General features: G+C 38.3%; 10 protein-coding genes and 1 long non-coding RNA gene across 30 annotated transcripts; 6 read left to right on the top strand and 5 right to left on the bottom strand.

The window, feature by feature from the left end:
* Positions 1 to 1,263: 1,263 nt before the first annotated feature.
* Positions 1,264 to 115,534, top strand: pyd (zonula occludens-like protein polychaetoid). Of its 19 annotated transcripts, XR_016268496.1 has the most exons (16): positions 1,264 to 2,131; positions 45,767 to 45,842; positions 63,614 to 64,157; positions 93,438 to 93,607; positions 96,386 to 97,942; positions 98,019 to 98,646; positions 103,575 to 103,808; positions 104,022 to 104,653; positions 105,339 to 105,490; positions 105,554 to 105,653; positions 106,647 to 106,881; positions 106,947 to 107,238; positions 107,916 to 108,048; positions 109,357 to 111,545; positions 112,651 to 113,647; positions 113,706 to 115,534. XR_016268496.1 is itself a non-coding variant. In XM_089461811.1 (15 exons), exons 1-15 carry the CDS (start codon positions 1,567 to 1,569, stop codon positions 112,872 to 112,874), a joined length of 7,731 nt encoding a protein of 2,576 aa, XP_089317937.1. In that variant the 5' UTR covers positions 1,264 to 1,566; the 3' UTR covers positions 112,875 to 115,534. The 19 variants fall into 19 exon arrangements, 18 of the variants coding, with proteins under 18 accessions (XP_089317937.1, XP_089317939.1, XP_089317947.1 ...); XM_089461811.1 differs by having other exon boundaries at positions 112,651 to 115,534; XM_089461813.1 differs by lacking the exon at positions 103,575 to 103,808 and having other exon boundaries at positions 112,651 to 115,534.
* LOC149270326 (uncharacterized) lies at positions 58,443 to 65,812 on the bottom strand. Its single transcript, XR_016268497.1, has 2 exons — positions 65,397 to 65,812; positions 58,443 to 59,997 (listed from the first exon to the last, which is right to left on the bottom strand). It is a non-coding gene; the product is annotated as an uncharacterized LOC149270326 (long non-coding RNA).
* LOC108621339 (armadillo-like helical domain-containing protein 3) lies at positions 113,960 to 116,652 on the bottom strand. The gene is made up of 6 exons (XM_018018602.2): positions 116,452 to 116,652; positions 116,190 to 116,397; positions 115,679 to 116,132; positions 115,208 to 115,582; positions 114,565 to 115,145; positions 113,960 to 114,509 (listed from the first exon to the last, which is right to left on the bottom strand). Exons 1-6 carry the CDS (start codon positions 116,503 to 116,505, stop codon positions 114,100 to 114,102), a joined length of 2,082 nt encoding a protein of 693 aa, XP_017874091.1. The 5' UTR covers positions 116,506 to 116,652; the 3' UTR covers positions 113,960 to 114,099.
* Positions 116,653 to 116,746: 94 nt separating this feature from the next.
* LOC108621341 (ubiquitin-conjugating enzyme E2 N) lies at positions 116,747 to 117,818 on the top strand. The gene has a single exon (XM_018018604.2). The coding sequence runs from the start codon at positions 117,005 to 117,007 to the stop codon at positions 117,458 to 117,460; it is 456 nt and encodes a 151-aa protein (XP_017874093.1). The 5' UTR covers positions 116,747 to 117,004; the 3' UTR covers positions 117,461 to 117,818.
* A 289-nt stretch (positions 117,819 to 118,107) lies between these two features.
* IscU (Iron-sulfur cluster assembly enzyme) lies at positions 118,108 to 119,388 on the top strand. Its single transcript, XM_018000747.2, has 3 exons — positions 118,108 to 118,315; positions 118,515 to 119,021; positions 119,081 to 119,388. Exons 1-2 carry the CDS (start codon positions 118,229 to 118,231, stop codon positions 118,890 to 118,892), a joined length of 465 nt encoding a protein of 154 aa, XP_017856236.1. The 5' UTR covers positions 118,108 to 118,228; the 3' UTR covers positions 118,893 to 119,021; positions 119,081 to 119,388.
* Positions 119,376 to 120,566, bottom strand: LOC108609066 (vasotab). The gene is made up of 3 exons (XM_018000749.2): positions 120,406 to 120,566; positions 119,588 to 119,782; positions 119,376 to 119,527 (listed from the first exon to the last, which is right to left on the bottom strand). Exons 1-3 carry the CDS (start codon positions 120,431 to 120,433, stop codon positions 119,469 to 119,471), a joined length of 282 nt encoding a protein of 93 aa, XP_017856238.1. The 5' UTR covers positions 120,434 to 120,566; the 3' UTR covers positions 119,376 to 119,468.
* A 1,087-nt stretch (positions 120,567 to 121,653) lies between these two features.
* Positions 121,654 to 123,588, top strand: LOC108608926 (uncharacterized). 2 transcript variants are annotated; one of them, XM_089461825.1, is made up of 4 exons: positions 121,654 to 121,798; positions 121,887 to 122,454; positions 122,533 to 123,067; positions 123,146 to 123,588. In XM_089461825.1, exons 2-3 carry the CDS (start codon positions 121,893 to 121,895, stop codon positions 122,787 to 122,789), a joined length of 819 nt encoding a protein of 272 aa, XP_089317951.1. In that variant the 5' UTR covers positions 121,654 to 121,798; positions 121,887 to 121,892; the 3' UTR covers positions 122,790 to 123,067; positions 123,146 to 123,588. The 2 variants fall into 2 exon arrangements, with proteins under 2 accessions (XP_089317951.1, XP_017856056.1); XM_018000567.2 differs by having other exon boundaries at positions 121,669 to 122,454.
* Positions 123,589 to 123,625: 37 nt separating this feature from the next.
* On the bottom strand, positions 123,626 to 124,725 carry LOC108608927 (S-formylglutathione hydrolase). The gene is made up of 2 exons (XM_018000568.2): positions 124,614 to 124,725; positions 123,626 to 124,561 (listed from the first exon to the last, which is right to left on the bottom strand). Exon 2 carries the CDS (start codon positions 124,556 to 124,558, stop codon positions 123,701 to 123,703), a length of 858 nt encoding a protein of 285 aa, XP_017856057.1. The 5' UTR covers positions 124,559 to 124,561; positions 124,614 to 124,725; the 3' UTR covers positions 123,626 to 123,700.
* On the top strand, positions 124,684 to 126,174 carry mdlc (RING finger protein mdlc). The gene is made up of 3 exons (XM_018001107.2): positions 124,684 to 124,988; positions 125,057 to 125,792; positions 125,847 to 126,174. Exons 1-3 carry the CDS (start codon positions 124,880 to 124,882, stop codon positions 126,079 to 126,081), a joined length of 1,080 nt encoding a protein of 359 aa, XP_017856596.1. The 5' UTR covers positions 124,684 to 124,879; the 3' UTR covers positions 126,082 to 126,174.
* A 25,015-nt stretch (positions 126,175 to 151,189) lies between these two features.
* On the bottom strand, positions 151,190 to 152,616 carry Rh3 (Rhodopsin 3). The gene has a single exon (XM_018000968.2). It carries the CDS (start codon positions 152,553 to 152,555, stop codon positions 151,413 to 151,415), a length of 1,143 nt encoding a protein of 380 aa, XP_017856457.1. The 5' UTR covers positions 152,556 to 152,616; the 3' UTR covers positions 151,190 to 151,412.
* Positions 152,617 to 161,044: 8,428 nt separating this feature from the next.
* On the top strand, positions 161,045 to 162,549 carry LOC108610129 (uncharacterized). Its single transcript, XM_018002013.2, has 2 exons — positions 161,045 to 161,188; positions 161,247 to 162,549. The coding sequence occupies exon 2, from the start codon at positions 161,265 to 161,267 to the stop codon at positions 162,519 to 162,521; it is 1,257 nt and encodes a 418-aa protein (XP_017857502.2). The 5' UTR covers positions 161,045 to 161,188; positions 161,247 to 161,264; the 3' UTR covers positions 162,522 to 162,549.
* Positions 162,550 to 204,437: the final 41,888 nt, after the last annotated feature.

The raw sequence follows: 204,437 nt of genomic DNA, 5'->3' as shown, positions 1-204,437 counted from the left end.
TATATGGTAATATCGGCCTATTCGATATGCTGAAAACGTGCCAGACTAAATCTCATTCGCTCAACGGATTTGAACGTGACGATCTCATGTTAATTTATCTAATACATATGTATATATTTTTTAATTTTCATTACTTTAAGTACTGAAAAGAAGTAATCTTATAATATTTTTATTTTTAATTAATTAATTCAATCATTATAATTTTTATTAATATTTATAACTATTTTTATATTTGATTGTAATACTGAAATATATTTTCTAGTATTATATTTATCTTATCATTTACTTTTTTCTTTTATAAGATTTTTTTATTTAACATTTTTATTTGTATTCTACGATTATTTTTACCTTTTTCGTTTTTGATTGTTGTTTCGCAGTTCGATCTGTCTGTTCCTGCAATTATCCTTATTCGTTTGCTTTCCGGCTGAAGTAACATCTGTTACGAACCTGGCAATCCATTCAATCGAGCCAGAAGCAGCAAAAATGCATATAATTATAACTCTTTGTGGTCATTGGCTAGGGGATTATGAGTGTTCGTGTGTTCTTAACTGTAGATGTTAAAGGTTTTCAGATATATTTATGATTTGATATATTAAATTTTCAATTTTTAATTACTCTCTGAAAATAGTAAACGAAATTTTTAACTAAAATTTCTTCTTTGAAAAATGCACCATTTCAAACCGTATATTGCTTACGTGATTGCGTTACGATATTCGTAAGACATGCTGCTTAATAGCGCAAAGACAATTTCTTTGTTTTCCCAAAAGACAGAGAGTGAGAGATGCAGAGCAAATGCAATTACGTTTTGTTTGACTTTGTTGTTTCACACTCGCACGCACATACACATTGCTAACACATACTACAATACACTGTTATCGCTTACAATTGCAGCTGCAGGGCCAATGCAAGAGAAACAACCACAATTGCCAGCGACGAACAGTGGTTTGATATAATGACTTTCAGCTCAAAATATTAAACTTTGAATTTATTACATATGTTGAAATATAAAATATAAAATAACAGGCCTATTTTAGGAATTAATGAATTATTTAAGCAAATAGTCAAATATAATTTGTTGTTCTTCATATACTGATGTTCGCAGATCTTCAGATTTTCTCTTAGAGTACAAACAATGTTACACTGTGCGTTACTCTCTCCGTAATGTGCGGGCGTTTTACGCTCTCGCTCTCTGGCTCTCTTAGGTTTGTGTGAGACACTATGTCGCTGTTTCAAGCTGAGCCGGTTTTTCAGTTATTCAGTTACTTTCTGACTTTGTTGAACGAACGTTGTGCGAGCGGAGCAACGAATTAAACGGCGTAAGCGCCAATAAATGGCGCGCGTTTGTGTTTTTTGCGTTTCGAATAACAACAAATACTATGCATAATATTTTATAAATTTCAATGATAATCAAACGAATATGCATGCTAAATAGCAACGACAACAGCAACAACAACAATAGGGAGTGAGTGTGTGTAAATGTGTTAAAGTGCAATAAATAAAAGTGCATTGCAAACAACAGCAAATAAGAAGAAGCCTAGAAAGAAGCAAATCAAATAAAACGTCAAAATGACGCGCGAAGAAGAGGAAGAAGTGCGCTTATTGCTGTCGCGTCACCAGGAGCGCATCATGCTCGATCTGGGCAGCACTGATCTAATAGCGGTGCTCGTCAAGAACTCCGTGCTCAGCCAGTCCGAGGAGGATCTGCTGCTGAAGACCGCCGTCGAGCCACCAGGCAGTGCGCCATCTAGTGTGGGCGCCTTGACAAAGCGCAAGCTCAGCGCTGTCGCCAGCAGCAGCAGCGGCAGTGGCAGCGGTGGCAGCGCTAGCGTCAGTGGTGTAGGTGGGGACTACAGCTCCAGCCTGGCTGGCTCCTCGCGCAGCGCCAGTGTCAATGGTGATCATGCCCAAAGTGACAATCGCTCGCTAACGCCATCTGTGGGTGGCGGCGTCGGCGTCGGCAGCGCTGCTACCGAAGCTCTAAACGATGCCGAAATTTTGCGCGTCCAGTGCGCCAACCTCATCGAGATCATTGCCAAGAGCGGCTTTGAGAAGTTCAAGCAGTTCTGCTATGCCATCGAGTGCGAGTGTCCGCAGCTGATTGAGGATTTAATTAACGATCGTCTCAAAAGCGGTAAGTGACTAAATTTCTAATCAACTCTGCACGCCACGCCCCACAGCCCCAACAGTCCCATCCCATCCAAAACATGGAACCTGTTCCACAATCGCGTTGGCCGCTTTGCCAATCGTGATATTATGGCCTCTAAATTATGCGCGTAATTCCGCTCGATCGATTCTAAAAAAAATTTCCCGTCTCGGCTAATTGGTATTTTTTCGATTCGTTCTTTTTTTGCTGCTTCGCATGGAATGTTGAGTTGTAGGCGTGGGTAGGCGTGTCCGTTACGTGGGCGTGCTGTTAATAATTGATAATATCTGAGATTATACGAGCTTTTCGCTTTGGCTCCATGCTAATTTTTTGTTTATGAAGTGAGACAGGTGACACTTGACAGCCTTCTACGGAGATTGTAGCTACCTGAGCTTTAATGCTTTTTTAATCCACACCTCATAAATACGATGCTTAAATAATGAGAATAAGAATTAACAAAATTGAGACCGGCCAAAATTTTATTTTTCTCTGAAACAATTATATAGTTTTATCTTCTCTATTTATGTATATTAGTATATGATATAAAGCTGTTTTTAAAAGTACTTCCGATATTGAAATTCTTTCAGAAGTTCTGGAAAATACCTATCAGTCTGTATTTGTTTTCGGGTAGTTAACCAAACAAATGTCTGTTTTCTGTCTTCCCTTGAATGGTATGATAAAAACCCAGAGAACGTGCCGCCTAGTGATAGCAGACTCATTTTTAGATTAGTCATACATACAAACATATGTATATAACCTGACTAATGTAAAATCTGTAACTTCTTCTGAAATATATTTTGTGGATTTCTTTTAGCTGAGATACAAACTTTTTAGCAATATATCTATTGTTATATTTATCGCAATATCTTAATATTGAATTTAGGATTATTTCTTTTTATCGTCAAACTAAATTAAGTAAACTTGATCACTTCATTAGGCCAAATGATCTTTATAAAGTCATCTATCTAACCTGATCGCTTGTAAACTGATGCCAAACTATTTGAACTAGTTTATAAATATTCGATCTTCTACAATCCATAACGATTCCATCTTAATCCAAAATTCGCACAGCTGTTAAATGGAAACATCCATGCGCTGATTCATTGATTCATTGACCCACAACTGCGACTAGCTGAGACAAGGGAACGAAACGATTCCAGACCTCAGTTCGCATGTAAATTTCTCTGAAGAACTGTAAATTATGCCAACGTGTGGAACAGGGAATCGAGAACAAGATGAACAAGGGAGCAAGGGCAGAGGCGGCAGGGACGGCGGAATAAAACGAAATTGAGACTGAATCGCGCAGCTAGAACAACAAAAACAACATTCACGTTAGTAGCCAGGCAAAATATAAACTATTGTTGTTTCGCCTCCCTCCCTCACCCTCTTTCCATCGCTGTCTCATTGTCTTTGTCGTTGTTTTTGTAGCTGTGCATGTGTATTTCCCTAATGAAAACGCTGTTGGCTCGCACAGAAAATACAAAAAAAAAAACAAAAATAATCAGACTACATACTACACGATACGTGTTCAAGAAAAAAAAAAATATATAAAAAAATAAAGAAAAAGAAATAAACCAAACAAGATCAAAAATGAACTGAGACTGTAGCAGGATAACCTGACAGACATATGGATACCCTATATTTGTTACGAGAGTAACTGGTTGAAAATAATTTTAGGTATGAATTTTACTTAGGGATGTAAGGATGCTGTAAAAATATGATTTATTTATTAGAAAAGTATTATTACAATTAATACAGATCTATTAAGGTTTCTCCGTACACACCGAATTTTTATAATATCATACATATGTAAATATGTATGTATCTCTACACTTTTCGTTATCTTTACCTTCTCAGCACTATTTGCAAAACTATCTACCTATATATACCCCTGTTTTATCCCATTTTCTGTGTACTGAGTATAAATAGTGCCAACAGCAGCAACAAAAACAACTGCAGCAACAACAGTTTCTGCTAAAGCCCATGGCCAATGTATAGTACATAAGGCACTCGATCACGTTTTACGATTCTGGCCACGATTACAAGAAACGCGTTACGCGTGGTCCCAATGTCCATGGAGCCAACTTCTGTATGTATGGATGTCTGCCTGTGTGTGTGTGTGAGTAAGTCTACAACTGCCACAGGGTTTTATTTTTTTCATCGTTTTTCGTTTTTCATCTATGTATACGCTACACGTCTGGCTCTGGCTCTGGCTGCTGGCCATTCATCATTATGATCAGCCGCCTAGCTTCATAATCATAATACTTGTGCCTGCGAGTTGTGTGTGCGCGAGCGTCGGGGTTGACGTTTCGCTTTTACTTCTCTTCTTCTGTTTGCTAATTTCTTGTACGTGCTCTTCTTGTTTGCTATTGCGCTGTGTCGCTGTCGCTGCCGCCGCTGCTGCTGCTGCCATTGCCTGCCTCTGCTTTAGGTTCTTTAGCTCTTTGGCACTGCCGCTCCCTCAGGTAGAGCTGATGCAGAGCCAGTTCCCTGTTCGTAAATTACAATTATTTACAGCGCGTAATGTTTACCTGCGCCTCAGCCATTCCCGTGTTCTCTCTCGCTCTTCATCGTTTACGCTCTTCTTACGCTCTCGCTGCTCGTTTCATCTGTCTGCGCTCATCTGCGGCGCTCCCTTTTGGCACTGTCTTTTGCATTTGATAATTTATGCAGCATAATCTGCTCGATGACGTTTATCGTTTGCCATTTCCCCCGCTCTTCGCCTCGCTCTCTCTATCAGCTGTTGCCACTGCTGCTGTTTTATTCGCTCTGCCGCTTAGTCGTTTCGCTTAGCGTTTCCCTTGCTTTGTGCGCCGCTCTTATCGCTCTTGTACGTTGCTTCTTGCATGTGTGTGTGCGTTTGTGCGTGTGTGCCTGTGTGTGTCAGCTCTGAGATACGTTTCCTTTTATGTTTATTTGTTGATTTCTTTGATTTCGCTTTTTTATGTGTATTTATTCTACCTCCACTCAACTTCATTATGAGGTTCACGTTCACCTTTTGCTTTCTGTTTTGCTGCTGCGCATGCGCATCCTGTTTTTGTGGCCGCCTTCGTGATTGTTGTTATTGCTGTCGCAGTCCTACTTATTTTTGCCTGATGCCCCTCTCATTCTCTTTCTGTCTTCATCTCCGTTTCTCTGTTGCTCTCAAACCCATCGAAGAGTAGGTTTTTCATGACGCGTTTTATTTTGCTGCGCTGTTAGCTTGGATTTTCCGATCGACGACTCTTTCGTTCCAGTTACAAACTCAGGATGTGTCTGGCGCCATTAAAGTATTGGCTTTATGCTTACTGGCCAGGCCAAATAGTAGGTCGTCGTGCCTGTCCACTTGCCAGTGTTTTTTATTGTTATTGTTTCAACTCTGGTTGTTGCTATTGCTGTTGCTGTTGTTCTTGTTGTTGTCGTCGTTGTCTTGAACTTCATTCGACAGCTTGGCTTCAGCTGTTGCTCACTCCTCTTTCTCAATAGTTTGCAACAAGGTTGATTGGCTTGTAAACACTCTACAAACGGGTTATGAACGTTTTTTGCCTTTTGTTATTTATGGAAATGTGCTAAAAGTTTGCTGATTGCTTGAGTTTAATGGGTCTGCTACGATATGACAGTTTATATACCCTGAATCCATCTGGGATGGGAATTCAGGGTAACATGGTTTTCCGAAAATATACGCAACAGAAAAAACGAGGCCTGGTATATCCCATTAAGTACACTATATTCCTTATCAGGGCGATCAACTGAATTGATCTGCCCATGTTGTGTTTTAAATAAAATTCGTAAGCTACAAAGTCGGAAGACCTTTTCAGATCTTCGGTTGTATTAAATAGTACAGCTTATTATATTATAATTTTGTTAAGTATTCCAATTATTTTTTTTATCGGTACTAATCATTACGCTCTGAAAATTGCATTACGAAAGTGCATGTCAAACAAAAGTTGTTCAACAATAGTTAGTCTAAGTGAGTGTATATATGCATTCTCAGTGAAATAAACAATATTTATAGGAATATGTCATCAGACTTGCATACAGCTCTGGGTATTTCCTAGCCGGGTATTCCCGATTAACACATTCTGAGTTGTTCCCTTTCTCGTTCTTATCCATTTACAACTGAATTGGTTGAAGCTGTTGTGTTTCCAGATAAGAGGAGCATAGTAAAAACGTAGCATGATTATCATTTATCTATAACATAAAGATATTCTCCATAAAAGAAGTAATAAAATGTATTTCAACTCTAACTGCTTCTGGGTGGCAAAGTAGATCATTTTCATATTAATAGAGAAGTCGCCTGATTACAACTCAGCTTCATTAGGGACAGTCGGAGCAAGATCTTTATTAATTTCGGTAGCCGTCAAAGCTAAAGCCTGTTTCCCTCTTCCTTTGACATGAATTGTGGGCATTAACTTTCAACTTCCATCGTCCAACTTCCAGCTTCCAGCCTGCAACTGCTGCCGATCGTGTAAGCCGCTTACCCACACAACTGTCACGCCATCGGCGTTTCCCTTGCGCTCTCCCATTTTGACTTGTTTGCGTCTCTTTTGCCGATTGCTCGTTTCTACGCTCTTTCGTTACAACAAATCCCCCGAAAGGTGTGACTCATTCAAAGTAACGATTCGGTTCTGTAGTCGCTCAACCCGTTCCCCCAATCCAGACTCGCCGCTCACTTGATCCCAGACTGGCGTCTGTGCCGAGAAACAACTGTTCTGTGGTTGTGTTCGTTGTACCCTGTAGCTATGAGGGGTTAATGGATATATTGATGTGTGTGTATAACTAAATTTAAAGACATCATATGTGCATATAAATATATACTGATCATGTATAGATCTCAATTTGTTAAAGTTTATTTTTTAAAATACAAAATATTTTTAAATGCAAAATTAGAATTTATAATATTTTATAAAAGAGGCTATTAGAATATATATACTTTACAGCTTGAAGGAGAATCTAGGTGTTAATCGGTGTTGCTTGAACAGCTTGTTCGATTTGAATTATATGTACATATGTTTATTAGATGAAATAATGAGAGAGAGAGAGAGAGAGAGAGAGAGAGAGAGAGAGAGAGAGAGAGAGAGAGAGAGAGCTGTATATCATTTAGATATGTATATATTTACAATTTGAGCTATTATCCATATAGTATTAAACGATGTTGTTTGATTACTTTCATGTCATTTATTTGTAATATATTGCAAAATAATTAAGAAATATACAAGCAGCATATTTAGATAGATATTTACATATTTACAGATCCAAACAGAATCGATATTGATATTCATTGATTAGGTAACAACTTGCGATACATATGGATTTATAATATATTTGAAAATAATAAACAGATGATAACACAAAATTTATTGTTGAATTGACCATAAATTATTCACTTACTTATTTTTATGCTATTTAGCCAAAATTGTAGCACAAAACTCTGCATTTGTTTTGTATGTAAATGGAAAGCTCACATTTAGTACAGGGTATCCTTCGACAGATCATCTATGTTTTAACAGCACACGGACTTTTTAAATTGGTTTTTTTGTGCGGCCGGCTGTTGCTACTACCGCTGCTTATGCCGCTGTTGGTGGTGCTGCTGGTGCAGCTGATAAACTTGGCACAAGTCGTTAGCCTTTTGCCAGTTGGCTGATGTTGCAGACCCGTCAGATGCAGACTTGCAGCCGCTTTAACTGTTTCGGTTTCCACTGAATAACAGCAACAGCCGCAGCCGCAGCAGCAGCAGCAACAAGAACCACAGCCATAACAACAACAAATCCGTTGTATTTACTGCATTTTGACCTGTCGGACGAGAGCGAAAGAGACAGCAATAGAGGGAGAGGGAGAGAGAGAGAGAATGCAGAAAAAACTCATCTGCACTCACCGCATGGCGTGTAAATGCAACCTCCTGACGACATGAAATGTTATCCGTGTTTTTTTGTTCTTTTTTAAGATTTTTTTACATGATTTTTCTGTTATTTTTACAAGTCATTAGCTTTAATTTACACACACACACAAAGTCAGAGTGGGAGAGAGAGAGACATAAACATTTCATTCATAGTTTCGATGACGGCGTTCTGCCTCATAAAACGCAGCTGGCGATGCATAAAGTTGCACTTAAAAAACTTCTTCTTTTCCTTCTTCTTCTGCCTCTTCTTCTTCTTCTACTCCATTGGTCAGATACTTGATTATTGATCATTGGATTGATCGGTTTCCGTTACCTTTTAGGCATTATTAAAATGCGCTTTCAAGCTTGGTGGTATCGCTCTCTCTCTCCCTCTGTCTCTCTTTCTCCCTCTTTCTCACTTGTTGAAAATAATGATTGATTGGTTTGATCAAAGGCTGACCCTAAACATATATGATATATGTACATGTGTATATGTCTATATGTTAAGCAAATGTTTGATTTAACGCTTCGTTTATGTTGATGCATTGAAAGTAAATAAATTTTCGAAGGGTTTCCCCATACTATTTAGAAGTATGTAGAATGCCTTTCGATTAGATAATTGCAGTTCGTGATCTCAAATATACTTGTTATTAAAGCAACTCAATCTGTTTCTTGTAAAGTATTATTAATTTTTGTTTTTTGTTTTGTATTTCCACTTGAAATAATTATTACCTGTTTTGATTTGAGTGGCTCTCACTTTGTGAAATAAGTTTGGGCGTTTAATAGATCTGGCCTTGGTTTGTACTACATACATATACCTACATATATTCAAATGAGTGTTAGCTGTAGCAGGTAATTTCAGCTTTGCTATCCTCTTTTATTTGCTCATTTTCGATTTCGCTACAGTTTTTGGCATTTAGTGGGCCGTTGAGTCATTATCGTCTCAAGATCGCAGCCTCTAAAGCCCACCAGCATTTCAATAAAACTTTTTTTTTTTTATTGTAAATGAAGAAAGAAAGTTTGCAACAAAAAATTCGACTTTGTTTTTCTGCCTACTTCTTGTTGCTGAAATTGCGCTCATTGTCTAGGTCCATCCAGGCTCGTCTTTTAATGCGTGTTTTACATGGTCAAACGTAGCTACGTCTCAATGTTGGAAAATTGCCAAATAATGATCGCCAGGCCAACGGGGAAAGTGCATGTAATTTGAAAATAATTGGAGCGTTTTCATCTGGAAAATGGAGCAACTTGAAACTCCAAATTCTTTCTAGGAGCCCAGTATTTGTAAGAGCTCCTATTGCGTTTATCAGATCTTCAGGTAAAACAATATGTGAAAGCTATGTGCAAGACATAGAAAACTTGTTGGCTTAAACAAATTTTACTTTTAAGTTAATTGTAAGACTGTTCACCTATTACACAGATATCTAACCCAATTAATGAACTTTTCCTGACCATGTGTAGTGACCGTAATGAACAAGAGTTTTAATTAAAATGGAGAGATAAAGCAATCTTGTAAGGTTTAGATGAGACTAAAAATATATAGAAATATATATTGTTTTCATATATGAGGAAATAAATTTTTATAAATAAAAAAATTAATTTTATGTTGAAGAAAAAGATCTAAGTTAGTTTAATTTTCCCTGCGGACTTAAAATTTTTTTAAATATTCACTATTTATTCATATTCACATTGAAGAAACAATGAAGGAATACACCAAACTTAATATTTATTTATTTATCTATTTTTTTAATAAATTTTCTAGTTGATTTGATATACACAATATTAAAAAAAAAAAAAAAAAAAAAAAACAGTGAGTTTTTATAAACCTTTCGTGTGATTTTATTCCTCAATTTTCAAGCATTAACCAAATAAATATTTTGTTGTTTTCCAAATAAACAAAAAAGCAATCAAGAAAAGCAAATAAAATGCTTTTAATAAGCAATTAAAATCTCGATTGAATGCCATCAAAATTCTAAGAGTCGACCGCCCATGGAAGAGTAACGCGATCTCTCGTTATCAGAAATTTATTTGCTTTTAATGAAATCAAAGCACACATTAAACATGGCTTTAGCTGTTTGAGTTCGTTAGGCGAACGAAGGGCGCCAGCGGGCTAAATCTTGATCAACCATATATAGATATGTACATATATATAGATATACATATATGTATAACATACATATATACTCAATCTGTATGTGTGTGGTCATTGATGTTTTATTGTTTTGATATCTAAGATGCTCTTTGACACGACAGCTGCTGCCCGAGGCATAGTTGTCATATATATTCGATATTCGAAGTTGTATTCACATTGTGTGGCACAGTGGGGCAATGTCCTACATTTCGTGAAGCATCTTTGACAGCTACCATAATATTTGCTTATTTCAGCAAACTGTTTGTGTGTGTGTGCGTGTGTGTAAACAAATAGTTGATGGAAAAATATGTTGAGTTGCAAATAACAAAATTATACGAATACAGTTTCAGTTGAAAATTGAGTAAAAGGCAATTCAAATGGAAGAAAAAGGGGAATCTCTTGAAATTTACAGAGTAGAAACATACCAGGAATTTATATGCATAATCAATTATTGTTCTTTATTGGAAATTAAATTATGCTTGAATTAAGTCGATGCAGAAAGAGTTGAGCATTTTAGAGTGTCAACAAAACTTAAATTATTTAAATTGTAATAATATTTATTGTGCATATTATTTTCTTCAGCTTAAAGCTTTTTAAAAATAAAGAAATTATCCTTTATAATAAATTGTCAAACTCTATGAATTAAGTTATTATACTAGTAATAAATAGCTAAATAATTTCGTTATCTACACTTCTATTTATTATAGAATATTTTTCGCAGTATTCCATTTTTAGCTGAGAACCTGAATTAATTTTCGTTTTGAGCTTCAAGCCTACGCATCAAAGCCTTTAAGTGCCTGGCCATAAATCATGTAAATGGAAATCAATATGAACTGAAAGTAAGTTCGATTGACTTTGTTGGCAACGGACTTAATTTGGTGCAGGTAATCGGAGCATATGATCTAAGCACATTTATCTTATTCGCATGGAAGGCGTCTCAACAACTAGGGCCATAAATTTCTTTAATATGCTGCGATTTAAAATTTATAGAAAAAATTCAAATTATGGCTAGGAATATACGCGCCATCAGACAGATCATGAACACTTCATATTGGGGCGGGATGCGGCAGAGGGCGCTTGTGTGCGCACAGCTTCCGGCAAATCGCTTACTTCTGCTCTCCCTTCTCCTCATATGTGAATACACACACACACACACATCCGCAACACATGTGCGACGTGCACTGTTTATCTCAATCATCGACAGCAATTCCAGCATGTCCATGGCAATCAGCAGACGAATGGACACTGGACTTCTAAAGAGAGAGAGAGAGTGAGGGAGACAGAGAGAGGTAGAGGAGTGACTCGCACTCTTTCTATGCAGTCTCCTCTCGTCTGGTTGCTGACTTTTAATGAAATTTCTTAATTGAAGCTGCTTCAGTTGTTCGCCAGACGCCGGCCGGACGGTAAAAATATCAGCAGACATCTTTTATGCTTTTTTTGTTCAGTTTGTTGTTGTAGTTGTTGCTTTTGATTTGATCTATATTAATCAAGATCAGGCTGGCGTCTTATGCTTGGAATAGCGAATTGCCATTGTAGAAAGCGAAACGCATGTCGTTTGTCTCAGCTCTTGTTGATTAAATTACTCTGATTTTTGTGTTTTATTTAAAGAAAGAAAAAATCACAAAAATGTTTGTGCACTGCGTTTTATTTTGGTCATGAACTCGGCTTATGCAAATTTATGGCGATTTTATATTATATTCAACTTGCAAAATCTTATGAATAGACTCTTTTAAGTGTATAAATAAATATTTATGGCTTTTTTAATGAATAATGCCTATAAAAATAAATATGCAAATACATGAGTTTATTTTATTTTTGTACAAAATGTTTTTTTTTTTTGTTTACCAAGTTTTTTGCTTACACATATATAGACAATATGTAGCCACTCCCATCTGCCTTTGTTAACTTGATGAATATTTAAGATTGCGTTTCAGTATTATTGCAATCATATGGAGGACTTTCTAATTAAGTAGCTTTAAAACCCAAGTTTATCTATAATTTAAAGTAGCTTAAATCTGAATATATAACAACGACGATAGGTGTAACTTTAGGGTTACTTATAGGTAAACTATTTCTTGATATCAAATTTTTGTTGTTTATTAAAAATAAAGCTGTGCATGGTATGAAATAAAAGTTTTAAACATTTTATATATGCTAGTGAATAAATTTACTTTCCTTGCTTTTTTATCTCATTCATGTTTTTCCAACTCCAAAATCTTCTAAATAATCCGTTAGCTTATATACATATTATTGTACATAAATATTTGAAAGGATTCAACAGACTGAAGCTAAACTTAAATTATATGTAAACTATTTTGGAAATTTCATTTTAAATATAAAATATTTAAGTATATATTACACTCACATTATATATTAAAACCAGCTTCATGTTAGATTTTACAAAGTTGTTGATCTACATTTGGCAAACTGAATTACCAAACATGCCCCTGCCTTACACACGCCCTCAGTCGCAACGGTTCGTTGCGTCAGTAACAATTATTCGATGGCTACGCATGTTACCTGTCTGTTATTGCGCACCTGTGGCGGCCACAGAGTTCAGCGAACAACAGCGCGTTGATTGGATGCTATTAGGCGTTTATACGCAAACATACATACATCGTTTATATGTGTGTAGCTAAATGTATATATTGCAATAAATTGAGTTCAATTCGTTTCGTATTTGAAATCGAAAACTAAATACAATGGCAAATTAGATATTATATTGTCATTGGCAGAGGCAGAGACGGAGACGGAGGCGGTGGCGGTGGTTGGGGCAGAGGCGTGGCGTTGGCGTCATATTAGACGAGGTCGCCGTCAGCCTATGGCTTTAGCTCACACAGATCGTGGAGTCGGCAGCAGCAAGCGTGAGATATTTAAAGACTCTGCACGCATTCACGCCCTGGCCTGGCAGGAGGCGGAGGAGGTGGTGGTGGTGTGCTGCTGGCCGCAACTTTTGCGGCTGTGTAAATATTTTCTTTGCACGTGCCGGCCACCGGAAATGCACAAATACAAATACAGACGCTGGCAAACTTCCTCTCAATACCAAATGCATTTTCGGGCGGATGCCGCTGGCTGTGCAATTATTGATGCAATTTTATGCGAAAGCAGACAAACTGTTCGATAGACCAGCGAACAGGACAGGGGACAGGGGACAGAAAACAGAGACAATGGAATAGGTTACAGGGCGTTGCCAAGTTACCCTCAACTTTCGAATCCTGTGGGAAAGTGGAATTTCTCTCAGTTCACATAGGGCCCGACAGATAAATAATAATAATAATAATTTATTTATTGCGTGTTGCCTGACGTCTGCAATTGATAATTTAATTTCGCGCAATTACTGTAAATTATTTTGTCTGCCAGTTGACCACAGCTGAGCTGGCTGAGCTCTCGTCTGCACAGTGCATTGGAGGCGAGAATTTATTGCCATTATATGGCCAATTTATGTGCTGAATAATGTAAAGTAAGAGTAGAAAAATGCGACATTTGATGACAATTGTTGGACAAATAGCCATTCACCTTCAATTACAGCTTTATTTATGAATGCCAGCCGCAATCAGGCGAATAAAAAACCAAATTGATGATCGAGGCTCACTGAATACAATAAAAAATAAATAAAAATATAAAGAATTGCGAATATGTGAATAAGTCGTTAAATAATTTATAATATAAAAATTATATTCATATATTATATATACTTATACAGTTGAGTCTCGATAATTCGTACCCCGCTAAATCGAAAATCGCGATAAATCGAAAAAAAGATTCGATCCCCTTGAAAGAAATTCGTTCTCAATAATTCTCGATAATTTTAATTTTTGTGTAAAGAAAAACTGATCGCCTTGACCATTCGAGTTATCGGAATTCTACTGTATTTTCTGTATATAAATGCTTTAGTCTTATGGAAAATAATATCAGTTAATATATAAAATATTTATATAATATATCTTAATATGTTTTTTTTTTTTTTTGTTTTTTGTTTATTATTATTATTTGTAATTATTTATTTTTCTTATTCAATATAGAAGTATTTAATTATAACTAACTATTCATTAATTTCGAAAATTTATTTTATTACAAAATGTTATATATATATTTTTTAACACTTATTGTTGTATTTAAAATATTTTTATTATATTAATTTTCTTTTTTATAACAAATTTTCAAAATTTAATATACAAATTAGTATTTACATATATTAAAATTATTTTTACAATACTACAAAGCTAATATTTTTGAATACTGCATATATACTGCATAATTCTATTTAATTTGTAGTTCAGTCTGACGTTCAAATAGTTTGATATTACAATAATAGTATTTATAATAATAAGCTTTAACAAACTGTAGGTGAGTTTATTAAAATGTGTGCAAACACAAAAGTATATATTACAAACTGTGAGCTAATTAGAAGCTCGAGATTTTATAGCACCATAAACTTAAAGAGTCCCATTATGTCCAGCTTACAACTTCCGCCTACTCGCAATTCGGCCGTAAGTCAAGTGCTTCCTCCATAAAGCAGCCAACATCTGCTCAACCTACGACCTAAACGCCGCTCAGACGGCGCTCCGTGCCGAGTCAATGGCCAATTTACAGGGCTCCGACTTATGCGTGTTACATTTTCACGCCTCCTACGTGAATATCAGTTATAAAAATAAAAAACTTAAAAAACATGAAAATTAACTCCACTTGAGGAGTCGGGGCTTCGCCTCTGTTTCCATATTTGTGCCAACAACTACTGGCAATATTTTCCAATGCTCACATTGTGATTGGCAGTTGTAAAGAGGTTCATTAAGGCGCTAATAACCAGCTATGCAGCTATGCAGCCAGCTCCGAATTACTCGCCAAAACAGAAATGGAAATGCTCGCAGGAAACGCCCACGCGCTGCCACGCCTACCATCAGCTGAAGTCTAGTGCAGTGTAGTGGCCGGGCTAACAAGCCGCAATAGACGTTTACAATTATTTATTTTACTGTAAGAATGTAAGCAATTGGCGTATAATAACAAAGAGAACATGTTGGAGTGATAGACTGTTGGATACCCTAGAGATATACTTAGAGAGTATTTAGTTCTTGATCTTTTTGAATGGAAATTAGTTTGCTTACGTAAGCGACAAAGAGTACAGGGTATTTCAATACTATAAGAGATCGAGCAATGTTACTTGATATACTTTACATATGGGTCTCATGATACTTAATGAAATAATTTATCAACTAAATGTAACAGCGACGAGAGCTCTATAAATTGTTCATTCGCTGCAAATGTAGCGTAAAATCACAGTATAAGAAAAGCAACAACAAAAACCACAATAATAAATATAAACTCAAGTGTTGCATAAATTAATAAATTTGTATTTTCAACAAGAGTCAGAGAGATGGATGGTGAGAGGTATATGTAGATGTGTGCATATAGCTTGGGGGAGCTACCCTCAGCGAAATTTGCATATCAGCGGGCGTGGAATTCGAAATAATGCAGTCAAAGCAAGAAGGAAATTGCTATAAATTACATGCAGCGTATTTTCATGGCTCAGTTGATTTTAAAAATACTCGCCAAACTATAAAACTGATGAGCTGGCTGGATAGGCGCGACATAGGGTGCAGTCAAGAGGTTAGGGAGGAAGAAGAAGACGCGACAGCACGATATATGATAGTGATAAAAATGGTTAAGTGTAATTCGTTGGGCAAGCATTTAACTAGAGATAGTTATAGAGGGTTCGATTTAGAGTTGTCTAAAGTTTGTATAGTCAGATAGAATAGATCTGTTAGGAATAGCAATATTTTATTTATTAAATATATATTAGATATATTATATATTAAAATTAATATAAGATATTTGAAATTATCTATACTAAATATAATTAAAGTTTTTCTTGTTTGTTTACTTATTTATATGTCAGCTTCAAATAATCCTACCAATTTATACAGTACAATTAAACAAAATTTAATTTATTAATTAAATAAATATACAAATTAATTAAAACAAAAAGAAAATTAATGATGATAAAAAGAAGTCTTATTTCAGTTAATTTATTTAAATTTAAATAACAAATTCAATTTTAAATAAATTATTTTTTAAATTAAATACACTTGAACAAAAAAAAAAAAAATAAATAAAATAAAATAAAATAAAATAAAATAAAAAATTAAATACATATGAAATAAATAAAATATTTAAAATATTGAAATCATAAAAACATATTTTCTATCTAGGATTTTCTATCGTAGGGTATCTACGAGTCATCATCACATCAACATACATAACAGAACCTTAATATCTCTTGTTAATTACAACTTCATTTTGTTTACCCTATCAATATATTCTGCTGCCTTGCACTTATCACTTCTGGCATGTAGCAGCGTTGGTCGATTCTTTGGTGCATGCATTGGCACCCATGCAAATTACGAGTAGTTTGGAGGCATGTCGCTCCGCCCTCTCGTGTCACTGCTGGCTGCCAGGGGGCTGCGAGCAACAGATGTTGCGCTGATTGAGCGTCATCTTTGTGCAGCCGTGGGGCACGCCTTGTCGGCCTCATCAGCTCGAGCTGGCCATCAGACAGACTGCAAACGGGCTGCAACAAGAGCAGCAGTTGCTGGGGCAGCTACTTGACTACCACCTTCCTGTGGCTGTGTGGCACCTTCGTTTAACATAATTTGTGGCCGCCAGTCATGGCTTTACGACACCCGCTGTAAGTGCCGGGCATTCACTGTGACTTGATTTTCAATACAATGCCAAGCGAGTGGTCAAGACGGCGTTCCTCACAGTTAGCCGTAGCCGCAGCCTAAGGCTCAGCTTCAGTTTTAGCTCTTGCCCATCAATGTCCAGCCTCTGCTGTTGTGTTTGTATCTAGATATTAACGTGAGTCCAATCAAACATATGTCAAATGTTGTTGTTGTTGTTGTTCCTGATGCTGTTACTCTGATGTTGCTGATGTTGCCTGTCGCCGCTGTCGCTGTCGCTGTTGCTTTTGTCGTTGACTGTGCCTGCCTGCATAATCATGGCTTCGATTCACTTTCGCTGCGTCATGTAAATGCACTCACCGACCACGCGGCAGCCCAAACAAACACAGCCAGACACACACAGGCACACAAACACACACACATACACATACATACACACACACACATGTATCTAGAAATGTAGACTTGTGTATTTAAACAACGTCAGCTGGTTGAGGCTCGAACTGGCAGTGGCCATTTGCATGTCCCCATATGGGCGCACGTTGTTTGCCAGCGTTGCTGTGTGGGCGCCTCTCGCCAATTTAGCCAAAAGCAGTTGAAAGAGGCAGCACACACACACATACAGACACACATGCAAGCAAATACATATACTAAGTCACATGGGCGCAGGCCAACGCCAAAAGTCAAAACATTCAAACAGCCATTCATCCATTCTAGCATCGACATCGTTCGCGTTGTCATCGTGGATATACACATGTAGTTTGGCACCCACACTCGCTTTGCATAGTCGATATCGATGTCGATGTGGCTGTGGATGCCGAATGAGTCTGGCAACAAGCTGCACTCAGCATCAGCGGCAGGTCAGCACGATTTTTGCGTGGTTTGATTTAGTGCGCACTGTGGTATGAGTTTCAATCAAACTTATGTAATGCGGCAAATTTAATATTTAAATGAATACTAGCAAATGGAGTTATCATTGGCAAGCAGTTTGTAGTTTGTAAATGCTGAATTTGATTAGCATATTCCAATTTTTATCAAAGCGATTGTGATGAATATGAATAATTTGTAGGAGAAAGGCAAAGACTTGCAGACTAGCTCTATGAGAAACAGATGAAGTATGATAGGCAACAAAACTGTCTGTCTTGGTCAGATAAGTCTATATACATATATTCATATTAAAAAAAAAAAAAAGAAAAAAAAAAAACAGTTCCTCATTTTCGTCACACTTTTAAATATTTTATATAGATATAAATTGCAATGCTGTAATTATATTTATTATTATTATTATTATTTTTTAGTCTTCAAGTCTAAAAATTTAAATTGCAAATACATAATTCGCGCTTAAAGCTAAAAAAGATTTATTACAAATTTTTGTTCTTGCAATAAAATATTTCTAAACAAATAATAACAATAATTAAAATTAAGCAAAATATTGATTTTTGCTAATTAATAATTTTGTATACATTAAAATATAATTTATTTTATTAAATGTATTATATAATTAACATAAATTTGAAAAAGTTTCACTTTTGGCTTTGGAAATCGAATTTACTAAATTGTATTTCAACAAGCTAAAAACGGTTAATTTGCTAATTGAATTGAAAGCAATTTTGACAGGCACTCACACCACTGTGCAGCCAGGGGCAGTAGACTTATTAAAACTCAATATTTTTTGCTACACTGCAGTTAACTGACGGAAATTCAGTTATTAAAAGTTGAGCAAAATTGATAGATGGGCTCGAAAACTCAATTTGCAGCAAGTGGATGCACAGAGCTGGCGCCTAAATGGGATGTTGCACTCAGTTCTGGACTCTGCACAACTACTGCAATATATATATATATATATATATATATATACAAGACTTTAAGATACATTCTCGTTGGCAGCTGACAGGCCACAAATTAAGCGCTATCACAATGGGAACTGGCAGCTTTCAAGTTGCTGCAATGGCAGCCGAAAATGGCTGAGAGCACAGAAAACGGAAGCGGAAAAGGAAATGTGCTAACGCCTGCACCTTTTGCCTCCCTTGACAAAACATTTTGTTTAGTTGGCATTTGCGCCAGGCTCTCGTAGGTTTCGTAGCGTGGTCTGGTCGGTAAAAAGCTGAAGCTTCCGCGCACGTGAGAGATAAAAATCCGGGGTCGAGTTGAAAATGAATTAACATTTTGCATGTTACAACAAAAAAGTCCTGGCTCTAGCACTGGCTCTGGCTGTGGCCAGGATAAGCGCAGAGCCCGGCCACAACCCAGCCACATCGCAGCCATATTTCAGCCACATCCTGTCTGTGTGCACTCGCTTTAACTCTTTTGGGCCAAAGTGTTTTAGTCCTTTTGTGTCTGTGTCTGTGTCTGTGGCTCTGCACTACCCCGCAGTACAAAAAACCTTCGCAGGCTCCAACTCCACCTGCTGGCCATCTGGGCGGTGGTTAACGCCCCTTTGCCTTTAATGGCGCAACTTTAGCGTCTAAGTGGTATAAATTGCAATGCACTACAGTTCAGTTCGCTCGCTTTCAGATGCATATCTCTCTCTGTGTTGCCAGCATTCAGCAGAAGAGCTGCGGTCGCTGCTAAGAAGTCGGCTTACAAGTCCACACGCTCGTTACTTGTGCTATAATTTATAGTTAAACGAGCAACTGCATGTGTCTGTATATACTAATGGGTATTCTTGCAAGTTGTTGGCACAATTTGTTAGTATTGTTGTTTGTATAAATTATAAACTCTTGGCTGAATGTTGCCCAAAAAGTAAACTTATTCAAGTGCACTTAGAGACTTAACTCAGAAGTCAAAAGGTCTTAGCTGTGAATTATGGGCTTAGCAAGAGTACTTTTAAAAGAGCGAGCATTAAGGGGTTGCATTAAAATAATTAAAAACCTGATTATTTTATATACTTGTAGCTGGATCAGAATATTCAAGAAAAACTCATTTTGGGGCAATTCTTACTTAAGAAAAACTTAAAGTAAATGTTAAAATTAAATATTTGTATTTAATTTTCAAAAATTATAATCAATAAAATTGCAATCAAATGCTTTGTAAAAAGAAAGTTGGTAAAGCTTTAATTACATATATACACTATTTAACTGCAAGCAAATTAGTCACTTTATACATTAATGCAGTAAGACCTAACTAACTGAAAATTTCAATGCGCGTGAGAAAATGTTGGTATGCGTGCTTCGTAAGCAGATGAAACTAGTTTGGTATTTCACATAAATCAAGCAAATGTATCCAAATCAATCAAAATTAACTTCAAAGTGCCTACGAACGAACGCCACATCCGTTCGACAGAGAACCAACCTATTGTAACGTTAGACAGCAATTTGTAGAGTTTTTGGGGAAATACCGCCACAAAATGCACTCACACACACACACACACACGCATGCACGCATAGGGAGAGCGTAATTATTATTAATTTGTCAAGTATGTAAAACAGATGCCCTATGCACCAATGGGTCGCCTGCACTCGGTGGTGCGGTGGTGTGGTGGTGCAGTTGAGGGCGAGGCGCGAGGGGCAGCCGTTGCACTTACATATAGTCCAGATGCGGGCACAGCATGAAATTTTGCTCTGGAAATGGTTGTTGTTGTTTGTGTTGTTATTAGTGTTGTTGTTGTTTCTGTTTGTAGTAGCTGTTGCTGTTGTTGTTGCAGCCACGCGCCAGTTGGCAGGCTGCATCCCGACCAAGGGGAAAGTGCGCGGCAGCCCAGACAATTTTCAATGCAAATCAAAAATGGGCTTTGCTCTGGCATCTGTGCTTCGGCAGAGACAAGTGCAGACAACATCAATTCCCTACAGACTATGTACTATATAAATATACATGTATATGTGTATATGTATATGTATGTATATCCGAGCGAACCAAATTTGTCTGCCGACTGCCTTTGCCTCTGCATTTGCCGCTGTCTCTATCTATTTTTATATCCATTAAATGCATTTGTGCACATTTCGAAATCGTGGCACATTTACATTTCTGCTTCGATCTTGTTTTTTTTTTTTTTTTATTTATTTATTTTTGGCTCGGCTTCTTGGCTGCTGTTTGGCTCCAAGTCGAATTCAATTGTAGTTTGATTTCGTTTTTGCCATTTTCGCTGCGCAGACAGTTTTTTTTTTTTTTTTTTTTTTTTTTTTAATGGAAGTGTACAGAAATCTGGATGAAATGTTTGATTCGTTTTAGCAAAAGTTCGGCTGCAATTGATACAGTATTCAGAAGTAAGTTATATAGATGTAAATATGTATTTGTATATGTATTTATAACAGAGTTTGTACTTACTTTGCAGAACTTTCTGCGAAGATTGGATGCAGAGATTTCATGTTAAAAAGTAAAAAGTAAATATTTAAATAAATTAATATGAGGGAAGAATTAATATAAATTAAATTAAATGTAAAAGATATTAAACAATAAATAAATATAAGGTATTTGGGAAAAAGGAAATTTATCAATATTTAACAAGTAGAGAATGGAATAGTATATAAAAAAATATTTAAAACTTTAACAATGAATTCCATCATTAAATATATTTATCATAATATCATAATAATATCATACACAATTAAATATAAAATATTTGAAAAGAAAAAAATTATATACAATTCGAAAATATATAACAAAAGAAATGATTTAATACTCTTTTTTTTTTTAGTTAAATAAATATATGAATATTTAAAAATTAGAATGCTCATTAAGCACTTGCTTAGTTTCACATTTAATTATCTCTCAATTGAATAATATTTGAGTCTTGAAGGCCTTCAAGTTTAGCATAAGTCGATAAGTTTTTCTGACTCAATAAATCTCTCAAATGCACAGACCTGTAACAGAGCAGACGTTAGTTAGTTGGATTTGCAGTCATATTAATTTGATCTTAATATCCAATTTGAAACTCAGCAGCTGCCGATCAATGTCAAGCGACTTTGGCTTATCATTAATTGGCTTAGAAAATCTGCAAGTGGCGGCACCAATTACGTGGCCTGAAGTCTTGTGGCTTATCTGATCTGCTTTTATGCTTATCGATGTGATTAAATTTAGAGTTATTTTTATGCCCTGGACTTTAAAGACAATTGCGCTGCATCCTTCATACATTTCAAGTGCAATTGGTGTCATTGTCCTTGTGCAGTGTGGCGTGTTATTTGCCCAGTTAACCAGGAGCCAAGCGAACGAAGCCAAAGCGAAGCGCTCTATGCCGCACATGTTGTCTTTGTTTACATGTGTGTGTGTGTGTGTGTGTATACAAAATATATATTTTTAGACTGAAAAGTAAATAAATTTGCATAGAGTTAACGCTGTGTCGCAGTTGGTGTAGATAGCTGCCCCATTGCATTAAAGGATTACGAGGCTTTCGGCGAGTGCTTAAGCCGGAGGCCAACAATGGCTGCACATAATCCTGTTAGTTTATTTGCCCAGCACAGAGCGGAGCAGCACAAATGTCAAGTGGGGGACAAACAATATGGTAAACATAGAAGCTATAGACAATGCCAGCCGATCCTAGACAATGCCCTGCCAGCTGCCAGCTGCCAACTGCCCTGCAGGCAAAATGGTAATGAAGATGAAGTCATATGAACGTACGACTGTCGTATGCTATATGAAGAGGAGAGATACAGAGAGAGTGAGAAAGAGAGAGACTGCTGACTAAGGACAAGTGACAAGTCATGTTTCGTGCGAAAACTCATTAAAAATGTAAAAAATGAGACAAAAATTGTAGACAATTTACACACAGACTAGGCCAGACCAGACCAGACCAGGCCAGACCAGGCCAGGCCAGACCAGGCTAGATCAGATCAGATCAGGCCGGGCAGGGCCAGGCCAAACAATCATGAATTTGCAAATGCCAGCAGAGGGCATCATATCCTGTGCCCCAGCCAGGACCATTAATCTTGGCCATTGTTTGACCAGTTGCTGCTGTCACAGTTTATGCATTATGCAGCCCGCTTGGCTACTGAAGCTGCTGTTGAGCACTTGAAAATCGATGCATATCGAGTGGCTCAACCTAGCAGCACGGTGGTGCCACCACCACCACCGACTCTCAACTTCAGCTGGCACTTACTCCGGCGAGAGATGAGACGAGTGCAGAAAGTGCAGCCAAGCGTAAAATCAAATAAAACGTCAACGTTCCCCGGCGACCGAGTGTCACTGAGTGTCGAAGAGGGCGCAGGGCGGAGGGCAGAGGGCGGATGACGGAGGGCGGATGACGGAGGGCTAAAAGAGCCAATGCCGCCTCTTTGCCAGTTTACCATTTTACCAGCTTGGGCCGTGTCTGTCTGTCAGGCCCACCCGGCTGTGCGTTGGTGGCTTGTACAACAACATCTATTGCTCGCTTGCCCGTTGCCCGTTTGCCTGTTGCCCTTGGCTGCCTTGGCAGCCCACGTTGTATGTTGCACGTTGCACGTTCAAGTGTCAATTGGTTTGCTCGGTGGCCACTTTGTTGAGTGCTCACTGTGGCAGGCGCGGTGCGACGCGTGCTCTTTGTGGAGTACGCTTCAAACTGCCTGCATTTGAGCTATCCCTGCAGCTTTGACTCCGGTTCACTCCATTGCATCGCGCCCAGAGAACTTGGAAAATTCCAAGTTGTTTTAATATGCATAATGGCGGCTTGGGCTGACATTTCTGCGTTGAGGTTTTGCGGTTCTTACCGGCTCCTTCATTCAGTAATTCGATAAGCAGGAAACGCATTAAACATACTTGACTTTTAATGCCCTAAGTTGACCTTAGAATTGATTAAGAGTTTAGATTGATAGAAATTCTATGAACTGTATAATATTGGTTACTCAAAAACAATTTATAAACATAAATTTATTGCGGATGTTTATGGTATGAATATCACAGATATTTATTATTTACAATTCCTTGGCTTGTATTGCAAATTATAAAAATATAAATGAAAATACAAATATAAATATATAGGAAATAAGAATAAATATAGAAATAGAAAATACCTAAATAAATCTTATATATATTTACAAAAAATATTTAAAATTTTAAAATATCTTGCACAGAAGATATTTATAATATAAATATAACATTAAAACTATTTTTTGTTTATTTGCATTTTAAAATTGTCTAAATTCCAATTTGCTATTAATTTAAAATTTTTTGTAGATCTATAACAATATTTCCTTTCTGTTCTTCAGACAACTTCCAACAAGATCTCCTATTTCAAATGCTTCTCTAAACAACTTTCCACGCCTACAATCAGCTCAATGTATTTTTAAGTGTATTTGGAGTTAGCTCGATTTGTTGCTTTGTTTATAATACGAAACTCAAGTGGCTTGAAGTATTTTATGGTATTTCGATGCACTTGGATTGCATTAGTTTCCAGTGCATCGGCTTATGGCTGGGCGCAACGTTCATGCCAAGTGCCGAAAAGCCTTTTTATCGACTGTGGAAAAGTGTTTCTTTTTGGTTTTTTCCTTACGGAAAATTGGGTCAACTGCCCTGGGATATTGTTGTTTCTTCATTTATTTTGGGCAGCGAAAAAAATGGCTGTGTTTATGTTTTCACAGAACCTAAAATATCAAAGCAATGCCAGGTAAAATGCTCAATGACAAGGCACGCCAGCCGTTCCCATCGACACTCAATTCTCTTAGAAATCGAATGCGTTAACCCAATTTCCATATACATAAACAGACATCTAAACGTTCTAATGCATTTATATTTATTTTATATATTTCTTTGTTTATTTTCAGGTATGTATAAAGCACTGTGGACGTTTACCTTGATGGGTGGGTGTGTGTGCGGGTGAGTGAGTAAAAATGTTGGCATTCAATTAGCATAAAGTTCTGGCAGCCACAAAATGTCAACAACTCTATCAAAACGATCAACACGACAGCGACGCGCCGAGCTACTAAGTTATGTGGCTCTCGGCCACAAATTGGCAGCTCAAGCCCGGCCGAGCTCGAGTCCAGCTATGCAGCCGGGTTCACCTGCTGCCTGCCAGTGGTCGTCATCGTCGTCGTCGTTGTGGTTGTTGTTGTTGCTGTTGTTGTTGTTGTCGGGCGCCTTAACAAGTTTTCAATTTGTAAACGCGCGTGCTTTGAATACTGCCAAAGACAAACAATCAAGCCAAGCCGGGCCAGGCCAGCTCTGGCCATGTGGCAGGGGCAAATCACCCGAATCCCAATCCGACTCAACTTCAGGCCAAGTGAGGCACGCGCGCATGCGCACTTTGCACAAATATGGAGGTGGCAGGAGGCCAACCGCACGACTGGCAAACATTTTTTCATTACGCACCCGATCGGCCAGTCCAACAATACTACTTATGAGCCGCTGTCCGTGCCATGGACCTGTTCCCGGCTCCATCCAGTTCAAGTATTTAGTAGCTACAGATACTCGATTATGCGGCTGCGGCTGCGGCTATGCCAGCTGCTGTTGCCAATTCATTTGCCACATAGCATTTACTGCCAGATTGTTGATACCAGGCGATTTTCACATTTGCATGAGCGCATTTAACGATCGCCCCGACGCATCAGACAAATAAAATTGTGAATGTGCCATATAAATTACGTGTGAGCCCCATTTGTAATGCCTCAGCGTCATGGCTAGTAAATCGTTAATACCTCTCCCTCCCATTTTACGGCTGCACATCACGGCCGAGGCATTAAATCGTTCTATTCTCTGCCGTGTATCAATAAGCGGACCTGCCGTTCTTTATGTGCGCAATCTTCTCTGGGAACAGCAAATTAGCTGTCCACTTAAGATATGGGCTCATAAAGTACAGCATTTTAATATTGGCAGTAGCTTGTCTAGTGCTTTCACATTATATTAAATTGATTGCTTTAATCGGGTAATAAAACAAGCAAAGCTAAAAAAGAATAAATATTTCAAAGCAAAGTATTTACATTTATATAATTGAAATGTAAAATATTTTGTTTTCTTAAGCTCTTCAATTTTATGATTGTGATTTCTGTAAAAATATTTTTTTCTAAATTTGAATTTGAAATGAATAACTAAATAAGTTGAAGGCTTAAAATTGAATAAAAAAAGAATGCCAGTTGATGTATTCTTATTTAATATAATATATTGAATAGATGAAAAATTATAAAAAAAATAGTCCTGTATAAATTGAAATTCCAATAATTCTAAAATAAGCTTTCAATAAACTATATAGACTATAATAAAGATATCAACTCTTTGCTTAAACGAGAAACCATTGTAATTAATATATTGTAAAGGGAAATATTAAATGCTATAAACTAAATATTATTATTCTATAAACTAAATGGGTTATATAATCGAAAAGTTTGCTTTACAAAATAGAGCATCTGCCTAATTAAAAAGATTATTTAATAAATTGTCATATTCTACATATCCTAATTTATTGTAAGTTAACGTAATCATTAAGAAGATTACTTATATTTTCATTTATATAAACTTTTTTACATCACTCTATGCAATTACCATAACAATAGCAAATTTCTTGTTCGATCAGGTGCTCTCGGCCTTACACGACCGCGAATACGTCATAAAAATATCAATTTATGGCAAAGTCATTTAAAATTCATATCGCAGAACAGAAGTCAATTCAACTGCTTTAAATGGTTTTCATTTTTCAGATACTTTATCTGTGGGTTTGTTCTGGCACCTATTGTAAATGCCGGCAACAGCACGAGAAGCCCTGCCTGAAAGGCCCCAACAATTTGAGTTGCTATTGTTATTATTGTTACGTATAATTTGCATAGTTTGTAGACTGGAGTGGAGAGACTGGAGAGCTTTGGCCATTTTTAATTCAACAAAAATTTATTTACGACTTGATTTATTGTTGTTGCTTTTTTTGTTGTCGTTGTTGTCGTTGCTGTTATATAGCTACTATTATTTGCTGATTATTATTGTTGTTCTGGCTTTGTTTTCCTCATTACCAGCTTCATGTTATAGCTGCACGTGTTTGGCTTGAATAAAATTGTTTAAGGCAAGTCAAATATTTTGAGTTGTGGGCTGGCAAATGGCCAAATGGCCAATTGGTCGCTATTGCTTTGAAGTTCATTTATGATGGCCTGACCGTAGCTCAGGGCATTAGCTAAGCAAAGCCAAAAGTACAGATGATGCGAGAGTTTCTTTCAAACATGCTCGTACACTCAACTCGATATTCGCAAAAAAGAAAAAAAAAAAACAAAATTTTTGTGTGGACCATAAATGTAATAATTACATAATTATAAATAATAACTTAATAATCATAATTACGTGAATTTTAAGCAGTTAATTTTAGTTTAACTCGCAGAAACTATTGACAAGAGCATTCCGCTTAATATATTTTAAAAGAATTACAAAAAGTTTAAAATTAGAAAATAAATATATATACAAATTGTTAAAAAATAACTATTTAAACTGCTTGGAAAAAGTCTAAAAAATTTGATGAAATACAAGAAATAAATAAAAACAAGTAAGAAAGCTCCAGTCGAGACTGCTCGACTAGGAGATACCCTGAACCCTCCAAGCTGATATTCTAATCATTCTGCACTTCTTTTATGCACACATACATACACATGCATCCACACGCACGCATAAGCCTGCGCTCTGCTAACTGCGCAGTAAGCAGCGACTGCGCTTGGGCTGCGCTGCAGTGTGGGCAATATTATGAGAATTTATTTGTTGAATATTTTTTTCGTAGACATACGATCTTAATGAAACTTTCAGAGCGTAATCATATAGTGAATATGTGTTTACATTCCAAAGCCCAAGTCTCTAGTACTTGAAATGCGTTTTTTACAAATTGGGGGAGAAGGGGGCGTGGTATCCAAAATCTGTAAATTACAAAATCTTTGTATCGATTAACTTTATATACAACGCAAATTTGAAGACTCCATCTCTAAAAATGTTCAAATTAGGCTAAAAAAACAAAATCAATTTTTCGATTATTCTCGATAAAAAAGTTATCGGACAATTTATCGAAAAAATAAAGCAAACTCGTACTGCGTATGGTACTCACGAGTATGCATGCCAAATTTCAGCTCTCTAGCTCTTATAACTTCTGAGATCGACGCACTCATACGGACGGACGGACGGACGGACGGACGGACAGACAGACGGACAGGGCTATATCGACTCAGCTCGTCGCGATGATCAAGAATATATATACTTTGTGGGGTCTGCCACGCCTCCTTCTGCCCGTTACATACTTTTTCACAAAACCATTATACCCTGATTTCCCATTTTCAATGGGTTCAGGGTATAATAAATTTGTAAAAAATTTATATTATTTTGTGTCTAAAATTTATCCAAAGGTATAGATAAGATTTATCCAAATTTGTACCAAGGAAATTAATTGATTAATATAAGAATTAAATAAAAAATGTTGCAAAAAATGAATACAAAGTTATATAGAAAATTTTTTCAATGAAAATAATTGCCAAATCTTAAATATTTATAAAGCTTTTGCCTTTATCAGCAAACAAAAAACAAAATTGTCGCGAAATTCCATTAAAATTCGAGCGTAACTAATAACTATATCAAAATGCATGCCAAGCATAAATTCATTTAAAAATCCGAATTACAAGTAGAGTTTCGCATGGGATATAGTATTACACGGATCGTTTACAAATTGTTAAATAACAAATTGATTTCAGTTGCCATAGAGAGGCGGGCAAGTCGACATAAACAACTGAGCACGTTAATAAATCATTTTTGACCAAAATGAGCCACCCTTTTCGCCAATGAGCTGCGCGTGCGACCATTTTTGGTGAAAACCAATCGATCAATGGACCAACTAGGGGCTGCCAATTGGTCAAGTTGCCAACTGGCCGAAACCAGCCAAATATGCCAAAATGCAGGTGGCAAAATTAGACACAAAACACAACGCCAAATCAATATGAAAACATTTCAGAAAAAAAAAAAACAAATTAAAAATATTTTGAAAATTGCGCAAAATGTAATAAAAATTGTTGATACTCGTTCACCAAAGATATAAAGTATATTGGTTTTTGCAATGTGAATCCTGAATTTGTATGTGTTTAAATAATAAAGTAAATAAATTAATAAAATTAATTAAACATTCTGCAATATAATAGGAAAAATTATAGTTACCGAAGTTTATACAGTTATCTACGAGCATTATAAATCGAAAATTATCATTATATATATATCCCATTGTAGTTATAATCGACATGCTTTCCAGCTGGATCAATATATTTTGCAGCTAAAGTCAATTTTTTACCATATACATATATCACTCTTTAACATTAAAAATTAAAGAACTAAATTAATTTTTCTCACAGTCTACCTTCTGTATAGAAACAGCTATTTCTGGCTGGAAAAATATAAATTTTGAGATCTATTTTTATTGAAATTTGATTACTATATTGATAAATTCTATTAATTGTTTCTGTTATTTTATTTTAACTATGAACAAGTATTCTGCAGTTGCTTACGCCCGATTTTCTTCCTAGTAGGTTTGCAATTTTATTTGATTTTTATTTTGATTTTTTTTGCTGTCCATTTTTGTGGCAAGCGACAAAGAAAACTGACAACGTCAACAATTTGTTTGCTGCGTATGCGACGCAATGTTTTTTAGTCATCGATATTTACACAGTTTGCGAATTCGCATTGTGTGCCAGATTTAGTTTGCATTGTTGGCAAAAATAATTGAAAAGCCGGCGCCACAGAGTCTTGCCAAAAAATACATATGGAACCAAAGGAAAAAAGAAAAACAAACGAAAAAGATAAAGTAAATAAGAAGACAAACGATGGTCAATGTTCGCTGGAAAGCAAAGATCAAAAGAATTAAAAACTCATAAAAATATATTTATTTATTTGCGTTAGTTTAGTTTTTTTTATTTTTTAATTTTTTTTTTTTCGTTTATTCTTATATTTTGTGCGTTGAAACAAAGCGAATAAACAAATCAAATTCGTCTTCATTATGTCTAATGACTTCAGCAAATGACATCATCTTCGCATTACGCTTATAGTTGGTTTGGCTTTAAGTGGAAAACAATTTCGCTGAGCCATGTAAAGCCAACGCAGAGCCACTTCCTCCATACAATATTAATCATCAGTCAGTACTATTTGACGCCTGGCTCGAATGCAGCGATGCAAAACATTTCAAGCAAACCCCTCGCATCTGTCATATACCACCATACCATGCCATACCATGCCATACCATACCATATCGTTCCATTATATACCAATTTTGTAAATTTATCGCACCCGCGCCGGCGTGTGATTCGAATAATTGCTTAACAATTTGACGTAGCTGTTGAGATGTTAATAAAAAAATAAAAATAAATTAAATAATATTATTATGCCTTTGGCATACAAATGCTTTGATGTATTATATTACACGCTCGAATCTGTACAGATAGATATGTTGGCCAGATATCAGGTGTGGCTACCAAGTATTTTGTTATACATATCAATCTGATATTCTGAGTTATGGATAATGCACAGCCCAAGAACTGCCTGCGGCACCAAGCACCACATAACATGACAGCAAAGCTATCTGAATGTGCCACGTTATATTTTATTCACTTTGTTTGCTGTAATAAAACGAATTTTAAATTTCCTCGCACGTTTGCAATTTTTTGACATTCGCTGCGGCGATTTCTCGAACTCTTTTTATCCATTTATCGCGCTTTGTAAGCGAGAAATATTGCGTAATTTAATAAAGGAATTTCCTAATTTGTATAAGTAAATTATAAATAAATACAGCAAATATTCAAATGATTATTTCATTGATTTATTTAAATTTATTTGATATGCTTTCCCAGCGAAATGTTATAGTCTGCTAAAACTATATTTAATTAGCTAACAATTGGTAAAGGCGTTAAGACTTAGGCTAATTAATGAGCATTAAATTTCTACTTGAAATGCCTCGAAAGCTGTTCACAATCCGATTATAGTTTTAAGCGCATTAATTTTAGCTGTATTTAATTTTTTTTCTTGGGATCAATATCATAACCATTAATCATAATTGTTGCGCTTGCTTTTATTTGCTTGGATATTCAAAGCAAAATTGTAAGGAAATCAAATGAGATTTTAATAATATTAAGTAAGAGTTTAAAAAATGCTCGAAAAATATTTACTTGAAGATATGTGCAGCAAGAACTCTTTTATAGACTTTTAAATAAGTAAGTTATATGTACTAAGTAAATTTAAGTATATTCTTAAACAAAATCTGTGAAAATAATACATAGGTAAATATATATTTATGTAAATTTTATTTTATATGTATTTATATATATTCAAATATTATTGCATGTATTTAAATATATGTATATATACATATATATATGCATATTGTAGATTTATATATTTATTAACATATGTATAAATATTTCTATAGAAGCATTTTTTTATAGATATTGTTTTAGTTTTACAATCATACTGCTTGATCATGATTTTATATAAGCTTACAAGCAATATTTAAATATCTGCCCGCATGCTCAAACATATCTATTGACACTCCTCTCTAGCGGATTATGGGCTCGGCATACACTGAGACAAGGCTTTCTACAGTCTTTGATGGTGGCTTGAACTCATCGTTAAATTTCAAAATTTATTGTAATCTTGTGAAGGGCATAAACAAAATTTGACACTTGCACGTCAAAGGCTGTTTTTTTTTATGACGCTCTCCGCAAACATTTTGTGTAAACTCAAGCGAAATTGAAAACTTGTCAATCCTGTTCATGCCGTCGGGTCATTAAGTGCGACGTCGCTGGCGTGATTTCCCGAGAATTGGCTGAGCTTAGCATTTAGCTGAGAGATCCGTTTGCAATACATCGATCATAAAATTGGCTTAACTCGCCTTAATTAGCGGCTATTTGATTTTCGTCTTTCAGCCTTATTTTGAGCAGAACACGAGTAGTATTCTTTTTTTTTTTTATGATTGTATTATGGGCACGCGCAAATCGGGTTCTGTGCTGAGGGACTTCGACCCTCTGTGTCGATATGTTCAAATCTTAACACACAACAAAACACCTCATAAATTTTATGGGCCAAACAAGACAAGAGGCAAAGAGCTTTACGCTTGAAGCTAGCAGAAGAGCTGCACTCATTAGTGGCTGAATCTACAGAATCAATTTCAAGCATAAAACTAAAACCGAAACCAAAGCCGAACTCATAACCAAAACCAAACCCAAATCCACAGCCAGACCCCGACCCAGCCAAGCCTCTCAGATGCGAGTCGTCGACTCTTACAGTCGTTTGGCTTAGCTCCGTCTGTTTGTTGTTTTGGTTATGCTGTGATTTTATTTCTCTTTGTCTGGCCATACATATGAGACCATAAATGTTACCATTTGTATATCCATAATATTCTTCTATACATTTTCAATTCTTGTGACATGCTGAACACTATTCAAACGTGACATTCGTCAAGTCTCAGAGTCGACGAGCTGTCGCTAGAGAGCAATATTTAAAAATCAATTTTGGTCTGGCTCAGACAGCAAACAACAAGCGAAACAAATAAGAGTCTGTAATTGGCACGACTAGCACCTACCCTGTAAGTATTTATATTAATATTAATACAAATTGCTTAGTTTGGATTTAATTTGATAAATTAAATTTATTTTAAGACTTGCATAGCAGATTTATATAAAAACTCTTGCTTTCATATTTGTTGAGAAATATTTAAAATAGTATTTTCTATTCAAGCTCTATATCGACATACCAAACTAGTTAAAGCAGAACATTTAAGAAATCAATCAACCTATCAAATCTGTTCACCTATCAAATATGCACTTGCCTAATATAATTTACATTTGGTCAATGACTGCAGGGTATAACACAAACCAAATTCCTAAGTAAACACAGTGTCCAGCGCTCTGCTATAGAAGCTCACCCACATAAATAAGTTAAGGCTTTCATTTCTTGATTTCCTTGGAGAACTGAAGTAGTTAAGCTTTGTAATCGAGCTTGTTGCCTGAGAAATAAATTCAAGTAGAAGAAAATAGGAATATAATACCTTTGTTCGATTGTTAGCGTAAAGTTGAAATGAAATCTCAAACAAAGAAGAATCTAATCGAATATATGGTAAATACATAATTTAGGGAAGGAAAACTTCGTATTGTTAAGTGCTCTATAAATATGTTTTGCTTGTTTTTTGCCCAGTTGAACATTTGAACGGTGTTTGGCCATGTTAACGCAGCATTTGATTGTCTTAAGCTTTTATTTAGTTACGCGCAATTGAAGCGCTACTCGTCTCATAGTCAAGCTGTTTGCCCTGGCGCACCTTTCGGTCTAATGTACACAGTCACAAGACTTTAGATACATTCGCAGCTACACTAGCTACTGTGAATAGCAATCTCGTTGCTGAACTCGGTAGCCGCTGCTCGCTGGGCTCTGGCGAGTGGGCCGAGTGCCGAGATTAAATATGTTTAAATATTTATCAAATGTGGGAGCGTGCGAGACAAGTTTGTGAGTCAGCCAGAATTGCGAAGCGAATGGAATACCCAGGGATTTGTCGGGGCAGGCGGGCGACTCGTTTTTCGAGTGCTAAATGAATGCTAAATATTTACGCTGATTTATTTAGTGCATTAGAACCGGGCACTGAGTGGCATATAAATATTGAGAGCGCGGCTATAATTCATTTACCTTTTTGTTTTCAGGTCTTTATTTTCTTAGCTGGAATGAAATGATAGAGTAGCTGCATATAGAGATGCTTAACTGATTAAATTTTCTCTCGGTTGTGCATATTCCATAAAATTACCACAACAACCGCACCGGAAATACGATATCCACGCGAGAGAGAGAGAGAGTGAGAGAGGGAGGGGAGAGTGTGAAAGAGAAAGAGCCAATGTACATGTGAAACTTTTCAGGCCATGAGACCGCACGAACTGTAAAGTGAGATCGGCCCCGATGTTGACATCAATCGCAGTCAATCAGTCAGTCGCAGTCTTCGAGCACACACTCATCATATTGACAAGCCTGCTTCCTTTTAGCCGTGCTAGCTCTCTAATTGCCAGAGCGCAAATGCTACTGCCACTGCCATGTTGCCTCTGTCCCCATCGCTATGGAGCCAACTATGCTACACTTTTCCCCATGCCAACCGTACAGGATGTGCGCGCCAATCTTAACTGCCAAGCGCTGCAGAGACCTGATATGATTAGACTGTACACCCTGTCCTCGTCATAGACCTGTCATTCCATGCCGCTGCTGCTGCTGCTGTTGCTTTTGCTTTTCTCTTGTGCAGCGCTGATTTTTTAATTATTTATGCTTAAGACACGTTAATGATTTTCCCTGGAATCGCACAGATGCGTTTCTGACTGGAACTAAGCCTCCGCTGCGCGGTGCTCCTGTTGCACTTGTTCTCTTGGCCAGTTCTAGAGACGTTTGCCAGTCGCTTGGCCCACACCGCGTGCGAGATGCGGTCACAATTTAACGCTATGATTCGCAATAATTGCCTTTGTTTTATTGCACTTTTCGTCTCAGTTCGCTGTTCGCAGTTTGCAGTTTACAGCTCGCTGTTGACCTGTAAACCGATTTGCCGACTGTGCCAACAGTCAATTGCCAACTGACCCCGTTCAAATTGGAAAAACAAGTTCTTCTCTAGTCAGTTGCGTTGTTGACAAGTGTCTGAAGCTGAAGATTTTTATCGTTTTGATTGAATGGAATGTTGCTGCGGCTCTTGTTAGCTCTTGTCAATGAACAGTGAAATACCAGCGTTATAATTGAGACTTAATGATCGCGCACTTATAGTAGTTATAGCTCGGATTGAGATTTCAACTGAAGATGTTGCGATTAGCTATTAAATGGGATCACAGCTCTGTAGCTCATTAAAGTGCAAACTGTCTTGACTGGAATCGTGTGACCGCATTTTTATTAAACGAGTCATTCGTCAAATAAAGTAAACACTAAACGACTTATTATAAATAAAGTACAAATAGTTTGTATTTATTTTAGATTTGTTTCTTGTTACGTTTCACATTGTTCCTAACTAAATAGATATTAGCAATCGAGACTGTTTAGCGCAGCCACTACAAATCATTCGTATAATAAGCCCTCTTAAGCCTATCCATCTCTTTAGAGGTGCTGCGCTCATTAAATTTAATCTTGGTGCACTCATATACGTATATATGTATTAGTAATACCAATCATACCTGCTACGCTCCTACGTTCTCTCTCTCTCTCTCTCTCTGTGTTTCTCTTCAATCGAGCAGCAGCCTTAAAGTTTCTGTAACTTAAATGAGAGCCTGTAATGATAAGTTCATAGAGCTAAAGTGCTAATACATCAGATCAAGAAATGATAGTGAATTCTATATTGTATACAAATATGTTAAATAAATGTATAATATATGTATAAAATATACAATTGACAATATTTTTAAAATATGCCATATACGTACATACATATATAATGAATAATTCATAATAATTTCTTGATTTAAAAATATATACCATACATATTTTTTACAACATTTTTTTTTACATATAAATAGTATAATTGATCTCCTGTTGGACTTAATTACGCTTCTGTATTTTGTAATTAGTGCGACTAATTTTATTGACATAAGCTGTGCAAATATTTTTATCGCTGTTGCTAATTGCACATTGAAATTCTATTGAAAATTAGCGACGTGATTAAGTAAGCATTTGTGGTGCAAAAAAAAAAAAAGAAAAATCAATCAATAGCAATTTGAACACTGATGCCGCTGTCATTGCAATGGAATTATAAAATCACATAAATATATTGTGAATGCATAAATCGTATTACAAATTCACATACAAACACACACACACATTCTCACACTTGGTTGCGGCTTGTTAATGCGCTTATGTAATGCATTTAATTTTTTTTATTATTATTTTTGTTGTTGTTGCTATTCATTCGTTCGTTCTCTCAAACAACTTGCACTCAAACACGACTCATCATTTGGACAGCGAGCAGATGTCAGATGCTGTTGCTGTCATTGTCGATATGGTTGCATTTGTTGCAAGTTATGTGCAACCTTCATGGGCTGCAATAACACGACTCGACACGACACAGCACTTGGTCTTGGCATCACAATTGAAATGCAATTAACCGGCCAAGCGCAATTAAGTCAACAATTACCAAGTCACCAAGTCACCAAGACAGCAGCAGCAGTAGCACCCAAAGTCAACTTTCATAATTGCCTTTAAATGCTTTGAGGTTTGTTTCGTTTGTTTATAGCTGTAACTGCCAAAAAAGAAAAAAGACAAAAACAACAACGAGACTTGGGCAATGCTGTCGGCAGCTCTTACATGTTGATTTAATTACAATCAGAAGCGGGCCAAGCTCGCGGCGTCGCAACAACTTGAACCCAAGTTCAATGGAGCTGTCAATGGGACCGCCTCGACCAGCTCCAGTTCCAGTCGCAAACGTACTTAGAATTCACTATCATTCTCTCCTTCTCTCTCTCTCTCTCTCTTTCTCTTTTGAGTTTCATAAATTAGCCTAATGCCTAATGTCCCTCGACTCGGGCAGCTGAAACGCTTTCTTCGCACGTTCCAGTTCGATGTCGGCGTTTGCGTCTCGCATTTTCCCCATTTTCTCATTTTCCGGCAGTGCAGTGCGTCGCGCAATGCGACTGGGAATGGGTTAAATTAGCCTACATGCAATTAGTGGGGTGAGCGAAAGGCACTGCAATGAAATTTGCTTTTAATAGCAGCTCTCGCAATGATGATTTTTTTCCCTTTTTTTTTTCGTTCTTTCCTTCATTATTTTTTATACGTTGTGCAAATGGCGTAGAAATATTTGCGGGCTCTTAAAAGTAGGTTAAGAATTGTCATAATTGGTTTGCACTTTTCAATTGTCGTAATAGAGAGATTGTAATTGCAGTGCTGTAGCTAAGGAATTGCGTTGCAACGTCAAAGAATTGCAGAAATAGAACAGATGCGGATATTAATTACGTGAGATGTAAGGTAAATACTTTCTTTGCATAATAGTTAAGAAATTTGTTGAGCTAATTGGGCGTAGATTGCAGTTGAGCTATGAGCAGCTATAGATGTTAACGATATATTTAGATAGTCTTTGATGTGCTAATATTTATTAAATTTATAATAATGAATTATTAGAATTTTCAACACCTATACAATTTTATTAAAAATTTTGTGCCGTTAAGAAAACTTTTAAAAATCTTTAAAATATCATAATGTAATAAAGATTGTTTGCTTCATTAAATTTAAAGTTGTTATAAATTTATGTGATATATATTGCGAAATCTCTAGTTAATTACCTGAAATATCGATGCTTTACGATTACACAAACGAAGCCTGCAAGCGTGATAAACAACAACAATTTCAAATGCATTTCACAGTAAATGACTTAAAAGCAAACACGAATTTCTAGCATCGATTATTTTTTATTTCTCAGGAAGCTTATGCACTATAATCAAAGTCGTTTCTGTGAAATCGATGAGTAACTGCGTGCACTTAAAAAAACTAATCCCAACAAGCAATAAAATTGATGATGAATAAAATTTTGTTTATGGCTCGGCATTCTGTTGAACTAAACATTATTTTCAATAAAGCGTCCGGCAGGTCACATTTGCCGCTTGTCCAATTGCAATTGCAGCAAATTTTATGTCTTCCGTTCGCATTTCAATCGAATTGCAACTAAACATATGTAACAGACTTAAGTGTGTGTCTTTATGTGTGCGTGTGTGTGTAAGAGTAAGAACACGAGCTTGAGCAAATGGGCCAAAAGTCGAGCAGAATTTTATTTAAACAGAAATCGAAAAATTATGCCATCAGCGATTTATTTAGCTTTAGTCGACGTCGTCGTCGTCGTCGTCTTCGACATCCTTTACGTTGGCTATTTATGTGGAATGAAATTTGAATGAGGCTACGAATGGAGACGTGGTCGCTGCCGGATCCCGTGTCCATGGTCTGGATGCACTGAAGCATGCGAGGCGACAGCTGCAGGCAACAAATTTCTGTCATAGAATATGAATACAGTTTTTTCCATCAAATTCGCTTTTTTTTTTTTTTTTTTTTTCTTGAAGCATTGCAAATTTTTAGCACTAAGCTGTAGGAAAAGGGATTATTTCGTGTCACATGTGAAAGGAGTTGCGTGCAACAAGGCTTGGCCTGATAGCAGAAGGGTTGTTGGACACACATGTGCCACCAGCTGCAAGGGGTGTATCAAATTTCCTCAAAATCATTATGAAAACGGTATTTGCCATAGGGGAGCACGCGACCTGACGAGCTGATTGTAGCCAACGAAGAGCAGTAAGAGGTGCATAAGCGTACACATCAAATATATAGTATATATATATATATATATATATATATATATATATATGTGTATGTATATATGAATCTACATATACATATTAGATGTAGTCAGGCACATGGCTCATGGCACATGTCGTCTGACCCCGGGCTTTGTTGGGGTTGAAATTTAAGCCAAGCAAAGCAATTACAAGTACAAACACTTGTTGTAATGTCAGCTGTCAATAGCACAAGTCTGTTGCCAATTGCTGGGGTTATTCCTGGCACGAGCTGCAAAATCTGGAAATGCAGTACAAATATGCGTTTACATGTGGGAGCTGAAGGGAATGGAATGCTGTCCAATATGGTTAATTTCATTTCGAATCTGTAAGCCAGATAATTGAATATATGCATCAACCCATGGGCGAAACGTGCTTAAAAATAATTGGATGACTAAAATTTCTAAATTATTCAAGTAATTTTTGACGATGTATACTTGCTATATTTGTTTTTCCAATTCTAACGGTCTCTTATGATGGCATACCCTATAGTGAATTTGAAGTAGTGGAGTGAAGATCAACGTTAATTTTTCTAGAATTCTCAAGCAAGTTATAGTATATGAAAACTGAACGAACAATTTGCATTTATTGCTGCTGGAAGATTTATGCCTACACTTAATTTGTGTGTAATAAATTATTAATATTTGCTTTTATGTCTGTTTCCGTTTGTTGTCTTGAGGCTCTTCCTCGTGATCTCATGACAACAACTAAGTACAATAATTTGAGCCCCCTTCACATTTATATGCCTAGAAATGGAAGTGCCATCGAATTAATCGCCACTTTTCGTTTTCGTTTTCGTTTTGGTTTTGGTTTCTGTTTTGGGAGCTCGATGATGAGCATCGAATGGCCTATAATGATGGCTAGCCCAGCAGCTGACCTTCAAAAGTGTAATCGTTGCCAGACAGAAAAAGAAACAGAAATTGAGAAACATCAACTTTAAATAGCCGAAACCATTTGGCAGAACAAATCAGCGTTGTCATTCAGCAAGTCGTGGGGCAGAAGATGGTGAATTAAATGCTGCCAGCAGCTCATTCATAATTCCACAATTTTGTTTCCATTTTGTATTTATTTATAGTTTTTATTTTTTATTTTTCTTGCCTCTATCGTCTGAGCTTTGATGAGTTGCCGCACTTGAGATTTGACTTTTGAAGTCTTGAAAAGTGCTACAACACTCGTACCGACTCTTGTCCGACAGTTGAAGGCGGAACAGAATTGAGACTCCAACGTATAGAAAAACCAAAATCCAAAACGAATATCAAATGCTAATAAAATTGATTAACATGGGGCGCAGTGGCAAAAAGATTGATGACTGTCAGGGCTAAAGTACGCCCGCAAGCTCAATCTAAAACATATCAGCGACTATATCAATATATGTATATGTAGATGTATGTATGTACGCTATTGTTGCTGCGGTAATCTCTCAGATACTTTTGGGGGCAACAACAGCTGCCGTTGCGACAGACTCTGACACTTCGACATTCGCTAAGCCCCGTTTAATCTATGTGACATTTTGTTGTTTTGTCGCTGCATTGCGACAAATTGTTGCCCATGTTCATTTGTTGCACATTGCTTTACATTTTTGCTTTGTTTTTCTTTATTTTTGTTTCCGGGGGCATATTTAAAACTTAAATTTGACGGCCGCGAAAGCCGCTCATTATGGCTGTGATAAATGGCTGAAGCGTGTGGCTGGCCTGCACAGCCTGCACTTAATCCGTTCGGCTTGCGCGGTTCAAAAGCCAATGCAAATTTATTGAATTCATAAATATTTCAAATATATATATATATATATATATATATATATATATATGTATATATTTATATGCCTTGCGTGTCCACCTTGATAAAAGGTTAAATATATTAATTGTGTTAACTGTGCATTTCATTAATTATGCGTAAAGTAGATAAAGTCAGCACATTATAAATTAAAATACCCGTTATTATATCGTAATATATATATTGGTATTAACATCGCGTGTTGGCTAATCGCATAATTTTTAAAGATATTTAGTTATAAATATTTCATATGAATTATGTATAGGAAATATGGGCAGACAAATGGCATGATTTGGTGAAAAGGAAAAAACTCTGTTTCATTTATTAGAGGAATCTAGCGGAATGCCATGAGAAAATGTAAATTTCTCGTCGATTTGTTGATTTATTAATGTGGCTTTTCTTTGGCATTTTACTTTCTAAAACTTAGTATATGCCTCAATTGTAGCCATATTAGAGCTAAAACTCTTTTATATATCCACAAATTAAAAGCTATTAATTAAAAATAATAAAAATATAATTTAATTAAAATAGTAGGTAAACTTAGTTTTAGTAAAATTCTTAAAATAAAATATTATTATTTTTTTAGTATTTATGTTTTTTTTTTTATAAATATAGTTTTATTGCAGCTTTTGTCTTAAACTCTATAGCGTAAGGATACCTTAACTAATGAAGTGGCTAAATGCCTTTATTACTACGAATTACGTTTACTAATTTAGGTCACTTCTCGGGTCGAGGGGGTGTAATCTTTTCATTTTTAATTAATTAAGTTTTTTTTTTTTTAATTTATACACAATTTTTTTCTTTAGAGTTGAAATAAATTTTAAAATTTATTATTATTTAAAAACATATTTATATTTTTATAATATAAAAAATTTATTTATTTTTTTTTGAAAATTATAAAATTTAATATGTATATTTATAAATTGCTTCCGGATTCAATTACAACAATTTAAGCTCTTAACATTTAAGTCATCTACTTTTCAACGCATTCCCAATCACAAAACTCTTTCTGCTGCTGATTCGTATCGCATTTCACACTTTGTATCGTATAGCTCAAAGCGTTTATCTCTGTGTGGTGGGCCTTTTCAGCGCCGATAAGTCGCCTCTTTCACTAAATTGCACAATTCTTCTCTAATTGAAAAAAGAAGCAGAAATATATGTATATAAATATATATACACTTTACATTCGAGTGCTTACCGCCTGGCTGAGTCTGGGCTCGTCGGGTCTCGTCTGGTCTGGTCGGGGGCTTGCATTTCTCTGGGGTGTCTGGCGCAGTCTCTGTAAATCGCCTTAGCCTCTAAAAATTATGTCACATGCGGCTTTTAAGATACCATTGTTGCCGCTGTCGCACTCTCGCACTGTCGCACAGTAATTGTTGCAACAATTGCAAAGTATATTATTTTATTTCGATTTTCTTTATTTTTATTTATCTACTTTTTTTTCAGCTGTTGTGTTGCGGCTGTCGCTCGACGCTGTCTCGAGTAACTTGACACTCGAAGTAAAATTGGTGCGACAATGTCTGTCTGTAGGCCTGCCCCACTGTACCCACTGTCTGCCCCGCCGCGAGTGGGTCGCGCTGTGGGTCTGAACCGCAGTTAGTTTAAGTGGTATCATATTTGGTCTCGACTGTTGATTGTTGTCATATGTTTAGGTTGCTTTTGTTGTCTTTTTTTTTGGCATTTTTATTTACACTTTGCATTTGTGTTTCAATTGAAATTTTATTTTTTGTCAGTCTCGCTGTCTCTCTGCTTCATTATCTCATTGTTGTGGCACATTGTGTAAAGTGTTTGTGCAGTTTAATTTGTTAAATAAGATTTATGATAATTTTTTATTTATATATATTTATGCATATGCCTCTCACTCGTTCGTTGTCATCAATACAAAATTAGTATGCCTCAATTTATTTTCCCACGCTGATTTTGTAAAAATATATATGTATATGTATGTGTGTGTGTTTTTTTTTTTTTTTTTTTTTTTTTTTTTTTGCAATTTTTGAATAGTAATTGTAAACTTGACCCATTCTCTTGAAAAACCACAAGACTTGGCTGCATTTTTCTCAAAAACCTCTCACATATTTTACCAGAGACGCTCCGTTCCAGTCATTGTGTCTGGGAAAGGCGTTCTGCCAGTCTCAGCTCTCAGCTATCGCTGCTGTGTGTCTCTCGTTACAAGCACAGCTCTCATTTACAGCATCATAAAAGTGTTTATGCATATCCATATATACAAGTTCATATACATATATATTTTACATATGTTTCGCTGCTCAAGGGCCTAGCAACATTTGGGCACCAACGACTATTAAAACCGCAAATTGCCGTAACTTCACTCAGATATTTCCGCTTCCGTTTGTTTCTTTTGATGTGTGTGTGTGTGTTTTTTCTTTTTTTTCTGTCATTTGCACTGCGGATAATTTATCTTGCTGGCTTTCCTCTATAGATCTGCTGCCATACTTGGCTTGGCTGTGGCGTTGGCTTCTACTGTAGATTAACGTAAGGTTTTGTGGTTTTATTTTGTATTTTTATTTAATACATGATTGCCTGCAGGGCAATGCCAAGCAATTTCCTAAAGTGTGCATTGTGTTCTTTGCACTCTTTCTAAGTGGAGTCTGTCATTAAAAAGTATTTAAACTTGTTCATACTTTAACGGCTAACTGCTTCTCATTTACCTCATATCAAATAATTTTATCAACCACATTTGACAGCTTATTGCCATTTAATTTAGCAATAAAAATTCATGTAATTATTTCCATATCCAGTTTAGTTTGAGGATTTTGCTGAAATGCTATTAGTTTTTCTGAAATATTGATTTGAAGAAACGAGTTAAAAAAAAAAAATAAAACTTTTTAAGTATTTTACTTGCTTAGCAATTTAATTGTTTTATTTTAGTTGGGTAATAGTAAATGAATTTACAAGAAAATACATAAATATATACATATATACATAAAAAAAAAAAAAAAAACTAGTGAAATATCATTTACACAAAATCTCATTTAGACAAAACAGATTTTTATTGCAGACAATTATTATTTTGAAATTGGATTGGTTTGCTCATAAACAGAGTTATTTACTATCTAGTTTCAACGCCAAAGCATTCATGTATGTGCGAATGGCCATAAATAAACGATACGCGAATTATAAATTTTATTGTGAATTATTCACGAATTTTTGACAGCTTCGGAATTGTAAATTATTATAAAACCCCATTTGCATAGGAATGCTTAAAAATTAATAGTGATAGCTATGCTTTAATAGATAAATTGAGACTAAACATAAATTAAGGCGAGATTTTAATTAGTAATTCATATTAGGTATCTCCCGCAAAGTTATTTAATCAGTCGCATGATGAATGCATTTCCTTCTAGATGATATTATAAACCGTTTGTCAGCCCAAGGCAACTTGGCTATATAATCAGATGGGAATAGGTACAGCTAGTTGTAAAACTTGAACAACAAAATCAGTTTTGGTTGTTGTTGTTGCTGCTGTACTTCAAACAGAAAGAGCAACAGCCTTAAAATGTGCTGACGACGCCTTCGGGCAGATTGGGTGGCAAGAACATGCAAAGTTTTCGTTACATATTCCGCACCATCGCGACCATCTTAGTAGGTAATCCAACCTGGCAAGCACTTAACTATGCAGTGCCGTCGCAATGTGCAGTGTGTAATTTAAGCATGTTATATACCTTTGTATGTTGTTATGTTTAAACATAGCACGGTACAAGTTCAAAATCAGCATGCTTACTACTGACAACTGCCCTGCCCCTGCCGTTGCCCACGCCTTCGCCTTCGCCTTCGCCTTTCGACAACTGCTGCAGTTGGCTGGCGGCGCATAAATTTGTTGCATGTTACAGACGACAAGAACGCGGCCATAGTTGGGTGGATACTCCATCTTGTGGGCCCCACGCCGCCCATGGTTGCCCAGTGTTGGTTGGCAAACCGTGTGTATCCGTGAGAAATTCTATGGTGATATTCTCACGCATGTCTCTAGGATATGCACGAGTGAGTTTCAGAGGCAGAGACCACTCGGCGAGTCGCTTCCAATAATTGGTGCACTATTTTCCATGAGTTTATTTTAGTTAGTGATTTCTGCGCTACACTTCAGACTCAATTAGCATGCAACATGGGAACAGCTCGAACAACTCGAGCGACTTGTCCCGCCCGTCTGTGGAGTGGAGAGCGTGGAGCACTCTGTGGTGCTCGTGCCCGTTGCGGCTACCACATCAGGGAGGGTGCCGTTAACACTGGCAGCTCATACAACAACAAATTGCAACAGGTTCAAAAACTAATTTGCATGCATGAAATCGCTAAGTGAGCCGAGACACGACCGAAACACATCGAGGCCCCTGACAGTCACTTTCCAGTCATATGCTAGAAAAACCCGTCCAAAACAAAACCAACTACCAACAGCTGAGCCCAGCCCCAGCCCCAGTCCCGTCGTCAGACATCAGTCTCAGACCTCCACACAGCTATTGTCTGTCTGGCCATGCGGTTGGTCTAGTCCACTCATTGCTCATTTGATCTTTGGCCAGACAGCCGCTTTTCAATTGAACTTCAAGTGCTGCACCAGAACATAAGTCGAAACAAACGTTATTTATCTACTCACATCTATACAGAGCCATAGATACCCAACATTCATGTTCTTGTACCACTTTGTTACCAGCTTAGGTGAGTGCCAGTGGCTGTGTGTGCGTGTGTGTGGCAAATTCTTGAGTCTGCCTTTGATATCACTTATTGATTTTACTTTGATCCACACGTCTTTTGATTAATGCTCTACTTTGGCACTGAGATAGTCAGCTATGCAAACTATAATAGTTAACTGGCTGGGAATCTGAATTAAAGTGTGAATACATATGATTGCAGAACAACAATAAAATTAATATTAATAAATAAAAAATTAAAATTATTTTTTGTATAATTATTAATTGAATTCTTACATATAAAATGTATGGAAAAATATGTATTTTAGATATTTAGTTGATTTTTTATATTAATAATTTATTTAATTTTTTTTGGCTACAAAAAAAAAATTTTTTCTGAAAAAAATAGTTTCGTTTGTACTAAATAAATAAACTATATATAAATATAAACATACATATATTTAAAAGAAATTGTTTTTCGATGCTTAAATAATTTAGTTATGTATTAAAAAAAAAAGATAAAAACAAAATAAAATTAATCCTAAATCTGAAGCGAAAAATGCAAAAAAAAAAATATTTTTTAGTACTCCATACTTTAACTTTATTTTTTCTTAAAATTTAGAATGGGAATATTGAGAAAACGTCGTTTTGGTATTAAATTTTTACTGTAGAGACAAAAAGAGCTAACTAGACTAGAGCTATAATTCAACAATTTATATACAATCCCAACAAGTCTCTCAAGTCTTTGTCTATTTTATGGTTTTCTATTAAATGATTTCAAACACACACTGATCAGCTCATGGAGTGTCTCTCATGGCCCTTGTACGTTCATGTGTGCACTGTGATTGACATTTGTCGGCAGAAACGAGTAGAGTGCTCCATTTCAATGTGTTTTAAGAGTAGATACAATTGCGTTGGCTGGTTGGCTCGATCGAATGTTGTGTCATAAATCAAGTTATATGCAACAGCTTATATAGCCGATCGTAAGGTTAAATATTATTATTGTGGCTGGTCAGAATTTTGTTATTGTCGTCAATGGGTGCGTAATTTTATACATTTCTAGCTGATTTGCAATTCCAATTAATGTATGCCTAAGTGTGTGTGTGTATGGGTCTATGTAGCTCTATCCCAGGTGCTCTACTAATTATGATTTATATGCTACAATCTGGCTAATTTATGTGAGTCTCGGCTAAGTGCCAAGTGTGTTTACCACTTTGAAAAGGCATTCGTGTAACTCTTACACTTTTATCATGTTGTTTTTTTGGTTAACAAGAAGCAGAGATAAATAATTAGCTATAATTTGTAATATGCTAATGCATTTGTGCAACGCCCCATTCACTTTACTAACACTTTGTGATTTGTTTTGATTCATGAAATTACTCATTGCTATATATGTATATTATCTCTACATGCCTTACAGATGCTGCCAATATTGAGAACAGCCCGGGCGAAGAAAAAATCCAAAAGGAAATCGAAACGATCGACTACATAGACAAGTGAGTAAATGCAAAAAAAAAAAAAAAGAAAGAAATAAAATGCACAAATAGAAGCAGTAATTAGCGAGCCGAATACGGAACCCAAATAGGTGTCAATACAATTTAATTTCGATTCAAACCCAAATCGATTCAATCGCAACTTTGACAGCCAATTTAAGCTTACGAATGACCAAAGCGAGTGCTGTAATTTTCGATTGCGTTTTTGTATTCTTTTTTCTAGCAGTGGTAAACGCCCTTAAAAAAACAAAATCGTACGAATTAAATTAGACAGTCACCAGAGTTGCCAGCAATTACGTGTGGAATTAACTTGTAGCAATTTCCAAACCATAATTGTTTACTAATCTTGGCGTTGCTGCAGTCGCAGTTGCTGCAGTTGCTGCAGTTGACTCTTTGGCCATTGCCGGAACGTTGTGCAAATTGTGTATACGCCACGTTTGACCAATCCTCAATTTGACAATGCTGCAGCGCTGAGAGCTGGGTGTTGCTGCTGTGATTACTATGCTTGTTGTTGTTGCTATTGTTGTTGTTGTTGTTGCTGACTTGTTGGTACATGAACTACAATTACAATTTGTTAGCTGCTCGAATGTGTTGCTTTTATCTCCTGGGTGGGTGATTACAATTTTTCCTAGGATACGGCTAATGGTAGCTGTAAGTTATGGTATATCTTGCATATCCGATTGTTAGTCAGATTTTTCGCTCTAATAAAATGCTGTATAATTTATAGAATATTACCGAACCACAAAATGACAACATTAAATGAGTTTATTTATACTATATTCATAGTTAACATCTCCCATATTACGTTTATTTTATATATATTTATATATACAGCCCATATTTAATCAACAGATAATATTTATATTAGACTCGAATTCTTTGCTGTCAATGCTTGTGTTAATTACGGATCAGGTTAGACTTGAATTTAGCTTGTACTCAAGTTATTATTGCTCTCAGCTCATACTATATTTTTAAGTAAACTTCTGCTCAATGAAGTAGCACTTAGTTCACATAGAAAGTTGCACCTGCTCTCATTTCTCTACTCGCTCGAAACAAAGTATTAGCCTGATTACACAGTCAGTGTGAGCTATGAAAACCCGTTCGGATGTAAGTGTGAATTATGCAGCATGTTTTTGCTTTTTTTAATTATTTTATTACTTGCGGTCATGAGCACATTTAAGCCATTTGTGGACGCCAATTGGACAACAACAAGCATCTCAATGATCGCCTCAGTTGTTACCATTTATATGGCCAATGAACACGAGCGAGTTTTAACTCTCTCACACACACACACATACACATGCAGCAACAGATTGCGCAATATTTAATTCAGTTAAACAGCCGCCAAAATCGGCTGGTGTGGCAGATTTTGCAGTTTTTGCTGACACCGGCAACTTGTTAACTTTTTTCCAACATTAAATGGTAATTTTTTCCGTCGTTCGTTCGTTCGACTTTTTTTGTGGATCATGTAGCCCGTCGAATCGTTGATGTGTTTAATACATAATTTCCTTATCGCTGCGGTCATATTTTTTTGATTTTTCGATAATATAAATATTTTTTTTTGTAGCCAAGCAGGCTGTCCAGCCTCTTGATTTGTGGTCGAGATTTTGCTTCTTAAAGTTTAATGACTCTAAATAATTATGACATTCAAGTTGCAGTTGCAGTTGTAGTTGTAGTTGTTGCATTTGCTGTTTGTGTGTGTGGACCGCACTTTTTTGGTTTCTTGCCCGCACTTGTTGTTGTGCTGGAAACTTGTTTGACATCACTTCTTGCATAAAAAATATTGCAATCCAATAGCCAGGCAACGACATTTAATTAACTTCCCATAAGATATTAATTACCCATGGGATAGCAAGTCCAACGTATACGGGGCTAAAACCGCATAATTTCTTTGAGCAGAACAAAAGACTTAGACAACGAACTTGGTAAGTAACATCATATCATAGTATATCAAATATGGCTTGGTTAACTTTCTAATGAAAGCTACCTTAAATGGTTTCCTTTATGAATTGACGTTAGTATTAACGTTAATATAATATGTGAATCACTTTTATATTTGAAATTAAATAAATATAAGTCTCGCTAATGAAATATCAAACATCTATAAATGGGTAAATGAAATTAATTAATATTGTACCCACAATTTCGGATTGTTAATTAACAGTTATACGTTAACAAACACCAAGAGCCAAGTAAATTTCTCTAATGAATTGATGTTTCATTAAAACTGTTAAATCCTAGCTTACATGTAAAGCCTTTTATTAGCCTATCTACAATATGTATAAAAATGAGTCAACGACTTTATTTAGTATTATCCCATTAACTATGAAGACAGCTCATCGCCCACACGTCTCGTCCGTATGCAAAACAGAATTCAGCTTAAAAGTCAACCGACTGCTTAGCTGTTAATGCAAACGACTTGGCCATAAATAAAAACATCATCGTCATCATTATCAAATGCATGCGCATAATTAGAATGTTATCGCCGGATTTATCAAATCGGAACAAACAAATTGAACAAACTGAGCTGAACCTCCTACAACTTAATGAAGCAAATAAAACGCTTTCTTTTTGATTTCACTTTCATAGGCGCCATATCACAATCGGAGCTTGTTTCTGTGCGTGTTTACTACTCTCTTATTTATTTATTTTTACTCAAGCGTCATCTTCGCTCTGGGGCTAATCGGTAAAAGGAAAAAAGTGGCTCAGAGTGAAGCGGCTCAGGTATGCAAATGAAGACGAAGAGTCAGCAAACGCACGAGTGGATGGCAATTTGTCGCGTGGTTGTGTTGTTCGTCTTCTTTTAGCCGGACTGTAACGCATTTATATTTGCATAAACGCAAACACACACGCACTCACACTCATATAAGTCGTGTGAATATTGAACACTTTTTTTTGTGCTGTGCAATTTATTACGAAATTTCCTACGCAAAATCCATGTGCGAAAAGACTTTCACTGAAGTGAGTTTTTAATTGCTGATATTTAAAAGATTTCGTAGCCCAGTCAGGATTTGAGTCGCTGTTGTTGTTGTTGCCAGAGGTTTTCACTTTGAGGAAGTAAAGCCAAACAAATCAACTGTTATTAGTTTTTTGGCCTGGCCCGTTGCGACTCTATTGCCACTTATCAGTCGACCAAGCAAACATCGAAAAGCTTTGCAAATAATAAGTAGTTGGACACCCGTCGAAGTTGCAGTTGCAGTTGCAGTTGCTGTTGCTGTTGCATGCCTTAGCGTTTGATGAACTTTTGGCAAGAGGAAACATCTAGCTATACGGGTGTTGTATGCGCTGGTGGCATATCATTACACGATGTAACAGTGTTCAACGCGATGAAACAGGTGTAACCAGTGACGACTATTACGTGATGTTCGACCTGCCAGCCGATTAAAATAACAATAAAAGAGACAAGCATTTAAATATAAAGAGGAGCTTTATTTGAGCTTGAGATTCGTTTGGATTTCATTTTTGCTTTTCTGAGTTTTTGTTATTGTTCGCTTTTGGCAACTTCATTTGGTAACTGGCTATGGCTAAGCTGCTCGCTCGGTGTTAACTGAAAATATCAAACGGTCGTCTGCTTATGGATTTAACATAACAACAAAAATATAATAAAAAGAAAAAAGCGAAAAAAAAAACAACTATTGAATGACGAACCAATAAATACAGTTTATAAATAGCTTAAGGCTAAGCGACTAAAGAGCAACGACGCGACGTTGTGCTTTGTCAAGCTCGAGGAAAAAATACCTGAGCAACTACTAAAAAGTCAAAAATATGCTGTACTAAATGTGATGGGAAAAGACACAAAGAAAATGATTGACTAACTCAAATCATATTTTGCAATATATAATCATATAAGATATGTAATATGATATTATATGAAAGTTAGATGATTAAATGTGAGCTCCACATTTGATTTGGAGAATTAAGTCAATATTTAATTTTAGATCCTTTTGATATCTAACCTCGCCGCTCACTCAGCTTAAATTAGAATGTTTAAATCTTGGAAAGAGTCATTTTTGTATAGAATATTAATTTGTTAAAATGATGTATCCGGTTTATAATTGAATCTCAGCTAGCGGAACTCTTAAGTAAATGGTTGCTAAACTGAATTTAATTATGAAATTTCTTAAAGAAATAAATTAAACGTTCATTAATCACAGCGCAGCCAGCAAGATGCGAACTGAATCGTTTTCAATGCAATCAAGCCAAACAAAAGCTTTTCTTGTATGGAAATTCATGGAGTAGCTAGCAGTCAATAAAAAACAACAACAACACAAAATAATCTAAACTGAACAAAGAAACAAGTTTGTCACCTAAGTCTTTTGTTTTCTTTTTTGTTTTGTTTTGTCAGCAGCGCGCGTTGACAAACTAAACGCAATATTCGAACAATAAATACTGCACAGAGATAAATTAATATGTGCAAAAGGCAATAAAACAACAACAAAGCAACAAAATGACTATTAAAAAATGCATTTAGCGCTCTAATTAAACGTTTATGTTTATCAGATTGCAGTTGCAACAGCGAAACGCCCCAAAGAAAAAAAAAAAAAAAACAAAATTGGGGAATACAAACTAAGCTTAAGCTGAAGAAAACGCAAATATTTCAGCGCGCTTATAGTGTGATCGAGCGACTTACTCAATTTGTGGGCGTAACGTCACTGCCTACTTTTATGTATTTTTTGGAATTTTTATGTATATACCCTTAACTAGGATACTATGGCTATGTTATGAAAAATGTTGTGTAATAGAAAAGATGTGAATTGAGATTTCTTATATTTATAGATAACTGATTTGATAATGGGAGAATAGAAGTATTTGTTGTAGAATTATGTTTTTTATTCCGATCCTTAAGCTAAGGATCCTCCTTAATGAGGACATCTTAGTTATTGGTGGAAGACGTAAGAGATCAAACTCCCTTAATTCGTTTAATTGTCATATAATAAATATAGGGTATTTAATATAAAATATATTTAATATAAAAACAGAGCCGGGCAATGAAAAGACTTTCTCAAATTCGTCTTTTGATCTTGAAATTTATTAAATTTAGAATAGAAAAAAAAAGAAACGTAAGAAGAATCAGTTTCATCTAGTTTCTCTTTACTATATATTTACAATCTTTTTAAAGCAACTGCTTAGAAATTTAGCTTAAAAAAAAAATACCTTGCTTTTATCAGTGCCATCGGAAATATGTAATACAAATGCTTTATGATAGCAAGGGCAATAAATCTTCGGCTTCTAAAAAGTTATCTCCTGTAGCCCACCTGCAGTCATTATGATCCATTAATAAATGCATTTTATGCCATTTTATTGGCACAAACGACTAGGCCAGAGTTCTGACTGGGCTTTCACAACAACAAAACGTCGCCTACGGGGGCAGCGCTTGGCACGAGCCAGAGCCTTGGCCAAGTTGAGTCGAAATGCAAAACAGTCAAAATCTGGGCGTTGACTTTGCGGTTTGCAGTCTCAGTTCGTAAGCTCACTTGACACATAAATTACCGTATTTTCATTATTGAAATTGGGAGCAAGGCATAAGGGGTGTCCCCACTCCATTGGCCCCAAAAACAAAAACGAAAGAACCAAAAAAAAAAAGGTAGAATCAGCTGGGCCCCAGAATGGGCCAACAGCCATGAAAGTACAGTAATATGGCTATGTATTTAATAATGAGCCCAGCCAAATTGTTAGTTGCAGCACTTGAAATTCAGAGAGCGTTTGCCATGTGTGAAATTAGCATATGAGTAGGAAATGCACGTGAAGCATTTTGAAAAGCAGTCATGAAATCTGACCAAAGCATTAGCATTTTCATTGGTCAACTAAAAGCTTACTATATGGAATCATAATGGACGGCAAGAGGACAACATAACTATAAACCGAAGGCAGGCAGCCAAGCAGCTCTGCATGGAAATTAGCCAACATGCAACGTTCCAGTGTTAGGGAGCATTGCGAAACTTGGCACCTTGCCCCCCCTCCCCCCTCCTTGCCATTCCAGCAAAGGGGCTACACGATAGAGACTAACTGGCACGACAGCTGTTGGCGCTGGCTGTCGAGCGTTTTGGGGAACGGACAGGACTTGCCATGACATCGGGACAAAGACAGCTCCTAAAACAGGGGCAGGTAGACGCAGACGCTGCTGCCTGCCAAACAGCTGAAAAGACAGATAAACAAGTTGTCTCCGTGTGTGTGTGAGTGTGTGTGAGTCTGAGTGTGTAAACCTTCTTTTTTCGTTGCTTTTTCTCTTTTTATTATTATTTATATATGCCAAAGACGTGCCAACTTTGAACCAGTTATAAACAAAGCAACTTGGCCGGGCAGAGCCAGGTAAACAAAGCTGGCAAGCTTTGTGCTCTGTGAGCTCTGTGAGCTCTGAGCTGTGTATTCAACTCTGAGTTATGGAGAAATTTGTATGCCTTCCACAAATTACAAATTGGATGGGCGCTACTGAAAATTATATATCATTGGCGGTCCATGGCGAAGGAGCTTTCAAATCAATAGTCGCGTTCAAATTTATATGCGTGTCTAAAGCTATGAATATGTGCGGATAAAGGTTTGTGGAAGTATTAGCGTTTAAAAAATTATGATGGGTATATTTGTATATATATACGTATACATATATTTATGTTGTTTACTTTATTGTTTTGTTTTTTTTTTTTTTTTTTTTATAAGTTTTTATAGATTTTATAGTTGCAAAATGTTGTTAAAATATGAAGTTGACGTATGTATTGGTTGTTAAATTTATATACGATTTTTTTTTTTAAATTTGTTTTTTTTTTTTTTATTTATTTTTTTATTTTTATATTCCTATAAATTCTTATAAATGATTTGAGTAAAGTTTCATGGAATGAATACAATCAGTACTGTTATCAGGAAAAAATTTTTAAATATTTTTTTTAATATTTATACCGATAACTACTTAATGTTACTACATAGTCATGGTTTCAAATTCATGGTTTCAAATATAATGTAATTTCAATTCAATTTCGTGTGTCTTTTGACTTACGTTCTTCTTTTTGAAGTGCTAAATTTATATAGAATTAGAATTTACAAATATTTTTAAAGAGTAAGCTATCTCATGAAAAATGTAGATCTCTAAGAAAAAGTTTGTCATTCTTACTATGCTAATCACATAAACAAGTTATTTATATTTGTTCTAGACTGATGGTTCAGCAAGGGAATAAACCAAACAATATAAATTTATATATCCATATATATTCTTACAAGTACTAAAACTCAAAGCCAAGCTCTGTTCATTGTGCCAGTAAAGGCTTAGACTAAGATCTCTTATTGCTGATCTTCATATGGCTAAACCGAAGGGGGAGGCAGCGCATTTGGGTAATATGTCAAGCTGACACAAAAAACAGGATTAGCTGCATAAGGCAGTGAGTCAGAGCAGCAGCTGAGCTACAAATCTTGCAACTTGGCGGGGCACTCGCTCAAGATAAATTGGCAACACGCGCCGCCGATGCTCAGTTCCCGATGCCATGGCTATAGTCTGAGTCTGTATGTGTGGCTGTGTCTGTATCGGTGGCTGTTGGAGCAGCTGCTCCGCTTTGGCGTCTGCCATTGGCTTCTTGGCTGCGTTCACTAATTGCGTTGGCCTCTGGACCGAGCAGCAGAGTTCAAAATGTTTGCGGTTAATTGTCTTGCAATTGATTAACTCAGAACTTTTGCGTCATTAGACGAGACAATCGGCCCGAAATCAGTAAAAAGCACAATGAAAACTACAAAAGGAAATGAGAGAAAAGAGAGTGAATCAAACTGGCCGCACCCAGAGCCACATAGACATCATGCCCTAAAGCAGTGGCTAATTAGCTGAAACGGTTGACGAACCAAAGCCCCATAAGCTCTGAAATAATTACGAGCCATTCGCTGTGCAAATTAAATTGCCACTGGTTTTTTATAGTGTACGGCGAGTGGAGTGTGGCAATGGCTTCTAGTCTAGCTGGCGTTGCTTTTGGCCATTTCGTGATGGCCAAATCAAAAAACTGGGAACACTGATTGCTCCCATTGGAGTCACAGCGAAAACTCGAATCATAACTTTATGACTCAATCTATGGGCTGTGCTCTACTGTGCTGAACTGAACTGAGTTGAGCTGTGTTGGCTCCAATTTGTCCATTTCCTGGTAGCTACACCCAAGAGCAGTTGCTAGTTGTAAAGCGCAGCATTTTTATTTTTTTCTCTTTCTTTTTTTTTTTAGTGCTGCAATTGGGGCCAATTTTGCCTGCAAGCTGCAGTTGAGCAAAGTTTTTGATTTAGTAGTGTGTGCCCCCATTTGGCTAGTGTCTTGGTTAATTTCTTGGAATTCGCTCTTTATTTCGCATCTTACGTTTGCCGACAATTACTTTTAGACGGGGTCCAGACCATATTTCATCCTCAAGTAATGTGACTTTTAGACCAAGGTGCTGGCTAGATGTGAAATTGTTGAACATTTAAACTTTTCAGTTAAGGAAAATATTTTGAAATTTAATATTCATATTTCAATTGGGGCTCTATAAATATAATAATGGAAAACAATTCGCCAAAATATCAAATGTAATATATTTTTTTTTTTTTACATTTACGAAGGAAGGGAATTTCTTTTATTATTAGTTACAGTTATTTTTTAAAATCTTTTTTATACATTTTTATCAATATTACCTCACACAATCAACAAACTGTCAGCCAAATTTGTTTCTCAAAACGTTTGACGTTTGCGTGTCAAGCGCTTCACAACGATTTCGGCACCTCACCTCAGCTGGCAGCTCTTCTTCTTTCCATTCCACTTTGGTCCCTCATGTTTTTTAGCAGTTTTTTGCATGAGTTGGTCGCCACAGCATTTTGAATATTATATAAATGTGTAAAAATAAAAAAAGATTAATTTTTTAATTATACACAAATGAAAAATTTGCACTTTAGGAGCTAGCTTGAATTGCAAATGTCTATGAAATATGTGAGGCTGCATTCAAAATATACAAACCAACCTTGAGGTGCGCAGGTCTTAATGATGAATACGGGTTTGACTGATTGCCGCACGAATGCATCATAAAAGTTGATGTCTACATTAAGCATAGGTGTGTGTTTATCTTTCTGTTTTTAGTTCTTCTTCATTAGTATGACAGCATCAAGACAAGTGGCAGCTTCACTGCGAGAGTTACTTTCATTAAATGTTCAGTTTTTAAGCTATTTCAATATCCAGTATCAATTGCACTCACTTAAGTAATTTAAGGTACTCATGTAATTATCACACCCTATGATACGATGATCGCAGACAAAGACGCTGCGGGGCCTCCTACATGCAGAAACCTTTCGTCAAAAGCCTTTTCAAGTTTGTAATTTCAATGCCCTCGGCCATGGAGCCCTTGAAGATTTTCTCATTATGTGAAATCAATACCAGCATTTATATATAAATAGAGATGGATAGATATGGATAGTTATACATATATACTGACGTATTTTCGCTACGTTCATTCATTCGTTTGCTGGTGAGAGCAATTGCTCAGAGCTGATGGGAAACTCGATAACTGAATAATCATAGCATTGATGAGTTTCGTTTGAGCTGAATGTGAGAAAAACCTTTTTTGTACAGTTTCTTTTGTAGAGCTTAACGATCGAAAATACTCTCTCCTTTCATTTGCAGTCAGAAATATTGGCTGAACTACGAGGAAGCTGCTTTATCTAGATTTTTTGTATAGATTAAAGTCAATGAAAACTAATTTAGGAGGCTATATGATTATTTGTTTTTATTATTATATTAAGCTTTCACAATTTGCTCTAAAGACGAGGAAGTGGGTCTGAATATTTATACTCTCTGCTTCATATATTCTATACTCTCTGCTATACTCTATGTGTGTGCATAGGCTTAGGCACCTTTTAAGAGCTCTCAATGCACTCACAGCTGCAGCATTCAAAACGATAATTAATTGTAATATGCCTCGAACTTATGAGAGCAAGCAAGCGTGAGAGAAACAGAGATAAAAACGGAATAAATGACCGCAGATTATTTATAAATAAGTAATCTCATTAAAATCTAAATCAATAAAATGCCAACGTCGCTATTAGCATACGATGCCTGCTGAAAGAAACAGTTTTTGATTCCCTGCTCTCCTAAGAGAGTACTTAAGAGTAAATCTGAATAATTTACTCCTCACACTGATATTAACATAAATTCGTACATTAACATATTCAGATTCGCAGAGCATATTATGTAATAATTAAGTTTAATTATGAAAAGTATTAAATTTAATTAGTCTGCACATAAGTTTTATGTGCTGCTTATGTTGGAGATCTTTTGCAGCACCTGCACTAGAATGTTTGCCAATTAAGAAACTTATTCTCCTGGGTTGATTCACTCTGGCCTAAGACATCATCAGCATAACTAGAATGCAACATAATTTAATGAACGATGTCAAATGGCTTTAACCTCTTAACACGAATTAGCAGGAGACAAAGAGAGAGAGACAGAGAAAGATAGAGACAAAGACAAAAGACAAAGAACAGCAGCTGCGGCTGATGCACTTGCAGTTGCAATTTGCAGTTGACTTTTATGAGGCAATTAATGAAATGACTCGAAACCGTGGAGCAGACGATGCAAATTTTTCGCAAAAATAAAATAAAACAGGGGACGAGCACAAATTATTATTAATTTTGTATGCAGAGCTGCAGATGCAATCACCGGCCGGCTGGGATCGGAAAAAAAACGAGCCTCACGGCAACAGCTTGGTATGGTATTACAGTTCATTTAGTTTGTTGACAGCATTTAATACGCACTGGCACGTGGCCCAATTGACATTAAATTTGACACACTAATTGCGAACATCATTCGCTTCCTATGAATGTGATGAATGATGAGCAACGACGTGGAAGCAAGAGAAATGATAGGCGACGATGTGAATGAACTTCATATCTTAATGATCAATCAATTGGTAAAACTTGTTTGCTAGGGTTATTTACAAAGGCTTTCGTTTAGATCTTGAATTGTCAGAAATATATTTTGATTTGTCAAAATCAAGAACTATACAAAATTTTAGTTAAATTAAATTTATAGTCAAATTATCGATATTTTCCTTAATTATCTATAATTTATTTTTAGTATTTTTAGCCAAAGAATAAATTCGGAGTGTGAGGAATTTGATTGATATTTCCTATAAAAATTGTTTTGGCTCCTCAACACAATACTTTTAACTGGTTAAACGTCCATTAAACGACCATCACTTATATTTTCTATAAATATAAATAATCTTGAGATATATATTTCTGCCACAATGTAAAAGATTCTTAATGCTAAGCGATCCACCCTCAGCCATTTCCCTTACATAAATCATGGCTATAAGTGCAATAAATCAACTGTGGACTACACTTATGAAACTAAAATGTTCCAAAAACGAAAACTATATAAATAAAGGAATATATATACATACATATACATATATATATTTATATATATTTTGGAAATGTGTTTAAATAATGCGGCTAATGCTGGTGCGGCTGTCTGTCTTTCTGTCTGTTTTGGATGGAGCATCACTAAAAGTTTCTGGCCATTAAAATTGCTCTGGCAGCCAAAACATGCTCTAGGTATTCGGGTAGGGGGAGCTCTGCTGCAAGGAAACACATTGCCCTGCATCTGTCACTATAAATAACATCAACGACCAAAATTAATAATCATAAAATAAACAAGAATAACAACAGCAACAACAGCAAACAGAACAACAACAACTAAGTACAGCTCTTTATTATTAGCAGCCCTTTCACAGCTGCCAAAACGTGCAGCTGACTGGGAAAATTCTGGTAAATGAATGAAGCAAAAAAATCACACGCAGTGTAAAATACGCTAGACAATGACAGAGAGAGTGAGAGAGAGAGAAAGAGAGAGGCAAATGGAGTGATAGAGAGAGAGAGAGACGAGTGGCGAACGCTAAGCTGTGGCTATAATTATGGTGACAAGCAGTTGCTGCCACAGTAAAAATAAATTTTACGTCTTGCCTCTTGGCGCTTGTTTTTATTATTTTTGTTGTTGCCTCTTTTTTTTTGCCGGCACGAGCCTAAGAGATTGTTTTTAGCTTTACTTTTTTCGTATGTCATTTAATTACATTTCGGTGACCATAAATCACGTTTTGCGAAATTGCCCTAAACTGCGAAAGGTAGCGTCTGGGAAGTAGCTTCGAGTCTGACAATCGAGATTGTCAAGATTGGCAAGAGATATGTATCGATCAGTCAGGCAATTAAATGATCAATTCAATTAATTGATGCGTGTTTTTTAGTTTTTGGGCAGTCGGTATTTAGTGAGCGGCATTTGGCATGACAACAAATATTTTATGAATCTTTTGGTTTAGACCATTGAATGTTGATGTATTGCAAGTGTGACCAGCGTTTCTGTGGAATGCTCAAAAAAGATTTTTTGTTTGTTTTTAATTTGTAAGACTATTTATTTAGACTTTGGGGAATGATTTCATTGTCTTTATGGCTTATATTCATATTAAATATATATATCAATTTTTTAAAAATTTTGAAAAATAGTTTTAATTTTATGAACATTTATATAAATATTTTGTTGAATTTTTATTGATTATATTTTTTACTTTTTTTTTTTTTTTTTAAATGGGATATTTTTTAAATCTAAATTAAAACTTTCAAGCAAATATAATAAAAAAAAAGATTTATTATTTATTTATTTATTATAATATTATAATTGTGAATTTTTTTAAGTCAAACTCATTTTCATGCAAATTAAAAAAATATATTTTTTTTAAATTTATTTTATAAAATAATATTTCATAAAATCATCCATTTATTTATACATAAAATTGACATTTGGACTGCCAGTCATTGGGTAAGCCAATTCCAGGGTATCGCATTATTGTCTGCACGCAAGTGTAGCATAAGTACTTGTTCTCTCAAACCCTATCCACCGGGGCTATGCACTTGCCTATACATATATAGCGTGTGCACACAGGCACACATAGCTAGCGTCGCATGGTTTAATCTGGAAGATCTCTTCCCATTGCTTCAATTAATTTTTATGGTATTCGCAACCCATATAAGCGCCACGCCTTCCGGTTGGTCGCCCAACAACCAGTTGGACAGTCAGCCAGCATGGCTGAAGCATAAAGAAACAGAGGAGAGAACAGCAACAGCAACAGCAATTGGCTTCAGTGAACGCCCGTTTAGAACTGATTTAATTGCAATTGTGCGCCGGCATTGCCGACATGCAATTGTTATCAAATGCACATCGTCACCCTGCTTTGGATGAAATAGTATTGGGAGGTGGGATCGAAGATGCGGGTTAATCCATGGCCATGCTGCATCGAGCTGTTAATTAACAAGTGTAATTGATAATGCAACCGCAGCAGAGGCAGAGGGGAAGGAGGAGCTGAAGGAGGCAGAGGAGGCGGCAACGGCAGCAGCAGCCGAGAGGCGCTTGAATGGCTTTGGCAGTTGGTTGCACTTCTGATTAATCACACCAATTGCCAAGTGGCTGCAGGCAAACAGATGTCAATAAACCATGCCACACTATGGCACACATTCGTAAGCAACAACAACAACAACTGCAACAACAATGTGGTGAGCGGGCGAGCGTCTGCATGCGTGACAAGTGGAAATGGTTGCTCTTCTTCTTCTTCACCCTGGAGCAGCAGACAGTGTGTTTATTTTTAAGCAAGCAGCAAACATATTTTTAAAGAGTCACGGCAATTTCAAGACGAGCAGAGAACTCAGAAAAAAAGAGAGAGAAAGAGAGAGAGAGAGCGCAAGCGAGAACATTTGACATTTATTTCGCATGACATTTTACACACGCACACACACACACACACACACGAATAAAAAAACACTCATGCGCCTAGTTATCCAGTAAAATTGTCTCAAATGCCATTTGCAATTTGGTTGCCCACATTTCGTTGTTGTTTTTGGTTTTCTTTTTTTGTTTATTTCTGTCTGAAATCTTTTAGGCAATTGCGTTGTTTTTTTTTTTCTTTCTTTCTTTTCCGTTTGTTCTCTTTCAGGCGCATTGGCCACCTCGCGCCCTGCGCCGCCTCGCGAGTCGCATGAGTCTGTCGCGCATGTCGTCTCGTCTCCTCCGGGGGTGTGTGCCGCCGCTCTTCAGCTCTTCCCAGCCACAAAATTTCTAGCTGTTCAGTTTCAAAATTGCCGGCGGTCAGCGCATTTATTCTAGTCGAGCTGCTCTCAATAGGACAAAATCTGTAAAGAAAAAAAATAATTCGAGAGATTCGCTGCGACTTTTATGACGCTCTATTTTTGTGGTTTTTATTTGAATGAGCGAATTGTTGGCCAAGTTTGTGTAAAAATGCGTCAAAATTAAAGCAAGCATATAATATATGTTTATATATGCATATGAAATGCAATCAAACAATTAGTGAGCAATTCCTAAATTTAAAATAAATCATGAAAACATATGTATATGTGTGAAGTGTGATTTGTTGGCAAATTAATATTTGTTAGCTAATTATGAAAAGAGCAAATCATGTGGAAAAAAATGAAAAAAAAAAACGGAACTATTATATTCTAAATCAAATAGATATACATATATACGTGTTTTTATGTATATATGTATTATATATACAGGAATGCATTTCATGTTGTGCTAAACTGCCTCAGCTAGTGAAGAATACAAAATGCGGAAATATATATGATATTTAAATAATGCATTTTATTGAGTTGAATGTGAGCCTCAAAATTACGCCATCCATATACAAAAGTATACAAAGTGTAGATCATAAAATTTGCTTTTTGGTCTTCCAGCTGAAAATTGTTTATTTTTATAATAATACATATATAAGTATTACCAGTCCTATTTGCATTAATTTTTTTGTTTATAGAGTGAAGAAAGATTTGATTTTTTCGCTTAGACTTTTTATACGATTCAGTCAAGATAAACAAAGAATAGATTAAAGACGTGGAACACTCTCACTTTTATACTTATTTTGCCGTATTACCCTTTCTGTTAATCTTAGACACGGGCTATTTCGCTTTACTTGGATGACAATTTGATTGAGTATTAATCAATACTTAAAGTTTATATACATTTCTCCACTTTATGCGCCTATCGCTCTTCCTTTGGCGCTCTACATTTATTCATTACTCATTGTTTATAATGGCAAAATTTAATTGCTTTCAATACAGTCTTAAGCTTTACTTAATACTCTCCTAGCATCATTAATGCGGTTACAACTCTTTTCCGGTCTGCTACTGCTTCCCTTGTTGCCTTGCTCCCTTTTTAGTGATTCCTTTTCTTTATGTACAGTTTTACATTAATCAAGCCCATTTGCCAATATGCTGCTCTATTCATTTGCGCAAATTTTAAAATAATTGCGACAATAAAATCACCATAAACACGCAAAACAACAACAACGACAACAGCAACAAGAGCTGCAACAATCCCTTGTAATCTTGCCATATCCGGCTGGCTGCGTGTCTCCCATGTCGCCTGTCTGCCAACACCATCTGTCGCTATGCCAGTACGTCGCACCGTCATTGCATTTACCCAGCGGCTGCGTTCTGGCGCTGTGGCTCACTGTCACTGGCGGCTCTTTTTGCATCATCATTATTATGAAAAAAAAAAAGGAAAACTCTTTGCAATGTTGATGATGGCCGTGCTCAGTCCGTTCACTCCCAAGTGGATAGGGCGATCCGGCGGCGAACCCGGAGCTGAAAGCCGGAGACGAAGCTGGTTGGCAGTGCTTGGTTCGTGTGGCTCGTTTTGTCGTTTGACATGTTAATTGCTTTGTTGATGGATTTCACTGTTGACACTTTTGCTTTCCTATAAATTCTTAATGAACTCTGCCTCGGTTCAAATGCATTTCCCAGTTACCATTTAGCACGTTGTTTGTTGGTCTCGCAGGAGCTTTAACTTTAAGCCGTAAAAACCAAAAATCTAAATATTTAATTTGTGCGAGTTTTGATTTAGAAAATTAAAAGATTTTAGAATTAAAGAACTCTAAAATCTCTGGGTTCTGAAACTAACTTAATTTCATTTCAAAAAAAAAAAAAAAAAAAATCAATAGAATTTTGTTTTTTCATATTATGGACAATTTTTATTTTGATCTTATTATTATGACTTCATTATTTATATGAAACTAAATTATTTATCTCAATTTATTTATATAAATTAAAATTTATGATTTGCAAAACCTGTTGAGTTATCAGAGCAGTCACATTCTCAAATTTTAATTAAATAAAATATAAAATCCTTGCTATAAATGACTTAAACCAAGCTATAAAACAAAATTATATTTTTTTAAATTAACAGTGCTGTTATTAAAACAAATCGGACTTTCATACCACAAACTAATTGATACCAAAGCCGAATAGCCTAAGAGCTTAAAATGTTAGGATTCTTATATATAAGCTTTACTTAATTTTTCTTTCAAATAGGGTTAGACAATAGTGGAAAAATAGTCCACTAATTCAATAAAAAGTATTCTACGAATTTATAAAAATTAAAAATTAAATAAAATTGCTAATTTTTAATAAAAATGATATTAAAGAATTCTGGCCTTTCATAAAGTCGGCTTGTAATTGCTTAGCACTTTACTACATATATCTCTGCATCGAGCAATTAGTGTCGTCTGGCTAAAGCTGAACTTTGATTTGGTAAATGCAGGTTATTTTCTCGTCCCATTCGAGGAGGGGGAGCTGGCTACCTGTAGCCTTCTCAAACAGTTAAACATCTCAACTAGGCTAGACAATTGCTGTGCGCTTCCGTTCGGCACCTCATTAAGGCAACTTTTCGAGCACAAAACTACATTTAATTGCGCCCACTGGACACAGTTTTTGACTAGACTAGAATAGAATAGAGCGAAGCTCTGTGGCAGCTGGGAAAGAGTTTAGGGGTAGAGCCGAGACATGACACATGATGAATGCGTGGGCCAGTCGCTCTTAGTCTCCACTCCCTCCCTCACCCTCGTACACTCTCTCTCTCTCTCTGTCTCTCTTAGTAGTTTAAAGTCAGTCGAGCACGAAATGTGTCGGAACAAGCTTGTAGAGTAATTACGTACATGTGTACGAAAACAACGTGAAATTGTCATTTAACATTTGTCAAAGGAAGAAACACGAAAAAAAAAGAACACAAAAACAATCAGAAACGGAAAAGCAAAAAAAAAGTCGTGAACTAATTAAAAATCTGTGAAAGACAAAAACAACATAAAAGTTTGCCGATGAGAGAAACGAAACGAGTGATAAAAGTGCCAAAAAATTGTAAACTATTTGAGAGCAATGTCTCAGATCGATTATACTTGCTATACGGTGCCGGAGTGCTCCAGCGATGATGATGATGATCCGGATGATAATTATGTGGTGCATCGAAATGGTAATGGAAATGGCAATGGCATTGCTAATGGCCATTGTAATGGCAATGGTAATAGTAATGATGATGACAGAGATGAGTCGAGCGATGGCACGCTCGAGAATTGTTTGCAGTCTGATTGCACGCTGGATTCGGATGCTACAACCACATCGTCCATGGAGCACCACATCTATCGCAAGCACCAGCAGCAGCACCACCACTACCACAACCACAACCAGCAGCGGTACAAACGCTATGCACCACAGCGCGTTTCGATGCCAGCTCTGCGTGCCGCGGGCAGCCACTCCAGGGAGTTGACACCGCAGCTGGGCATCTATCATGATGGGCCAGAGGCGGCACCACAGTGGGGCTATTTTGTGCCATTGGCGCCCAACTGCTTCTTCAGTCCGCCCATGCAACGGCGTCGTTTTAGGTGGGCCGTGTCTTCAGCTCAGCCTCACGAAATTCTCTCGTTCATAATCTAACAAAATGCTTTTCGTTTTCTCATTGCAGAGAGAAGGAGAACGATCGCAACCGTCGTGCGGTTAGCTATGGCGGCGGCGGCGGCAACTCGCCGACCCACTGTGCCACCATACCGCGTGCAGCACCGCGTCGTGTGGCGCTCATGAAGGAGCCACCGCCGCCGCCGCCGCCCAAGCCCCAACTAACGTCGAAGGCATCGCTGCAGTCCACAGACTCCTCGCATGCGTCCAGCATCATAGCCAGCAAGTATCCGCAGTCTGAGTACAATCTCATACAGAAGATCGACTCGAACAGCACGCTGACTGCACCGGCTCAGTACCAGCCGCAGAATTTCTATGCCAACACCGGCACCATATCCTCCACCAACGGTGGCTATTCGTCCCTGCTGTGCCATGCCAGCTCCACGGCCAGTCCGTTGGCGGTGCGGAAGCGGGACAAGCTGCTCCATCGCTTCAGCGATGCGGCCACATTGGGACGCAAGCTCAAGAAGAAGAAGAACACGAATCGCACCTGCCGCTCCATGACCGAAGCCATCGAGATGCTCGCCGATCCGGTCATCGAGGATGAGTTTTTTGTAAGTAAACGAAGCCATTTCTTATCAAATTTCTAGATACACAAACATACAATATAAGTACATACATACATACCTCTATGAGCTGTAAATAAGTTAGAAAACAGATCGCATCCATGTGAATGCTTTCTTTCTGAACTTTAATTAATAGAAATATCGTACGTGCAAATTGCATGTAAGTGAAATTGTGATTAAATTGGGATAAGTTGGATGTTAGAAATATAGTTAATATTTCATAAAAGACAAGAGATACAGGTGTTAATATAATAGTATAATAATATTCTATAATACTTAAAATAAGAGTAAGAACTTTTATATTTAATTGCCTAAGTTTTTGGAGGGCCGATGTCCATGAGAGTTTAAAATATCCTTATCGAGCCAACTAGTCTCTCAGTAAGTCAAACATACATATAAATTCAACTGACTAAGAAAATCTAATGGCAGCAATAGTCAACAAAATTGTTGTATAGGCCACAAAGCGGATATCCTTTAATAGGAAGATGTAGGAGGAGAATAGAAGAAGATAGATAAAATTAACTTTTATAATTATCTAAATATAAATCGTAATAAAAGCTCAAAAGGATAAACAATTTTTATATTGCCTCATTGGCATTAATAGGTAAAGCACGTAGGGGATAAAGAAAATCGTCTTATGCTCACTATTTCTCATCAGTTATCCAGTTATCATCGGTTAAAGCGAGTCTTACATAGGCATAGGGATTTATTTCGAGGCTGGATATGCTTACAACATTTAAAGCATATCTGAATTGCATTTACAAGCAGCGCCCAATGAAAAGCTATTGTCGCCCTATCATACTCTCTGTCTCTATTCTCTGTTATAAAAGGGGTGTATCTGTATAAAAATATATACTCTATAGAAGCTCACGCTCTTTACACAAACAAATCCCAATTGTTATCGCAATTCATTTGGCTCATTTTTTGTGGCTTTTGTGAGTGGAAGTTATCTCTCGTCTTATCTTCGAAATGAATGACCATTGGAATAAGTTCGGCCGTAGATTGCTTCTCAAATGCAGGCATTCAGTACAAGTTGGTTAGTCGGGGCGTATCGAGCGACTATTCTATTTCTATATAGCGTGGGCGGAAGTATAAAGCTAAAATCAAAGTTACTTAAAAGGTGATAAGGTTGCATAAAATAGAGCAAAAGAAAAGAAAACTAAGAAAAGACCAACAAGACTTTAACAGTGTGTGCTTAGTAATATATTTAAATACATATATACATACATGTATGTATGTACACTTGCTTAACTGTGTCATGGAAATCAGTGAATGTGAAATTCCTCAAGTGACTTCGACCCATCCAGTGCTACAGGCAACCTTGAAAAGGCTCTGTGAAATCAACAATTGAAATTGAACTGAACTCAATTCGATGTGTTTATATCAAATGAGGGGCGTCAAATCGAATTACGTGTCTTTCAATTCTTTTTAGTGGTTCGTACATTTTGTCATTTAATCGCTAAATTTTGAATTGGGGCCACGACGAGTGTGTTCTCTGGCACTAAGCCAATAATTTCGCAAATCTAGCTTAATTAGCCAACTCATGCTGACAGATTAGCATAGAATTTGAACGGGCTTTCAGTCAGCTCTTGGCTTTGATGACGCTTCGCCGATGATGGACAGTGTTCAGGAAGACGAGTCGAACCAACTACTAAACAGCTAGCAACTGTGTCAATACTTTGGTATTGTCTTGCCTCAGCTAAGGGGCGTTCGGGGCGGGGCACAGTGCACCATGCACAGTGTTCTCGGGTTCAGGTCTGTGACAAGCGACTCGCTAATTGGATTAGCTGCGCACCTTTCCAGCAAATAATAGAAAAAGTTGTTGCAATAAAATTCAAACAATTTCAGTGAAAAATCGAACGTGCAATGTTGTGAACGTCTCGTCGAACGCGTCGCTTGGCTAAAACTAACAAATTGATTAACAATTATATTTGCTGCACCGGGTAACGCGAAACATAACAAAAAATTATAAAAATAATAAGAATTCCATTTTTTAATTTATATAAACACATACTTATATAATATATAAACTTAAAAATTAAATTTCCAACACATTTGAAATTCGCGCGCCCAAAATTCAAACATGGGATATTTCTTATCTAAAAAAATCCCTCTTTGCCCACTTGAATTGGATGTTTAATGTTTTTTCCTAGCAATTTTTGTTAAAGTGTAAATTACCCGTCTCAGTGCAAACAGAAAAGGAAAACTTAAAATTGCCTAATTAAAATTTCCCAAATATATGTATTGAGGATATATTTTAACTTTTAATTTCCTAGGAAATTTTTTATAAATACCCAAGCGGTAATTTATATTTCCCACATTTGTTGACATTAAGGGAAATATAAATTACCGCTTGGGTATTTATCAAAATATTTCCAAGGAAATTAAAAGTTTAAATATATTCTCTACCGTTCAATATTTGTTGATCTTAAAAGTATGCAACAATAAATGTGAATTTCCTTTACAAATGCATGGGAATTTGTTTCATAGGCATTGTTATTTGTTGCATACTTTAGTGCACTGTTGGTTCTAGAAATCCGTTGCATACTCTTAGGCAGCTAATGAAATGAAGTCGTCGACGCGACGCCGAAGCTTTAAAACGAAACCAATACAACCCAAAGCCAACTTATATAATCCGCTCGTGCGACACCGACCCACTGCGTATGTAAGGAACGGCATCATCGGCGGCGGCAACGGCCCGGGTGCCGATGGCCTCTACCAGATTGATGATCGCGTCTATACGACCAGCAGAATGTTTATGCGTGATGGCTACATGTATCCACGCCAGCCCGGCCAGCCCATGGATCCGCGCTTCCCACTCGAACTGCACGAATTTCCAGAACAGCTGGGTGCCACCGGTCTGCAATTGGTCAGCACTCCCAAGGTGCACATTGCTGGCGAGTATTTGGCCAACGAACAGCGGCTGGAAGCGGAGCAGGAGCCGCCGGCAGCGGCCATGCGGCGTTGCGCTCGCCAAGCCGCCGCGGCTGACATCAATCTGGTCAATCAGGCGTACTGGCTGGGCAAGCAGCGCACACGTTCCCGCTCCCGCTCCCGCAGCAACAGTCTGGGCAGCAAAAGCATTGCCAGCTGCATGGGCGGCAGCGGAGGGGGTGGGGCTGGCGGAGAGGGCACAGAGCCAGAACGCGAACGTAAAAGACCCTTTATACGAAACGTGGACGATTTGCTGCATGCGCTAGGCAAACGCGATGCCAGCGCCGATAACAAACTCGAGACGGCTTCGGTGCACTCCTCCACGCAACAGCAGCAGCAGCAGCGGCATCGCTTCAAAAAGGTGAGTGAATGAGCACAGGTGATCAATCAAATGGAGCAATGGAATTTGTCATGTCTTGCCAGCATTGCAGCATTTCCATTTACCTTAATTGCGATTCGAGTGTCGACTCAAATGTTGACACACTCGCCACGATCCAACTACTGCCCCATTACTCAGGCCACTGTCCAGAGCGCAGCGAAGCCTAAACACCTAGCCAGCTCTCTCCTGGCTAGGCCCCCTTAGGGCGCGTCTGCGCAAAAATTAAAATTAATGATGTTCCAAATGTTGCCAGCGGCTCTTGGCGAAATGGAAAAGAACACAGCACACAGACCACAGGCCAGACAGTAGCTGCTAATTTAAGGCAGGCACACACACACACACACCAGCACAGGTGAACTGCCAGGTGAACTCCTTGAGCCTAGCTGCAGCGCTGTTTGCTGTGGTTGCTTTGAGGCGGCCTTCATGGCCTTCCACTGCGGTCAGAGCTCCATCAGCTCCAAAAATCAGCCCTTTTTCGACTTATTTATTTATGCAGCCGTTCGTTCCGGCCGCAGTTTCATTCATTCAGTCAGTTCTTTTATCCATTCTTATTCTGCTCTTTTTTTTTTCGCTCTCTTCCAACTCGTAGCATCATTAGCAAATCAGAAATACAATTTTTAGCCTTATTTTACGCCATTTTTTTCAGCTCGCTGCGGGCTGAATTTATGCGCTTCTGTTTCTCTAAATTGAAGAGTAATTTCAGCTTTTGAGGTTGAGAAATTGGTTTCCCTAATTGTTTTTTTCTTGACGTATAGCTTGTCCTGCCTTAAGCAGGTATACGTTTCTACTTAATGATATTGCTTTTTTTTTTGTTTTTTTTTTGCTAATTATTAAAAATAATTAATTAATATGGAATGCAAAAATTGTGCAACTTATGATTTGCAATTTATTTCTTATATATATCGCGTGATTAATTATATTACAAATTATAATGATAATATAATATGGATAAATATAAAAATAATTTGAATAATTTTATAATTTAAATATTGATTATGAAATGATTTATAGGAAAATGTTATTTCTTTATATAAAAAATATTTAAAAACAGATTTAATTTGGGAAATTAATTTATACATAATGATTGTAATATTAATCAAATCATTATTTATAATTAAATCATTCAATTAGTTTTATGTATGAAAAATACGAACACACTAAAATTCATTTTTCTTAGACTGAAATAACTTGAGAGTTAAAAGAGTAGATTTAGCTTATCTTAAATTTAAAATAAAATCTACTTTATATACAGTAAGACAACGACATTTACCCTTTCTACCTGTTGCTTAGACTTAAAACTAAATTCAACTGTGTTTCGAGTAGTCTAGGACCACTGTGCCAAATGACTCAACTTCCGTTGCGCAGAATTCCATTTAGAGTTATGCTCGAATCAACTCAAAATCAAATAAATGAAAAACGAATGAAGGAAACTTGCTAACTCATTCAATTCAGCAATTGCTGAGGCCAGAGGCTGAAGAGTTGAGCCCTGATTCCAGAGACCAGAGGATAGAGGCTAGAGGCTAGAGGGTGCGCGCAGCAGCTCGCCCTGTAAGCTCTTGAAATACGAGCAATGTATTGGAATTTAAGCCAACATGTGAAATGAATTTCTTGGCAGCACGCAGAGCCCCGCCTGGCCAGTGGGGCTTGGCTACAGTGGAAAACTGTGCGGCACAGCCGTGTGGGCAGACAACAACAGTTTTCCCTGTTTTATGCAAAACTCGCAATGCAGCTGAGCTGAGACGCGGCCGAGGCGCTGGGCAGGAGTGAACGAGCGAACACCTCTTCGCTGCAGTTGGTCGTAAATTGAATAAACACGCAGGGCGACTCCGCGCCGGCATGTGTTATGCCATTTGGCAGTGCGGACGAGAAAAATGTTGTTAGCTGATTTGCACTGCGTTTCTAATACCCTGTAGGCAGTGCTCTTGGGTATTGTGGATATGTAGTGGGGGCTGTAGTTGACCTTACAAAGTTCTTAACAGCATCGAGTCATTTGTTACGTAAATAATAGATTTAAATTTGCTAACTTGTAAGCTTAAGCATATAAAGTTATTTACATTTCAAATTATGAATCGATAAATATCGATTTTTAATATTCCTATCAACATAGCATAACTTCCACTGAATACAGGGTATCTCCTAGTCAAGCACAGCAAACGTGACTTAATTCTTCTGCTTAGTTTGCCATATTTCGTTGTATTTGCACGCAGTCACGTGCCAACGAAAAATCTGCAGCGCTTTTTATTTTCCCAGATACAAAATGACTTTTTTCTTAGGTCTAGTGGCTTGCAGCTTATTGCGACTGCATTTCGAAAATTCCTGTTTTATTTTTTTGAATCAATCAACGAAATAACATAAAGAGTAACACATAATTGGAATTTTATATTGGATGCCAGCAGAGACAGAACTGTGCAGATGGGGATGATGTGAGGAAGTTCCGAAATTTCAGGCAAATGCCTAAGCAGTTGAAAGTAATTTTAAAATTGAAGAATTCCAATGAAAATTAAAATTGAATATTTAAAAAATATAGAAATATATAAATCTTTTAATGCTAGAAAAACAAATAAACAAATTTTTAAAAATTAGTGAATTAATTTAATTTTAATTGAAGCCCAGCTTACTCTCTTAGATATGAGTTAAATTTCCACTTCTAATTGTCGATTGGCCTACAAATCTTCTGTTGTATGTTTTGAGTAATGATTTATAAATTATAAGTAACAATATTTGGCTGCTTGTAGTATAAATAATAAAAAACAATATCATACTTTAACTTACAATAGTTTAAATACGCTTTAGCCCTGCAAATGCTTTTTAATAAATTGTTAATGGCCAGCTATCATGGTAACTCTGATATAGATATATACTAAATATTATATAGTTTTCCGTTTGTTTAAAACAATACTTCCAAAAGATTTTATCTATCGAATTCTAAATATTCCTAAAATGCTTAGTAAAGGACACTCTTAAAAAACCAATTCAGCGCAAATCTTCAAATTATTAACGCTTAATAAGAGACTCAAACAAAAATCCAACTATAGCGACATTTCCCTATGCTTAGCTTAGCACTAATGACTACGATAATATAAACTCTCATCGCTCGACGTATTATCTATTCTCTCTGTTACACTCCTGTCTCTTTATTAAAGCGACTCATTGTTAGAGTATATAAAAGAGGCGTGGCCCATAATTGCGCCCCTTAAAGCTGAACGCTAGGCAATGTTCGTGTATAAATCGAATTACCCAGACGGCCCAAAGGCCCAAGAAACTTGTGGTCTAATGACCATTAGGCAGCTGGCTCCGACTCTGTCATATCGTAAATCCCCTGCCTACCGCCCATTTGGGCAATAATTGTGTCAAAAACGAATTGCCGCCAGTTTGAAATGTTGCACGTGCTCATTTCTGTAATTGTTGTTGCTGTTGCTCTTGTTGTTGTTGGCAATCATAAAAGGTAGATAAAACAATTGTTGCTGAGTACAGAAAAAGTGCATTAGCTTTGACAAAGCATTTGGCATGTCTCGTAAATAAAGCTCTTAGCATAATATAGATGCTATATATAATTAAGTTTGACTGCCTAACAATCCACTTTTAGATTACTTTGATTCAAGTCTTAGATAGCAGCTCGGGTTTTAATTGAAAATTCCGCCAGTTAATGGGCGAAATGTAGGAGCAAAATCAATTGCTTGGCTTGGTAAACAGCCTGAGTTAAGGCTAAGAACATTGACCACCATTGCGTCAATGGTAAAGTTGATTAAATGTTTTGTGCTCTGACTTTGGCTGGCTTCTCTGTCCAATCACGCTGCAGGCGATTGCGTAGAGCAGTTCAAATGTCTTAACAACAATGAGCCAGGCGCTTTGTTGGGCTAGGACAAGTCCGTCTAAATAGTTTGTCGAGTCGATAAACTGGGAAATTGTTGACGACTTGTTGAGTTGTTGATATAGAAATGCTCTGTCTGAAAATGATAAGTACTAGAGTGAATCGAGAAAGAAGTTGGCATTGTTTCTTATAGAAATTTATAACTCTAAATGTATGCATAACTCTAAAATTTAATATAAATAATAATATGCATTTGATATGTAAGGTATACAAATGTAAAATATACTTTTTAATATGCATTTGATATGTAAGGTATACAAATGTAAAATATACTTTTTTATGCTTTATTCACTTGTTGATGTTGTCCTCTATAGACTTACTCTTTCTTGAAATTAAATATACTACATATACATATTATAGCCTTAGAACTTGACTCTGATCTTTTTTGATATATTTGATACATTATCTTATTTATAAATCTGCTTTGCTATAGAGAAAATAAATTTATTTATTTAATTTTTATTTGATTATTATTATTATTTATTATTTATTTATTTTATATGATTTTTTTTTTTGTATTTATTTACAATATTTTAAGTATAATTAATTAGTAGCTACATTCATCTTAAACTCTGCCAAAATTTAAAAGATAATATATAATAATAATAAAAATATAATACATGCTCTATCTAGACTCGCCTTTAAAAGTATGAAGCTTTCAAATTCAATGTAGTATTTCCTAATTATTAAAAATATTTAAATTAAAACTCTAGAGCTTCACACTAAAATACATATTTCTCCCATATATATTTTCTTTACTCTCACAACTGGCTAAAAATATAAATTTTCTGGAGCAACATCAAATGCGTTGAGCTATCGTTGATTGTGAGTGAAACTATGCGGCTATCTCGGCCACCTAAGGTATCTAAAGTATTGTCGCTGGCACACCGCAAATTCAATTGCGATAGGTTGTGTGACGTGAACGTTGAGCATTTGACGCCCTTGCGAGCCACAACCACTTGACCAGCCAGACTGACTCATGGCCAGGCATTGCTATAGCAACCCGGTGCATATGCATGTTGCAGTTGCTGTTGCAGTTGCTCATTGCAAATGCACAACAGCAGCAGCAGCAGCAGCGGCAGCAGCAACAAAGGGAGCCACATTCCTATAAATACCAATTCACACTGCTTATGCTGGCAAGTTTTTCTTTTATCTTTGATTGCAAACTTGAACACGCCACAGAGAGGCAACGGCAGCAAACACTCCTTCAACTAACTCCTGCTGCCAGGAGTCCAAAGCCACAACAACAACAACTACAACAACAGCAACATTTTAAATCAAAATCAAAACTTGTTGCCAGTGCTGCCCATTTTGTTGCCGTTGCTGTGGCTTTCTGCGCCAAACTCTACAAAGGCAGCAGCATACATATATAATTGTATATGTGTGGACATGCACGTGTGTGTGTGTGTGTGTGCATATAGTGACGGCCGCCAAACCGGGTCTCCGCTTGGCCCATGTTTCAAAAAGTTGCTTGGCAACATTTTTGCCAGCATCGCGCGCATGTTGCCAGCAACAAGTTTTGTTTGTCGTCTACCTGACACATGTATCTGTGTGTGCCTGAGCATGTGTGAGTGTGCGCGCTGCTTACCTGCGCCCATGTATAAGCGTGTGTGTGTGTGTGTGTGTGTGTTGGGCATTTTTGAGCACATTTTACGTTTTCCACGTACGACGTTCGGCGACGGCGGCTTTTGCTTTCTTGAGCGCTCGGCGTCCATTTCAAAAGTCGACAACGTTTGCTGGCGAATGGACGCGATTAACGGATGAATTTCGCTGCTGTCGCTGCTAGCCGCCCGTGTTTCGTTTAATATATATTTTTTGTGTTGTTCGCCGTCGCCGTCGTCGTCGTCATAGTGCGCTTTGATTTTTCGCTGCATTGCGACGGCGCCTGTACTTTTCCAGCCTAACAGCGACTCGCGCTCCATCCGCCTGCCATCTTGCTCGCACGCACTGGGCGATTGGCGAACGTGCCCCGTTAGCAATTGTTGTTGTTGCTCGCTGTGTGTGTGTCCAAATTGTTTGTCGCGCGCGTGTCTAGCGACCTGCCAACCGTCCGCCCCTCCATCCCTACCCCCCATGGCCCATTAAAGTGCAAGCAAATTTATGCAAAAGTTCATAAAGCAGAGAAATGTGCATATTTAATATTAAACAACAACAAAAGAACACAAGAGAATTGCTTAACTAATAAAACAAAAGTTTTATGACACACACACACACACACACACACTTAATTGCTAAGTTATTGGGAAATTGTGCATTTTTTGGTTTTGTGTAAATTGAACGGCGCATGCGCAACGCCTGCATTTAGTTTGTGCAACATGTTGTTGCCACACTAAGCAACACACACACACACACATACATACAAAAGAAAAAGTTAATACAACTTAAGTCAGCAACAACCACACGCACACACACACATACAATATTTTCGGCATGGATATCGTCGTAGCGGCAACGGGCAATCAGCACGTTCTGCCAAACAATCATTATCGACATGAATCATTGTTGCAACAGGTAAATACGATAATTATTGGCGTAAAGAGAGTGTCGATTGGCAACTCGAAAGAAAGTTGAAACTGCCAAATTGAATCTGATGAACTCCATCATAATTAGGGGCCAACTGCAGTGCTTAGCAATGGCAAATTATTTGGTCGAGGACAGATTTGTTGTTGCTTGAATTATAAGTCAGTTTTTGTAATGGATAAACAAATTTGATTGGGAATTTAATTAATATTAACAATATTTATTGAGCGTTAATTTAATGAAATATATATATATATATATATATATTTATTTAATTAATATTAACAATATTTATTGTTCGTTAATTTAATGAAATTATAATATTCATACAAATTTTGATAAAATGCTTATATGCAAATTTATATAAATATTAAAATATTAAAATTTCATGAAAAAAATGTTCAATAAATATTTTGATAAACATACATATTAAATTTAATTTTTTAAAGAATTTGTATGCATACATATTTGCAAAAGTTAGTTTTTAATATTTTTGTCTTCTTTGTATAATTTTATTACATTGCAATTTATTTACATACAGCTTGTTGTATCAAATTTATTTTTTGTACTTTTCGGACTCAGTTTTATTTGGAGTCTTGAATGCTTAAAAGTAGTAAAAACATTTTTTTTTTAAATTTAATAAAATTTATTCACAATCCGACAAGTTTTGTAACTCGAATTGAATAAATTTTAGAAATTATAAAAAACAGTTCGAGGTTTATTTGGTTTTTGGAGAAGTCCAACTATTTTGAGGGTTTCATATTCAAGTTGCTTATTATTTAATTATAAGCTAATATTAAAAGCGCGAAAAAGAAGCGCGTTTAATTACTTAATGATAGTTTAATAAATTATAGTTTTACTCAATGTATGACACATCTAAACCGGATTGAAAGGTTTTTTGAAAGCCTATGTTTCTCATTTTATATTATTGAAATTTGTTTTAGTAAATCATTTTGCAAAAATAATCATTTAATTATATATAAAGAAACCTATTGGGCTATATAAATTCTCTGAATTGTGATTTTCATACTGATAAAAAAGGCAGTCGAAACAAGTTGTTCATCTTCTCGCAGTCAGCTCAGTTTCATTTAATTAGTGCAGCTAATTAAATTACTTTTGGAATATTAACGATTTCATTTGTATTGCAAGACTCTCACCTCTTGATTGAATGTTGAGCATTGCGCGTTGCTTATTTGGAAAGAAATATGCAAGAAGAGGAAGAAGACAAATACCAACAGCGACACGCGTTGCATGACAAAAATGTCAAGTTGCATTTTGCAGCTGTTTGCATTTAAGTGAAACTTCAATGGGAGACACAAAAAGCACAGGCAACAAAAACCACTTTTGTGGTAGCTGCTTAAAGCCATAAAGGTTGGCCAACAGCCACGAAAACCACATGAAGACAGCAACAACAACGTCAACAAAAAGAAACCACATGAAAAGCACTAATTGAATTTAATGCGACAAATTGTTGAGTTTGTTTCGACAAATGGCACAGCCCCAAGATTTGATTTGATTGGGCGCCAGCTTCGATATCGAAGCTATCAAAGACCAAGTAAATACGAATACGATGCCAAAGCGTTGATAACCTTCCAATGTGCAGACCCCTGTCTTTCTGTCTCCACTCACTGACTGTATTCCCCCCCTCTCAGTCAGGCTTTCCACAGGCATCAATCACAATTTCACTGATAACATCGTAAACAAGCACGAAAACCCATAAAAAAAAAAGTGGAAAAAAGAAAACCAACCACTTTGGAGCGCAGCCAATTAACATAAAGTGTATAATTTAAGAAATATGCCCAGCACATGCAAAGCAAAAAAACAGCAAAAATTATATAAAATGTCATTGCAACTAGGCGCATGTGCAGCTGGAGTGTCATTACAGAAAGCTTTCTGGCGTTACGACTCGGGAATTACATGGACCTGCCACTGCCACAGTAGTCGAAACCCGCCCGCCAGCCCCTTTCCTACCCTGACCCACAATCTGTGCAAAATATGCACAAAACTTGGCTGTCCAGTGGCAGCAACAACTTGTACCAATAAAATTCATGAACTTTTGAAAGTGAAACTTTCTGGCGTTGACGTATCCGAAAAATATATGGTTAATAATAATCAGTTGAAATCTTGTGGTGTTTAGATATCCAATAAAGAAAAGTCTTTGGCTAATGCTAATGAAGCAGCTGCAAAAGTGAATTTGAAATTTTTGAGAAAACATAAATATTTATAAAAGTATAGAAAATAAGCGAGGAGCTGTGAAAGATAAAAGATATAAGCTTTTGATAACATCTGCTTTCGAGAGCTGTCTTTGTGATTCAGTTACTTCATAAGTAAGCAATACAGATAATAGTTATTTAATCGAATCTATTTAATATTCTATAAAGGGAAAGTCGTTAGAAGAGTTTGCAGTCAAAATAATTACTAATTAGCTCCTCGACAAATTGAAATGGTCTTTGAGTCATTGTTTAAGTTCTCGTTTGCACAATATTCGATAACAGAGATTCTTAACTAGGGACAGCACTCAGCTAGACAATTGCTTACATAAATACAGCTTAGTAAATCTGGTTTGTCCAGTACGTGGAGCCACAGCGCCACTGCCAACACTTTTCAGCTAGAGAAACTTGACATTGCTGGACAAACCAAACTTGGCTCTACATGCTCAAGCTGGCATTCACTTTTTATCGCGAGCGCCACTTGATCGATAAAAAATCTACAAGAATAACAACAACTACAACAACAAAAACAACAACAACATCAACAATTTATGTTTATGTCACATTTTAAATAATTCATATGGCTAATAATATAATGGCTATAAATTCTCTGGTCATCAGCACATTCCAAGGCGTCTTTTTATGGCTGCTTTGGAATATTTTATTCGTATAGTAAAAATATTCTAAAACAAAAGAACTATGAGGCAATTTGGCTACCATGAAACAAAAAACAAATAAACAAAGAATGTAAAGTAATGTTTGAAAAGTTAGCTTATCGAAAACATAAATAAATATGGGTCATAAATAATTTCTTTTATAAATTAAATTCAGTATGAAAAGTAATAAATCATATTATATGAATAAAAACTAAAAATAAAAATTTGAGCGTGCATAAAATATAAAAAGTCAAGCAATTTTTAAAATTTTTGTTCTATAAATATTATTGTTTTAAATAAAACATTAAAAAAATTGTTTAGAACTTTTTTTTATATACTAAACTATATGAATTGAATCTCTGAAAAGGCTTTAAAATATGGAATTTAAAATAGCATTCGTATTAGTATATATAAAATCCAACAATTTCTTAAAAAACATATGCACTACCTCTGACTAGATCATACCATCTATTATGTCTATGTCATTGTTGGGGCTATATATATTTTTGCCATATTTATGAAGACATTTTGAAGCACCTTAAGCTGCAATTTATGCGCACAAATGCGCAACACAAATCCTTTAAACCGATTTCTGGAAGAGCAGTTCAGGCAGGCAACAACAACAACACGAAATGCCAAAGAAAGAAACCGAGATAAAGCAACAGTTTAAGGCAAACACAAGCGCAGAGTTCCCCCATAAAGAATCTCTACACATAAAGAAACTGGTTTCACATGCTACAAGCCATAAAAGAAGGTTCGATCCGCTCGAGGAGCAGTTACAGCCACACAAATATAACACACAAACACGAATTGTGTGTTTTAATGTCGCCCTAAAAAAAAAAATAAATAAATAAAATAAAAAATAAAATAAAACAACACTGAGCCCTCTCTTAAGCTGGAGCCCAGTTGAGTTGCACTCAAAGATAAAAGATTTGAGAGAGCGACAAAAATAAAGAAGAAGGGAAGAAAAAACAAATAGAAGAGAAACCAACTCACTTTGAAAGAAAGAAAAAGTCTTAAGAATCAAGTCAAGTTGTTCAACTGGTTTTCCAGGGTATAAGCGATCTTCTGAAACCGGCCCCAGGCTCCACTCACTGGCGGCTCGCCCTTTGCTCCAACTGCTCTTTGGAGACTCTCCCCTCTCTGGCTGGCCGCCGTTTGAGTGGCTTTTGAGTTCTTTTTGAGATGCGGGTGTTTGTTGGCATTGTGCGGGGCGCACGAGTACGATTAGACACAGAGCACATTGATTTATATTGGTAATTTAACACCAGTATTCTGCAGCTGGCTCGCCTCTCGATTCGAAAGTTATCTAAGAGGCCGTGTTGCAAATGCAACTGCAACGATCAAACAATTGAAGCCCCAAACCCAATATGAACTAAGCCCTATGCCAGGCTTCATTCAGGCCATGCTGATTGGGCTTGGCCATGAAAGGGCGCTCGACCCCAGCTGGTTGCCATGATATAATCTTCATAATTGTTTGGCATGCTATCGCCTCGATTGAACTGTAAAATCGTTAATTTAGCTACTGAGTTAGTTCGTCACGTGACTATATATTGCTTTCTTCAATTTCCCCTTGTTTTGCGAACAATTAACTGTTTCATTTTTAATGGAGTTGCATAGAGAATAGCGCAGCAAGGCAAACAATAAACTTTGATTAGCCTTTTGATATGAATCACGATTTGACATGGCATGAAAGCTGTGCTAAGGGAAACAAAAATAAAATAATAAAATAAATAAAATATATATTATAATACCAGATGTGGAATTTATTTGATATTTAAAATTCAATGATTTTTTACGTTAAATATCATATATTTATTTAAAATTTAAATATATATAAAATATATAAATATATAAAAAATAAATAAATAAAACGAACCATTTTAAATGCATGTTTCAAATATACGCTTATTACTTAAATATACAAATAAAATAAATAAACAAAACTTCAATATATTTTAATTTGTTCGCCTTTTTTTTTTTATTTATTTATTTATTTTTTTATTATATTATTTAAATAGGCATTTTACTACCTAATTGGCAGCTTAACAAGTTGAACATGTTCGACTTTTTACGTCTGCTAAGCATAAAATATAGTATTACTATAAATAACAATAGAAAATCATTTTCCAAATTCGATAAGAATAAGCATATAAATAACTCTACGAAACTGGATTACATATAGACAATATACAAATGATATACATAAGATTTCACCTTCAGACATGCTGCTGAGGAAAAATGTCGTTTGACTTGTGCCACTTCTCAGGCCTAAGAGACACTTTAGCAAGTCCGCCGCCATTCACAATATTCACACAATAAGTACTGAAACGAGCTTATTAACAGCGATTTATTAACATTTTGAAATGGAAATCGAAATCTAAAGCGACAATCTTGATTAACTCGAACTGGAAACGCAACTGAAACTGAAACTCGAGTAGAAACTGGGCCTTGCTAAACGGTAAAAACAAAAGCGAGACTCAAGTGAACCAAATTGAGTTGCGCTGAGCTGTGAGCTGTAAGCTGTAAGCTGTTAACTGTGAGCTGTAAGCTGTAAACTGTGAGCTGTGCTCCTTTGAGCCAGTTTTCAATTGCTGCTCCATACTTTGGCTGCATTTACAAGAGACAAGATACGAAACAGCGCAAAATGCAGCTGAGCTGCATATGCTTGCACCTGATTATTACTGGTAATTGGCTAACAGAGGGTATTATTTGAGTATATGTATGCATATTGTATATGTAATTTTCTAGTGAGCAAGTTAGGTCAGTTTAGTCATCGGGTCAAGCTTCAGGCAATCAATCTTAAGCAAGCTAACCTTGACTATATTTATTTTATGGCTGATATGCGAATAAAATATATTTTGTAGAAGTAGCGTATTCAATATTCGCTTAAATGAAGCTTCTAAGGCCCTCTTCATGTAGCTACTGGTCAAGAGGAATGTGGTCGATGTATGGCATGGAATTTTTGTGCGACTCCTGAGCTGCCGAAATGCAAGACTCGTTTGCTTACGAAATCGCCGACAAAAAGCAAGCCAAAGGCAAACCGAGTTACTAGCACAACAGGCACATAAACATAAAGTTTTTAGTTAACAACAACAACGACATTTTTCGTATGCAATTGATTAGGAAATGAGTTGAAGTCATGTGTATCTTTAAGATACACAACCTCAACCTGCAGCTACAACTACACGCACATACACATATGCCTGTATGTATGTGTGCATAGGCATGCTGCACCCAGTTAATAAACTCACAAATTCCAGACAATTGATTCATCTGATGCAGAACCTGGTTTGCTGCGTTACGTCCACAAATATTTGCATAACAATTCACAAAACTCTCATATCAATTTGTAATGCTTCCAGTTCGCATCAAATCAAGCAGAACCATCGGAGCATTCCTGAGTTCTTGATTTTTTATGACACTCACACACCTGGCAGCACCTGGCACATTGCCTCCTCTGCCTTAACTACTCACTTCTTGTTCATTTGCATTCATTTAATGACTCTCAGAGCTTGGCATGATTCAAAGTTTTTATTCAATATTTTCTTTGTTTTCGTTTGCTTATTTATTTTATTGAATTTTTTTACTTTACTCAAATTTCATTCTTTGTAGTCGCGTTATTGTTTTTAATTAAAAATTTATACGCGTGCTTTGATTACATTTATTTTCGTATTTATTTATTGTAAACGAAGTCGGTGCAAGTTTCACTGTCCAACAAAAACGGAGATTTTGGCAGACGACATATGGCTGCTATTGTGTTCTCCGACTGTTTACTCAGTGGAAAGAAATTTCATTATTCAATTCCAATTCCAGTTAATATTGTATTTCAAAAATATTGCTTAATTGAACCCTTTGGTATTTGTTGTTATCGTAAAATAGAAACTCTTAATTTTCTTCAAAGTAAATAATAATATTGCGACAGTGAAAGTTTTGAAGCGGGAAAAAGTCGGGTAATGCAAGCTTAGATCTTGTTACACAATTAATATAAATTGCCTTTTATTCTAGTAAAGTAAAACACTTTGGTCAGACATTTTAAAATATAATTTATATTTATATTTATAATTTAAAATTTATAAATATTTTGCTTACAAATTTCTTTATTCATAATATCGATAACCATTTTTAATCAACTTTTGTTGAGCGTATCTCCAATGAACATTTACTGCTAGATTATTCTTGATTGTCTTCTTTCAACAGCATTTTAATCGTTTGTAATACTCCAATTTGATAAAGGAAAAACTTGTTTCTTTATTTACCTCACATATCACGTCAATTAGGCCACATTGTCTTTCCATCGCATCATTGGGAAATCTCGTTATTCACACCTCCAAAGCTGTTTAATAAATTCAGTTTTGATGTGTTTGCGTGGGCTGCTCGCCGCCTGCGATCAACTTTTATGACACACTTTTCCACTGAAATGTCAAAGTTAATCGTGTTTACTCTTGAGGCTCTCAAGCTCTTTAACTACGTTTAGGTCTTGAATGCATTTTATGTCGGTTCTATGCACATAATATTGAATTTAAAACCAATATTGATTGAGCTTTGGGGTTGAAGTTGTCAACCTTTCGCTCTCGCACGTGAAAGTTTTTAGGGGAACCCAACTGGAAAGCAGCAAACAAGCAATTTTATATGCAAATCAAAGAGACTCTGAATAAAACATTAGCCAGTCATCGAGCAGAACAGACCTTTAACGTAATTTAGAGCCCAATGTCTGAGAAGAGAAGATTCGATGCGCTAATTCTGCGAATCCAAATTTTGCTTGTATGTTGCCTTATTTATTTCGCTCTTATTCGCATACTAATTGAGACTCTTGTGAATTTTTGATTTTACATATGAGACTTCGATAGCTGGCCGAACCCCTTGCAGAGCAACATTTGAATACAATGATTGAAAGCCAAAGCTGTTTATGATTCATCAGCAAAAGGCGGACAAACTACAGAGCCTTAACAATGATTTTCAAAAACTGAAAAAAAAGAGCTGACATTCAACAACGTGCTCCAGCTGAATTTTGAGTTGAAAATATAAACACGAATAAAAACTGAATCGTTTTGGCGAAGTATTGTTGTCATACACTTCCATAGGGTATGCAGGCTTAAGCTTGCGATTTGTGAAATATTGAATTAAATATTATTATTCGATTACATACTACATATACAAGTATATAAAACGATAAAAAGTAGTCGTTATTTAATTTTTTTCGTTTTTTGTTTATATTTCGTATGTAAAAAAAAAAAAAAATAATTATAATATTTATTGAGGATATGAGAATAATATCCTATTATATATTTTATTATTATATTATTTGAACAACTGATATATGTATGCATTTATCTGCCACAGTTTTGACCTATCAGTTTTTAAATAATATTTATTCGACTGTATTCATGCGTAAATTCATATGAATGAATTAAGATATCCAACTAAATAATATTATTTAACAAATTACTTAATATGCTTAGTAAGGGCATTCACTCTTTGCCAATTAGTGCATATTTCAGAATTCCCCCTTTTTTTAATGAATTAATTACAATTTCATATGTCTGATGCCGCGACCGCATTCTTTGGCATATTTTATTTATAAATTGTGGAATTTCTTTTCTGTTTATTATTATTATTACTATAAATATTTTTCCTTAATAATGTAATTATTTAATTTTGCTTCTGTTTCTTCTGTTTTGCAGGTGAGTTAAACGTTCCATTTAAATAAATCGCTTGCCCCTTGGGCATATTCGTGAGTATGAAATCTTCATTCGAACAGCGCCTAATTGGCCGGGCCCTAAGTGGCAAGCCAACGCTTGGACATGTGCTCCATTAGGGGCCATAATAGGCAAAAACAATTTTCGAACAGACCAAATGACCAACCCGACCAACCTGACAGCTCTGCTAGGGCTTCATATAGAGTACACTGTACTCAAACTATCCATAGTTAAGCCCACACACTCTATTATTCTGTTGACTCTATATAGCAGTTTTTCATTTTCCAGTCGAATGGATGGCAACTTTTATGTAACCTGGCACTTAATTGCGAACGAACATGTTATGTAGACCTCTGTGCACAAGGAATCATTGATGCGTCGACAAGTTCACCTCTCACACCCTCTGTGTCTCTCAATCTCTCTCTCGCTCTGTCTGTGTCTATCTAATCACATAATGATAGTTGTTGAACTGCAGGGTCTGTGGCTCATTTTACTATCTGGCAAAGTATTTGCACCGAGCGATATCAATTATTTATTTTGCCTAAGTGACACTGCAAACATGCAAATTGAGCTTCCATCGATGTGTGGGCATTTAATGGCACTGCAGTCGTTGCCACATAGTTGGCAGCTATTACAAATGCAAACGCCATATTTTTCTTAACATTCTTCAGTTCACGATTATTATTATTATTATTATTATTGATCGAGTGCCATAAAGATAATCGCATATGTGGGTTTCTCTAATAATCACAGCCAATTTACTCCAGCAACAAGTCTTGTCGCCTTCTCTCCTCCCTCTCTCTCTCTCTCCACCTCTCTCTATCTGTAATTAAATGTCTGCTGTATGCAAATCGTTTAAATCCATTAAATTTATTATTATTGTGATTAAATCAAATGCCAATCGCAATCCAGATAAACTTGCTATAACAAGCAAATTCTTAATAATAATATTTATTTTTAATTTTTTATTCCGAAGGAATTGAGCTTGTTTTAGATAATGAAAAGGCTTGCCAGATTCTGGGTTCGTTTATATATATTATTCATACATTCATATACATTGTGTTTGTTTTACATTACATTATGTTTGTTTTATATTATTAATATATTTTATATATTTATATTACTCATATATTCCTATATTATTGATATATCTCAACAAGAGCCATATAGAATTTGTATTTATAGTCTACTTATTGGTCGGCAATATGATTCCCTCCCTACGCTGTGCCCATATTTATCTTCCATATGCTAGTACATTCTCAAAACATATGTATTATTCAGTAAACTTCAACTGGACAACGAACCACTGAAATGTGTCGCACAGGCATTTTCCATGTTTTATGGTGCACTTCAGATGCGGCATGTCATGTTGGCAGCTTGCTCCCATTTTCATTTCCTCTTTTTGTAGTCCTTTTGCCAACAGGCTTGGGCCGCTGTTGCTGTTTGCATTGGAAAATTACACACTCATTTGAAAAATGTTTACTTTTGCATAGGAGTGTGTACTAGAAACGTGTTCCGTAGCCCGGGGCCTGCATCCCGTTTCCTGTTTACATTGTGCCCATCCATTTCCATCTCTATCAGGTCGCACTCGACTGGAGTATGTGAGGTGTTTGCTCGGGATGCTCGTTGCATCGTTGCTCGTTGCTCGTGTGCGTTGCACAACTCGGCGTGACAAGTGAAGGGATGTGCGGACACTTTTGAGTGAGTTTTTCATTTGTCCTGCCAACGCTAAGGCAAGCCACTCAGCTGTCTTCTAAGGGCAATGCCTGTGAAAGTTGTTGACATAGGCTTAAAGTAGCTTGCCAAAGTGCTGCAAAGCCGGGTTAATAAAAACATACTTGGGCATATATTAACGAGCCAATTGATTGGCCTAATGTGTTACTTATGTTAACAGAAAAGTTCTTCAATATCAGAAACTTATTTGGATTGAATATTTGCCAAGAAAGGGAAAAGTCAATGGTGCGATTAATTCAATTTTTCAATTTAATTAAAACATTTGTAATACTAAATTTACCTTAGCCAAACTTCATATATATTTATAGAAACATGTTGAAAAATTACATTTTATATGGACTCTCTCTGTCTCTCCCCCCCTGTCTCTCTCTCTCTCTCTCCCTCTCTCTCTCTCTCCCTCTCTCCCTCTCTCCGGCTCTATGTCTCTCTCTCTCTCTCTCGTAGCTCAATAAATCTTTTTTTAATCAGTTTCGAACTACTTCATCTACACATAATATGTTGCTCTTTCCACTATCATTGGGATTACTCATCACATTTCAAGAGCAGTCGCACTTGGACCAGCCCTGGCGTAATCCTAGCTCAACTGCAGTCAGCTTGACCTTAAGAGTGATAAGTTCGAAATGCCATTACCTACTCTCTAGCTGAGGCCAATCTTTTGTTGCTTTCTAGGCAGCAGCGCAGTTGAGAGACCCGCACGGAGCCGTCTTGAAGTACTTAAGGCACTTTGGCCGTGCCGCTGCACGCATGCGCACCATAACTCAAACACATGAGCCAGCAGACAGCAGACAGAGCGGACAGACCCGACAGACTCGACTTTAGGCTTTTCAATTTTCACTCGACTGCACTTGGAAATGTGACCCAGCAGCGTCGGCGGCGTTGGCCCCTTGACGCATGCCTCAGTGCGCAGTGTGGCATTTTTCTACAGCCATTTTTTGTTATTTTGTATATATTTTTGTGGGTTCCTCTTTGCCTAATTTATGAAATCTGAAAATCTAGAGTTTGGTAGTTCAAGCACGTAGCAAGCACGAAGTAGCAAACACTCGACGCAGAAATGGGCATAGAAATTCTTTTCGAATGCCAACAAATGCCCAAATCGCTATCAACCCATTCTATCAGCACACACACACACACAGACATAACCACATGCTCACGCTTTAGATTTTTCCTTAAAAGCTCTTCGTTTTATGCATATTAGGCAGAAGGACCTCTCTGGCAGGACATAACATTAACACGTCGCGCCAGCATAAAACTCATCAAATGCCATCAAATTGGCCAGCAGCAGTGGCAGCAGTGGCAACCACAGCAGCCTCAGCTGCCACTCAGTTGCATCATTTGGCTGGCAACTTGCAACATGCAACATGCGACATGCGACATTTGCCTGCTGGCTGTTAGAGGACGTGCCAATCGACAATATGCTAATGCCGTCATTGAAATGCTCCACCCAAATCGCCTCACACACCCAAACTTATCCAATATCAGTTGGCCCCCTTCCTCCCTTTGACACCAACCTGTTAATCGTCACAGACAGACTAGTCTGTCATACACGAGCGATGAAACACGGAAAACTCATCCTAGTCATTGTCCTTCTCCCTGCATTAGCGGCGAGACTTGTGTTCTGCTTGCCACCGATGTTAATGCCATTGAAAAGGCAGGCAAAGTTTTGGTTGCTCTTCCTTCTCACCTGATGTGCATCAGTATATGTGGGCAATATCCCAAATATCACATTAGGGTGTATCAATCAGGAAAGTTAATAAAAACAATAAATTACTTTGGCCAAACTTAAATAACAAATTAAATAATAACTCTATATTGACTTTTTTATTTCAATAGTAAACAAAATAGAACATCTAAAAAATATATGTATAAATTTAAAAAACAATTATTTATGCAGATAATAGTCAACAAAATAGCAAAAAAGGAATACATTAATTTTAATAAACACAGGTTTTTATTAATTTATTTTGTTTGTTTTATAGCTGGGTTTCTATTGTGAAGAAAAAAAAAATTAAATAAAGTTTTTGTTATTTGTTAGAAGATAACAAAAAATAATTTCAATTTTTAACTATTTTTAATTTTTATAAAAAAAAAAAACGAAACACTAAAAAAAAAAACAAAAAACAAATCAACAACATTGAAATTAGTTGATTATCTGTCTTAAATAATCATTTTAAATAAATAAATTTCGTGTCATGCAAACAATTTATGTTTTATATATCGCAAATATTTGCAGATTCATAAATAATCCAAATTTTATACAAGCATTTATCTTCAAAAATTGTTTACTTTTGCACTTTGACAATGATTTAATATAAAGGAAAGAGCAGCAGTGAAAGAGAGAGAGAGAACGAGAGAGATGAGCAACTTTTGGCATTTAGCAAACACAAGTTTGTGCCAACTTTTTGTACTCAGTGTTCGTGTGGAAAACGGGCGTATCCATATTGCAGTTGACAATTTTTACTGGACATTTTTAATGCAGAAAGTTGAATTTATTAAAGATTTATATGTTAGGCAAAATTATTATGATAATGAAAGATAGCAAATATAACTAACCAGTTTCTTGGAACTGATTTGAAAACAGAGTATCTGAAAGTTAGCAGCCATTGCGCATGTTGTTCTAAAAAAGCGTTTTAATAGTTCGATTCGATTGAACAACCCTCGAGAGAGGAGTCAACCATTTGCACACGAAATGTTAACGGTTGATTGCATTTTAGTGTTGTGCGCCAAAGTCAATTGTTTATCAATTGGTCCGCATGGAAACAAGCACTTCCTCCCAGGCTATGTCAACTTCTATGTTGTGTGTGTGTGTGCCTGTGGAACGTGTTGCATTGATTGTAATCCACTGTTGTGCATGTCTAGACATGCTCGTGTTTGAACGTGTTGCTACCTGCGAGGGCAAAGCCAAAGTTTCCCTAGGGCTGAAAGACCTTTTTGCTGTTCGTGTTGTTGTTGTGTGAGTGTTTTTCTGTCTGGTACCTACCTAGGGCGTCTCCTTGAATATGCCTGGGAACAGCGTACAGCCACTAAAACGAAATAGATTAAAAAATCATTAGAATGTTGATAAATTGCATTGCGCACAGACGATAAACACCGATAGAACGAACGAACGAACGAACAGAAAAGGTTAAATCTCGGCAGGAGGTGTTGGGCAAATTAAATAGATCATTTAAAGAGCGCGCTTCCAGCTTGGGTGCGGCACATCTATGATTGGGCGAATGCTCATGTAAAGACTTCGACTGACCTCACACATTTTGAAGATAACATTGCTCTCTTCCATTCAAAAGAGTTCAGATCTGTATGGCCCCTATGTATGAAGTATAGAAATAAATTGGTACAATTTTAAATAATATTTGTATACTTTGTGTAAATACTAAAAGATAGGAGGAGGGGAGAAGATAGAAGGTACATATGGATGTAATATTTTGGGATGAAGCTGATGTCGACTAAATATAAAAATAAAAAAAAATAAAAATATTTTATACATATACATATGTACATACATAATTAATTACATATAAATCATATCTGTACTGTACATATTATATTATATTATATTATATATAATATAGAAACATATATTATATGTTATTTACATAGAGAGAGAGGGAGAGTATCTAAGCTTCATTAAATCTTGCTTTGTGAATGAATTGCACAGCAAACTCAATATCCATTAATGCAATTCAATATTCACAATTCCGACAATATTTGCCCATTGTTTTAGCCGTCTGACTGTCAGTCTAAATGTGTGAGCGCATGTGTGTGTCTGAGCATTGTTTTTATTTTTGGTATGAAAACAAACGCTTTATTGAACCCTGCTTCACACCAACATCGATGTACAGCAACAACAACAACAGCAACAAGAAGAAGAACTACAATAATATGAAATTCTACTTTATAGAAATTCCAGAGAGTCGCGCTTAACTCATTGTTAGCACAATAGTTGATATTGGCATAGGAGCTGGCATCGAGTCGCTTACATTTTATATGAAAAGCATATCGCCGTCGTCGTTGTCGTCGTCGTTGTCATCGTTGTCGATGTCGTTTGTGTTGATGGAGTAGCTCCATTTAGGAGTGGCAACTGGCTTCACGATTTGCTTTTCATTTTGCATAAATAACAGCGGCTGTCAGTTGCAGTCGCTGTCAGCGAGCCCCCATTGCTGATGATGACAATGATCATGATGATGATGATGATGGTGACGACTGTCAAGAGCTAGTAAATGAATATCTCTGCATATTTTGTACTCACACACACACATATGCAAAGCCTCACTGGGGCTTTAATTCATGAAAGTTTTGCATAGTTTGCACATTTGCCTTTGGCGTCTAGAATTTAATTCATGGAATGCTCTGCTCTAGCTCTGCTTACTTCACACAGACACAAACACACACTCACTCACACTACTGTATACAGAGTGTGCAATTGCAATTGCTGTTCTCTTGTTCTCTCGTAATGGAGATCTTGAGCTTTGTCTGGTTGTCACTTGAAGCGTTTAATAAGCACTCGCTTGATTGAATTAAGATGCCATTGTGCCTGGGATCGGTGGGGGCGTTTAATTGAATTGAAGTTGCCATTTAATGCGCATCAAGCTGTGAACTTTTCAACTTTTGACTCCTCAAGTGCTTGACATGTAATCTCAGAAGTACTTAGATGCATACATATGCAATTACGTATTTACATATTACATATGCATATGTACATATGTATGCATGTATGTATCTTTTTCATTTGTATGCATGTAGTGTGGATTATAAGCACAGTAGAAGAGTCAATAAACTACATTTCACTTTGTGATGAAACTAAATATTTCAACAACTACAACTGCGAGAAAGAGGAAGCATCACGAAAACTGGCTCAGCTATTTTTTTTTGCTGTTTCTTCGTGATTTCACAAGGAACTTCTTTTTCAAAAACATTCCTTGTGAATTCCAAACGCGTAGCCATATAAGTTCCACATGACATTAGGTTCCACAGCACGTCAGGCAAACAAGCGGAGCATCTCTTTCATACACACTTTTATCAAATATCGCTGTTTACTTTCGTCGGTTTGTTTACATTTTTGTCTTCGCTGCCGCTTTCCGGCCTCAATGGAAGCCACACACACAACGGGCACACAAGCATAAAGAGAGACACTCGCACGCACACACATGCAATAGCTTCCACACACAAGACACACACATACACACATACACAGCGATAGGAATGCAACTATAGATAGGGCAGCAGCCAACAACTTCGCCAAATACGTTTCGAGTCCGAGCAGCAGCAGCAGCGGCTACTGCACGCCGCTCGCTTTGTCTTCGCCTTTATTCGCTTGTTTGTTTTGTGCTGTGCCTTCGTCATCGTCGTCTGTGCTGTGGCTGCGCCTCGGCTCGTTTCGCTCTCCGGTTTTGGATCTTGTGACTCTCGGTCGTCGGCGACTGCCATCCACAATTGTAAAATAGTTTCGAAGCGTGTTTCAAGCCGTCAACGTCAACGTTAGCCGCGAGCGGACTGCGACGGCGCGATTGACATCGACGCGAAGTATCTCTCTAAGATACTACATAGTACGTACACGAGTGCATACCTGACCTCCTCTGTGAAATGTAAATGTTAATTAGTTGGCCAGCTGCCCAAATAGCAACTCCAACCAATCCATATAGAAATGCTAATGCCAATCGAAAGGCAAAACCCACTGATTCACTGAGCCACTCGTCTCGCTCCCGCTTGCATTGCGCCAGTGTCTAGTGTCCAGTGCCCAGTGCCCAGTGAAGCGCAGCTGCAAGGCGCAAGCATTTCACTTTCGGTGCATCCAACAGTTACAACGTTACATGCTGCAATTGCGCTCCAAATTTGCAGCTGCTCGGTCATTGGCTTCTTCGCTTGCCCGAAGAGGGTCGCGGGGGGAACAATGCGATTGCTTTCAGCAATTGTTTGGCGCTGACTGCGATCGCAGTTGAGATACTTTCGACAGTGATGTATCTTAAAGTGCGTGTGTCAAGCAATTAGCGTGTAAATTCGTGTGTGCGTGTTAATTAAAGCCACCTTGCCTGGCCACAAAAACAACACCCCTAAAACGCGAAAACATATTAATAAATGCCAAAAAAAAAATAAATAAATAAAATAAGTAAATTATGTTAAACAGCCGCCGACAACGCCAACAATTCACTTCGCATCCGTGCGCTACCGGATGACGCGTATTGATAGATATTCGCCATAAAGTGGAAAGAAATACAACAATATGCAAATTCGGTCCGCTTAGCCGGCTGCCATATGCTGCTAGAAATTCCTCAATAAATTTCGACTGGAAACTCAAATCTGAGCCGAGCTGCAGCTAAACTCAAGTTTATTTATAAACCATTAGCTCAGTGCCAAAGTGCAATTAATTATGCAACATTTTTCAAGTAAATAACAATTGAAAGTGACATCAGCTGCGGTTCGCACTCTCCACAATTTAATTCGATTTTATTATTTACCTTTTTTCTCCATTTTTCTTTTTTTTCGTTATTACTTTTATTTATAACTCGTTGCGAGCTTGGCATATTTTTGTATTCCTTTTTATTTTGCATTATGTCTTGAAGTGTTTTCATATCTTGGCTTTTATCGTTAGGCAAACAAGTGAAATATAAGTTCGAAGAAACCAAAAAAAAAAAAAAAATAACATTTAAATATGTCGTACAATTGAATTAAATGCTAAACTTAATTGCTTTGACTGGCTTAAAGTTCGTACGCTGTATGAGAAACAATTTCATTTTCATTCAACAACATTCAACAAACAACATCAACACGAAACATTGTAACAATGAAGTTTCCGGATTATGTGCCTAACAACATGTTGGTAAGCAACAACAAGTGTTTTGCCCTAGGGTGTGTCTATCTATCTCTCTCTCTCTCTCTTTCTGTCTGTCGGCGTAGTTTTTCCCTATAATCGTTGGACAGCGTTAAATGCTCTATAAATCAAGTTGTTACGACTTAAATTATGAATAAATCCCAGCTTTACACAGATAAACCATCTAAATTGGATGACAAAAAAAATATTTTTTATGAAGGTTTACTTACATAAAACTTGACGCTTTGGAATTTCTCAAGTGCTCCAAACAGGTAGAACTCCCTACTTAAATGCCAAGCATTCAAAAAAAAAAAAAAAAAGCAAAAAAAATCGTCATTATCTTATGGGAAGTTAAAAGCGGTTTTCAGTACATAGTTGCTCAATGTAAACATTTTGATTACGTTTTTGATTTCTGATTAAATATTAGGTCATTGTAACGAAGGTATTCAGAATATTTGAAGTTGTTATTTGGTATGCCTTATATACCTTGTGTATTGTTTCTGAGTGTTCTTTATAGATGTTTTAACATATTTTGAAAGATTTCTGTTTTTTCTCAAATTGTTTTTATCTTTTTAAAGCTTTATCAATCTATATTTTTAAAGATTATTGTCATTATATACAATCATATATAGTATATTTATTTATATATTGTATTTATGGCAGTAATATCAATTGTTTATCCTTTTATTTTATTTTTATTTTTATTTTATTTTTTTGTAAAGCAGACCTCATTAGAGCAATGCTTCAACTCGACATGCATATCATATATGTAAGATAAACAGAGAGTTGTATGCGCTCCATGCTACCCGCCCAATTAAATTTCGAGCATCAACAATAAAAACTACAAAGAAAGTCCAATTCGCCCTCGCAGCCGTTCAAGTTTTCCGCACGCCTTCATTTCGGAGCACATCATTAAACTTCAGGCTAATTTCACTTGCAATTAACTTAATTATAATTTTATCGCCCCGCTCCGCTTGGAGCGGAACTCGGTCACCATGTGTGCTCCGTACACCTATATAAATCTCTATATAAATCTTTTGTTTAATGTCTCAGTCAAGCGGAGCATAACATAAAGAAAACCCAAAGCCAGATGAAAAATATGAAAAATACAAAATTTACAACAAATGCGTCTCATGCTAATTCAAGGATGGGTCCCGTTGTAAGGGGAGCTTTGCCTATGATTTCTACACCTGCAAACGTGTAAAAAATAAATATTTATAACTTTTGCCCACGCATGCACAACAAATTATTCTCCATTTTTTTAGTTGATTTTTTATATATGGCTTGAGGTCTTTTATTTTTAATTTAGGCACACGTCGCGCACAGCCCACGTGGAATTTATATATATATTTTTTTCTAGTTTTGGTTTTTGTTTAGTTGCAAATGATTTCGAAATTGGATGCGTCGCGTCTACTCGTAACACCATTTATTTCTTGGCGCCCACCGCAGAGGCTTGTGCACGGCTTTCGCTTTGCTCGGAATGGGGGATTGGCTCTGCGGCAAGTCTGGGGGTCTCTGAATTGAGTGCTATGATTCACAGCGAATGCAACTGTTTGGGATTTATATTTTTAATTGATTTGATTGGATTTGTCTACTGATTGAGATATAATTAAACGAGCACAAAACAACTCTCTGATGGACTTCAGGGTTGAGGTTCGCATATCGAATCGACAGAGGGAATTGAACGAAACAGAACCAACACCCGCAGTGAAAGTAAATGAGATTTACGAGTCGTAGAACGAAAAAATCAATTAATTGCCAGTGACAGAAATATTTTAAAGATATTTCTTGTAAAATACCTGAGTTGAAATGAGTATATATATATATAGTGTCTGCTTGGATGCATTAAGAAATCAGCAATCAGATATTTCACTTGAATTTCCATGCAGCGAAAGTTGAGAATTCTTAAAATTAGATTGTCAATTGATGTTGACTTGGTGAAAGTCTAGTCTTTTAGCCAGTTGATCTCAACTTCTGTATTTAACTGGATATAACTTGTTGCTTTTCTAGCCACACTTACTCATTCATAACGTTATCGCACTTACTGTGAATGCTATAAAAATATTTACTATTATTACTTTTATTTTTGTTATTGTAATTTTTCTATTAGCCATAAAATGTGCTGGGGCATAAAATTGGAAAATGCTTTGACTGGGGGCTAAGGCAAGTGTGGTTCGTATGTAAATTGTAAAACGGAAGTCACATTTCTGTGCACTTCCGTCTCGTTGCAATGATGGGCGCCCATCCTTAACAAATTTCAATTAAAATATATTGAAATAAATTGAAGAAAAAAACACAAACTAAAAAGAGAAAGAGAAATGTGAAGAGTTGTAAGCGAATTGTCGTCTCTTTTACATTCACACACACACACATACACATACAGATATTTTTATATATGCATATGTATTTTTTATTTCATTACAATACCTTTTCAATGTATTCTTTTTTCTGTGTTGCTTGCAGGGCGATCGCACCACATGGGAGTATCACACAGTTTCGGTGACTCGAGTGCCCGGCTACGGGTTTGGCATTGCCGTTTCCGGTGGACGTGATAATCCCCACTTCGCCAACGGCGATCCCTCGATTGCAGTCAGCGATGTGCTCAAAGGTGGACCAGCCGAGGATCGTTTGCAGTAAGTACAACCACAACTACTAATATGTGTATGCATATTATAAAAACTGTTCGTCAACCTCAAGCAACGACTCCCCAGAGCCCAAAGTGACTTGGCATATATCGTGTACAACGTGCAGAGCCATCCAGCTGCTGTTAATTATGTACGACAAAATAATAATTCAGATTCCGATTCTGCGTCTGATGTGTCAGCTGTTGTCGCTGTCGAGGCAGGAAACTAATTGTTGTGTTTGAAATGCTTAACATGCTGTTTCTTTGCTTTTTTAATGTGCCCCCATAAGATGGTACTCTCACGATCTCAATTCCATTTTAGTCTTTGCTTAGCGCAAACAAACTCCAACTTTGCGCTTCCTATTCGGCGAGCTCTTATCGAAATTCGTTCAGCTCAGTCAGAGGCGAAGTTTGTTTTCGGTATTTTTTGATTAAGATGGAATATCCAATGGGAATACTAACTGGTTTTATAAAGCGTTGCCTTATAGACCCTATAGTCTTCAATTGAAAAATCTAGCAAACTCTTAAATCATTCCTTACTTTAAATTAACCAACAAATCTGATTTAAAATGATAATCCAAAGACTGTATTCTACACCAAAAATGTGTGTGCTTAGTTAAAACGCATTTCCTCTTTTTCACTCTTTTCTTTGATCGTTCGTTGAGTCTTTGAGCTGAAGCAAACCCCTTTACTATAGAAATATCCAATTTAATATGCTCAGCACGCTCTGACAGCCCGAGTTCATAAGTCCGGCTATTGACAGAGCATCACATCTGACATCGTTAATCTTGTGCTTAGAACTTTAAATAAAACCAAAAGAGCAGAGAGAATTTCCAAAAAGAAAAAAAAAAAAAGGTAAATGCTTGAAAACTTCAGATCACGTAGCTGGAGCCTTTGTATAATTAAACCAACGCCTCGAATAGGCTGGGCTGGGGCACATCTCCACGGCGGCAGCGAGCGCTGCTGATAATAAAAATTCCAAAGCGTTTTTCAATAGATGCGGAGCGACCTACCCAATGCCATTTCGTGCTCGTGTGATTAAAAACTTGTCATAATCTTTTTTCCAAAGAAACTATTTACACTGCAGCGAACAATTTGAGTTTGTCTACCTGGCAGGCGGACGGAGGGATAAATAGATAGACAGACAGACAGACAGCCAGTCAGTCAGCCAGCTAGCCAGCCAACCAGCTGGCGATTTCAAAAGGAAAATGAAAAATCCCAAGAATAGAGCTGGAAAATATTTGTGCGGCGGCGACAAGTGTAAATTAGCTGCAACATAAAAGGCCGCCCGGCCGGCTGGACGGCTGACTGTCAAGACAACTGAGCTGGGCTGGGCTGGGCTGGGCTGGGCTGCCAAAAGCATGTGAGCCCACTTGGATAAAAGCTGTAGCTGAAGTCGAAGTTTCACTGTTATTTCAAGCGGAATGTTTGCCCAGCAAATACCTGGGCAGCGCTTCGCTATATCTGCTTGTTGCCTCCTCTTCTTCAACTACTTTTTTTCGTTTGCCGCATATTTGAGCAGCTTAATTGCTTAGCTGAAGGCTAGCCGGACTGTCAACGGAAAGTAAAATGCGGCACAGATCCTCCAGCTGGGCTCTGCACCGGCATCGGCGGCTCATGCGCTCTTAGACATGTTAATTATGTCGGCGCAGACATGCAATTTCCAGCATTATCATTATCACATACACACACACACACTGACATATCTATGTATATAGGTTTGCACATTTATCTACAGTCATGTACTATTTAGTTTATTTTTACATTTTCCGCGTCATCCTCTTATGTTCCGTTCCAAGAACAGTTTGCAATAGCTGAACAGGTATAGAACTGAATTACGTTATATACACATATCTTTATATGTATATACTTATATAGCTGGGCCCGCATAGTGCTATTGAAGTACGGAAGCCGCTTAGCTGCCCCTATATCACTCTCCCTCTCTCCTTCTCTCTCTCACTCAGTCTCTGTCTCTGTTCTCGTGCTCGTTTCGCCGCTTCGGCTCATTTCACGCTCTATTCTATCCCCTGGTGTCTCGCGTCAAGTTGGGCACAGACAATTGGCTGTCTATTAGCGTATGACTCCGATCCGAGCACAACCTGATTTCTCTCTATGGCCAGCAAGTAACCAGATATTTAAGTATTTACCATTGACGATCTCGCCACGGTCTACACTCTCTTGGCCTTTTATGCTTTAGAGCGCTTTAGCAGCTGTTGCTACTGTGTGTATTTCGTTAATTATTGCTGCTAGACTAATGATTGTATAAATTTCCATTTCCACTTCAAAGTTCCAATAGAACAAGGTCGCCTCCCAATGACCCGCATCGGTGTGCAGTGGCACAAAACCGATTATCGAAGTCCGGTCACGACGTGGACCTGAGCTGGTCCATAGGTTTGACATATATTTCACTTACAATCATAATAGCTTGAGCCACGACTGTATAAATTTTAATTACCTTAATATACATCAGTCAGTTGTTAATAATAACAAAAATTAAATAAATATATGAGATATACATTTAGAATTTTATATGATCTACGGCTCTATTATTATATATTATATGAACTGAGATGATAGATAAATAATGCGTAAATATAACATAATACTCATTATATTATGAGAATAGCTATAGAGCATTATATTTATCTATAGATCGAATTATATGATATAAGATAATACGATATAATTAATGACTATTAAAATTAGTTAGTTTTTTCGCTAATTTAAACTTCGTTCAAAGTTCTCCGTATGATAATATTAATCTTTCTCTGCTTTCTTCTATTTTCAGTGTAAATGATCGCATCATCACAGTCAATGGCGTCTCGCTGGAGAATGTGGAATATGCCACGGCTGTGCAGGTGCTGCGCGATAGCGGCAATACGGTCACACTGGTCGTGAAGCGCCGCGTGCCACTGAACGTGGCAGCAACGAATCCCGCACAGCATCAGCACTCGCACAGCATGAGCTCCGTGGGCCTGGGCCTGACCAACGGCAATGGCAGTGGCTTGGTGGGCAGCCAGGCGCCCAGCGCCGCGATGTCCAGCATGAGCCAGCCGAACTCGCTGAACTCGTCGCTGGTGCAGAACGGGAGCGGGAGCGGCGCACAGCCCATCAAGGTGACGCTGAGCAAGGGCAGCAAGAAGGACGACTATGGCATTGTGCTGGGCTGCCGGCTGTTCGTCAAGGAGATCTCGACGAAGGCGCGCGATCAGCTGACGGCGAACGGCTACTCGCTGCAGGAGGGCGACGTCATAACACGCATTCACAACACGAACTGCGCAGACACCATGAGCCTGAAGGAGGCCAAGAAGATCATCGACGGCTGCAAGGAGCGGCTCAATTTGGTCGTGCTGCGGGACATCACCAACCAGGCGGTGGTCAATCAGCTGAACAACTCGGGCCATCAGCAGGCCAATGCGAATCTGTATGCCACGCACCAGGCACAGGTGTCCGGCTGCAGCAATAATCTGGATGACGCCTATCTGCCCGGTGGCGCCAGCTACTCCTCACAGAATCTCTACGTGCAGCCGCCCACGCGCACCTCCAACGGACCCAGCATCAATGGCAACGGCCTCAGCGAGGAGAAGAGTAACCTCACGCCGCGTGGACGCTCCCGTGGCCCGCTCATGGACGGCGTCTCGCTGCAGCAGCTGGACCGCCCTGTGACGCCCACCAATGGCGGACGTGGGCGTGTGGATGAGCCACCGAGGCCACCACCGCCGCGTGCCGCCCAGGAGGACTTTTATAGCTCGCGACGCCAGCTGTACGAGGAGCGCCAGAGTGCCGAGCCGCGTTTCATCTCATTCCAGAAGGAGGGCAGCGTCGGCATTCGGCTGACGGGCGGCAATGAGGCGGGCATCTTCGTGACCGCTGTGCAGCCCGGCTCACCAGCGTCGCTGCAAGGCTTAATGCCTGGCGACAAGATACTCAAGGTGAACGACATGGACATGCATGGAGTGACGCGCGAGGAGGCGGTGCTGTTCCTGCTCAGCCTGCAGGATCGCATCGATCTGATAGTGCAGTACTGCAAGGAGGAGTACGACGAGGTGGTGACCAATCAGCGCGGCGACTCCTTCCACATCAAGACCCACTTCCACTGCGACAACCCCTCTAAGGGCGAGATGGCCTTCAAGGCGGGCGACGTGTTCCGTGTGATCGATACACTCCACAACGGCGTCGTCGGCTCGTGGCAGGTGCTGAAGATCGGCCGCGGCCACCAGGAAATGCAGCGCGGTGTCATACCCAACAAGTCCCGGGCCGAGGAGCTGGCTACGGCTCAATTCAATGCCACCAAAAAAGAGATGAATGCCAATGAATCACGTGGCAATTTCTTCAGACGACGTCGGTAAGTCTCCAAATGTCATTACTCTTAAGGATGATTCCTCTCTAATATGTGAGTCTCTTCTTTTATCTCCCGCTAGCTCCACACATCGCCGCTCCAAGAGCCTCTCGCGCGAGAACTGGGACGATGTCGTCTTCTCGGACAGCATTTCCAAGTTTCCCGCTTACGAACGCGTCGTGCTGCGCCATCCCGGTTTCGTGCGACCCCTCGTGCTGTTCGGTCCCGTCTCCGACCTGGCCAGAGAGAAGCTAGCCAAAGACTATCCCGACAAGTTCTGCACCCCGCTGCAGGATGACGACAAGACCAGCAACGGCAACGGCAGCAGCAGCGCCAACGGCAGCGGCAACAGCAAGTGTCGCATCGTCCGGCTCTCGCACATACGCGACATCATGGATCGCGGCAAGCATGCGCTGCTGGACATAACGCCCAACGCGGTGGACCGCCTCAACTATGCACAATTCTATCCCATTGTCATATTCCTGAAGACCGACAGCAAGCACGTGATCAAGCAGCTGCGCCACGGCCTGCCCAAGGCGGCGCACAAGAGCTCCAAGAAGCTGCTCGAGCAGTGCCAGAAGCTGGACCGCGTCTGGTCGCACATCTTCAGCACGCAGCTGGTGCTGAACGACGAGGAGTCCTGGTACCGCAAGCTGCGCGACTCGATCGATCTGCAGCAGAGCGGCGCCGTCTGGATGTCCGAGTCTAAGGTGAGTTCGATTTGCAAACTCCACTACATTCAGTGCATCAACAACTTGAACTTGAACTCGAACTTGTTGTTTGCTGTCTAGTGTCTTGTGTACACGTAGTGCCTAGCCTAGTTATAAGTTCAGTAGCATTCATAGTGTCGATGTCGATGTCGTTGTCGTGAAACTCTAATCATATTTACATACTTACGTAACTTGATAACAGAAACTACTTACGACGTAACTTAATATGAGTGAGCATGTCGACGCCGGTGATGGAGCTCATGCAAGAAATGCTTTCCAATTAGACTGTGTTAGACCTTAAGATTTGTTGAAGCTGAAAATATTATTTTATGAGAAGAAAAGAAGTAAAAGAATACATATATATTTTATTGTTTACTTTTTCTTATTTCTTTAAATTGATTAAATTAAATATACATAATATGTTTATCATAATAGGAATTCAGACTATTATTATGACGTACAGTGACGAGCAAAACTGTAACACGAATTCATTGTTGCAACTTCAAGAGTCTGTATTTTTGCTTCTACTATATGGATGTTTAAGATCTTAATTTTATTTTGTTAGTATGGTATTTAGCTGTCTTACCTAAGAGTTTGAAATCATTCGGTTGGCTGGAATAATTATAAGAAATAAAAATGTAAAGAAAGTCAAATGTTACAGTTTTGCACCCGGGTCATTTTTCAACAAATGTATTTATTAATAATTTTTTAATAATTAATGCATAGCACTTTTGACTTTTTTTGCTCATTAATATCATTTGCCATCATTTTTGTGTACCGTCGCACCATTTCAGCAAAGTCGCGCACCAAATGTCCTTGTTCCTCTCCAACAGCTCTTTCATTCCATTTGGAGCCACCCATAATTCGCAAGCTGCGATTTCACATGACTCCATATATTTTCAATGATATTCATGTCTGAAGAGTATTCAGGACACTTCAGGGACTTGAATCCTTGCCATATTATCCACTTTTTGACCAAATTAGACGTGTTCTTTGAGTCATTGTTCTGCATTTTTCAGTAGTAAAACCCATATGTTCACTTAATTCTCCCAAATTCTTTTGTAAAATGATCAGGTATTGCTCATGAAACGTTATTCCATCGATTAATACCAAGAGTCCAGCACAATTTTTGTTTATTCTCCCCCAAACCAAAAGAGAGCAGCCACTGCGCTTGACAGTTTGCCTTACTGTAATGTTACAGTCAACAGACTGGACTGTAGGATCTCTATGCTAATGCCGAGATTATCCATATGACTCAAAATGGTTGTTCATTGTTTCATCTGACTATATTAACAGTTTCAAGTCATATGGACAATTCTGGCATTAGCTAAATGCTCCTACAGTCCAGTCTGTTGACTGTAACATTACAGTAAGGCAAACTGTCAAGCGCAGTGGCTGCTCTCTTTTGGTTTGGGGGAGAATAAACAAAAATTGTGCTGGACTCTTGGTATTAATCGATGGAATAACGTTTCATGAGCAATACCTGATCATTTTACAAAAGAATTTGGGAGAATTAAGTGAACATATGGGTTTTACTACTGAAAAATGCAGAACAATGACTCAAAGAACACGTCTAATTTGGTCAAAAAGTGGATAATATGGCAAGGATTCAAGTCCCTGAAGTGTCCTGAATACTCTTCAGACATGAATATCATTGAAAATATATGGAGTCATGTGAAATCGCAGCTTGCGAATTATGGGTGGCTCCAAATGGAATGAAAGAGCTGTTGGAGAGGAACAAGGACATTTGGTGCGCGACTTTGCTGAAATGGTGCGACGGTACACAAAAATGATGGCAAATGATATTAATGAGCAAAAAAAGTCAAAAGTGCTATGCATTAATTATTAAAAAATTATTAATAAATACATTTGTTGAAAAATGACCCGGGTGCAAAACTGTAACATTTGACTTTCTTTATATTTTTATTTCTTATAATTATTCCAGCCAACCGAATGATTTCAAACTCTTAGGTAAGACAGCTAAATACCATACTAACAAAATAAAATTAAGATCTTAAACATCCATATAGTAGAAGCAAAAATACAGACTCTTGAAGTTGCAACAATGAATTCGTGTTACAGTTTTGCTCGTCACTGTAGTGTAGTTTCAAGAACTTTGAAATAGGGAACAATTTTGTATATTATTTTGAATTGAAATTAAGCATTTTATTTTATTATTATTATTATTATTTTTCTTTTTTACAATTGGACTTCAGATTAAATATATAGTTTCGAAAAACTGTGAAATATATAAATAGGAAAATAGGGAAATTTAAATTAAGCAAACCTGAGTTAAAAGTTTTTTTTCTTTACTTTTCCACTTTACGTCTATTTCTTAAGCATATCGAGAATAATTTACTTAATCCAAAAATTTGTTATAATAGTCTTAGACAGATATATGAAAACAGTACAGTACAGTAATCTCTCGGAAAGTATCACGCCTCAGTTGACTCTTTTTAAGGTGCGCAAATAATTTTGCATATATTTTTAGTTTAAATACAATTCAATTGAATTAATTCCCCTGTTAAATCGAGTCTATAATTATTATTTATGTCTTCGACTTGCCAAATTTTACAATTCCCGAGAGATCACTGTAATGTTGTCCCGCACACAGACACAAGCTTAGCTAACTTAAACTCTACTTTAACTAATTTGTATTTATTTAAAATAACTCTTTGATTCTTTTTCTACAACTGGTTATGGTCAATATTTCTAATTTGTTTTTCTAACATTTTTTCCCCCTCTTGAAACACAAACACAAACCAAACACCTCATATGCCCTACCTCTGACACATTCATGACTGTACAATGTTGAATAACCCTCCACCCCGTGTGTGGGAAGCAGCTTCCCGAGTCCCCCACTGAAATGCTTTTCCCCCCCTACATTGCTCAGCCCTGCAAGCTAGCTTGCTGTCGCCCCACTTCGGTCTCGGTGCCGCGCTACAATCCGGCTAGGTTTAGGCGCAACTCCTTCTCGCTAATACCCCTTAACGATTGCACGCTAACACCGCCGCCACGCCCCCCGCCCATTGGCTACGATCCCGGGCAGTATATGCACGGCAGCTTCGAGCCGCGCAGTCGCCAGTCCTACAACATGGCGCCCATTCTGAAGCCCGCCTCCTCCATGCCGGGCAGCAATGGCCACCTGCTGGATGACGGCGGCATTGATGGCGCCTCAGTCGATGAGGACGCCGCCTCTCACTCTCAGTACCACAGCTCGCAGCCCAACTTGCTGAGCAGCAGCAGCAACAACAGCTATCACTATCACCTGAACAGCAATGCAGCGCGATCGGCTGCAGCCGCCCTCCATAGCGAGCGCAGCGGCCAACGTGCCTCGGCAGCTGCCGCCTGTCTGGGTCGCCGTGCCGTCTCCATAGAGCGACGCACCACGCCCTACTACTACCACGAGCTGTTGCAGAAAAACGTATTCGATTCGAGTCTCAACCTGCTGCAGGAGAAGGAGAAGAACAGCAACCTGAAGCTCGACTCGACGGCCAGCTCGTCCACCAAGACGCTGCCTGGCAGCAGCCTGGCCGCTGTGGGCGGCAAGCAGGGCGGCTCGCTGCCCGTTGCCAAGCCACAGCAGCGGCTGGCCAGCAGCAGCAGCAGTGCCAAATTGGCAGCTGCCTATGGTAGCTTCGCCTCGACGAGCGATTTGCTGAGCAATGGCAACAGCAGCAGCGCCGGCACCTTGGTCGACGATGGGGCGCTGGAGCAGGCGGGCTTTGGGGTAACGCCAGCTGCTAGATCTTTAAACTTGGCCTTCAATAATCTATCCAATCAGATAGCCAATTTGAATAACTTGAATAGCAATAGCAACAACAACAACAGCAACAGCAACAATAATAACAACAACAATGCTGACAACAACAACAACAACAATAATAATGTGGGCCGCAGCAACGAGTGCATTGCATGAGAAAAGAAAAACAAAAACATTTGAATCTAGTTGCCATTGCATGTAGTTGTTTTTTATTACTAAATATAATTTACACAATGAATGTATCTTTTATCTGTGTATGTATGTGTGTGTGTGTTTGTACATATGTGTGTAGTTAGAGCATGTTCTAAATGTTGAAACTGTCATCACAAAACCCATTCCACATCAGCATACAGCTAAATCTATATTTACATACATATATCTATATATACATACATATATTAATATATATCTCATTTATTTGTATCTTTATAATCTTAGCTTAAGCCTATGCAAAAAGAATCGCTCACTTTATAGCTAGAGTAGAGTGAGGTATATCTTTAGCTAAACCATATACCAAATATTTGATATCAAGTTGCTAACTAAATGTTAATCGTTTTCATTTGTTTCTTTTATTTACATACAAACCAAAAATATATACAATATATCATCATGGTCATTTCCTGCTTAATCATCCCGTTACACACGATGCATATTAATCAAAAAATTAAAACAAAAAAAAATCCAAAACAAATAAAATTACCAAAAATCCTCAACACAACATCAAAAATTATCAACAAAAATAACCGAAATACTCAACAAATTGTCCTCGTCCAAAACTAAAAAAAAAAAAAAAAAAAACTACTATATATTATTATCTTGTGTTCGTCCAACAAAAAAACCAAAAAAACAAACAAATATTATTATTATGTATTCAATATGCTTGGCAATTCGTACGAATTTCAATCAATCGATCAATCATAATTTGTTATGTTTCATTTACGTTTCTTGTTGCTGTTTTACAATCAAAAAACGACACAAAACGTTGGTTGCTATTTCCCAATTGCCGATTACCGATAACCGATAATAATTTGAATATGCTCTCGCGTTAATTTTTGCCAAATCTCGAATATCGCTAAACAAACTTATATTGAAATTCAATTAACTTGCCTCCGCTCCTAACGTGCCTATATTTAACAAACAAAAAAATAAAATCAACAAACCCCAGCCCGTCGAATCCCTCTCCGATGATTTCCTATTCCCCATGACCACATCCCGTTTATCGTATGCATCAAGTCCCGAGTCTGACTTGGAGCTAAGTCCCGGGCCATCCGCATCATTGTCGCTTGGCAATTTGCCGCAATTGGTTAAAGCGAGCTCAGATCCATCGATTGCCACTAACCAGGATAACTTGGATAGGGATAGAGACATAATTGGTGAAGGACTACCACCTCCATATACGGTAAGAGGCTCAAACAAAGTAAACTAAAGAAAACAATCAAAGTCCATTTCAACAAGTCGCGCATGCGCCCTACTAAATCAACAAATTGCGCCCCGCTTTGGACATAATCTAGATTCATCATCATCATTAGCAGCAATCTAATCATATTAAACCCAATGTGTGCTAATCTATTTCGCTACCCTTCACTCCTCACCTGCAATGCACTGCCAACAGGTACCGTACGACCACGGCGTACAGCAGCCACCGAGTCGTCGCCAGACCCTCGACTCCAGCAAGTACAGCATCTACGGCACCAATGGTCCCCAGCAGCAACAGCAGCAGCTGGCGCAGTCACAGCAATCCCAACAGCAGTCGGGTGATCCCTCAGCGGGCTTGGCACGCCCCCAGTCTCTGTATGGCATCAATGCCCCAGATCTGCCGCCGCGCATCGATCGCCAGTCCAAGCCAGGTGATCTGCCCCTGAATACGTCGGGCAGCTCGTCGCGTAACGGCAGCTCTGGCGGCACTCTGGGCCGCAGCGCCCAGGAGCGCCTCTTCGGCAAGGCTGTGCTGCAGGACGACGTCCAGGCCGAGTACGTGACGCGCAATGCGCTAGTCGGTGCCGGCGGCGACACAATCGAGAGGCAGCAGCAGCAGGCCTCACTGGAGCGTCAGGCACGCATGAATGCAGCCATGAGCAGTCCGGCCCAGCACAAGGCCAATGGCAACGGCAACGGCGGCCCCGCCTCCACCTACGACAGCGTCTCCAGCTACGACTCGTACAACAACACACAATTGGCCATGCAGAACCTCGGCCGACTGGGCCCCAATGCGCCCGATGATCTCAAATCAGTGCCAAATGCAAGGTAAGACATTGTCCCAGATGCAAATGTAGATTTATAGTCGAGCAAGGCCAGCGAGACAGATCACTTAATTTGTCTTCTTAGTATACAATTCGAAGGGGTATACATATGGTTTATTAAAGTTTATTGAAATAAAATTATTTTATATAATGATAGAGCGTAAGCCATCAGTCTAGCTAGACTTCATCCATTAAATAGTTAATAAAAAAGTTCTTCACTTACCCAATTTTCGGTTTTATCAATTCCTAGCTGTTAAATGGATGGAGTCCTGCTAGGCTGATTGCTATCGTATCCTATCTCTTTCACGATATGTGATCTATTGGGTCGTGCACTAATCTGGATTATTTCATTGACATATTAAATATTATAAAGTTTCTGTGATATGTATATGATATATAATCCATAATCTATGATATTTGATCTGTGAACTATAAGATATTGTAGAAAAATTTTATGTTTTCTATTATATTATAATCAAACTTAGGAGTTAATAATTGAACTCGAATTTAAAAAGATTTTAAAAATTGAATATAAAATATATAAAAATATATATATACAAAAATATTATAATAAATCATACAAATATAAAGTTACTATGGAAACAATCGCTACTATAGCATTTATATATTTTATTATTATTTATTATCATATTATTAATATTAATTTCAATTTCCAACAATTATTTCAGTGGACGCCCCTTGCCGCCTGTGGGCCAGCCGCATGACTATGGTCGCTCCGCACCACACGATCATCGCGCCTTTGCGGCGGCCAATGATCTGAATCGCCAAAGTAGTCCCGGCAGGCCGCTCTATCACGATATGAATGCATCCCGTAATATTGGTAAGAGTATGCCCGTATTGCATATCTATATATTCTAAATTCACCCTTGCACATTCTCGACAGATCCACGCAATGGTACGCCGCAGCGACCTTCGAATTTGGGCTTGGACAGCAGCCCACGCAAACCGTTGGTGGAGACCAAAACGGATTATGGCAAATACAGGTAGGTTCATTCGAATGCGCTCTACTCTATCCATATGGAGCTCTCCATTAATGTCTGTGAAATCATATATGCAATTTTTACTTTCTCTTTCTCTAATTTTAACGCCATTTGAAACGAATCGCATGCAATTTCAAATGTTTCGTAAATATGCAAATCTTTTGTATTCAATTCAATTATCGAATTTCGCTTGTTGCCCGTTTGTTGTCGTTCAATCTCACTGTCCCGTGTCCGTGTAGAGGCTACCATCTGCCTAATCCTCATGCACATCAATTGCATTTCAAATACACATCACATCGCATTCAGACGCCCACGGCACTGCAGATCAGCAGCCTGGCGCGTCTCGGCGCCATGGATGCACCTGCAACGGGCCTGGGGCCCTGGAGTCGTAGACCCATTGCAGCGCCACGCCTGAAAATGTCGCCTATGTTGCCAATTGTCTCAGCCTACGATACGCTCGTCTAGAAAGCCCCACAACGAATCAATTTCAACGAATTTTTGCATCGCCACAATCAATGTCCACATAGAGTTTCCATTATATAGTCATAGTATCGGGGCTTTCAATGAAAGCTTAGATATTGTCGATTGCCTGCATTTAAATTTTGTTTTATATTTCTATTCATAGTCTATTGCGAAATCCTTTCATCCCCCATTTCCCACTGTGTATATAGACAATCTTCCACAAATGCAAATGTCTATTGTGCAATAAACGAAATGAGTATTACAAAAATAATCGAATTGTATTGTGTTTTAGTGAATATCATAAAATATCTATATGCATTTATCTATCTTTATATATAATCTTCATAGTTTATCACACGTCCTATAATTATGTCAAATTTTTTCTCTTTCTCGCTTCTGTTTGTACCCATCCACACGATTCATGCAATTTGTTTATATGCTAAACCACACACATACACACACATACACACTTGAACTTTATGTGCAAAATACCATATGCCATCACCACCCACAACCACTGCACCACAAACGCAGTCGGAACAATTCCGTTTCGGCCGCCGACTACAGCAAGCTTCCAAAAAATCCACACGGCGTTGTTCAGCCCACGAATGCCAACAATGGCGGCCAGCTGAATGGCAGTGCCACGCCCAGCAGCAATGGCAGCGGACCCTTCAAGCCGGTGCCCCCGCCGAAGCCCAAGAACTACCGACCACCCGTGCAGAGCGGCGGCAGCAGTGGCAGCGGTGGCACCACGCCCTGGGAGAATGGCGTAAGTAGCCCACTAGCCCATAATTTTAGTGCTGTTGCATTTACTAAATTTTCTTTGCATTGCAGGACTCTGGCTCACCGCGGTCGCCCAACGGCTTCTACTATCCGCCCACGCCTTCGCACCACCATTATGGCCAACAGACGCCGGCGCCCGGCTCACCGCACCAGGGCCAGCCCGCCTACGGCGCCAACAATGGCACCTACGGCCAGGCACCGCCTCCACAGCCGCAGCAGCAACCGCAGCAGGCACAGCAATATAATCAAGCTAATGGTTACAATGGCAACAGCCACCACTACAATGGCGGCAGCGGCACCGGGCCCTACATAGCGCCACATCGCGGCATGCCACCGCCAATAGGTGAGTGGATGCATATTCAAGGAATACCTAGAAATTACATGTAATTATATATAAGCTAGAGAAAATCAGATGGGAATTTAAAACATTTTCAATATACAAATATTTTAAATATAAACCTAAAGGCCTTATTAGCCATTGCTCAATTCTGTTAGTTTTAAATTTATATTAATTTTAATGAATAGTTAAATTTCAAATGAATAGATTAGATCTCCATATTTTTAAATAAAATATGTGTCTTTATTTTTAAGCTATTTGTGAATCATATTATTCACTTTTTCTTTAATCTAGGATAACAATTAACATAATAACAATAATAATAATAATAAAAGAATTAATTAAATAATAATAAAAGCTTCATTAGCCATTGCTTAATTTTCAGTTAATTTTACTTTTATATAAACTCTAATGCCTAATAAATAATTAAATTTTAAATAACTAAAATGAGTGTCCATATTTGTAGGCAGAATATCTCTCTTTATTTTTATTCTATTTGTGGAACATTTAAAACATTTTTTAAAATATAATAAATTAATATAATAAAATATATTAATATTTTATAATATATATAATAATATTATTATTATTTATTTTACATTTACTATAATAATATCGTGTATATCTTACATAGTTTATTTGTAAATTTCCACAACTAATTTGGAATTTGTTTATGGCCACAGGTAATATTCCACCGCACACACCTGAACGTCATGCACTCGATTTGGCTGGCAGTCGGGAGCAGCGAGGCTCCGCCTTCGAATTGTATCGTAAGCCACAGATTGGCGCCGCTGTGGGGCACCATCACAACATGAGGTAAGTGCAGATGCCGTGTGTGTCCAACTACATTGAATATTCCCAACCCAACCCAACCCAACCCGAAGAGAAACTGAATCACAAAACAGACTGAGAATTTCTAAAGCCAGTTTGGTGTGTGAGTGTATGTCTGAATGTGTGTGTGTGTGTGGATGTGTGTGAGTGTGGAGATTCCTTGAGATCTAGTCCAATATAAAACTTTACACACCTTGTACTCCGTACTCTGTACACTGTTCAACAACTCCACATTTCTGTTAACGAAAAATGTTTTTATTTTTGTTATATGTCATTTTGTAATTTACAATTGTTACCACAATCAATCAATCAATCAATCAGTCAGTCAAAGCTCTCATACTGCCAATATATATTCATAATCATGCGGTTGCTGGTCATTATGTTTAAAAGAAAAAGTAAAAGAAAATTATAAAAACCATTCGCAATTTTTCACAAAACGCACAAAAAGCTCGCATAAATCCGAAAGATAAATTCTTCTTCGATTTGAACTAGAGATGAATAAATAATTATTGTATTTTGCAATAACCAAAATTATTAACCAAAAATTCCAAGATTTAATCACATTTGCTGATTCAAATAGCAACTTGAAAATCAAAAAAGTAAAAAAAAAAAAAAAAAAAAATACATAAAAAAAAATAACGAAAATAAAACATTTTTCGGGTTAACTTTTTACCACATACAGTTCTACGTAGTATCCACTATCTTATGCTAGACATTTTCTCTCTTTACATACACTTTATCATAATTTATACTCATGCTGCGAGTATTTCTCCATTCTGAACTATTTTCTATAGACTTTCAAGAAGGTTTTGGGTTCAATTAATTAAATACTACATTAAATAATGATTAAGCTTTAAAAAAAAACAAACAAAAAAAAAACTAACTACTAATTGACTTTTAGTACTCTCATAAACGTTGCTTGAGTTGAATACATAAACATGGTAAATGGTTACATTTTGTTCATATATCTGCAAATTTGGTTATTTTGCAAAATCTAATAAGTATTTATTTTACTTATTTAAGTATATATTTATGAGCCTCTTGATATGCGCTTGTGTGTGTTTTTTGCGAAAGATTTGCAGAAAGTCGCGAGAGTCGCGAGTTTGCAGGGAACACTCTTAAAAACAAATGTAGAAATGCTGGCTTATAAACCGAAAGCGAATGCTTTATGGGCTGCCTCCAATGCAATCTTCTCTATTTGAAGATCCATTCCTTAGTTTCCATAAACAGGTTTATCCCTATATAAAAAAAAACTTTCTGCTAACCCCCATAAAAAACATTCAAAAACTCTAGCGAAATGGAGCCGTACGATGAGCGCTATGATGATTATTATGCCATGCCGCCACCAGCACCACCGGGTCACCCACACCCACATCCGCACGCCCAGCCGTATCCGCATCAAATGCAGCGCTCCCGATCCGCTCCTCGATATCCCAATGAGCGGCCACCGCATGCCCAAGATCCCAACTACTACAGCCACTACGGTACAGGCAGTCGTGGCTACAGAGGCCACGAAATGCAGCCCTACTACGACGATCAGGGCATGGAGCTGGCGCAGCCGCCGCCCCTGCCGCCGCACAAGAAGAAGAAGTCGGTGCTGAAGAGCCCGCTGGCAGCGCTGAAGAATGCGCTGATCAAGACAACGCGTCCGCTGCGTCGCATGAACAGCATGGTGGAGCCGGAGCGCAAGCCGAAGGGACTGCGACGACAGCAATCGATGCTGGAGCGTGGCGTACAGCGGCCCTACTATCCGGACGAGTATCCCACTTATCCGGCGGGCTTTGAGGAGCGGCCACCGTTGCCGCCGCCAGGCGATCCGTACTATCGCACGCACTACCCGCAGCAGGAGATGATGAACAGCACGTACCAGAACCTGGAGAGTGAGGATATCTATGGCAATATTGCCGGCCCAGTGCACCGCATGCCGCAGCAGCAGCAGCAACCGCCGGACAACGGCTACGGCGGCTATGAACAGTACGATCTGTATGCGAATCGCGCCTGCATCGACCTGGAGCGGCGCCAGGCAGAGGCCGCTGCAGTCGGCGGACGGAGCGGACGACGCATTGTGCGCCGGCACAGCACCACAACGGCAGACCGCGGTGGTGCAGCAGCATCCGGCCGGCGCCACATGCCGCAGCATCCCGGCAGCGGCTACGAGCAGCAACAGGCGCACGACATTTACCAGACCCGCCAGGGCGCATACATGATGCCCGAGCAGCGGCGGGCGCCCAACTCAGAGGTCATGACACGACGTCGCTTCTACCCGGGCGCCGCCAATGAGCAGGGCGAGGAGCCAGCGGAGCCCATGTATCAGTCACGACGGGAAATGCAGCGCGAAATGCAGCGCAATCATCTGTATCAGTCGAAGCGAGAGATGCAGGAGCGGATCATTCAGGGCAAGCGGGACATGGAACGGGAGTTGAGTGCGCAGAGCAGTAGCCAGTCCGAGCGCAGCGACGATCGCTCCGAGCGTTCCGGCGATGGCAACTACCACTCGAGGCGAGAGGCGACGCGCAGTCAGCTGCGAGAGCAGATCTATCAGACGCGGCGCGAGGCATTGGACAGCATGGCTGAGCCCATCTATGTGAGCAAGCGGGATGTGGGACGGCCGGCGCCCATCTACGAGACGCGCGAGGAGAGCATTATGCAATCCCGCGAGAACGAAACGGACGAGAAGAAGGAGAAGGAGTGTAAGACGGAGCAGGTGCAGGTGGAGATTAATGCACAGCCCGAGGAGGCGCCAGACAGCACGTTGAGTCGCTCGGACCTGCAGAAGTCCTCGGACACGGTCATTGAGAATACATTGACTGCCGGAGCGGGTCAAGCGCCGCTGGTGCAAGACGAAATCGATGCGGATGAAGAGGCAAACGAGGCAGATTCCTCAGCAGAGGCCACAGAGCAACCCACGGCCATTGAGAGCAACCAGCACAACGAGGGCATGTTGGCCAGCGAGACGCAGCAAAACATGTCGGATGATGTGTTCGAAGCCGCCGACCAGGTGACCCCGCTGCCCCAGGCGACGGACTCCGCTGCCATCGGAGCCGCCTCGCCGCGTGCTCTGCGTGCGCCCTTCCACATTTCCAACATCTTGAAGAGAACAGCGCCGCCGCCCAGCTCGCCCAGAGCCGACAGCTGCACCTCCATTGAGACGCAGTACACCTCGCAGGCCAGTCTCCCGGTCGGACCTCCAAATGCGACCAGCACGCCATTCAGCAGCAGCATGTCGCTCCCGATTGCGGGTCCAGTGCCAGCCAATGGCAATGGCAATGCGGGTCCATTTCCCAGTGTGCCGCGCGAGCCGAGCACCACGCGCGGCTTCTTCGATAGCAGCGGTGGCACGCTGGCGGACAAGCTGTGGCATGTCTCGCTCCAAATACCGCCGGGTGCCATTCCCGCCGGCGTGCGTCAAGAGATCTACTTCACGGTCAGCGATCCCCGCATGGGACAGGCCGTAGGCGGGCCGCCGCTCGACATGGAAAATGGTTGGTCCACTAGCTTTTTCTACACTCTCGTATTGCTCGTACTGCTCGTATTGTTCGTATTGTGTTGTACCTCCTCCACTACCACCTATTGCCACTACAGCAACAGCAATAAGCAACAACAGCAACAACAACAACAGCCACTACAGCTACAACCAGCAACAACTATTTACTAAAGCAAATTCACAAGTTTCTATTATTCTTTCTTTTTTTGTTTATTTGTTTTCGTATTTATTTATTTTATAATAATTACTATATGCAAAAACAATTCGGGCTTTTTTCACTTCCAAAACTCATCATACCATATCATATGAGTTCTGGAAGAGTTTTCTGTTGTATTGTTACTGTATATTATTTCATATATGTACGTAAAACTAACTCTGTAGTTGCTTGCACTAACTCTTACTTATGGGTAATTTGTTTATACTAATTGCTGAAAATGTATTTTTATAACTGTTTAATATATATGTAAAGTGCACTAACTTTTTAACACATATTTCTCGTCTAAACATTCTGCATATTCATTACCAAAAATATATAGGTTATATTTTAGGCTTGACCAAAAATGCATAATCAAATATTAATGAAATACAAATCTATTCAAATTTTACTTAAAATCATATATCTATACATGTATATATATTATATAAATTTTTCATATATTTTGGGCATACATATGTATTATTCTTTCTTTTAAATATAATTTTCTTTAAATGAAAATTTCATAAATGAATAATGTTATATGGAGTCAAAACATATGTAATAATATAATATAATAATTTAAAAACATACAAATAATGCACGAATATGCTGATATTTATGCACCTAATCTATCTAATTTGTGTTAAAACTATTTGATAATATCTACAAGTACTTCTCCAAAATCTTTCGATTTCCTCCCCTCCTATAGATAAATGTTATGCTACACCCTTCACTATATTTCTCTTACTACACTAGCCCTTTAACACTTAGAAAACACAAATCTGTCTTATTATTTTGCTGCTTCTCAAAAGCAATTACACACACCAACACAAGCATCTACCTGCAATCGGCTTTATGACATATACAGATGAGATAAGTGTTAATCAATGTCTAATATTCCCCGCAGGTGAAACGATGCTATCGCCACTCGTCATGTGCGGGCCGCAGGGCCTTGAATTTCTGGTGCCCGTGACGCTTAATATACCCCACTGTGCCGGACGTACTGCATCATTGGGACTGGCGCTGAAGGCGACTGACAGCGAAAAGAATCTACATACCGAATGGGATAATATTGATTTGCCCAGCAACGCGGCTGCACACACAGTGTCCGTCAAAGTGGACCACTTCTAGACAGTTAGTTATAGCACATTACGTATCCTCATTAACAGATCCACATGCAAATATACGATTTGAATGGACCGCTCTATAATCATATACAATATTCTCAATTGTAAATAAAATCATCTGAATTACATTTAAGCCACAATTCCAAGACAAGCGCGCAACAAATAAACGAAACTTAGGCATTGATTAGAAAAAGGTTAATTTAATTGAAATTCTATTTGTTAATTGTGCCTTTAAGTGATCGAATGCTTCTGAGCCAAGTGTCGTATAAATAATATAAGAAAACGAGCTAAATTTAATCAAATAATATTTAAAAAAAAAAATTAAAAATTAAAACGAAGAAATCTGTATAAAAAATTAGCTATAGTTTGATAAAAAAAAACAATGTATATTTTAATAAAATTTATTTACCCTATTATTGTATTTTACAAACATTGCATTATTGTAATCGAATTTTGATATTTTATTCTATGTAATTTGCGAATTGTTTTTTACCCACGATCCGCTTTAGTGCATTGCAAATGTTGTATACAAAAGAAATACTTTTATAAATCGCGTAACTACGCTTAGACTAAGAAAATGCCTATATAGCCAACAAAATGAATATATATATAAATATATATACTATGTACCCAAAATGACTTTTTGTATGCAAAAGAAATAAAATCACTTTGAAGCTTGGGAATAAATAAAGCAGCCACAGCAAATATAAACAATAAAATGTTTCAAAATATTTTCATTGCTTCATAACAAAAATTTAATTATAAAATGTCTGTCATGTAAGTATTATTTGTATTATTTTAAACTAATATTTTGTATTTCCTACCATTTTTATAGACCCTTAAGACACAATGGATTTTCTTAGTTAACTAAATGTAAAATGCGCTGTTTGAAAATGTAGACAAATATGGGAAATATATTTTAAATACATTTATAATGATAAATAGTAGCGTAGGCATATATGTACGTATATATTCTTCCAATATATATACATACATGCATATATAGGTTTATTTATTATGTATTATCTGTATATATCTCTATGTATAAGTGTATAAATTTATGTATAAGTGCACTGCTCGACAACGAAAATTAACAAAAGCTCGCAAAAGCACTTTTAATCTTATAGATTACATAGACTTTATGCTTCCAGAGATTGAATAATTAGGTTTTACAATTACATAACTACACGCCAGGAAACAATTTTAACAGTCTTGGAGTATATGGGCTCCTACGTGGATGGCGTTGTTGTTGGCGTAGATGCGGTTACAGCCGTTGTCAGCAGCACATCCTGCTCGGGTATAACGGACACAGCCTCCTTAACGTAGCCATAGATATGTTTGCGCGTATCATTGACCACATCGCGCACCATGGCCTGAAAGAAACTGCTGTGCAGCGGTGCCTCAGCGTATCGCTCGTACTGATCGAGCGAGTCCTGCAGCTTTAAAGTAAGGTCATAGTTTTTGCGAACGACATCAAGTATTTGTTCCTCTGTCGGCGTGGACAAGCCCTGCTCGGCCAGCCATTCCTTAATTTTGTTTTGAAAGTGCTTAACAATGGCGAGTATATTCACAAGAGCATTCAAGAGTTTAATGACGTCGTCCTTGTACTCGCACTCCGGCATTGTTGTGTAGCGTAAAACTAAAGAGAATATTAGATATAGCTGCGTTTAAGACATTGACCTTTCTTGACATACCCATGGCATGGATTTCCGTAAAGACTTTCTCCTCACGATTCAGCTCATAATAGAGCTCGTCGTAGCTGTTCGTTGTGGCCAGGAATGTGTCGCCGTAAGTAATGAACAGATTGAATATGTTGACCACCTGCAGCGACAAGTGGAATATATTGCACTTTTTGACCAGCGTCTGCTCCTGATTGACCAGAAAGCGCAACAGACCAATCAAGGCCGACCACAGCTCCTTCCAGGGATAATTCAGACGAACGCGGCAACGTTTCTGATAACATAGAATGCGATGAATGACCCCAATGCAGAGCAAATACAGCTCCATGGGGAATTTCTTCATTAAATGCGAGACAATGAACTCCACCAGCAAATCGAGTAATGTGGCAGCCAGAGGCTGCGATTTGCCTACGCGGTCCACATTTAGCTTGCGATGGCGCATTTGGGCGCGATGTAGCATCACCTTAAAAGTTAAGTTGCTGTCGTGCATCATTGAGTTGGCATACTGATCCTCCGATATGCAGGTGAGTATCAGAAAACAAAGCTTCAGGTTGGCAATGCTCGATTCGTTTTTGTTATCTTGCATCACAATCGAACTGAAAGGGCATACGAAAAGAATCAGCGGGGATCGCTTAACTGATATTAAGGCTTGAGCTACCAATATTGAAAAACGGCCACGAGCAGGTTTGTCGGATATTGAGTCATGTCTATGATGGGTGCATTGGCCAGATCAGGCGTTGGCTGCGTCAGACTCAATGTGTTGCTCGGCGATGGTGGTGCACTCGACTCCGTCTGTGGATGAGCCAGCGTTGTGATGAAATTGCGGTTGAGATGCACTGCCTCATAGAGGGCGAGCAATAGGCCATTGTTAGCCTTGATCTGCTGCACACGCTCACAGCCTTCGTCTGAGACAAACATGTTGCCAACCATGCTTGACAGCGACGAGAACCACGAAGAGGATTGCACGTTGTTTAAACTCTGAATGTACTGGCGGCAAAAATCAATCAGCGACTGTGAGATCATTTGTCCATATCTACAATAAAATAGATAAAGGGTCATTATACCATACATTCCTTATCGCGCACACTCTGATAGTTTTCAGCGAGCAGAGCATTAACTGATTATTTACCCATTCAATGCGAGCTCGTCGGCCAAAATGGAAAGCTGCACCACATACGGATTGGTTGCCTCGTGCTTGCGATAGTTCACCAGGATGGTAAGCAGTATAACAATATCGTGGCCATGCTGAGCGCGAAACGTGGGGTCGCTTAGCAGGCGTACAAACGCATCGAACAGGCTGTGCATCATGAGGTACTCGAAGAGCACATTCTGCCCAACATCTGTGCCAGTCACCAGCACCAGCAACAGTTTAAGGCACATGAACCGGGCGTTCTCCGTGACGTCGCCAAGCAGAATTCGATTGCAGTATTGCATTAGCAGCTTCAGCCATTCATCCATAGTCTCGTGCCCAAAGATCTCGTTCAATATGTTCGAGCTGGCATCCGTATTGCACTTTCTGAATATGCCATAAAAGAGTGAGCATAATGTCTGGAGACTGTTGCACAGACGTTTGGGATGATCCTCTACAGTAGTTAAGGAGGTGTTAATAGATATCTTCATTTAAGTATTGCAGCTCTTACCCCTTGAGGTGTCCAGCATTTCGATGCATTTCTGGAAAAGCGTATTCAGATTCGGTTTAACCACTTGCAGCTGTTCGTTGTTTAGTTTGCTGATTTGGTCCTCCAGGGACTCGAAATTGGGCTGCAGCAGAAAGAACTCGTTCCAGAACTCTGGGCTATCAGCGCTGGGATCCTCTCCGCGGCAGAGCAATTCATAAATGTAAACAACCTAAATAAAAAATGAAAATATCAAAGACGTTCGATGTATCATATTCGTGCAAACCTTTTCTTTTGGACGTTTTGTGGAACCGCTGCCGCTCCGTTTGCGTGACGTCATCGTGAAAGAAACAATTTGTTAAACTCTGGAATATTCAACAATTCGTTGTGGGTGTCAGCTAGGAGTGATTGTCAGGCTATTGTTGCTACTTTTGCTGGTGGTTCGACATTAGGGCCGTCACTTAATACACGTTCATTCCAATGAATGGGATTGAAACGTGTAGGCAATGCTGATTTTGGTTAACACTTTCCAACACTGCTTGGCCAGCTGTTGTGCAAGTTCATTCCATTTTCGGAACTAGATTTCTGTTCAGGTTTTAGGCACACAGGAAAGTTTGCTTTTATACAACGCTCGATCAAACTTATAAATAGTTGTTTTATAGGGGAATATTGTAATACTCCTATGCTCGCATTAATAATTCTTAGTTAGACAGGTGCAAAAAAGTTACTCATTCGCTGAACCCATACATCAAAAGGCGAATATCTTCTTGTCGTTCTTAACAACAGAAACGACAGCAACAACTTGGACTAAAACATAAAAAATAAAAGAAGGTCAAAACATGTCCAGTCTGCCACGTCGCATCATCAAGGAGACGCAGCGCTTGATGCAGGAGCCGGTGCCCGGGATCAATGCGATTCCCGATGAAAACAATGCACGGTATTTCCATGTAGTTGTCGCCGGTCCCAACGATTCACCCTTTGAAGGCGGCGTCTTCAAATTGGAGCTTTTCTTGCCCGAGGACTATCCCATGTCGGCGCCCAAGGTGCGTTTCATTACAAAGATCTACCATCCCAATATCGATCGCCTTGGTCGCATTTGTTTGGACGTGCTAAAGGACAAATGGAGTCCGGCATTGCAAATCCGTACCATACTATTGTCCATTCAGGCGCTACTCAGCGCGCCCAATCCCGACGATCCCTTGGCCAACGATGTGGCGGAACTCTGGAAGGTGAACGAGGCCGAGGCCATACGAAATGCACGCGAATGGACGCAGAAATATGCTGTCGAAGACTGAAGCAGCGCAAGTTCTGCGTGCTCTTAAATCTCCTTGCGTGCTGGCTGCCGGTGGAAAGGGAGGCGTATCAGCAAACTTTTTTCTTTTTTTTAGGGATGGGCAGCTCATCCTTCGTCCCACAAACAACGCAAAACAAAGCAAAGCTAACCAACAACAAAACCGGTAAAAATAAGAAGAGAATTAAACATTTTTATAACACATTTTTTTGTATATTTAAATAAGTCAATGCCGAAGATATGGAGATGGCGATAACAATGAAAATATAATAATAATGCTATAATAAACGAAACATTACAAAATTCTATGTGAAACAATGTCTTATTTAAGCTCAATCAATAAATTATATGTTTAACTAATATTTCAATTTGTAATTAATTTCACCTATGGAGAGGTGGAGATAACAGTGCAGATTGCTAAATTTAAAGTATACAACACTGAAAATTCAACCTAAACAAAAGCAATGATGCCAAACAAGAAATCATTTAATATCAAATAACCTGTGTGCGTATTTACATACATACATACATATGTATGCACATACAGACGCATAAACTCATACACAAAAGGAAAAATATTTTGGTTCTAGAAATCATGAACGAACGATTAAAGCTTATTGGTACCGTTCTCGATTACAATAGTAAGCAGTTCATTGAGCTGGTTCGATATAAATTACGCAGCAATCAGTGTGTTTTTGTTCCTGCTCGTGCTGCAATTTCACAATTATTTTGAACTCTGTTGCTTTGTGGAAAGTAAATTTTTGGAATAAATATGTCCTTCATTAAGAAATCCTCGCGTCTTCTGCAATCCCAGCTGCGTCGGGTGCAGAGCGTGCCAATAGCTTTATACCATGAAAATGTAAGTTTTAATACAAATTTTTGCCGCACGAAATTCCCTTTCGTAATATGTTTTATACTATAAATACGCACATACACACACACATGCATATGCATGTATGTACATATATAATCACATTAACGATTTGTTTTCATTTTCCTTTGCACGCGGCAAGATAAAAATTACGTGCTGATAACTAAGTTTGCGCTTTTAATTACAGGTAGTTGAGCACTACGAGAACCCACGCAACGTGGGCTCATTGGACAAAAAGGATGTACGGGTTGGCACTGGACTCGTGGGAGCACCCGCCTGTGGAGATGTTATGAAACTGCAGATCAAAGTCGATGAGAATGGCAAGATCATCGATGCCAAGTTCAAGACATTTGGTTGCGGTTCGGCCATCGCCAGCAGCTCGTTGGCCACGGAGTGGGTGAAGGGCAAGTCCATCGACGAGGCGGGCAAGCTAAAGAATACAGATATTGCCAAGGAGCTGCGTCTGCCGCCTGTGAAGCTGCATTGCTCGATGCTGGCAGAGGATGCCATCAAAGCCGCCTTAGCCGACTACAAAGTCAAGCAGCAGAAGAACGAGACGAATTAAATACATATACTCAAGTTACATACAATTAGTAGATATGATAACCGATTAAGAGTTATCAATATTAGAAAAACTATATACATATATACAGTTATTTTGCATTGAGTTTTAGATTATTATTAATGTGGCTGTGTAAGTAGTTATATAAGTGCTCACTAAATTCATACTTATGTAGATCTCTTCATTTCCAGTTTGTGAGATTTGGGATTCAGGAACTGAATAAGGACTAGCTGGAACTGATCCTAATTGAACGATCTATGAATATATGTGTGTGTGTACGCTTTGGAGTGACTGGACCCCATCTGAACGGTCATGGAATATGTGTTTGGCTTAGAGGGTAGCTAATACTGATGGACGATGGCTACTTATCTAAAAATTTTTTTTTTGTGAATGGACAATATGATTGCAGTGTGGATGGAAGCCAATTAAATCTTGTAGTTATGCAAAATTCAAGCTTAATTAATAATCAATTAAATGTTTAAACGATCTGAATATAAAATGCGTTTATTGATCGTTGTTAATATACATTATTTGCTGATTTTTCCAGTTTCAATTGCAAAGGTTCGTTTATCGCGATTTCTATGATAGACGTACGCTAACTCCGCCGCCGCACTCGCCCTTTGACTTGACCTCGAATGCTGAAAATTAAAGATTTTATTTCAGTCCCATTTAAGATTAATCAATCAAGATCAACTCACGATCGTCAGCGTGCTGGCAGTTGTAGTTGGCCATGACGCAGGAGCTGCCGAAAGTTAAGAGACGCTCCTTGCTGCCGTTCTTGGCCTTGGCACAAACGGGCTCGTAATCGTCTCCGCAGGCGCGAGCACAGCTATTAACCACCTTCTTCGAGTCCTTGGCCGGGCTAGCGAGCACGAATGCCAAGAGGCACAGAGCTAATTGGCAATAAAGCAAAATACATTATTACACATACGTAATACACTTTTAATAGCATATTGTGTTTTAGACCGAGTTCCCTGAATTGAATATACATATACTTGTATAAATTGCCTATTTTTGCTAATCTCGGGAATTGGTTAGGTCAGTTTGCTCTGAACTGCCATCTACATATATATATAGGTCAATATTTATATTTACTGAGAGATTTCATTATCGCAGACAAAATGTACAAGTATTACCTGGTATACTATAGAAATACCATAGGATTGTTGAAATCGTTTTTATTTCACTGGTAAGCTTTTCAATTCTATACAAGTTCGCTGATTATTTATTAAATATATACACATACATATACACATATACTATACTTCACTCTTATCTAACATTTTACCTATACAGTAAAGTTTAGCTGGTCTGGACCTATATATGTACATACATATATATGTATGTATATACCTGCCTGAACTCTTGTAAAGAAATTTGCTGCTTTTAAATAATAGATTTTTACTTTTACGTTTGTCAACAAATTTTGATATACAAATGTACAAATTATATGTAATTACATATATGTACATACATACGTCCCGTTGTGGACATTATGCAGTAAATAGTCACTTACCCAGAATGGTAAACAGAGCGAAACGCATTTTTATATTTCCAATATTCCAAAAGTTTTAGAGCAAAAAATAAGCAAAATTTGGCACAAACCGGCTTTGAGTCGAGCTAGAATAGAACTGAATTCGAGACTGTGGGATTTATCACCTTTATATACAACAAGTTCAGCTCAGAGCGTAGCTGTTGAACAATAGCCGGTGACACACACACACACACACACACACACACATAGGCTGATAGACATGAATATATATACATACATATGTGCGATGATCGGAATCTCTCATCCCACACTTAAATTACAGTGTATTAAAAAGTAGACAAGCTTTGAAGTGCATCGTTATTTGTATGAGTAGGTAAAAATGGCAATGGACGGGGACAACGACAGTGGCCGGGTCGATGAGAACAAATGGGAATTGGATTAGGGGAATGGGCTGCGTCCGAGAGGCACGCGTTGGATGGTGTCATTTAGTTTAAGGCGGTTATGGTGGCACTTGCCCCCTCCCCAGGCTAACGATCTACTAACAGACAATGTTACAACAGAGGTGGGCAATTATCAAATTAGAGAATTTAACAAATATGGCAAAAAAGGCGATTAGTTAAAATTATATATGTATGTACATATGTACATTTAACATCTCTTATCTAAAGCAACATTAATAGAAGACATTAATTTGTGTAAATGTGCTTTGAATCTTAATACGTCAAATGCAAATTACAGATCCACATTTACAACTCTGGATCAAACCAATTTACACACATTTGCATTCTTATGTGTGCAATGAACGGGAATCTGCCCCTTTGATCTAGTTCACGTGACGTTTCTACGCACCACAAGTAAGTCGCTGCCTTTCATATTGTTGAATTTAATGGAATTGTTTATCAAAAATGCTCTGATTGTCATTAAGATCTGCTTGAATTCAGTGATGTCAGACCAGTCATTAAGCTTTATAATATCCATACGGATTAAATCATAACTGAGCCAAATTTCCTTGTTCCTCATACTAGATAATTTTTAAAATTTGTTGTTTTTAATACATATTCACGTATGTATGTAGTTCATTGACCCAAACAATCGTATATAAGCTCTGAAGTAAATATTTCAAATAAAACTGATATATTTGTAAAGTAACTATAAAATATTCGAAAAAAAACCGCATTCCATTCAAATAACTCGATTCTATTATCACAGATTCAAGGAATCAGTAAATCGAACTATCGTTACTTAATATCGATATAAAATGCGTGCTGGTATAGCGATGTTTAGTCACACCTCTAGTTTTCACAAACTCAATGCGTCATTTCTGGCATTAAACGTTTGCAATTTCACAACAGAAAAGAAAGTTTTTTTTAGCTTGATCACAAATTTATAATCCCTAGTAAACTATTTATAAAAGGTAAAGTACAAGTCAAGGATCTAACGTGAAATTGAGCACATATTAGTAAACATTTTACCTGCTTGCAATAAAACTCAAAATAATGGAGGAATATATGAAATTGGTCGCCCAATACAAATGCGATATAAACTCAAACGTTGATGAAAGCAGCTCCGAAAGCGACAGCGACTCGTACGTATCAATGGGACAAACGGAGCGCGGAGCTTCGGTTCGAGAAACAAAAGAAGTCAATGTAGAGAGCGGAAAGCGCAAGTCTGGAACGGCGCGGCTGCCAACTAGGCGACCAGATCCCAACGTATACAACAGAAATGCATTGCTCGCTCGTGAGAATCGCCGTAAGAAGAAGGCGCACATGGAGGCAGTCGAGAAGGAGTTGAATGAAACGCGAATGACAAACCGATCGTTGTTGAAAGCGCTCAAAAAACAACTGAAGCGCACTCGGAAGCTTGAAAGAGAGTGCCAATTCCTGAAGGATACATTGGGTAACTACAAAGAAAACAAAAATGTAGCCACTCAATTAAATATGGGTATTTCATCACCGAACAACCGAGCCGCCTCGCCGGAGGGCTCCCTGATATCTGCGTATTCGAGCAGCAGCAGCTACGAGCCGCCCATGGAGACAGACTCTTACGCAGGCTTCCTGAACGTCGACAATGGTAGTGTAGCCGCCGAGCAATTTGTAAACGAGACACCATCAAGTTCATGGAATGATTTTATTGACGATTTATTAACAGATTATCAGCCCACGCCAGCCTACGAAGATGAGAGCTCCACCCGATTTGTGGAGCAGAGCAGCTTTGACCTGCAGCAGAGCCAGCCACTGGCCATCATTGACGAACACAGCTATTTCAATAAGTTTACGGAAGTGGGCCTTTACACCCCGGACTGTGAGTGGAGTCCCAGTCGCACTCCGCCCACGCAGCTGCTGCAAGACGACGAGTTCTTGTTTAGCAGCGCAGACACAGACATCGAATGTATTGCAAGTCTATAAGTTATAGTTTAATGTGTTTTTTTTTTATTAACTATTCTAAGAAGTTTTAACCATAATTAGATTAAGGTATTCGAGCGCGATCTTTTTGTGAATCGATATAATTCTTTCCACATTGACAATCTTAAAACTTTATTAGCATAGCCCGTGGAGATTATGATAGAACGACAGCCCACTGCAGCAGCCCTTTGGCTTCGACGTTTCAAATTTGTTTCACATTTTCAGGCGAGTGTGGAGGCGAGTTGGATAATTCATCCAGCACGCAAATGATTCATTTGAAGGTGGGTTTCTTCGTAGGATCTGCAAAAAGCAAAAGTTCCAAATGAGACTATGATCATCTTTTTGTGCCACTTTTTCAGTTGCGGCCAGAATTTAGGACGAAACTCGAAATCTAACGGATTTCCACAAAATATTTTCCTTCATGGCAGAGCCCTAACGGAAGGAGAAGAGTTGCAGACGTCAAGTGTATTAAATACAAACAGGCGTTGTTTTCTATTTATTGTTTTTATCGAATTTCAAAAGTGACAAAATTATACTAATTTATTTGGATTCTGAAATGTTTCAGATGTTTGTTATCACACAGTCAATGTGAGATTTCATTGATTTTAGTGGACAGTGAGGCTTGGAACACCGGTACGTACTTCTATCATAACTCCTTAAAGGCATATGTTTTGTATGTATACCTTCAATGATTATTATTTGTTGATTTTGGAAAGAATTATCGATACGATTTCATCATTATTATGCATTTGTTATTGAGCCCAAATAAAGCTATGACTACACAATATTTGTGATTAAGAAATTTGTTGTTTTCATTGCGTAATGAAATAAAAGATTCGTTTTAGGTATGCGGATTTATATACAGACTATATTTGTGAACACACATTGTTTTATAAACGAAATTCGGGACACATTTAAGCTTTTAGCAACTTGGCATGATATTCAATATGCTCGGCCACAAATGTAGCTATATAAAAGTAGCTGTGGTCGTATCCCTCTCGTTGCTTGAATATGGTCTGGATGTGGTCGTTGGGGGCAGCTGCTGCTAGCAATTTTTCTGGCAGCAGTTGCTGGCCAGCGAGAAAGTTGTCGGCTGATCCCTGATCTATGAACAGCTCCTGAGGTGTGCTGGCGTACTTGGAGACCAAGCTGGTAGCATCCCACTGTGCCCAGTCATCCCGGTTGGCGCCCAAGTATCCAGTGAAGGCCTTTTGGCCCCATGGACATTCCGAGGGGTTGGCAATTGGTGCAAATGCAGACACCGATTGATACAAGCCGGGATTCTTAAGAGCGCAAATTAAGGCGCCGTGGCCACCCATGCTATGACCGAAAATTCCTTTTTTGCCAGGCAAAACCGAGAAATTGGCATTGACCAATTCGGGGAGCTCCTGCGTGACGTAGCTATACATCTTGTAGTGCTTGGACCATGGGGCTTCAGTGGCATCCACATAGAAGCCGGCACCACTGCCGAAATCGTAGGCATCGTCCTGGCCGGGCAGCTCCACTCCACGTGGAGAGGTATCGGGATTTACCACAATGAGGCCTTCTTTGGCTGCCGTTCGTTGGAAGCCGCTCTTCTGCACGAAGTTCTCGTGAGTACACGTCAAACCGCTCAAAAAGTATAGCACTGGACATTCGGTCTTATCTTCAATTGCCGCTGGGGGCAGGAAGACACCAAAGGTCATGTCACATTCCAGAACGTTGGAGTGATGTTTGTAGACACGTTGCTCGCCTTCGAAGCATTTTGTGGCCGACACAAGTTCCAGTTTCATCTTCTGCAATCAAACAACTATAGTAAATTGACAATATGTTAAACAAAATAATTACTTTTGTAGATTGATTCGAAAAAACAAGTTTGTTCCTAGTACGAATAAGAAATGAACTAACAATGATTTTCTTTTCTACACCGGTACGAGGGATGCATACTGGTTCCAGGGTGGTTCCATATTATATTTTGCAGCCCTCAAATTATCTTTGGCTGTGTTGTGAAATGTCATAATGTGCAACACAAAAATATAGCAAAGCATTAAACGTAAATAAGCCGGTAGCAATTGGAGTACTTACTGTAAATAGTTGCTATTAACTGTAATATAATGTCTGAAGAGGCGCCCAGTACGTCTAGTTTTGGCTTTAAGAAGCGGAATGTTAACAGAAGCGCCGGCATGCGGCGAAAGAAAGTCAGCAGCAGCAGCAGTGATTCAGGTGAGTGCGAAATTGGCGCAAATATAAATGAGAAATAAATTTCTAAAGAGCAGATAATTCATTCACAGCTAAAAATAGCGACGAGGAGTCACATAGTAAAACCAGCGCTTTACTTCGTGCCGAAAATCGACGAAAACGTACGAATCCCAACTTTCAGAGCACCAAAACTGCGAAACGAAGAGCGGAAACGGGCGTCGCAGCTGGAAATGTCTCAGACAGCGATTCAGACTCTGCTGGCGATGCCAATGGAGTGCTCGTTGCATATAAATCGAAACGCGAAGGCATACCCAGCGGCCCGCAAGATCAGGGCGCAACCTCCATAAATGAAGTGGATACCGAACTGGATCGCGATGCCCAGGCAATCCATGCGCGCTCGGTCAAAATCAACGAAGAACTTGAAGGAAAGGCAGACGACAAGATCTACCGTGGTCTCAATAATTATGCGCAGTACTATAAGAAGAAGGACACGGCAGCTGGCAACGCCAGTTCAGGCATGGTACGAAGTGGACCTATACGGGCGCCGGCTCATTTGCGTGCCACTGTCCGTTGGGACTATCAGCCAGACATTTGCAAGGATTACAAGGAGACGGGCTACTGTGGATTTGGCGACAGTTGCAAGTTCTTGCATGATCGCAGCGACTACAAAGCAGGCTGGCAACTGGAAATGGATCACGAGGCGCAGCGCAAGGGAGAATGCGATTCGGATGGGGATGATACCAAATACGAGATCCACTCAGATGAGGAGTCTTTACCATTCAGATGTTACATATGCAGGGGGAGTTTTGTCAATCCTGTAGTTACCAAGTAGGTGTTTATATATGCGCTTATAATATACGTATTAATCTATTCCTATTCCAGGTGTAAGCATTACTTCTGTGAGAAGTGTGCTCTAGCTCAGTACAAAAAATCGCAGCGCTGCATCATTTGCTCACAGCAAACCAATGGCATATTTAATCCTGCTAAGGAGCTTATAGCTCGTCTCAAAACAGAACCCATGGAAGATTTAGATGGTGATGAAGACAATGAAAACAATCATCATGACAATAGCAAAGAGCAAGAGCCGGCTATATCCTCGAATAGTGATAGCGATTAATCAGGTTGTTTTAAAGAGTTTATAAAGAAATGGATTAGAATTGTGTAGAATAGGAGATAATTAATTATAATAAAAGTTTTTATATTTTGAAAATGATGGAAGTAATTGTCACTTTTAGTTTTCTGCTTTTGTTCTTTTATTTTAGATTTTCCGTTTTCTTCACATTTATTTTTCACCGTCTCTCTCTTCCAGTTATTCTGCCCTTTTTCATTCACCCTTCACTCACATAAGCATCACTGGCTGCAGCCGCAATAAAGTTGTTTTTTACGAGTACCTGATTCTCAGTTGGATGCTACTCCATCTTTAATGCAGAGTGGAAAACATTCGTTCATTATTCAATTTGCAAAAGTTTTGGCACTACTGCTTGTTGGAATCATTAGTCTGCTGGGAATAGATCCTGCTGGGGCTGATTGCATATTTGGCTGTTACCCGACCTCAAGAGAATGAAAAGAGAGAGAGAGAGAGAGAGAGAGAGAGAGGCAAAAGCAACTTGTGCTCGAAAAGAATGCCTTTGCCATTAAGGACAGCAATCAGAAAGCTTTGTAAACTTGTTTGCCTTTCATTGTTCAACGCATAAGACCAAAATATTGCCAATATTCGTTGCGTGGCGAGCAGAGACTAAGCCGCAAATTCTGCCTGCTCGACGCACACAGCATACGAGAGGGCATAAGTCTCAATAACAAAGCTGGGCAAAGGAAAATCTATACTAGCTGCAAGCCAGCTCGATGCACACGCACACAAATCACTTTGAGCTGCCCCAAACGTCAAACCGACGATAGTTCGACGAATTTGCAAACAAAGTTTGTGGAATAGATGCATCGTGCGAATAGCTAATTGCCAAGTCTTGTGGAAGCTGAGGGAGTGAGATGAACTGCGAACGGAAAATAATTAAAAGATCATATATGTAATTGACGGGCATCCGGAGATAGATAATCTAGAATAAGTTTTTTGTAAAGAGTATTATTTTCCATCAACATATTCATTTACGGAACGAACGGCTATTAACCATGATATAGAAGTTCCAACGCTCTCGTAATTGACGCAATTTAAAATCGTCGCACTTTAGCTGTAGATGAGACACAAATAAAAAAAAAAGTACGCCACAGCATCCACAAGTCACGTACTCTCAGTTCTAGTCAATCTATTGGCTCTAATTGAATGACAAAGTCGTGCATGACAAACGAAAGTAAATTGAACGGGCAGAAGATCTCTGTCTCTGAGCGCTGACAGCTCTCATGTAATTGGCGACAAATCAGTTTTAATTATTTCAATAAACTCGCATACGTGTTGACTGACATTTAATATTGGTAATATTTAGTGGGATGCCGTTAGAGGTCTTGCACACGTACTCAACTGCAAAGTCAACAACAAGAGTAGAAGCCATTTTAATAATCGCACTTCAAAATGCTCTTCAATTAGCAAGTGGAATGTGTAGTGAATGTCCTTTCTCTTTCTCTTTCTCTTTCTCTTCTTACCACACACTTGGCCAATTGTTAGGTAATCAAGCATTAATACGTTTGACGCGTTCTCGTCATTTCGTTTAACAATGGCATTAAAATTTAACAAAGGCATCAACTCTATTCGAAACTCAGTCCTGTGTTATAGTTAAACTAATCACTTCATACAATTTCTGAAAACACAGAACATATACATGCAAATACTATTTATATGTATACATTTCTGAAAACATAGAATATATACTATATACATACATATATAAATACTATTTATATATATGTATATTCCTCTTAATAAATTTATTATCAGGATATATTCGTCGGCCAGAAATTGATTTATATTTACTAAAATTTAGATTTGACTACTTATCTATCTATATATTAAAATAGTAAATAACTAATACAATATATAAACACTGTTCAGTTTATATATATATACATATATATATATTACAGAACACATTTCAAGACTAACTGATGCTACGTAAATGTGTTCACGTTGCGTATACGACGCATGGACCGTACATTCCAAATAGTATTTGTGTTTGTTCTTTTATTTATTGGCTTCTAATGTCACTGGCTTTTATCCCCTGGCCAATGTCCGATGGCTCAGCAGCTCACCAGCTCAGCAGCTCAACTTGTCGTTTATTCTGTCAATTATCATTAATTTCGGAATGGTCCTGTCTTCGCCAAGGCTATCGCACCTTTTGTACGCCTCCCCGCTACGTGGCTACGTGGCACGTACGCCGCAGTTAAAATGTCTCCAGCCATATAAATTGTTATTGCTTGAGCGTATAATTTGACTGTCGGTTTGGCCAATGCCTTAAAGAGCCAATGCCAACGCATGGCATATTTGTTGATAGTTTGCGGGGCGTGGCTAGTTATTCACACAGATCTTGTTGATTTATATTCATTGTGTTTTAATGGCGGCTTCCGTGTCATTAGCCAAATAGACAACTAAGATGTCTCCAAAGAGAACAACTAAATATATTTCTCCAATTTGTATAAAGATACCAAATTTGTTTTTGTATAAAATAATTAAAAATATATCTTGCAATAATACAAAATGAATAAGAAAATTAAAAATAATCTTATAATAATATTACTAGAACAATGAAATAATAACGAAATATGAAATAATAATAAAAAATAAAAATAAAATAAAAATAATTGTTTAGCAAAAAAATATATAAATTTATTTTAATTTAAAAATATAATTATTTGATTAATATTTCTGTTTAGTAACATTATAAATGTATCATCAATGCAGAAAAACATATATAAAAAAATAAAAAATAGTTAACGAAGGATGTAATTACATTATTATTATTATTATTATTATTTTTTTTTTATAAATAAATTTTTTATGATGTAACAAACATACATGGAAAACGCAATTGCCATGTATCTTTTTAGATTATGAAAAGATAATCTAAAATATTTTCGGGGTTAGTTTAATTTAAATCAGAATTGACCATAGCACAAGCCTTTGTGGAAGTCTGATTCTTGGTTACTAAATATTTGATTTGTGCAATTATTTCTCTTCTTTCAACCATTTCGAATTGCGAATGTGTACGTGCAATAAAAAACATGCATCTAGTTTGGCAGCAAACATAATGCCACAACTGATCCAAGTAGAAGTGAGTGGGTCGATAAAGAACAGTCACAAAGCCGAGCTGACAAAAGTTTGGCCACATAATCATAAAGTGCACGAAAAGTTTGTGAGAAATAAGCTAAAAAAAAAAAAGAAAGAGAAAGAGCGAACAAGAGAAAGGCAAATCGAAAATGAGAACAGCGAAGAATGGAAATCGACAAACATCAATAACAAAATTGGCGTAAACGCAATAGTATTTTTTGTTGTTGTTGTTGTTTCTTTTTTCTTTTCCTTTTCTTTTTGAGTATTTTCTTTGCAGTTTTCTCCGTCCACTTGCAGCTGTATTTGCATTGCGGCTAACCAGAGACAAGAATTTTTGCGGTTTGTTTTGAAGAAAACTTGGAAAAGTTTCTCTGCTCGACGTTGGCTTTGTTACAGCTGTAAGTGAAGCGATTCATCCTTTTCTGCTTCCACTTCCACTTCGACTTCTTCTACTTCATCTTAATGTTGTTGGCTTTGTGAGTGTTGCAAGTGCAGCGAGTTCTGCTTTGACTGCACTTCCGGCACATCCTGCTCTTCCTCTTGGCCGCACGCCAAAATAATGGTCGGAGTGCAAGTGTCAGAGATTCTGGGCAACCTTTTGGCTCAGCAATGCGAATGTTGTTATAAATGAAGAGCTCCGCCAGTGGCTCTGTGAGTTGGGCTATTGGGAACTCTTATCAAGCAAATTGTAAAAACGCAACTTTTCGCATAACTTTTGCCATCGCTCGGCAGCACTGAGCTCTCTTTTATCGCGCTCCCTGGAGCTGATGGATCAATTTTATATGTATTTGCCCCGAGGGCAATTTTGCTCTCTGCTCGTTTGTCACGCCCCTCAATTTTTTTTATTTGTTTCTTTTTTATATACATACATATACGTATGTATTTTTTGCTCTCTGTATTTTAGTTTTAATTGCCATACGCACTCATATAAATAGTGTGTGCGTGTGTGCATGTGTAGCATACAATAAAGCTTGTGTGGATAATTGTTTGGCACTATTAAGTATAAGATTAATGTTTTTTGATTGTGGCGGATTAATTTGTTGCATTTTGTGAGCGCAGTTGGCCATGCGGGTTCATTTATAAAATAATTATACAATTATGTGCTCAAAGCCAGCCAATAAATTGCAATTTAATTGGTATGCCGCTTATGACGGAGCACTTTAAATTGTTCAACGAGAACAATGTGCTTCAATTTACACTATTTGTGTATGTATGTAGTGCAGGTGTAGATGGTGTTTTATTTAAACTGTATTATCTGTATCTGTGTCTGTATCTGTATCTGTATCTGTGTCTGTATCTGTATCTGTATCTGTATCTGTATCTGTATCTGTATCTGTATCTGTATCTGTATCTGTATCTGTATCTGTATCTGTATCTGTATCTGTATCTGTATCTGTATCTATATCTGTATCTGTATGTATCTGTATCTGTATCTGTATCTGTATCTGTATCTGTATCTGTATCTGTATCTGTATCTGTATCTGTATCTGTATCTGTATCTGTATCTGTATCTGTATCTGTATCTGTATCTGTATCTGTATCTGTATCTGTATCTGTATCTGTATCTGTATCTGTATCTGTATCTGTATCTGTATCTTATCTGTATCTTATCTGTATCTGTATCTGTATCTGTATCTGTATCTGTATCTGTATCTGTATCTGTATCTGTATCTGTATCTGTATCTGTATCTGTATCTGTATCTGTATCTGTATCTGTATCTGTATCTGTATCTGTATCTGTATCTGTATCTGTATCTGTATCTGTATCTGTATCTGTATCTGTATCTGTATCTGTATCTGTATCTGTATCTGTATCTGTATCTGTATCTGTATCTGTATCTGTATCTGTATCTGTATCTGTATCTGTATCTGTATCTGTATCTGTATCTGATCTGTATCTGTATCTGTATCTGTATCTGTATCTGTATCTGTATCTGTATCTGTATCTGTATCTGTATCTGTATCTGTATCTGTATCTGTATCTGTATCTGTATCTGTATCTGTATCTGTATCTTATCTGTATCTGTATCTGTATCTGTATCTGTATCTGTATCTGTATCTGTATCTGTATCTGTATCTGTATCTGTATCTGTATCTGTATCTGTATCTGTATCTGTATCTGTATCTGTATCTGTATCTGTATCTGTATCTGTATCTGTATCTGTATCTGTATCTGTATCTGTATCTGTATCTGTATCTGTATCTACAAGACTCTGCATGACAAAAGCTGAATGCTACAAGACTCTATGTAAGGTACATAAATGTCAAAGACTGAATAATATGAGTTCATTGTTCATGAAATAGAAAACATATTCATGATTCACTGATATATAAATGCTGTTAGATTAGATCTTCTAGCGAATTTATGGCAGAAGCTAAATACTCAGAGACTGCATGACAGAAGCTGAATTATATTACACTCGATGGATGGTACATCTACAACTTGTAGATGTTACAACTTGTGGAAATATACCGATAGCGATACGGTTGCCTTAAATTGCCCTAACTTACTATTTAATTAAACAGGTGAGTAATTCATTTAAGGCAAGCTTAGACTCAAATATTAGACTCTAGTAATACTAACAACATAAACATAAATTGTTTCACTTTTAGTTAAATGGCATCCATTACAAGCCAAGCGAAACCAACATAATGTATGCAAATATCTCTCAGAGCACGCTCAGAAATGAGGCTGTGGATGGCTGCGACAGAGTAACCTGAACGGGGAGACATAAACGACTTCCGGTCAAGCAAACAAATGGGCAACAACAGCATCTACATTCAGAGACGAAATGTGAGGGAACAAAAGGCCCGCAGTGAATGCAATAAACAGGCAACAAAAACAAAGTAGGCGTGTTGCTTTTCATTGCTTCGCAAATGGCTGTCCATTTATTTGTGAGCCTGGGGAGAGATGAGCAGCGGCCTGAGAGATGGGTCTAGAAGTTTCAATAAGGAAATATATGCAAATAAAATAAATGAAAAGTGTGGAAAATTTTATTTTAATAAGCTTGAAAGTGGGTGTGTTTACACATGCAACTTCTTGTAAGTGTGTGTGTGAGCGGGTGTGCATGTGTGAGCGGGTGTGCATGTGTGCGCTGAGTCCATTGTAGTTGTTAGACAACAACAAGCTAGCATTGCTATTTGCCCCACTTGGTCGCACTAAGCTGGAAATACTTTCATTATAAACTTTACGACAGGTTTCGCAAAGGAACGGAAGTGCGCCATTAACTGGCAAGTCAAGCTTATTAGCTGCAATAAAAAATAATAAGCTGCAAAGTTATGTTGCAATTGTGGCATGCCACTCGCACTCCTCTCGGCTGTGTGGACGCTATCCCATTGCCATTCGAGGCGAATCACGAGCCCCGGGCACAACAGCACCACAGAAATGCCAGTCAGTCAGGCTCACTTTCTTCCTTTCCCTATCCCTCTCTCTATCTCTCTCTTTCACTCTCCCTCGGTCTGTGTGTCGGCTTGTCTATGTGTACAAAATCTAAACTTAAAACTCAACTTTTAGCTAAGAACTTTTTCTGCTGCCTCGCCACGTCTCACAATGTTTCATGTATGTGTGTGTGTGCGTAAGTGTATGTCTGCTTGTGGCTGTGTGCACATGATGACATCCAAGAACGCTCAGAGCAAAGTCACTTTCATATACGTCGAGTAATACTAGTTAATTTTATTTTAAAAATTGTGCCACAATATGTTCGCAGACGCTGAAGTGACCAACATTTTAGCTGCGGTTTAGCAAGGCGACGCTCGCAACAAAAGATCCAGTTGTTCGATGACACGGAGACTCTGACAAATTCAGAATATATATAAGTAGTTACTATCGAGGCTGGCTATTTATGACCGTTCATCATTCTGCATTATCACGCAAGCTACTTACAGTACAGGAGGATAGAAATGGGTGAGTTTAATGCGGCTAAATATAATTTTTAAATATTTTTATTAAATATATATTTAAAAATTTTTTAAATTTGTTATAATAACTATACTATTTTTTATTTCATATAATATATAGTAATATTAAGTAATTAAAATATATTGCATGTAGGTATATTTTACTGACAAACAAGCTAAGAAGGTCTTAGCTTACGAATTGATGAAGAGTCGCATTTAAATTAACACAATTGCAAACCATATGATAACTAGCTCTATCATTAACGTAAGTTTTATGCAAATGCATAGCTAATCTATTCGCAATTCTCCAACGTATTGAGCATCGATTATCTAAATATTTTCCATTTTCCCTTGACCATGCACGTTTTTGCTCTTATTTTTCACACCATAAATGTGACGCAGGTGCATATTTAATCAAAGCGGATTGTATCGCATTATACTTCTAAATTAGGATTCATTTTGATTTCGAATATGCGCAAACTTTAAGCCAAGCTAATCAAAACTTGCGCAAAGAATCATTGAAATACATTAAGAGAGGAAATTTAAGCAGCTGCTGGTCGATGGTCCAAGGATAACAAACAAAGGCATGAACCGACAGCAGACAGGTGAGCAGGACAATGTACATAAATAATTTCAATAATGTGCTGCTAATACCAACAGCAACAGCAGCAGCAATATCAACAACAGCAACAGCAGCAACATCGTCAGCCGCAGCAATAACAGTTACTGCCAGCACATTGCCGATAAGCCCTGGTGGCGCGCTGCGGTCAAAACATTTGCTTGGGGGCGAATCTTTCAATCATGGCCAGGACTGGGCCAAGTTGCCATTAGGTTTACGAGCCTTATGCGAGTTAATGGCCGAGTCGCGGTTTAAAAGAGGAAAAGTACAAAACTTTTATTTGGCTGGTTTGGAGCGTGGAGCGTCATCAGGTGGCATCAACAGGTGATGCGCCGTCCCGTTCGCTGGGGGTATAAAGCAGCCCCAATGCGCATTTTGATGTAATTTCTGAATTATGTTTTGTTGTTTACAGTTCAGCACGAGAGCCATCTCGGAATTAAGCAGGTCAGCAATCTGACCCACCTTTAAGTAACTCAAGTTGCAAACTTTATTCTTGTCAAGTTTTGCTGAACATATTCTCTGTTGAATTATTTCTTTGCTGTGCCACGAAGTCACTGAAGTTGCTTTAATTGAAGATAAATATAAATTGATATCTTTCACTTTTCTAAACAGTCTCAAAGTTGCTTTTGAAGTTACCCAAATTTTTCTCAATTGAATTAAATTACTTTGTATAAGAGGATTGCAGGAGGAGGTTGTAAGTGCTCGTTAGAGGTGTTTTGTGTCACAAACACTTAAATCTTTAATGGAGCAAAGTTTCTGCGGCTGGCCAAAATCAACTTCATATTTGCTCGGGTATGTTACTCTCTCTCTCCCACGCTCCACGCTGACGTCGGGCGAGCAAGTGAGATGGTCTACAGCATCGACATCTTATTAGATCTCATAGCATATATGTTGTTATTCTCAATGCAAGCGGACGTCAAGCGGGCAAGCGCGATGGCCTTTTTGTTCTTAATGTTCACTCTCCCTCTTTGCTCTTTGCCTCAAATTCAGATCAGCAGGAGTCTGATTTTTCTCAGAGACAATTAGGAGAGTCTGAAAATATAGCTGCCTGCTGAGCTATATAAGATTAAAATTTGAAGCAATTTAATCTCTTCTGATCTACTACATTTGCATATGAATCTGTGCCTGGGACATTGATATGTTGATTTAACTTGCATAATATATGCTTGATTCTGTTTTCCCCCAATGTCAATTTATGTAACAGGCAAAACTGATACATGCATTGACATACAACACGTCCGTGTTTTTCGGTTTCTCCGCTTCATCAATAGATTATTTTCTACTAATATTTAAAATAAATAAAATAGTTTTACCTGGCAGCGTTAAAATAGTTTTACCTGGCAGCGAGAGCACATATGTACATATATATTTTATCGAGAATACAAAATATTTTTAGAAATTTATTTATTTCCAATTTTTGTTTACTTATAGTGGAGAATCCATACAGAGAATTTTTACTTTTAATTGAGTTAAAGTCAAACCTCTTTATGTGGAATAGGGATTTATTCATAATCGAATTTGTCTTCCAATTATTTTAGCCAAATAATACAACAGCTATTCATATTTTACAAGTGGATTTAAAAAAGCCTTAGGCAGACGGTGTTGATATGTTTCAGTAAAGTAAGCAATGGAAAATACATACACACATATACCTTCATCATCATTATCATGGAAGTTTTTAGTCATCTTTTGTACCAATTAAAATTTTAAAGAGAAATTTACCTCGTTTATTTATCAAGTTCATTTGCTTGTACCGAAAATACTTATCAAAGGAAGTAAAAATTATTGTTGAAGAGTTGAAAGAAAACAAGAAATCTGATAGAGTAACGCCGGAAAGGTTTGGTTTTCCTTTGCCGGCGAGGTGGTTATAATTTTCAACTGTGGTTTTAATGCGGAATGTGCATTTTACGACTTTTTAAGTGTCGGGACAAAGAAAAGTTTTGCGCCAAGTCGCTGGAGCCGCCATTCTACCAACTGCGAGCCGGCAACTGGCAACAGCAGCAGCTGCTGCTGCTTCGTTTTGTTATTGTTGTTTTTGCTGTTGTTGTTGTTGTTGTTGCTGTTGCTGCTGTTGTGCTGCTCCGGGCGCACCTATAGCCAAGGAAGTCAGGGCATACGACGACGGCAACCTTATTTTCGTTAAAAAAAATAAACTTTACTTTTGCCATATTTTGCGGAAAAGGCGAACGCAAACTTAATTTTATTCTTAAAGAAATCAAATACACACACACTTAAGCAGTCACACACACATTTACGCTCACACTCGCGCAGCTGGAAACTCTCACACATGGCGCATACGTATCTACACGAGGCATTTCCGTTTCTGTCTCGTGCCGCTCTACAACTTTCTCTCCCTCTCTTCCTCTCACCCTCTCTCTCCCACTTTTTCGCTGCGCGCAGTGCGTTAAGTTATCGTCTTTATTGTTTGTCACATACATGACCTCACAATTGTGTTCCGCTCCTTGGCATCGCCCATTGTGTTGCCGTAGCCAGTGCGCTATAGCTCAGGTCGGCGGAAACGGAAATGGCATAAGTTGTCGTCGCCTAGAAGTTCACACGAAAGCCCCGTTCAATGAACAATAAAATGCCGCAGCTAAGCGTATTATTGCGACTACGAATGCAACTGCAACTGCAGTGGCCACAGCGCTCGTGGAGACAGTGCCCACAATAAAAACCCATAAAGCAAACACAGCTCTAAAGGAAGTTTGAAAAGCAGAACTTGGGTACAACCCCATCTGGATTTTGAAATCTATAAATCTAGAAAATTATAAATATGTGACATTTATAGAATATTTCAATTACGAATTACAATCAGGCTAATCCAATTTATTTCACATGATTGTCATGCGGTAAATGCTTCAGCACAACATGGCGTATGTGCGATTTTTGTGATGTTAGCAGGTGCCTGAGCAGCTTAGCTGAGATATTGGCAGGCGAGCGTGTCACCAGTCCAAGTTGAATGGCAAAATTGAAACTGTAAAGTTTCTGCTGCCACGCCCACTCAGCTACACGCTTCTCTGCCTCTGTGCATTCAAAGTTATTGTGAGGCTGTCGGAAAGTTTTTCTGCCATCACCTTGGGCATGGTCCGGTAGCAGAATGCCGCGAAGCCACTGCAGCAAGCCAAAATCCAATAAAGGCCTTTGGAGCTTGGAGTTGCCGCAGATTTACGAACATATACGCCCGCACACATGCACACATACACACTTACACACATCCACACACACTCGCACGCACGCACACATATTGAATTGCTTTCAAATACTAATCTACGCGCCATAATTGAAAAACTAACGCTTTGAGTAACGAGTTTTTCGTGCTTTTACTGCAAGTGTTCCTCTTTTTCGATACGTCTTTAGTAGTGTGTGTGCGTGTGTGTATGTCTCTCCCTGTGTGTGTATGTGTGTGCGTGCTATACTTTCTCTTTCACACGCAGCTGCTGGGCATTTTGTGCTCCGATTTCACTTTGGCCCCTTTCATGCCATAAAGCAGCTACAAGCATTTTTTCCTCAACAAACACGCGCTCATATTTTTGCTGACTTTTCTGCGAATCGCATAGAGAGGCGACTGAGCACGCTACACTAGTGCCGCTCAGGTATATCAGAAACTATTTAAAGCATAAAAGAAATGAGTAAATATATAATTAATTTTAGAAATTTTTCCTGCCTATTTCGAGTTAAGGCAAAATGAAAATTTTGTAACTTTTTTTTACTTTAAGAATTTGTCTCAATTCTTTGTAGATCACACGTATCTCGACCATGCCGATGCCATGGACAACCTAACCGAATGCACACTTTTCAGCGCAAGCAAAAAACAAATAAAAAATCTGCATGAAATTGAAAAAATATGATGACACCTTCATTGCAAGTGAAACAATAACAATGGCAGTTTGAAAGCAAAGTCCGAACTGAATTGGACAGTAGCTGTGAATTTGAGTGGGTCGACGCCAAGCGACATCGCACTGAGCGTGGACATGAACGTAGGCGTGGGTGGGGATGTGGCCATAAAAGTGTTTGTTTTTGTGAGCTCGCTGACTTTAACAATTTAGCTGGGGCAGTTTTTGGCCAGATTTCTCATGGCGAACGCATAAAAACGATAATTTCGAATTTCGTTTAAAAAAAAGCCACGTCTTTTGCGTGAAACGCAGTCAGAGTTTTTATACCCATACCCTTAAATCAGAGTGGCTATATTAGCTGTATTAGCTGCCTTAAAAACCTAATTTTCGTACTAAATCGTAAGATAATCATAAAAAAGGCAATTCAAATGAATTCAAAAGTACACTTGCAAATATTTGGGTAATTATATTTAAAATATGTTTAAGCTAATATTTGACATATGTACATACTATATATTTATTTGTATATATTAATTATGTTATATAGATATAGAAAAAATAATATTTTGAATTTACTTCTTTTCTTGAGGATAAATACACATAGTTACAAAAATAAAAGAAAGATAAAATTAACAATAATCATTTTAGTCATAAATAAAAAGGTATATTTTTAGTTATTCTAAGTATGGCTAAAATACATAATATGTGTGCGTTTGTTTTGTTTTTTTTTTGTCCAAAATAATAGCTTAATGCAGAATGCTGGCTGCAGGCATAAACATACATACACACACGCACACACACACATATTGGTTAAGAGATTTTTGCTTTTTCGTCACGATCTAAGCCGTGGTTTTTGTTGGTTGGTTGCATTGTGTGCATGTGGGCATGTGTATTGGAATTCTTGGCATTTCGGAGCGGATTTATATTTTTTCGTTGCGTCCAACTCGCATCGTGACGCTGAACAGAAGCGAATTTTCTGCGAGTGTAGCGTGTGCTCATAGCTCAAATTACCTGCCCAAGTGGCGAGCATTATATTAAATACCTTTTGTCTGTGGCCATTAAATGAAACGACTGAGTCGAGCGACCGAAAGGGGCAAAGGAAACCCAGCATGGGCCATTTTTGGGGCGGCTGCCGGTAAAAGGACAACAGGACACCGGGACACCAGGACGAGAGCGGCGGCGCCTTCGTTCGGCTCGAAACAAAATGGCGTCACTGAAATTCAATCAATTCGCACGTGACATGATTATTTTATGCTTTTTTATTTATTTATTGTGCATGTATTTTATTATTTTGTTTTTACTTCGTCTCCCTCCCGCCCTTTAAAAGTCTTACGGCGCAGCGGCCTGCCTGTACGAAATTCGTGATCAAACTGAGAGTTTTACGCAGTCTGAGATAACCCGAAAAAAAAATTAATTGAATCGTTCTGACTATATAACATAGTCGACATCTTTAATGAGCTGCAATGCGATTCTTAAGGAAAGTTACTAAAAATTGGCTAAATGAGTGAAACTAACATTGTAAACTCTTCTATATTTTCCTAATGATTCTAGCAATTTACTGACTTTAGTTGCAGTACAATATTCTGACTTAATTCATATTCCGATAATAATTATACAAAATATGTGAATAATACAGTATCCGTAATGATACAATATTTTACAATATAACAAATGAAAATATTTAAACTGATTTTAATATTGATTTTCGTAGTAATATATTTTAAGCAACAGATCATTCTCTTACATTCACTTCCACTCTTTAAAATCCAATAGATACTTTAAAGAGCAAACCTTTTTTTTATCGACTGAACTTCGATAACTTAATTTGCCCAGCATCGCTTTGGGAGAATCAGAAATCTGTTCTCGAATGCCCAAAATTTATGTCTGCCGCTTGACATACGCCAACCCAAACAATATGCCCTTCAAAATTTCGGGTGTGGCATTACGAAGAAAAAAAAAAAATAAATAAAAACAACAAACAATAAGGACAGCGAAAGGACCGACTACAGAGCATCAGGGCATTGAAAACTTGTTAGTTACACTTAACGAGCCAAAAACCGTATTTAAGTCAAATGGGCACAGAGTCCGGGCAGAGCCCGTGGTCGGGCCGGAAGGCCAGAGATGCCGCTTGTGGACGTTGGTGTCAAAGTAAATACAATCAATTTGATTGCGTTGCCTTTTTGGGCCTGACCCAACAGCAAACGGCCATCGGCCAACGGCCAACGGCCCATAGATTGATAATTTCATTCAATCGCTGTTGTCATTAAAATTGGCTATCGGGGCATTTGGGCCCCTTATGTGGGCGGCCGCCACAAAATGTCTATTTGCACTAATGCGAACGAACAGGCACGTCGCCAATCCCTCACGGATAACCAATCAATATACATATGCCAAGACGTCGAAGCCGTCGAGTCGAAGCTTCACTTTACTTTGATTCTTCTTTTGTTTACTTCGCACAGGAATAAATTTTGCTCTGTCTGACGGACATTAACAAAATTAGCAAACAAATTGTTTGCAAAAAAAATTATATTTCGTCACGTTTGCCACTGGCATAAAACTAAATTCACAGCTCAGCATTTGTTATTTAAAAGATTTTAGCCAAACTTGAGGATAGCTTGAAAAAGGCCTAGTACTACGAATTACTTCACAGAGTTATGGTTGAGACTTAGGGCAAGAATAACTTTAAGTAGCCTTTGCTTTAAGATAGTCAAGTTTGATTAAAATAGAATGTATGAAACTTGTAACTCTAGTAAATTTATAAATATACATATATATATTTGCTTTGTTTTTCCCTATCTGAAATTAGTTTCTAAATCACAAAACGATTTAAAGAAAACTGTGGTCCAGAGTATTAAATATTCACTTGGTTCTTTTCTTTTTTTTTTATGAACGAAGAATCCTCAAGTTGGGAATAGGAGATATTAGGCCTTATGATAGAACACAAACTCAGCATCTAAACATCACAGAGCTACAGATTCTACCGAATTCAAATCAATTAATACGAATTACCAAAAAAAAAAAAAATAAAATAAATAAATAACAACTTTACATTTGTCCAGCATTGTGATTTTTGTTAAAAATATATATTAAACAATTTATGATACATTAAAATGGTTTGTTAGCTGTCGCTACTCGACTTATGGCCCGGTCAAAGCTCCGCTCAAGTTTCTTCAATTTGCTTTAATCTGATAAACGATAAAAATTATTAAAAATAATTATAATAGATAGTATATTTTGAGTATAAAAATTTAAAAAAAAATTTAATGTAAGAATATTATTTTTTATACACATTAATTCATTAATATTGTTCTATATACAATCTATGAATAAATTGTGTAAACTAATTGTTCATTAAATTTAAATTAAATTAAAGTAAATGTGTAATGTATTCCAAATTGGTCATTTGGGACATTATTTGAAGATAAGCAAGTAACAAATGTAGCAGCACGAAACGAACTGCTGCGCGTGGAGAAGGGATTAAATTTGCAAAAGCGGGATAAACAATAAATTTAAACTCTCAGTGGGTAGAAATACATAGAGAGCCGAAAACTTTTGGTAAGTCTAGGACGCAGGACCAAGGAGCAAGGATTCACAACTAGGCACGTTCGCATCCCTGTGATTTGCATTCGGTTACTGTTGCTGCTGCTGCTGCAGAACGACACTGCGATTGTTATCTTCTAGTCCCTTTTTGCGGCCGGATTGACAGGCGTGTGGCTGGAGCAGAAGAAGCGTTTCGAGTGGCACCAACACTCGCCGATATGTCGTGCCATTCACTCCCTGTGGCGGCATTTTTCTTTCTTTTTTTTTTTTTTTTGGTTGCTGTTCGCTGTTCGGCTATCGGCAGACATGTTGCACAGCTGTGGGGTTTTCGGTGCGCGTCTCAACTTGTCGGCTTGTGCGCGCTTTGCGTGTGCCTCTGTCAAATGGCCTTATCGCTCGCATGACAGCAGATCCGTTGGCTAGACCTGCCGCTGCCTGACTTATGGCCTGGCCGAAGCTGCTGCTCAAGTGCCTCCCGACTGGGCAAATGTTGAAGACTGCATGTGGTCATAAATCCCTGAATTTAGGAGGTACATTAACTATATATATATATTTGGCAGTATATCAACTATAAATATAAATATATTTCGAACATGCAATGAAAATAAAAAACAAAGTTTGATTAAATACAACAACAGCAAGATTCGCAACTCATTGATATTTTATTCATTTCGCACACTTCGCCAGCAATTTGGATTAATTTTATTGAACTGACGGGAATATTTTCATCCAACCGCAATCGTCTGAGTTGTCAAGCAAAGTTTTTGATGCGATTGCCATGCATTTGCTTTCGTCAAATTGGTTTTTATAGAATAGATTGCAATCGCTGGCAACGCTCACTTGAGGAGCTGCTGACATGTAGCTGCATCCGCATTCGTTTCAGACTCCGATTTGGAAATCAGCGCATCGCATCAGTTGTCACATGTGCAGTTGCAACTGAAACTCGCTGCGGCCATGACTCCAATTGTGATTGCGGCACTGACTCGAATTGTGGCAACATTTACTCAGATTCAGGCAAACAGAATTCAGACTGAGATCGGGACCAGGAAGTAGAGCTCGCTCCTGTCAGTCTCTGTCTGCCTGCCTGTCGGCCGGTCTGTCAGTCTGGCAGCCCGCAGAATGACTGCGACTCTTTGGGGCATATGCAAATTTTAATTTCAAACATAGACACATAAAAATAAATTGTTTTTGCTTAACGTTGGCAACACTTGCCAGCATATGCACAACTTTTGGCACACACACACATGAAAACACACATATATGTGTGTGACATGCAGGCATTGTATCTGCAGCCTTTGAATTTGCAGAGTTTTTCCAGCTTTGCCTTGTCGTTTATCGCCTTAGTGCAAAAATTACGCCAGCTTTTATGCAATGCAGCATATTGATTTTTGATGCTTCCCTTTTCCCATATTTTTGTTGCATTTCTTATTTTTTGTCTTTTTTTTGATGTTTTGGAGATTATGGCAAAAGAACAGAATTTTATTGATTGTTTTCCTTTTGGCGCTGCCATCATATGCCAATATGTACATTGTACACAATCTCTCGATTGCTCAGTTATATATGTATATAACAAATTTCAAAAGAAAACGCAAAAAAAAAAAACATATTTCTAAATTCTACAACGTTTTATGGTCAGGGGAATTGTCAAACGTCCTCTTTGTCCAGGTTAACAAAATCTTATTTTGTTTGCTTTTCTTAAGAGCTTAGCATATTGATAAAAGCAATATTGAACTACGCACCAACAACTAATATTATTGTAAGTATTTTGGGTTAAGAAAACAAAGTCTGAAATCTTTTTATTCCCATTAAACCATATGAAAATAATTGGCGTAAATTTCTTAATTTTATTCTTATTTTTAATTTATATATTTATTTCTGTTTAATTGGCAACATGTTTGATTTTCAAGGTACATATATTGCAATATTTAAAAAAACGATTTAATTGGCCAGTTGCAGTTGCTGTTGCTGCTGTTACCTACTTGGAGCTTTCACCTTTTTTTACTCGGACTCCATTAAAAGTGGGAAATCTGGGTATATTGGCTTTGTTAAGGTGTATGTAACAGGGCAGATGGAAGCGGAGTGTATATATTTATGACCAGGATATTGAGATTTATGATCGAAAATGCTAATTTTATTTTTATTCGTTTTTTTATATTTTATATTATATATTTTATAGTTTATATTATATATTTTATATTTTAAATTTTATGTTTTAATTTTTATATTTTATATTTTATAATTTATGTTTTATATTTTATGCTGGAATCAAACTGAGGGGATCAGGTGAGGCTCAGGGGTTCTATTCCTATTCGGCTTCTCCCTAGATCTTTGCTATATACACTTCATAAGCTATTGCACTATGCCTGTTGGCCTATTAGATTCATGGCTAAAATATCACTCATACGCACCATCATATTATGATGTTTAGTACATCATAGAATAATTGTTCAATGTTAAATTCTATTGCACATAGTATAGCCCGTATGCACCGAGTTTTTTCTTCTTGCTTACATGAAACTATCTAAGACTGAATTTGAGAAAAAGATTGCATTTCACATCCACAGTTTAAGCCGGATATTGTTTGGCCATTTATTTCCCATACGCCCTGTTGTGCAGACGGTTTGAATGGTATCTTTAAGTCGATTTGTATAATATTGATGTCACCTGCTCAGTTAAAGGGCTTAAAATGCATTTAAGGTGTAATGCCATGAATGCGAAATGGTTCAGGCTTCGCGTTGTACGTGGGGGCGGTCTGATTGCCTCTTTAGGCATATATCGCTCATACGCCACGTTGTATTTATTTGTTCGTAGCCCGTTCAATGGCTGCGCCACTGCAACTGCAACTCGTTAGTGATGGTCGTAAAAATCAAATGGCCCGACCCTCAACTCCTTCAGCCCCCTCTCCGTCTCCATCAACATCACCGTCACCGTTGCCGTCGCCGTCAACGGAGGCTCTGCCTTGGCTAACGTTGTTAGAACTTGTCCTTGGGCGGCAGCTTTACGAGCTCAAGTTGCGGCAGTAGCTGCCATTTGCCGCTTGTTAGTAGTTAGCAGTTAGCAGTTGTTAGAGTTTCCAGTTGACAATGTTGGCAGCGGCATTAGGCAAACATCGGGGCTTGTTACACAGCCAGTTGAAGAGGAAGTTTCGCAACCTGAGCAAGCCTTTGATTTTATACGCGTCATATTCAACGTGATTTATTTCCATTTCCATTTTGATTTCCATTTCGATTTCAAGTTCAGCTTGTTAAAGTATTTTAAGCTTCGAGGTTCAAAAAGTTTTATTGCGTTTGCTGCTTTTTGTTTTTTTTTTTTTGTTGATCTTTTTTTTCTTGTTTCTAGAGCCAATTTGTATTCACTTGTTTGGGAATTGCCTTGGGACACTTTTCAATTTTCCGTGCGCAGCAATTTTAAAATATTTTATATTTTAAGCGTCTTGTTATAGTTGCGCTCAAATCCATAATACAAAAAGTTATATCCCGGCGAGCTTATTGGTGAGTTCATCCTGGCAAACAAAAATATCTGTATATATTTATGTATAATAGAAAATTGATTTGTTACGGCAAAAACTTGCCCCAAGCGATGTACGGACAAAAATAACTGAGGCTTTTGTTTAAGTCTGCCAATAAATTTATTTTTGCACTCACTATAAAAAATGTATATATCATGGATATGGTTTTTACTTGTCTGAACTTTTTTATTTATTTATAATTTTTTTTTTTACATTACGTGGGCTAATAATTTAGTGTTGTTGATTGTTTAGATTAATGAGCTTAAGTGCGTTAGAGAGCTGCATGAATGTCAAAAAAGGTGTTCGACTGACATTGAAGGTAAAGAGTGCATTTGTGTATGTCACTAAGGTAAAATATTCAGCCGAACAGAAGGGAAGTGAGAGAGACAGAGAGAGTGAGAAAAAGAGAGAGAGAGACTGAGAGAGGGAGAGGGAGAGAGTAAAAGTATACGCATAGCGTATAGAACTGTGATCACTGCGTTTGAGCGCTTGCAGTCTATTTTCGTCGTGCCTTCTTTTCACTTGAGCCTCAAGCGACCGAGCCAAGTAAATACAAAGTCGTTAATGCATGCAATAACTCGAGTGAGTCGACGCCTTTACGTTTTGGCATCTTTTTCATTCCATTTTAATTATTATTTTACTGAAGGCAGCTAGGAGACCTGAGGCGCACTCCAACTACAACTCAATACGTTTCGTGCTGCTCAATCACTCTTTCGACTTCGTTGCAAATGGACTGTCTGACACATATGTTACGAGTGAAGTCATGTAGCCCTCTAGCGTGTGTCAGAGAGAGTCGACCTGATTGCTCTATTAATCAGAGCAGTTTTTCCTAAAGTGAGCAACTTTTATAAAATCTCAATAACAATTCTAAGAATTACTTTTGTAATAGCTGACGAAACACTCTTCAGTCTAAATCCGATCTCAGTTTTATTTATATTTATATTTATTTAAATAATATGCAAAAACCTTTTTAGAAACAAAATAGTAGAGTCTTTTACGCATTATCACCCCCTTTGGTTTGCCTGCTTGCTGTTAATCCACAACAGTTACGTAGTTTATTACGTAACAGGAGATAACTTCAATATTGGCCGTTTTTACCATTCGTTTACATCATCATGTTATAAATACATGGCAAAACTTTTTACCCCTATGCAAACTTTTAATAGGCATGAACAATTTAATTCAAAAAAATCAAAACAACGTAACACGCACCTTAGAACTGCTGTAGAAACTCATTTTCTGGTACATTTATCTAATTTAGAAAGTTTTGCTCAAGTATTTATGTATTTAGGAGTATGTTAATGGAATATTCCCAGATATATTAAATAATTCCAAGCGAAATTTAAGTCAATTGGGTGCATAAATTAAAAGTTAGCTCAAGCCTTATTTGAAGTAGAGAACGTACTGAAATTAGCATGTTTTGCATATTTAGTGTTGTTGTGCACACTGTTTGCCAGGGCTGCCAGAGTTGCCAGAGTTTGCAGTGGGTCGTGTCTTAAAGTCAAATTTCGTTGGCTTCGCCACGTCTTGTGTTTGACTTAGTTGGCAGGCCAAGGAAAATGGATATGTTTATGTGCTGAGCTGCGCAATTGTTGGCCAGCAGCCAAGTGACGACTGCCTGAGACAGAGGAGGCCGACACTTTGGCCCTTTGTTTTGTTGACACACACAAAAACAAAAACAACAAACAAAAACAAAAACAGAAAGCAAAAAAAAAAAAAAAAAACAAAACAAAAACAAAAACATGAAAAACTTAACAGCAAGTACAAATTCTCGAACAAATAGTTTTTGACGCGCCCGAACCGCAATGCAGTTGGTGTCACTGTGAACAGATATCAGGAGACCAGCAGGGCAGGAGGCCAAACAGCCACGCGGCCAAGAGGCAGCAGGAGGTCGGCTCCTGTAAAACTTTGATGCAATTATTTGCATGCGGGCGACCCACTCGCAGCCATTCAAAGTACATACCCAGCCCTCTTTGCGCTGCGAAATATCCGCAAGAAGACATTTTCAGCATTCTTCAGTTAAATTTTAGGGTTTGCTTCGCCACTTGAAATGAGCGAGGTCTTTGGAATTTCATTTATTAAATAGGTAAATAAACTATGTATTAATAAATAGTCATTGTGCACGGAATTCATTGTGGTTTGCTCCATTGGTCAGTTGTGGATTGCCAAATAAAATCATTTTTGACGAGTCAAAGCAGACACAAAGCCAAATATTTCAAGGTATTTACAACTTACAAATATTGCTTACATTGTCTACATAGAAATGTAAAGTAAGTAAAAATTGTGGCTCATAATTATGACATATAAAATCTTTTCAACATTCAATTGAATAACTTAAAGTTAATTTAATAGTGGAAAAGGCTTAAGCAGTCGGTCTGAACGTTCTACTGCATGTACATATATGCATATTATATATTGATAAATAAATAAAAGAGGGAGCTTTCGTGGAATGTCTCCCACTTTATTTATTTAATTAATTTATATTTATTTATAATAAATACTTGATCTTACTTAATGCTAGGTTTGACTGATGACAGTTTGTGAAGAACTGAAATCTATCAACTGATGTCAACTGTCTACTTAAAGGCTTTAATAATTTACTGCCAATCCTTAGACAATACTATATATATTTGCACTTATCTCTCATAAGTTTCAAAAAATTAAATTGGAGTCGCAGCGCATGTGGAAAGCAAGCCACAGTCACGTAATAATATAAATTGTTTATTTGGCAGCTCATGTGGTCTTACCTGCAGGTAATCTGTAGCTCAAAATACACGGAAATAAAACGTTTTTAATTTTAGCTAAATATTAACTGTAACCATAACCTCAATTTACAAAAACACTAAACATTTTATGAAATTGCATAATGCGATTAAGGATGAGCTTTTAGTGAATTATGGTTGAGAGCTCAAAGCCAATTTGGATCGGTTGCATATTGCTTGGCAGTGATGTTTATTAAAATTCAAAGCAGCTGCACTTTTGATAGCTCGTAAAAAACTCCAGCGAAATTAGTTATAAATCAGCAAAGCGGACATACACACATATATATATATATATGTATGTATATGTATATCTGTGTGTATACAGGATTGACTCAGCTGGCGCAACTTTTTAAGCTAAAATGAAGCCATAAATTATACGAACTAATAATTATATGCCATCAAATTGTTGTAAGCCAAAGCTAAAGCTAAAGCCAAAGCAAAAGCAAAAGCAAAAGCCAGGCCAAGCGAAGCCGGCAGCCAGTTTAACGGCCAACATAAATTATAGACATTTAAAATGGGGCGAGCGGCGTGGCGTAGAATATGCGATTTTTATCACAGTTTATGCACTGCACACACAAAGTTAACATAATAAGGTCAACACGCACAGGATGTGGCAAAAAGGGAGTGCTGGCGCCTGATAAGGGCGTGGTGCGTGGGCGTTGCTTTAATTAAACGGCAAACAGTGCCCAACATCCAACATCCAGCATCTCGCCTTCGCATCAGAGAGCAAAGTTCGAGGTCAGGCCGTGTGGCCCTGCGACCGTGTGGCGCGTGGCCGTGAGGCTGGGCCATTTCGTTCCTCTTTTTTACAGTCGAGCAATTTGCAACAAAATTAGCCGAAAAACATTGCTCCAGCTAGGCCGTGCTCATTGAGAATTAGCCAGGCAGCGGCCAATGAGGCAGCGTAAACAAAAGATTGGGTTAAGCCTGAGTCTTGTCTGAGTGTGCTCGTGTGTGTGTGTGTGCTTGTGTGTGCTTGTGTTGGAGAGCACGACTCGCAATGACATCTGTCAAAGTATCTATGGCATTCCAAGTGACTAAGAGCCAATGGCTCTGGTCGCTTTGACGAATGCGCTGTTGCTGCCGCCTTTAATATCAGCTGCCTCCTGCTGGTCATAAAGTGTGTAGAATGCTCAACGCACTTAGCATCAGCAACAACAACAACAATAACAACAACAACAACCAAAGCATTTAAATTTTGTAATTTAAATGCAAATTGACAGGCAAATGACAAGCATTGCAATTAACGAGGGACTAGCGGGCATATACGCAATGCCTGCACACTCATTGGCACAGCGCCGAGCACGAAGCACGAAGCACGAAGCACGGAGCACAAAACGGATCTAAAAATATTAGCACATTGCCACAAAAGATGGCTGAGACCATAACAGCTATGCGGCACATAATTTAAGCATTGCCCAATTATTCTTTCCGCTAGACAGGGAAACCTTAACAAGAATCATGCAAATCTCAATTAGTTGCAGGAATTGCCGCAATTGCCCGCTGTATGACGAAATATAAATTCATCGTTGTTTTCGTCACGTTTATTCAACTTAGATTAGTTTTCCATCTTTCCTTTTCTGATTCCTAGTCTGTATCTTATTTATTTTTTTTTTTTTTAAATAATAATTTTGTTTTATTGATCTATTTAAGCTTAAGAAATTTTATACTTTATGAATAAATACTTCATATTAATATTATATTTATAAAATATTATTCCATAAATTTCCTTAATACATGAGAACCTTTAAATAAAATGGTTGAGAGTAACGTTATTTTGTTTACTTGATAAATTATGTTCTTAATATTGAGTTTGCACTCGATATATTTTACTGATTTATTGCAGCGTAATCCTCTTTTTATTTGTTATCTAAGATATGTATATATATTCAATTATGAAATTATTTTAAATGAAGTTTTATAATGAATTATATATATGTATGCATATACATGAAAATATAAATATATATTTTTCAAATATATAATCAATAAATTCTGGTCAAAGAATGTACATATATATTTTTATATACATATACATTTTTGTATTATTGATTTGTATAATACATATAACAATACTCGAATATTCTGTGTGATATAACTTTTATCTTTATCATTATAAATATATGTATATTTTGAAGTATAATTTTATTTATTAAATATAAATGTATATGTCCAATTTTTTGCATTTTTTTATTTTTATTTATTTTTTTTTAATTTAACACAGTTTTATTTGCAGTGCTGCTCGTGCCTAAGATGCTCACTAACACAACTGTATTAGCCAAAGTCAAGTGCTTGGTTGGCACGCAAGTTGAATTGAAACTTGTGTATGTGTGTGTGTGGCGTGTGCTCGAGTCCCACGTAAAAAAAGGCGAACCGTGTGCTAAGGCCAGTCATTAAAGCCTTCGAGTGCCCACGCAAAACCATTCAAAATTGCAGTTCGGGTCTAAGACTATTACAGGCGCCGCTGCTTGAGCTTCGAACTGTCGCTTAATAAGCGACGTTGCGACGAGGTCGTCCTTCGAGTGAGTCCTTCGTGCGGCTGGTGTTACGTTTGTTGGGTGCCATTTGCCAGGTTGAACTCTGAAGGCGTCGAAAAGGCCTAATTATCTTAATTAATGAGTGCGAAAGTGAAATTCGTGGAAGACAAATGTGCCGCGAATGCTTCTCGCTTCTCGACTGTCGGCTGTCGGCTGTCGGCAGTTCGTCCCGGCGGCAGTCACTCATTGGCGTGCACCGCAAGGACATTTGTGGCTGCCGTTTTAATTGTCTCGCTTTGTGAGGGTGAGTGTGCATGTGTGTGTGTGTGTTCCTTCGTGTATGTGAGAAGAGGGCGTGTGCGTGTGTATGTTTGCGGGTGATTTTCATTAATTTTGCTTCGTTTCTGTTCCTGCAAAAGATTTTGGTTTATGTGCTGCGGCAGTCTCTGCTGCTGCTCCTGCTGCTGCTGTTGGCTCGCGGTTTTCGGGTTTGCCGCAAAGCGAGGCGGGAAAAAGCACAGGCAATGGCTGTTGGCCGCGGGGCACCGACTGCAGGATGAGGCAGTAGATGACAATAACTTAACTGCAATCGGCTGGAACAGACTGTGCCATACTTAACCGAATAAAAGGGCTGTCAAAAATAACAGACACTTTAACTTGATCAAGATACCATAATATTATCAAAGTATTTCTTAATAATATATACATAATGTATCTCCCTAAAAAAATATATATAATATTTCATAGCAAAACCTATATGCTCTTTCACTTGCTAAACTATATAGAAGAAGAAGGCGCCATATAAACAGACAACGGGTCTTAAAAAAAATCTTTTGAGCCATGGCGCAGCTGAGCATGGGAAAGGCGTCTAGGCGCCTTCGGTGAAGAGGGGAAATATATACATCCATATATATATATAAATATATATATATCTATGAGCGAGCATGTGGATTCTTTGTGGACGGCAAGTGCAGAGCGTGATTTAAGTTAAGAGAAATGATAAATGTCCTGTGGAGCTCATGTGGAAGCTGTAAATAAAGTTCAGATTTCATGCAAGGGGCCGTCGTATGCATTAGATATGCCCACATGCTGTTATCAGTCTGTGGATGCCAAGTTCTGATTGCAAACCTTTAGTTCCGCTCGCGTTTCACTGCCAGAGTGTTTCATTCCGTTTGCGCAAACGCATTCCAGTGAGAGACAGAGCGAGCACGAGCGAGCGGGCTTCATTGGGTGTGGATTGTGGATGGTATTGTGGACTGCATGCTACAGTCGCAAACTAGAACAACATATTCAACGTTCACGCATTGTCTTTCACCCACTTTGCTTTTGCTTTCTCAGCTGCCCCGAGTGGGCGCGAGAGGGAGACAGAGAACATGGTGTTTGTTTCTCATTGCTTGCATTAGTTAACTATTTATTTATTTTTCTTGTGAATGAGGCTAAAGATGAGATTTAAAATATATATTAAATATTATTGTTTACACACTTCTGTTTCGTTTCAGTTGCTATTATAGAGTTTCCTGGCGCTTAGTATTACGAGTCTAGATTAGTTGAGTTCGAGTCATTTGTTCAGGCATTCAGGAGCAGTAGAGGAGCAGTCGAGCTCTACGCCGCTGTCGTCTGCTGTTGCTCCTGCGTGGTCGTCGTCGAGGCCACCGTGGTGGACTCGGGGTTCTTTTCGCTAATGGCCAGCCAGGGGCAGCGCTTTTGCAGCTCCATGCGGTATCTGGGATGGCTGATCGCATACACGAACGGGTCTACGCAGGCCACCATCTTGCACGTGCAGGCCGGTATCATGGTGACGCCCGGCGTCAGCAGGCTCTTGTCCCCGAAGGCGCCAATCAGCGACATTACGCCGTAGGGTGTCCACGACACGAAGAAGAGGAAGCAGATGGTGATGGCTGCCTTGGCGATGCGTATCTCGGCAGTCTCCTTGCTCTTGTCCACATTGGAGCGCAGCGACTCGACGTTCATCTTCTTGGCCTGGTCGCGCAGTGCCTTCTCGTGGCTGAACACGTGGCTCACAATCTGGCTGTAGTAGTACAGGATCATGGTGGTGGGGAGGCAGAAGCTGAAGAAGAAGATGGTCGCCACAAACATGCGCGTGTCGAAGTTGTCCGTCAGATAGTCGAAGGTGCACGAGGTCAGATAGCCCTCGGGCACATATCGACCCCACGACTCCGTGTAGCAGGCCACCACAAAGGGCGTGGCATACATGTAGATGAAGATGATCATGGCAATGGCCTTGCCATGCGTCATTTTGCCCTCCATGGGTCGAGTGATCACGTTGTAGCGATCGTAGGCGATAAACGCATTCGTCGCCCCAGCCCCGATGCCCGTGTAGGAGCCAATGATGCCATAGATCTGGCAGCCCAGGTTGCCCAGCGCAAAGCCCTGGTTAAAGCTGTTGTAGATGAAGATGGGCGTCTTGCTCATCATCAGGAAGTCGCAGATGGCCAGGTTGATCACCAGTATGTTGGAGGGCGTTCGCAGCGACTTGGCCGCCGAGAAGACCCAAATGACCAGCCCGTTGCCAATCAGCGACATGAGCGTGAAGAATATGTAGAGTGTGCCCAGCAGATAGTTCATGGACTCTGGCGGCTCTGGGTAAGTTAGCCAGTGCTCGGGTATGTGCCGCAGCTCGTCCGGCGGCACATTCCAGCCCAGCAAGCGCCCCTCCGCCGACAGACGCGCCTCCGGTCGCAGCGCAGTCGACACATTCCCGATGCCACTTATATTGTACTCCATGGCGCACAGTTGGGCGCCCAGCCGGCCTCTGTCGTTGCCCCAAGACGAAATCAGAGTGCGCTCTGCTCGCTGCTTTATATGCTCGCTGGCAATTGGATTAGCGCCATATCTGCATCAGCATTTGTGGATTACAGCGCGGATTCAACTAATCCCTTAGCCCACTTTGCTGAGTTAACTACTTTGCATTGATTTTCTATCTCTTTGCTTGGCCAGACGTTAATCTGCTGCCTTTACTTTTTTATTTGGTGAACTACACTAAATACATTTATTTCCAATTTATTTGAATATTTTTATTGTACCTAAATTTGTTCGCAATTTCGCAAAGGTAAGAGTCCGATTTGTTATTTTTATTTTACATGGAATATTTGTTGTAGTGTTGATTTGACGAAACAAAGCTCTACATATTTATTTTTAGCAAGCTGTTTTAATTGATAAAATGGGAAAAAGGACACTTGAAAATTCCAACAAGTATTACATTACATTTTTCTTTGATATTTAAAAATATATTTGCTCCGGCACCAACGACAAATGAATAGTTCGGTGCAGCAAAGTTGAAATGGGGAAGGAAAATCTGAAAGTGAAATAATTTCCATTCATTTATTTGGTGTTTACCAAATTCGGGAAAATAATTTATTTTGCAGAAATTCTTTGAATTGAATAAATAAATGTATTTTTGTTGTTGTTTATATTTTTCATATACTTTTTTTTTTTTTTGGTAAATTTCAGTGTAAACTTTGATACGGTTTATATTTAACGTATAAATTTAATATGAGAGAATTTCCCGTTTGAGCTGAACTTTATTATTTTTTCCAAAGAAAGCAGGAATTTGTTTTTCATTGATGTGAATCAAAGTTGAGCGTATTTATAGTCTGTGTAAAAAATTTATATTTTATTTTATGTATATGTATATGTATGTATTGTGTAACAAATATTTGATTATTTTTGTTACCCACAGTCTTGAATTTCGATTTTACAGTTGCTGGCTGACAACGAAAATGGAAGACAACATTGAATTTAAATATTGTTCAGGCACCTGCATCCACACCCACACACAGCTAGCTAAAAGCACACACATTTATGCGCATATGTACTCATGTATGTGGCTATCATTATTATGGGCGAACGTTCAGCTGCCACGCCCCTTATTAACTCATAAAACAAAAGTGTAGCATACTTTCGTGCGCTCCCAAGACACTGAGGCGCACAGAGGCAAACATACAGATGTGCAGATATGCGTGTGTGTGGGTATGTAATTATGAGACGCTGGTGTGTGCACCTACAATTTGGGTCATAAATCATATGGAAAAAGTCCACAAAGGCATGCAAATATTCCCCTGTAGCCCCGTTCGGTGGTGCCCACACACACACACATACGCACAGTTCATGCTTAAATTCATGTGTGGGTGCGCGTGTGTGCGCTCACATATGCCTACCAATATGCTGAAAGTACCTACAAAGATTGATTTCCCTTTGTTTGCCTTTTAGCGCTGCGATGCGCTCACCTCAATTCCCTACATCCAACCGCCCAACCACCCAACCACCCAACCACCCAGCTGCTGCCAACCACATCTAACCACAGTTAACCGCCTAGCCAGCCATCATGGCCCATAAAGCATACATTGAAAGCCGTGGGGGGCCATGAACATGGCTCTGTTAAAATAATAACTACGAGTATGTTAAACGAGTATTCAGTTGCTGGATTCGACTCCCGCGTTGAGGTTTCTTTTCCCTGTCCTTTTGTTTTTTGTTGGTGAGAGGGGGCAGGGTGAATGACTCCATTGGGAGCAAACACTTCCCAATGGAGCAGCCAAGTGCCGTGGCGGCTGCATTTCCAAGTAATTAAGTATAGCTGTTTGCGGCATGTGAAGCCCCCCGTGGCGTTCAGATGTTCCAGATGTTCCAACTTGATTAGAGCTTGCATAAATTGAACGTGTTTTCACCTCACTCACTCGCTCACTCGCTCATTCTCTATCTCTCTCTCTCTCTCTCTCTCTGGCTGTCTACATTGTTACTAATTGTCCTTGGTGTCTAAAGCACTGATTAAAGGATTTCATTAGACAACTGTGGAAACGGTGACAGCGACAATTGATAGCAAACGGAAATGGTTGCCAATGCAATACAAAGCGCTTCAAATCATTTCTCACCTGCACTAATTTCAATCAACCGCTATTAGAGAACGAGATTACCTTTTGTTGAGGCTAAATTATACATAAATACTCTGCTGACCAATTGCGTATTGCTGTTGGCTGTTTTATTTATTGTCGTTAATTTTGTATTCTATTTTCATTATTTCCCATTAGTTCCCATTCTGTTCGTGTTCTTTTCTTTTGTTGTTCTTGTTCTCCTCTTTTTTTTTTTTATATTTATCTTTATATTTATACAAAATTAAGTTTTTTCAATGTCCACTGGAAACTTGGCTAATCTAAATGCATTTTCAAGCCCATCTACATAAAAAGCAAATCGAAAAATCTTTTACAATTTCTAAGGCTGAAATATTACAGTTGGATCGTTTTAAAATTCCTTTAAAAATTAAGGAATAAAAATTTGTGTATGAATAAATTTAGTGGATTTTTCTTAAATAAAAATGAAGAAATATAAAAGCATTATACTCTGACTTGCCAATTTCAATGGGTTCAGTGTTTAAAAAATACAGAGAAGTTAACTTTGATGTTTCATAGTTATGAAATTCTTTGTTTTAACTAAAAAAAATCCCAAACAATTCCCTTGCTTTGCCTTGTGCTTAGATTTTGTTAATGCAATTTGAACATTTTAGTTTAGTTGAAATAGTTTTATTATTTGATAACTAAACAACGAAAAGTTGTTTAATAAATTCAATTTTGGCAGCTGTTGCAGTTCGCTTTTGTTCTTCTTGTGCCGCCAATTCCTTCTATATAGAGCTTAATTGCACAGCCAGGTGAAAGCCAACTCCGGCTGAAGGTAATTGTTTGTTGTTTCTATTGTTGTTGTTGTTGTTGCTGTTGTTATTGCTTTTGCTGTTGCAGCTGCGACCTAGTGCTGGTCGTTGGTGTTTGCTTGAACTTGTGTATTTGTATTCATTAACATTATTGTTGTTGGCACTGTTGTTGTTGTTGTGGTTGTTGTTGCTACTGCTGCTGCTGTTGTCTTTGTTGCTATGTTGCAACAACAATAAGCATGACTGCGCCTTGACTGCATAATATTGCATTTTATGCATTGCAGTAAGAGCAGCAAACACAACAGCAACAGCAACACATTCTCCAACAAGAACAACAGCAACAACAACAACAAAGGGAACATCAACGACTACAGCAAGCAGGCCCTAGGGTATAATTCCAATTTCAACACTTTACAAACACGCCACAGTTGCGTCATTAACTATAAACTTTGCATGCGAAACGCGTCTGCCAAAGCAAAGTTGTATTGGTGTCTATGCAACAGCGACTCTTTGAGCGTTTGCGTGTGTCTGTCTGCGTGTGTGTGTGTGTGTGTGAGTCTGTGTTTTGGGTGGCACTTAGTGCGCTCTCTGACGGAAATGGCCGGCAGCAGCATTGGCACAGACAGAGCTAAGAGTTCAACGCAACGTCAGGTGCAGCAGCAGCAGCTGCGACGGCAACAGCCATCAGCAGGAGCAGCAGGAACAGCAGGAGCAACAACAATGGCAACTTGCAGTTAGCAGGCAGGCAGCAACTGCAACATGGCCAGGACACTAGTTACCCTTCTGTTTGTTGTTTCATAAAACTTTATTGTTACATGTTTTGCAGTTTGTGCAATGCTTCAAGCCGAACATAAAATTATACCCATGCCTGTTCCTCGCACGGCCAACAGCTCGTAACAATCAACAAATAGCACTGACTGATACTGACGTTTAGCAACAACAGCAACAACTACAACTACAACGACAACAACAACAACAAGTACTGAAGTGGCGCTGCATGTGGCTTTTCTGCTTTTGTGATTGCACTTCCTTTGCTTTACAACCTTTTTCACACGTTGCTTGACAAACACAAGTCCAAAGCATTTTTATATCATTTTTATATTCATGCGCGCTTTGTCGCCATCAACTTTTATATCTGTCGTCATTTTAATTTTCATTCATGGCTTGCATCAAAGAAATCGTCGTTAATTGCATTGCATAAATATGAAACATAAACTTGTTTACTGAGTTTTTGCCTAATCAGTTTTCCGCTTTCCATTTTCCTGCAGATCTCTTATTTTTTATGAAATATTATTGCTAGAATTTTTTGAGATACATCAAAGACGAATATGAATAATTTATTTTTTTTTTATTTTTATTTTTCTTTAATTAAATATATAAAATTATAATTAAAATACTTTGATTTACTTTCCTTAAAACTAAATAACTAAACTAAATTATTTATTTATTTTTTTAATTTATTTAATTTATTTTTTTAATTTTTTATGCATATTGTTTGATATTTGATATCTTATTATTAACTTATTTCATATTTTATATAACTCAATAGTTATCTGAATTTCATAGTTTTTATGATACAGAATTGAATATATATTATAATATTTGTCTGATATATTAGAAAAATAAGTATTCAAACTTTTCCTTTCCCCTGATAATTTGAGCTAAACATAAAAGCAAAGAAGAAAGTAAAATTGGTTCTGGTTAAAGATGATTTTCTCAGAGCTAAATTGTTGTTTTAAAAATTGTCATTTAAAAATATTTCACAAAATGTGAATAAATTCAATTTATCAGCAATTATTTGTGGTCTGTTAAAAATTGCTTTATATTTTCTTCATTTAATCAACAAAATTCCGAAGTATCTGAGATATTAGTTTTCATTATGATTTCTATAACAATGGCAATTGAAAGCAATTCAGGAACTTTTAATGAAAACTCTCTTCAATGCTCTATTTCTCAGCAGGCTGTCTTAAATTCCACAAGACAAGTAAGTTTCGGCTACAGGTGCAGAGGTTGCAAGAATTTGCTCTTTTGCCTTGCTTGCAGTAATCATGGCTAGAACTTTATTGAATTCCAAGGCAGCAAAGTAAGCTGTGCGTGTGTGTATGTGTGTGCAGGTGTGCAAGTGTTGCCTGTTCCTGGCTGCACTCTGTGTTGCACTATTTTTCTTGCCACCCGCACACACGCCAAGCACATAGTTGCTCAGGCTTCGTGATATTTGCGCTGCTCTATCGTAAGAAAAACGTAGCGTTGGCAAATGCAAAAAACCGTTGCATACTTTGGGGCGAGGGTAGCCGCAAAGTGGATTCCTTTATCAACAGACGCCGACTTCCGGTTGGGGCAATCTCGATGCGGATATATTAAACTTATTTTTACAGCAACTCTCTGCTCTCTCACTCTCTTGTTCTCTCTCTTTCTCTTTCTCTCTCACTGTTGTGGCGACTCTGTAGGTCGCCTTTCAGCCGCTCATTACTTCATATATACTTGTATTACTTTCAGCTGCGCTTTTGCCATCTCCTTCGTCTTTGGCGGACTTCCTGGACTTTGGCATCAGTTCCGGCCCGTGGCGCAGATTTAGTGAGCGCGATAAACTTGCCACCCCCGGGCACTTTTCAACACTGGCAGACATAGCCTGGGCAGAGGACTCTGGGCGGGCTGCCATGGTAGGAATGTGAGCTTAATATTTCTCAACTTGAGGCGCTTGCCACTTCCGCACATGCTTTATAAGAAAGCATACACAAATACACACCCGACACCCACACACACACACACAGGCAGACAGAGTAAGGTTTTTCGTTTTATTGCTCAGCATTTTATTGCACAAATTTTAATATTTATTTTAGATGTTGGTTTATTCACTCTGCTCTCAGGCAATGCCAAACACGCCTCACTATGTGTGTGTTTTTGTATGTGTGTGTGTGTGTGTGTGTATGTGTAACATATGGAAGACGTACAGTTGCATATATTTTTCTATTGCCTGTGCAATGTTTAGTTGACTTTTTCTCTGAAAAGCAGCGACGCTCTAATGTCTGTCTAACAAACTTGAGTGGTGCGTTTCAAGGCAGCCAAACGAACGGAAATAGTTAAATAAATACATATATATGTACGTATATATTTATACATACACATATATATATGAATGTTTCCCTTAATGTCCTTTATTTTGTGAAAATTATTTGAAATTGTTAAACAAAAAAATACTTTTGCTGGAGATTATTTTTATCTCGTTTACCATGAGAAGAAATTATTTTAAAATTTATGTTGCATTTCTGACTAGTTTCCCACTTCAGTGCGTGTGCAATTGAAAAGTAAGAGAATTCTCACTCCATTAAATGGGAAACAGCTCAAAGATTTAGTGAATTATGTAACATTTTGCAACTTTAAATAGACAACAATTTGCACAGCGTTCAAATGGATATAATCCGATTATGATTATACAAATATTTACAAAGTGAATGTTTGCTATGCTAGTGTGTGCTCAAAATCTGAAACAAACGCCTTACAAATAACAAAAATAAAATAAAATAAATAAGAGTATTGCAAGTTGAATTTAAAATGCAGAATATGCTCACAATGATTGACAATTGCTTAAATTTTAAAGGAAGGCTGCTCACAATGATTGACAATTGCTTAAATTTTAAAGGAAGGCTACCTGCAGCAGTTGGAAGTATAGAATTATGAATGCCATATGTTAAACTTTAAATATACAAATTATTATTATTATTATAAAAATTATAATTATTAATAATATTATTTATATGTTTTCCTAGCAACATTTATTACATTGTATTGCTGACTTTAGAGTAATATGCATACTTTTTATTTCTTGACATGTATTATTTATTAGTAATATATTAATAAGAGATGTCTACTCGAATCACAAAATTATTACATTTGCGACTTATTTGATGAATTTTCCATGACATTACAAAAATAGTTCTGCAACTGCAAATTGATGGCGATGAGCTCGGCTTTCAACGAATTCCCCGCTTTCTGACATTTGCATTTAATGTCTGAATTATTAATCGAAATTTTCATCTAAAAGCTTTCGGCTTGACGTCATTAAGCTCTCATTATCACTGAGTCATTCGAATACTCTGTAACCGTGTGTGTAAATAAAAGAGTTCTGTGAACATTTCTGCTTTTTGTGTGAATATCGGCTTGTTTGAATACATATTCTCTTTTGAAATATTAACGTGTTTTAAGAAAAATAAGAGATTCGCTTGTGCAGAGATCCGACTACAAAGTATCTGCTCGTCGAGCACTTTGAAGTGGATTCGTCTGCTGATTAATACTCAGTAATTTGCGGACTTACATGCGCATTTTTACAGACTTGGCATACGCGGTATTCATGAATAAATCATTTGTCATTATCTGGCTGCCATCATAGAGAATATTTCAGATGCGAGAACTCGACGCACAGGTGCTGACTGACAGCGATTTTTAATTAATCGGGAGCTCATAATAGTATTAAATATAAAAGTGCAGAGGGGAAACGTAAAACGTGTGCAGATCCATATATAATGCTATGCAAGAGGGTCCCTGGTGGGGAGTGCTGGACTAGGAATGCACAAGCTACTAAATATTAATATATTAAATATTAAAAATTTACTGTTGAATATAAAGTTAGTATCTGGAATATCTTATGTATATATCATAATGCCACACACGCATATGTACATATATACTTCCATCTATGCTGGGTATCTCAGGTTCAGTTATAGATTGTACTCAAGCCTCAGCTGAGTAAGTACGTTCGCTGGCAGTTGTTAAATTAATTTCGAGTTTAATTACGTATATTATTTCTTTCCTTTGGAGCCTTTTGCTTTTTTTTTTTTGGATCGTGGGCAACTGGGAAACTTTTTGTGCGTTGTTGGTTTCTACTTTACATTTGCTCATAGCTCACAAATTGTACATATATGTATATGTGTGCCATTATACAACTGTGTGTAAAATGCCACAACTTCCAACCAGTTCGGAATTTCGGTGCAATAACAAACTGTTTAAAAACTATTTAACCAACTTTTGCTTTGGCTAAAAACTCGAACTCTTTTTTATGTGAGATAAAACATTTCCCATATTGATATTAGATTTGTCTTTGTTTACAATAGGATTTTGGAGTTCTATGCGCAATCGTTGATTATTTTCACATAATAATTGGCTTTATGAGGCTCTATTTGCCTTAATTAAGTTTAGTTTTCATAAGATAATATTGGCACACAGGAATTAGTAAATAAAAATTGCATTATATTGTATATTCAGGTTTTACTTTTGATGAGGTGAATACGTTTTTAATAACACCAAAATTTCTCTTTTATACTGGCAGAAGAAAATAAATAAAGTTACAGAATCTTAAATTTTGTATGATATAAATATAATTATTAATATAAATTTAATAAGAATTTCAAATATAGAATCCCTCTATATTTATTTTCATTAACGTTCTCCTGATACGAGTATGAAATTCGATATGTGGAAACGGAACATTTATTCGCATATAATATTGAGTAGACATTTCAGCGTTTCATTGCGCTGTTGACCTTATTCCACTTCCATGTGCCAAACTGAATATGCAGTCACAAATAAATCGTGTTAAATTATACTCGATAGAATATGCTGGAAAATCAACTCTGTCATAAAATACAGAAATACATACATGAGCAGTAAGTAATCAAGTCTCCTTTGCTTTCTTAGACTAGACTCAAAGCTTAACTGTCAAAAGGTAAGAAAAAACAAATAAAAATTATTTCGAATTCCGATATAATAACTCGTGTTGTCAGTTGATTTAGTTGACCAAAATGTGCGAGAATATGGATATATCTGAAATAAAGGATGTGAATGAGGATGTGTCCTTCAGCAACGACGAAGAGTGTGGCAGCAGCAGCAATAGCAACGGCAGCAGCGGTAAGAAAGGCAGCGGCAGCAAGAACGGCAGCAGCAGCAGCTGCGATAGCAGTAGCAGTGACAGTGGCAGTGACTCGGAGGCGGATAAGCCATCGGCTCCCAAGAAAGGAGGGAAGGCCAATGCCGATGGCGTACCCGAAGAGACCGACGGGGACCGGCCTGCAAGCCCTGTACCGAGTGCTTTCGATCTCTCTCGAAAGATTGACGCAATGGTGGCGGATTTGGAAAAGCATTGCAGGGAAACGTATAAGGGGAGGCTCCGCTCCGAGTTCAAGGCTGTGATGCCGCCAGTCTATAAGAGGCATTTGGGTGGCCTTGATAGAATTTTCTGCATCCCGCACTCTATGGAGCCGCAAGCGTTCGAGGCGCAAAAGTTTCAAAGCGCTCTACTCCCGGATGACCTTAAGGACAGGCAGTCTCGGGATGCCTTCATCTCGAGACTGAAGACAACCATCCGCTGGCGCCAGTGTGAGGATAAGGAGACGGGCGCACTGTACAAAGAATCCAATACCCGCATCGTGCGCTGGTCCGATGGCTCGGAGACCCTACACATTGGCGCAGAGGCCTATGAATTGATCAGTCACCCTACGCCCTTAGGGCATGATCACCTGTATGTGCGCCAGAACAGCCACCATTATTTGATAGGTCCGATCAGGGAAAAGATGAGACTGCATTCCGACATAGAGTCGAAGTTTGGCCAGACTCATGTGCAGCCGGTCAGCAGCTGTGTGAGCACTAACCCGATGCTTGATCGCGAGCGCATGATCAGAGAGGACCAGGCCCAGGAGCGCAGAGAAAAGTTCGAGAAGATGCGTGAGCAAAAGAATCAATGCAAACCGACTGTGAAGCCAACGCGCTACTGTACAGCCGGGGACAGCAATTCGGCTGCACTGGCCGCCAATCAGGTTTCGAGACCAGATGATCATGTATTTCGTAAGCCGTTGCTTCCTCCGATCAAGCGAGCGGCAGGCGCTCGCGCCAAACGCAACACCAACGTCAATGTAGAGCAAAATGAAGAGGACATTGACAACGATGTGGAGGGGAAGGAAAAAGTCAGCCCAGGCATTAAAAGAAAATCAAATGTGAAGCAAGTGCAGCCCAAGCCCAAGCGCAAACAGCCACCAAAAGCCGTCCTTAGTGACTCTGAATAAACTTGACACAAGTATGCCATGCACAATATTCAAATGCGGTTTCTATTGCAATTAGGTTTGAGGTCCAACTCTCGAATAGTTGAGTAGTTGAGCTGTTAAGCAGTTGAGCTGTTGAGCTGTTGAGCTGGTACTTTGCAGCCTCTCGAGTTTGCTTCCCATTTGCAGTTAATTAACTAACCCTAACTGCATTTGGTTCAAACGTGCTTTACATTTTGTCACCTTTGCCCTAATTAGTGGTCTGCCTCTTCGCTCTCAATATTAAGCATCGCCGGAATTCCAGAGTCCAGTTGCGCTGTCCAGATATCTCAGATTGCCTTTGTTGAGAGCCGGTTGTTAGGCGTGTAATATTGTTACGGCCCAAGATCTATTCAATGCCTGGGGGCAGCAAAGGTGAATTTGGCGATGGCTAACGAAGCTCAAATTTCAATTGTCATGTGTATAGCGTTAAAGATAAACTTAAGTTGTAAGAATTGAGGTAAACAATTATCTGGGATAAAAATTTATTTAATTCCTTAGTCATTTAAACATTTTACCTTCTACTCAATTAAATTTAAAAATATTCTCTCATTCCAAATGTCTTAAACAAAAGGAATTCTTTAAGAAATATAAGTTAGTACTTTTATAAATACATATTTGTGATTTAAGCTGCCTAAAAGACATATTTTGTGGAGGTATAACATATGTATATGTCGTATCAGTGCGCAATTAGATTGTTATTGAAGTTACAATATGATTTCTTGATTCAATAGTGTTGAGAAAGACTGGCAATTCGTGTTAATCGATTGATTAAAGGATGCACTGCCACTAAGAGAGGGACAGCAATAGCTGTTGCTGCACGTAGTCCCGGGTGTAGCTGGGTGAGAGCGAGACGGCTAGTTAATCTTTCGCAGCAGGGTGGTTGTGCTTTCGATGAACAAGAATATGCGACCATGATTAGAGGTTTCGACAGTAGAGGAGAAATCACACTTGGTCAAAGACGAGAACGAGACAGACTATTTAAAAAGAATTTAGCAACACACCGGGAATTCGCCGGTGCGCGCAACGAGAAACGCAACGTCTATTTAACAAAATATATAAAAAATTTAACTAAATAGTATTCAAGCTAAAAATTCGCTTTAAGTCATGACACTGTGATTGAGTTTGAACTAATGATAACTTAAACGATTATATAAAAATAATCCGCTTAGTGAATTATTTCCATTCGAGTTGCTGCTTTTAAGTAAATTTCCCTTACAAACAAATTGTAGTTGTTGTTGCTGCTGCAATAGGTGCAGTTGTTGCGGTTATGCATCCCATTGTAATGCAGGTGGGCCTTAACTTGTAGCAGACCATAAACTAAACTGTCACCGATTTACGTTGCTTTTCTATTGTGTCCAAAGGGTGGGCCAGCTGCAAAGCTCAATGATTTGTATTTGTGCTTGTTGAAAATCTTGTACACCATTATGCTTATCTTCTGGTGGATCCCTCAACCTAGTGGGTGGCTGTGGGCCTGCTGATGCAATTTGGAGCATCTGCAGCTAATGAAGCTTGATTATGTGTTTATTAGACACCAATTTGGGCTGCGTCTCTATGGCATTCAATTTCAGACCCTATTATTGTCCATTCATTGCGAAGCAATGCAACTGATATTATTTTTGCTGGCCTCCTCAATACTTGCACGATCTCTGCATTGTGCATGGGTAAGTTTGCAATTTACTTAAATGATAATTTACATGGAATTCAGTAATATGTTTATTTGGGATAAGCTGACTGTAGTTTAATGCATATTATATTCAAAATCTATTGTGTAAATGAAAATTCTCATTATTTTCTGCAGCTGTTCACTTTCAGTTTACAATTTTAGAGCCATAAAACAGAGCTTTAAATTGTAGATTGCATTCCACGAATGTTTTATTTAAAAATATATTAAATTTATTACAGCATAATCAGAATTCTGTTGTTACTATTTTAATTTCAATCCATTTACTTTAGCAGAATAAATAATAAATAATAATTCCGAATTATATATAATAATTATATATGAATAAGAATATATATTACATAAATAATAATTGCCAAAAATAAATATTAAATAAATGTTATAGATAAAGTATATAAAATATGAATGATATTTTAAAGCAGAGTTTGTTAATTTGATAATGGCGAAAATTAACTTGAAATGTGCTGAAAGATGGCCTTAATGATGGCTTAAATGTTGCTGTTTCAGCAGCATTTTGAAACAACATTAGCAATATCAATTAAAGTCTACGTTTATGGAACTACTCCCAGTTTCAAATTGGGAAAAACTCTTAGCTGGCTAATGCTAAACGTTGGTTTTATGTGTTGATACAGGGCTCTTTGCATTGTTATTGGTTAACTTGATGACTCTAAGGGTTATATGTTGCAAATAAGTGGCATACATTAACCCATCACACACACACACACACACTCGCATGCATACTTTTGCTTGTGTGAACATCATCATTTTCGCAGATCAGGGCATTTGTATGTTTGTGTGTATGTATATGTAGTGTCCGTCCATGCATTCATGTGTGTATATTAGGGAATATATGTATGTATGTATGTATGTAGGTATGCTGTGTTAAGCTAACTTTATTCACAGTTTACATACCTAACAGGCATTTAATATTTATGAACAGAGAAGCATGTAATAAAATTACAGGCGACTGCCGCAAGCACAAACGGTTTTGAAATTCTAGCAATTAAGACGGAAAATTACATTAAATTTGCAGGCCAGGCCCAGTGGGCAAGTAATTAAAGGCCATAATAAAGCTTAACTTACACGAATGTGTGTCGCCGGATGCGGCAAGTGGGTGTCGAAGAGATGCGGCATGCAATAAAATAGATTCTTGGCCACGCCACGTGTCAGCTGTCAACGCTGCAATTTGACACAAACATCGACAAACAGGCCAAAGAAAGAACCGCAAAGCGAAATATTGCGTGCGTGTGTGATGTGTGTGAGTGTATTGGTATACCCGAATGCTTGACTTGTCCTTAGCACGTTGGCTTTGTAGCGTTTTATGTCCTGCGGCTTGCATTATAAAATTAGTGACATGACAGTCACAAAATCGTCTAATTGTGCCAACATCCTTTCGGGAAGTCTGTCTCGTTCTCTCTACTCTGTCCTTGTTTCTCAATATCCCCTTGTATTTCTCTTCATACGTCCCTCTCTTTCTCCCCTTTTAACTTTGCTGTGCAATGCTTTCGTCTTTGTCTTCATGTCTGTTTATGACAGTTGTCAAATTTTAACTGCCCCCTTTAACAATTTGCAATTACGTAACAATTTTACTGACATGTGTGTATGTGTGAGTGTGTTTTAAGCTAATATTTGTTTAAGTAGATGACGCTTGACTCTAAGAATCATCCAGGCACTGTGGGTCTTTGTTGGCAGCTTTGGAAAATATCCAATTTCTTTCAATCGGATAAAATTTCTTACTTTAAAGTAAATTTTTTGTTTCTTGACATCTTTTAAAAACATTTTGCAAACATTTCTTATGCTTTCTTCCATTTAAAAGTTATTGTTTTTATAGCATAAAAGTCAAAATAAACCCAATGTGCGGCAGTAAAAAATATTTGCAGCCTTTCTCCTCGGAGTATACTTCTTATACGCAATTCGATAAGAGACATCAAGATTGGCAAGCAGACACATTTGAATAAGTTCTTATATAAATATTCCCCTAAATTATGCGCTGATTGTAAATTTTGCCAAGTTCTATTTAATGAGATTAGATTTCATTTGATTTACAAAAGGTAAATAGTGGGTGGATTCTGCTTTTGCTAATTGCTCTTGCGATTCATTAACTAACTCTTTAATGGCTTACACTTTGAGTGATTTGAACTAAGAGTGGAAAACCACATACGATTTCTAAGCATGCTCCACTGACTAATTACTCGGCAATGAATTCAAGCAAATTAATTGATTTAACAGTGAAAACTCATGCAGTGCGCAGAATACTCCTTTAATTAATACATAGTCGAAGATGATTGCGTCGAGCTTTAATGCATTTAAGAGCATTTATAATGCCCAGTCGGTGTGGCTGCCGAAGCAATGAACTTTTGCATGCAAACTCAATTTACTAATTGAAAAATCGATAAATCATCATATTAATTGTGGCTTATATCCGTATCAATCAGAAAACTATTCGAGTTAGCAAGAATATATTATTATAACTTGAGCAAGGGGAAGCTTATATGAGTCTACACACTCGATAGCCAGTGAATCTACCTGAACTAAGTTGATATTGAGAAACGAACCAATGGCAGCAACACAGTCCTATAGTGGAATTTATTCATTGGAGTCTTAGATTATTATTGGATTTTGCTGAATGTTTATCAGTGATAATAAAAAAAAAAAAAAAACACAAATAATATACTACTCTATCATTATTATTAATTTATATGTTTAACAAGTAAGAAGACTCTAGTCGAGACTGCTCGACTAGGAGATACCCTGAACCCTCTAAGCTGATATTCTAATCATTCTGCACTTCTTTTATGCACACATACATACAGATGCATCCACACGCACGCATAAGCCTGCGCTCTGCTAACTGCGCAGTAAGCAGCGACTGCGCTTGGGCTGCGCTGCAGTGTGGGCAATACTATGAGAATTTATTTGTCAAATAACTTCTTTTGGAGACGTACGATCTTCATGAAACTTTTAGAGCGTAATCATATGGTGAATATGTGTGTATATTCCAAAGCCCAAGTCTCTAGTATTTGAAATACGCTTTTTACAAAAGTGAGGATGAGGGGGTGAATTTAAGGGTGGGGGGTAAATTTTAACAAAAACCGAAATTGTATAAATTGCGTATAAGCATACATTAAAAATTTGGAGACTCTAGCAATAAGGGTGTAGAAGATATAATTTTATAACTGGTTTTCGATAAGGGTTTTTATCGATAAAAAAAGATCGGGATGAGTTATCGATTTTTAATGATAAACTTGATATGCGCGCTGTAATTACGGACATTTAAAAAAAAAGTTGAAGTCTCTAGCTCTTATATCTTCTGAAATCGACGCGTTCATACATACGGACGGACGGACGGACGGACGGACGGACGGACGGACGGACGGACGGACGGACGGACGGACGGACAGACAGACGGACAGGGCCAAATCGACTCAGCTCGTCGCCCTGATCAAGAATATATATACTTTGTGGGGTCTGCCACGCCTCCTTCTGCCTGTTACATACTTTTAACAAAACCATTATACCCTGATTTCCCATTTTCAATGGGTTCAGGGTATAAAAAGAGTTTTAGCAAGGAGTAATAATCTCTTCTATCCCGCCATCAATATCATTTTACTCAGTACAATAATTATATAAATTAAACTAATAATTATTAGACAGAGATAGAGCGAAATCGATGATATTGTTTGAGAATATATATTGTATATATAAATTAGTATCCTAGTGCATCACTCGCTTCTCATCATATTCACCATAAACGGAATGGTAAAACGAATGTTTAGCCCAAGTTTCACCAGAAAGGAGTGGGAGAGCATATCTGAGTCAACTTGAGTGGGGCTATTTCGCTTTCTGCTAAACACTTTTGATATGCAATAATCTGATTCCAGGTGATTTAGAGAGGCGAGAGAGAGAGAGAGAGAGAGAGACAGAGAGAAAGACAGAGAGAGAGATAGAGAGAGAGACAGAGAGAGAGAGACAGAGAGAGAGAGAGAGAGAAACAGAGATACACTCTCCCGCAGCCAACTGGCTCGTTTTATGCGAGTGTATTTAACTTGGGCAGAGCAGCAAAAGCCGCAATCGTTCAACTCTTCAGTTCTAGTTTTTGTCCCAGTTCCAGTTGCAGTTACAGTTGCAGTTGCTAGAGAATGGGAAATGCATTTTGCACAGTTTGCTGTTGACATTTTCGCAGGCAGTGTGGGCAAATTAGGGAAACAACACAAGTTGCTGTTGCTCTTGTTGTTGTTGTTGCTGCTGCTGATGCTGCTGGTGATGATGATGGTCAACTGTCAGAGTGTTGGTCCTCTCAGTGTGTGTATCCGTGTGTATGTGCGCTTGTTTACGTGTGCAACTATTCGGGGCGTTTGCTTAGCGCCAGCATAAACAGTTGTAACAGTTGGCACTACAAGCCTCGAGAACTGGCCTTTTGCCCGTTTCCGCTTCCGTTGCCCGTCCCGTCTCGTTTGGCGCCGCAAATATCAGCGGTAATTACATAACAAAAGCGGACACAAACCAAGGCTGAAAAGCAGGCTAAATGGCAGACACTCAGCCAAATGAGTTATACAAATAATCAAGCTCTGATTATTCGCTGGGCCACGTACATTGCATTCGTTCATTGAATATGTGAATAGACAGTGAAATCTGCCTGGAAATTCAACGGGCTAAGCCATAAGGTCAGCTGCAAACTTTCTCATAAACAATTTATAGTTTTTCATTTAATTATTAATTGCAAGTTTACGGGAACGGGTTGCCAACCCGCACTTTACTTAATGAGAAACTCTCCGGCTGCAAGAAAGAAGTGAAAACTGAAATAAGAGAACAAAGGAAATGATTTAATATTCGATGCCAATTATTAATTATAATCAATATACACTACACCTTCGCTGATTTACAAATTCAATATTCATTCATTGGAGCTAAGCACGAAAAAAATGAAATACCAAGTATAAAAATTTAAAATACATGTAGAAGAAATAAGAAAGTATAAAATAGATTTTTAGTGAAATGGAAAATAATAAAATCATAATTGAATCCATTCAATTCTTTCGGATTTAGAATTCGGCTGCTCTGTTTACTTCAATGCTTGTATTTGTTTACCTTATTTCTTACACCTTAATCTTTTAACGACTTTACTTTACCCCGTTTAAGCATTGCTTAAAATGATTTATGGATTAAAAATTTAATATATTTTGCTTAATGTGAGATATCTAACAAAATTACGTATACGCCCTTTGGTTTGGGTTAAAACCGCATTTCTATGTCAATAAATAATTATTGCAATTTATTACAGCTTAAACACACATACACACAAAAACATGCTGACAGACACACACACACATACACACATACGCACCTAGATAAGCTATGGAGAAAGGGGATCTTGGACGTGGGCAAATGCGTGTGATTTATAACTAATTGATGAACACAATCTCGAGCAATGCCAGGCGGACGTCAAGTGCTGATGAGTGGGCGTGGCATATACAATAAAAATTTTCCGCAGGCCAAACTTCGTGTCGAGCTGAGCTGAGTACAGTTCCGCACAAGGTCACAGCGAGCTCGGCTCCATGGAAGCCGTCGTCGCCTCTGCCTTGGGCACTGCTGTCAAATTGATTCATTCAAGCGTTTCCCTTGAATAATTTGAGCCATAACCGAATTTATTATGCTCGACGGGGCGAGCGCGGGGTCTGTGGCGTGGCATTAACTTATTTGCGCACAGTGCACCACCAGAGCAAAGGGTACTCGCTGGGAGGCGGAGCGGGCGTGGCTGGTGTGGCTGGCGTTGCTGAAGGTTGCGTGAATGGCGCACACGCATTTCCGTTTCCGCTCGTAATCAATTTAAGTTCATTTCTCTCTCGCTGTTTTTTTCTCTCGCAGCTTTGTTGTTGTTGTTTAGCCTTTGTTTTTAATTGATGAATAAATTTAATTGAACCTAATGGATTTTGCTGCACTGTGTGGGTGTAAAAGCCATTAGGCTGCACACGAACGCACTAACACAGACAGCAATACACTTAACCCTTGCCCCTAAAAAGCAAACTCTTCGAATTAGTATTTGTGCGTTTGCCGAACAACAACAACAACAAGAACAACGTGAACAACAACATCCCTGTACCAACTGGCATCGCATTTTAATTGAATTTCAATTGATTGCAAAATTGTTCCATTTGATACCGCCGCCAAATTTCATTTTAATTAATTAAAATTGATAACAATAACGGTTTTGTTTCACCAATAATAGCTCTAATTGCTCTTGTTGAATATTGAAAATGTTTTAAAAATCGCTAAAGACCTTTAGCTATTAGAAAAGCCATCAAACTATACTATATTTATGTATTCCATTCATCAATGACCCCTCGAGCCGCTTTATACTAGCTTAAAACAGAGCATTGAGCCATAAAAACATGTGAAATAAAAATCTAGAATGCGAGCACAATCAAATATGTTGAGCAAATGCAATCTAAGCGACATTGCACAAATTTCACAGATTTTTGCACATTAAAAATATGTTTGCTGCTCTGCCTCTCAGCCACTGCCACTCGGCTTGCCAAAAAATGCAAACGGCCAAGATAAAACCAGAGAAAAAATGTCTGTATGCATGAAGCCCAGCCACGAAGACTCCTCGTTTAAGGGCATTTGAATATGTGTGAGTGCGAGTGTGAGTGTGTGGCAGGACATGCAGAATGGCTTTGTGGCCAAGGCTGCGGTGCCATACGAAAAGGCGGCGCCCGCAAATGCAGCGCTGAATTTGATAATCAATTACCGCGCTCGAAAGAGGGTCTAACAGTGCTCGCCGGCCGAGGAGAGGAAAGAGGGGGCCAAAGCAGACAGGAGAGCCTCGCGTCTGGGCCACATATGGACCACATTCACTGCAGGCAACTGCATAAAAAGCGATGGCAATGGCCACATGGCAAACACTTAAACAGTTAAGCACACACACACACACGGATACAGATACAGATACACTTGGGGGCAATCACATTGACACTCTACTGGCAAATGCAAATAGCATGCGGCAAAAGAATACACTTGACTTTCCATTCAGGCCAGGTGAGAGTCACCCGTGTGTGTGTGTGTAGGTAGCAATGCGCATAAATATCAAATTCTTGTACATTTGTTGACACTTTTCATAACAGATTGCAAATTGGTTGTCTACTTTGTGCAGCTGCTGCCTTCCATTTACATATGCATATAGTTACATCTGCTCCTGCTCCTGCATCCTTATCCTTGGCTGTATCCCTTTGCCTGCAAGCCAATTAATAAATTGCTAGCCACAAATGCTAAGCTGCAATGGCAACAACAAATTATATTTATGTGCACATGTGGCCAATACGTGGCTGGCAACAGCATCCAGATTTATGACTGCGCTCTGGCACTATAATACAGACAAAGGCGAGCGTGAGAGTAAACGATTTGGCTTAATGGAGCTATTCATATTATTGTTAGGGCTATATTTCAGATCAAGAAAAGGGAACTGAACAGATAATGCTCGACAAGTTGTGAAAACAATTTAGAAATATAAATAAAATAAATAGGAATAATTTTAAAATAGTTTTCATTCCAGAAATCATCTTGAAGAAACGAGAATTTATTTATTTATATTGATGACTACATAAGTCAAGACATACAGCAAAACTTTCATATATAAGGGAGTCTATTTCAGACAAAGAAATCTACAAGTTTTCGTCTTATATACTAGGCACCCATCAAATTTCTTTAAAAGAATTAATTAAATTCAATAAAATGGACATTTAGTTTGCTACTGTTGCCAGTTCTATGGAGCATCAGTTGGCTGCCAAGGACAATATTTATAGCGCACATCACTTAAGTACTTCAATGACGATTGCCCAAAGTTCCAAAAGTCTGCCCAAGGCATTAACACTCAGCATTCGTTTCGTTTATTTCTATTTGCAAGGCCAATAAGCCAAATAAAATAAAATGACAATGTTTTTGAATGTTCTACCAAAAAGGATTTAACAAATGGGGCACTTGATGAAAGTTTAGTTTTCCATTTTATTTTATTTTAATATTTGTAGTAGTTAAAGAATATATAAATATTTTTAAATTGTTCAAGCCCAATAAAAGAAAATAATAAATTGTGTTTATCACATTTGTTTACTAAATGGAAACTTTCCTTTTCTCCATCAAATTTGTTTATCAGGTTTATTTATTTATTTTTTTTCCCTATTTATTTTATTTATTTTATTACTGGCAAATATTTTACACTAATGTTACTTCTCCAGCATTTGTCGCTATATTTTTAGGGTATTCACATTTCGTCTGTTTGCTGCTAACAGTTTCCTCTCATTTTTTATAACCAACTGTCCGCGCTGATGATGACCAACCACATCATTACAAAGGCAGCGGAAACTTTAGCATTGCTGATGAGCCGCAGCCGGAAAGACAATGGCGGCTAGAACCTACTCAAAGTTAATCAAATTAAGTTTCGGCTGGCATGGTGCAGCTGAAACAGCGCTAACAAAGGGACATTCCAGGAGCAGCCAGCAGGAAGACGAATGAACAATTGGGTGCGTAAATTAATCATCTTTTCTTTTTATTGGCTTTTTATACGCTGGCTTTTTGCTTTACTCGTGCTTTGCCTCTCCTATTTTCCTTCTCTTCGGTGCGCCACAGTCGCTTGAACTTTATCATTGTATACATTCGTTTTTGCTCCAGCTTTTAACTTTTTTTTCTCCCGATTCGAGTCTATTTAGATTTCTTTCTCCAGTTGACAATTCTTTTTTGTTTATTACGACTTTATTTTTTTGTTTCTTTTCTATAATAATAAAAATAAAATTTATTACTTTAAAGGTATTTGCAAAGAGCTAAGAATAAAGTTGTTTTAACTTTGAAATAAGTTGTATTTTTTCCAAGGGACTTAGACTGTTTTATTTGAAAAAAGTGCTTATAGATTTTACAATAATATTATTGAGCGATGGATCTATTCATTGCTTTGAGTATAGAACCAAATTCATATTAATTACTTGTAATTTATTTATTATTTATTTTGTAAGTTTATTAATATACTATTTTACATTATCATGCTTAAAAAATTCTTTCGCCGGTCAACCGCATTTTCTGCTCCTTTACGGGGGTCACTAGAAAACTTTTCAGACGGGCGTTTTTTCTGGCTTTTCTCGGTTGTTTTAATGGCACCGAGATAGCAAATTTTTTTATTTTTTAATGCTCCGTTTCTTGTGTTATTTATGCTCTTGCGGCTTATTTAGATCCTGCGAAATGGGTGGATCCCGGCAAAACTTATTACGGAACTTATTAACAAAGTCAACACGCTGTTGTTGCTGTTGTTACTGCCCTCTGCAATGGGACCAAAAAGTTTATTATGCCAAACAACGTTTTCCATTAGGAGCTCGCCGGCTTTAACCCCTTGACGCTGCCACAAATGCCCCTATATTTACTGTTGTTGTTGTTGTTGGCATTGCTATTGTTGTCGTGGTGCTGGTCACATTGTAATGGTCGTTGCCAGTTTTCGGCACTTTGACGGAAATGTTGTGTATTATGGGAAACTTGCTCAGATTTCCGTCGCTTCCGGTGTGACATTTATTCATTATGATTTGCTCATTTTTCACAACTTTTCCTTGTTTTCTTCTCTCTTTCTCTCTTTTGCTCTCTCATTCTCTCTTTGTAGAAGTTTGTGGCAGCAGCGTTAATTGGAAGACTTTTGGGTGCCTTTATTTGCAAATAATTAAAAACTCTACGCAGGTTGGGCGTTTCGATAAACGCGAACTGCTATTGACCCTTCTCACACTGCTCGCATAATTTCATTACTGTAAACAGAAAGTTTTGTGGCTTTGTTTATGTGTGTATCTGTATGTGTGTGTGGGCCGACTCGCTTCTATAATAATTGATGTGACCCGCATTGGAATTTTTTGTGCCCCAAATTGTATTGACTCAGCAATTTCGCCTACTGATTTGGGTAGCAGAGGGAATCTTGTGCTACGCTTGGTTAATTAAGCGGGACGTTTGAACTCAATAATTGTGAATGAAAGGATTCGGGTCGCTTTTTACCACATTTGCCAACTCATGAACTCACATCTAATATTAACTGGCGTCCATTGGAAATATTGAAATTTATTACTTCATTACGAAGGGGTCTTCAATGTCTGTAGCTAAATAGGTCTGATGTGGTATGAGCATTATGGCCTTATGGGCCTTTTAGCTGAGTCGCATTTGCTAGCAGCAAGTGTGGGATAATTATTAAATTGGACTTCGAACTATTTATTAGCATAATTTGTATCTATTGTGCGATAATGCGTATTAGGCGCTCTGAGGCTGCACTTAAATTGAGGCGTTACGACTGGCACGGGCTGTCGCCGATTAAGCGTTATCCGTTCCACAAATTCCCTGCTTCTCATAGGCCCAAACCTATTTGGTTCATGCTAACAATTTGACCAAATATGCTGCAACAACAACAACAACAACAGCAATAGATGAAGAGAAACAAAAGAACCAACACAAATATCTAATAAATATTTATGGCAAAAAAATAATAGCCAAAGCCATAAAATTGTTTGCTCTGTCCACTCACAGACACACCACACATACACACATACATATGTATATATGAAAGCAATTCGTGTAGTATATAATTGCATACACACACACATACGCAGCTTGTGTGTGTGGGATGTAGTTCCAATTGTAATTTGTATGAAGCACACACATTTTAATAGAAAGCCACAGTTGCTGACCTGTATGTGTGTGTGAGTGAGTGAAAGAGAGCGCGTGTATGAGTGGAAAAGAGTAAGAGTGCGAGTGAGCATAGAATGTTGTCCAATATAGCCTCTATGGCATGAGGCTCGAGTCGGGTTGGAGCTCACATAGCTAACTTTACAATGAATTTCGTTTGAGCTGAGAGTCGTTGCGAGTCGAAACAAAAATGAAAAAAATTTAGCTAAAAATAAACTGTTTTGGAATACTTCAATATATGCATATATATATGGAAACATGGTGTCAGATGTTTTACTTTAAATATTTGTTGATTTACTTTATTTCCATCAAGCTGCATGCCACACCGTGTTGCAGGGTGTCCGAACTCGACTCTGATTTAATTAAAGAGCATCTGAGAGTCCACTTTGAGTGCTGCACATTGTCTTCAATATAAAGTGTGACTTAATTGTTACGCAAGCCATGCACATGGGCAGGTGTCGCTCCTGTTTCAATAGTAGAACTGACCTCTCAGGGCGAGAAATTGAGCATCGGAAAAATATGTAAAACAAGGTTTATTAGAGTTGGCAGTTAGGTGAGAGCAGATGTAACCTGACTTTCGTTCAATTTGGCAACCATTTCCTTCAATTCTGTGACAAACTACTGATATTAAAGATATACAAGACTAGACCTAGTGAGGCAAAGGACATGGCTGAGCACCTATTGTAGATGTATATCTGATAAAAAGCCAGAGGTGAGTTGGTCGTATTATTTTGGTTGTATAATTTGCTGTTCCATAATTTTGGCATTTATGCTTACTAAATATAATAATATAAAATCTGTATTCATATTTTTGCTATGTCAGCTCAGTTGTCATAGGGAACGTTACAATGCGAACGAATGAAGGCCATCGCTTAATTTAAATCTCAATTTTTATTGCTAGGCCGAATGGTGTTAGACAATAGAAACAGGAGCTGCAAAAAAAGCAAAGCGAAATAGAAATAATAAAAAATATTCCCAGCTACAAAAGAAAATCACTTAAAATTCATGACATGTCTGGTGGGGCGGTGTTGGCTCAAACACTTAAGCGTAGGCACATTGTACAAGTGCGAGTATCTTGTATTTCGGTCATAAATTAGCACTACGCGGGGCTCTCGGCAAAGGCTTTTGGTGGAAACCTCGGCTTTTTATTTATGTGCGACCGGGTCTACAGATTGCCACATGAGTGTGTAAATGTCTTTGTTTGTGTGTGTTTGTCTATGCCTCTCTCTCTCCCTCTCTCTCTCTCTCTCTCTCTTTCTGTCTCTCCCTCTCGCTCACTCTCGGTGTGTGTATGTGCAATAAACGAGGCCAGCAAGGCAACAACTTGTAAATGTATCGCTGTTGCTGCCACATCCACATCCACATCTACATCCACATCCACATCCAGATCCAGATCCACATTTACCACATCCATAGCTACTTCCGGCTTTTGGCTCGACTCGATTCATTTTCATGGCTCGCTTTCTGCATTGCGCTTTTACGGCCTGAGCGTTTTCTTACGGCTTCACTTTATGCTCCAATTATAAGCAGACAGCGCTCAAGCGTATCCTGTTCAAACAAGAAACGGAGTACAGAACTCGAGTCTAACTCCCTGTCTCCCTCTCTCTCTCCCTCTCTCTCCCATCCCTTTTCTGTTTGCGATTAAGTGTTACTTTGTTGATTTTGTTTGTTTATTTCTGCTAAATTAATGGCGTCCAATGCTGACACTTCCGCTACACTCACAAACACACACACATAGACACACTGAGTGCGCTTAATAAAGTTGTGGCTAGTTCTGAGGGCTTTCAAGTCCGTAGCAACCTAGTTGCGTGCAGCTGGTTAAGCAGCTCTACTCAGGTCCCTTCGTTCTCTCTATTCCACTCAGTGTTGTTGTTAATCAGCGTTTTGCCATTATCCTTTTACACGCGCCTCTGATTATGAACATCATTAGTTACTGCTCGCCGCATCTAAGATTTATGGCTCTGCAACAGGGCCGTCTCCTCTTGCTCAGCTTTGCTCCAGCGCCTGCCCAGCCACAGCCCAGGCCTGCCTCCGATTCTGTTACAATCTGTAGTTACAGTTAATTTGACATGCATAATTGTGGGTGTGGCTGCCACTCGGTAAGTTCCCCGACTTGTGGCTGCAGCCTCAAGATTACTCACAGCTCGTGCTGCCATCCTGAGTGCTATACGCATGGCAGAGGACCCACACGTGTCGATAAGCACCCTCAACAGGTTGCACTGACACCAAAATGAGACCACAAAATATACTTGCTTCACATGGCAAGCACCATGAGCTGCCCTTAATGTTATATTATTACAAGAGTTTACTTCATTTCTAAATTGAGTAATTTATGAATTATTTAATAACAGTTGCCTTGCTTGAGTCGTTTAACTTGATATGAAAAGTTATATTGATGGTTATAATATATATAAATATATAATACACATAAATATATGAAAATATTAACATAATATAGTTTTTATTACAAGAAAATGTGAATTTAATATATAAACGTATTAATATAATATAAATATATATCCACTTTTCGGTATTTGATTTTATTGAGAGTAATTTAATATCACAGGTAAATAATTATTATTTTAATAATCTTCCAATGTGTTTGTTCTTTGAATATTGATTATTTGTCATAATAATATTTATTTATTGAGGAAATATCAAATAATAGAAACTTTACTTTTGTTGTTGTAGATTTTGAATAAGCATTAAGAGGGAAATAAATTCAATGAACACCAATTCAACAAGCTCGTTTCAAATATGCACTTCAAAGAATTTTCGATCTGCTGGAATCTGCTGAACAATGAAATATTGAGTGTCAGGGCATAAGCAAAGCGATAGGAGGGAGTAGCTGCTGCTCACAACAAAGCAAGGCTCAGTTCCCACTTCTCACTGACCCTAATACAGGTATTAAGTTTCCAATTGGTAATCTCACAGTTTTTCGTTTCAAGAAGTTTCTTGACCAAAAAAAAAAAAAAAAAAAAAAAAAGAAAATACAAAAAAGAAAAGTTTTGCCAACAATGATTAAGGCGTATCTGCAGCTAAAAGTTTTTTGTGTGGCTAGTTTGAAGTATACACAGGAAATCGAGCCATCAAGCTAAACAGAAAACATTTTTTTTTAATGCTGCTTCCACATTGGCAATTGCCTATATGACTTAACGAACTGAGCCCGAGCTAATGCATTTTGAAGTCCTTGGCAAGACAAACATTTTGAAATCCATTTGGATTTGCATCTAATTGAAATTTTAATAAATCACGTTTAAGACCATAAACTCGTATTAATCGATTCTGATAAAATGTGATAGTCTTATTGGCTAGAGCTCGTTTTGGCATTTATTCAAATCAGAGCTCTGCAAATATCTCAAGGCTTGCCAGACTTAAAGCTAATGCCTGAGCATATATTGCCATAGATTTCTTGGAATTAAGCCTATGAAATGAGAATTGAAAATTGGGCAACGCTCACACATGCAATAGGTACAGTATATTTCCCATGCTAAGGTCCGGCGGAGAGTGAGGCGGAACAACAACAACTGGCAGCAATTTGTAGAGCAATAACTTTGTATCGTTTTATATGCTTGAGGCCTATTTTAGGCAATTGCTATTGTTGTTGTTATTGTGCTCGAGCACAAGTGTCAAGAGTTCAACTGACCCCAACGGCATAGGCGTTGCCCCGTTGCCCCACCCCTTCATCTCCTTTGGCAATTCCGTTCGGTCAATTGCCGCCAACTGTGCCTGGCTACGCAACGTGTCGCTTAATTGATAACGACGTCAACAAAATTGACGCCATGGACGCAATTCGTACACAGCAACAACTACAACGGCACCAAGACCAACAAAAGGACAACAACAACAACAGCGACAACAACAACAATGGCAGCAGTGCCACTGAGCCAACAAAAAACAAAAATTGTTTTCACTTGACATCAAAAGCATGCACATGTCGAAAACAATATGGCGGCCAGCCGGCCATGTGTGCGTGTGTGTGTGTGTGTGCATATGTGCGTGCGTGTGTGTAGGTCAATGAATGGCTGCCGAGGCCGGAAGTAGCAAACACGAAGCATACGAAAATCGACTCTCAGCGGAGCAGTTATGCCTCCCCCATGAGAGTGTGCGGATGTATTTTCAAGAGCCACAATTTTCCAAGCAATTATTGCTATTGGTATGGCGAATGCATCGACTTACAGATGACAGTTGGGCTCGTTTCTGTAATCCTGCACACATTACAAATAATCCAAGTCAGCGGGACATTGCCATTGTTAAGGATTTCTCACTTGGCTTAAGGATTTCGGCCAGCAATAGAGTTTGTGTTTTTCGTATCAGTTACATTTGTATTTCATCTAGCATCATGCAATAACAGATTTTTTGTTTCATAGGAGATTATTAAATGATTGGGTATAATTTAAAATATAAGTAGACATATATTTCTATAATAGACTTTATTTATTTCTATAATAAACTAGTTGAAATATTTTAATATTCATTTGTTTAACAATGATATAAAATCGCAAGTTTTAGCTATACTCTTTTCATATCATATTTTTCAGTTTTTTATTTTATTTGTTTATGAGTTTCATAGACTTTAAAAGTGAATAACTATTCCCAAAGGATATGACGGGTATTTCCAAATTGAACGTTCTGTTTACTTATGAATAAATGTTGAGCTAAACACGGTCTTACGGACTTGAAACCAATTCCTTATCTGATTTCAATAATAGTTTGAAAAAATGTCATATTTGCAAATATAAAAATTAATTTTAATTTATTTTGTTAGCTGTTGTGCCTCTCCTGAATATTTGGGATATTTGTGCTATTTTTAAACGAAATATCTCTTGCAGACAATAATCATAATCAAATTAAATTAAAGGTTAAAAAACTTGTTCCTGAAGTCTCAAAAAAAAAAAAAAAAAAAAAAAAAAAAATCATGAGAAAAAAATAATAATAATATTTTAAGTGCTTATTTAAACTAGCCTAGTCTCTAAATGAATACCCATGAATTTGTAATTTCCATAAAGTGAATACAGAGCATGTGCAAGTTGAGTGAGCTGTCAGCCTTCGTACAGGCTTTTATTTGCTATTTTGCATTTTTACGCGTTCTGGCGTGAAATTTTTATGAATCTACCAAAATTTATTCCATGTGAAGCTTTAACGCATATATCCAAAGCGCCTTATTCGGATTTTTCAATGAAATTAATATACACAAACATACACACATACATACGTATGCAATATATGTGGAATATTTATGTGTAAAGGTCTAGCATAAAAACGAAGACTTGTTGATGTACGAATATTTGAACGATATTTCACCACGAGCGCTCGAAATTTATGATTTTAATTGGTTTGGTCAAGCGGAAATTTCAAAAGCATTTTTAATACTACATTTGAGCACCATTCTTTGGACTGGGCCAATAAAGGCCATCGATTTCTTCTGTTTGCTCTGCAGCGTTTTCAATATTGTTTTGTATTCAGCGAGGCTTGCATTTCGCATGATTGATTTATTCAAGTGGAAAAGCTCTCTGAACATAATCAAAAAATAACCTTTGACTTTTTAGACGTAGCCAATTTGCAACAATGCCTCAGAGTCGAAAAAATATTTACACGGTATATTTGCATAAAAAATGCATAATGAAATTGTTGAAAAAAAAAAGAAAGAAAAACAACTGTGTTTGGGAGCAAGAGGAATGCTTGACAATTAATTTGTTGCATGAGTAAAATTTTTTATTTAATGTCGCCTTTCGCCCTGTATTTTCATATTTTGTAAATATTGATAAGCAAAACATTTCATATGTGGCTTAAATTTGTTTTAAAAATTGACGGCTTAATATTTTTTAATGTTTGCATAACAATCAGAGGAATACAACAGCTCATTTAATAGAGGCATTCCAGCATATTTTCACCAAACGAGAATATACAGTGTATATCTCGGATATTTACAATATATTCAATATATGCCACAAATATGATACTTGATTATTTTTAATTAATTTAGGAACTATAGTCTAACACCTTATTGGCTCTCAATCCAAGAGACTCAAGTTTCACATGAATATATAGCATGGGAACGAAAATTAAGGCCAGCTCGGCAGTTGCCTTATCTCATTGTGTTCTATGAGCAGATGCACACATTCATTTACATAATTATGCCAATATGAAAGTCATTGCTGCACACATTACGTATACGCCGCGCGTGTTAATGCCTTTTCATGAATCTTATTCTGCGCTTTTTGGTTTTTATTACTAAAGTGCGCATCGCTCCCAATGACTATGAAAAGTGTTATTCGAGCTGCACGAGTGTGTGTGAGAGTAGGAGTGTGTTGTTGTTGTTGCTGCTGTTGATGTTCGGTAATGTGAGAATACAAAGCTGTAAAACAACAAAGACGAAGACAAAGCAGCAGCACGGATCCATAAAAGCGTGATGACAAAGGCATAAACTGTTGAAAAAGAGAAAAAATAAATTACAGAATAAAAATAGTGTATATGTATACGCACTTGCAGAGAGATGGACAGACAGACAGCCACTCTCAAAAGGTGTGAGATCGAACAGCAAGCAAAGCTGAAGCCATCCCGCTGCCTCCCTATTATCAATCCTCCATTTACGGCTGCATTTTGCTATGATTTAAATTGAAAACCACGAAATGATACTGGCGTCTATGGGCGGGGCATATAAATTGAATTTAATTTATTTATGAATTAATTACATTTCTCCCATTTGAAATAATTAATATTCTTATATAATCCCGTATTTAAACTTCCTACTAAATACTTTTTGTATAGCCAATATTTTCACCGTGTATTTTTGGATAGAAAGCTCTTAGTTGAACTATTTTGAATGTATGTGAACATTCTTTAGCGAAATATTTTCTTTGGCTTATGTTTTAGTTGGAGCTTTTTGCACACAAACCAAACTGAAATTGATTTACCCCCGTTGCTATTTAAATAAAAACCGAAGAGGAAATAAAACAAAAACAGCCATAGCAATAAAAGTCCAGCTGTGCGCTTTCAAAAATCAACAGCACGGAATACAAATATAAACACATAGATGCTCGCCACACACCCGCACACTGACACACTTGTAGATATAAAAGCGAATTATCGAATGAGAAGAAACCGAGAATGGCCTTTGATTTTGCAGCTATTTTTCGGCATTTTTCGGGGTATTAAAGTTTTATACGCGCATTAATAGTCCAGCGCATGAGTGTGTGTGCGGGTGTGTGTGTGTGAGCGTGTGTAAGCGTGGGAGCTGCTTGAAAAGTACATTGACTTATTAGCGCCCACGCATCAATAAAATTACCACGCTTCCTCTCTATATGCTGTCCTCGTAAGCGTCAAAAGCTGCGCAGCAGCTCAAAATAGAATCGTAATTTAATTTATCCCCTCAACGAAAAGACAGCTTTGCTCTCAGGTATGATCGACTGCAGGATACTCTGTTTGCTGCTGAAGCTGAAAGTCGTCAAATAAACAAACCAATTGTGAATTTGCTATGCAGACAATTTATATAGACTGTTAATGCCAAATCTCATTAACAAGAATTGCTCCTCCCGCACCACACAATGTTATGTTATTAACAGCATTCTGTTGTGTACTGCTGAGTACTTCCTCTCACACACTTGTCACTTGCCACTCCTGGTACTGACGAGACATATGTACATCTTATTACTAATGCTATACGAGCAACACAGCTTTAATCTAAGAAATAAAGACGAGGAAATTACAACCCGGTCTTTTTGCTTATCGGCGACGCCACCACTCCAACATTTGGTCCTTCGAGCCGGAGCTTCATCCACCTTCACACCAGCATTCCATCGGCCGTCGAGATAAGTACCCCATTCTTGTCTAGAGTAGTACATACATATATATATGCATAAATACACTGGCACCTCTCATCCGCCTTCCCTTGTATATACATATATATGTACTAATCTAGCAATATTTCGACTACATGCCTATATGTATATATTCTTATATATATAGATATGTATTAAGCTGTGTTTAAATCCGATTAATATTTATTAACACGAGAAGAACAATATCCTTTGTTGATCGTTTAATAAATTTATTTACATATTCTGCCTTTTCATCCATCCGCACATACATACATATGTACTCATATACATATGTAACTAGTCGCCGGCTGCAGAGAGACATATATATGTATACATACATATATACATGCTCCTCGCTCAACTATTAAATAAAACACAGTATCCTTTGTTGTTTTTAATAGTTTTATTTTGCAATTTAATAATTAATTTCTACTAGTTTTATTTATCTATTTGCTAATTGTGTGTCCGCTTTCTTCTGTTTGTACGAACATACGCTCATACATACATACATTCATGTATGCACATATGAGCATCTTGAAACTTCTTCATATTTCACTCGCGTACAAACAGCCCAGCAACACAATTAACATATAAATTCACAATAGCAACTTCCACATACATATACACTACACATTTACTAAACAATAATCTTAAATTGTTAAATTGGTTGTTTTGTGTTGTGTCCAAGCAGCTGAGATCGTCACTAGTATCGATAACATTTTCAATAGCTATCAGCGGCCGCCACAATTTCGTAACGATAGTTGTGTCACGATCAGTATTTATCGTATTTCAAAGAGACATTGTAAAGCAAATTTAATTATTAAATTTATCCTAATTAAAATAATTAATTACAAAGTCGAATTTCAAATTAAGAATTTGATTATTTAATTTATCCTAATTAAATAAATTAAATTTTTTGCCTTTTCTTCTTCTTTGTTTTCGCTTTACTTGCAACAAGGCAATAATTCTTTTCTAATTTGCTCTACGTTCAGTTGACAACATTCTTGCTCTTGTCAACTGAATTACTTTGTTCTTTGAGTTAATTTCTGCCTCCATATCAGAAATTTCCAGCAGCTAACTTCTAGTTAGCATCCATGTCTGATCGTTCGGGTAGAGCGCAACTTAGTGTATCAGCTTCGCGTCTGATCAAGCGCAGTGCCTCTGCATCACCCATTCCGTCCGGGAAACCGCAGACAAGTAGCACTTTCAAGCGTAGTCCGGTCGTCACCCGATCCAGTCCAAAGCCCGCAAGTCCGTCTAAAATGTCGTTGTCTGACTTCATCTCGGCTGCGGATAGGCTCATCAAGTTTGAGTCGCGCATTGACGGTCCCGGAGACTCTAACGCCACCCAGGCGGCTCAGCTCCGAGCATTCGAGATCCGCCGAGATCGGGTCAAGGCATTGTGGGATGATGTTGAGCAGCAATATAAGATCTGTGCCAGAGCATTGAGCCAAGGGGCGAGCAGTGGCGAAGTTGAAGCCATGGAGGCCAAGTTCGACAACTGCTACGCTGTCTACGAGCGGTGTACGACCCACCTGAGTGTACAGATCGATGCACTTTCCGCATCGAGTACACCGCCCGCTCCTATGTCCGCTCCTTTCGCCTCGTCTGAAGGCTGTCGCCTTCCACCCGTTGATATGGAAGTGTTCCACGGCGACTACTTGCGCTGGCCAACATTCCGCGATCTTTTTACTGCGATCTACATCAAAAATCCGTGTTTAACTCCGGTGGAAAAGCTATTCCACCTTAATTCGAAAACAGCAGGCGATGCAAACGCACTAGTCGCAGAGTATCCTCTCACAAACGACGGCTTTGCATCGGCTTGGGTCTCTTTGTGTGATCGGTTCGAGAATAAGCGGCTGTTAGTCAACAGCCAGCTTAGAACTCTTCTCAACCTTTCCAAGATCACCAAGGAATCAGGCTCCGCTCTCAGAGAGTTGCATGGCACCATTCATAGATGCGTCACTGCAATCGAGCATGCTCAAATCTCTACGGAGAATTGGGACTGTATCCTTGTGTTCGTGTGCACATCCAACTTGCCAGATCACACTCGATCTCTCTGGGAGCATTCATTGACACGAAAAACCGAAATCCCAGCCTGGCAGGACGTTAGTCACTTCCTTAGCGAGCGCGCTCGTGCTCTTGAGGCTATGGAAGGTGACCGTTCTGTTCCAAAAGTTCCAAACTCAACTCCGAGATCTGCGAACCCTGCCTTTCCGAAACGACTGAACTCGTTCAGAACGCAAGTGGACACAATCGGTACAAGGTGCGATCTGTGTTCAAGAGAGAATCATCCAATCCGATTCTGCCCTCAGTTTCTCCAACTATCCATTCATGAACGAGAGAGTTACATAAAATCAAGGAAGCTTTGCCTAAACTGTTTCGCTAAAGGTCACCAGTTACGAGAGTGTACCAGTACTCACAACTGTTTCACGTGCAATGGTCGACATAACACCCTACTCCATAGGGACAATACTCTTCGGACCGCTGCTGCCTCCGCAACAGCTATAGCTCCGACTCGTACTCCAGGTATGTCCAACGTCCAAACGTATCTGGCTGCCAACACGCGAGGTGTCCTCCTCGGCACGGCGGTGATTAATATATGCCACTTCGGCGCAACCTATCCCGCCCGTGCTTTAGTCGACTCAGGGTCCGAAGCGACTTTCATTTCTGAGCGACTGTTCCATAATATCAAGTTGCCCTTCAAATCCGTGCATACTCAGGTATCCGGCCTGAATCAAGCAGTGACAGCTGAGGCACACAAGCTATGCAACTTTGATATTGGTTCTCCGTTGAAGCCGAGACTGCGAATCAAAGCTTCTGCTCTCGTCGTGCCAAACCTGGCTGGTAACATCCCTTCGTCCCCAGTTCCGCAACTCTTGTTAAACAAACTTCCGAAAGTTCAGCTAGCTGACCCCGAGTTTTACAAGAGTGCGGAAATTGATGTCCTGATAGGCGCGGATATCCTTCCGACTATCATTCAGGGAGGCTATCACCCTAATATTTGTGGGCCTCTTATAGGTCTGGAGACTATTTTCGGTTGGGTACTGACAGGCCCACTTTCACAGATGATACCAGGAACGGTCTCCTCCTTCACAACTCAAGTTTCTGTTTCGGAAGAGGCGAAACTTGAGTCTCTGCCAACCGTATCATCTGACGAAGCTCTTCCATTCCGAGCTCCCGACAGCACCACTCCGAAAGTGAGGGTCGGTTTCAATGCTCTCCGTCCAGCACTGAATGACAGCCTGAATAATATTCTTTGTTCAGGCCCATTATTCCAACCCGATCCTCGTCCTCCTTGTGCTGTCAAACTGACCTCCATGTTGTGTTCTAACGAGCAAGCAATTCAACCTCCAACTCATCCGATCTTCCAGATAAAGACGCCGTCATCCAAAAGCAGCAAGCCACGCGGTACCAATTCCTTCCAGTGCCGCGTGTGCCCAGGAACCCACGGACTCCGGAATTGCCAGCGTTTTCTGGGCCTTTCAGAGGAGAAACGGCTGAGTGCGGTACTTATGCATAAGTACTGCACGAACTGCTTGGCTCACGAGCACTCCGGGCAATCCTGCCGCAACAAGGGACGTTGCAAAACGTGTGGCCAGGATCACCACACGCTCCTGCATCTCCAGGGATCAGCACGTCACTCCGCCTCGGCTCTCAAAAAGGCGGTCACAGCTCCGCTGACGGCTTTGATCCGCACACCAAAGGGTCTCCAGCTTCAAACGCGACGTCCTAATTTGCAATCCTTGCAAGGGGGGGGAGTATGTTAATGCCAAATCTCATTAACAAGAATTGCTCCTCCCGCACCACACAATGTTATGTTATTAACAGCATTCTGTTGTGTACTGCTGAGTACTTCCTCTCACACACTTGTCACTTGCCACTCCTGGTACTGACGAGACATATGTACATCTTATTACTAATGCTATACGAGCAACACAGCTTTAATCTAAGAAATAAAGACGAGGAAATTACAACCCGGTCTTTTTGCTTATCGGCGACGCCACCACTCCAACATAGACTTTTGTTTGATCTATATGGATATATAGTATATAGTAAATATTCTATTACATTGCATAACAAGGAAATTATTCAGTGCTTGACTTCAGTATACCTGAAAGTTCATATGCACTATTATACTTCTTCTATAGAGCGCAATCAAAGATGTCCCTGTCCCAGATTTTTGGCAACTTAACTGGCTAAACTTAAGATCAAGGCGTCGGTCATGTGACAGAACATTTAAAATTCTTACGGTATTAGTAAGTGAAATGGAATAGTTCAATGGAATGTTAAGTCGTTGAACACTTTCAAGTGAGACGGTTTAAAATAGGATTGGCAACTCGAGGATAAAAATCAATTTTAACGAAGTTTGAAAGTTTGGCTAGACATACAGACATAGCAAGATTGAAATTATTTAAAATTGTAAAGTATTCAAGACGGAGTTTAATTATTACTGGTTAAGCCAATTATCGATTACCTAAACCAGAGTTGAATGGATCGTATTTCATTCGTTTGGCTTAATCATAGCTATCAATCGCATGTCAAGACCAATTCCAAAGGCATTTCGTGTATAAAAGCTGACAGCGCTTTGATGATGCCCGTTTTCAAGCCAATGAGCTTTAGTGCCCCGTTTAGTCAAGCAAAATATAATATGGGCTCGGCTCGATGGTGTTTAAGATTATAATTGTGTTTATTGTGCTTAAATGGCTATTGTATATGTTTGATGTATTTATTGCGGCTCATTATGTTTTATGGGCGTGACAAGTGACAAAGTACAAAAAATTGCTGGATTTGTGATTGTTAAATAATGCTTAGACTAAATCGTCATATGCCATAAATATCTGGCGATGATTAAGAGTTGGCAGAAATTTTAAGTTATTGCAGTTAGTTGGTAAATTCCGAATATTCCGTAATTTCTGTATAATGTATATTATTAAGGTTAATAGTTGCTTTTGAAATTATATATTCAAAATAAATATTCAATATTAATATTCAATAATGAAAGAGCTTTGAGGATTACGGGATAACTATCTAGATTACCTGATCATCTTTGGTATTTACTATCGTTAGTAGTAGGAAGTTGTTAGCTAGTGCTGGACTTTCTACAAATGGTAATCTGATAAGAAACAGTGAATCGCTCGTAACATTTTTGAAACACATCTTTCACACTATTAATTGCATTCGTGAGCTGTGCTGATAAATGAAGCAGCGTCGCGTGGCAGACATGTGAGAGCTGTGTGGCAAGAGTATCCTCACTGTGGCTTAACGATGTGCGTAAGTGCAACAGCAACGGCAACGGCATCAGTGTCGATGGCGATGGTGAGGCCGGGCGCGAGCACGCCATTTGCCAATAGACGGACTGATTGATGGTGTGGCTGCGACTCGTATATCAAATCAACATGTAAATGTAGAAGGAAGACTTACAGGGCAGACAGCGGGACAGCGGGACAGTGCGACAGCGCGACAGCAAGCCAGACAGCGTAGCCACACGCAAGCAATTTAAAAGGCCATTTGTCTACATAATGCGCCCAGATCTGGGGCGGGGCATAGTCCTCGTTTCTGTTTTTGGACCTGCCCTTGATATGGCGCTAGATAGTGGAAAATTCGCAGGGCCACGTGGCTATAAAACAAATAAAAAGAAAACGAAGCAAACTCAGCCACATATGAAGTTGGCAAACGTTCCCTCAGCCTTCGATCACAAGATTCCCTTCCCTTCGTCTACGAGCTGCGTGTGAAATAACTCGATTTCCGCTCGGTCTGTCCTGCACGCAGGACGCGAGCCACTGTTCAAATGCGTGTAACTATGCATGTCTGCGGACTCTATGGGGCGTTGGAAATTCAATTTACACAATTTTGAGCGCAATTAAAATGGAGGCGTTGCCCCAGCGCCCCCAGCCTTGCGCCAGCAGTTCATGCAGTCCGGGACGCACGCAACTCGAAGCTAGTTTTTATGTGTCCATAACTTGAGAGCTTGATGTGTGGTGGTCCGTCCGCAACTTTTTATGTTTATATTTTATGCATTAAGTACTCTATTAAATTTTTTGTGGCCTGACCTCGGCCAAGCCGCGACGCCAAGAGCAGCAAGAGCAGCAAGAGCAGCATGAGCATTCATGTAGCTGCTCGTATTCTGTCGCTCGCATTCACATACATAAATGTAAGTATAACTAGCTATTACCCAGAGCATTTGGATGGCTGTGCTGGTTTATTGTGTGGTTCCATCCCGAATTTATGGTGCACTAGACATGCCACACATTTATCGTCCATGCGTCGTATACGCGATATTTATTTGATATTGATGAAACCAAGCAACAAGACCATTTGGCTCTTGCTCAAATGAAGTGAATAGTATTGATTCTCTATCTTTATTAGCAAATAATATCTATTTCACTTAATGTAAAGTTTAAGAAAGCAGAAGAGTGTTTTCAGCACATATAATGAGATATTGAAGAAAAAAATATTAATCTAAAATGTAATTTAAATAAGTTAGATTAATATTTGCCATGTTTAATATAAAAGTGAAATATTATCTGCATGAGATCTAGCAGAAAACAATTTTATTTTTTTATTTTTAAATAAAAAATCGTATTATTAAACAAATTATAAATAAGGCCGATGTGTAAACAAAATAAGAGATTCGGTAAAGTCAATTGAATATATTCAAAAATTTACAATCACCTCAGTTAGTTCCATATATCTTTATCTACATTGAAGCTTGAAGTGGTTTGCTATTACAATATTATCTCAAGTCAGTCGAATAGCCTTTCTCATGTTTATAGACTCGAGAGATTCGTAGAGTATACACAGAATTGATTGTTAAACTATTTCTGTTGTTGCTCTTCTTGTTGCTGCAGCTTTTGTTAGACGTTGACGCTCGCATTGCTCTTAGATGACCTCAGAGGACAAACGAAGTGGCATGGCAGTTCAACGGAAATCGGCTTAAAATTTACTCTGCACACACAAGCAGCCCGGATGACACACACACATGCACAAGCACACGCACACACACACTACACCAGCCGGCTGATGCGGACAAAGCGTGCGTGATTTATGGTCGCGGCTCTCGCGGACGGCACAAACACTTTGCGAAGTCGGCCAAGCTGGAGCAATGGGCGAGTCGACTTATGCAGCTAATGCAACTGAAAGTTGCGGGCCAAGTTGAAAAAAGTTATTTACGGCAACTTTCTGACAGGTAGCGGCTGAAGGGAGGAGGGGAAGTGGGCTAGAACGAAGGTGTTCTAGCACTAAGTCGCCTATTGTAGGCCTCGAGCCTACCTGGCGCAGTTTTTAAATCATTTTTGTTAAATTTTCTATTCATTTTTTTTTATTTCTTATTCGCTTTCAGCGAACAGCACAAGTTGGCTTAAGATGGCAGCCATTTTGCATTTGGGAATGCTACTTGGAATATATGTGGGAAAGTGGCGTGGCGTTATTCGCAAATTATGTTACTTTAGTCAACTCGAATAAATCTTGGGGAAAGTGCGCTCTGCTGCTGCTGCTGCTCTGCTCGTGCTGCTGCTGCTGCCCACACACAAATCACAGGCAAATTAGTTACGCCCTTTCGCCGCGCTGGCAACTCTGGCAAACTTGTTGAGCGGCAAGTGGGCAGCCCTTGTGCATGCGACTATTGGGGGTCTTGGAGCAGCCAAGTATACGGCGAAAACTTGCCGCTAATGAGTAAATGTGGCAAAAGTTTAAATTAATTTCTGAAATGTGGTGCTGGCATACCGGCGACAGCGACAGCGACAGCGACAGCGACAGCAATAGAAATAGCAACAGCGAATGGGATATGGCCAAGGATTTCAATTTCCTTTATGGCGCCGGCTCTCTAATTATATTTTCGACACCTGCTGACCCATGACTCTGCGCATCTCTTATCTCCCACACAAACATACACACACACACACACGCACATACATGCACAGAGTCATGTGTTTATCAACTTTGCACCTGTCTCGGCTGCAGGTCAAAGTTGACTGATGCTCGCCATTCGAGGTCCAAGAGGCTGGCCGGACGGCCATTGACTGCGCCTGATAGCACACACTTACGGGATACATACAATATATATGTAACTGGGCTTGTTATAAAATAAAACATTTTCAAATGTGTCTGTTTTTTCGGCAGTCGAGTGCTAAATGTGCCTCCGATTTTCATTTTATTTCTTTTCTTGTGGCTGTTCATCTGCCAGCAAATCAGATAAAAAAGTTATAGCTTTTAATGTCTCATATAACTGGAGACGTCGCAAATAATTCACTTTTTACTTATTTTAGACAATACCGAGCTTTTAGATTATTGTTTGATTATTTGTTTTCCTTTTCTGTTCACATAAAATTTGTTGTACGAAATATAGGAATTTATTTATGGTCTCTCTGACATTATTAATAAAAAGCAGTTGAGTAAAATCGGAAATAATTTTAGACTGGTTAAAGTGAGCAAAGAAGAAGAAGTCTTGGGTGAAGCAAAATGTATTTGATTATCTTTTAATTTGAAAACATATATATTTATTTTGCAGTAATATTTATGCCTTGCTAAAAGATTCTAGTACTTCCTAATGTAATTTAAAAATGCTTCACATATTAATTTTCATTAATGACTGCCCTTTCAACTATCCCAGCAAATGAAATATAAAAAAATTACTAATAATAAAGTTAAACAAAATCTAATTAATCAATCAACTGACATATTTTATGCACATACAATTAATAACTGTTTTACTTATATAATTTATAATTAGATATGGTTTAATTAAACATTCAATTATAAAATATAATTAAACTGGAAATCAACTGAATATAAATATTTAGCTTCTGCACACATTCACATCAAATGAAATGAAATTCCTGCTGTGAGTGTGACTAAAGGGCCGAGCGGCAGAGTGTGAAAAGCGAGCTGTATTTAATTAATGCTCAAGTGCACTCGGAGCAGAGCATCGATAATAGACAGGCCTTCAGGCATGCGCCCATTGTTTTTGCCGACAGACCCAAATTATGATACCATACGTGTGTGTGTGCATGAGTGATGCTGATTTACTCAGATGGCACCTGGAGTAGTTGTATCGATTAAGTTAAAATGTGCACCGGCTGCCTGAACGAAATGCTGATCAACTTATTTTAGCATAATTGAATATTAATTTGAACCCCTCAATTGCCTCTGCCATGCACTAGGTATACGGAGCGCTTCAGCCTCAGGCTGTGCCCTGGGCATTTGGGCATATACAAATACGTGAGGTCGTCCGTGCTGTCATTTTGTTTATGTTGCGAATTTCCGGCTCAGCGTGTGTGTGTGTATGTGTGTGTGTGTGTGTGCGTGGAGGGGCCGGCTATTCATGCATCGTTGCGTCGCCTTGGCTGTCAATCACAACTGCTTGACAAATTGCTTTTGGACTCGACTGACGTGTTGACAGCGGAGCGTGCAAGTGTCCAGCCACGGAACGAATTCCCTTCACTCTCCCTTTCTCTCGCCCAGTGCCTCTCCCTCTCCACCCCTCAGCGATTCGCTTTGATGGCTGCCACTTTTTGAAGTGGAAACGTCTTAGGAATGCATTTAAACTAAAGACCGAGCTTAAAATGTTTTCAGTTTTGATGACCTGACATTGACAGTGTTGCAAACTGCTACCGCTGCCCAACACTGGCTGCTTCGCGCGCTGGCAGAACTGTTGGGAATTCGCAGACAAACACTCAGCCAAGGTGCGAAAACATTTCACGTAAAGTTTAATGTCACACGAAGCCAAAGTGAAAGTTGCATTTGATGTTTGCCACGTAGAAAGAAAAGGGAAAAAAACTGTGGAAAAAGCTAAAAATGAAAAAGGCAAGCGACAAGAGACATAGTTAAAAAATTACTTTAACTTACTGTCATTGAAGGCTCCCTTAGGAGATAACCGAGTTTTAAGTTGGGAACACCGACTTTCCTTACCGGCTGACAGTTTGCCGCTTAGTTTTCCCTTTTGTCGAGCGGCGAAAGGGGGTCAGGGACCGGGCAGCTAATGCGCCCCACTCGCAAATTCTCATATGCAGCCAAAGTTTATATAGGTCAGTGAACTCATGAAATGGCAATGCGACAATAACTGTCCCACATTTCAATAAACTTTTAGTTGTAAGTTGCAAAATCTTTCAGTTATACATTTGACATGTGCGAATCGAGTATTTATAGCTAAAAGTCTGCAGTCATTATTATTTCATCTTGCCTAATGAGGGGAGTAGCTGTATTTGGTTTTGTTACCTTATACAAACTATGCACAGATTCAATTCCATAGAATCGAAATTAAAGCTAATGAATCTCCTAACGGACTTGCACGAATAATGCCTTTCCAGGAACAGGACTTCAAATGGCTCAGCGCTTGAATGGCATCAGTGGCTGCCCTCGACTGTTTGTCCGTCAGCTACACAGCTCCACGCCGATTGTGTGTTACGTCTAATGTCTTTATAAAATTTCTCGGAAATTTGCTTAGACCTAAGTTGAATGTTACGTGATATTTCATCAGCTGGCGCAGCGGGCAAGGCGAGTTAGGTCAGAGCCAGAGCCAGCTGAGCTCAGGTCAGAGTCTTGGGCTCATCGGATTGTCGCCAGGCCGTCTGGCGGAGAGTGTGACATAATGTGATAAATGATGATTTTATAATCGTTTGGATGACATGTTTGTGTATCTGGGCCAACTCCTGCTCTTGGCTGGCTGGTCCTAGTCGGCCTATTCGGTCAGTGGCCAACTTTGGTTCTGGCCATGTCCTGCAGACGTGTTTCTGTCAGGCTGATCCAAAGACCAGACTTGGGCTGAGCCACTTTGCATGTTTAATATGGACAGGACCCTTTTGGCCATTTCCAATTCAAAAATGCTCTCTCTTTTTCTGTCTCTGTTATCTTATATAGCAATTGTATTTGCTATATATACATACATTTACATATGCCCGAATCTGTGAGGATGATAAATTATCGTTTGCCTACTTTTTGATGCAATATGATGTCGTCGTCTGCTGTGGGCGTTGCCAACGAACGTTGATCCATGGCACAAGCTCGGCCGTTGCCTCTGGCCTCTGCGACTCGTCCCATTTTTTGATTAATTGAATTTCACTTGGAGACAAATAGAAATTTGCAGTTTTCGGTCTGGCTGGCAGACAGCCGTTTGTTGTGACACTTTTGGTTAGGCTTTTGCACAAAATTGAATTATTACCAGCAAAATGTGATTTTAATTCAATTTACACAATTTAGAAATTGGTTTAAGACTCTGAATTAAATAAATACGAGAAGACAAAAACTAATAAATGAACGTAAATAATATGTGAGAATATCTAAAACAGTCGAATATCTTTAATTAAAGGTAATACGAGACTCAAAGGCTCTTCGAAATGCAAAATTTAAATTGAGTCAATATTGATACTGGCCTATCTCACTTTTATGGCTAAGAGATTAACTAGACGTAAGAGGTTCCTTCTATGGAAATGACAAGTCGGAAATCAGTTTCAGTTTTTTTTTTTTCGCTTTCTCTTTGCTCGCCTTTCATAATAAAAAATTGAAATCGAATCTCAGAATGGGCTGCGTATAATGTCAATCAATGTCCATATCAGCAGCAGCAACGCCATCAGCATCCACATCCACATCAATATGAACATCAACATCAACATCAACATCAGCAACAACCTCGATATAAACGGTTTCATTCTCGACGTCGTCGTCAACGTCAACGTCATTAAAGTGCATTTTAAAATAGAGTAATAAATATTTACTTAGCTGTGTCGAATGGCTGGAGGCTGACGTTGTGTGGGCGTGCCCACTTGATTGCCAGGCCATATCGTAATTGCAGATAAACTTTATGCCATTAACCTTAGCGCTGTCTAGTTGCCCGTCTGCCATTGCCGATTGCCGATTGCCGTCTGCATCAGGATGGGCAAACTGCAAAGTGCTTTTGAAACATTTCATGATAAGCATTTGCTAACCCCCCCATCCAGCATCCCAGTGAGGGGCTCCACTCATGCAATCGCCAAGCAGCCCGTAGAACCGTGCAGCGGGCTGTGCTTTTTGCGCTTTCAACAACTTTACATTTGTGGCACATGTGAGCAGAGCTGAGCTAACGAAGAATTATGCAGAATATCGAGCACCAATGCCACGGCCCGCCCCCAACCTCCCAGCATCCTTGCTTCCCAGACCCCACATCACTTAGGGGACCGCATGCGTTTGCCTTCATTAAACTTGTGCGCAAGCAAGCATCAGCAAAATGCATTAAACTTGGTAAATATCGTAAAAATTAATGACAACATTATCCGAGGGTGAGTCCAAGCATCAGCTCTTTGCCTGATTGGAGCTCTTTATGTGCATTGGCTCGGACAAAGTTCGACGATAAATTTTTGATAATTTTTAAAAGATTTTCGATCTGGATGTTAACGACGATTCATGACATCTTATTTGATCTGAAATATGCAATGTGCTATCGAATTCCACTCAGGCAGCTCTTATATATGCCTCATATGAGTTGCTACATAATTGCAAGATTGGACAGAGAGAATATTGAAGAAGAATTATATTGCTTATGCTGGTGGATTATTCACATGTTGGCTTGGGAATAAGGCATTACACGTTGTCACTCCTAGGTATATAAGACTGAGATATATATAATCTTCTTATATTTTTTGGTTCAGCCTGTATACCAGTAGAATTAAAGTTTAGTTCAATTTTAATAGCCTTTGGATAAATATATGAATAGGATTGATAAATTTCTTCTTCCCATTATATTATTTTATTTAGGCTGTAGCAGACTAAATATATTGAAAGAAAAGTTTACTTCAAATATAATAGCCTTTTCCAGCAACAGCTTTCGGAAAATACGCTTTATAAACGTTAAATATGATAATTTAATTTTTACAGTCCGTAAGCCTCAATTGCCATACTTCCATCTCTTGTGCCTAAGGGTAATTGATGTAGGGTTTTTAAAATATGTACAGTGTGTACAAGTGTGCATTTATATTTTAATTAAGTGGATTAAGAAATGTGTGCTTAAGGTCTGTAATCCAAAATTAAGTATGTTAAATATGAATAATATTTATTAAAACCATGCTCGATAGAAGATATACTGAAGCAGAGGCTTTTAAATACATGCTTGAATAATGTTGCAATGCTTATTTGAAAAAAAAAAACACAGTCTTCTATCTTCTATTTGCCAATTGATATTTCATTTAATAGCAGCAGTAACTCTTAAAAAAAATCCGTTTGGGATTTTAATTAATGACTACATAAAAAATTCAGTAATGGTCAAAGATGGTTTCATTTGTTGAATTAAGCAAGTATAAATATAAATATATTTAGCAATGCCCACACGCAGACATCAAATTCAAAGTCCATAATGAGTTGATGCCCACACGCAGACATCAAATTCAAAGTCCATAATGAGTTGCTGTCATTCCAGAGTTACATATGTCACATTTATATATATTTATATATGTGATACCTCAGCTGGTATGTTGGCAGCTGCTATGTCCAGCCGGCTGATGGTGGCTAATTACTGTAATTAGTATGCTACCGCAAAGTTATGACAGTTACGTAACGTTACGTCGCCGTACCTAACGGAATAAAAGTCGGCCATTTCTCATTTTAACAGCCACGGCTGTCGAAATGAACTTTCGTCAAGTGATTTAGCTCGAGCCACGCCGCAGCCACATCAATAACTAATATTTCATAATTAATGTGTCAGCCAGTCTGATGAGCCCTTGCAGCCAGCAGGACATTTCTATATATCTATATACATGTATGTGTATATGTGTTTATGAGCGTGTTTATATATGTATATGTAGTGTATGTGAGCGTGTTAGGTTTCTCTTGTAATGCACTCTGTACGCATCGCATGAATCTCGCCGCACGTTTTATATTCATTAGTGCACACGGCAGCAGATAGCAGATAGCCACAGGCTGGGTGGATGTGGGTGGTGGGAGATGGGAGGTGGATACGGTGTTGTGCTTCATTGTTTTTCATTATGCCCATTACTTATTGTGTTTCATCCTGTGCTGTGAATGGCTGCAAGGAAATTAACCGTTTAATGCGTGCTGAGCATGTTTTGCGCTTGCAATTCCTTCCGGCTAGGAGCATCAGCACCAGCGGAAACACACACAAATACTCACAGCTAAATTATAATCATGGCTGCGATTATCCTAATAGTCACTCTTACAATGCAGCCCGAGGACCTATAGGATTACTCAGTTTGTACTTACAGTGGGTATGTATGTGTGTGTTAATAGGATGTGCTGGGAAAACGTTATGAGACTAGTAAACTATAAGATTAGGTAAATAAAAGCAAAAATAAATTATTTATATACATTTATTTATTTATTTTTTTTGAAATGATATATTACTTGTATTTATTTGTAGATTATTAATTAATTAATTTTTTAATTAATGATTACTTATTATTATTAATTTTTTATTTATTTATTTATTTATTTTATTTTTTTATATTCCTTTCATTCATATTAATTGTTTTAATTTCACTTTATAGTTATTGATTTTTGTTTTACAAATATTTGTGAATAAATTTCATTCGGATTACAGCGACATTATTACATTTGCATATTTTGCGTCAACTAACGGACAATAGCTGAGCTTAACAAGTAAAATCCATTCCACACTATGCAACTCTTTCAGTCGTCTAAAACTAAGCCCGCTCTTAAGCCTCTTAGTTAGTTGGTTTAGCTTTTGGGCTGCATGGAGCGCCGGTTGGGCTTGTTATGCATGTGCGAAATCTCTTTTCGAGTAAATGTATTAAATCCGAATAGAAAGCTATTAAATATGTCTTTGATCCCATTTGCTTGTGCGCAATTTACGCAAGAATTTTGCATTAATTAAACCAATTAAATTTGAAACAGCACACAGAGCCCAAGGTAAATACAAAGGTGTCCAGGAGTTGTTCTACCGTAAATATGGAAAACCACGGTCTGCTCCTGCTGGGCTTGGTAGCCGAGCAACGTTCATTTATGAAAATGTCGCATGTCCCATTTAACAGATTTTGATGAATTTACTTGGAAAACATTTCAGTCAACTAACTTAATTGAATTCTGCCCCATGTCAGCGCTCATTTAATCTGCCTCGCTCTGTCTGTCCTGCTCACCCATTCCACTGGCGTTGTCCTTTTGAGGTGACAATTTAAGCACGCCGAATGCCATCAGATAACGACATTGATTGTGGTGCTTTACGCTCCGTTCTCCACCGATTTGCCATCCATCAATCGCAGGCACGCTTCTCGGCTTGGAAACGGCAACAAGAACAAAGACACGCCACATCATGTTGAGATGTTCCTTTTGTTCTCCACAGCACCACAGCACCCCAGCACCCAGCTCACCAGCCAAAGCCGAGCTCCCTCACTCTCTCATCCTCTCGCTGTCTGTGTGCTCTCTGTGGCTCTCGACCCACTGCGGCCGGCCCCTTGCACTCTGCTCTGACATTTTGAGTTTATGGCATATTTGCATTATGGCTCATACCCTTGTGCGTTGAGTGCAAGACATAGTGGAAGGCGGACTAATGTCGAGCATTCTGCATTCCGCCACTGATGCTGATGCTGCTGGTGCTGCTGCTGGTGCTGGCTGAAATCCTTTAACTGGGCACTCCAGTGCGCCCATAATGTCCTTCACTCTGTGTGCTTTGCATGTTGCACTAGAACAATGACATTGAGGTTGCCATGAATGCAGAAGACCCAGTCCAGGGTCGCGCTCTAATGTTTGAGTCTCAAATTGAATCCAGAGCTGGCTGTGAAAATATCTAGCTAGTGCCAGCTGACGCAGCAGTTAACAGGGAAAATACCAAATCTAGCTCGCATTAAAATTATGCCCAGCTTAGCAAGGAGGACGCATTTGATATGTGGCCACCCAAATAGAGGTCATCCCTAATTGGATAATTTTGAATAAATTGCAGTTGCAAGCATTCTGATATTTACCAATACAAACAGAACAAGACAATTTTGTAATCTAACCTGGAGCTTGAAGCAATTTAGTTTGCTTTACTCTGAGAAATATTTATGTAATATATATTTAATTTATTTTTATTATCATATATTATATTTCATATATTTTTGCTAGAAAACAATATATAGAATTGAAAACTATATATATGAATGCATATAAAAAATAATAAAAAATAAATCACTTCATAGACATCAAAATAAATTTAATTTACTAAAATCAATTAATATCACATCGTTTATTAATATTAAAGATAATTCAGTTTAACTCTTTAGGCTCCTTAAGCTCAATCAGACTCATCTGACCTCAAGTAAAAGTTAATGGAAACAGGTTGGGTTTTATATATCGAGTCAACCTTAAGTTGGCAGCTTAATTAGAAACTTGTTAAACAATTTAATACTTACAGGCTGCAAGCGATATTATTTGAAACAATTACTATTCTATTACATGAGCATTACATTAGTTAGCTTATCAAATTGCTTTAATATGGTCAGGCTTAAAAGAAGTAATCCAATAACACCAACTTGGGTAACTTTCTCTGGTGGCAGTTTGTCGAATTTGCAATTATCAGTTCGTTGGTTCGTTGGGCCACAGGTCGTGCGGCTGGAGGGTAGTCTGTGGGTGCATGGCATTGGCATGATCTCATTTCGGATGGTAAATCAGGACCAGCAATTGGTGACGCGTGTCCTCGGCTTGTTGACATGGCATTGACTAGGCAGCCATATGAGCCGTAACCTGGGGCCAGTCCTGTCTAACGATTGCTCGGCAGTCTGATAACAGACTTTGGTAGGCGCAGTTGGTAGACGTGGGTGATGTGGGCGGCGTGGGCGTGGGCATGGGCGTGCTCGTTGATTTTCGCATTTCATAAGCCGATGGCCAAATCATTATGCATGCCTTTGATGCCGGCCGTCAGGAGCTGGGCTCAAAGAATTACGTTCATTAATTTTGCCAGTGGAGGTCGCAGCATCGCCAGCGCAACAGAACTTGGCCGCAGTCCATTGCCCCACAGTCGGCGGGGCCCTTGAATTAATTTATCTTATCGTCCGTTGCATTTGGGCGTCCTCATGCATTGTTGACGTTTAAGTTCCACTTATCAACGGCACAGCGACAGCAACAGCGGCAGCCGAAGCAACTGAGGCCCATGGCTGGGTATCAACATGATCTCATCAGCATCAGCATCCGCATCCGCATCCGCATCGCCATGGCCATAGTCAGTGCCACCATCATTATGTGCCTGCTGACGATGATCATCATGAGCTTCATTTGGGCGCATTCATTTTTATGACATGCGCTTTTCGCGCAACCCGTTTTTCTGGCCCATTTGACGCTCAAGTGGGCGTCGGCCGGCAAAAAGTGTTGCATACTTAAGTGGGCTAAAATTCAATTTGCTGTTGTTCTTTTAAGTTCTGCTTGTTCGCTTCGCCAGCTTCGCCAGCCTCGCATGCCCCACATTGCGGCAAGTCAATTATTTTGTTGTTTAGCAAATTGCTACACATTCAGGCATAGTGAAGACCTCATCGACGTCGTCGTCGTCGTTGTTGTTGTTGTTGTTGTTGTTGTTGTTGATATATTGTCTAACTTTGTGCCGCCCTACGATATTCTTGGTAGTACTTATAAGTTACTGCTACGCCTGCCTCAACATCATCATCATCAGCAGCAGCAGCAGCAGCCGCACCAGCACCAGCTTTAGTGTGAACTTTAGTAAAGTTTCCTAGCTTCCCTGAACTTCACTGCTATGAGATTTGTTCGTTCGTGCTCTGATATGCAAAGATATTGCATAACTCTATAGACATATGATAATGTTCAGTATTTTATTAGTACACTATACAAATATTTCATTCATTTAATTCGTTGCTTTAAGAGAATTTTCTGTAGGTCCGACCAGCAAGCCTTTGAGTTAATCAAAACGGGCGTGTAACAAGCTTTCTCATTTCTGGCAGAATGGTCAACAGTTAGTTACAACATCTACAAGGCTCGACCTGGCCCACACAAACACACATACACACACATGCACATATATATGTATATACACCCACTCGTACAAGCACATAGCTTGTACCAACAAGGCTGCTGCCACCACAGCTGTGCACAGCAGCGACATGGAGAGAAGCTCGACCCAAATATCATTTAACACGCGTGTAAACAAAATCGCTTAAATACATGTGCCCAAACAGAACCGAGAACCGAGAACCGAGAACCCAGAAACAAGAAGCGAGAAGCGAAAACCGACAGCCGGGAACGCCCTTAAGCAAACAGGCCAGTTGGCCACAGAGGCGATGGCCAAAAGCTGTGGGCCGCACTGAAAGTGAAATGTGAAAGCGAATCGGTGGCAGAGTATTCCACCTAGACTGTGTATCTGTGTGTGTGTGTTGGCCAAGTAATGCAACCAGCATCAGGATATACTTCCTTACCACGTAGACAATGCTGTGTGCTTATTAGTAATTGATGACTGAATTGGGTCATCATAACAAACGGTAAGAATTTGCTGTAGATGCACAAATCTCCAATTTCTAATCAAACTTATGTGAATAATTAAGGTTAAGGGAGCGGAAATTACCTACTTTTCGGGGCAACTGCGTTAACGCTGATGTAGATATAAGGGGATAGAAAAATATGTTAACTATCTCAATTAAGTTTACTTATGTGGAATAAGCGTGGATCCATGAAATTGCCGTAGTTTCTCTGAACTCTAAGCCAAATTTGGCCATAGCTGCAGTGCACTCGAAACATGACCGGAATAGAAGAGCCAACAATGAAATTCAAATTTTATTTGGAATGCGAATCCGAATTTGGGAGGGAAGTAGAAAAACAATTGAGCAATAAACCAGTTGAAATGTTCGATTAACCAGCGGGTGAGTGACGATTCAAACAGAAATTCATGGCATATGCTCAGCCTTTGGCCAAAAGCAAATAAAGCCTGAGCTCTCATGGCAATGGCCGGCACGCTCTGTCGACGCACTTGACCCAGTTTATTTGTTTTATTTTGGGCTTTTTGGTTAAACAACTTGGGCAGAAACTAAATACGAGTATGCGCCGCAATTGCTGGAGCTCATTGGTTCATTGTTTTGTCTGGATGTTATGGCTGTTAATAATTAAATGCAGTTTACGCTGCGCTCAACTATCTTGAAATTTGATGTAAATTCCATTTGAAAGTATAATCAAAATGCCAGCAGCCAAGTGGGCGCCTAGGATACAAAAAAAAAAAAAAAAATTAAAATTATTTCTCGAGCACTTGAACAGATGCTGCTGTTTGCTCTGCTTTTATTTCTATAAACACAACAACAGCAACAACACCAACAACATCAGCAACAACAATCCGCTTGTCCATCTCTCCGCCGCTTCGGGGATTTCTTCACTTCGCGTAGCATTCGCTGCCCATCAGCTCGTCCGTACGTCTGTCCGCTTGTCTGCCAGTCTGTCGCTTGGCCTGAGCTGCTTCGATGCTAATGCTTGTGGCAGCGCCCATTGCCGGATTCGCAGTCACAGTTGTGCCCAATGCAGAAGCTGTTTCCTCTGCAGCCGCCATTTTATTCAGCTTGCCTCTTCGCTGCCTCTGCCTCTGCCACTCGAATACTTTGCACTTTGCACATGGCCTGCATAATGAATGGATCGGACTGGAGCTGAAGCTGGAGCTCGAGACGCAGCCCTTGCTGTTGTTGGCCGCTGAATTCAGTTTGAATTTTCCTTAGTTCTTAAGAGTTTTCATTTGCAATTACGATGCACAATAAAAGCACAATTTGCGGCCATTTTGCGTTCTGGATAGTTCCAAATGATATTGGGCAAGGGGAATGCGTTGCACAGCTAGGCGGAAGCTAAAATTTAAAATGAGAAAGACATTTATACTTCAATAATTCACATAATTATTATTATCGAAGAGCATTTGACTCGATGCCAAAATTTTGCCATTTTCGACTGTTGATTCAGTTTTAAAGGGCAAATGGCATAATTGTTACACTGCTTTAATTGTTAGCAAGCTTTAGCTTAAGACTTTTCAAGTCCTCCGACATGACCTCGTCTATTTATTTTTCCGATTTGAAAAACACGAAATAGCTGCATTTATTTCCTATCTCAACACTTGAAGCCTTCGTGGTGACTTATTGCAACATTTAGTCTATGTGTGTCTCCATTGTTGCTTTGTAGCAGCTGTTCACAATGGCAATGCACAACTTCCGACAGGCGGCAGCAGCGGAAATGCTAGATAAAAGCTACTTGCGGTAGGCATTGTCCGATTCCGAAGGATGCAGCTGGACGGCGTCCTGTGCCAAAGGACAACACTGGCAACACTGGCTGACACAGCTATTAATTCAAGTGGGCGAGTGGAAGCGCCGCAAGGATCCGCATTATATTCTCAATGTGTTTAACGACACTTAGTGAAGATATAGCTGATGTTTAATATTGTACATTGTTCAGATTAATTGTATTTAATTTAAAATACAAATTTAAGTTAAGTTTCTTAATAGAAAAATTAAATGTAAAGTAAGGTATGCTGACAACCTGCATTCTATATTTTCTTTATTATTATTTTTTACTATTGTAAAAGCTGCAAGCTAAGTAAAAATAATTTAAATTTAAATAAATTTTAATCATATCTAGCAAAAATGAAATATTATATATATATTTGATAATATTATTTATTTACTAATTTTATTTTTTTTTCAACTGCAAGCTAAGTAAAAAAAATTTAAATTAAACAATTTTTTTATTTAATTTAGTAAAAATTAAAGTAAATTTATTTGAGAGTTTTTTTTTTATATTAACTTAATTTATTTTTCAGTTATTCACTAATATAATTTATTTCTTAATTTAATTTAATTTTTTGAATATTTTTTTTTTGTAATTAAAGATTTGGTGCATTTTTATTTTCTTTTAAATTTAATTGTAAATCTCTAATTTAAAATGATAAATGTATACAAATTGTAATCCCCTTCTCAGCATCAGCTAGCTAAGTTGTTAACACTTCACACATCCCATCAATCGCTACAGACGTTACACAGAGAAATCACTCATACGGCCCGTGAGCCCTGCCACAAAGCAATCGTCAAATCGCATTTGCAGTCGCGCAGCGCGCGTTTATGGCTTCAAATTTACACAATTCCGCGATTGCTGCGTGGACTTGATGTGTTAGCTGCTTGCATAACGTGGCTCGTGCAGGTGAATTGGCTGCTGCGTGAGGCCAACTTTAAAATGGCCTTAAAGTGCGCGGCAGATGTGACAGATTTGCCACATGTAAATTTGAGTAAATTATGCGCGTGGCGTGCCCATCTGCATGTCAAGCAGCAGCAACCTTTTGCCGTTTTGGTTTTGTGTTGCTGTCCCTTTGTCCTTTGTCCGCCCGGTTATCAGTCAGAGTCCTGCTGAACACTAAATTACAGGCAAATGAGCAGCTGCCATTTTTTATGCCGTTGTGTTTTGCTTTTCTTATCAACATAATAAACGTTTGTGCATGGCAAACCAAAGGCCAAGTTCATTGTGCTATGTCATTCACTCTTTCCTCCTCTCCCTCTCTCTCTCTCTATCTCTCGCTCTCTCGCTCTCTCTGTGTGTGTCAAGGGCATCCGTTGACTGGCTGACTGCTCCCTGGTCACATCCGCAGACGTGTGTGCCCAACGACTGACCTAACTAATTTTATGCCCATTTGCAGTGTGCTGCCAAGTTCTTTTTACATTTTCAGGCAGCGGCAGCGGCAGCGGCAGCGGCAGCGGCAGCAGCAGCAGCAGCGGCAGCCTCTAAAGAAATGTGTTAACTTTATCTAAATTGTTAAAGCATTTACCAAATGACCTC

The sequence above is a fragment of the Drosophila arizonae genome, chromosome 2, assembly GCF_054131065.1.
Source record: "Drosophila arizonae isolate 15081-1271.41 chromosome 2, UAZ_ARI_1.0, whole genome shotgun sequence".
NCBI classification, from domain to species: domain Eukaryota; kingdom Metazoa; phylum Arthropoda; class Insecta; order Diptera; family Drosophilidae; genus Drosophila; species Drosophila arizonae.
The sequence above is the reverse complement of the archived record's forward strand: the minus strand, read 5'-3'. Positions and strand labels throughout refer to the sequence as shown.

Coding starts and splice junctions, on each gene's coding strand:
- pyd (XM_089461811.1), top strand. CDS start 1,567: ATGACGCGCGAAGAAGAGGAAGAAGTGCGCTTATTGCTGTCGCGTCAC. Junction 64,158..93,437: donor TCATCGAGGATGAGTTTTTT/GTAAGTAAACGA, acceptor TGTTGCTTGCAG/GGCGATCGCACCACATGGGA. Junction 108,049..109,356: donor GGGCACCATCACAACATGAG/GTAAGTGCAGAT, acceptor CAAAAACTCTAG/CGAAATGGAGCCGTACGATG.
- LOC108621339 (XM_018018602.2), bottom strand. CDS start 116,505: ATGACGTCACGCAAACGGAGCGGCAGCGGTTCCACAAAACGTCCAAAA. Junction 116,133..116,189: donor AATGCTGGACACCTCAAGGG/GTAAGAGCTGCA, acceptor TAACTACTGTAG/AGGATCATCCCAAACGTCTG. Junction 114,510..114,564: donor TACGGAAATCCATGCCATGG/GTATGTCAAGAA, acceptor TATTCTCTTTAG/TTTTACGCTACACAACAATG.
- LOC108621341 (XM_018018604.2), top strand. CDS start 117,005: ATGTCCAGTCTGCCACGTCGCATCATCAAGGAGACGCAGCGCTTGATG.
- IscU (XM_018000747.2), top strand. CDS start 118,229: ATGTCCTTCATTAAGAAATCCTCGCGTCTTCTGCAATCCCAGCTGCGT. Junction 118,316..118,514: donor TAGCTTTATACCATGAAAAT/GTAAGTTTTAAT, acceptor TTTTAATTACAG/GTAGTTGAGCACTACGAGAA.
- LOC108609066 (XM_018000749.2), bottom strand. CDS start 120,433: ATGCGTTTCGCTCTGTTTACCATTCTGG. Junction 119,783..120,405: donor CGCTCTGTTTACCATTCTGG/GTAAGTGACTAT, acceptor ATTGCCAATTAG/CTCTGTGCCTCTTGGCATTC. Junction 119,528..119,587: donor CTGCCAGCACGCTGACGATC/GTGAGTTGATCT, acceptor TTTAATTTTCAG/CATTCGAGGTCAAGTCAAAG.
- LOC108608926 (XM_018000567.2), top strand. CDS start 121,881: ATGGAGGAATATATGAAATTGGTCGCCCAATACAAATGCGATATAAAC. Junction 122,455..122,532: donor CTTCCTGAACGTCGACAATG/GTAGTGTAGCCG, acceptor ATTTATTAACAG/ATTATCAGCCCACGCCAGCC.
- LOC108608927 (XM_018000568.2), bottom strand. CDS start 124,558: ATGAAACTGGAACTTGTGTCGGCCACAAAATGCTTCGAAGGCGAGCAA.
- mdlc (XM_018001107.2), top strand. CDS start 124,880: ATGTCTGAAGAGGCGCCCAGTACGTCTAGTTTTGGCTTTAAGAAGCGG. Junction 124,989..125,056: donor CAGCAGCAGCAGTGATTCAG/GTGAGTGCGAAA, acceptor ATTCATTCACAG/CTAAAAATAGCGACGAGGAG. Junction 125,793..125,846: donor GTCAATCCTGTAGTTACCAA/GTAGGTGTTTAT, acceptor TTCCTATTCCAG/GTGTAAGCATTACTTCTGTG.
- Rh3 (XM_018000968.2), bottom strand. CDS start 152,555: ATGGAGTACAATATAAGTGGCATCGGGAATGTGTCGACTGCGCTGCGA.
- LOC108610129 (XM_018002013.2), top strand. CDS start 161,265: ATGTGCGAGAATATGGATATATCTGAAATAAAGGATGTGAATGAGGAT.